The following is a 244803-nucleotide window of genomic DNA, read 5'->3' on the forward strand; positions in this document are numbered from 1 at the left end:
TTTGGTTTCCTCACAGATTCTCAGCCTTTTGAAGGAAGAGATTGGTTTCATCCATGTTTGTATCCTTAGTACCTAGGATAGGTATACACTAGGTGCTCAACAAATGTCCGTGGGTGAATGAACTAGACTTCACCCCAGAGAATATTAATTCTATTCTTGTTTGCGGATTTGGGCTCTAAGCACTGCCACACACCTCAGGGACAGCTCGCTGAGTGTCTAAAGATGTGGTCTGCTTCCTATGTTCTCACTGGCCTCAGGCTCTTTCCTGTTACAACTTGTATGAGCTGAGTTTAGGCTTTGTCACGAGTAAGAGCAATTCAAAATAAAAGTGACTTGAAAGATATGGAAGTTTTGACTCTGAAGCAGAGGCCATTGCTGGGCTGTTCTGTCCACGCTGTATGGCCCCAGGGTCCTTATCCCTCTGTAACCTTGGGATGTGGCATCAATGGCAGAATCCAAGATGGTGGCCCGTGCACACCTTTATCTGCTCCTTCCTCCAGTAAAGACAATTCTTTGTGTGCTACATGTGTGAGATGAGAAGTTAGCCCTCTTGAGGTCCTGAGGGAAGGAGGCAGAGGGAAAGTCTTCAAGATGTTGATGAGGAGAAGCGGGATGTGAAATCCAAGTAATGGCTGGCCTGTGTTGTGGGGACAGAATTTGAGTCTACAGTGAGTCCAGTGATATTAACTTCAAAGTGAAAAATGAAAATATAAAGAATTTCTACTACCTTCTTTCCACATCTTGGTGAACCTGTGCCCTGTGCCCTGCTCATTCACCCCTCTTTGTGGGGACACTGCCCTGGGCGACCTGTATCAGTCGCCTACTGCTGCCGGAAAAGTTACCACAACCTTGGTGCCCTAAAGCCACATGAATTTATTATCTTCTAGTTTTAACGGTCAGAAACAATAAATTCAGGATGTGGGCAGGGCTGCATCCGTTTTGGAGTCTCTAGGGGAGAGATCGTTTCCCTCCAATTCCCAGGATGCTACCTGTGCTCCTTGGCTTGCAACCCCTTTTCCTCCATCTTGAAAGCTGCCAGTGTAGCATCTTCCAATATCTCTTTCTCTCTCCCCCTCTACCTCCTCTCTCCCTCCCTTCCTTTCTTCCCCACAAGTCCTTCTCTGATGATGACCTTCCTGCCGCCCTCTTATGAAGACCGCTGGGATTACACTGGGCTGGCTGGACCATCCATGTTAATCTCCCCATCTCAAGACCCTTAACTCGATCACAACAGCAACGTCTCTGTTGTCCCATAAGGTGACATTCATAGGTCCTGGGGATTAGGTCTTAGACATCTCTGGGGGACATTTTTCTGTCTACCACACTACCCATTCATTCAACCAATGATTATTGTGCATCTGCTACGTGCTGGATACTATGTTAGCTGGAGTCAGTCATGGTTTCTGCTCTTCTGGGGGTAGTTCTTCATCTTTTAAAGATAAGCACCAGCTGATAAGGCCCAGAGCAGGTGGATACATGCAAGCATATAGCCACCTCCCCAGGAGTTCAGCTTCATGACTGGAATGGGCCTCAGTGCCAAAAACAGGGAGGGACTTTTTAGTCTTCAATGACTCTCCCCTACCTCCCGGTCCCACATTCTCTCCCCAGAGGGTCATCCCCTCTGTCACTCTGGCCAGACAGGGAGGGTTTCTCTTGAGACTCTTTCTGTGGGCACTGACTATGTGGCTCTGGGAATTGGTCTGTTCTGATTCTCACCTTTCACTGATCCCCAGTGAGGTGGTCCTGTGTACCGTTCCTACATCTCTGTGTCCCCTGTCCTCTGGGTCCTGATGGGACACTTCACTGTTGCTGCTTCTTTGATTTTCAGTCTTCTGCAGCAAGCAGGAGCCAACGCGAGGAAGGGCAGGGTATTTTCCTATTCCTTGATGTTTCCTCAGAGCCTACCTAGGGCCTAGCCCATGCTAGGTACCTACTATTTAGAAGCTAAATCCTCAAGTCTACACAAGAAAGACAACACTCCACAGATAAGATCTCTTTTTGTGCTTTAGTTGGCTTTTAGGTTTCCGGCACTTTTTGCACCCACCTATCACTTTCTCTCCATATTGAGACACATTGTCCAAATTTCTGCTAAACCAAAGCTGGGGATTATAGTGCACGAACTTGGCAGTCAACCCAAGGAGAAGCCCAGTGATGAAAGAATATTCAATGGGAAAGGAAACTCAGAATTCAGATTTTAGCTAAGGCTGTCCTTGTCAAGAATGGTCAGAAAAGCCTGAGGGACTGGGGTTGAAGGGTTTTCAAGGGTGTTGCTATGACCAGAGACATTTTTCTCTGGCCCACACCTACTGTGAGAAAAATTCAAACACACACATGCTAATCACATGCACTTCCATGAGGCAAGCACAGGGAATCACCCAAACCACACAGGTACGCATTACCACGGCAGGCTAGATGTTGTTCAAACCCAAACAGCCCAAGCACAGAAAGGCTGCAAGAGTCCTCAAGCACATCTACTCCTAGCAACTCCTTCCACAAGTGATGATCAGATTTCCTTAACCACAGTCAAGACAAGCCATCACCCCATATTTGCTTGAGCGCTCTTTGTAATGGCAAACTCACCTTCTGTGATGGTTAATTTGCTGTGTCAGCTTGACTGGGTCACAGGGTGCTCAGATACTTGGTTAAGCATTATTTTGGGCATGTCTGTGAGGGTACTTCCAGACAAGATCGGCGTTTGAGTTGGTGGACTGAGGAAAGCAGATCGCTCTCCCTGATATGGGTGGACCTCCGCCAATCTGTCAAGGGCTAGAATAGAAAACAAAGAGGCCGAGGAAGGGAGAATCTGCCCTCAGCTTTACTGGTTGAGCTATGACATGGGTCTTCTGCCCTGTCTTTCCACCAAGACTAGACTCAGCTTCTGAGTCGTTCTTTTTTTTTTTAAAGATTTTATTTATTTATTTGACAGACAGAGATGACAAGTAGGCAGAGAGGCAGGCAGAGAGAGAGGAGGAAGCAGATTCCCCGCTGAGCAGAGAGCCTGATGTGGGGCTCGATCCCAAGACCCTGAGATCATGACCCGAGCTGAAGGCAGAGGCTTTAACCCACTGAGCCACCCAGGCGCCCCCTGAGTCGTTCTTAATATTGTTTATTTTTCAGTTAAACAGAACTCCCTTTGCAGTCCCTGCCCCAGCCACTGGAAAGTTACTTCTTCCACATCCTGATCCTCTTTATGCCTTCTGAGACACATCTAATGCTCTGAGGTGAAGACAGTTTCAGGCATGGAAGTCTTTAGCCCTGTAAAACACAGCCTGCGAGGGGCAGAACCTGGAGGATGGTGGGTTGGTATCAGCTTCTTGAGCCTGAGGTCCACAAGGCTGAGCCACAGGTTGGTAATGGGTATTTATTAGAAGGTACAAAGAGTCTTTCCACTGAATTCCAAAAATGTTCATCTAGGACCAAAGCCCAGGGTCCCTTGAGGTCTCAGGACCCAGGCTGAGGGCAGCTAGAGTCTTCTTACAGCAGAGCTGGAACCAGCACCTCAGTCTGTGGTTTCCTGTTCTTGTGTCTCCTTGTCAGACTAGATTGTTTTCCTGTGAGAAAGTTGTCAAGTGCTATTTCCCTAATTTCATTTTGAAACCATGGGCTAAGTCATGAAGGAGACAGGCCATCGAGCCAAACAGAAGGGTGGATCTACTGAAACATAAGCTGACAATCCTTCCACCTTCCAGAAGAGTTTGGAGATTCAGCTACGAATAAAACCCAAATGGTTGTGACGTTAGATTAGCAAAGGTTTATTCTTAAATACTTAATACTAGTAACCATGTAGGGAAATCTTTGATCTCCTGGAATGGCAAGATCATCCATTTAGACAACCCCGTTTTTGGCATAATTGTCCCGAGTGGAGGTGGGGTCTGGCTCAGGCCTTCTGGTCACCTTGGTTCAGGTGTACCCGGGTCAGTGTTGTCCGGTGGGTGTGTCTTGTTCCTTTTGGCAAATGCCTGGCTGATTTCCGCATGGGTTCTGTTTTTTGTCTCAGGCAGGACAAAATAGAAATAGACAGCTCCTGCGAGGCAGATTGCAGCGAAGACCAGGAAACAGTAGGTGTCTAGACTTTTCTGTGGAAAAGAGAGACAAAGAACATCAAGTAGACAACCCCCAAACTGGCTGTGAAACCATCTCTGCACTGGTTTTCATAGCTCCCCATTCTTCTATCAGTATTCATGGATGACACACTGTGCGTGTATTGTGCGCTCTAACGGCCAGTGGTGCTGGGCTTAGCATCTGTAGATGTTCTCCCGTGAGCCATGACTACGTCAGCTTCCAACCCTGACACCCACAAGGAGATGGCAGTCTTTTGTTTTCTTTTTTGAAAACTAGGCCTATTAAAAAAAAAGTGTCATCATGAAAGCAAAATGTCATACTTGCTCAACGTTATTTTAAGATCATATTTACATATGTTAAATGGGGGTGTCTGGGGCTGGACCCTGCCGGCTGAAGCCTGAAAGTCATCTGTGACACCTCCTGTCCCCTCAGCTCTCATGTGGGACCCACGCACTAAGTCCCAGCAGGCTTCCTTCCTCAGACAGCTCCCCCGTATTGCCTCCCCTCGCGCGCCCACTCCGGAAGTCCAGCCCAGCGGTCGGCTAGGGCCATACGGGCCCACCAGGCTCTGACCTTGTGGGAAGGCAACCACAGACGATGATCTATAAATGGATGTGCATGGCTACATACCAGTAGAATTTTATTTACAGAAAGATAGATCAGGCGGTGGGTAGGTGTTTGTCGAACCCTGCCTCACGAAGCAATCATTGCCTCTCACCTTCTTCAGCCGTATCCCCCATCCATGTGGCCTCTTCCCCGTCTGCTCTCTGTAAGGCAGCCCGAGGAGTCTTGCAAAAACATATCTAGATCATGCCAGCCCCCAGCTTAGAACTTCTCACTCGCTTCCCATGGCTCTTGGGATGAAAGCTTACTTCCTCAGCTTGTCCTGGGGAGTTGGGTGAGGACTCCTCTCCTCTGTGCTTCCTCCACTTGGGCCTAATCACTCCCACCTCCCACCATGTTTCTGCTGACTTGCTGGTCCCTTTTCCTGTGATTTTCCACCTGCTTAGCTCCTGTCTCTCTCCTCCAGGAGCTGGCCCTGCCCCAGGTCAGGTGCCTGAATCATCATCTCTCCTGGTTCCACCCTCCTTCCCTTCATGTCAATGATAACGGCAGAGTTATGTGTGTGGCTGCTTGATGAAAGACTGGCTGCCCCATGAGGCAGCAGGGTGATATCTGGTTTTGCTCATCCCTATGGCCCAGGGCCCATGTCAGCGTGTGGACAATAGCAGGTGCTCAGTGCATATTGATGGAGTGAACAAATTAATCCCTCTGTCAATCAGATTTTGAATCTGACGAGTCAATCTGTCTTAAAAGTTTCCCTGTTGCTATGGACTGACTTATGAGCCTCCCAAATTCACATGTTGAACCCCTAACCCCCAGTGCGACTGTATTTGGAGATAAGGCTTTTGGGGGATAATTAAGGTAAAATGAGGTGATAAGGGTGGGGTCCAAATCCCATAGGATGGGTGGCCTTTTAAGAAAAGGGAGAGAAAGATTGCTCTTTCCTTCCCTGTGCACACCAAGGAGAAGCCGCAGGAAGCCATGGTGAGAAGGTGGCCGCCTGCCGGCCAGGAAGAGAGCCCTCATCAGAAACTGAGCCAGAGAGAGAGGTTCTTAGGCATCTTCCTAGAAAAGCAGATCTTAGGCTGAAATTGCCCTTGGGCCCTAATCTCCTTACAGGTTCAGTCTGTTGCAAAAAGAAAGCTCTTTAAATATCTGTCTGCTCTTTGCAGTTCTCTTTTCTGCGGCAGTTCCTCTGCAGAACAGAACTTGCAGGACACCTCGGTCCCCTCAGATAACCCATTTCTCTAGCCCGCCTGGCAGGTGCTGCAGGTCATCAGGAAGCCGGAAGCCGGAAGCCTGAAATAAGCTCCAGGGCTCATTTACCCCTGACTTGCTCCTGCAAGGACCAGACCAGACCAGTCTGAGCTGCAGCGGACCTCCTGCCTCCCACAGACTTTCCCCTCATTATAATGCTAAAAATCATGCCTGGGGAGGAAATTTAACATGCAAATAAGGCATAGGGGTTCAGGCAACCGCATCCCCACATCCAGCGTCCTGTTTCCTAACTCCTAAGTGCTAGGACGGTATTCCCTTCTCCACCTCAGCCCCTCAAATTCTTCCCCTGACCATTGTTCAGGGAGCAGCCCCGTATGCCTTTTACTAAGGCTGTCTTCCTCAGGCCTGGGAGTGAGCTAGCAATAAACACTTCCTGCACCATCCTTGGCCTCATGTCTACTTCTACACACAAGAGTTAAAAAATCCCAAGTTCTGTAACAAAACCAAATCTGCTGGCATCTTGACCTTGCACTTCTGGGCTCCAAGATTGTGAGAAATTGATTTCTGTTATCTAAGTCCCCTGTCTGTGGTACTTTGGGACGGCAGCCTGGCAGACTAGACTACCCCTAGCCCCGACTTCCTATCATTTATGACTATGAATAATTACAACATTTATGTCTCCGCTTTGAAATAAAGGACATTGAAGGGGCACCTGGGTGGCTCCGTCATTAAGTGTCTGCCTTTGGCTCAGGTCATGATCCCAGGGTCTTGGGATGGAGCTCTGCATCAGGATCCCTGCTCGGCAGGGGCCTGCTTCTCCCTCTCCCACCCCCCACCCCCCACCCCCCGCCCCCTCTGCTTGTGCTCCCTCTCTCACTGTGTCTCTGTCAAATAAATTAAAAAAAAATCTTACATTGAATTGAAACTTGTGCAAATTCAAATACTTTACTTGCTACTGGGAATGGCTAGGTCAAGAAGAAAGGATATTTTAAATGGTTAGACTTTGCAACAGATATATAAACAGGACCCTTCGTTCCTGCTATGGATGTGAGTCAGTCTCTGCCTGCAGCTGGAACACTACTGATGTGAATAATGGTATCGGTACCAAGCCTTGTCTGCTGAGGCTTCTGGGCCAGACATTGAACTAAGTCCTGTGCTCTCAGGGGATTAAGCAGCTTGCCTGAGGCCTCCCATTGGTTAGCATTGCAGCCCATAGCCTGCAAGTTCAAACTCTGTTCTTACCAATTTTGCGAACAGGTTTTGGAGCTGCGGGACACCAAGTATCTCCAGTTTTCTAGGCCATAGGTGGCCAAGGCACGTGGTAAGCTTTCTGGGCCTCTCATGTCTGAAAATGCCCTTCCCCTCTCTCGCATGTGAAAGGTACGGACTTCTAATTTCAAAATAGTTTCCTCTCCAGACTTTGAAGACAGGATCTCTTACCCTACAGGTAGAGTCTCCCTCAGGAGCAGAGGGATGTCATCTGATGATCACTTCTTTTCAGGTTATCTGAGTTTTCCCAGCGGAAGTTTTAGGATATTCTTTTTTAACTCAGTGTTCTTCAATTGCACATCCCTGTGTTTAGAAAGGGATCCTTTATACCAAATCCGCTTAGCATGAGGCGGACTGTTCATGCTGAGGACTGGTGTTTCAACAGGTCTGGGAATTTTCCTTCTGTCATTTCTCTGGCCATTCCCTGGTGAGGACCCCCAGCCAGCATCCTGTCCACTGTGTCCGAGGACCCATTCCACTGTCTCAGCAGCCCTGTCCTGGATGCACTCTGGGCCAGCCTGTCTTCTGCTGTTTGTTCCATATGCTAAGAGATGTCCTCTTACAACTATAACCTTGGGACCCCGTCTTGTTTTATAGCAGGTTACACCTTTTAGAGTATTATCTAGGATTCTCGGTGGGTGGGTCAGGCACCTGGTGTGTTCAGCCACATTTCAATAGTCACCTGTGAGCTGAGTCTTGAAGGATGAGAGGTGTAGAGGTTGCAGCCGTTTGGGGACTTGAGTAGATGGGAGGAAGGCATGCAGGTGAGGGCGGGTGACATTTCACTTGCTTCTCTGAGACCCTGATAAAAAGCTACGCAACCCCTTCTCTATCAAAAGGGGGGAAAAAAACTCTCATCCACTTGACATTTTCAATGCCATTTCTGGAGTGGGGTCATGTCATGGTCTTATTGAAACTCATCCATGGACCATCTGGCGTCCATAGGCCCTGGGCCGTGAGTTCCATGATGGCGGGGTCCATGCCACCTGCTCTCCATTTTACCCCCAGCTCAAGACAGTGCCCGCATCACTGAAAGCTCGGTCTTAATAAGAATACATTGAATGAGGGGGTAAATGAATGAAATGAAAGCCCTGCCATGGAGAAGATCGAGGGCACAAGAGGTGGTTCCAGTTAGAAGTTCACGACTTGCCAAAAATAGAATCCTTCTGCTTGGTTTTTCCCCCTGACCCACAGAACGCTGGCTCACTGGGGATTGTCCCCAAGCTCTGGGCTGTGTCAGTGCAAGGGCTGCCACTCAAGAACTGATGGGAAGTCGAGTGTCTCACACTTGTCCCTCCAGCTCCGCAGAGACCTTACAAAGGCAAGGCTGTTCCACTGTGGGAGCAGAGTCGACCTGGAATGCTAGGATGTCTCTGGGGGAAGCCGGGGGAAACAGGGGTCTTGGGGATGTCTTCTGTCTCTGCCGTGTGTACACGTAGGATCTTGTTGGAGTTGCCTGGGTACCTGTGAGGTAGACACAGCCCCGTGGCTGCATGATGGGATTTCAGCCCTGCATGCCCTGCGGAAGCCTCCAGTGGGCTGCCCTCCTCCCCGGCAGGCCTGTTCTTTTCTACCGGTTCTCAGACAAGCACTGCTGTCTTCCCTGAATCACCTCTGGCTGCTTCCTCCCTCTCTGCCTGTCTTTGCTTCTGCATCCTGATGCCTTTATCCTGAAATGGCTTTTACCTTTCTTCTTCTTCTTCTTTTTTAACAAATATACACATTTTTATCCAGATTGATTTATATACAGTAACTTGCACAGATCTTAAGTGTAGCATTCAACGAGTCCCCTGTGTAACTAAGTCCTCTGTCAAGACTTAAAACATTGCCACCACTCTAGAAAGTTTCCTGTGCCATTTCTAGTCAGTGCCTCCTTTCTCCCATCTGCCACCCTGCCACCCCCAACACACACACTGTCAACCATCGTTCCCCTGTCTGTCACCTTCTCCTCCTTTCTTCCTGTCTCCTGTCTCGAATCTAGTGGCCACCAGGCATCCTGAGAGTTCTTTTAAAGTCACAAAATGGATGTCTTAAAACCATGCAGTGGATTCCCAGAGTCCTTTGGCAAAACCCCAAATCCCTCTCATGCCCTCAGTGCTGGGGTGGGCCTCCCTTACACTCACTGCAATCCCCTACGCCCCTCAGCTGCCTGCTCAGGGCTGGCTCAGGGCCTCTGCCAGCATCTTCCTGTTCCCTGCTGCCCCCACTGCCACTGACTCCCTCAACCTCAACCTGAAAGGTCCCTGTACTGGTCATCCCAGTGATGCCCCACTTTGCCTGCCTCCTTCCAAGAAACACAAAACAAACCAGTTCCTCTGAGGGGCATGTCTGTTCTCTCTGAAATGTTAGGGCAAGATTGTGCCTCGGTGCTGGTGCTAGTGGAGACGGAGCTAGTGAAAGATGCTCCCTTCCTCCCTCTAGACCCAGGATGGCAGCTAGATCCTCTGGAGAAGGGAGGGGCATTTTTATGTGGTTTCAGGTCCCGTGATCCTGGGTCTGCACTGACTTCCTCCTCACGTTGCATAGGCATGTGGGATAGGACCCAATAAATTTCGAGTTGAAAAGAATCATTTTCTCACTTCTGGATTTTACTGAACTCAAACGCAATGTTATAACTCCAGTATAATCAAGCAGGCATATGTTTGCCATTTTGTCTGAACCAGAAAATACTGGTGCTCATGGCAGAGGTGAAGTTGTCTGCAGGCTGGTACAACCATTGCTGCCACCAGAGCAAAGGCCCAAGGAAGAGGCAGCCTGAGGCTAAGGACAGAGAAACAGTGATATTGATTCCCCCCAGGGGTCAAGGTGACCTGCCCCATCCATGCATATCTAGAACCTTCTGTAGGAAGGGGCAGGGTGTGGGAGAGAAGGGTAAGGAGGAAGGAGAAGGCAAGCTTTGAGAGGCAACTTGTCCTGGATGGCTCAGTGAGTTAGGGGTGGTGAAAGCTTCCAGGACTCACCATGAATTGATCTTCCTGTCCTGTCTCCTCTTCCCAAGTGTCCCTAGACCACACAGCAGGAAGCAGCCTTTACAGTACTAGTAATGACCATGAGAGTAGTTGATCCTGAGTGTCCATGGGCAGACACTGCTCAAGACTTGACTTCTACCTCTAATTTTTTCAGGAGCACCACTGCAAAATTGGGGCCATTCTCTTGTTACATAGACATGAAAATTACAGCTCAGAGAGCAATCGCAGTTGGATAAATTTGACCAGCATGCACTTCACCTCCCTGCTGAGAGGCATGATCAGGATTCAAGGTCAGACTGTGTGACCTCAAAGTCTGTGCATTTTCGCCTGTGTCTCATTTATGTCTAAGGTAGTGCCTGGCACATACGGGGACTAAGGACAACAAACAGCCACAGCAGCAGCCACCAGACACCAAGCTATTCTGTACAGGAAATGGTTTCTGGGTTACTGGTACTGCCCCAGGTGGGGAGTCCCCAGACAGCAGAACCCTCCTGCGACTCTCGAGTTCTCCTTGTGTAGGGGGTGGTCTGGACAGCCGGTGAGCCCCGCCCGGGCAAGCAGGCTTATGGGTTGCTCGTGTCCTCAGCAGGCTCTGTTCTCCATGGCTGAGAGAAGAGTGAAGGATTTTCCATTTTCTAGATGGGGAAACTGAGGCTCAGAGTGGGCAAGGACCTAGCCCAGGGCCCCCTGCTGATGCGTATGACACAGTCAAGTTCTGGGCCATGTCACCTGTCTGCAGCCATGCTGGCTCTGATATTTGTTTTCTGTGGGAATAGACTGGGCCCCTTACAGGTCCTTGCTTGGGGACACTTGCCACTGACACATTTCGGAAACAAACGAAAAGATCAAGATGCTTGAAAAACTTCACTTGGTGGCTGTTGTGAGCCAAATTGTATCCACCACGAGGATTCACATGTTGGAGTCCTAAACCCCAGCACCTCTGAATGTGGCTTATGTGGAAGGAGGGTCTTTAAAGAGGGGATTAAAGTAAAATGAAGTCCTGTGATGGGCTCTGACCCAATCTGACATGTGTCCTTAAAAGAAGGGGAGATTGGGACACAGACACACAAAGGATGACTGTGTGAAGACAGGGGGAAGGATGGTGGTCTTTACGACACCTAGAAGAGAGGTCTTAAAAGAAATCAACTTTGCCAAGACCTTTATCTCCAACTTCTGGCTTCTAGAACTGTGGGAAAACACATTTCTGTTGGTTAAGCCCCAGTCTGGTGTATGTGGTTGTGACGGCGTGAGCAGACTAAGGCAGGCTCTTGGCCATGGCTGAGAGGGCTACTGGAAGGGCTGTGAATGGAGCAGGTCAGCTGTGGATGTGAATGGAGCAGGTCAGCTGTGGAGGCCGCAGCGGCAGGAGCTGCTCCCATGGGACAGTCCAGGTTGGAAGGGGGGGGTATGGGAACAAGAAGGTGCACACCCTGCCTTTCTCTAAGTGCAGTTGTCACAGCCAACAGCAGCTCCTAGAGCCGGGCCTCTGCCCTGGACAGCCCACAGCCAGAAAGGAAAAAAACCCTTGCCGCCTTCCCTGTCCTGGGCCAGGAGACCGACATTTCACCAAATCTCACTGTGGCCCCCTGGCCAGTGTCGGCCTTGGTGTGACCAGCAAGGCTCCTCGGCTTGAGTCAGTGCTCAAAACTTCCACGCTTCCTGAATGATCCCCAACCCGGAGATGCTGGAGACGCCCCAGCTGGCAAGAGCTCTGGTTCCAGAGGGAAAAGTGCCTTGAAAACACCCACAGGTGTCCAGGAATGCTCATGATTTTGTGCCGGGTGAGGAAAGCAAAAGCACAAAACAAAACAAAAAAAACCTGGTTCCGATTTTTATAAATACGAAACAGTACATGTATTTAGAAGAAAAGAAGGACAGTGTCATTAAGCCACTAACGTGCTTGGCTTCACCCCTTTAGAGTCTGTACGGTGAGGCTGATCATTTATAATTGGCATGCCCTCATGACTTGATAGGGAAAAAGGAAGGAGGAGGAGGAGGGAGAGAAGAGGGCGAGGGGGAGGAGAAGGAATAAACAGAAGGAAAAGGAGAAAAAGGAGAGGAAGGAGAAGAGGAGGAGGATTGTCAGGAGGGCAATTGTCAGTGCCCTACAGAGAGCTGGCCCTTGTGTTCTGCCCCCTTAGAGGGACCCACTAGGCCATCCTCAAACACCAGCTGAGTGATTGAACCTGACAACAGCTGTCAGGACTCCTGAGAAAATGGATGAAAAACATCAGGTCTGGGGCTTGGCACAAAAATCAGAAAGATGCCCCGTGAACTGATACCATCAGGATAATGTCATTAATTTGACGCCTTATGGTAGTGGTCCAAGGGGGGCAGTGGGTCCTCAGCCTCCCCCAGCCCTCCCCTGCCTGGGGCAGGTGGGAGCAGCTCCAAGGCCAGTCCTGAATTCTAGTGTGCCGTGTGTCAGCTTACTTACCTAACGCTCTCCTTCCCTCTCCCCCCACCACCCATCCCTTTGCACTCTACCCCCAGCCACCAGGGGCAAGGGCTGAGTTCACAGGCTCCGTACCTCCTGATCTCCTGTCACTGCTGGATGGAGCAAAGCTTCTGTCTTGTCTGTGTTTCTCCGTTTTGCCCCTTCTTATCTTCAGTGCTGCTCTTAGTCCTCCTGCCCTGCAATGCCCCCCTTCCACCTCTGGCAGACTCCTGTGTAAGTGTCTGATGAATGTCTTCAAATCAATCTGTCCTATCTCCTCCCTTCAACCTCTAGCTATCCATCAATCTGTTTGTCTATCTGTCTATCCACCAATCTACCCATCCATCCACCCTTGGCTCCCCTTACCACTTGCCCATGTGCCTTGTGTGGCTGCAGGCATTACCAGGCAAGGTCAAGGCCAAGGTCAGGCAGTCTCTTCTGATGTGGAAGTCACACACCTCTCCAGCTCTCGCCCCAAAATGCCAAAGGCAGTCAGTGACCACATCTGAGCCCAATACCTCTCAGGGAATGGATCGGAGACCTGCCTTCCAGATCTTCCCCAACCACTTGTCTTTCCTTGCAGCTCCCCTGCACTTCGCCCAGCCTTGCCCCAAGCCCCCAGACCTAAGCCTGTAAGGAGGGGGGCCACAGCTCTCCTGTGATTCCTGTGCCCTTGTTGTGTCTGGGAGGAGACAGCTGGTCTGGATGTCCTAGGACAGGCGTGTAGATTTGTGTCCTGTGTGCATGGGGGCCCTCGGCTTTGTGAGCAGGTGGCGTCCCTCTCAGCCCTGAGCCCTTCACCTGGGTCCTGGCCTTATTCCCCTGCTCCAGGCCAGGCTCCGAGCAGCCCTCGGGCTGACTTTCTCTGTGCAATCTGGCATGAGATCATCCCCATGGCGTGAACGGATGCATTTTTATTCATAATGACAGTGTTGGCATTCTCAGGGGCTCCTTCAGGGCTCCTGCAGGAGGGACCTGCTAAACCACTGAGAGTTCTGGTCTTGCTTTGTCCCCAGACACTCCAACACATCACAACAGGGTGTCCTGGGAGGAGCTGTGGCCCTGGAAGCCTCTGGGCTCCTGGACATTCCGCTGGAAGTGAGCCAGTTGAAATGAACATGATTCCCTGAAATTGTAGTCAAGGCTGTGAGAAACTGGGTTATCATGGAAAGGAGTTTGATACACACAAAAGCCCTTGGGGTCAAGGAAGGGCACAGGGGGTGACATCCATGGGTGTGACCATGTTCTTCCTTTCACTGTCTGAGACCTTGGGCAAGTGTCCTGCTGAGCCTGGCTTTCCTCCTCAAAGAGTTCTGGGTGATGGCCATTATTATGGAAGGGCTTAAGATTTCTGGCTCTTTCCCTCTGGACAGAAAGCTACCTGAATTTTCCCTGTGGTAGGGAGTGGTGGTGTCACTCAGGGGACTCTCATGGTGGTAGTCTATGTTGGTGCCAGGTGACGGCCTTAATGGACAGTGTGAGACTTGCCACACTCCTTCCACCTGCCGGGACTGAGTCGGGAAGCTCTGGGGCCTTCTAGAATCTCTAGTCCTCCCACAATGAACACCGAGCATGAGTAAGACATCGTCCTGGGTGAGTTAAAGCCACTGAGACCTGGGGCTATTTCTTTCTGCAGCAAATCCAACCTGTCTTGACTGGCAACTGGGCATAATAAGACCTTTCATGTGATGGCGTGACTGCATGCTGAACGGCCTGTCATGGTCGCTGTCCTCTCCCATGCCATTTCCCTGCCAAGTATTCCGGCTGAGCAGGTGGGGCTGGCACAGCTCCCCAGAACTTGGAATAAGCCCAGCTCAGCCCCCAACAGAGTCCGGGGGAGCATGTCAAGGGAGAGGCAGCACGACGTTTCTGTTGGGGAGAAGCCGCGGATGGGCTGTGATTTCCCAAGCGAACAATGTGAAAGAAAGGTCAGACAGGTCCAATCTGCTGGAGACTTCCTTGAGATGCAGGCCTGTGTTGGTGTGTGTGTGAGCACACGTGTGCCTATGTGTGAACACACGCAAGTGCCTTGTTCATGTGTATGCCTAAACATAAATTAACTCCTCAAACCCAGTTCCAATGGGCGTGTTGGACAGAATCACCTGCTGCATAACCAAGGGCTCCTTCCTCCCCTTGTCTTACAGGCAAGGATGAGACAATTGCCCTCTCTGTCACTCTTCATGGGGGTGACATTGGGGACTGGCTGCTGCTGTTTGAGCTCCAGGCTGCTGGTTTGAACCAGGGAGACATGAAGGCCTGACCTCCCAGTGTGGACTGGGGTTCAGTGAGCCCGGCATACAGCAAGCACTCAGCAAATGTCAGTGTTAAGGTGGCACGTCGGAGCTGTCTCTTCCCAAACTGTGGCAGGAGAGTCAGGTGGAGTGTTTTGTGTGGGGGAACAGCGAGGTCTTTTATGTACCGCCCGACCCCTGCCCCAAATTTCTCAGGAGACTGTGGTCTATTTCCCAGACATAGAAACAGCTTAGTGGTGAGCCAGGTGGAGGGGTCTAGAATTTCTCCACTTAAATGGTAAGAGTGGTAGGCAGATCTGTGTTGACAGAGAAGTGGTTTGAAGTTAATTTCCCCCATAGCAATGGATATGTTATTGACCCCTGACGACTCTGCTGGCTTTGAATGAATTAGGAAGAAGCCATTTGGGGTTAGGAGTCCACTGAAAAGGTTACTTGTTATGTTCTGGCCATGCTGGCTGAAGATGCCCAAGGTTGGGAGGAAATGGACGTGGGGCCCAAGGAGTCCCCTGTGGCATGTACATTCAGAAGCAGGATGCTTGTAGCTAAGATGCGGTCAAAGATGCTGTAAAAGTCATGTGATGAGTCTGAGAGTAATGAAAGGCAGGCAGAGAATGTCTAACAGTAAGAGGTCATGGGGCAGAAAGACTAGGTTACCGCAGGACCTTGGGCTGATGGCATCTGCTCCCTGAGCCTCAGCCTCCCTGCAGTAAAATGGAACGGGCAGGAGCCCCAGGCTTATGTGCTGAAGACCTGGCACAGAGTAGCTGCTCTATGATGCAGGAGTAGCCAGGTGGGCCTGTGGGTGGGGCTACTGACCTTGGACTCAGATAAGCTGGCAGCAGAATCTCTGGGGCATGCTGGGATTGAAGCTAGTCAATTAATAGGCAGACTATTAATTGAGGGGGAGAGGGCTGAAATAGGCCCCGAGAAGGGGACTGCTCTATTCCTGGGCTGCTTCCCTTTTCAGGACCATAGAGCACAATTCTCATTCCCACGCTATCCCCACTGCCTGAAACAGTGCCCAGCACAGAGTAGGAACTCGGTAAGTATGTGCTGAATAAATGAATGAGTGAATGAATAGACTCTTGACCTACACACAGAGAACTTGTACCCATTTCCTGAGTTCACATTTTCCTGTCTACTGTGGTCACCCTTGGAACAGAGACCCCATCAGCTTGGTTACGATGACAGTGAGGACTTAAAATGCACAACAGGGTGCACTGTAACTATCACATGGATTTGTCTAACACCATGACAAGCATATTGCAAAGGTGAGGGTTTGAGATTCTAATCTAGGTTTCCTCGCAGACCCTTGGTGATAGGAAGCCCACTCCCTCTGAGGCAGCCCTTAGTGTCTGGGGGCAGCACCTGGAAGGTGCGGGAGGGAGAAAGAGGGTTCAGGGTTGGAGCCGAGGCATATCTCTGCTTTCCTTAGGACAACAGTATGAGTTTCCAGTTGAGGGACTCAGCCTCTGCTCTGTGACTCACCCTTCAGGCAGAGGGCTGCCGAATCAGACGGCATCCCATGGGCAGCAGACCCCTTGTCAGTCGTACCTGGATGAAGGGGAAGAGGAGGCCAACAGCGAAGTTGGAGAGCCAGTTGACAGTGCCTGCAATGATGAAGGCGGCCGGCCGCTGGGATTGTTGGAAGAACTCGCCAGTCAAGATGAACGGGATGCCCCCTGCAATGGCAGAGCCAGGGCACAGAATGAACCACATGGAAAGACGCATGACACCAGCATCTCGTCCAATGGTAGGGTCGCACCCTCTCTGTGAGCCGGCCCCACCTGGGTGACCGACAGCTTCAGGACTGGGTGCCGGAGTCAGCCCATCACTCCTCACATATAGAAACCATTTTCCTGACCTGGCCCATCCAAACAAGAGGGGATACAGCCTCTCGGCTCTTGGAATGCCCTTTGAATCCAGCTGTAATCCACTACAAAATGTAAAAATCTGATTTACAAGGTAACTGACATTTACGGATACAGCGTGTCAGGCAGGTATGGGTTACTGTACCTGGGTAAGAAAACTGAAGCCCAGAGAGGTTGCTGGACTTCCCCAGTGTTACTCAGCTCCTGAGGAGCAGAGCCGGAACTCAGGCTTGGGGCTCCAACCTCCAAATCACTGCTTTGTTTCCCCGCTAATCCTTGCTAGATAGGATGGGAGCCCCCGCCCAGCTGGCTATTGGTTTGTCCTCCTTATCTCCCCATGACTGGATGTGTGGTGGGTCCCACTTGTCACCCCAGCAGCGGAGTGTTATTCAGTGGAAATGTCATTGGCATTAAGGGAGGACAATTCTTTATTTTGATGACCGTCCTGTGCAATTGCAGGATGTCTGTCACCCCTCACCTCAGGGATGCCAGCGCTCTAACGGTCACTGTGGCAACCCAGACTGCTTGCACACACTTCTAACCGCAGGGTACCACACCTAGCTTAGACTCTTCAAGGTCTGCACCCTCCTCTTCTGGAACTCAGTGAGACCTGGGATTGGGCCCTGTGCCCAGACCCTTGACCTGGGTCTCAGCATGACCACTGGGGGCCTATTTTCACCTCCCCACTCCCCAATGGAATCCCCATTCTGCCAATCAGATCTATATGCTGGCATTCCACAGCAAGGGTGGTGGGCTTTTATCAAACTCCAGGGAGACACTGAACATTTTGACCATGATTATTGACTGTGTTGGGGCTGGTCCCACACTGGTGGACAACAGGGACAATTCCTGCTCTCATGGAATTCCCTCATCTGGTAGAGGAGAAAGGATGATGTGTTTATCAAAAAAGAAATGAATGAATGAATGAATGAATAAGTAATTACAACATGTGATAAGCATGGAGGGAATGCAGTCAGCAATGGGGGGGAGCCTATGTTTGTAATGGCTAAGGAAGGCTATCTGGGGGGTGCAGGGGATGGCTGAGATGTGACCTGAAGGAGGAGATACAGCTTGCTAAGATTTGGGGAAAACTGTGGGGAAAGGGATGGGAGGGCAGATACCCTGGAGAATGAAAGGCATTGGGTCAAGGTCTAGAGCAGAGGCCACTGTCTGTACAGCTGAGGGAGGGGTGGGAGGAAAAGTACGAAGCAGGAAAGACAAGCAGGGCTAATTAGGCAGCGTCTTGTAGATCAAGGAGAGCTCTACTAACGAAGAAAACCAACTGAAGAAAACCAATGTTGGGTTTCAAGTAGGGACTGATGTAATCCACTTGCATTTCGTAGACACTACAGCTGTTTGGAGAGGGGACTGGCTGGTAGAGGAGGGGCTGCAGGAGGCTGCTGGGTAGTGACGAAGGGAGGCCACGGTTATGCAGAGGGCTTGCATGGTGGCAGTGGGGATGGAAGGAAAGGGCAGAATTCAGAGACTCCACCCCATGGAGGCAAAACTTTCATTGTAAGCACTGCACACAACCATACCACTCATCGTCAAGTTCAACCATGCAACCTAAGGTCACAGAGGAAGGACAGCTCAAGCCTGTCTTTCCAGAACTTTCACTGTTGTCACACCTCTATTCTGCCAGCAAGCCTTGGACTCCAACACATCAAAATGACTGAGAATGGACCGTCCCCTCAAGCCCCCACTAGACCATGAGCCCTCCAGGGCCTGCAGCCTCCCCATTGGCCTGGCATCTTTGGCAGAAAGTGGATACTTGATGGATATTTTCTTACTTGAATTAGGCACTCAAAATTTGATTTTGAAAAGATTTGATATACTGTTAACTACAAAGAAAATAGACTTTCCATATCTTAAAGGTATCTATGAAACTGTGCAAGAACAATGGTTACACATTGCAATGTCTTAAGTACCAGCCTTTAGGTCTGTAAAGAGCATAGTTTTGCCTTGTTGAAAGTATGTGTATCACACACTCAGGTGCTCCTACAGCTAACAACCCTGTAAGCCTTGTAGCATATCCTTGGGGGTCAGTTCACACTTATGTGAAGTCTGAACAGTTTTGAAGGCTGGTGTTTCCTTTCTCTGACTTCCCTTAGGTGTTTTCTGGAAGCACCTGTGGATAACTCTGCTAACATTTCTGATGCTGGTGCATCAGCTTACAATGGAGCAGAGAATGTTGACACACATGCCTCTTTGCATGTCTCTTTGTTTCTTCAGGGCTGGGCCACGACTTGTTTGTTGGTGATGACCTTTACTCTAGCACAGCACCTAGAATACACATAGGAGGCATTCAGTAGAGGTCTGCAGGATCCAGGAGGAGTGATTAAGACAGATGTCTACATCAGGTCTCCTCTATTCTTCCTTCAGATCACCCTGGAGGGCAAATACAAGAAACCTGAAGAATCCTGCACAGTCTATTTCTTTGATTGGTTTCATTTCCGTGATCTTCCTTGAACCTCACAACTAAAGGAGGTGGCGAAGCACAGGGGACTAGGGCTTGGCCTCTGATTTTAGTAAGAACAGGTTTAAGTGCTGGGTCTACCATATCTCTCTCACCTGTGCAGTGATGACAGTAGGGACCTACCACAGGTTTGAGGATTTGTTTGTGAGGATTAAGTGAATTTCTGTGTGTAGGCACTCAGTGTAAGTCTGGCACAGGGAGACACTCAATAAGTCTTAGCTTCTATGACAATAATTTAAAACTCTCCTGCTGCATTATTTCCATTTTATAATGAGTTAGCTGAAGCTCAGAGAAGGGGAGTGACATGCCCAAGGTCTCTTAGCAAAGAGTGATGATGGTGGTGGTAATGATGATTATGGTGGTCATGATGGAGTTGATGATGGTGATGATGATGACAATGATGATGATGGTGATGTGTTGGTGATGATGATGATGGTGATGCTGCTGCTCCTGCTGATGGTGTTGATGGTGATCATGATGACAGTGATGATGATGTTAAAGGTGATGGTGATAACGGTGATTATGATGTTAGTGATGATGATGATGAAAGTGATAATGATAGAAATGAAGATGGTGATGATTATAGAAAGGACAATGGTGCTACTGCAGGTGCTGATGGTGGTGACAGTAACTACATGGCATACATTGTAAAGGGCACTTGACATACATTATTTCACTTAATCACCACTACTATGCACTAGTTATGATTACTATTTTCCCCATTTAATGTATAAAACTGAGGCCTAAGAAGTTAACTAATTTCCTCGAGTCATACCACCAGTGGGTCTCAAACTCAAGGGTGGGTGATGCCAGTATGAGTCTTAATGACTCCACTGTGATGCAAGCAAGACTAAGATGTTTACAATTTTTAAAATATGGGAAGGAAATTTAGAAGTCTTCATGGTTTTATCTGAATGCTCCTCCAAATCCTGAAATTCATCTGTTTCTCTTCTGTCTTCAGGTAAGCCAGGTTTCCTAAGAGCCTCTCACTGTTTCTTTAATCCATGGTAAAGTGGGAAAGAATGAGGTTTGATATGGAAACAGAATGGGTTTCTGGTAGGCTCTTTCTGTGTTGTTTTCCAAAGTGAAAGTAGTGTTAACTATATTTTTCTGATGGTCATGAGTAATATTTTTTAATATTTTTAACAACTAAGAAAGCATGCAACATAGAAAAGCATGAAAAGAAACAAAAGTTGTCCCTAAACCTTCCATCCCGAGATGATCTCCTCTTGTATTTTGGCGCTTGGCACTGATACTGAGTGTGCTATTAAGAAGCCTGGAGCTACTCTAATATTTATCCTTTAGAGGATTGGCTTTTTCCACCTAAAGCCCCGAAGAAATCTTTCCTTATGCTTGAAGTTATTAACTTAACAATTCAGTAACTATGATGTGCCCGGTGTTGGTTTCCTGTAACAGTCTTTCTTAGAACACAGTGTGTCCCTCTCAAGTACAGATCTACTCTTCATTTATTTCCCACCTTAGACTTGAAATCCTCTCCTGTTCTGCCTGTTGGACTTTTTACTCCAGAGAAGTTATTATCCTTATGTTGGATGATTTTTGTCCCTCTTCCATATCTTTTGTTTCCTGAATGACTTTATCCTCTTGGTTTTGCACAGATTTTTCATGCTCTGGGCAATCTCTTCCTTCTTTCTCTTCTCCATCCTTTGTCCCTTCTTCCTTCTTCTTGTCCTGTGTTGTACATTCCCTGTGCCACTGCTCTCTGTCTTTCTATACATAGAGTGAGTTGCCCCGTCCAGATTTCCACCTGCTCTGATATGGTGATTCATCCTTGACACCTTGTCTTCTCTTCTTCCAGGTTATCTTTCAAATCATGGTTTGAGGCATGAGTACCGTTTTTCAGTACTTTCCTTGAATGGAAGTCAATGCTGGGGGTTGGGAGTAGAGAAAATGTGGTGGGGGCAGCCCTTTCTGGAGCATCTGGGCTCTGTTCCCACCTCTGACATTTTAGGTGACGTGCACTGGAACCCATTCAAGGAGGTCAGAAGTACACTCAGCTACTGTGGGCTTCAGCTACTCTCCTCAAATTAGGATAAAGTCTTGGAAAGTGAGAAGCCTTTGGGGGCTGCTGTTGGGGGAGGTATCTTTTCCTCTGATTGCTGACTCACTTCTTCACTCTATTTTCCCCACAAATCAGAGATGTTACTAAGCGTTCTTAGGGGATTTTGAATCCCATTCCCTGGTCAGTGTTTTTTCTGAAGGGTGGAGACAGAATGTACCATGCTGCTGGTCAATTTTTTTTTTCCTGAGTAAAGATTTGTTTGGTTGTTCCTTAAAAAAAAACTTTTTAGGGCGCCAGGGTGGCTCAGTGGGTTAAAGCCTCTGCCTTAGGCTCTGGTCATGATCCCGGGGTGCTGGGATCGAGCCCCACGTCGGGCTGTCTGCTCAGCAGGGAGCCTGCTTCCTCCTCTTTCTCTCTGCCTGCCTCTCAGCCTACTTGTGATCTCTATCTGTCGGATAAGTGAATAAATCTTTAAAAAAAAAAAACTTTTAAAAAGATTTTATTTATTTGAGAGAGAGAGCGCGCAAGAGAGAAAGCAAGAGAGAGAGCACGAGCAGGGGGAGGGGCATAGGGAGAGGAAGAAGCGGACTCCGCACTGAGCAGAGAACCTGATGGATGTGGAACTTGATCCCAGGACACTGAGATCAGGACCTGAGCCAAAGGCACACACTTAACTGACTGAGCCACCTGGGTGTCCCTAACTTTTTTTAAAAGCTCATTTTGTTAGGTATTTATGGGAGGAAGATTCTATAATAAGGCTATACATGACATATTTACCTAAAGTACCCTGATGACATGTTTTCTAAAGGTTAGGGATTGGTATTTCTTGTGGCGGATGTGCAGTTGTGGCTCATCTTAAAATAACGTGCTTCAAAAAGTGGTTGGAAAAAAATCCCTTCTTGTAAAGGATTTTGACAAATCTTTCCAAATTCTTTTCCAAATTCTCTGGTTGGGGCCCTTTATTTGTGGATCTTGCTGTTTACAAAAAGATTTTGCAAGCCATATCTCACTGGATCTTCATGACCAAACTCTGAGTTATGAATTATGACTACAGATTAGGAAACTGAGACTCTAGAATATGAAGGGCTTAAGTTACTGGAATCACTTGGAAGTGGAAGACATAAAGTCTACTTTCAAGCAACAGGCTTGAGCAATGGAAACCCGATCAAGGGGCAAGGGCCCACGGTGACCCCTGGGCTGAGTGCAAACAGGTGCACTAAGCCACTGACCTTGAAACAGCCACAGGCCCTAGCTGACTAACAGGATACTTACAACTGGGCACAGGTACCAAAAAGGAAAATTCCACACATTCCCATAGCTCCTCATTGGCCCCAATGCTATGGCTTCCACCACCTCGTGTGGCAGTCAGTTTCTCCTCTGCTGTCTTGTCCACTGCTCCCTGTGGTGTTTTCAATAATCTCTCTCTTCTGCTCTACCATGAGTGAATCCTTTCACTACCTGTACCTTTGGTCTCCACCAGGTCAGGCTGCCCCACAAAAGTCAGGACACAGAGGTGGATCTTCAGACTCGAAATCCTGCATTCTCTTAATTAAAAAAAATTTTTTAAAAAAGATTTGCTTCTTTTATTTATTTGAGAGGAAGAGAGAGAAAGAGAGAGACCAAGCACAAACGGGGTGGGGTGGGGGCAGAGAACATGCAACTCCCAGCTGAGAACTGAGCTTGACTCGGGGCTTGATCCCAGGACCCTGAAATCACGACTAGAGCTGAAGTCAGACACTTAACGGACTGAGCCACCTATGTGCCCCTTTATTTATTAGAGAGAGAGAGAGAGAGAGTGGGAGAGAGAGAGAAAGAAAGCAGAGGGGAGGGACAGAAGAAGAGAGAAACATACACAGACTCTCTGCTGAGCGTGGAGCCCAACATGGATCTTGATCCTCCAACCAGGACCAAAGCTAAAATCAAGAGTCGGACACTCAACCAACTGAGCCAGGATTTTGGGCACCCCAAAGTCCTGACTTCTTTCTACTGCACCTCCCAGCTCAAAAGAATAAAAAGATGACTGTGCCTTCATGCTACTGCTTCCACTCTGTAACCAGCGAGGACTCACACTGTTGGCTAGTAGCGTGGTGTAGCTTAGACTTCGCAAGTCAGCCCCAAGTGATTACATCTCTTGGCCAATAGACCTTGCTATCTTATTCAGTTCTTCCTTGTTATTTTATTTGGCTAGCTTATTTTGGCTTCCCCCAGAAGCAGATTCCGACATGTAGTTTGTGTGTGAGTCGATCCTAGGAAATGCTGGTAAGCATGTGGGCAACTGAAGGACGAGCAGAGAGTGTGGGTAAGCAGCAAATTACCTCCATGGGCTGCCAGAACTGAATCCAAACTCAGTTGGGGACCCTCAGGAAACTGTGGAAAACCCATCTCAGAATGAAGACGGCCATAGTCTCTACCTGTCTGGCGTTTTGAGGACCAAAAGGAACCTGTTTAGTAATGTGCGTCCAGCAGCAGCTGTCATTTCTGCTTCTGACAGTTTCCCTGCACGTGGCTGTCAGCCTTCCCTTCCCCCCTGCCTACCCCCCGTCTCTGTTTTCTAGCTCTTGCCAGGTATCTACTAAAATATCAAATCGTAATTCATTTTCATATAAAAGAAATAAAGGGCAACTGTCCAAACTTCTCTATAATTCATATTATTATATTCTTTTAATGGAGCCATTACCATCAACTTTAAAAGTCCTTTAATAAGGGCTTTTAAATCCCCTTAATAATCTCCACAGGTGTGCCCATATGCTACTTAATCCTTTAAACATATCTCCCCCCAAGCACCAGTTTAAAAAATACCTTTAAATTTTTTTCAATTTAATATAATAATTTTGAAAATTCTTCATGGATATTCTGCTGTGTTTACCTCACTAGACTTCGTCTTTTTTTGGCTGTTCATCTGTCCATTTTCACTCACATTTACGTTCCAAGCCCTGTGCTGGGCATTTTCAGAATCTACTAGTCTACACGACTAGTTCACATAACTACCATAGGAGACAGGAATTCTAATACCCATTTGACAGGTGAGAGAATTGAGGCCACAGAGAAGCAGAAAGAGGTGCTGAAGGCCACACAAGCTGTCACCAAGAGCTTCTAATCCAGATCAACAACCCTCTCCCCTGCCCAGTCTCCAGAAGACACCAGAGGAAGGGCAAATGCACTCTTTCAGGCAGGTTTGTTTTATGAGGACAACCAGGAATAGATCAGCACTTAGAAGACACAGCTGGGGAGCAGCGCTGGAAGGGGGGGGTGCTATTTGCTTGGGAAGCTCATCACCTTGGAGGACACCTGTTCAGCCAAATGGAGAAAGGGCAGGTCTGACCTCTCAGAGGGAGTGCCCACCTCTTTGGGTGCAGGCTTCCCAGGCAGGGAAGGATGGGAGATGTGGGGATGCTCCCCCAGGACAACCTTGCAGAGGTTCGTCCCGTTCTGAATTTCAGTGGGCACTTCTGGCTCCGTGGCCAATAAGGTGGGAGGCTTTGGGCTTTCTGCAAGCCTTGGATTCCCCTCTTACAATCTGGGCACTTGATGAGCTACTTAGCCTCTCAGTAAAGCCGGCGGTAGCACCCACTTGGCACATGGCACACACACTGAGGTGGCCGTGCTGGTGGCCGGGAACACTGGCTTTGGAGTCCGAGAAACTCTTCACTTACAACCTGTGTGACCACAGACAAGTCATATGGATGGCTCTCCATTTTCTCATGTGTAAAATGAAGATAGCTCCTACCTCTTAGCATTGTTTTGGCGATCAAACCAGAGTTCTTAAACACTGTGTTGAACATGTTGTAAAGGCTCAGTGCTATCAACTGTTATGGCTGTTCTTCTTCCCGTCATGCAATCACGTAGATGCTTGCTGAGTACTGACTACGTGCCAGAGTTTTGAAAAGTTTGCCCTCTGTGGGGTTTTAAATTATTGTAGAAAAGGAGTGATAAACTCCACAGGGAGACGGTCACAGACACTGCTGATCTTGGACAAAGAAGAATTACAAGTCATCAGGAGTCAGTGGTCTGAACTGAGGGAGCAAAACCAGTTTGCTCCTTTTGCATTCATAGATGCTGCAAAACCGGATTTCAACTGTCCAACCTCAGCCCTACCTTCCACAGGGGCAGACGGAGGCCAGAGAGAAATGAGACTCCCTGTTTCAGCCTTCCCAATGATCCTGTCTGCTGTGAGCACTGTTCTTCCTGGGAATGCCTCACTCCCCTCATGCTCAGATGGTGCCTGTTGCTGGAAATGCGCCCGGGGTCGGAGGGACTTCAGGGCACACAGCACAGGGACAACTTACTCAGCATGGGCTTGGCCCTCAATACATGACATATAAGCTATGACACCTTTCTTCCCTTCCTGCTAGTCTAACTGCAGCCCAGCCCATGTAACCAGACAAGGTTCTGACCCAAGCCTGTGGTCTCTCCCACAGGGAGTGTGTCTGCTAAAGAAACGAAAGGGAGGCTTCTCCAGGAGTAGGGAAAGAGAGTGGAATGTGTCTCATTAGATAGAAGGAAGAGGTCCCTTTACCCCCACCTATGCCTTCCATGGACGCTAGCCTTCCTTGTCTTTTTATTTCTTTACTTATTTTGCTTGTTTATCATGCTCTTTGGGGGTAGGTATTGTGTTCTTTTGCTCACTGTCACTTTCCCCACAGCAAATTGTGTCCCTTAATAGATGTTTGTTGGATGGATGAATGAATGAAGAAATAGGAAATAATGATCCTTAACTGGTCTTTTAAGGGAGAGCAAAAATTCATTACATAGTCAAGGAACCGGCTGGGGGAGGGGAAGAACATGGGAGTGGGTTTGGAGGGTGTCTCTCTCGGAACGACAGAGGCATATCCACACAGGACTATACAGAGCTGGGGGGTCCCCGGACGTCTGCTGAGGGGTCAGAGGTTTGTAGGCACGAGGTTTTAGCAGGAGAGAGGCCGATCAGACTGCATACTGGAGAATGGTCCCTGGTACAGAGTGGAGCTGGGGTTGCAGAGGGAGAGTGGAGGTGGACAGGGACACTGGTTGGGAGACTGTAGCTAAGAACGTGAGAAAAGGCTGGGAAAATGTTTGTGATAAAGCACTTAGTGCCTCTCAGTCTTATTAATGGCTGCCTTCTGTGATTCTGCCTTGCATTTGCATGGGATCAATCATGCGACACCATTAAATTCCTTCCCAAATTCCACTCCACTGAAACATGAAACGAGTCCCCTCTTGAATTCCAGTTATCACAGAGACTTTATTCTAATAGAGTTTCTCTAACCAGATATTTAAGTCAAATTCTTAAGTTTGAACATCTGGAGTTTCTAGAAGAGAGGATGTTCCTGAAGAGTCTTAGAGGCAAATGGGCCACATGAAACTGACTCTAATTCTAATTAAATTAATTAATTAAATTAACTAATTCTAATTAAAAATGGGAAGCTGCCACATTGTAATGAGTGATGATAGCTAATTAGCAGGTCAGAGAAGACAACTGAAATCTATCAAGAAAAACCCACAGTGAAGTGTTCTGTTGGCTGGGCTAACCACACTCTGATGATCTGTTACTAAGTGTGATCAGGAGCTTCTACTCCAGTGCCACGGAGGGCAGAGGGCTTGGTGGTAAGTTCTCCGTGAGCATGCTTTAAGCTTGAACCCTTCTCCTTGTTTGCGTGGGCTAGGGGGTGTTGAGACAGACAAGCGTGCGTGAGTGGCTAAGGCAGAGTCTTTGTTATGGGTCCTGCACTTGTAAGGCAGCCTGGAATAAGGGCCAGGACCTTGGGGACACGTGTAACTGGAGGCAAGACCACTCTCAGCCTGGGTCTTAGTTTTCCCAGCTGCGGAATGGACTGGTTTGTTTATTCATTCAGTGAACACAAATTCCTGAGTTCCTGCGGGGGTCTGGTGCTGTGCAGGGAGCTAGTGCTGTTCTGGGCCCTGGGTCTACAGCTCTGAAGGAGCTGCGGTCCTGGGGCTACATGGGATCTCAGATCCTGTGGGTGCATGGTGTTCTCTGGTTCAATACTTAGAATGCCAAGCAGATGTGGGTGATGGTCCCTTTTTCCCCATCGGCTTTCTACATCTCAGTGCTTGCCCCAGCATCTCCAGAGAGGTGTTGGTCTGCCTTTCCACCTGAGTTGCAGGGCTGGAGAGTTGACACCTCTCCCTTCCCAGGCCAGAAGGACTTGTAAATATGTCTTTGGGATCAGAGTGACTCTCATACTTCCTACAGTTGTTCAGAGTTCCCTGGCTGGATTCTGTTCTGCTTGCATGTGGAAGTGGCTTGATCTGTAAAGCCCCTTCCTTGATCTGCCTTTCCTTCCCCAACTTACATGTCTACTCCCCTCCAGGTGCCTCCTGGGATCAACCCCCAAGTACGCTGCTTTCCTTGAATCCTTGTGTGAGGGTCTCTTTCTAGAGAAATCCATTCTAGTTTTTCAAAGTCCTGCTCTGCCAGAGACTGAGGCCCACACCAGCCTGCCCTTTTCTGAACTCTACCGACTTTTCATTGAGACTCCTGGGCCTCTGGGATGACCAACTTGTCCCGGCTTTGAAAGAAGAACATCTGGTCTCAGGAACCCCTAGGGCCGACTGGCCACCCCAGTGGTATCTCAACTTGATTATTTCTTGATTGCTGGAAGGGTTGGTGGTGTAGAAGTGAGTAAGAGAAGATGTCAAGCTGTACCCTACTTCCAAGAGATTGAGTTGATGTCCCTAGGGAATGATTGGGCAGGAGGAGAAGAGATGGGGAAGCACTGGGCTTCAAATGTGGGGGGACTTTGGGGCTTGCAGTGTGCAGGAGGTGACCTTTGTGGGCAGCTCAATACATTAGCAGTGCTGAGATCAACAGAGAAGGATAAAGGAAGTTTCCAACAATTTCTGCATGCTGTGAAATGTCTTCATGACTGTGGTAGAATGTACACTGCTACTTCTTTTTGGCTAGCAGACTGATGTCTCCATGAATGTGACTATGGGTGGGCCAATAGTGGCATGAGGTGGCTGATTGGGCATTTTCAGGCTTATCATGAGTTTTCCTTTGCATTCTCCTTGTTCATCCTTCCAGAAGCCCCCTGAGGATGTACTGTCAGGCCCACTTTATTGATGGGTGGGAAGAACCCTTGATTTGCTTTTTAAACCCAGACATCTTCAGAGTCAATGGGTGCCATTGACAATGGCACTCTGGATATCATGTAGAATCTGAGCAAACTACTGGTAAGAAAATCGAGGCCCAAGGTAAAAACTCTTGGCTAAGGTCCCACAGCTGGTAAGGCAGTGGCAGAGATGGGATCTGGACCCACATCTACTGCTCCCCATGAAATCCTCTCAGTCCAGGAGAACATCTTAAAAAAACTAATTCCCCCCCCAGCACCCCTTCTTCCACCATGCTGAACCCTGCCAGTGTGGCTATCTATGTAGTCATCATGATTAATGCTCATGTGCCTAAAACTCTTTCCAGGCAAGTAATGTTATTCCCAATTTACAGACCAAGAAACCAAGGCACAGAAAGGTGAGGTAACTTGCCCAAGGTCCTTCACCTAATACAGCAGAGATGGGGTGAGAGGCCTGGTCTTCTTGCCATGTCGGCTTTGAGGCTGAGTAAGGGAGTGCGGAGAAGGAAGCCCACATGCAGATGATTGAAACGGGACCAGGAGAATGCGGGAATACGTGACATGTGGTCAAGTTTAATACTCTGTGCACGTGCAAGCTCATCAGGCAATGCTCCTTTTCCTGCCTTTTCTTGGGAGTTACTCTGAATAGTGGGGTGAGCTTAGTTTTCTTTTCCAGGTATCTTCCTCAAGTCTTCGCTGCCCTCAGCTCCTGTTGCTATGGCAGACATTAAGCCTGAGCTAAAAGCTCCCCCCCGGAACCAGCACACCCAGCCGCACTTGCCCCTGTTTGGCTGTAGACATGCAGGTCTCTGCACGGCTTGGCTCAGCCTGGCTCTGGAGGGAGGGTGGGGAGCAGAAACCTTCCTGCAAACTGGCCCACAGCTGTCTGGCCAGCCCACTCCCACAGCCTGGGTTCCTCTTGCCCCATGAAGTTCCAGACTTTCTGGGAAAGGGCCAGGGTGGCTCAGACAGCAGCAGAGGAGGGGGGAACCTGCTGCTCTTGACAAGCTGGCTTGTACACGGTGGTCTTCTCTGTGCGGAGCCCCTGCCCTTATTCCCCTTCTCCCCCTGTATGCCTGAAAAACTCCACCTTACCTTTTGGATTCACTGCACATCACTAGCTGTCCCTTGCCTGCCAGGCTGACAGCCCCGGTACACTGAGGGATGCTGCCTGTCATCCCCAGGGATCTCAGAGCACTGAACTGACAGGCCCAGGAAAGAGGGCTTCAGGAGGCAGTGTTCTGTGAATGGGTTATGATGAGTGAACCAGCGCATGAACAAATATCTAGAAATGGGCAAATGACTGAGCCATCAGACAAATGAGTCGGTGAGAAACAGGGAAAGAGGAACTGGAAACCTCTGTTTCCTAGGCAGGACTGACTTGGAATCTGGCTTCGGACCTCTCGTTCATTTTGCCTCGTGAGGAATCATGTTGTCCCTTCTTGGGCCTTGCCCTTCCAGCGAGGGTTGGACTCCCAGTCAACCTGGCTTTCTTCCATGGAATCCTACCAACAAGCTTCCTTGTACACCTCAAGTGACAGAGAACTCATTCCTTTGAGAAAGAAAGAGCTCAAGTCTGAATCTGATCTCCTCTGAAGCCCTAGCTTTCGGGACCTCCTCTGAGGCTGGCAGGTGCACTGTGGGAAGCTTAAAGCATACCCTCAGCTTCCCAGACCTAAATGTGAGACTTGAAACCAAAAAATTCCTAGAGAACATAGGCAGTAATTTCTCTAACATCTGCTGTAGAAACATTTTTCTAGATATGTTTCCTACAGCAAGGGGAAAAAAAAAAGCAAAATGAAGCTATTGGGACTACACCAAAAAAAAAAAAAAAAAACACTGCTTCTACACAGTGAAGATAACCATCAACAAAACAAAAAGACAATCTACAGAAGGAGAGAAGATATTTTCAAATGATATATCTGATAAGGGGTTAATATCCAAAATATATAAAGAACATATACAACTCAACATCAGAAAAACAAGCAATCTAATTTAAAAATGGACAGAGCACCTGACTATACATTTTTCCAAAGACTTATAGATGGCCAACAGACACATGAAAAGATGATCAACATCACTCATCACCAGGAAAATGCAAATCAAAACCAAGAATACTACCTTGCACCTGTCAGAATGGCCAGTATGAAAAAGACAAGAAATAAAAGGTATTGGCAAGGATGTGGATAGAAAGGAACCCCTGTGCACTGTTGGTAAATTGCAAATTTTGGAACCACTGTGGAAAACAGGGTGGAGGGTCCTCAAAAAGTTAAAAGTAGAACTACCATATGATACAACAATTGCTCTACTGGGCATTTACCCAAAGAAAACAAAAACACTAGTCCAAGGGATGGTGTACCGCTAATGCTTATCACATTATTTAAAATAGCCAAGATATGGAAGCAGCTCAAATGTCCATCGACAAATGAATGTATACAGAAGAGCAGGTGTATATATAGACAATGGAATACTACTCAGCTATAAAAAGAAGGAAATCTTGCCATTGGCAATGACATAGATGGACCTGGAGAGTATAATGCTAAACAAAATAAGTCAGAGAAAGACAAATACCATATGATTTCACTCATATGTGGAACTTATGAACCAAAACAGATAAAGAAAATAATAAAAAGAGACATGTCTAACAAACAAACAGACTCTAAAACACAGAGAACAAACTGGTGGTTGCCAGAAGGTGGGTGGGTAGGGGGTGGGGATGATGGGTACACTTATCTTCATGAGTACTGAGTAATGCACAGAATTATTAGATCATAATGGTGTACACCCAAAACTAATAGGACACTGTGGTTAATTATATTTGAATGAAAAAAGAAAAGAGAAGAGAAAATCCCAACTCTTCAGTGGAGCTGTGAACTCCTTTGTTCTTGGGCCTCTGCTATCTCTCTACCTTCATCTCCTTTCCTTGCTATCAACACTCCAGCTTTCTTTGACCCTTCCAAGTAAGTTCCTGCCTTAGGACCTTTGCACATTCTTGTCCTGATCCTCAGAGGTATGCTCCCTTCTTAGCATCTTGCCTTCAGTGCTGTCTTCTCACAGAGGACCTTCCTATTCACCCTCACTAAAGCTGCTGTTCCTTCCCTGACTCCGGTCCCTTATTCTGCTTACTCCTTCTTAGCATTTGTCGCTCAACACTGTACCATGCCCAGGATGACCTCCATCACAAAGGATTATCCAACTCCAGTGCCCGTAGTGCTGAGGTTGAGGAACCCTGTTCTAGAATTTTCTACAGGAAATCAAGTCATGGCATCATTAATTTACCATGTATTTATCACCTTGGAGAGCTTGTGAAAACCAAATTTCTATCAGACCATTTATCAGTTCTTTCTAGGACTCTGAATTTATAATTTGTGTTGTTACGGAATCCATTTAAATATGCCTCAATAAAGGGAGGGAGGCAAGAAAGGAAATTAAAATTCACCAAACCCCTTTTGTGTGCCAAGCACTGGCCCTTTCACTAAACAAGATTGGGGCTGCTAGTCTCATTTTTCAGGCAAGGAAATGTAGCTTAGAGAAGCTAGTGACTTTCTGAGGGTGTCACAGGTAGTTGGAAGGGGTGGCCTGATCAGACCCCAGGCCCATGCCTCTCTCTTAGTGCCATGTGGCAGGAATGAGTTTCTCACTCTTTCCAGTACACAAAAGAAGGAAATGAGTGAGAGCTGGTTCCGTGTTTGGTAGTGTTTGAAGATCTGCCACCAGTGGACTGATGAGACAGCCCAAGACTCCTGTAGGAACTCAGGTTTGCAGGAATCTGGCCTCAGGGCCCATGATGTGCCATCTTAGCAAACAGAGTATTTCAAACCATATGGCTCCCGAATGAAGGAACATAATGCAGAGAACTGAAGCAGGGATGGGTGCCTCTCCTGGGACCCCCCCTGCCTCTGGCCAGCCATTTCAGGAGTGTGGGAGGGACTGTGGCCCAGGGGAAGGGGTCCAAGCCTTCCTCTGACACTAACTATGCTATGTGGGGCTAATTACTTCCTCTCAGACTCTTGGTTTTCTTATCTGTAAAATGGGTACATTGATCTAACAGGGTGATATGATAGATGTGAAAGTGACTGTTGTTTCTGTTGGATTACTATTACTATGATTACCACCACCACGACTACCACTACTGGTACTATTACTCTGGAACGACCTGTTGCAGAGCAGGATTCTGAGGACCCTGTCCTCCAATCTATTACCCACAGCAGTCAAAGTGAACATTGGAAATAGAAATCAGATCCCATCAACCTCTGATCAGGCCACTCTCTGATCAGATCCCACTCTCTGACTTTTCATCCCATCCCTTCCACTCTGTTCATGCCAGTCCCACCACAAACACGTCCTAGCTCTTTCCAGAATGGCCTGAACATGGCAGCCCTCACCTCACAGGTTTGTTGAGTGCCTGACATGTGGCCAGTCTGAACTGCAATGTGCTGTTAAGTATAAAGTATACACGAATTCCAAAGACTGAGATTATAAAAGGAAAAAAAAGAAATTTAGAATACCTTATTAACACATTTTATATAATGATTCCAAGCTGAAATGATGAAGTTTTGGATATGTGGGCTGAATACAATACATTATCAAAAGTAATTTTATCAGTTCTTTTTTTACTTTTTGAGTGTGGCTACTAGAAAAATCTAAGTAACACTTTCGTGTCTTGAATGGTATTTCTATTAGGCAACACTGTTCTGGAACTTGTCAGGCAGGTTTTTGCCTTTGTTACTGCTTCTACGTGGAAGATTTTCCCTTTAGTTGTCTGTATGAGGCCACATCCTCACTTGCTTCCTGCACATTGACCCACTTCATCCTCAGGACATCTGTGATCCATTTTACATGTGGAGAAACTGACAAAAGAGAGGGTGAGAAGGCCAAGCCCACAGTGGTGGTTGTGTGGGGATATGAACCAATGGAAGGGGCTCTGAGCCAAGGTCCTTTCCCACTTCATGTAGTCTCTCTGGGGAACATCACCTTTTTTTGCTCCTTAACGGTCAACTTTTGGATGCCTAAGAACCCCCGCAAATGCTGGCCATCTTGCCTCTAATATGGTAAGCTGAGTGGAAACCCTTCAAGTACTTTTATCAGCATGAATCTTGCCTCCTTAAGATTGAATGATGTACAGTGTATGAACACAGTGGGCCACTTTTCATTTTGCAGCTTGTTTTTGACACATGATAGAAGTGAATCATGATCACGTAATTATATCCCACTTGGAAAAATGCAAATTTAAATAAGGTTAATACCATTCCCTCAGCCCCCACAAGAGTTCAGTCATTAACACTGTTAGAGAAGAAATTAAAGTGGATGTGGTGTTTCTCTCAGGTCTGTTCCCCTGACAACCCCAGCCTGCAGACTCCCAAGGCCACATGCATTTCTGGTGGGAACAGAAATGCCTCATTTTCTGTCTCAACTAATTTGAGTTTCTTGTTAAATGAGGCAATGGGGATAATGTACTTAACCCTGTGCCTGGCCCATAATGAGTGTCAGTAAATGGTATTGGTGATGATAATGCGGTGACCATGGTGCTCATGATGATGGTGATGGTGATGATGACATGGTGGGGTGATGATGGTGATGATGGTGGTGATGGCGGTGATGATGGTGATGGTGGTGATGGCAGTGATGGTGATGATGGTGATGGTGTGATGGTGATGATGATGATGGTGGTGCTGGTGACAATGGTGTGATGGTGATGATGGTGATGGTGATGACGGTGGTGATGGTGATGATGGTGTGATGATGGTGATGGTGATGTGATGGTGATAGTGATAATGGTGATGGGGTGGTGGTGGTGATGGTGGTGATGGTGATGATGATGGTGGTGATGAAGGTGAGGGGTAGTGGTGATGATGATAATTGTTAAATTGCAATACTTTGCTGAGATTTGTTGGATTCCTTATTGAGCACTAACAGAGGTGTTTGAGCCCATGTCAAAACCAGTGCCTGTGTGGGAGTGAGAGGGATAGAGAGTTTAGCATGACCTACAGACCAAGTAGGTCACTGGTGCCTTCATACATTGAAATAAGTGGATACAGGAGAAGAAGCAGATTTAGGGAGGAAATGATGATTTCTTACTGGGCGTGGTCAGTTTTTAGGAACCTATACCATGTCTATGTGGGGCTGAACTGTAGGGAAGTAGACACCTGGGTCTGAAACTTGGGAGGGAAGTGCAGGTGGAGAGAAGGAATGGGGGCACCAGAGAAGAGTGGACATGGACACTCTCTGTGGAAAGATCAGCCTGGGACAGCATCTGCAGTGAGAAATGCATGGGTCAAGGGCCGAAGCAGGGAGTGCCAATATCCATGGACAGGAAGAAGACAAGAATGTGAGAGGACAAAGGAGGGGCAGCCAGGGGGGAAAGATGGAGAAACCAGACCTGCCACTTCATGAGGAAAAAGAGAGCTTTAAGGTAAGGATCATCATGCATCTCACTGAGCAGAACAAAAAGACAATAAAGAGGCTCACATCTGCTCAGATCAGGTTTTGGTGCTGAACTATTGAATAATAATTGTTTTTTATGAGTCTTTTGAATTTTGGAATTGCAAATAAGGAGATGTGGACACGACAGGCATACAGTCGCACTATTCTGATCAGACTTCAGGGAAGGAGGGCTTTTGGTAGACGTCTCCAGCCATGTTAGGGTGAACCTCAGTCAGACCCACTGACCCCAGCACACACCCTTCCTGGGGTGGCCCATTTCCAGTGATTGTAGGCAGTGGGGCAGAAGGGCCTGGGCTATGGCACGGCCCTATCTGATCAGCCATTTCCACTGTAGACTCCCTACAGTGTTGGCTGAGCTGTCCTTGGGCCCGCATCACAGCCCAACCTCTCTCTCCACCCACCCCCTTCCTCCCTTCAGTGGGCGAGGACCCCTGATAAACATCCCTCATCTGAACTACATCTTGGCATCAGATTCTGGACAAGCTACCCTGTGACAGGTCCTGTACTTTAATGTGGCAGCTCACCTGTGCAGGAATGGCTAATGGTCATGTCTACATTACCATGTCTAAGACTGACCCCAATCTGGTCCCTTTGGCCCCCTTAGTTAACAGTAGCACCATGCTTAGAGTCTTTTCACTCTGGTCTTGCTCCAGTCTTGCTCCACATCCCACATCCAACCTGCCAAAGCGTTCAGTCCATTAAAACTTACAAATACTACCATGTTTGGAATCCACCATTTCTCATCACTTCCTCCACTGCCAGCCTGGTCCAAGGGGTCACCACCATTTGCCTGCACGATTGTAAGAACCTTCTGACTGGTTTCTCAGCTTTTACCCTTGGCTTCCTACAGGTTGTTTTAACACAGCAGTCAAGAACATCCTTTTAAGGATTTTTTTTTTTTTTTAAAGAACATCCTTTTAAAATAGAGCTTAGAAGCTGTTACTCCTCTGCCCCAAATCCCCAGAGGGTTGCCATCTCTCTCAAAGGAAAAGCCGGAAGTCCTTAAAATGGTCTGCAGAGCAACACATGACCTGGCGCTTCCTGTCTCCCATCACTAGCAGTTCAATTCCATCTCTAGCCGTTCTTCCTTTACTCACTCCCTGACTTCACTGGTCTCCTTGTTGTTCTTGCAACAGTTCAGCCATGTTCCTGCCTCAGGGCCTTTGCACTGACTTGTCCCTCTGCTTGGGGTTCTCTTCCATGCTATCTGCATGCCTCGTTCCCTCCAGTCCTTCTCATCTTTACTCAACTGTCGCCTTGCCACCAAGGCCTTCTCTAACAACCCCAGTTCAAATTCAATACCTTCCCAGAGGTGGCTCCCATCCACCTTCCCTGCTCTGATTTTCACCACAGTGCTTATCCCATCCAGGATGCTTTACTAATGACTTTTCATATTGTCTTATGTCTCCCTCCACTATAGCAAATGCTCTGCGGTGACAGGTGTTTTTGTCTCTTTTGTTTTTATTGTCTTCCCAGCACCTACAGGAATGCCTGCCACATGGTTCCATCAGTAACTATTTGAATGAATAGGTGGATTCAAGCCTTAGAAGGGCCCAACAAGGTAGGTACTATGGTTATCTTTAATTTTCAGGTGAAGCCTAGAGAGATTAAGCTGTTTGCCTGAAGCCACTCATTAGTAAGAGGTAGAATTGGTGTCTGAATTGCAGAGGCTTCTTGTTCCAGGCTTTTTACTTTGAATCAGGTTATGGGCTGAATTGTGTCATCCCCTCTTGACACTCCCTAAAAAATTCATGTTGAAGTCCTAACCTCGAGGACCTCAGAATGTGACTGTATTCAGAGATGGGGCCTATAAAGAGGGGATTAAGGAAAAATGAGGTCAGATGGGTGGGCCCTTAGCCATGATGACTGCTGTCCTCATAAGAGAAACAGGGACAACCATACGAAGACACAGGGAGAAGATGCCGTCTACAAGGCAAGGGGAGAGGCCTCAGAAGAAACCAACCCTGTCTGCACTTCGCTCTGGGGCTTTGAGCCTCTAGATCCGTGAGACGGTACATCCCTGCCCTTTAAACCTCTTGGTCTGTGCTTCCTGGTTTGGCAGCTGACAGACTCATCCAATTCAAGCTGAGTACACTGGAGTGGGGGCGGGGGGAAGGTCTGATCTGGTCCTGCCTACCTCCTGGTCCCCTTTGCTAACACCCAGCTCCCCCATAATGCCACTAGCTGCCTGGACCACTTGCCTACTTCCCATATATGCTGCTGTCTCATGTGTTTTACCCTTAGGAAAGGCTATAGGACCTGAATGTCCCAACCCCTCCACCCCTCACCGGCTTTCTCACAAAGGTGTCCACATCTGAAGCCCCGGAATCTGCATGACAAAACAGACGTAGCAGGTGTGATCAAATTAAGCACATTGGGATAGGGAGGTTATTCTGGAACATCCTATCTAAGCAGGGTGGATCTGGTATAACCACAGGGTCCTTATACAAAGGAGGCAGGAGGTCAGCACCAAGAGAAGATGCCATGCGCTGCTCTGAGGACCGAGGATGGAGCAGAAGATCTGGGGTGTGGGTGGTCTCTCAGTGGAAATAAGGCCAGCAAGCAAATCCCCTTGAGACAGAGGGAACTGTCCTTGTCCATGCAAGTGGTTTCAGACTTGGGACATCTGGAGAAGCCGAAAAGGAAACTCATGTGGCTCTCAGCCTCTGAGTTACTGGTCCTTTGTAGCAGGAGCCACAGGAAGCAAGCACAGCTCTGCCTCACCCTGACTTGTCCGGAAGAACGGTGTTCTATTCATTCCTTAAGATTCAGTGAGTGATCTCCCCTGGGTTATCAGTGTGGGTCCACAGTGCCACAAGTGGAGGAAGCCGGCAGCCACCAGAAGCCAGGAGACAGGACTGGAGCAGACTGTCTCCCAGGGCTTCTGGAGAAGCCAGCTCTGCTCCCTCCTGGATGCCCAACTTCGCTCTCCAGCATTGCAGGAGAATGCATTTCCGTCCCTTCCAGGCTCCTGTTCCTGGTCCTGCATGACAGCAGCCACAGGAAACTAAGACCCTCACACTGAGAGCCAGGCTCTCAGAGCCACGGTTGTCAGCCTCTTCGGCCAGGTTCCCAGGGACTGCTCAGGTACAGCTAGCAGGAAGACAGAAGAGCCTAGAAGCGAGGGCTTGTCACTCATTTCAGGGCCTGCGGGACCAGATTTTTCCATGTTTCTGTTGAAAATCCAGGCTTATGTGCTGACACTTTGGAGGCCCCAAATTCATTCTCAGAGCAGCATTTCCTTGGGATTGCTTTGGAGGGAAGGATCCTTTCCAGAGAGGACATAGCAGCAAATCATAGAGCATGGCCACATCTTCTCACTCAGGTTTCTGGAGATAAGCTCGCTAATTAACTCTGCCTTAGACTGGGGGAAAGAGGTAAGTAGGAAAACCAAGTGCTGGCAAAAGTGAAGGAGGGAGAACAGCAGGGAAGATGAGACTGCAGACCTGGGGAGATGTGGGTTCAAATCCTGACGGGCCGCCCGTGCACCAGGTCAAGGTCAGGCAGGCTCCCCGAAATGGAGGCGCCCTCGTCGGGGACAGGATGTCTCCTTTGTAGGGTGCTGTGAGGACCAGGGTGAATGAGGCAAAGTACCTAGTGCTGAGCAGAATGTATCCATTTAAAAAGTTCTGCTTGGTCTTTTTGAATAAGCAGAACCTGCCCGTGAACAAGGCAAGTAGCTGCCACCCATCCATTTGCCATGAAGTGTCAGACAAGGCAAGCCCCTCGTTTCCATGGCCACTGGCCCTGCACCTACAGTTGCCAGGGTAAGGAAGTAGTTTCCTGCCAACTCTGTGCCCTGCTAGCTTCTAAGGCTGTTGAACAGATCACTGCAAACCTGATGACTTGAAATAACAGAAAGGCCTTTCCTGCCAGTTCTGGAGGCCAAAGCAGAAGTCAGGGTGCAGACAGGGCTCATTTTCTTGGAGGCCCCAAGGGAGGAACTGTCCCGAGGCTCTCTTAGTTTCTGGTGTTGCTGGCAGGCCTTGGTGCTCTGTGATTGTCCCTGTGTCACTCAACTCTCTGCCTCTGTCTTCACATCACCTTCTCCTCTGTGTGTCTCCACATGCCCTCTCCTCATCTTATAAGGACACCAGTCATTGGATTTTTTGGGCCAACCCTCAATCCTGGGTGATTTCCTCTTGAGATCCTTAACTAATGACAGCTACAAAGATTAACTTCTAAACGAGGTCACATTCTGAGGTTCTGAGCAGATGCGAATCAGCGGGTGCGCACTATTCACCCCGCTACAGTAGCATGGTTCCTGCATGGCCAGCGGATGGAGGGGTGGACATCGGCAGTTAGTGTCCATATGCTGAAACCATCTACATGATCACATCTTTGACATTTCCCTGTAATCTGCCTTTACCATGATAACTTGTCTTGTTATCAAACATTCCTCCAATTACCCCACTCTGAGTGCGCCATGTCCTCCCGGTAGGACCCTGACGTCTGTTACTTAAGGCAAGTTCCCTCCAGGACAGATCCTGTGTGTGTGTATGTGTGTGTGTGTGTTTCCCTACTGTGTCTCCATGCCTGGAAGGACGCCTGCTCCAAGTACATCCTCACTATTTGTGAAACAGGTGAATGAATTATCTATCATCTATCTATCTATGTTTCTCTCTAAGATGAGAGTCCATAATTGTCTTTCCAGATTAAATCAACGTGATAGATAAGGGAGCCCTTTTCCTAGCCACTAGGCACCCGGTATGTCCCCATCAGGGGGTCTCTGGACTTCTGGAGTGTTCCAAGCAGTGACCACACCCCACGTTGCAGGGTAGACAGTGGTGTGTCTGTCCTCCCCACCAGTATGGAAACCTCCATGGAAGGTAGTTGGTGTCAGGGTTGGTGCCAGGCACAGAGCCACCACGTTGTCATTTTTTTCACACTGTAACTGAAGCGCTTTGGTGGCATCTCCTTTCCCTCAAAGATAAAGCTCTTTTATGACAGTGCCTCATTTATTAGCTGTCGTGGCCGCTGCCTCAGGGTTATGCACACAGATAAAATATGTAGCAGGAAACCGTCTGCCCTGTTTCTCTCTTTCCCTTCACCTCATTTCAACTCCCTGTCAAGCCTCCTTGAATTGGTTTGCTCATCACAGAAGCTGCCTCGGGCAAACTCCTGATGTCTTTCCTTGGAGGATGATCCTTTTTACTTAATGTTGGCGGGGGTGGGGGAGGTGGGGGGGGGGAGCAGCCTCAAACAGGGAGTCCCTCAGCGCCTTATCTATCAGCATTTTTGAGCTGCACCTTCCCAGGATGGCTCCTCCTTGGATCTACCCCTTCCGGTCCAGTTAAGATGATGTCCCGTCCCAAGAGGCAACCTCCCTTAGGTAATTTCCCTGGGGCTTAAGCTGTGCACTGTCAATGTGAATTCAAGAGAAGTTTCTAAAAGCCTGGCAATCTCATAGCGGGTGAGGCTTGGCAGCTGGGGGACCATAGCGGGGTTTGGGGAGCAGAGGGTAAGGGGCCCCCGCTGATTTGGGATTAGGGAGGGCAGGGGGACCTCCCTTTAGGGAGGCTCCCAGAAACTGAGGGAGAGCTTAGAATCTAAACCGCCAGAGACTCAGCAGGTTCTGTGATCAGAAGAAAACGTGTTCGCCCACAGTGGGAGAAAAATCAACACCATCGTAGGAGGAGCGAGGACTTGGGACAAAACCCCAGGCAAAGCTTAGTGGTTTGGGTCAGGAAAGCACCTCGGGTTTGTGGATAAGTCCAATTTCGCTTACTTGTGATGCAGACAGAAGATGTCCATTGAGTTACAACATGAACACTCATTGTTCTTCCCAGTAAAACAGCTGTTACAGAAGATGACCCAGAAAGCACCAATATCACACTATGAAGTGGAGAGCTTCCCCTCTGTGACGTGCTCTTGTCCCAGGGTCACACTGGGCTCCTTGTCAGGGAAGCAGTGCCCAGGCTCACTGCCCTCGCCCTTGTCCTGGTGGTTTGCTGTAGACTGCATTACTCGTCAGGCCCTGGCCGGTGCCTCTACCTCTGCTTTGTTCCCTCCCCTTCTATCTGCCTCCCCAATCCCCTCTTCCCACTGTACATCTGCCCCATGATGTTTATGCTTGAAACCCCTGACAGATCTCTCTGGAGCTCAGGATAAAATCATAAATCCTCAGTGCAACGCCCCGGGCTCTCTGGGTTGGCATCCAGTGCATCTCCACTTGTCCTCTGTACTTGGAGTCTTGCTCCAGGCTCTGGGCAGGGGTTCCGGGCTCCACCCAGAACCCAGAGTCTAGTTTGGCCTGTTGGGTGAGGCCTGACATTCAATGTTCACTGTGGTCCTCTAAACCGGTGACTGTAACATACTCAGCCAGGTTGAAAACCAGTGCTCTAGCCCAGCATTCTGAAATCTGACTGCACCCTGGAACCACATGGGTGTGTTAGAAAACACAGAACCTGGGTTCCTTTGACATGAACTTCTTTATCACTCTGGTGTTTTTGCTGGCTGCTCCCATCATGTGGAAGTCCCTCCTTCCCTACCTGCAGGCTACCTTCCAAATGTCAGAATGGAGGGCCTCTAGCTGGGGTTGGCAGACTGTCTACAGAAAGTCAATTAGGAAATACATGAGCATTTGTAGGCAACCACATGTACTCTCTGCCATATCCTTCTCTTTTCCTCTTTAAAATGTAAATGTTCAACTTTTTCTTTTCTTTAAAGATTTATTTATTTATTTGAGAGAGTGAGTGAGTGGTGGGGGGAGAGGGGCACAGGGAGGGAGAGAGAGAATCTCAAGCCGACTCCCCATTCAGCATGGACCCCCACTTGGGGCTCAAGCTCATGACTCTTGAGATTACGACATGAGCTAAAACCAAGAGTCGGAAGCTTAACCGACTGAGCCACCTGGGTGCTCCATACTTTCTCTTTTAAAATTTATAAGAAAACTAATTCTTTGCTCAGGGGTCATATGAAACAAGCTCTCGACCAGATTTGGCCCACATGCTGAAGTTTGCTGGACTACAGACCCTGTCACTTTTGTGAGGTAGTGAGCTCCCCATTGACTGAAGCACTCTGGTGACAGAGGGATTTCTGGCAGGAATGCACATTGTCTATGGCTTTGCTTGCCGCCCCCCCCCCCATTGCAGAGGTGTGTAGCTGTGACGGAGACTGTGCGGCCTGTAAAAATATTCATATCTGGACCTTCACAGAAAAAGTCTGCCAATCCGTGCATTAAGTAAATGAGGATATACGGGAAACAGATGAGCCAGGGAGGGTGGGGCGAAGCAAGTAAAGCAGGATGACGTGACAGCGAGTACGTGTGGCTGTGTGTGCGTGTGTGTGTGTGTGCACGTGTGCACGTGAGCGTGCAGGGCCTGTACTTGCACGCGCATACACGTGCGGGTGCTGATTTCAGTTTAAGAGGTCCAGAGAGGACCTCCAGGGCCTGATGTCTCAAGTGGGATGTCTACATCAGCCTGTAAGCCCTGCGGGAGCAGAGGTTGCCCTTCTGGTTCGCTCCCCAGCGTGCAGAGGCCTAGCCTGGGGCCTCTGGCTGACTGCCTGCAGGGGTTCCCACGTAAACACTGCCCACAGAAGGGGTGATGGGGCACCATAGGTCTGAACTCGTTTACATGTGCCCTTGTTGGTCCTCAGGTTGGTGCACTGCCCCACTGGGAGGGTGCCTCCGTCTTCCTCACCCTCCAATTACCATCACCCCATAGTGTGTGTGTCTGTGTGCACACGTGTGTGTGTGTAATGCCTGCCCCTCACTTCGCAGTGCATTCTGCCATCTCACTGTAACAGCTCGCCATCCTGAATCAGGACGGATGTGGTTCATCCATCACAGATGTGGCAGGATGTGGGACATGATGGCCCATGAAGAGTAGCAGCACAAAGGGAGAAAGAGAAATTCAGTTCTACGTGTTCTGATAGAAGCGTAGTGTTGTTTTCATCCACACAAAAACAGAAATAACCACAGCAACACCTGCCAGACAGATGTGTGTGAGTGTCAGACCTGCCCTGACACCCTTCTCAGTCCCAGCTGAGGGGGACCCCTGTCTCATGGGACACAGACACAGAGCCAGGGAAACTGAGGCCCCAGTAGAGGAGAGGACTTTCCCACTAGGGAAATGGCAAAGCTGGGGCTGGAAGCGAGTCCTGGGGAAAGTGAGGCTCAGAACACTCCAGACTCCTCATACAGCCACCGTAGAAGGTGGTGATCAGGGCCCTGGGAGTCAGATGGTGATCCCACCACAACTCCCTCCGTGCACACCACTCCCATCCCCACTGCCTTCTCTAGAGCTGTCACAAGCCTCAAATGAGTTAATAATGCACACCAAGTACTTGGCCACAGTGAGCACATATCCGGTGATCAGTATATCTCAGACATTACTATTATCATCATTATTATCATAAACACCTTCCACGCTTAATGGTCACTTCTCTGTGTGCACAGACTGCTAACTTGAGTATCCTCCATTCATCCCAAGCTAGAGCATCTGGCTCAGAGCCCCTGCAACTGTTAACTGTAGCTGTGAGGTTGCTCTGTGTTATCAGCTGCCCAACTCTGGGTAAGTCTGTTACCTAATATCCGTGGGATGGAAATGAAGGCCACCACTGCATTTCAGCAGGGAAGGGACTTTCTTTCCCCCTCCATTCCCGGCCAGGCCTTGCCCCTCCTGGGCCCCAAGCTCCCATGGGTATGATGAGAACACCCCAGCTCAGCAGTGCCGGAGAGGAAGGAGGCGTGCCTTACCTGGCCCACTGCAGAAGGAGGCGATGATGGCCAAGATGCAGATGATACTCAGGTACGGGATCCCGGGAGCGTGGTCCTGAGAGAGAGCAGGAGTGTGGGCAGGGGAGGAGGCCGCGGGGCAGAGAGGACCTGGGTTCTCACCTCCGCACCTCCTCGATCCATTTGCATGACCTGGGGCAGGTCACTTCACACACCTGAGCCCTGGTTTCAGTGTCCATAAAATGGGGATAAGGACAACCCCCACGCCCTTCTATCTGCCCGTTTTACAGATGGGAGGTGAAAGAAGATGATGCCTCCCTCGAGTTTAGCAGTGTCTGCAGCATACAGCAGGTGGTAAATAAACAAGTAACTTACACTGAGCTTTGCCTGAAGCAGGCAATATGAGAAGTTTTACAGGCATTAATCACATTTAAACATTTTTCTTAGTTAATCCCTTTTATTGTGTAAAACACCGCCTTTCTACCCCTGCTGTCCTGGTAGGTAGGAGATAACCGGTGTCACTGAGTATGCTTGGGGGTGTCAATTGTCTGGCAGGGTTGGGGTAGCTCAGTGCTGGGCATGAAAGATGTCCTAGCAGACTGGACGTCTGATCATCAGAACATGGTGTCACTAGTGATGAGACAAGGTAAGCATGTTCGGAGGTGCTAGGGCACCTGAGCCCAAACCAGAGAGATTCTGGGAGGTTAAGCTGGGATCATAAAAGGGCAAAAGGAAAAAAGTTCCAGGAGAGAGTTCTACCTGAGCAACGGCACAGAGACACAGGAGAGAACAGCACAGGGGTGAGCAGCAAATGTTCAGAGTGGAGGGTGATGGGTTGAGAAGGGGGACAGCAGCCCTTCCATGGTGAAGTCCATTGGCTCTTGCTGAAGGAGGACCTAGGATTGAGGGAGGATTGTAGGCTCTTGTACACTGTATGGCTCACTGTTGCACTAAGTTATCCATCATCCAGGCATCCATCCATCCATTCATCCATCGTCCATTCATCCATTTACCCATTGATCCATCCAACATACACCCATCCATCCATCATCTATTCATACATTCATTCTTCCATCCATCATCCATCACCTATCCATCCATCCACCCAATGACCCATTATCCATCCATCCAACATCTATTCATACATTCACTCATCCATCCATGATCCACCATCTATCCATCCATCCATCCATCTATTCATTTATTTGGCAAACTGTTCTTAGTTCCTCCTGGGTACCATGCACTGGACTGGGAGGTAGGAATACAGAAATGATACAGGCATGGCCCCTGTTCCCACAACTGTATAAGAAAAGAGAGAGGAGTCAATAGGGAAAGGCAATCCTGTATGAGAAGTGATACTGCAGGGTTGCCCCTGGGGTTCCTGGGAACACAGAGGGTGCCTCACTGAGTCATGGGGTAGGGGAAGGCTTCCTGGAGGAAGAGGTATCTAAGAGATACCCAGAGCTTCTTGAGTTTGGAAAGCAGAGAATCCAGTTGATCAGAGGAGGGCCCCAGGGAGAGGAAAGGACAGGCTCTTTGGAGGCTGCCAGAGAATGGGGCTGGGGAGCAGAGAAGGGGGGACAGAGGCAGACAAGGTCTGCCAAGCAGGAAAGAGCTCTGAAACCTTGAGAAGTGAGGCCTAGGGGGGGCCCACTTGCTCTAGACAGCTCTTCCAAAGCTCTGTCACAGCTGCAGAAAGACAACATTCAGAATATCACCCAACTGGTGAAGGACCCAGCTCGATCAGTCCGAGGGGCCTGCAAGGGCACCGTGTGCAGGACAACCCTGGTCGGACATTTGGGAGGGAGGGGTCACTGCCAGCACATCACCACACACACCCCCCCTGGAAGACGTTTCTGCCTCCTGCCTGGTAAGAGCACCCAGCAGCACCTCCTTTCTGAAGGATGAGTTGCTGTTCATCAGGTGCCACCACGCTAATATTGCTTTCTTTTTTAAAAGATTTTATTTATTTATTTGACAGAAATCACAAGTAGGCAGAGAGGCAGGCATAGAGAGAGGGGGAGGCAGGGTCCTTGCTGAGCAGAGAGCCCGATGCCGGGCTCTATCCCAGGACCCTGGGATCATGACCTGAGCCAAAGGCAGAGGCTTTAACCCACTGAGCCACCCAGGAACCCCTAATAATGCCTTTTTTAAGAGGTTTGTGGGACATGGAGGCAAATGATTGACACGTGTGACTTTTCACTCAGGGATTCGTTTTTGGAAAATGCCAAAATTCATTGACCACCACGACCTTGCCTCGTGTTTCCCATGGTGCTGAGCCAGACTCCAGGCACCAAGAAGGTACTCTGTCCTTGCAAGCTGTACTGACCGTGCAGGGTGGTGGGAGGGGCATGGAAGGAAACCCCAAGATTGTGGAATCTCATCCCAGCTCTGCCATTTACTAGCTGGGGAACCTTGAGCAGCTTCATGCCTCAGTTGCCTATCTCCATTAAGGGGAAAAATACCACTTTCACCAGTGGCGTTTCCCCAAATCTACATTCCCCTAGCACTTGTCATGTTCAGGTGCCCTTCCAAGTACTGTAGGCACATTTTCTCATTTAATTCTCCTAAGACCCCTGGGAACAGGGACAACTGTCTCATTTTAGGGATGGGGGCCTGAGGAGCAGAGACCCTGCTGGGACCTAGCCCCAGAGCACCCAAGCAGGAAGCCAGCTCCATGCTGACCTCCCTCAGGGTATGACAGGCATATCCTCTCACCTGCAATGTCAGCGTGATGGTGAGGATCCCAAAGAAGAGGGCCATCAGCCCAAAGCCACCCATGAGAAGGGGTCTCCGTCCCAGGCGCTCGATGACCAAGCCCTAGGTCAGGATGAGAGAGATGGTTATTACTTCATTTCTAGCAGCAGGAGAAGGGGAACTTGGTGCTGGGAACCAGCAGTGGAGTCATGGTAAAGGACATATTTGACCTTCAAATAGCCCAGTCACTTTCTCCATGGGCATAGCCAAAGAACAAAAGGTTTTTATGAGAAAGGGAGGGAGAAGAAGTCACCATCCTTGAGTACTTGCCACATGTTCAGATACTTACCTCTCCTTGTTATGAAAGGGTGAGCTTATCTGTAAAAGGAACCCAATGGACATGATTGCTGTAGCCCTTCGCCTGTTCCTTGGAGCCTGCCTGCCACAAAAAGCAAGGTCACTCTACTCCTAATACCTCTGTGCTGTCGACTCTCTAGGGGCACACTCCCAAGGCAGGGGCCCAGGGCTGGGAGTGGGCAGACAAGGTTCAGGCGTTTTCCGCTCTGCCTGTGCCTGGGTGGGTCAGTTTCACTCTGGGGATGTGACAGCAGGAAGCTCCTGTGACTCAGCTCCTGAAGCCATGTCCCCTGGCCCAGCTTCCCAAAGCTGTAAGACTGTCACTAACCTCTACCTGGCTGGCCTCTGGGTCTACCTCTCAATGAGGCCAAGGTGGGGCTCTTCATTGACCTCCTTCAAATGCCAATGACCCTGAAAAATAGCAATCTGGCTAAGTTTCTGAGACAGGCAGACTTGGGTTTATATCCTGGGTTAACCACTTTCCAGATGGGTGAGCTTGGGCAAATGACTTCCCCTCCCAGAGCCTCAGGGCTTTTATCTGTGAAAGGCAGTCCAAAATAGCCTCCCACAAGGCTGTCTGGAAGGGGTGGGTGGTTCAATAAGAGACTGCATTCAAAACACTTAATGAGTTTTCTGATTATGCCAAAGAACTTTCCTCTTCTTTCCTCCCCCATCCCAGTGCACAGAAAGAAAACCTCGAGAATCAGAGAGGTGAAGTATCTCACTGACCATCACACAGCCGGAAGAGAGAGACAGAGACAGAGATGGGTGGGGGAGGGGAGAAAACTTGAACGCAGAGCATCTGAATAAAAAAGCACAGCTTTTCTCCACTGGGCGATCAGGCAAGGCTTCCTGAAGGAGGCAACAGTAGCAGGAGCTTGTCAGATGGAGGGACCAGTGGAAACAAAGGCCCTGGTCAAATAAGCCATCTGGTCTGGATAAGGAAAGGGAGCGACACTGCGGAGGGCCAGGAAGCTGGAGCAGGTGCTCCTCCAGTCTGCCAGCTTCACATGATGGTTCAAAAGCCGAAGCATTAAACCGAACAGCCACAATCCTGCCTCAAAGCCTGAAGGAGTCTTGCTGCAGGAAACCTAGGGCCCTCATCCTTTCCCTCTTCCCTCATCCCTGCTCTGAGGAGGGCAGGGTTACCCCCTCTGGTTGAGCTCTCCTGGAGCTGGCATGGGCCGTTGCTCCACATGGCAAAGTGCACACCGAGAGATGAGCGGGCACAGCTCTAGGCCAGCGGAGTATCCACATGTCGGCCACGGGGTGCTGCCTGGGTACCTTGGTGGAAACACCAAGGGAACTGGGGGGCTCTGGTGTGGAAAGTCAGAGCGGAAACCACGCTTGGCTGATGGCCAGATGACCATCTGCAAGTGCCCCAGGAAGCCTTTCCCTCTGCAGCCTAGGAGGGCAGGGCAGACTCAAACAGCTAAACTTTGGCCTCCCTTGACCCCTGACCTGACAGAGCAGAGCACAGGTGGCATCCAGAGACGCATGGACCTGAAATGGGCAGACCTGGGTTTGAGTCCTGGCTCTGCGCCCAGGACAGGTGATTCTGCTTCTGTGAACCTCAGTTCCTCACCTGGCAAATGGAAACAGACTGTCTTGGCAGAGCAGCTATGAGATCAGAGGCCAAGAACTCACAGTACTGGAAGCAGACTTGTGAGCAACAGAGCTTCCAACAAATGGCAGAAGAGGGAGGTATCATTCATTCGTTCATTCATTTGAAAGAGAGAGCACAATTGGGAAGAGGGGCAGAGGGCCAGAATCCTCTAGCAGCCCCCCAGCTGAGTATGGAGCCCAGCATGGGGCTCAATCCCAGGACCCTGAGATCATGACCTGAGCTGAAATCAAGAGTTGGATGCTTAACTGACTGAGCAACCCAGCTACCCCAGAATATGGGGTCAAGGGTTGGCCTGGGTCTATCCCAGTTCCTGCCCCTAAATGGCTGTGTGGCTTTGAGTCATTCAGGTGCCCTTCCATGTCTTCCTTGCTCTCTTCCAACTACGCTGGGTTGGGGTGGATGACACCCATCTGCCCAGTGCCTGTATGGGCCAGAGACTGTACTAAATATTTATCATGCATCCGTTTACTTAATCCCCACGGCAACTTTATTAAGGAGGACCAATTAGTTGTCTGATTTGATAGGTAAAGAAAATGAGTCACAGAGGTTTTGGGAATTTGTCTAAGGTCATGTGGCTGGTAGGAGGTGGAGTTGGGATCATCTACAAAGTCTTTTCTGGTTCCTGAGACATTAAAATTTTCTGAACTGGAAAGAGAGAAAGCCACCACTTTATAATAGTCCCCTGTCCCACCCAGACTCATGGCACCTTATTCCTGACCATGTCCTCCCCTGAAGGATGGGAGCCTCATCTTGGTTTCTCAGAATCTAGAAGAGCACATATTGAGTGTTGAGCCAACATGTTGGTTGATATTGAGCCAATGAATGCTGACTGACTGGAGGGTTATCTTTGTGAGGTAGGTGTGAGAGTTCACACACTGCAAAGCAGGATGATGAAGATGGTATGGTCACTCAGTGGGAAGCCAGGCCCACTGAGACCCATGAAGGCAGCAAAGATCAGCAATTACTGAGAAAGTTCTAAAGAGAAAGATGGGCCAATATCTAAGTTATCTCTCCCCCTCAAACCCTCATGACTTGGGTCCCATCAAAGGGAAGGCCCAGATAGGGACTTTGGAGCAACAGCAACATGCACAGGGGCAACAGGTCCCTGGGTGGGGGTGTTGGAGTGGGGGATGGGGAAGGTCAGGGACACCCAGGATTAGAGGTTCTGGGGTTTGCCAAAAGTCACACAAAGCTACTAAGAGATAAGGAAGCAGAACACATGCTCTCACACACTGCAGGGATGGCTGAAGACGTATACACACTCTTGGATTCAGTCATTTGCCTTTGGATATTTATCCTAGGAAAACAGATATTTGGTGGAAGATTTATGGACAAAGATCTTCAAATGTAGGGTAATTTATACTAGTGAGGAAACAGAAACCATCCAGAAGTCCACCAATGATTGAATTTTTCAATAAATACTGGAATATCCAGATGACAATAACCTAGGAATTCACATATTTTAAAAGAATTTTATTATGAGTTCTGGGGAGTATATGTGCTATGATGAGTGTTGTAAAATGTGTAAGCCTGATGATTCACAGTCCTGTACCCCTGGGGAAAATCATGCATTATATGTTAATAAAAATAATTAAAAAAAAAAGAATTTTAAAGAACAGAAAAATCCTCAGGTTATGATTTTAAGGGAAAAGAGCAGGACCTAAAACTCTATCTCCCATATCCTCATGGACACAGTTTGGTAAATTATGATTCTGTTGAACTAACCTACCCTGGAAAAATGTATGCAAAAATAGCTTATAATGGCTTACTCTGTTTGGGGAAATATGTGACTATTCTTTTAGTTGTTATTTTTTGATCTTTTCCAAATTTTCCCCAATAAGCTTTGTTTTAATTAAAAAGAAAGTCTAAAGCATAGACTTAGGTAAAGCATTTGAGATGCAATTCCCTGAGTCAAAAATCATTAATCTTCTCCTGTCCCTGGGGGTTTCCAACACCCACACATGGAAAACTTCACTGTGTGAAATGTCTTTGCTACAGTCTCAGGATGGCACCATTCCCCACAGTGGAACTGGCACTCAAGACAAAGGTGGCTCACAGCTGGAATGTGTGGCAGCTTTGTCTCCTTGGGTTCCAGTGCCCGGTGACAGAGCACCAAAATGATGAGAGAAATTACCATGATGAGCATCATAGCCACTGTAAGACGCCAAGCACTTAAGTTGCCACCCTGAGATGAACACGTGCTGCATTGTTACATCAAGATTAACGTGTACTTGTTGCTGACTTTGGTGTTTTGAGTGTTTTTTCTTTTTTTCTTTTGGTTTGTTTTAGTTTCTTCAAAGGCACCACAACAATTCCAGTGTCAGCAAGTGTGTCCCAGATATAAACTTATTGACACCTACTGTCTTACACCATGAGGCCAACATCCAAGAGTTTTGGGGCTGGCATGGGGATCTGGCTATTTAGTTTCCCTAAAGTCTCCTGATGAATCAGTAGCTCAAGCCAAGACAGAGCTGGAAACACTGTCCCTGATTTGGGAACAGTCTCTGAAGATGTGTAGGAAGACATCAAAGAAAGAGCTGTGAGAAAGAAAGAGATGAAAACAACTCTGTCCATCCTAGTGGGAAATCCAATCAGTCCTCAGGGCTCCTTTCTTCATCTCTGCCTCTTTTAAATCGTTTTAAAGGGCAGCCTGTCCAAAGGGATTAGGGTAAACATGGTCTTTCCACTCAGCATTAAAATCATTAGTGAAAACATTAACTCAAGATGAACAGTGACCTCTGAAGGTTATGTGAGGTCAGCTGGAGATGGAGTATCAGACTCTAAGAAATCCTTTCTGGGGTCTCCTGGGCCACAGGGTTATTCAGCCAGTTGGCAGTCATGTACCCAGCACCTATTGCCCACCCCACAGTGCTAGGATTGCTGAAGGAATAATAGAGAGAAGGTCTTTTGTTGTTGTTAGTATTTAAAAATAAATTTTACTGACTTAGATTAAATTCTTGGGTAGATTCAATAAAATGTACTGATTTTAACTGTACAATTTGGTATGTTTGAACAAACTTATACACCCATAAATGCATAACCACATCAAGATACAGAACATTTCTATCACACCAAAGTTCCCTATGCCCCTCTCCCTAGCTGCAGGCAACCACTGATGTGCTTTCCATTACTCTAGATTAGATTAGGCTCGATTAGGTTAGAATTCTATATTGGTGATTGCTATACTTTTTTTTTTTAATAAAATTTATTTATCTATTTGAAAGAGAGGGAGAGAGCGAGAGAGAGAGCGAGAGCAAGTGAGCAAGTACATATATGGGCAGAGGGAGAGGGAGAGAGAATCCTAAGCAGACTCCATGCTGAGTGTGGAGCACCACTCACATGGAGCACCACTCACTCAGGACTCAATCCCACAACCCTGAGATCATGACCTGGGATCAGGACCTGAGTCAAAATGAAGAGTCAGACATCTCACCAACTGCACCACCCAGGGACCGTGGTGATTGCTACACTTTTGAGATTCATCCCTGTTGTATACACCATTCTTTGTTAGTGCTGAGTAGTATTCCACTGAATGGATATACCACATTGTGTTTCTCCATTCACTAGTTGATGGACGTCTGGCCTGTTTCAGTTTGAGCTCTTATGACTAAAGCTGTTGTAAACATTGGGGTCCAAGTCTCTTTGTGTAGTTATATGTTTTGCTTTCTCTTGAGTAAATACTGATGAGAAGAATGTGTGGATTGTACGGATAAAATTTTCTATAAGAAACTGCCAAACTGTTTTCCAAAGGGTTGTACCATTTCAGATTCCCACCAGCCATGTATAAAAGTTCCAGTGGCTCCACATTTTCATCAACACTGGGTATTATTAGCTATTTTGGTTTTAATCATCCTTAAGGTGAACAGTTGTATCTCACTGAGGGTTTTAGTTTTCTTTCTTTATTTATTTTTAAATTTTTTTATTTTTTTTTTAAAGAATGAGCAGGAGGAAGAGCAGAGGGAGAGGGAGAAGCAGACTTTCCGCTGAGCAGGGAGCCAGACATGGGGCTCAATTCCAGGGCCCTGAGATCATGACCTGAGCCAAAGTCAGAGGCTTAATAGACTGAGCCACCCAGGTGCCCTGAGGGTTTTAGTTTTAATTTCCTTGCTGCCTTATGGTGTCGAGACAGCATCACCTGTTTAATGATGCTTCTGATATCTTCTTTTGTACCGTGTCTGCCCAAGTCTTTTGTTCATTTTTCTAAGTGGGCTCCTGGTCCTGTTTCTGTTGTATTCTAAGAGTCCTTAATATCTCCAGGATTCAAGCTTGTGTTAAGCTGGGTACTTTGTGGATTATCCAGTCTGGCCTGCCTTTCCATTTCCTTCACAAGCTCTTCTATGTAGCCACAGTTTTTAATTTTGATGAAATCCAATTAATCAATTTTTTAAAAAGGGTCCATTCTTTTTCTGTCCCATCTAAGAAATCTCTGCATACCCCAGGGTTGCAAAGACTTCCTCCTATGTTCCCTTCTAGAAGTTTTATAATTTTATCTTCTATGGTTCAGTCCATGGTCCATTTTGAGTTAATTTGTATGTGGCATGAGGTAAGGGTTCTTTTGTTTTTTTTTCCATGTGAGTATGAAGTTTTTATGGTACTTATGGTAAGACTAAGTTTCCCCATTGAATTTCTTTGGCATCTTTTGTATTTCTGGATTCGATTCTGTTCTGTTGGTCTGCACAGCAGTCCTTATGCCAACACAATGCTATCTTGATTACTATTCAGTGAACATTCTATAGCACTTACTATGTACCAGGTATGGTTCTAGAAGCTGTACATATAATAACACTTTAACCTCATAACACCTCTATGAGTATGTAGCAGCTCAGAGAGTTTAACAGCCTGCCCAAGGTCACACAGTGGCAGGGCCAGATGCTCTTAACTCCCGCCCTATACTGCCGTTCCTCACTGGCACATAAAGACATTGCAAAAAGATAAATGCAGTCTCCCATGGCCTTCCTTCTTCATATGAGGCTCTGGCATAGGGACAGTGAGATGGAGGAGACAGGAGTCCTTGCCCTTGGTGAATCTAATGGTTTGAATTGTCCTCCCCCCCAAAAAGATATGTTGAAGTCCTGACCACTGCTACCTTAGAATGTGACTTTATTTAGCAATAGGGTCTTTACAGAGGTACTCAAATTTAGTGAGGACATTAGGATGGGCCCTAATCCCATGGGACTGGTGCCCTTATAAAAAGAAGAAATTTGGATACAGACAGGCACACAGGGGGAATGCCATGTGAGGATGAAGGCAGGGGTCAGGGTGGTGGTCTCCAAGCTGAGGAACACCACAGATCACCAGCCAAGCACCAGATGCTCCAGGAGAGATCTGGAACAGATTCTCTCTCACAGCCTCAGGAGGAATCTGCCCTCTGATGCCTGGATCTCAGACTTTTGGCCTCCAGAATGGTGAGACAATAAATATCTGTTGTCTGCACCCCTCTGTCTGGGGTACTTTGGTTTGCAGCTTTGGCAAACCAACATGGGGAGGTCATGTCCAATGCAGAGCAGAGCTTGGCATGTTGTTTAATGATGAAACACATGAAGAAAGATGGAAAGGATGAAGGGAAGGAAAATTGGATCTAAAATGTCATTTATTTCAGGAGTGACTCAAAGCTGACTTAATGTGCATTTATAGTATTTATAGACATTACTTTGTATGAATTTTATAGGCCAATCTCTGTCTCTATTGTAATTCTTTGCATACATCTCAGTATAAAGTGTGTGAAATAACTACTCTGTGCTTGGCAGAATTCCTGATATCTGGGGGACTGCAGAGCCCTCTAACAGTTTATTCCTCAACAAGATCCTAAGGGATGCCCTGTTCTTCCTGCCCCATTCCAGGGGGTCCTTTCCCTTTCTGTTCTTCCCATAAAGTCAGCCTCTACATGGCTTGATGTGCTCCTTCTGAGAACAGGGCTGGCTGTTGGGCTCCAGAAGGAGGAAAGGCTGTTGGTGGGGGCTTGGAAGCCCTCAGAACATGCCACCTGGCCGCTCCCAGGCAAGGGGTGAGGATCCCAGAACAGGCAGAGCACTCTGTCCTGGTTTCAGATGCACCTTTCCTGGGTCTTATTCAAACAGCTGTGTACTGGGTGCTTGTGATGGGTTGGCACTTAGCCTAGAGGCACAACATAAAGACCAGGGACTGAAGGGGTATAGGGTGACAACTACCACAGCCATTTCTTGAAACCTACTGTGCCTCTCCCACATACACACACACAACACTGGGGAACAATGTCTCCTAAACTGGGGCCTGAACCCAAGTATCCCAAATGGCTGTCCTCGATTATAACGATTTGGGGGTGGTGGGGTCTCTGAGGAGCCCTTGCCACACCAGCCATTCTTGAGTCTTCAGGCAGAAGTCTTCCATGCACAGTGCCTGGAGAGACAAATCTGACTTGTCTATGCCTTCCTGGATGAGACTAATTGAAAAGCAAAGGAGGAGTGCCTGGAACACCAGGCCTCCTTTGAAGTTTCTTGGCAGAAAGTGGCCAGATTCTTATGCTGCTCAAGGTTCATGTAGGGAGTCAATGATGGAGTTTTGAAGGAAGACAGGCACCTGTGGTGGTCACGTACTTCATGGACTCCTTGCCTCCTTGCCCTTATCACACACTGCCCTGTATATTACTGTCCTAACCATGAAGGTTACACTTTCCTCCTGGCTTTGTGCTTACGCCTGATGTATTGATACCATCCCAATAACAGTGGAGACAAAGCTTGGCTTAAGGCCTTTCACCGCTAGAGCACCTCGTTCCCAGGCCTCTCCTTTCTCTTACTCAGGTGTCTGGAGTCAACTTTTCATTTGCTGTCTCAGGGTTTGTGGGCCACACCCAACAGAAAGGAACGGGAATGGTTTCTTCACTGCGGACTCGGCGCTCTCGGCAGAGAAGAGAAAGCAAAGGCAGGCTGCGTGAGAAGGAATGTCAAGTTTCAGTATCGCTAGTACTTCTGTTTTAAGTCTGCAAGTGTTAATTTTTGCTTTCACAAATCTCTGTCTGGAAAAAAAAAATCTCTGAAAAACAGAGACCTTGGAAAGCTGTGGGTATATGCAAGTTAATGGAGTTTTAAGGTCTGTTCGGAAGATAGGGTCCCAGAAATAATTTTGTACTTGGAACAGGCTGATTAAATTGAAAGCTAAAAATAATCCATTGAAACAAACTTTGTTCAGAAATTTCTATTTAACAGATGAATGTGTGAGGGGCGCCTGGGTTGCTCAGTTGGTAGGGCATGAGACACCTGATTTCAGGGTCGTGAGCTCAAGCCCATGTTAGGCACAATGCCTACTTAAAAAAAAAAAAAAAAAAAAAAAAAGATAAATGTGTGAGATCTGTGATATCTGTTTGGGTCAAAGTCGTAAGAACTGAAAAAACTACTTTTTAAATGATAATCTTTCCAGGGTGGCCCACAATTCTTAAGTATATTAAATTTAAATGGTCATGAGATATTTTAACTGAAGTGCATAATCAGATATGTATAGGGACCAAATGGAATAAAAGGAAAGCCTGGCACTAGACTAGGCTTTTCCAAGTTCTCAAGTCTTGGGAAAAGATTTTCCTTCGGTCAAAGCTCTAACTTCTACGGCTTCTAAGGGAAATACAATACCCCTCCCTTCTCGAAAAAGGAAAAGGTAGTTGGTTCTTAAAAGGTTTATGATCATTGGGGTGCCTGGGTGGTTCAGTCGGTTAAGCATCTGCCTTCGGCTCAGGTCATGATCTCAGGGTCCTGAGATGGAGCTCCACATCAGGCTCCCTGCTCAGCAGGGAGTCTGCTTCTTCCTCTCCTGTCCCTCCCCCTGCTTTCTCTCTCTCTCAAATGAATAAATAAAATCTTTTAAAAAAAGATGTTTATGATCATAAATTTAAACACATCTCCAAAGGCAAAGGAAACAAAACCAAAATTGAACTTTTGGGACTTCATCAAGATCAAAAGCTTCTGCACAGCAAAGGAAACAGTCAACAAAACAAAGAGGCAACCCATGGAATGGGAGAAGATGTTTGCAAATGACAGTACAGACAAAGGGCTGATATCCAGTCTATAATGGGCTCAAACTCAACTCCCAAAAACAGATAATCATGTCAAAAAAAGGGCAGAAGACATGAACAGACACTTCTCCCATGAAGACATATAAATGACTAGCAGACACATGAAAAAATGTTCATCATCATTAGCAATCAGGGAAATTCAAATTAAAACCACGTTGAGATACCACCTTACACCAGTTAGAATTGCAAAGATCAACAAGGCAGAAAACAACAAGTGTTGGAAAGGATATGGAGAAAGGGGAACCCTCTTAAACCATTGGTGGGAATGCAAGTTGCAAAGTGCGGCCACTTTGGAAAACAGTGTGGAGATTCCTCAAAAAGTTAGAAAAAGAGCTACCCTATGACTTGGCAATTATACTAATGGGTATTTACCTCGAAGATACAGATGTAGTGAGAAGAAGGGGCATGTGCAACCCAATGTTCATAGCAACAATGGCCACAATTGCCAAACTGTAGAAAGAGCCGAGATGCCCTTTAACAGACGAATGGATAAAGAAGATATGGTCCATATATACAATAGAATATTATTCAGCCATCAGATAGGATGAATACCCAGCTTTTGCATCAACATGGATGGTACTGGAGGAGATTATGCTGAGTGAAATAAGTCAAGCAGAGAAAGTCAATTATCGTATGGTTTCACTTATTTGTGGAACATAAGGAATAACATGGAGGACATTAGGAGAAGGAAAGGGAAAGTGAATTGGGGGAAATCAGAGGGGGGACATGAACCATGAGAGACTGTTGACTCTGAGAAACAAACTGAGGGTTCTGGAGGCGAGGGGAGTAGGGGGATGGGTGAACCTGGTGGTGGGTATTAAGGAGGGCACGTATTGCATGGAGCACTGGGTGTGGTGTATAAAGAATGAATCTTGGAATGCTGCATCAGAAACTAATGATGTATTTTATGGTCACTAACATAACACAAAATAAATTAAAAAATAAAAAATAAACTGTTCTCAATTTGGGGCAAGTGGGAAAAAGGCTCTTAAAGAAAAGGAGTTGAGGAAGAACCACAGAGTGGCCAGCTGACTGAGAAATCAGTGCTCCACCATCAGGAGCAAGGAGCCGAGACAGCCTGGGGGCCAGGTGAGTTTGGGGGCGCAGCTGGTACTTGGAGCTAACATGAAGGAACAAAGTCTCCACCAGAACCCCCAAGAGCTGTGTCTTCCCTTCCCTTAGATGGGCAGAGCTGGTGGGACCAGCCCAGATGCCAGGAAGCCAAAGCCAAAGGAAGCCTAACAGAGAGATGGGTAGGGAATCAGAAGACATTTGGTGAGAAATACAGCATTGGGAGCATGTTCTGGGAGCCAGAGGGTGGGCTGCAGGGAATGAACTTGCTCGCAGCTATGTCCTTGGCCAAACTCAGAAACAGAACCACTGGATAAAAAGATATCATCACTTGGGAGTGGGTCGGAGCAGGGACTGCAGGGAAACGGGCTTCCAGGGCAGAACTGCCTATCTGCTTGGGGTGGTCCTCTCTGCTCCTCCAGTGAGGAAGAGCCCTCAGAACCAGGGGAGCCCCCGTGTCCACATGCATGCTGGCGGCTACTTGCCCCCATCCCCTGGGAGTTTGGGGGCAGAAGGAGAAATCTGGTTCCTCTTTTGCTTCACGTGGCCCTTCCCCTCTGCCAAGTGCCTGTAAGTTGCATTAGATAAACAGGGCTGACTCTAACATTTTAGTGGAGATGGGGCTTGTTTCCTCCCGTCATTCTGTGGCTCACAGAAGTGCCGCAGAACTGTGATTTATCAAGAGGAAATGTTGTCTGTAAAGGAGAATGAGCTGAACTTAGTCGTTTGGAAGCCAGGTTTAGAGCACCCTTGTTCTGATATTTCCCTGGGAAAGTGAGCCTCTTTACAAGTCGCCCTGCTCTGCCCTCTCCACCTCTGCTCACATCTGTCTTTGCAGAGGCCAGAGGGATCCTTCTAAAATGCACTGTGGTGCTCTGCTTTCTGCACCCCGGGGGCGTCCCTCCAGCACTTGACCTCCCTCAATCTTACAGACCTGCTCCTGCTTGGGTGCCTCTCCGGGTCACTGCTCTGCCCTGCTCTGTGTCTTGGAGGAGGGCCACATCCACAGATCAACGGCCCCCTTGCCTTCTGCATCCCCTGGTGTCAGCAGCCTGGGCACTGGTAAGAAATGAGGAGGGAAAGAAGAGAACGAGACCAGGGTGTTGGTTCCTGGCTCCCTCTCTCCAGGCACATTTTGGCTGGTTGTGTCTCTCTCCACTGAAGGTCACTGCTCCTGATTGGTGCCCTGCCCACCCTACAGACCTACGCACCCCTGAGTTAATCTGTCCTCCAACCTGGATATCTGGGTGACAGATCCCTTATCCCTTGAGCCTAATCACAATCTAATACAGCAACGGCCCCCATCTTCCCCTTCAACTGGCACCAGCGTTCCTCACTACATCCTTCCCTACCTAGACCACCACAGTTTGACCTACTCATGTTGCCATTCATTATCTGTCCTTGGCTAGGAGCTCACCTTCTCCATGGTGAGGGTCTTCGTCTCTTCCATCCATGCATGCACCCCACACAGCTAGATTTACACTTGGCACAGAGCAGGGACCCAACCAGCATTTGCTGAGCGTTGAAGGAATAAACAGTCTGGCCCCAGTGTAAGGCATTTTCAGCATTTTCCATAGCATATGTTTGGTTCTCTTCTGGAATATTCATAACCAGTAAAGGCTGTATTTGTTTGTTAGGGCTGCCATAAAAAGGACCACAAATAGCTTAAATAACAGACATTTCTTCTCTCATAGTTCTGCAGGCTGGGAGTCCAGGATCAAGGTGCCAGCAGAGCCGTGCTCCTGCTGAAGGTGCAGAGAAGGATCTGTTCTAGGCTTTTCTCCTGAGTTCTGGTAGTTCCTTGGCTTTTTCAGCAGGCCTTCAAAATTTACATGGCGTTCTCTCTGTATGCATGTTTGTGTCCAAATTTCTGCCCCCACTTTATTTTTTTTTAATGTGTAAAAAAGATTTTATTTATTTGAGAGAGAGTGAGAACAGGCAAGGGGAGTGGGAGAGGGAGAAGCAGACTCCCCAATGTGGGGCTTGATCCCAGGACCCTGGGATCATGACCTGAGCCAAAGGCAGACACTTAACTGACTGAACCACCCAGGTGCCCCCAAATTCTGCTTCCTTTAATAAGGATGACAATCATATTGGATTAGAGGTCCCCCCTATTTCAGATTGATCTTATCTTAGCAATAACTATGTTCTGAGGTACTGGGAGTTAGAACTTCAACATATAAATGTTGTTTATTATATAAGGATTAACAACTCAACCCATAATAATAATTAACATTTACCGAATACGTGCTTTATGCCAAGTGCTGTGAATTACTGTATAATTCTCATGATGAGACCTGTTGAGGTATAGACTTGTATTACTCCCACTTTCCCTTAGGGAACACAGAGGCTCAGGGCGGTTCAGTAACCAGCCCGAGGTCACCCAGCTAGTAAGCTGAGGGCCATGAGACCACAGAGCCCAACACCCCACCATCCTGCTCTGTTGCCTGGACCCACTTTCTCATCCAGCAACACCAGACCCAGGGGCAAAGACCAGCATGCTCTTCTGTACATATGTTACACTTCAACAAAACATTGCTTAGACAAGAAAAAGGAAAAGTTAAATGGAAAGCAAGTCTGGCACAAGGTCATGCGAACAAAAGCAGGGTGACTATGGCGTAAGAACAGAACACACCAAGCACAGAAAAGCCAAGGGGAGATTTTCCCAAAGGTACATATGCTTCTTCTTCGGTTCTTCCTGCTTTTCTGAATTTTACACATATACCCTAATGAGCTCATGATGATTCCCTACAACAAAAAATACTTTACTGACCCCCTCCCCGCAAACCCTATTGTTTCCCACGATTTCCATTCCAGACTGACTGTGCGTTTCTGTGGATTAACGTAAGCATGCATAGCCACAACGGGGGTGGGGGGGGGCAATAACTCAAAATGAGAATTTTTTGAAACTCCCAGATTGTGAAACAGTGAGATATTTTTCTCTAACAAAAAGACCGTGAATGAAAGGAGACGAACTTCAGTCCTCAACACTTGATCGACACCCATCTTTAGAAGCATCTTGTTAGAATGACCCATTATGAGCAAGGAGCAAAACAAAGCATTCTGTCACAAGCGACGAGTCAGAAATGCCACTGGAAGCCTCCGCCTGTCTGCACGGCCTCAGTCCTGCCAGAAGAAGTCAGCGTGAGAGTGGAAATAAATGAGCAACTCCGTGCAGGTCAGAGAACCTCCCTCTGATTCTACCCTCCATTCTGTCCTTTGGAAAGGAGCCCTGTCGTAGACAGTGCTCCTAAAACGGGAAGCACAGACCACACATCTATAAGGTAGAAGAGAACCAGACATCTACAAGGGGAAACGGAAGCTCAGAGAGGTTGAGAGCATTATCTAGCATCACACAGCCAAGAAATTTCAGAGCCAGGATTCAAATCTAATCTAGTCTGATGGCCCCAAGCTGTGCAATTTCTGCAAAATTCTGAAGTCTCCCAACTCCCTCCCTGTGGTATGTTTACTGTGAATCTTAGAGACTGAGAAAGAAGGATGAGCTCTGTGTCTTCCTTTGGACACTTTTGCTTATTATTAAAGCCAACCCCTGTTATACCAGTCGGCTGGAATGTCCTCTCTCCTTTCTTCTGACTGCAAACTCCTACATCTTTAGGGAAGAAAGGTGACAGCTAATGTGGAAATGTTTTTAAAGTCATGGCAATGGACCTTAGGCTCACAGGGACACTGATTTGGGACCCCAGGGTGAGAGTTGAGAGAAGGGAACTCTTCATTAAAAGACAATAGGTAGGAGAGCAAAATATAGATAATATTCTCTAGATGGGTGAACACCCTAAAATTCAGACACTTTTGGAGTGACAAAGGACATGCTCCTTTAAAGACAAGCACATTTGTTGCCTGGGAGGCCCCATGACGCTGTTCGCCCACTATGGTGTTCTCAGGAATAGCTCTCAGTTCACTTACAGAGAAGATGGCGGCCAAAGTCTCGATTCCACCAGTGCTCAAGGTAATGTATGGGATCTTTTCTGGTGGGATCCCAGCTTTTCCAAAGATGCTATTGGTGTAGAACCAAATCTATAATGCCGGAAACAAAACAAAACAAACAAACAAACAAACAAAAACAAAGGAGTGTCAGTAAAAGGCATCTATTTCCCCAATTGAATTCAGGTGCAAGGTGGTCTCTGCGATTTGCTGTTACACCCAGCATGGGGCTGAGTGGTGTGGCCAGCTATTCGTTTTCTTCCTTCTCCTACCTTTGCCCTTCTTCATTACTAACAGAGCTACAGCACTGGGAGCAACATGTGCTGATCTAATTGTGGCAATGAGATATGAACAGAAATCTTAAAAGGAGCTTTCCACTAAGGAGGTTTGATCCCATTTTTTGTCCTTCCTCCTTTGTGCTGTCAGGATGGTGAACGTAATGGCTAGAGCTTCAGCAACTCTAATGGATAATGAGGCAACCTCAGGACAGCATGGCTGCCCCCATGGTAACTTTGTGAGAAACAAAAAAGGTTTCTGATCCACAAGACATTTTATGGTCATCCATTAGAAAACTGTCACAATAAATCTATAATGTGGACAATGTGAATGATGCCCTGAGGGTTGCATAACACACAACCTGCACAACTACACATAGAGCCCCTGCTTTGGGATGGAAGGAACCTGTCCAGATGCTAGAGCAAGAAGTTAGGAGCCTGTGTCCTTGCTCACTGGAGTGATAGTATAATTTATTAACCAGAACTGGGCACCTTTGAGATGGTTAATAATTAGTTCAGGACAATAGGCATAAATCTGGATTGCCCTCCCTTCCCAATTTCCCTCACGGGAAGTTAGGTCAGTGTGGAGGTTTCTGCCGCTTGAGTCCAAACCTAACCCTCATGACACTCACGGGGCATCGGGTGATCACTGACTGGAGGTTGGAGACCTGGCTCCGTCTTGAACAGGCTCTGTGACCTCAAGCAATTCACTCTGTCCTGCTGGGTTTCCTTCCCCTCCTTGGTCAAAGAGTACAGCCATGCCCCTCCCGTGGGGTGTCAGGAATTGGGTAAGAATTGACACTGTTCTCTATTTACTTAAATAGTAAATTTCGGGTCCTTAGGCTGGACATGAGCCATTTGTGTCCTCCTACCCCAGCCATTTCCTTAAAGAGCACTTTGCTAAATGATAGAAAACCAAGCTGTCCTCTACATAACATCTGACAAGGAAACCCGCCACCTACGAAGGCTTGGAAGCATTTATACCCTCATCGTTATTTAGCAGAAACATCAGAGCTTGTTGCTTATAACTTGTCAGGCCCAACGCTGGCTGGCCATGCTCTTTGCACTGCTCTCACTTCATTTTTGGAAGCAGCTCTCATTTGTACAGATTCGTCTTGTTACCGGCATTTGTTTAGCAAAACATTTTCCATGCCTTGTGGGGAGAAGATATAATTTAGGACCTACAAATATCTGCAGATGGCTTATCTCTTAGCGAGAGGAGTAATTCTTCCTAAAGTTATAGGCACACTCAGAGGCCAGTAAAAACAACTACACGAATTTCTGTGAGCTTGCTGGCATTGATACCTCTCTCAGCAAAATGCATTTTAATGCTCTTAAAACAAAGACCCTCTTGCTGGTGTCTGCCCCACATTTGTCTGAGCTGATAAATTAGAATTTTAGAGTCTTCCTTTGCTTCCACATTCACAGAATACAGAAGTGGTTCCTGATAAATTCATTAATTCTTAAAGCTCTTAGGGCTGTGACAGAAGCTAAAATTGTTCCAGAAAGCCCCAGTCTTCACCGGATTTGTTTGTATAATCTCCTCTCCTTTGGGAGGTAACTGATCTTCAGAGCTGGATCAGAGTGGTTTAAAGGACTTTCTTAATCTTTACCCAGATTCACTGATTTTTAACAGCCACGGCTCTCCCAGGCTACTGTGCTGCTTCAGTCTGAACCCCAGAACTGTCAGCCTCTGACCCCATGGAGTATGTGTTCTCCTGCAGGCGCTGTGTCCTGGCCTCCCCCGTGGCCTCCTCCTGCAACTTTCCCTGTAGCGACACTGCCTTGGGCCTCCCTGAGGGGCTTCAGTGTCAGCAAAGAGGGTCATGGTGCATAAATTACACGCTTTTGGGGGGGGATGCTCATAAAAGCGGCTCTAGAGTCATTTCTTAGTAAATGCATTTATCCATCAATAGGCAGAAATCAGCCCTTCAGACCATCTCCCCCTTTCCAGGGCTTGCGAGAAAGTCCTGCTGGGCTGCTCCTTGGAGGGGGTGGGGGGAAGGCCTGCCCATCACACACACACACTGCTTGTCTCGTTCTGCAGGCTCCAGAAGCCATTTGTCTCGTGCTGAATGATCTTATAGAGCAGGAGGGGGACGGCCTCTACTCCTGCTAAGGTTTATGTGATCAGGCAGTTTGAGGGGGCAGTACACCACGGAAGCACAAGGAAAGGTGGGGTGTGTTCCTCAGCAAACCCTCTCGAGGGTTGCTTGCTGACAGTCCCCTCCTGCGGTGGGCGGGGGGCGGGGAGGTACTGGGGTGCTGGTGGACTGGAAGGATCAGCAATTTGGAGGCCCAAACACATGCTTCCAAACCCAATGAGCCTCTGGTGATCTGTGGGTCTGTAGGCAAGGGACTACATGTCTTTGAAGAAGGTAAAAAAAAAAAATTGTCTTTCAGAGTGGTTGTAAACATTTTTCAAGTGACAAAGTAAAGCATCTTTAAAAGATTTTATTTATTTTAGAGAGAAAACTCAGGTGCGAGTGCAAGTGCGAGTTGGGGGAGGGACGGGGGGAAGAGGGACAAGCAGACTCTGCACTGAGCATGGAGCCTGACGTGGGGCCTGATCTTAAGACCTTGGAACCATGACATGAGCCGAAATTAAGAGTCGGGCGCTTAACCGACTGGGCCGTTCAGGCACCCCAAGTGTCCTTTATAGAATTGGTAGATAACAAATGGTGGGTATCATTCTAGAAGATTTCCATCTCTCTATTGAGACACCATTGCTCTTTGGTAAAGGAAAATGTCAGTTCTGTGCATGCCCTGGGGAGGAAGGCCCTCTGGAGCTGCTTCTCAGCCTACTTCTTGACTGTCTGTCCCCAATGCCCCGAAGCCTCCCTCTTAACTCCTGACAATGTGTTAGAGACCAAGCATAACAGGTGTCATCATTTCCAACTCTCTCAACAGCTTGTGAAGGTGACGTTGCCTTAGGATCAGAGAGACCACACGCAGCCGGTAAGGCCAGAGCAAGGTGCAAACCCAGGCTTGTGTGCTTCCCGCCCCACAGTTCTTTCCGCTGCTCGGGCTATGCTGGGGTTGTCCGTGCAGCTGGCTGACAAGATTCCTCTTCCATCCACCATTCCTCCTCCTCCCCCCGACTCCCATATATGCCCACGACCCTGACTGCAGTTGGTCCCCCTACTGAGACATGTGTTTTCACCCATTTCTCTGGCCAAACTTCAGAAGCAAGAAACCCCCTGGTTTGTCCTTGCCCAGAACAGCCTGATTCTTACAGAATATGAATGTAAAATATGGCCTTAGCACGTGCTCGCACACACAGAATTGCTCCGCCAGAGGTGTCCACGTCCTAATCCCATAAGCCTGTGAATGGATTACATGACCCAGCAAGAGGAGCTCTGAAGACGTGGTTAAGTTCAGGGGTCTTGACATGGGGAAATCATCCCAAATTATCTAGGGGAGCTAGAGATGTAATCACGAGAGAGGTCAGAGAGAGAAGGTGCAAAGATGGAAGTGGAGGTCAGAGGAAGAGAGTTGTAAACACAGAGATGGTCTCCACAAACCGACGGTGACACACAGGATCTATTCTGAAGTAGAGAAGACAGAGGAGATCTTGTCACTTATAAACACTAGGTCCCAGGGCTTCACCTACAGTATGGCTGGGACCCCCATTCCCTTCATCTCTTGTCTCTTTCAGCCCAAGGGACAGGAACCGCATAAGGAGTAAGGGATAAGGCTGGCAGGGGCTCTTGGAAGGAGGCACTAACAGGCTTCTTTGCGCCCCCTACTGGAATGACTGTGAACTGCCTCCTGCAGGCCACTGGTGTCCCCTCTGCTCTCTCTATGCAGGGTGGACCTGCCCAGTGACGCTGGGCTGGGGCTGCTTCCTCTTGTTGGGCCTGGGTAGGCACCTTAAATCTGGTAATGCAGAATTCACAGCAGCTTCTGGGGTTACACGCTCCAATCCAGCTCCGCCTGGAGTAGAGGGCACACTCGGATCCCAACCCATCTGATTCCTGTGCCAATCTCTCTAATCTGCTCTGAATTTCAAAGGGGGAAAAGAGGGGCTTGTATATCATACCCTGCAAACCTATCACCCACATGCCCTAACTTTATCCTCACACGATCCAATGATAGGTGTCTTGCCCCCATTTAACCGATGAGGAAAGTAAATCTCAGCCAGTGAGGGCTACAGAGCAGCTGAGAATGGCAGGACTGGGATGTCCATTCAGGTTCTCTCAACCCCTCTGGCCTCCACTGCCTTGAGGTGAGAGGCATCTGACTCCCCTCCTGAGGTGGAATGTGCTGGGGGTTCTGCCGGGGCCAGCAGATCTGAGAGCTGCAGGGAAGAGAACATCCCAGAAAGAGTAACGATAGTCCCTGTTGCAAAGAGAGGAGGACTCCCTGCTGCAAGAAAGACTCTCTGCTCTCCTGGCAATGCCTGAGAGCCTGGGCCCCAGACTCCCTAAGCTAGTGTCGCCCCCGATCCCATCAGGCCCCCTTCGCCCTGACCACAGAGGGGCAGGAATGAGTGACCGCCTCCCCTGCCTCTCCTGGGGCCCACTTCACATCCTGATTGTGTACATGAGCACCCACTGGATGGCCCTTTGGGGGTGCCTTTCAGCGCTCAGCTGGGAGTGCCCCCCCCCCGGCCTCTCACTCTTCATGGAAATCCAGAAGGTACACAGTAAGGACTTGAAGAGTGTCCAGAACATATCATCTTTTTTTTTTTTTTTAAAGATTTTACTTGCTCCAGGCTCGATCCCTTACACTCAGATTATGACCTGAGCTGAAACCAAGAGTTGGACACTTAATGGCTGAGCCATCCAGGTGCTCCAGGATATGCTAGCTCTTAAAAGCTTTCCTAAGAGTGTTGGGTTACCTAGTCTCACTCCTCCTTTTACAGGTGAAAACATAACCTCTCTCCAGCCCAGCCCTCAGCCAACTGATACCACCTCTGAGTCTCCTGTCCATTCATAGCTCAGTGACCGAGGGCAGAGGGGTTAAACAGCCCACCCAGGGTTCCAGGGCTGGGAGGTCAGGGGTGTGGGCAAAAACCCAGGCACCGTGGTCTCAGGGCAGGGCTCTTTTGACAAGATAATAGCTAAGGGTGTCAAGCACCACCTGTGTGGCCAGCCTGGTGTGGAGGACATTACAACCTTTCATCCATCTCCTTGCCATCGAATGAAAAAGGCACCACTTTACAGCTGGGGAAACTGAGGCACAGAGCAGTCATGGCAAATTGGCTCTTGGCCCACAAGCTCAATGCTTGCGGTTGAACACAGCTGAGTCCAGGACATGTGCTCTTGATCACAGTGTGAGGGTGGCCCCACAGAGGGACTCCAGGTAGCATGCTTTCCATCTGGGTATATGGCAAGTTCTTTTAGGGAGATGGTCTCAGTTACTAAGGCAACAGAACATTCAATTCTTGTAATTTGAATTAGGATGTTATTTGGGAAGAGACTTCAAAACAAAAGCTATTTACAATGCTTCTGAATTTGTGATTAGAAGTTTTGTGCAAACTGGGGTTTGAATTTCAGGGTTCCTGATGATGGTTGGGCAAGGGAGATGGACCTTCACGGGGCTCCCAGCCAGCTCCGGGGAAAGTGTCCTATCTCAGGCTTTCTGTCTCCCTCTTTCCACTCTCCCAGCCTTGCCTCCCTGCCATTTGGTTGTTTGTGGAGGGCGCAGGATGTCTGCAGCTCTGTTAGTCACAGCAATTACTGTAAGCATCACAACACGTGGGGGAAACATGCACACCTGTCCTCTCCCTCACAGATCAGGTGTAGCAGCAAACAGAGGTATTACACAACAGTTATACAGGTGACAGACCAGAGGGACACACAGTTAACCAGGAACACTGGGATCCTTGGGCAGCCACTGAGTGGACAAGCCCAGGCAGCAGTAAACTGCCTCTGAGGATCCAGAAAGGGCATCACTGGGCTTATCCGCAGGCTGCACTCTTGTCTTCTGTCCATTTCTACAAGCTCCTGTGTCTTGTTTCCCAACCAAGATGCAGAGTGGAAGGAGCAAAGTTTGGAAATGTGTGGCATCAAGAGAATAATGCAGTGCTAGAAACAGTCTTGCTGGGAAGGGCAGTAAGCTCAGCGGTTAGCATCTGTGAGCCATTCCATGTCATTTCGTATAATCCCCATGGCAGCTCCAAGTCCTGAGTACTGTCATCCCCATTTTCCATGATAGGAAATGGGCCCAGAGGAGCTCTGGGAAGGACTCTGGAGGAAGGAAGGGCAACCCAAGGACCCAAGGTGTAGGTAAGAGTACCACCATAACCCTTGGTATTTCAGAAGATCCAGGAAGTCTGAGGACAGCCCAAGGACTTGGTAGAAGCAGCCCCCTCCCTGCCCCTTGTTCTTCTCACCTCCCCTTTTTCCTTCCCCAAATGCTCTGGTGTCTCCTGTGCGCCATGAGTGGCTCTGGGTGCTGGAAACACAGGGACCATGAGAGGCAGCCTCCGAGGATGGTCATGGTGAGAGAAGTGGTAGTGGGGGTGTATGAGCTGTTGTGACCTCCTCGGGGAAGGACTCTGTAACCAGGAGGCTCCTCGCCCGTGAGAGACAGAGCATTCACACAGAAGTCTGGTTTTCATGCAAAGGACAAACCGCTCAGGAGGAAGGCAGTTGCAGAAAATAAGGAATTTTAAGTGACAGGTCTAATTTTAGAGGAGGGAATTTGAAAGCCATTGTGAGAAGGAGGGAAAAAACAATCCCACACTGAAAAAGAATTTAGAAACAACTAAAATGTTAAATCCAACTTCCTCTTGATTTCTAAGGTATGCGGAAACTATTTATTGACTTCTTAGCAAAAAATGCACTGGGCAATACGTAATGTTTGCTTAATATGGTGATTCTCACCTGAGGGCACTTTAACCCCCAGGGGACACTGGGCAACGTTTGGAGACATTTTTGGTTGTCACAACTGGTGGGGTAGACTACTGTCACCTGGCGGGCAGAGGCCAGGACTGCTGAGACATTCTGTAGTAAAAAGGACAGTCCCCCGGGACAAGGGATTTTTCAACCCCGAGTGTGCACAGTGCTGAGGCTGAAAATGGCTGGGTTAGTGCAGACACCTGGGCTTAGAGACAGGCTGGCCGAGCCTGGGCAGGTGCTCCAAGGCAGGGTACGGGGGCCGGGAAGTGTGAATTTGACAGCACAGGCACCCCTCCCCCTGTGACCCACGGCAAGCGCTTGGTCCTCTGGAAAACTCATTTCTTCTTGTAGAAAATGAGGATGGCACCATTTACCCTGCAGGACATTTGGGGCTAGAATAAAGTGATAAATAGGGAGATGCCGAGCAGTATTTGCAACATTTTAAACTATAGACCATGTCCCCTCAAATAATTTCTGGGACAATTAAGGGAAGAAAGCAAGTTTTAAAGGGCATTTGAAGTTTTTCACCTGGTAGACAGCATTCCTTCTTGGCTCACACATTATCTGGACTGAGAAGCCAGTGGTGCAGGGGACAACTGGACTGAGGCCCAGGACAGCCGGACTCTGATGCTGAGGTGGCTGCTAACCAGTGTTTGTCTTTTTAAATGTAAAACAGTGAGCATAGGACTTACTTACTGGCTGCCTAGGGATGACTTGGGGACACAGCCCAGTGACACATATGAAGATGCTCAAAGGTGGCCTTGGGGATGCTCCCTGCTCAGGGCTCAAGGGGCTAGACCTTGTGGCCAAATCGCTGGGGCTCAAATCCCCTTTCTACCACTTGTAGCTGTGTGATCTAGGGAAAATCTCTCAACATCTCTGTGCCTAACTGTGTCTAAGTCACAGGACAGCCATGGGGAAAACTTCTGGCTCATGTTAAGGGCTGAGTGACTGTGAGCTTTATTATTATTCTTACAGGTGAGCAGACAGAGGCTGGGTAAGGGGAGTAACTGGCCTAGGCTTCCCCCTGCAGGCTTGTGGTCACAGTGAGACAGAAATCCCAGCCTCTGAATATGGGTCCAGAACTTTTTGCTCCATTCAAGTTAAGCATGCCAAGTGGGAAGTATTACTTCTGACTTAAAGATTAAAAATAATCCTAAACAGGGCACCTGGGTGGCTCAGTTAGTTAAACGACTGCCTTCGGCTCAGGTCATGATCCTGGAGTCCTAGGATCAAGTCCTGCATCGGGCTCCCAGCTCTGCAGGGAGTCTGCTCTTCCTGCCGAATCTCTCCTTCTCTTGTGCATTCTCTTTCATTCTCTCTCTCTCAAATAAAAAAATAAAATCTTAAAAAATTTTTTAAAATAAAAATAATCCTAAATAAGCAATAAATAGAAGGAGACTACCTCAACATAATAAAGGCCATATATGACAAGCCCAGAGCTAACATCATACTTAGCTAACATATCATATCATAATATCATCATACTCAGCAAACTGAGAGCTTTTCCTCTAAGATCAGAAATAAGACAAGGATGCCTACTCTCACCACTTCTATTCAACCCAGGACTGTAGATCTTAGCCAGTGTAATTAGACAAGGAAAAAAAAAAGTCAAACAAAGCAGAAAGAAGTAAAATCATCACTGTTTGCAAATGGCATGATCTTAAATGTAGAAAACTCTGAAGATAGCACACACACACACACACATACATGCACACAACACACACACACATACAAATTGTTGGAACTAATAAATTCGGTAAAGTTGCAGGAAACAGAAACAACATACAAAAATTGGCTGTGTTTTTATATACTAACAATGAACCATCTGAAAGGGAAATTAAGAAAATAATTGTATTTACAATAGCATCAAAAAATACTTGGGAATAAAGTTAACTAAGGAAATGAAAGACTTTTGCACTGAAAACTACAAAACACTAAGGAAAGAAATTAAATACACAAATAAATGGAAAAAATATTCCATTCATGGATCAGGAGCTTTAATGTTATTAAAATGGTCACAATACCCAAAATGATCTACAGATTCAATGCCATCCCTATTAAAATCCCAATGGCATATTTTCCAGAAATAGGGAAAAAATCCTAAAATTCATATGAAACCATATCTTTAAAAAGAACAAAACTGAAGGCATCACACTTCCTCTTTTCAAAATATATTAAAAAGCAACAGTAGTTAAAGCAGTGTGATACTGGTATAAAGATAGACATATAAACTAAGGAAACAGAACAGAGATACCAGAAATAGACCCAAATGTGGCCAACTGATTGCCAAAGGGTGCCAAGAATATTCAATGGGGAAAGGATAGTCTGGCTAATTGTGTTGAAAATTTTGGATTTTCATCTACAAAAGAATGGAATTGGATGTTAATCTTCACTCAAAATAGATTAAAGATTATAAACATAAGAACTGTAAAAATCCTAGAAGAAAATATAGGGGAAAAACTTTGTAACATTGGTCTTGGCAGTGATTTTTTTTTTTTGATATGACACCAAAAGCAAAAATTAACAACTGTGAGTACATCAGACTAAAAAGTTTCTGCACAGCAAAAAATAATTATCAACAGAGTGGAAAGGCAATCTACAGCATGGGAGAAAATATTGGCAAACCATGTATCCAATAAGGGATTAATAGCCAAAATATATAGGGTACTCCTACAACTCAACAGAAAAGCAAAACACAATAAAACAACCCTCCCCAAAGCCTCCAAAAAACTCCATTAAAAAATGGGCAAAGGACCTGAACAGATGTTTTTCCAGAAAAGACCTACAAATGGCCAACAGACACATGAAAAGACACTTGACATCACTCATCATCAGAGAAACATAAATCGAAACCATAGCAAGACATCACCTTACACATGTTAGGATATCTCTTACAAAAAAAAAAAAGTGTTGGTGAGGATGTGGAAGAATTAGAACACTGCACACTGTCAGTGGGGATGTAAACTGGTGCAGCCACTCTGGAAAATGACACCGAGGTTTCTTAAACAATTAGAACTGCAGTATGAGTCAGCATCTCACTTCTGGGTTTTTAACCGGATTGAAATCAGAATCTTGAAGAGGGATCTGCATGCCAGCATTCAATGCAACACTATTCATGGAAGCCCAGGTGTAGAACTATTCTAAATGTTTGTTGATGGATGGATGGATGAAGAAGATGTGGCCTGTGTGTGTGCTATGGACTGTTACCCAGCCTTGGAAAGGAAGGCTAGCCTGCAGCCCATGACCCCAAGGATGAACCTGGTGGACACTACGCTTGGACCAACACCGGGTGCTTGCACTTTAGCGATGTATCTAAAGCAGCCAAACTCACAAACTCGAGCCGAGTGGCGGTTGCTAGGGGCTGAGGGAGGAAGGAATGGGGAGCTGCTAATCAGCGGTGCGAAGTTTCAGTGAAGCAAGACGCATGGCTCTGCAGAGGGGCTTTGCGACCCCGTGCCTACATTTCGCGGTCCAGCATGGCACAGCTGAATGTTTTTTTTTTTTTTTTTAAAGATTTTTATTTATTTATCTGACAGAGATCACAAGCAGGCAGAGAAGCAGGCAGAGAGAGAGGAGGAAGCAGGCTCCCCGCCAAGCAGAGAGCCCGATGTGGGGCTGGATCCCAGGACCCTGAGACCATGACCTGAGCCGAAGGCAGAGGCTCAACCCACTGAGCCACCCAAGCGCCCCCAGCTGAACGTTTGTTAAGGAGGGAGAGCTCATGTTAAATGCACTCATGACAATAACAAAACAGATGAAAGGCAGTTACTATGAGGACGAGGACGGTGGGACACATGGGAGCTGAGCCCTCCCCACTGCCAGCCTTTGGAGCGCATGAGATGGTTTCTCCCCATCCTATGGTGATGCAGCAGGGTTGAGATGCACCCTGTGGGATTTATAGAGGAAGTTATGTCCCAGGAGAAGAGAGAATTCTGTTTAGAAATGTCATGGTTCTTGCTCCAAATGCCTCATTAAATACAGATTCCATATGTGGCTTTACTACTCTAAATGTTAGCTCTAAGAAACGGATCCCTCTCTCCCTTCTCAGAACAGGGTGGGTGGCTTTGAGCCTGGAGGTGCAAAGAGGAGGAAACAGCAAGATCTGTCCAAGACCATGCTGTTGGCCCAGGCCCTTCCTCCTTCTGCTGACTTTAACCAGACCAAGGAAAAAGGTACAAACAAGTAGGTTTCCAGATGATTTCATTTCATCCCAGTGTTTCCAAAAATAGAATCAAGAGTAGTTGAGGGGGCCTGGGTGGCTCAGTGGGTTAAAGCCTCTGCCTTTGGCTCAGGTCATGATCTCAGGGTCCTGGGATCGAGCCCCACATCGGGCTCTCTGCTCAGCGGGGAGCCTGCTTCCTCCTCTCTCTCTCTGCCTGCCTCTCTGCCTACTTGTAATTTCTGTCTGTCAAATAAATAATAAAATCTTAAAAAAAAAAAAAAGAGTAGTTGAAATGTGGCAAAACACTATGGTTGGAACTTTCCATGCTGTCACTTTTCCTTCTCCGGACAGGGACACCTCCCCTTTCATGTCACCTCCCCTTACGTGCCCCAAACACCCTCCTGGCTGACTTTCAGGGGATGCCAGGGTCGTGAACACAGAGGGGTTGTTTTCTCTGAGGCTCTTTGGAAGGTCCCCTTTTTCCTCCTTCTGGGCCCAGCCCCACTTCTCCTGAGCTGTGTATGTACCTCTACACTGCCCTGCCAACTGGCTTGCACACCTTCATAAATGGGGATCTCACTACTCCTTGAGGCAGACCCACCATTTTTCCAAAGCAATGGTGATAACGATCCCGAGTCTGTCTCCCTGGGATTCCTGAGTTCTACCTTCAGGAGCTCCCCAGGAAAGAAGGGGCAGCAGAAGCTATCAGAGGGTCTGGCGAACCCCCACTGTCCAATATCCTTGCCCACATCAGCTCAGGCCCTGAAAAAGTTTTCCTTTCAAGCCTAAGGTCTTCTTAGGCCAAAGTTTCATGTTCAAATCAGTCCCACCAAGAGTACTTTTATTTAAGTCATCTTTCACTTACCCATTTTATTAAGAAATCTGAGTTTTAGGGATCAGAAATAATTTACTAAGGGGTGACTGTGTAGCTGCTACATTGAATACTCTGCATGGCTTATTTCTGTATTACGTCAGCCCATGTTACAGATCAGGAAACTGAGGCTGGATCAGATTGTGTGACTGCCTGATGGCACAAAGCTGGTAGAGGTGGCAGAGCTGGGACCAGATCCTGGTATTGAGGTCCAAGCCCTGCCCCACCCCCACCCCCACCTCCCTCTAGTTCCTCCCTTTGTGCAGGGACGCTCACCGCGTTGAGACCGCAGAGCTGGTAGCAGGCCATGGTGACGACCACTGTGATGACCTGCCAGCGCACGGAGGGACTCCGGAGCAGCTCCAGCACAGACACCAGCTGGATGTTCCTCTGCACGCGGCTCTCTATCAGGACCTCCTCCATCTCTCGGGAGACATCTTCTTTGCCCAGGAAAGTCTGGAAGGCTGCAAAGAGGGACAATCACAGACTTTTAGCAGGGATTAGGATGCTTGCTGAGTCAGACACTGGGCTATCCGGGGACTGTCCCACCACCCAGACACACACTTTGTTAGGGATAGAGCTGGCAGGGGGCTTTGAATCTGTGAAATTCCAAGACTTCGTTTGAAAATAGGGAAACAGAGCCCCAGAGATGTGCAGTGACTTGCCCAAGGTCACTGGTTCGCTAGGAGAAGAGCCAGGAGACAACAGGAGTCTCCTGACTGCCCCCAGAACAAAGAGGAGCATGCCCAGGGTTCAAGTCCCATTCTGACCACAGTGCATTTGTCCATCATTTATAAGCATTCTGGCCTCACATGGCTTTGGTAGTAGTTGGATCATGTATGTACATTGACCCTAGCCCAGAGCTTTGCAGATGGGAGGTGTTCTTTTGATAAATATTTACTGGGTGCCTCCTGTCTGTCTGGCCCCATGTCCTCATCCTTGTTAGAGGTATTCAGATGGTCAGACCAAGTGCCTTCCACTTGGCCAGGATGCTGGGAGTAGATCTTATCATTGGAAGAACTACTGAACTAAATGAGGCCGTTTCCATATGACTCTGAGAAACACAGGAACCGTGGGTGGATGTATTCTCAGAGAGCTATTTTTCCCAGGATTCAAACTCACCCTCATGACTTATGCCTTTTCCAGGCTGAAAACAGCAAATTTCCAGCCTCAGTGAACCTACCATTTGTTACCAAGCCCTTAATTGTGCAAACCTTCATGTATACAGATGCAAAGGTGGGCGGACTGATTAGACCCCTGAGATCATAATAATCAGGTATTAGGAGACACTTTGAGAGCACAGATTTAAATATTCAGTGCTCTAGTATTTATCTTCCTACAGAGAAAGGTGGCTTTGGTGACGGCTCCTGTGGACAGTCCATCCCAGACACAGTGGGCATCATCCTTGAAAACACGCTCTGCACTGCAGGGCATGTGAAATTGCTCTTCTTAAGCAGCAGGAAAAAGAAAAAAAAGGCTGTTAAACTTGCTCCAGATTCTACAAAAAGCAGGCCTGTGAAGCTTCTGGGGTGTTATTTCCAGTAGTACACTGAAAACGGCTTTAGAATCTTTCTTTCTTTCTTTTTTTTTTTTAAGCGATGATTTAATACTTTTCTTAGGATTTTATTAAGGATAAATGGGAGAAGTAGCTGAATGAGTAACATTTCCACATCAGCACTACACCATAGTATGGCTAATGTTTTCCCAAATTTCAAAAACGCAGCATTCATTTTATAAAGCCATCCTAAAGTTTGAGGGCAGGAAGATATTTCTCTCTCTTTCCTGAGATACATGCTTTCCATGTAAAATATAGAGAAATTTGGAGACTTTTTTTTCCTCTCTCACCTTGGCTGCCAGGAAGCTCTCAACTAAATTTGACGTTCAGCATTTAACAGTTTCCTGGAACAAAAATCTCTCTTATTTCTTAAAAGCTGTGATCTCCTTCTTTTAAAGCATCAATTTAATTTCCTGCTGTATATGTGTTCATAAAAATTGTTTCCTTCTATGTGTTCCACATCCCTTACTTTTTAAAAAAGATATATTTATTTTAGAGAGACAGTGAGTGAGTGGGGGTGGGGAGAACAGAGGGAGAGAGAATCTCAAGCAGACTCCCCTCTAAGCACAGAGCCCGATGCAGGGCTCCATCCCAGGGTCCCGAGATCATGACCTGAGCTGAAATCAAGAGTTGGACATTTAACTGGCTGAGCCACCCACTGGGGTGGGCACACAATGGGCACACCCAGTGTGCACCCCCACCCCCAACATCCCTTTTTACAAGTTTCCTGTGACTGGGTGAGAAAGAGTATCTGGTGAGGGAGAGTCTCATGGCAGACACAGAGATGCACCACTCACTAATGGAGGAAGGGATACACACACACACACACACACACACACACACACACACGTATATGTATACTTATTATATGATGGAATATTATTCAGCTATAACATGAAGGAAATCCTGGGGCACCTGGGTGGCTGAGTGGGATAAGCCTTTGCCTTTGGCTTGGGTCATGATCTCAGGGTCCTGGAATCGAGCCCTGCATAGGGCTCTCTGCTAAGCAGGGAGCCTGCTTCCCCACCGCTGCCTGTCTCTCTGCCTACTTGTGATCTCTGTCTGTCAGATAAATAAAATCTTTAAAAAAAAAAAAAAGGAGGAAATTCTGTCACTGGCAACACCATGGATGGTCCCTGAAGGCATTATGCTAAGTGAGGTAAATCAACAAAGACAGATACTGGAATATGGACAGATACTGAATATGGAATCTAAAACAACAAAAACAAAAACAAAACAACAAAACCCCCAAAACCAAACTTAAAGATACAGAGATACAGGGAAGAGACTGGGGTTTCCAGAGGTGGGAGGTGAGAGGTGAGCAAACAGGCGAAGGCAGTCCTAAGTACAAACTTCCAGTTATAAAATAAACAAGTCCTGGGGACAGAACAGTGACTAGAGTTAACATTGCTGTTTGTATATTTGAAAGTTGCTAAAAGAATAGATCTTAAGATCTATTATATATAGATCACAAGAAAAAATTTGTGATCTTATAGATCACAAGAAAAAATTTGTAACTGTGTGATGTGCCTGTGCTGGACTGATTGGGGTGACCATTTTATGCTCTATACAAACACTGAATCACGATGTTGAGCACGTGACACCAAATACCATAGGTCAATTACATCTCACTATGCGATTTAAAAAATGTCACCAGACACTGCCCAATGTCTCCTGGGGCAAAGCCATCCCCAGTTTAGAACCACTGTTTCAAATAGGCTTCTGGCTCCTCCCAGAAGGACCTCATCCCTGAGCAGGTACCATCCCCGCCTCCCTGCCAGGCCCTCTCCCCTCTCCCAGTGCGGGGCTGCTCTGGGGGACCTGCTCCCTGTGGGCATCCCTAATTGCGGGATAAGCCCCCTGCACCTCCCACCATGACTGTCTCACTACACCCCTAATAATGGCCCTGTGGGATTTAGGAAGGATAGGCCCTTCCTATCCCCTCTGCATCCTCTCAGGCACAGGACTCAAAACCGTCCTCTTGGAAACAGTAAATAGCTGAGCTAAGTTATGAGAGGCACCAATAAGAGGGGGGCGTTTCTGGCTGTCAGAAGACAGAGGGCCCTCTGAGCTGTGAGCCAAAACACAGAAAGTTGCCTCACATGCCTTGGCACTCAGAAGATACAAAAGACAGTGATACTTTTACTTCTTTTCTCTCTCTAGAATGTTCTTTTGACCTTTCTGCACTTGGCCTTGTTCTTTGAGCCTCAGCTCAGGCACCACCTCCTCCAAGAAGCCTTCCCTGATTTTCCCCTGGTGGGAAGTGAGGCAGGAACAGGCTAAGGAAGGTGTAGCAATGAAAGCAGGAGATGAGGGACCCCCCTCACAGGTCTCATGTTGTTACTGAGCCCCATGATGCCACCTTCCTGATCTCAAGAGTTGCATTCTCCTCTCAGTCCCTAGGTCTTGTCTGAGTTCAGGCCTCAGCATCTCCCCAGTGGGATTCTCATGCCAGTCTTCATCTTCCGAGATGACCATCCTCCTGCAGTCGAGCCTTCACTGTCCTGCTCCCCGCAGCAGGACCCAGTCCATATGTTATCTGTCCCACAGAGTCCTTGTCCACACCCCCCTTCACCACGACACTGCCCCCTCCCCATCTGTCCTGAGAAGGGCTGCCACCCACTCCCAAAGTGTGCCTCTGTGCCTCACACATGTGGTTCCTTCTGGCACTTTGTGGCCTGTCTAGAACCTTCTTTCCCTAGGACCTGCTCAGCAGTCAGGTCTTCTAGAAGCTCTCCCAGCCCCAGTCATAGGTGAGTACCTTCTCCTTGGGGCACTTTCCCTCCTGGCTGTGACAATGCAGCCACACACCTGCCATGCACAACCCCCCCACCCCCCGTCCCGTGATGCCCCCAGGTAGGAGCTACTCCAGGGAGGCTGTGGTACAGTGGGAAGCAGGGGGAAACAGAGTGGCCCAGCTTCATGCCCAGCCTGTCCCTCCCACGTGACCTGTGTGCTTCTCTCTAAGTGGCTTCCACAAAATGGAAATCATAAGATTTCCCTCCAGGAGGAAAAAAGACAATGTATGTGCCTTGCACGTAAATGGTGTCTAATAATTATTATTATGATTATTTTATTTCTTCCATTTAGAACACTGTATATTCAACTGATCTGCTCTCTTATTTTTTTTAAGCTGTATTTATTTATTTTCAGTAGAGAGAGAGGGCTCTCAGAGGCAGAGGGAGAATCTCAAGCAGAGACCCCCACCAGAGCACAGAGCCCGAGGTAGGTCTTGATCCCGTGACCCTGAGATCATGAGGGGTCGGCTACTCCTCCGACTGAGCCACCTAGGAGCCCCTCAGCTGATGTGCTTTGCAGGACGAGTGGAAATCAAGACTGGGGTGAGAGAGGAGCAGGTTAGTGGCACAGAAGTGGGGCTGTGATGGAGAGGACAGGAACAGAGGAGCATGACGGTGAGCACTGGCACAGTGAACTCAGCGAGGGAACCAGTGTCTGAGTGCAGCGTGGCTGACAGAGGACAGGCTCCGGCAGCCCTCGGCCACCCCGCACAGCAGAACAGCAGTGACAAATGGATCTACATGCGGGCTCTCAGGGTACCCAGAAGGTATTCGCTGCCTGCGGGGGCCTGGCACAGGCTCCATCCTGGGCGGGGACCCCTCCTAGGCTTCACGCAGGGATCCACTGAGACCAGGAGGACCTCTCTGTGATTCGGCCTGACCATGGCACCTGGGTGGCCACAGACTCCTGTGGGGGCAGGAGTGGGCTGCTTCCCGTTTGTGGCTTCCTGTGGTAGATCCTAATGCCATTCTCTCTCCCAGAGGCCACACTCCTGCGGTCAAGTGCAGACATGGCCTTGCATCCTCCATGGCCTCAGCTTCAAGGCCACCTGAGGCCAGGCCCAACTGTGGTTTGGGATGCTGGGTACGGGGGATGAGGGTGGTTTGGCTTTACCAGGCCCAGCCTACTGGTAGGCAGGTGAGTTTCAGGCTCCCCAGGCTGATCCTCCGGAGCACACAGCCCCAGGGGAGAAGCACTGGCTTTTTAAAGAGACAGTCTCAGGGCTGGTTGATAGAGACAGGGCCCCATCCAGGGCCAATTCTCAGCATGTACTGGCTCCAGGCAGTGTGCCAAGTGCAGGAGCTGGAGGAACAAAAGCAAAGACCTTGCACAGGCAGTGTTCTCATCAAAGTCACTCACTTTTCCTAACATGCATTTTGTGGAATGCCAATTCCCAGAGAAGCTCCATGGAACAAAATTCCTCGGTCAAAGAAGTTTAGTATCATTGTACACTCTATCTCTTGGTTTAAATTTTGCAGTAGTTTAATAAATGTTCTGATAAATCCTGCACAAAGACACCTATTTAATTTTGTTTTGCTCCACATTTCCTACATATATTTGCTGGAGCACCTACTCATAACCTGCAAGAGTATATCAGAAAATTGTACTCTAATTTTATGTGACATGTGTCACAGAGGGGGCGGATCTCGGATGTCCCTGCGGCCTGGAGGAAGAATCCCAGTGGAGGACATGGATCAGAGAGTACAGACAAATATCACATCGTGAAAAGCAGAAAGAGCCCAAATGTCCTCCCAAATAAGTCCATATTCTAGTCCCCAGAACCTGTTCGCATATTAGCTTATATGGCCACAGGGATTTGGTGGATATGACTGAGTAAGGATCCTGTGATGGGGAGGTTATCCTGGGTTATTTGGGTGGGCCCAGTGTTATCATGAGGACCCCTATAAGAGGGAGGCAGGAGGCCAGACTCAGAGAGGATGTGTTAGAAACAGAAAATGGAGGGGACGCACTTCAAAGATGGAGGAGGATTCATGAGCCAAGGAGAGGGGGTGCCCCTGGAAGCTGGAGAAGGCAAGGAACGATCCTTTCCCAGAGCTTCCAGAGGGAATGCAGCCCTGCAACACCTGGGTTTTAGCCCAGTGAGACCTCTTCTGGAGTTCTGACCTCCTTAGAACTATAAGATAATAAACTGGTATTTTTTTTTTTTTAAAGGAATTGCTGGAAAGTCTTGCTTCAGATGAGGCTTGATCTAGCAGCTCAGACTAAATCACTACGTACCAGATTTCTTTCACCTGTTCCTGTATTGTTTTAAGATGCTTGATTTGTGGTAATTTGTTAGAAGAGCCCAAGATACTAACACAGAGCCATTTTAATTAGACAGTGGTGGCTCCCCCACCTGACTCCGTTTCAGTGTGACATGGGAAAAGCATCTGATCTCTCAAGCCTTAGAGTGCTCCTCTGCCAGGTGGGGCTGACCTCGGTCCACCCATTTCTAGGGTCATTATGACAGCTCTTCAGGGCAAAGATGCAGAGCAGCAGCCCAGAGCCTTGCTCACTGCGGATGCCATACCCCGAAAGTCCTCTTGCAGGGACAAGTGATGCAAAACCTAATAAAGAGCCAATCTGGGGTCTGTCTGCCTGGGTTGTCTGAGGTCTGGGAGGAAGGGCTGGAAGGGACAGGGTCACAGACACTAGCTGAGCAGCCCCAAGACTAGTGTGTAATCTCACAGCTCTAGAGTCAAGCTTCTGGGGCTAGAGCCCTTGCTGTGCCATGTCCTGGCTGGGTGACTGTGGCTGAGTGGCTTAGCCTCTCTGTGCCCCGGTAATCCCTGGCCTGTAGGCTGTGGCTTGCGGACCAGGCAAGGGGCATATACTTGGAGAGGTGCCCAGCCTTAGAAAGTGCTGAGTGTCTCCTGGCAGCTAACTCTCCCTGAGTGTTCACAGCTTCCTGGAGCTCAACTGCGAGGGATCCTGGGGTTGTCCCCCCTACGCAGTGGGGAAGGGTATGGATGCTGGGTCAGGGTAGAGTCTGGCAGAGCTGAGCCGTGGCTCACATGCCACGTGTCAGCTATACCCAGGTGGACAACACAGGCCTCAACCTCCACTGGGCGTGCTCCTGGCTGGAACCTGGATGGCCTCAGGGATTCAGAAGTGCGCTGGCGTACCAGTTAGGGAAATGAGTACAGTCCCAGAGACCTCCTTTCCTTCACGTTCACCAAGGGCTGAGCCCTAACATTCTGCCAGCCTAGTTTCACACAGACAGTAGGAAATAAAGAAATGAAGGAGAACAGGTGTTCTTGATGGTCTGACTGGCAATCCTGAGGTTTCCAGATCAGCAAAGTGGTGTCTGAGGTTGTGCCTGTGCCTGGCCAACTCAGAAAAAGAGCTGGAAGCTGACTGCAGCCCACCTTGGGCCCTCAAATACCCATGAGCGCCATGTCCTGAGCAAAATGTGAAGAGGTGTGCGGCAGAGGGGAAAGGTGGAGGTGGGCTGTGGGGACAGACTGATGGGACTCTGTCCAGCATCTGCTGCCCACCAGCCTGGCGCCTGGGCCCGTCTCGAGTGCCTTGTGCACCTCTGCTTCCTCAGGTTCTGTGGGGTTGGGGTGACCGTGTGACACAGTAACACCCACCTGGTTTGCATGCACCTGTGACCAGGTGTGTACTGGTGGGATGGGTGGTTAAGGGTCTCAACCCTGGGGTCACATTGCCTGGGACTCGAATCCTTGCTTCTCTCCTTGTCAACTAGTCTGATGCCAAATGAGTTTCTTGATGTTTCCGTGCCTCAGTTTCCTTATCTGTAAGATGGATGGAGCAGCATCTGAGCCGTCTGCAGTGTTAAATGTCAGCACACACAAGGTCCTCAGAACACTATGGCTTTTAACGGGCACCGAGGACTGGAGGTCTGTTAACTATTCCAGGAGACACTTGCTACACTCCCCCATTCCTTCCTTCTCTTTTGCCTTCCTTTTTAGCCTGACAAAGGGTACAAAATACTATAACCTTCCATTGTGGGTTGAATTGTATCCCTATAAAGAGATGTCAGAGTCCTAACCTGGTAACTGAATGTGACCTTATCTGGAAACAGGGTCTTCGCAGATGTACTTAATATGTCAGTTAAGATGACGTCACACTGGAGTAGGGTGGGCCCTTATTTAGAAGAAGAGAAGAGATACAGAGACAGATACACAGGGAAGATGGCCCCATGAGGACAGAGGCAGAGCCCAGACAGATGCAGGGTAAGCCACGGGAGGCCAAGGTCGGCGGGCACACACCGGAAGCTGGATGAGGAAGCTGGTCCTGCTGACAGGTTGACTTTGGACTCTTGGTCTCCAGAACTGGGAGAGAAGCCCTCCTGTTTTAAATCCCCCATCTGTGGTGGTCTGTTAGGTAGCCACTGCACTGGATGGCTTTATTAGCATTTCTTGCATGCTAGAGCAGAGTGCACAGCAGCCTGGAGACTTCCCTTGTGTGACCAGGAGGGCCTGACAAGGCAGGAAAGGGATCCCAGGCGGAGCATGGGGCCACAGGCCTTTGCAGTCATGTGCCCAGCAAAGCACAGATCTTCTCTTTTGCTCAGAGTGGGGCTCAGGGCTTCTAAAACTTTGGAGGTTTCACCGAAGCATTTATTTTCAGCAGTGATTGGGATTGAAGTTGGAGTTTATGACTGACAGTAGTGGGATCCGCAGCCTTGGATGTGGTAGAAGACGTGGAAGTCCTGTCTGTACTGTTACAACATGTCGTCATAGACTAACTGACCCTGGAACCTTCCCACAAGCCACGTGAGGGTTTGGGGGGCTCTGCCATGAGGAGGGCTGACAGGGGACTCCTCGACTTTGCTTGCGGCTTAGAGCCATACATTTCAGCTTACATATCCCATTGGCTGGTCTTGGACTTGGGAGTGGTAAAGTTTGGTTTTAACTGAATTAACCCTGATGAACATACAGGCGGCTTATAAAGAATCATCCAGAGAAGGCACGGATTAAGATAAGACCGAGATACAGACACAAAGATAGGAGCCAGCAGCCACCTCTGCTTTGGTGGCGATCCCACTGTCAGCTTTGGTGCCTGCTGATAGCACGCAGCCTGGCCAAGGTTCGAAGACTTAAGACGTAAATAATCTACCCCTTTGAGGTAAAGGTGACATTCTAAGGAGAGTGAGAAAGCAGCTTTTCAAAGGAGATCACTCTGTGGAAAGCAATGTGCGGAAAGGGAGCCATCACCATGTGGCCGGGGACCCAAAGTGCGGCGTGCCAGTTAGCGAGTCAAACTCCCACATCTGCACAAAATCCCTGCACATAGTTTCAAAAGCGTTCCTGTTTGAAAATGTTCTAAATGACGAGCTTGACCGGGTTTTGCTAAATCATGTCCATCAAAACAAACAAAAAGGCAACATCGTCTCCTGATTTTGCAGGAAAAATGGAGTGACACTGGGAGGGTGGAAATCTACCGGCTACAGCTCCCCCTCCCCCAGACGTTGCATTCCTAGCAGATGGGACTGCAAGACGAACTCCAAATTCCAAATGTGTTAAGTTCAGCCAGACTCGCTGCCACCTTCCTTTTGGATCGGCAGTATTTTCTGAGGTTCTTTTTGAGCTCTCATCACCATTCAGGCCAAGACTGCAATGACAGCGGCTAAGGCTTCCTGAGAGCTACTCTAGGGCAACCATCCTTCCACATGCTTCATAGGCCTTTTCTTTTTTAATTTTCATAAAACCATGCCCTGAAGGAGACACCACCATTGTCCCCACTTTGCAGGTGAGAAGAGAGATGAAACTTGTCCGTGATCAGGAGAACTAGGATTCCTGAGAGCAGAGCCTGAGACAGGATCGGGTGTAGGAAGTTGATACACGAGATGGTGGCAGAAAGCAGGTGTGAGGGGATAGGGAGAGTGAGACGGGGAAGGGGAAGCCACACAAGGAATGTCACTGAGGAGCCTACTATGGACATAGGGGTCAGTTCTGCTGGACTTCTGAGTAGAATATATGTCTTCTAGAACGGTCCCACAGGGGAGGCTGGGCATCTGTCCACCAACTCTTGCCTCTGGGGGCCGTTAAGTCCAATGCATGCACGTTGTCCTGCAGATGGGTTGGGCCGCACAGGGGCCGCAGAGAGGGCCTGAGTAGGCAGGGAGACACTTGGTGTCCTGGAAGAGGAAACGTCTGCCTATGCCTGCACTCACATGGGATTGTCCATATCAGCTAGCCTGAAATCAAAGTGAACAGAAGGGTGGTGTGATGGGGACACCAGAGGAAACACTTCTCTCACTGCTGGTAGATGGAGCAGCTGTGAGTAGACCCCCTGGAAGACCTCCAAAAGCCTTGCCTCTGATGTGCAGCTACGATCCCTGGGAATTTAGAACCAGGGCTTTCAGATCTTCCCTCCTTCCCCTCCTCCCTCTCCCTCTCTTACTGCTTCCTTCCTTCCTTCTTTCCCTGCCTTTCTTCCTAAGTCTTCATTCCATATCCTGAATTCCTGAAGAGCCCAGACGCATCCTCAGGTTTCATCTCACCCATCCTTTTGCCTATCACTTGCATCAGAGTGAGACACAGGCCTGAACTGTGTAAACTGGTGTAAATCGGCACCCATGTCATTACACTTTGGAAGCATAGAGAAGATTGGCTTCAACTAACGCCTGCATTCTTTTCTCCCCCAGAGCTCATAAGTAACATTCCCTTCTTCCAATCTCTAGAGGAAGGCTTGTGGAGCTGGGGCCCTACTCACAAAGGGGCAGGAAACCATGCAGGGAGGGGACAAAGCACATTAGTGCAGTGTTGGGGGTGTCCTGAGGCTGGTAAATGGTTGTCACTGCTGCTCTTATCATCTCTGTAGTCTAATCAGATCAAGGCAGGATGTATGCTGGTATAAGGCTCCTGACACCTCATGCCAGAGGCTGAGTCTTATTCAGGGCCTGGCAAGCAGCAGGTGCTCAAACCATGTTGGATGAGTGTAACTGCTCTCTTCTCGTATTTGCTTAGTCTGAAGAAGGGGATCCTCTTGGAGGACAAGCCTGGATGTGGGTAGGGTTGGACTTGTTGGCCCTGAGGTCAGAATGAGGACCAATGGCAGTGGCAAGGCTTGTTTTTGCACATAATGAAATAAGCAGTTGCATTCATACTGTTAGGATCTCTATAGCTATACCTTATTTTTTTCCATTAGTGATTGAATAATTTATTATTACAAAGTTAAAAAATTATTCTATTATGGCAAAGACACTGAACATGAACATCAGAACATCAGAAGTCAGCTCACCATGAGGAAGAACTGTCTGACTGATGTGGTCAAGGGCAGATCAGGCAGTTTCACAAGCAGTGAGCTCCCCATCACTAGGGGTGTGCAAGGAAAGGCATGATGACTACCTGTCAGAGATACTGTCAGAGGGACTCAAGCATTGAACAGGAAGAAGGATAAGTTCTCTCAAGCAAGTGGAGAACCCAAGAAGTGTGCAGTTTCTATGGAAGCCTTCGAGAGAATGAGACAAGGACCTCTAGGGGGTGGGGAGCAGACAGGACAGACACTTTGAATTTTAACTAGTTGTCCATGGAGAGAGAGGAAATGGGCTCAGAAACTCATAGTCAGTGAGTCTATTTCAAAAAGACATTTACTTATGAAAAATAACTCTCCCAGAGGGGTCCATTCTCTTGGATCTCCAAGTCACTTACATTGTTCATCTGATCTATTTGTGTCCTCTCCCTATTGGGGCTCCCACCTTCGCCCTCACACTTGAAAGTAAAGGCTTCCTAGAGTTCACACCTCATTCATATTCTTGGCCATGTTCTAATCATTAATTCCAAAGAACTGAAAAAGGAATGAGAACTTGCATTTCCCAAGTGGAGAGAAAAGCTGCTGGATGCTGTGGTCAATTTCTGGGCTGGGAGAGGAAGCTGTTAGGTAACCGGATTTTTGTACCAGTTAAAGATTCATCTTCATTCAGGGGAGTCAAGAGACCAAGCAGGGGAGTGGAGGCTGACATTTATGTGCAATACTATGTGCCAGCTGTTTGGGCTAGCAAACAAGATAACCTTGTGTTGTTCTGTTCTCTGAGCCTCAGAGGAATTGGGAAATGTACCAGAGTTCCCAGGTAGAAAGTGAGGGAGTCAGTGTTCCAACTTGGTCTTTCTTTGCACGTACCTCAACAAATGATGAAAAGAAACCACAGAGATGAAAAACTAACAGAACCAAATTCAGTTCATTTCAATTAACCTACAGCTTTTTAGAGCTGTGTGCCAGGGGATGTGAAGTTGTCCTGTGTTAGGGGAAGAAAAAGGCACAGTTTCTGCTTAGAAGTCCTTTAGTGGGAGACAAAAACGCATCTCACTGCAACCCTAGCTGAATGGTGCTGCATGTGGGAACCTCACGAAATCCCCGCAAGTTCAGTGCTCCTATTTGCCTTTGAACAGATGGGGAAACCGAGGCTCAGAGAGATGAAGCAATGTGTCCAGGTCACATGGCAGAGCTGCCGTTCCCACTCCCGTGGTGCTGCACGCCTGGGTTGGTGCAAGCATGACTCTGGCTGATCCTGACAGGCGGCGGTCAGAGGGCAGATCTTGTATCATGCATCCCTTGTCTGAGAGGTCAGGTAGGGCCATTAGGCGAAGAGAGAATCCTCTTTCCCCAGAGAGCTCTTTCAATGTCTCCTGACATTCTGTCTTTGCAAGGCTTGTTTTTGCACATAATGAAATAAGCAGTTGCATTACTGTTAGGATCTCTATAGCTATACCTTGTTTTTTTCCATTAGTGAGTGAATAATTTATTATTACAAAGTTAAAAAATTATTCTATTATGGTAAAGACACTGAACATGAGATCTGCCACTGAACATGTTTTTTAGTGCACAAAACAGTCTTTAAGTGCACAACAGACACAATGTTGTACAGCAGATGTCTCAAATACACACATCTGGCATCAACTTTATATCCACTGATATCAACTCCCCACTCCCCCTCTACCACAGCACCTGGCAACCACTATGCCACTGTTGGTTCTAGGAACTTGACTAATTTGGCTATTTTAAGGGAGTGAGGTCAGACAGCACTCTCCCTCCTGTGACTGGCTTATCTCATGCAACATAATGTCCACCAAGTTCATCCATGTTGTCACACACTACAGGATTCCCTTCTTTTTTAAAAGTCAAATAATATTTTATTGCACGTGTATACCATATCTTCTTTATCCATTCATTTATCAATGGACATTTAGGTTTTTTTTACACACCTCAGCTACTGTGAATGGTGCTACATCAAATATTTAAGAGTGCTAATATCTCTTTGAGATCTTGATTTCAATGCTTTTGGAAAAATGCCTGGATGTGGGACTCCTGGGTCAAATGGTATTTCTATTTTTCATTTTCTGGAGAAGACTCCCTACTGTTTTCTATAGTGACTGCATCATTTTGCATTCCCGCCAACAGTGTGCAAGGGTTCCAATTCCTCCTTTTCCTTGCCAATATTTGCCTTTTGAGTTTGTGTGTGTATGTGTATATATGTATTATTTATTTATCTATCTATTTATTTATTTATTTTTTTAAAAATTTCTTTTCAGTGTTCCAGAATTCATTGTTTATGCACCACACCCAGTGCTCCATGTATAGCATAATACCCACCACCAGGGTCACCAAGCCTCCTACCCCCCCGCTCCAGCTGTCCTGTTGCTGTGAAGTGATATCTCACTGTGGTTCTGATTTGAATTTACCTGATCATTAGGGATGTTGAAATTTTTTCCATATGTCCATTGGTAAAGCATATGTCTTCATTGGAGAAATAACTATCCAAGCTCTTTGCCCATTTTTAAATAAGGTTATTAGATTTTTGGTTATTGAATTGCAAAAGTTTCTTATTTTTTGGATATTATTAGCCCCTTATCAAACATACAGTTTACTAATATTTTCTACCATTCTGTAGATTACCTTTGCTCTCTATTGATTATTTCCTTTGCTGTGCAGATGCCTTTTAATTTGATATAGTTGCCCTTATCCATTTTTGCTTTTGTTACCTGTGCTTTTTGGCATCATATTTAAGAAATTCCTGCCAAAACTGATATTAGAAAGCTTTCTCCTTTTGTTTTCTTCAAGGACTTTTATGGTTTCAGGTCTTGCATTTAAGTCTGTAATTTATTTTAAATTGGTTTTTATGTATGGTATAACCTATGGGTCTAACTTCATTCTTTTGCATATAGATACCCAGTTTTCTAGTTATCCTGTATTCAGAAGACACTACAGCCCACAGTCAACATCATGCTCAGTGGTGAGAAACTAAAAGTCTTTTCTCTGAGGTCGGGAACAAGGCAAGGTTACCCAATCTCGTGGCTTCTACTCAGAAGCCCTAGCCAGAACAATTAGGTGAGAAAAGGAAAGAAAGACATCCAAATTGGAAAGGAAGAAGTAAAGTCATCCTTGTTTGCAGACAACATGATCTTATATACATAAAACCTTGAAGACTTCACCCAAAATACCGCTAGAACTGAACAAATGGATTCAGTCCAGTTGCAGGATACAAAATCAACATGCAAAAATCAGTTGCATTTCTATACATGAATAACAAACCTCCCTAAGAGGAAATTAGAAAAATAATCTCCTTTACAATATCATCAGAAAGAAGAAAATACTTAGGAATAAGGTTACCTAAGGAGGAGAAAGACTTTTACACTGAAAACACTGATGAAAGAAATGAAAGGAGACACAAAGAAATGGAAAGATGCCCTGTGTCCATGGTTGGAAGAGTTAATGTTGACAAAATGGCCATATTACCTAAGGCCATCGAAAGATTCAATGCTATCTTATTAAAATATCAATGGCACGTTTTATAGAAATAGAAAAAAAATAACATTACAATTCATTTGGAGCCACAAAAGACCATGAATGGCCAAAACAAACTTGAGAAAGAACAAAGCAGAGACATCAGGCTTCCTGATTTCAAAATATACTGCAGAGCTACTGTAATTCAAACAGGATGGTGCTGGCATAAAAAAGACAGACATATAGACCAAGAGAACAGAAGAGAGAGCCCAGAAATAAACCCACGGCTATACAGTGAGAATTAATCCATATGTGTCAATAAGGTGATAAGCCAGGGATTATCCCTGAAGAACGACAGCCAACAGTGGTAGCTTTCCAAGGTAGAAATAGTGGAAGTACTTACTACAAGAAAAAAACAAGCAAGCAAATGACCACAACAAAAACAGGCATCCTCCCTTGGCCAGGGTCTGCCCCAGCCAGCCATATGTATTCATGGGTTTATGATCAACCTTGAGCTGTGGATGGATTCCTGCCCTGTTTCTTTATTCCCTTATGTCAACTCATCTTTCCACCCCAGGAACTCTTCCTGGGTGTCCCCCAGGAAGGAGCTCTGTGCTCCTTCCTTCATAGCTCCTGGCATGGGGTCAACTCACACTCATCTGTGAGGTGGCCTGGTTCCTGTCAGACTCCCTCACTGACTGCTTACTTCAGAAATCAGGGGCCCTGTCTGGTTTTGCTCCATATTTTACCCCCTGGGCTTAGTATTTGCCAGGTATATGACAAAAAATCCATTAATAAGTAGGCATGGAATGAACAGTGACTCCAGGAGGTTACTCATAACTTAGATTAAATGTCAGATTCTGCCCACTGGGCTCAGTCCCCAGTCACCCTGTGGCCTGCAGACCACACTGCCTGGCCTTCCATGCCTGCTGATCCCTGGCCTTCCATGCCTGCAGATCCATCCATGAGAATGAGGATGCAGGTAGGAGGGAGAAAGAGCCTCTTTGGCCTCTGGTCCACCAAATCACCAGCACCCTGAGTGGTGGTGACCCCTGTTCAGCCTCGGAGATGGAGGTTCTGGGGTCCACCCTCTCTGTGGCCATGATGTGCTGGCCGCAGAGTTGGTGAGGGGTCTGCCTGACCCTTTCTCCCCACTGCCCCACGCCTCTGTGTCTAACCCCCAGGATCCAGTACTTCTCTGAAGTATTTCTCATCACTTCCCGAGGGGAGCGCTGACCAGGGCACTAGCTCTGTGGCCTTGACATAATGTGCCTGAACCCCTCAGCATCTTTGTCTCCGTGTCTATAAAAGGAGGAGCAGAAACATGGGAGGCTTGGTGATGATTAAGGTGAGGGATGCCGCACACTTAGCCTCTGTTGGTCTCCTAGTGTTGCTGTAACAAATTAGCACAAACTCCATGACTTCGGACAGTGTGAACTTATCACCTCATGGTTCTGGAAGTCAGAATCTGCAATGGGTCTTGGAGGCCCACAGTCAGGGTGTTGTCAGGGCTGTGCTCCTTCTGGAGGCTCTAGGAGAGGCTATCTTTGCCTTTTCCAGGCTCCACAGTCTGCCTGCATTCCTTGGCTTGTGGTCCTGTCTGTCCTCCATCTGCAAAGCCAGCAAGTTCAGGCCAAACCCTTCTCGTGCTGCTGCCTGTCTGGTTCTCTCATCTGCCTTCCTTTTCCATGACAATCCTTGTGATCACATGGGCCCCTCTTGGGCTCATCTCCCCATCTCAGAAGTCAGTTGATGAGCAACCTTAATTCCATGTGTGATCTCAGGGCCGTCGTCGTGTAACCTACGATAGCCATAGGTCCTGGGAATTTGGATGTGGCCATCCTTCAGGAGGGGGATTCTGTTCTGCCTCCCACACTAGAGAATAATGGCAACTCAAATGGTCAGAACCATTTTGAACCCAGTTAGTGCTCATTGTTCTGTGCCATCTCACTGCCCCTTAGATGGAAAGCAGGACACTCCAGAAATGACACTTGTGACCACGTGCTGTGTGAGCTTGTTTGTCGGTGGTAACAGACCCTGAGCACTTGCTTTCAGGAGCCCTGGGACTGACATCACTTCTGTCACAATGTGCCAGGTCCTGACCTCAGAACCCAGAGCCGGACTAGCCTGAAGAAAGCATCTTGGCCAGTCCTGATTCTACAGGTGGAAACACCACAGCCCGGAGAGGCAATGTGACAGGCCCGGGGCTCCTGACCCTGGCCAGAGGGTAACATTGCATTCTGTGGTCTCTCTCAGTAGCTGCTATCTGGAAGGGCTCAAGGAGACTGATGCCTGGGAACTAAATAGTAGAGATGCTCCAAGGACACACATGCAGTTCTGCTGCTGACCGGTTTCCGCCAGCTCTATCCCACCCATGGGCCGCTCTATCAAAGCTGATGAGTCTCAGAGCCCTAAGTTGGGGGCTTAAGAGTCTCCTTGCAGGGAGCTCCCTGGTTCATGGAATGTTAATATCAGCATCCTTGTAATTTCATTAAATGCCCAGTCCATGAAGAACAAGTTATGAGATATCTGGAGGGCTGTTCTGGGCTGTGTTCTGTTGCCTGGGTACACCCATGGATCCCTCTCTACTCATGAGAGTGGCAGGCTCTGAACTGGTGAGTCCTGAGAGTGGGTGACTATGCTGCCTCCTCCTAGAAAGTGGGGCCTTTCAGCCAGAACCCCATCTCCATCCTTATCATATGGGACCTGGGAGAGGTCAGAAGGGATGCAACTACAAGAATCCCCCTCCTGGGAGTCCGGGGGCCTGGCTTTTGAGCTCTAGCCCCATAAATGGCCAGGCTGGGGATGACGGCAAGTTTCCAAATGTCTCTGGGTTGAGTTGCTCATCTGTAGAAAGGAGAGGCCTACTTGCCCATGCCTTGCCAAGGAATTCTGGGAAATTCAGTATTTTTAATGACCTTTCCAATTCAACAGATTGGAGCACACTTTTGAGGGCTTGATTTCTTTTCAAGGCCTTGATTATCTATTCAATGTGTAGCCAAAGGAAGCCTGTACTGGATGCGGGGGAACATGGCACTTAAGAAGACACAGTCCCAGGGCTCCTGGGTGGCTCAGTTGTTCAGCTCAGGTCACGATCCCAGGCTCCTGGGATCGAGCCCCACACTGGGCTCCCTGCTCAGCAGGAGGCTGCTTCTCCCTCTCCCACTCCCTCTGCTTGTGTTCCCTCTCTGCCTCTTTATCAAATAAATAAATAAAACCTTAAAAGAAAAAAAAAAGAAAAAGGAGATGCAGTCCCTGCCCTTGAGAGTTTCACTGTGTGGGGAGAGAGGGAGAGTGACAGAAACAGGCAGTGACACACAGCGTGGCCAGTGCTGGGGAGATGATTAGGGGAGGGAGGGATGGCGTGGGACCATGATGGTTAATGTCAAGTGCAAGAGTGTCTGGCCAAGGCACCCAGACACAGCTGACCCCTGATCTGTGTGGATTGACTTACAGAAGGATTTTTAAATAAATACAGTACTATTTGTATTTTCTCTTCCTTATAATTTTCTTCATAACATTTTCTTTTCTCTAGCTTATTTCATGGTAAGAACACAGTATATAATACATGTTACATATAATATACATGTTAATTGTTCATATTATCAGTAATGGCAGAGCTGGGCAACCGCTGGCTATAAGTAGTTAAGTTTTTGAGGAGTCAAAATTCATATATAGATTTTCAACTGTGCAGGTGGTTGGAAGTGCTAACCCCCACATTTTTTAGGGTCAACTCTATTTGGTCAAACTCTGGTCTAGATATCATGGTGAAGAGAGCTTTTAGATGAGAGTCATACGTTTACATTGGTAGACTCTGAGTACAGCAGATTATTCTCCATAATGGAAGTGGGCCTCATTCAATCAGTTGAAGGCCTAAAGAGAAAAAGACTGAGCTCCCTAGAAAGAGAGGTAATTCTGCCAGCAGATGGCCTCAGACTTAACCTGCAACACCGGACTCTTCTCTGGCTCTCCAGCCTGGGAGCCTGCCCTGCAGATTTTCACCTTAACACTTTCCACAATTACAAGAGCCAATTCCTTGGAATAAATCTCTCTGCATATATATTTATATATTTTTAATATGTACACAGATAACACACCCCTTTGGCTCTGTTTCTCTGGGGGGAATCCCTAACATGGGGCCACCTCCCTGCACTGGGAACCTCAGGGAAGGCGTTGCCCTGTCTCACTTCTCAGTGGAGTGCACGGTTCTAGAGGCATGTGGCTTCCATCAGTGTGGTGGCCAGCAGAACGTGCCCATAGACCCCTGGCTATGGGGACAGATCTGACCAAGGGCCATAGCCGCTGTGCTCTGCAAATCATCACCCTGGGTGTTCAAGCCATGCCCTTTAGAGACTGTTTGCAGACAATGGTAGAACATAGCAGGGAAACTAAGGCATTCTTGTTCTAGGAACAGAGGACTCCTCTGGGCCTGATGCTGCCAGCCTCATCCCTCCCTTGCCCACTGGGGGTCTGACAAGCCTCACGGTCTGTAAGCTCCCTTCACGTTTACACAGACAACTCTGAAAAAAATCCCTGCTGCTTCATTCTCCTGGAACCCACTTCTCAGAGAACCCAGGGTGACACAGTCAGTGACGCACACACCTAAGTCTGAGCTCCATGGAGAAGCACTGAGACTTGCATGGGAATGAGCTAGACCAAAAGGAAGACAGACATTTCCACCTGGGCAGCATCTCTGGATCCTCCCCGTGGCCCTCTGAGGTAGGGCCAGTATTACAGAATGGTGTGCAAGGATCTTTGCAATGCCCCAGAGATCTGTGGGACCCTGAGGCTATGGCTGGGTCCAGGGTGCTCATGGCCTCTACGGGAGGTTGTTTCCTTCACCCTCTCAACCAGGACCTACTTGAGTTACCATGAATGTTTGCTGATGGGCTGATTTCAGCCACACAATTATAAATCCTTGCTTCCAATGTTGCTGCATGTTTTTGCCCATCACAGAGCATTCTCAGATCCAAGGTCTTGTCTCAGCATCCTTCTGGGCCCTGGCGATAAGCACTGTGCTCCTTCCATTTCACAGGGTGGGAAAACTGAGTCCATGTCCAAGGCAATGGGCAACTCTCCTGGGCTCACAGGTGCCGTGCAGGGAAGCAGGGCCACCCCCAGCCCAGCTGCCTCTCCATCCACTCTGGGCCCACAGTGTGGCGCTGAGACACACGGGTGCCTTCCGAACAGCCAGGGAGCATCACAACAGCGGCACAAAGAGAAGAGGAACATGGAAACTTAAGGGCTGACACCTGAGTGTCTCTCAAGGATGGAAGTGACTTGGCTGAGAAAAGTATTTTGACAACACTTGGAGGAGAAGGTGTTTGCTGAAATCTGCCTGCTATCTGATTCCAGCTTCAGAAGGGAAAGTGTGTTAGCAGGACATGAAGACGAGCCCCAGAGCCATCTGGAAGGCAGACGGGACAATGGGCAGTGGTGAGAGAGGAAAGAAGAGGGTCTGAGCGGTAGGGACCCTGTGCCTGGAGTCCTTTCCCCAAATCTTCAATATGCCTTTAAATGCTCCAGTGATGCGGGGCGTGTGCCCGCTGCTACGTTGTTTGAGGAAACCAAAGCAGGGGCTGAAGTTCACGTTGGGGTGTTTATGATGCGAGACAGAGCAGCACACAAGGAAGCTAGTGCCCTCGACAGTCTGGAGCCCAGAAATGCTCAGGATTTCCAAGACATCCTGAAGAGGGCCTGGACCTTCCCCATGCTGGAAAACTGGGGCTCCAGGCAATTCCTTCAGCTCTGGGGGAGCAGAGAGCCCCAGTAGACTCAGGGCTGCACAAAATCGGCCCCAACCACAGACACAATACAGAAAGCAACCCTTGCTTGGCTGGAACCCTTGACAATTCTCTCAATTTAAAGGGAGTCTAGAAGGGAGCTGTCTAGAAGGGAGCTATGAATAATTTCAAGATGCGCCTTCGTGCCCTGGGAGCTAATGGTAGTTTCTGAGCTATGGTTTTTTGCCCCCTTTGACCCTTGGGTATTTTGTAGGAAGGCACTTGGCTGTCTGCTTGGCAACCAGCCCACGAGCAGGCTTTCCAGCCAGGGCAAAGGGAACTCCAAGAGACAATTACTCTAGAGAGACCAGGGGTGTGGGGGCGTGGCACTCAGAGGTCACGCATCCCATAAACATGTAAACAGAGCACCATTGGAAGAAGGCTTGGTCTTCTAAGAGCAGAGGCAGGAATAGGACCTCAGAGGGACTCCGTTTCCTCCTTCTGCCAAGTCTCTCTGCCAGCTTCAGGAGGCAGAGCCATCTTTCTAGTTGGCAGGGGTGAGCACAGGGCACTAGAGCCGCCCCTCCCCCCTCTCCTGTCATCTCCAGGGGAACACGTGTGCCAAGAGTCCCCAGGCAAGAGTGGGCCTGGAAGAGGCTGGCCACCCCGGGGCATCCTTCCCAGGCACACGACTTCGTTCTTGGTGGATGCCGGTGGTGTGTCAGAGGCTGCAGACGTCCTCCCTTATCAAGAGCCTGTCCAGCACAAAACACAGCTTCCTCACAAAAGAGCGATCTCCACCTATGCCTGCCTTCTTCCTGGGCTGTCCTCCTTGTGTCTATTATTTCCATGCTTTTGTGATCACATGGATTTATTTTATGTTCTGTGTCCTAAGGATGCCTTCATAATGCTACATAATTATTCAACAAGTGAACCAAGTGGGCGGATGGAATTTTCAGTTCTGAATACAGATACACAATTCCTTAACCACTCCTTGTTGTAAAAGCTGCCTATGTGGAGTTGAAGCCTGGCTCAAATATAGGAAATCGTAATATTGCAGAGGAAATTTTCTGGGTTTTAATAAATTACAACAACCAAGGGGTCAACTATGCTAATATACTTGTCTGTATTGTATGTATATGCTGTGTGTTACAATTACAAAGACACACACACACACACAAGGCAGCACAAACATGGAGTTTGAAGCCCATTGCTGTCTCCAGCTGTGGGGCCCCAGTGAACTATTCGACCTCTGAATGCGGGTCCCTCCCCTGGGCTTTGGGTATCCTGAAGACTCCAGGAAAGCAGAGAATCTGGGAGGTCAGAGGCACTCCACAAGTTTTGGCAATAGGATGGTGCATTGGAAAAAAAAAAAATCTTTAAAAGCTTCGTGCACAAAGACCTTTTGCCCAATTATTAATAGAAAAATAGAAACAACTGGAACACCTGGCAATTTTGAGAGTTCAAGTAAAAAAAAATGTTGGAACCATATTTAAAAGTAAGACAGAGTCATAGTTCAGCCTTCACTGATGTCCCTGCCTTAACAGAGTTTGCTGTGTGGCTGCAATAAATCAGCACAAATGAGGGGCTTGAAACAGCACCAAGTTGTTCCATGAGTGGTCAGACATCTACAACGGGTCTCACAGGGCTACCGAGGTGTCACGGGACTGCGATCTTTTTGGAGGCTCCCAGGAAGACTCCACATGCTGGCCATTTCCAGCCTCGAGAGGTGCCCTGTCCTGCACCCGTAGGACACCCTCAGTCTCCCTCTGACTCTGACACCTGCTTCCATGGCCACAGGTCTTTCTCGGACCCTGTCCCTCCTCCCTGTTTCACTCACAAGGAGCTTTGTGATGACACAGGGTTCATCCAGACCATCCAAGGCAACTCTCCCCACCTCAAGATCCTTGAGTTAGTTACATCAGTGAAGCCCCTTGGGCCATGTAAGGTGCCATGCGCAGGTTCTGAGGATTAGGATGTGGACATACTCGGGGGCACAGCCCCTTCATCCAGCCGGGGTCACTGAGGCCCTCTATAGATAAGAGGCACCATGATACTCCCTAAGGCATGAGGCATCATTAGAAATGTAGTGAGCTGCAGATGGCTGACTTTACCAGAAGGTGGTAGCCAGGCCTCACAGGATGGGAGTGGGACAGCCACGGAAGGTTTAGGAGCAACAAATGAAGGCATGTCAGAGCTTGGCTGAGCAGGTTCTGTAGCTCATTTCCAGAGCTCAGTCAGCCTCCTCTTTAAGCATCATCGGCTGTCAGAACAGGGCCCTCTGGAAGGAGCCACAAGTTACCAGCCTTCCGAGCACCCAGAATGCCTCGGTCTGGTTGTCTGCCGGGTCCCATCCAACAGTGCTTCTCACGCTTCTTGGTTACGCTGAGGCAGAGCCCGCCACAGGTCCACTGCTGTTGTCATTCCTTCTCCCCTTTCCCCTCAGAGCAGCTCTGACTCTCCGAGAATAGGCACATTAATGAACATTTCCCAAGCTCCTCGAAAGCTAAGAGAGGCCACAGGAGCACGTCCTGACCAAACAGACCAAGTATGCGAGCCTTCAAGACTTCTCGAGTAGCCGGGCAAGTCATCCCTCCCTCTCACCCTCCTCTTCCTGGCTGGAATGCAGCTGTGACAGCAGCCACTTTGGACCATGAGGCCACCTTCTAAGGATGGCAGGTAGAGAGATTAAAAGGAATGAAGTCCCTGACACCACGGAGAATCGTTAGCAGTCACAGCCAGCCTACCTTCAACATTTTCTTGAGTAAGAGAGAAATAAACTTCTATTTTGCCTAGCACTTATTGCTCGCTCCTGATATGACTTTCCTCGTGGAGGGCATTTCATTAGCATGTCATTCACTCCGTCTCTTACTCACTCTTCTCCAAGAGGTGAGAAGGCACTGGGCTAATTGGTAAGTTGGGGAGAGCAATGGCCTGGCTCCTGTCTCATCTGGGGGTCTGTCTGGCTGGAGGAGCACGTATTCTCTCTTCTTCTGTGTTCTCAGTGTCTCAGGGCAGGCTTGTCCTGGAGCCCGTCAGTTCATGAATACCATCTTAGGAGGCTCTCCTAGACAGCAGACCTAAAGCCAAGTGACCAAAGAGTCTTTGTCACTGAACGTGACATTTTATCCCATCTCTTCCATTCCTGCATCCATCTTTCCACTGTTGTCAAATGTGGGCCAGAAAGCAGGATGTTAATTTCTGGTGACCTCGAATACCACTCACAGAGACAGGACTTAAGAGTTTCCCTTCTGCTTAGGCTGCAGCGTCTGTCTCTTACAACCCAAACGGTCCTGCTCAGTGCCACTTTCCTGACCCCTGTGTCTGGAGCATTGCCCTAGCACACTGCCTAGGCTAATGTTTCATTTCTACCTATTAAATATCCTCTCCTTCTCATAATGGAAGTAAGGACACCTTACCCCTTTTCCCTATTTTTAAGCACTGGGGGCTTCTCCTCAACTGACAAGAGGGCCACCAATAAATGAGACCCAGCTACAACTATGATCCGGAGGTGAGGCAGGGTAGGAAAGACTGCAAGAGGGCTGTGGAGTGCATGGGTTGCATCGATGACCCTGATTCATGACCTCCCTACGTGTGTGTCCTTTGCTCTATAACTGTGCACCCCCTCCCACTCTGTGCACTTGACCACATGAGTTACCCTGGCCAACAGGATCTTAGCTGACTTGAAGCTTGAAAAACCACTTGTGTTTCCCACTTCCTCTCTGGGACCTGTGTGCTCGCTGTGAGAATATGCCTGCACTAGCCTGCTGGAAGATCGGCACGTGGCACAGAGTCAAGGCCAGCCTAGATCAGCCAGTGGACCCCGAGGCATGCTGGAGAACTTCTGCTAAGACAAGATGCATTGCGAGGGCAAGGCCTATCAAGATGAACAGAAGTTCACCCACAGATTTGGGGATGATAAATACTATCATCCTAAGCCAATGAGTTTCAAGGTAGTTAGATAATTATTATGGCAGTAACTGACTGTTGCAGGGCCCCTGTCCCCCAAATTACCCACAGACCAGACAAGGCATACCTCTCATCACCAAACAAGGTGCTCAGTTATAGAGTGTGTTTTGTCTATGCTCAGAGGTTCCAGAGCAAGACCATCAGTGTCCAAATCCCAGGGCCACCACCTGCTAGCTTTGTGTCCTCGGTCAAGTTAACCAGCCCTCAGTTCTTGTTTGTCTGTTTTACAATGGGAATAATAATGTGATCTGCTTTCCACAGATGAGAGGCTTGAATGGTCTAATACATGTGAAGTGCTTAGAATGACAAAATTCTCAGGTGAGATGAGCTATTAATGAGTTTTCCCATCCCTCTTACCCTTGCCCTCGCCCCTTGGAGGGCTGGAATGCTGGTCTGATGCTCCCACCTCGCTCCCCATCTCTCCCCATCACCAGGCAGAGTGCCCCGCACAGTAAATATCCAGCGTTTGCTGAACATCTGGTGTGAAACTCTACTTTTATTGGCACAGATGCAAATTTCACAATTCTCTTTCAATCTAAGGCCAACTACATCTTTGTTCTTTGCGTAAAGCACACGTGTAATATTTATCATTTTTTATAACTGGACTTCTCCTTCACTCCCTACTGTGCTGTGACATAAAAGCTTTTTCACTGTCAGGCATTTACGTGTGCTTACTGATGCATTTCCTGAGAGGTTTTGCCAATGAAGCAGCAGGGATGGAACTGGAGGAATAACCACCTTCCACTGACCCATAACCTGTCTAGTTTGGGGGCTCAGATCCCCTCGGCTCTTTCTCAGCCATGTTGGTTTTGTTCCAGAGCTTCCCCCTTCTGACAATCAACCTCCTACTCTGCAGTCTGACTTCTGGATGGTTTGCCTCTTCATGGACACTAAGAGAATCTCCTAGAACACAACCCACCGATGTCCCTTTGTGCGGGAGTTGGGATGGGAGGAAACTCTCCTCTGGTTCCAGCCCTTCTCTAGAAGCTTGCGGCTCTCAGATGGGGCAGGGCTGTTAACCAGCGTCCCCTGGAGGGGGATAGGGCTCAAGTGCCAACCCCACTGCCATGCTCTTGAGAATTTCGTGACTCTGGGCAGTCTCCTGAAGAACCCCTGTAGCTCCCAGCATATTTTTAAAGACTTCCAGAAACCAAAAACTGAGAACCACGGCCTCAGTCAGCTTACATCAGCCCTGGACACCTCAGTTCTTTTGCATAAACAGTAAAGGTAATGAAAATGTTCTCTGATTCCATGTTTTTACAGGAATATTGTAAATGAGAAAATGGATCCCAACCATACACTGCTAGGCAAATAGAGGCAATTAATAATACCCCATTTGTTACTTCAGAAAGTACTTAGGTTGTTTGGATTTTAAAAAGCATTGCACAAATTGTATTAAAGACTATATAATTCTTGCTGTGAAGTGTGTAAACCTGGCGATTCATAGACCTGTACCCCTGGGAATAAAAATATATGTTTATAAAAAATAAAAAAATTTTAAAAAAAGACTATATAATTCTCAATTTTTTTTCTCAGAGTGGACATTAGTGAAATTGAGATCAGAGGATAGGATAGGGATAAGAAAATGGACAGAGTTCTCAGAATAATGACAGCAACTGTTACTACAAACCTCATATGTGTCATCTAATCATTATATATAACAAGCCCAGAGGGAGGTTTCTATCATTTCCTCCTACAGATGAGGGTCCCAAGGCTCAGGAAGGTTAGAATAAGATCAGGCAGCAGAGTGGGGCATGTGAAGGCCACACAGGTTTACCCAGCCCCTCCTGCCTCCCGTGCAACGGGGCTGCTGTCTGCTGTCTCCCTCTATAAGAAGGACGCCTTGTTCATTCCATGTTGTCTATCTCTGGGCAAAACGGGTTGCCTTTTTGGGGCCCTGTAGGAATGCCTCTGATTCTGAATGCTTGGCATCTGACCCAGCATCTTGCCATTCAGGGGATTTAAGGAAAGCGACCTAAGACCAGCCCCCACCCCCATTGTGGGTGTTGTGTTTCTCTCCCATAAAACGGGTGTGCTTTGTTTCCTTTGCAGGGATGCTGACACCCAGCCCCGGGCCGGCAGGACATGGCTGCTCTTTCCACACTTGCACATTTCTTCTCCTGTGAGTGTTAGGACAGCAGAACTAGGCAGTGAAGAAGTGAGAATATAAGGAGAGAACCAAATAGACCTAAACCGCTAAGATAATAAGTTCGTGTTGTCTTGTGCTTGGAACCACCTGAGCGGCGGCAATGGTGAGACATCACCTAGAAGTAAGCAGACCTGGGTCTTATCCTGCTCTGCCCTGGCTTTTCCAAGCTCCCTGTGTGATCTGTGTCCCCACTGCAGACTGCTGGGAAGATAAAGCAACACAGAGTGTCCAGGGGCACCCAGCACAGCACCTGCCGAGAGGAATGGCACCAGGTCCCAGCATGTCCTGAAGTGCTGACTCTGTGAAGAGGCTGGAACAGTGTGGGAAATGCCATGGGCCCCTACCTTTCTTGGCTCCCGCCTGGTCATGCTTCTCAAAGAGCAGGTAGTGTGGGCTCTCAGGGAGAAAGGGCAGGCTCACCAGCTGGACCAAAGCCGGGACAACAATCACTCCAAACAGGTATGGCCAGGTGCTTTCCTGAAGGGAGAAACAGGAGGCCAGTGAATGGATGTGGCCTCCAGTCATCCTGCTGGGGCTGGGCCCCTGGAAAAAACAGTGTTGGCCCTCTGCAGAAGTCCCTCCCACACCGCTGTGATCCCTACCAACAGGCTGAGCAAGGGAACGGACACAGGGTTAGCCTCACATGTATGGCGTTCTCTGTGCACAAGGTAGGTCAGTTCTCATAACCACCTGTGAGGTGGCGACCTGGGAGGCTCAGGTGGGTCAAGGCCATGCAAGGATATCAGGGCTGGCTGATGCCATGACCCCTGGGGCATCATGGTGAGCCTCCCTAGTTGTGCAGCCTTGGAAACTGCGCTCGTGGCCCCTGGAAACCTGTGTCTCTTCACCCATGGGACGGGGACAGCTGCAGCTACTCCACAGGCTGTCCCAAGAGTGCAATCAGAGAGAGCTTGGGCTGTGGGGCCTGGCACACAGTAGGTGCATGGAAAAAAAGACTATTTTGTTGGTGCCAGCCCCCAGATGCCTCCAAGGCCCATGAGATGCAGCCCATTTTGGTCCTGTCGGAGAACATACAAGGACAGTGGCTGGAGCTTCCCTGATTCTTGCAGGCAGGTGTGGTGGGGCTGGGGTACAGCTGGCCCCTGAGGCAGGGAATTCTTCCGTGTCTGGGGCCGAGCAGGCAGGGCCCTACAGTCTGCACCGGAGGGGCATTTGGGCCACCACAAGCAGCACCCATCCCCTCAAGGCAGTTCGCGCGCAGCAGGTGCTCTTCCTATGCTGGTCAGAGTGGCATTCTTCTTGAGCTGCTTTATTTATTTATTTATTTTTAAACCTAGGTTTACAGAGGGAGCTCTCACGGGGTCTCCGCAAGAAGAGAAGGCCAACGGGAGGCAGTTCTGATGGGGAAAAGGCAAAACACTCAGTGCCAAATTCTTGGCATGTTCTATTTCCTCAAAAAGGAAAAGGAGGACCGCAAGGAGGCACCTTCAGAACTAAAGACTTCACACAATGAGCTACAGGGCTGCTGTACCAGGAGGAGGCTTGGGTAGCTTCAGGTCGGGTTCTGAGCACCCTCGGGGACACAACGTCCCTCTAGGGTTCTCCCAGGTCTGGCTCCTTCAGGAGGCCCTTGAGGCCAGAGACCCCCGTAAGTTCCCAGTTGTCTGATCTTGGAGAGTCGAAAGGGGAGGGACCCCTGAAGCATGGAGCAGACCAACTGGCTCACAGAAGGGCAAAGACTAGGTCCTGATTTTCAAGGGACCTTTGGTCCTACTTCCTTTTCTTTGTAGAACAATGATTTATATTCACCAAACTCCAAACACCAATGCCAGCTTGAGGTTTGGTGAGACACCAGGGGGAGGTGGAAGGCAGACTAGCAGTTGCTGAGGGCCAGAGGGAGTGGGGAGGGGACAGTGATTGCCCCCGGGGATGGGCTTCTTTTTGGGGGGATGATGACAATATCTGGGATTAGTAAAGAGCCATGATCGTGCAACTTTGTGAATACACTAAAAACCACTTTAAGTGGTAAATTTTATGGGAGGTGAGTTATAGCTCCGTGTAAGTGGGACATTCACTATGCCAACTCGGTGTGTGTGTCTTGTTGCTGATTTTGTTTTTTCCTTAGAGTTTACTTGCTGTGCTGGTAAGAGCAGAACAGAAAGCTGGGGCGGGGGTGGAAAGACAAGGGAATTAACCCAATTAAGCTCCTACTATGTGCCAGGCGTGGTGGGAGCTTGTCACACAGCTGTCTCATTTCACCTCCCGGCAGCTAGAGCTGTTGCTGCACGTTCCAGATGTGGAGACATAAAAGCCCAGGCTAGGGCCTGCTAGCCAGCCAGCAGCTGTGCAGAGGGGAATCACGCCAAGCTTCTCCCATAGCATCTTCACAGAGTGGCGCTTTCAGGAGTGAGATCCTGGAAGCTGCCAAAGGGGGAAAGGAGGAGAGGAGCTAGAAGGACAGTGTGAGTAGGAATAGCCTGACCACTGAAACCTGATCCTCCCAGGCTCACCTAGAGCCCACCACTGTGGCAGGAGCACAGGACAAGGGGGGACAGAGACATGGGAGATGGGGTGGAGGCTGGTCAGGGGGGCAGGTTGGCTGCCATTCCATGACACTTGGACGTGGCTCCAAGGACCACCAGGAGCTGGGGAAAGGCTCTGCACACCTTCCTTGAATCTACAGTCCAGCAGATCTGGTCTGTCAGGGAGCACAGTGTGTGGATTTCTACTATTACCGACAAGCCAAGTCTGTGGTACAGCTTGTGATCTGTGATGTCGTAAATCTTTCCTAAGGACATCACTCTGGTGGCTGTGGTCTGGACTCTGCCTCTGGAGAAAAGCAGATACACTGATCTCAGGGTGGGCCACTCCTAGCTTAGGATGCTAGTGGTCTGGACCGGGGAAAGAGAATGGCAGGAATGTCCAGAGTAGACCCTCGAGGACACTTGACTCAGGAGAAGCCAAGCTTAGCCAACAGTGGAGTTCATGCACTTGGATGCTATAAAATCCCAAATCCCACAGCTGTCCGGATTTGAATCCTGCCTCTGTTGCCCATTCTCTGTGGCCTTGGGCACCCTAAGTGCTTATGCTCAGTCTTCCTCTCTGTAAAATAGGGATAACAGGAATGCCTGTTCATAGGTCGTCAGGAGTGTTCTATGAGTTAATGGATCTATCAAGGGTTCAGCAGGACCCTGCACACTGTAAGCATTCAACGAGACAGAGTGTGGTAAGAAGCCCGTTACCTAGACTATCTCCTTGAATTTCCACACTTCCGTCTGAGGTACAGACCATTATCACACTCACATTTCAAAAGTACTCACTGCCCCCACAGAGGGGTTAGCCGGTTCACTGAGGCCCATTTTGGTCACGGAGCCGTGACTGAACATCAGGTCTTGAGAACCTGAGTTCTGATCCATGAAGCCTGACCCCAGGTGCCTCAGCTACAGGGGAGGGGTCACAATGGCACCAGACGTGGGATCTGACTTTCTCCCATTGCCTCAGGCCGAAGAACCTTCAGTGGCTCTCAACAATGCTCCTGGGCACTTGGTCCCAGCACAGAGCCCAGGACTCAACATTCTGTACCACAGTTCGGATTGCTTGCCTCCTGAGGGCAGAGACCGTGCCTGGCACAGCATATCTGCGGGAGGAACAAACAAGTGTGGGAAGGGGCTTTTGTACACACTGATCACCTTCACACAGAGTCCTTGGCAAAGTGCCGAGGATAGCCTCTCACTCTCTTTTTCAGCAGAAGGCATGTTTTAAAGAACATGTATTACTCGCCTAACACAGGACCACGAGGTGCTATGGAAAGTCAATCTCAGATGAGTCTCCGTGATGCCGGTTAGAGCTTCCTATGTTCGGTAAAGTATGAGGTCAGGGTTCTTAACCCTGCTTATTTTACTCAGGAGGAAATAAAATTGCATCATCTTGTTGGCCAGAATGATTTCCAACTCCCTTTCGGGTAAGATGAGTGGGTTGCACGATAATGCAATTATCTTGTTTCTGAATCTGCAAGGTTTCCTTTTTAAAATCGTCTTCTGGGTCACACTGCCCCCAAGCTGTCAATGACTTCAGGCCTTTCCATAGATACTATCCTCCAGGACTGTGATGAGACAGCTCAAAATCTTAAGTAGAGTTGGAACCACTGATCTTACCCTAAGTCAGGAAGTTAGGAAAGACCTGGCCACAGACCCTCTACCCGCAGACAAGCAGGACAGGGGAGGCGAGGCTGGTCAGCACTCAGACCACCAACGGGACAGGCTCCTGGGCGAGCAACTTGGTGCTGCTGGAGGCGAGAAGGGCAAGAATGAAGCCTACCTCACAGAGCCAACGGGGGCACAAAATGAAGTATTTTTCTATTTTATCACATTCAGGATCAGATTATAGTAATAGCTGAATGTTTGCCGAGTACTTCGCGGGCCAAGTTCTGTGCTCAGTGCCCCACAAACGCAACACATGTTACACACACACACCATTCGTGATGCCCTCAAAAAGTACAACCCTGGTTTTTGTCTCCTACGTTCCTTTAATGTTTAGTTGGTAGGGATGCTCCTCTCTGCCCCATCACAGGGGCTTAATCTTGGGACATAGTCTCAGGCTCAGTTTCAAAACAATAATCAAAATAAACCTGACTGAATGGCAAATTTTCTGTTCCCCAGTCCAACCAAGCCTGCTTTGAGCTTGGAGCTGCGGCAAAAAGAATCCAGTGGGGTAGGGGGTGGGGGGATGGATGCTTTTCATTTCTCTCCTACTCCTCTCTCCCCTCTGCAACTTCAGGCCCGTGTCCAACCCCTCCATCCCACCCCTTCTCCCCCTGGAGTTCCTCTGACTTGGGAGTTTGCAGCTCTTTTATTTTATTTTTTTAAAAGATTTTATTAATTTATTTGAGAGAGAGAGAGCAGGGGTGGGGAAAGGGAGAGTGAGCAGCAGACTCCCCACTGGGCAGTGGGCCTGGATCCCAGGACCTGGGGATCATGATCTGAGCTGAAGGCAGATGCTTAACTAACAGAGCCACCCAGGCACCCCTGAAACTCTTCTAAAGACTCATGTCCTCTGCAGCCCCGAGAAATCCAGGGGCAAGGCTACTGTGTGCTGTTGTTTAAGTCCCACGGGGTACTGCTACTGAAATCTAGCCCACTGCGATCTCCAAGCTGAGAGCCCACGGGGCAGGTTTATTAATTATGCTTTTCATTTTCTGTATTTTATGATGCTTTGGCATCCCAGTCCTTACTGATCCTGCAGAGACTGCCCCTCCCAGGGGTGGCTGAGTCTGGTCATTGGAAATAACCTGCTAAGAGCATGCTTTCCATAAGCAAATCAGCTAGAGCCCACACCTGCAGTGACCTCCTTTATCCAACTGTCACACATAAACCAATATTTCTCCTGCCCTAAGTTCCCCAAAGGTCAGGTCCCAGACAGCTAGATGGCCCCTACAGCCCAGAGCGAGCCTGAAATCATTCAAACTATGCAGCCCCAAACTTGTTCAAGATCGTCTCCCCTGCCTTGCCCATACCTGGTGCCAAAACCAAAATAAAGGCTCTAGAACTTGCTCTCCCCTCCCTCCTTCCACTTCCTGAGGGACCCTGTGCTTGCTCCTGGGGCCCCTGTGTGGAGTGGCTTTGGGCCTGCATTTGGGAACTGTGAACAATGAACTCTTCTTTCAAAAGCAATGTCTCTTTAGTGCAGACCATACACCTGCTACTCTCCCCACACACACCTCAAAGCCCAAGGCCCAGTCCCTCACGCTCACCACCCCCTTCTGCATGGAAAGTTGCCGTGAGCACCTGACTAACCCAGTCTCACAAGCGTGGCCTATATGATTAATCCAGTTCCCTTCTGTTCTTTCTGTGTGTATATTTAATACTAGAGATAAAATATTTTATTAAAAATGTCTAATATACCAAATTTTACAATAGAAAAGGCTGGGGACTTCATTCTCATTTTTGTCATTTGTTTAATAAATTTGGGGAAACAAAACAAAACAAAACAAAGCAGTGTCTCCATGTCTGTCCCCTCAGCATACCTGATTAAAGGCAATCCCAGGCACATTTCAGAGGGGCTGGGCCATCCCTCACCCCACCCCCCACACACAGGCAGGGCACCAGGAAGATTCTTGCTGTGGGCTCCCACTTCTCTCTAAGCCCCAGGCCAGCTCTGTTGGCTCTCCTCCAGATTCCTCAAGCACCTGGCGATGTACCCAGCTCTCTTTCTGTTCATCTCCAGTGCTCCCACAGGGCCATGCCTCATCAATTTAGCTGCACATTGGAATCGCCTGGGGAGATTTAAGAACTACTGATGCCCACTGTCTCCCCTACTTAGAAATCTTGGGTTCTCTGGCCTGGAAGCATGGCCTGGGTGCCAGGCTGTTCATGCTCCCCAGGGGGCTCCAGGGGCACTGAGAGCCCGGGACATCCCCTCCCCTTGCAGGGGATGATGGTGCAGAGTGCAGAGCCAAGGAGCTCATCCCCCACTGCCAGGAGTACTGTTAGCTGTGAGAGGGACCAAGCTGGATCTCCCCAGGATGGACCCTTGGAAGACGCTTTGTCCACCAAGCCTGCCCACCCCTCCCCAGGAGCAGGCTGGGGACTCCAGGGGCTGGCTGGCTCCAGGGGCTGGCTGACGTGGGGACACAAAGGCCTCCTCTGTCTGAAAGTGGGACAATTAGAGGGGCCCTCTGAGGTCCAGAGCTGGGCCAAGGTCTCTGCATGACTGAGGGCAGCTCACCTCCCTCCTCTGCTGAGGGTCACCTCCCTTACTCCCTGGCAGGTATGAGCTGAGCACACTTCCCAGTCAGCTTCCTGCTCACCGACCTCCATCTCAGGGTCTCTTTGCTGGGGAACCCGACCTAGGACACACCTGTGGACCCAAGCCTCCCAATGTCCATGTACAGCTCTCTACTTTGCCTGGGGCTCCTCGAATGCCAGGTGCTCGGTGGCAGTTCCACGGACAACTCTTGGTTCCACATCCAAGCACAGGGTCTCTGACCTCACAAGCTACCCAGTCCTGACACTTGATCACCACCTGTCCAGAAACCCAGTTTGGAAACTTAATGTCTACATGCCTGCCATCTGACTGGCTGCCAGCCCTGCCGTGGCCCCACTAGCTGTTTCTCAGTCTTTCTCTCATGCATTCCCTCCCCTTCTCTTTTGCTAGCATTGGCCTTAGGGGACCTCCTTCCCACAGATCACCTGGATTCATGCAGCAGCATCTCGAGTGTCCCCAAATCCTCCACATTCTATTCCATCCTTCATAGCCTGAGCGATCCTTTTGGAAGGTGCCTGTGGTGTTCCAAGTTACTTCTCTAAGACATTTCAGGGGCTTCCCGTTGCCCTGGAGGTGGAGTCTAAATCTCTCAGCCAGCGGTATAAAGCCCTGTCTTATCAGAACCCTGCTAAGATGCCTGCCCTGATGCGGGCTGGACAGGGGTGCAGGCGCCTCCACTCTGGTCCTGCCCATCGGATCTAAGAGCCTCCCTGACTCTACCTGCTGATGCCATGTCTTTGCACAGCCTGCTTCCTCTCTGGGGAATGCCTGGCCCCTACCCACAGCACCTACCTATCCTTCCATGTTTAACGTTCCCACCCATAGAGGACATCTCCACCAGGTACAGACTTCCAATAAAGCTCTCATTGCTTCGTGTAGCGATGGATTTCCTTCTGGGTATGTCTCTCTGACTAGAGTGAGCTCCTCAGGGCCATCGCCCTGCCGTGTTCTTTCATGTGTCAGCCCAGCCCCTGGTGCGTGGCAGGTGTCCAATTAAAGCTTGCTGACTGAGTGCAGGCTGGGTGAGATGAAGGGCACAGGCCAGCAGTGCTACTGCTGGATACAGAACTGTGAAATAACACACACCCCTGCTTTTAAAGTACTTTAGTATTTTCAATGCTCCAACTTCCCAATTGGTATCCTATTAAAGGGCCAAATGCCATAAAAAAATATTCCCTTCTGAGGTACTATTATAATTTCCAGTTTATAGAAGAGAAAACCAAGGCCCATAGGGCACCTGGGTGGCTCAGAAGGTTAAGCATCTGTCTGCCTTCAGGTCGGTTTTGGTCTCGGGGTCCTGGGATCGAAACCTGCATCAGGCTCCATGCTCTGGAGTCCGACTCTGCCTCTGCTTCTCCTGGTGCTCGTGCTCTCTCTGGCTCTCAAATAAATAAAATCTTTAAAAAAAATCATGTCTAAAGATAAGTATATAGAGAAATAAGTAAAAGAGAAAACTGAGGCCCAGAAAGGTCAGGAAACTGATGCAAAGTCAGGTGGGAAACTGGGGCGGGGTGCATCTGAATGAAAGCCTGGTTCTTCTGATTCCTACATGGGTCTCCTTCCAGGACATTATTCCTGACATCACACCATCACCTTCCCTCACAGTAGCTGTTGAATGAATAGAGAAGTTATATGCAGATAATATTGGGCTCAACCCAGTCCTGCTTCTCCAGAGAGAATCCTATACAGAACTCATCAGCTATCACTCCAGCTCAGCTCCGATGGTTCTGGCTATTACCAAAACGTCAGGGATTCCATCAAGGCAAGGAGCTAGGGCAGCCATTCCATAAGGAAAAACAGTGTGGAAATGTGTTCACCTGCAGAAGGAATGCTGGGGGAAATGTGTGAATGCCCCTCTCTTGTTGAGCTAGGTCTTCCAAGGGCATCAGCCTCAATCACAAAAGTGCATGGAGTCCCTTGACCTTGCCATCCCTATAACCACCTTTCAGAGAGGGACCCTGCTGGCCTCAGCTTTACAGAGCCCTGGAGAGGGGAATCTGTGCCCAGCTGTGTCTACACAGCCTTGCCGATGGGTCCATCTATCACTATCTCCACTCTAGGTCGTGCAGAAATCAATACCATCTGACCCTACAGAGCCAATCCAGGCTACTATCGTTCAAATCACTGTAGCAAACGTATTGTTCTAGAATCACTATTCTTGTATGTATTCAGGTTCTGATTCTATTTCAACAGAACAATAATAGGGATCTCAAGAACATGGGCTTTCAGAGTACTCCTGCCCTTTCCTGTGTGAGAAATAATACTGACATTACCTTCCAAGGGCATAACACTCACCTCTCAGAAAGCTGCTGTGAGTTTTAGGTGTGAGAGAAGCACCCGAGTAGTGACCGATAATTGCTTTTTAAGACAGGCCAGATCCCCACCCCCCTTCCTACAACATTTTCCTGCTTGTCAAAGGGTTTTGTTGTCCTATGCCTTGCTTAGTTTTTCAAGCAGTCATATGGGATGGTAAGGTTAGAAGCTACTATTCCCGTTGTACTGATAAGAATACTGAGGTGGAGAGAACAGTGGATCCTGCAGCAAGATCTTCCATAAAACCAAGATTGTCCCTTCTCCATGTAAGAGAGAGAAATTCACGCAGTTTTAAAAGGTTGTGGTCCTGCGGAGTACCTTTCTGAGCCAACCTACAGCAAGGGACTGGCACCCACTGCATTCATATTTGCTGGGTGGTTCATACACAGTAACTCAGTTTTATCCTCTCAATACCCCTACCTTCATCCGTATCTTACAGTTGAGGAAACTGAGGCACAGAGAAGTTAACTCATGCACACAGTCACGCATGTTCTAAATGGCCAAGTGGGGACTAACCCCAGGCGGTATGGTACCCAGCACGACACTCTCAACCCCCACGCTAGCCTCATGGACAGAAGGGACTCCTCAGCTGCACTTTGCTGAGGCAGACCTGACTTCCCTGACTTTACATTTACAGAGATCGCCTTTCTCTTTCCTGCGGAATTAGGTAGATAGCCCCATTTTCTTCTAAATAAAGCTCTCTGCACTTGAAGCCCATTATTAATCCCTTTGTCAGCCTTCTGTGTTCTAGCTGAGTCATCCTGGTTTCTGGGTCTCATTGTTCAGACTCTTCACACCATGCCTTTGTCTGCCACCTCCTCCACCTTCCCCACCGTGGGCCATCTACCATCAATCAGATAGTGTCCTCCGAGTGGAACTCAAGAAAGGGAGACAAATATGGTTTGTTCTGAGGCTTTAAAAGCATAAGGACATCCATGTGAATTGCATTTTCCTGTTGCTGACCTCAATTTAGGGCCTCTGTATGGTGTGAGGCATGATTTAAAAAAAAATTTTTTTTAACATTTTATTTATTTATTTGATAGAGATCACAAGTAGAGAGGCAGGCAGAGAGAGAGAGGAAGGGAAGCTGGCTCCCCACTGAGCAGAGAGCCTGACGTGGGGCTTGATCCCAGGACCCTGAGATTATGACCTGAGCCGAAGGCAGAAGCTTTGACCCACTGAGCCACCCAGGCGCCCCGTGAGGCATGAAAGGTCAAGGAGCAGCCCAGGTTACCAAGGGTTCTGTGACCTTGGATGCCAGTCTTTCCCTTCTGTAGCTCTGTTCAGCTTTGGAGTTAGCTCCAAGTTCAAATTCTGGTTCTTCTCCTTACAAGTTATGGGGCTTTGAACAAATGACTTACTCTTTCTAGAATCACAGTTCTCTCAGCTAGAAAATGCGGACAGTGATGAACACTTATTTTTCAGGTTGTTCTGGGGGTGATAGAGATGATATCTTAAACATGGGCCTGGTACACAGGTGGGAGCCAAGAGATAGTTCTTTTTCCCCTTTGCTGTGGTCTTGAGCCAGTGCAGGTGGCCCCTCCTAATCAAAGAGTGGGCTGAGGTTAGACCCGCTGCCCTGAGCCTGACATGGAGTCTGGGTTGAGTATACGAAACTCACATTTCAGATCCACACAGGAAGTCTAGGAGTTGAGGACCAGCATACCAGCTCCCAGGGGCCCCCACTGAATTTCACCAGCCACTGCCCCTTCTCCTTGTTTGCTTTCTTCCCCCAGGGCCTCTGTCCAGCTAGCTGGTACTCCTACTCTGGACACAGACAGCCCTGGTGGCCCTCTGCTGAGCGCACTGAGGAGCATGGCACCCCTCTATCTAGGGCACTGTCTCCTCATCTGTGGGATGTAGGCTGCATCGAGTTACCCCCACACACACACCTGAGTGCCCTTGGCTCTCAGCTCATGTAGGGTGTGAGCCCGGACTTCCAGAGTGCTGCTAGGATCTCCTTTCCTCAGCTCACTCACGTTGGCTTCATTCAGCCTGGGCGCATGTCCTGAAGGACGGGGCCAGGCGGAGGGCAGTAACAGCAGGAACAGAGGCGCAGGTGGCAAGGCCAATCTTCCCAGCCCCTTGGGTGCCTGTTGCACTCGGATGAGCAGAGGCTCCACTCTGTATTACTGTTTTTTATGAAAAAGGGTCTTTTCAGAGCCTCACTCTTTCTTCTTATATTTCAAATACCTTAAATGTTAGGAGACCAAACCCAAAGAAAGCACAGAGATTTCAAGCCAAGGGCTATTTTCTGGCACTGCTTCTTGTCATCAGCCCCTCAGCACAGGGGCATCCCCACTCACAGGCTGTGCGTCCCCACAAGCAGGCAGGTGGGTGGAGGGGCCTGAGAGAAAAGACTGGTTGGACCAGCGAAGGTGGCCAGTCAGCACCAGCATAGCCTGTGTCTGGGAGTCTCAGGAGAAGCCACACCCTGTCGAGGAAAGAAACTACCAGAATAATAAGGCTCATACTGTTCAGGCCCGCACTCAAGGCGGTCCACGTGGCCAGCACTGCAGCCTCAGCTCCTTCCCTGGCCCCTTCCCATCCCCAGGGGTTCCAGGCTCTCTCAGAGAGCTCCTGGTCTCTGACACCTCTGAGCCTTTGCGGGTGCAGTTCCCTTTGTCTGGAAGACCTTTGACTTCTTCTGACCTGCTTGGCAAATTCTTGCTTCATCCTTGCAAACCTCCCTGTGAGGCCTGCCTGGACACTTGCAGGCAGAATTAAAGGATCCCTTGATGGTGCTCCACTGGCACGGGCCTCTGTTACACCCCTTTTAATGTGGCAATGGGCTCATGTTGTCCCTGTGCCTATTTCTCTTGCTGGAGCCCAAGGTGGCCGAGAAGCTGATTATATCAGAGATCACTGGCCGGCAGCACATTGACAGCACGTGAGAGCACCTGCAGGGCTGGGGTCCAGGGCCTCAGTGTGGGGGCTGGAGGTCTCAGGCTGAGGGGTCTGGCTGCCCTGAGCAGCCACTGAATTCCCTATTCAAGTGGTGGGTCATTGATTGAGGACACCTGAATTCCTGTCCCAGCTCTGCTGCTCATTGGCAGAGAAACCCTGGGTAAGTTACTGAAATTCTCTGTGCCTCAATTTCCTCATCTGCAAAATGGGTATGATGCCGATCAACTCACTCAGCAGGATTGTTGTAATGACATAGGTCAATATGTGCAAAGCACCTAGAATGTGTCTGTCGTGGAGTTGGTGCTACGCCCGATTTTGGTATAACTGACTGACTGACTGTCATTACTGCCCCTGGGCTGTCCTGTGTCTTTGAGCAAGTCATTCCCATGGTTCCCTCATCAGCCCAATCAGAAGATTGGCTAGGCCAGCTCTGTTGTTCCTTCTAGACATACCAGCTTCTAAATGAATACTTTGAGGAATGCCATGGCCTGATTTTTGATGCAATAGATCGCCTGCTGTTTTTGTATTTGTGTTTTGCTGATATCTAGAGTTGATTCTGTCTCTCTCCTCTCAGTATCTCCTTCCTCTCCAGCATTTCCCCCGATCATGCTGCTGAGGCAGGTGTGGGGTCTCCCTTATTTGTTTCCCTTCTCTCAGAACTGCTGGCTTGCACTGACTGCTGTCCAATTTTAAAAACCAGTTTCATATATTTTGTCTGTTTCTTGGTGGTTTAAAGTTGGAGGGTTAATCATGGATGGAAACAAAACTTTTTGTGGGTTTTTGGGAAGAAAAAGTTGGATTTTTAAAAAAGATTTTATTTATTTGAGAGAGAAAGAGAGCACAGGCACAAGCGGGGAGAGTGGCAGAGGGAGAGGGAGAAGCAGGCTCTCCACCGAGCAGAGGCTGGTGTGAGGCTCGAGCCCATGACCCCAGGATCTTGACCTGAGCTGAAGGTAGACACTTTACTGACTGAGTTACCCAGGTGCCCCAGAAGCAAAAGATTTGAAGCCATTTTTCTCACCATATCTGGCCCCTATCTATTTCTTTGACCTCTGTCTCATACCACCCTCCCCATTCACTCCAGTCCCCAGCCATGTTTTCTCTTCCTAATCCCTGCCTTTGCCATCCTTTGGCCTGGACCTCTTCCCCATTTTTCTAAGCCTGCTCCTTCCAACCAGTCACCTTCAATGCCACCTCTCAAAGAAGCCTTGCCTGACCATCTATTCCTTTTTATTTTTTAAATTTATTTCTTTTCAGCGTAACAGAATTCATTGTTTATGCACCACACCCAGTGCTCCATATAATACGCGCCCTCCTTAATACCCACCAACAGGCTCCCCCAACCTTCCACCCCCCTCCTGTTCAAAACCCTCAGATTGTTTTTCAGTGTCCATAGTCTCTCATGGTTCATCTCCCCCTCCAATTTCCCTCAACTCCCTTCTCTCCATCTTCCCATGTCCTCCATGTTATTTGTTATGCTCCACAAATAAGTGAAACCATATGATAATTGACTCTCTCTGCTTGACTTAGTTCATTCAGCATAATCTCTTCCAGTCCCATCCATGTTGCTAAAAAGTTGGGTATTCATCCTTTCTGATGGAGGCATAATACTCCATAGTGTATATGGACCAAAATCTTCCTTATTCATTTGCCCACTGAAGGGCATCTTGGTTCTTTCCACAGTTTGGCGACCGTGGCCATTGCTGCTATAAACATTGGGGTACAGATTCTTTTCACAACATCTGTATTTTGGGGGTAAATACCCAATAGTGCAATTGCAGGGTCATAGGGAAGTTCTATTTTTAATTTCTTGAGGAATCTCCACACTGTTCTCCAAAGTGGCTGCACCAATTTGCATTCCCACCAACAGTGTAAGAGGGTTCCCCTTTCTCCACATCCTCTCCAACACACGTTGTTTCCTGTCTTGCTAATTTCTGACCATCTATTCCTGAGCTCGACTATTCCCACAGGTGTTCACTGTCTGGTCACTTTTTAAGATTTTATTTATTTATTTATTTTATTAGAGAAAGAGCACAAGTGGGGTAGGAGCAGAGGGAGAAAATCTCAAGCAGACTCAAAGCTGAGCGTGGAGCCTGATGTGAGGCTCAATCTCACAGCCCAGAGACTATGACCTGAGCTGAAACCAAGAGTTGGATGCTCAACTGACTGAGCCACCCAGGTGCTCCTCTATCTCGTCACTTTCTGAGTAGGACAGGGAGTAGCATCTTGGATGTGCCCCGGACTGCCAGTGAGTGGGTGATGTTGGAACCTATGTCCATGTAATGTCTATTTCTTTTTTAATGTTTCCTGTTGTGGTGGTAGCTGTGTTTTATCTGGTGGGGGGGTGGGGTGGGGAGGACAGACTTGGGGTGACTCTATTTCCAACAGGAGCACAGGGAGTTCTCTTTTGGTGAACTGTGCTTGGGCTACTGGATAACGCTCAGTCAAAACTTAGTCCTGGGGCACCTGGGTGGCTCAGTCCCTTGAGTCTGCCTTCAGCTCAGGTTGTGGTCCCAAGGTCCTGGGATCAAACTCCACATCAGTCTCCTTGCTCAGCAGGGAGCCTGCTTCTCCCTCTCCCTCTGCCCCTCACTCATGCTCTCTCTCTCTCTCACTCTCTCAAATAAATAAAGTCTTAAAACAAACAAACAAAACAGCTCCCAGAGGGTGTGCTGATCAGGAGTTAAACAGGAATCATCGACAAGTCAGACTAGCAGGATGAGAAAGCCCAGGCAGAATGTATGTTTCTGCTCTGGAGAAATATTCATTTCTGATGGAAAGAAGGTTAACATTTTCCTAACTCCCAAATTTGTTCTTTTGTGATCCAGACTCTGAACCACTCAAGGCTTTCCAAGGAAAGAATAGGCAGGAACTGAAAGTCTAGGCATTGTTTGAGAGGAAAGAATAAGAGAAAACAGAGTGATCTGAGTCTTCAGAACTGAGAAAGAACACACGAGTATAGTTTCTGTGATGAGCTGAAAACTGTCCTTCTTTTGCTTAAAGCTCTGTGGAAGTAGCAGAACTTCATGTAGGAGATGGTTATATGGACATCTAAGGAGACTGGCCCCCAAGAGTCACAGCTGCAGACAACATCAAGGGTCCTTCAGCCTGGCTGGCCAGAGAGAAGATATCTATCACTGGCAGAGACACCTGCTACCACAAGGACATCTGGACTGGGCAGGAGGCTGGGCAAGCGTAATCCGCTCAGCCAATTCCCTCCCAGACAGAAGGAGCCATGGAAGAAACACTAGGAGAAACAGCAGAGCACGTGTAGGCCTTAGGGTCCAAATATGACCCGGGGAAGGAAGCAAGTGCCCAAGGAAGCCTTTCACAGGAGACTCTGTTTGGCCCCAGGGAGTGTGAACTTGGGTTGGACTGAGTGGGCCATGGGAAAATAAAGACACTTGGCTTCTTGCTTGTGTACCTGGGACGCAGTGTTCTAACCACTGGGAACAAGTGCTGGTCTTGCAATGCTCACTGGGAGAGGGTAGTAGGTAAAAGAAACAAGCTTGGATGGCAAAGCTTGCACAACTCCCGGTGTCACACACTGAGGCCATGAATTCCAACTACTTTCCTATTGCAGCTTTTACCAGAACAGCTCTCAGAATTAAACTGCCATCCACTGTTTCTGGCTTCATTCCTTCCCCCACTTTTACATAATTTCAAAAGGCAAGGCCACTCTCATGTCTGGTTGTGGTGAATCAGTTTCCTCATCTCTGTTGTCACTTTCTGGAATTTTGGGGAGACATTTGTTTTGTTCTTGGAATCATTTTGGAATAGGTAATTTTTTAAAATTTAATTTTATTTTTTCAGTGTTCCAAGATTCATTGTTTATGCACCACATCCAGTGCTCCATGCAATACATGCCCTCCTTAAAGAAATACTCACTATTAGTCTCAAAACACGCATCTTAGGAAGAGAAAAATATTGTTACAGTACAGCTCCACACTGGTCTTATTTGGTTCTTGAGACTTAAACTTTGCCATGCTCCACACACAGAGACTTGTGGGGTCAATATCAAAATGTAATTATGGGCTCATTAAAGTTTGGCTTTAAAAAAAAGTGGTATTTAGGTATTCAGGTTTTTTGAGAACTTTCTTTTATCTAAAAGACATGCACTTGTTTTTAAAGACTAAGCTAAAGATGCCAGTACCCAGATTTTGTAAATGCTTTCCTTTGCTCCCAATGAAAAGAGAAGGTATGTAAACTTTTAAATAGGAATCTAGGCCTCAGGGAGATTCAAATTAAAACCACATTGAGATATCACCTTACATCAGTTAGAATAGCCAAAATTAACAAAACAGGAAACAACATGTGTTGGAGAGGATGTGGAGAAGGGGAACCCTCTTACACTGTTGGTGGGAATGCAAGTTGGTGCAGCCTCTTTGGAGAACAGTGTGGGGATTCCTCAAGAAATTAAAAATAGAACTTCCCTATGACTCTGCAATTGCACTCCTGGGTATTTACCCCCAAAATACAGATGTTGTGAAAAGAAGGGCCATCTGTACCCCAATGTTTATAGCAGCAATGGCCACGGTCGCCAAACTATGGAAAGAACCAAGATGCCCTTCAACAGACGAATGGATAAGGAAGATGTGGTCCATATACACTATGGAGTATTATGCCTCCATCAGAAAGGATGAATACCCAACTTTTGTAGCAACATGGACGGGACTGGAAGAGATTATGCTGAGTGAACTAAGTCAAGCAGAGAGAGTCAATTATCATATGGTCTCACTTATTTGTGGAGCATAACAAATAGCATGGAGGACAGGGGATGTTAGAGAGGAGAATGGAATTGGGAAAAATTGGAAGGGGAGGTGAACCATGAGAGACTATGGACTCCGAAAAACAATCTGAGGGGTTTGAAGTGGCGGGAGGGTGGGAGGTTGGGGTACCGGGTGGTGGGTATTATGGAGGGCACGGATTGCATGGAGCACTAGGTGTGGTGAAAAATAATGAATACTGTTTTTCTGAAAATAAATAAATTAATTTATTAAAAAAAGAGAATTTTGATTAGAATTAATAAAAACTATTTTAATAAACTATGAGAATTAACAATTGATACATCCTAGCATTTAATTAACTGGAAATTCTGTGCTTGCTTCAGCAGCACATATACTAATTAACTATGGAAATTCAATGGGAAGTTTTATTTGATTGAAATCAATTTAAAAGATGTATATATATATATAGTATATTTCATATGTATTGGATATATATTAAAACTTAAAATGTAAAAATAAAAAAAAATTAAAAATGGGGAAAATAAATAAATAAATAAATAGGAATCTAAAAAAAAAAAAAACAAAAAGCAAAAAACAAAACCCAAAACAAAAAACCTTGAAAAATAAACTTGTCAGAGGGGACAGGGAATTTACAATGGATTTATTTAACATTTGGGTGAATGGCTGCAGAACTTGAGTAGCTATGGAAATAGCAGGGGTGAGCCCATGATGAAGGTGGAGAGGGAGAGGGCTCTGGCTTCAAGCTCCAGGGTAGAGCTGATGAAGTTCTCTGTGCTGGAAAAGCCAAGAACCTAATCCAAAGCCAGACCACCTGGGGTTGGGTCCTGAGATTCACCTACTGTGTAACCAGTCTCAACCTCTCTCTTCCTCAGTTTGCTTATCTGTAAAATTAAGCACACAGCAGAGTGTCTTCCATGAAGTGAGAGCTTGGTAAGTGTTTGACCAATAACAAAAATGACAAAGTTAGAGCTCTTTTGAAAGAGATTTCTGCATTCCAGGAGTCAGATCGTTCTGCTATGGTCAATTAATTTCTTCTTTCTTTCTTTCTTTCTTTCTTTTTCCTTCTTTCTTCCTTTCTTTATTTCCTTTAGGACTTTATTTTAGAGAGAAAGCACACAGGTGCAAGAGAGAGTACATGGGGGAAGTGGCAAAGGGAGATGGAGAGAAAGAACCTCAAGCAGACTCCCAGCTTACGGAGCCCGATACAGGGCTCCAGCCCACCATGCTGAAATCATAACCTAGGTCAGAACCAAGAGTTGGACACTCAACCAACCAAGCCCCCCGCAGTTGCCCCTGCTTGGTCAATATCGACTCAAAGACTGTATGAGCCAAATATCCTGTAACTCCTGTATTGTAAGTGCTTTGCAAAAGCCCTAAAATCATATGCATTTATGGTTTTGATGTTCTTTGACCATGTCTCTATGAGTCATGAGTTAGAGTACTTAAATTCTTCAATCCTGAAATTTTAAGTTTTCAGGTCACATATCTGTTACTCTGGTCCACGGACTTGGCAATGGGGCAGAATTTAGCTCTGAATAGTTCTGTCTTGCAGATGGTCCTGAAACTATTTTTGCCCTGGCCATGGGTAAGAGGTGGAGAACAAAAGCCCAGAGAGGGAAGGTGCTTCGCCCACGGTATGACAGCTGAGCAATGACTAGAGACAACATGGCATCAACCTGCCTGTCCCAAAGCCTCACCTTATCCTGTCATTTACAGAGCTGGAGTAGCCCAGGTGGGCCCAGGTGAGCCCAGGTGAGCCCAGGTGTAGGCATTTGGTGCCAAGCCCCACTGGCTTTGACTTCTTGCTCTATGGACATGACATTTAACCTCTACAATCCTCAGTGTCTTTATCAGTAGAATAAGGACAACAAAACCTACATTACAGACCTTCATGACAGTGAAATAGGTAGCATGTAAAGTGCTCAGGTGGTGTCCAGTTCTGAGTAGCACAGTGTTTACCATTGTTACCATTTCACACTAGCTGGAGCGCCAGGCCATGGATGTGGGGTTCTAGCATAGTTGTCCCTTCGGAAAACTTGTTTAAAACTACACCTGATTAGACCTAGATTGGGAGGGGTATGGGGCACCCTCTCTCTCCACTGCCCAGGGCTGCATGAAGAGGGACTTTGCCTACTCCTGGCTTTCTGCTCTACCCCATACTCACCCCCACACCAGTTACTGGGTTATTGGGTGGGCACCATTGGTCCACACTAGCTGGCGGGGTGGAGCTAACTTCATAAAGGCTTGCATACACAGGGGGTGAGGCCTCTTTCTGCTTCTTCCCCTGGATAAGGATTTAGCTGCAACCCGAGGTGAGTGGGTGTCAGCACTGCAGACCCCTAAGCTCCCTTGGGGAGCAAAACAGGCTGACTTGTTGCTCATGTAGCCAGGCCTTGTGTTGAACCCCACCCAACATGTTGACAGGTCTGACCTCCACTTTTCGACAGTTCCAAATGTGGATGAGCAGGTATAAACCTTTTTGAGTCCATCAGACATTCCATAAGGATTCTGACTCGTGAGGTCTTAGGTAGGGCTCAGGTCCCTCCTTTTTAAATAAGTATCATAGGCCGCTCTGAAGCATACCCCTTCCTCCTACAAACCACTACTCTGCAAGTAGTGAAAGCTTCTTACTAGAGGCATTCAAGAGGAGGCTGGGTGCCATTTGAGTCTCCATCCTTCATAATAATATGCATACTGCAGGCTTTCCTTTGTGTTTTCTGTCTAGCATTTTATAATTTGAACATTCTACAATCCATTTACTAGAAGTTTCCTGGGTGCCTTTTCTATATTGGGTATTAAAGGATTGAGGAAAAAAAAGGCCTTGAAATTATCTGATAAATAAGACAGACTGCCCATTACCTTCTCTGATTCCTGAAAGTGACAGTCCAGGAATACAATGGTATTAACTGTGAGAACAAAAAAACAAAAGTGGGGGTTGGAGGAGTCAAGATGGCGGAGAAGTAGCAAGCTGAGACTGCTTCAGCTAGCCGGAGATCAGCTAGATAGCTTATCTAAAGATTGCAAACACCTGAAAATCCATCGGCAGATCGAAGAGAAGAAGAACAGCAATTCTGGAAACAGAAAAACAACCACTTTCTGAAAGGTAGGACCGGCGGAGAAGTGAATCCAAAGCGACGGGAAGATAGACCCCGGGGGGAGGGGCCGGCTCCCGGCAAGCGGCGGAGCAGCCGCGCACAAAATCAGGACTTTTAAAAGTCTGTTCCGCTGAGGGACATCGCTCCAGAGGCTAAACCGGGGCGAAGCCCACGCGGGGTCAGCGTGGCCTCAGGTCCCGAAGGGTCACAGAAGGATCGGGGGTGTCTGAGTGTCGCAGAGCTTGCGGGTATTGGAACGGGAAAGCCGGCTACAGAGACAGAGCCGACAGTAAGCTCGCAGCTCCGTGTTACCTTGAACCGGTCGCAGGCTCGGTGAGCTCGGAGCGCGGCCGGAGGTCAGGCAGACGGGAGTAACTGGGCGCTGTTCTCTGAGGGCGCACTGAGGAGTGGGGCCCTGGGCTCTCGGCTCCTCCGGCCGGAGACCAGGAGGCTGCCATTTGTATTCCCGTCCTCCGGAACTCTACGGAAAGCGCTCAGGGAACAAAAGCTCCTGAAAGCAAACCCGAGCAACCCCGGGTAAGGGCGGTGTAATTCCGCCTGGGGCAAAGACACTTGAGAATCACTACAACAGGCCCCTCCCCCAGAAGATCAACAAGAAATCCAGCCGAGACCAAGTTCACCTACCAAGGAGTGCGGTTTCAATACCAAGGAGAGCAGCAGAATTCCAGAGGAGGAGAAAGCCAAGCACGGAACTCATGGCTTTTTTCCTGTGATTTTTTTTAGTCTTGCAGTTAATTTAATTTTTTCTTTTTCATTTTTTTTTTTTCGCGCCTTCGGGTAAAATTTTTTTTTTTAACTGTTACCTTTTTCTTTTTTAACGATTTTTTACTAGTTTATCTAATATATATATATATATTTTTTTTTTTACATTTTTCTTAGGTGTTTTCTTTTTTTAAAAATTCTTTTCTTTTCTTTTTTTTTCTTTTTTCTTTCTTCCTTTTTGAACCTCTTTTTATCCCCTTTCTCCCCACTCACAATTTTGGATCTCTTCTAATTTGGTTAAAGCATATTTTCCTGGGGTTGTTGCCACCCTTTTAGTATTTTACTTGCCCCTTCATTTACTCTTATCTGGACAAAATGACAAGACGTAAAAATTCAACACAAAAAAAAGAACAAGAGGCAGTACCGAAGGCTAGGGACCTAATCAATACAGACATCGGTAATATGTCAGATCTAGAGTTCAGAATGACAATTCTCAAGGTTCTAGCCAGGCTCGAAAAAGGCATGGAAGATATTAGAGAAACCCTCTCGAGAGATATAAAAGCCCTTTCTGGAGAAATAAAAGAACTAAAATCTAACCAAGGTGAAATCAAAAAAGCTATTAATGAGGTGCAATAAAAAATGGAGGCTCTAACTGCTAGGATAAATGAGGCAGAAGAAAGAATTAGTGATATAGAAGACCAAATGACAGAGAATAAAGAAGCTGAGCAAAAGAGGGACAAACAGCTACTGGACCACGAGGGGAGAATTCGAGAGATAAGTGACACCATAAGACGAAACAACATTAGAATAATTGGGATTCCAGAAGAAGAAGAAAGTGAGAGGGGAGCAGAAGGTATACTGGAGAGAATTATTGGGGAGAATTTCCCCAATATGGCAAAGGGAACGAGCATCAAAATTCAGGAGGTTCAGAGAATGCCCCTCAAAATCAATAAGAATAGGCCCACACCCCGTCACCTAATAGTAAAATTTACAAGTCTCAATGACAAAGAGAAAATCCTGAAAGCAGCCCGGGAAAAGAAGTCTGTAACATACAATGGTAAAAATATTAGATTGGCAGCTGACTTATCCACAGAGACCTGGCAGGCCAGAACGAGCTGGCATGATATTTTCAGAGCACTAAATGAGAAAAACATGCAGCCAAGAATACTATATCCAGCTAGGCTATCATTGAAAATAGAAGGAGAGATTAAAAGCTTCCAGGACAAACAACAACTGAAAGAATTTGCAAATACCAAACCAGCTCTACAGGAAATATTGAAAGGGGTCCTCTAAGCAAAGAGAGAGCCTACAAGTGGTAGATCAGAAAGGAACAGAGACCATATACAGTAACAGTCACCTTACAGGCAATACAATGGCACTAAATTCATATCTCTCAATAGTTACCCTGAATGTGAATGGGCTAAATGCCCCTGTCAAAAGACACAGGGTATCAGAATGTATAAAAAAACAAAACCCATCTATATGTTGCCTCCAAGAAACACATTTTAAGCCCGAAGACACCTCCAGATTTAAAGTGAGGGGGTGGAAAAGAATTTACCATGCTAATGGACATCAGAAGAAAGCAGGAGTGGCAATCCTTATATCAGATCAATTAGATTTTAAGCCAAAGACTATAATAAGAGATGAGGAAGGACACTATATCATACTCAAAGGGTCTGTCCAACAAGAAGATTTAACAATTTTAAATATCTATGCCCCCAATGTGGGAGCAGCCAACTATATAAACCAATTAATAACAAAATCAAAGAAACACATCAACAATAATACAATAATAGTAGGGGACTTTAACACTCCCCTCACTGAAATGGACAGGTCATCCAAGCAAAAGATCAGCAAGGAAATAAAGGCCTTAAATGACACACTGGACCAGATGGACATCACAGATATATTCAGAATATTTCATCCCAAAGCAACAGAATACACATTCTTCTCTAGTGCACATGGAACATTCTCCAGAATAGATCACATCCTCGGTCCTAAATCAGGACTCAACCGGTATCAAAAGATTGGGATCATTCCCTGCATATTTTCAGACCATAATGCTCTAAAGCTAGAACTCAACCACAAAAGGAAGTTTGGAAAGAACCCAAATACATGGAGACTAAACAGTATCCTTCTAAAGAATGAATGGGTCAACCGGGAAATTAAAGAAGAATTGAAAAAAATCATGGAAACAAATGATAACGAAAATACAATGGTTCAAAATCTGTGGGACACAACAAAGACAGTCCTGAGAGGAAAATATATAGCGGTACAAGCCTTTCTCAAGAAACAAGAAAGGTCTCAGGTACACAACCTAACCCTACACCTAAAGGAGCTGGAGAAAGAACAAGAAAGAAACCCTAAGCCCAGCAGGAGAAGAGAAATCATAAAGATCAGAGCAGAAATCAATGAAATAGAAACCAAAAAAACAATAGAACAAATCAACGAAACTAGGAGCTGGTTCTTTGAAAGAATTAATAAAATTGATAAACCCCTGGCCCGACTTATCAAAAAGAAAAGAGAAAGGACCCAAATAAATAAAATCATGAATGAAAGAGGAGAGATCACAACTAACACCAAAGAAATACAAACTATTATAAGAACATACTATGAGCAACTCTACGGCAATAAATTTGACAATCTGGAAGAAATGGATGCATTCCTAGAAACATATAAACTACCACAACTGAACCATGAAGAAATAGAAAGCCTGAACAGACCCATAACCAGTAAGGAGATTGAAACAGTCATTAAAAATCTCCAAACAAACAAAAGCCCAGGGCCAGACGGCTTCCCGGGGGAATTCTACCAAACATTTAAAGAAGAACTAATTCCTATTCTCCTGAAACTGTTCCAAAAAATAGAAATGGAAGGAAAACTTCCAAACTCATTTTATGAGGCCAGCATCACCTTGATCCCAAAACCAGACAAGGATCCCACCAAAAAAGAGAGCTATAGACCGATATCCTTGATGAACACAGATGCGAAAATACTCAACAAAATACTAGCCAATAGGATTCAACAGTACATTAAAAAGATTATTCACCACGACCAAGTGGGATTTATTCCAGGGCTGCAAGGTTGGTTCAACATCCGCAAATCAGTCAATGTGATACAACACATCAATAAAAGAAAGAACAAGAACCATATGATACTCTCAATAGATGCTGAAAAAGCATTTGACAAAGTACAACATCCCTTCCTGATCAAAACTCTTCAAAGTGTAGGGATAGAGGGCACATACCTCAATATCATCAAAGCCATCTATGAAAAACCCACCGCAAATATCATTCTCAATGGAGAAAAACTGAAAGCTTTTCTGCTAAGGTCAGGAACACGGCAGGGATGTCCATTATCACCACTGCTATTCAACATCATACTAGAGGTCCTAGCCTCAGCAATCAGACAACAAAAGGAAATTAAAGGCATCCAAATCGGCAAAGAAGAAGTCAAATTATCACTCTTCGCAGATGATATGATACTATATGTGGAAAACCCAAAAGACTCCACTCCAAAACTGCTAGAACTTATACAGGAATTCAGTAAAGTGTCAGGATATAAAATCAATGCACAGAAATCAGTTGCATTTCTCTACACCAACAGCAAGACAGAAGAAAGAGATATTAAGGAGTCAATCCCATTTACAATTGCATCCAAAACCATAAGATACCTAGGAATAAACCTAACCAAAGAGACACAGAATCTATACTCAGAAAACTATAAAGTACTCATGCAAGAAATTGAGGAAGACACAAAGAAATGGAAAAATGTTCCATGCTCCTGGATTGGAAGAATAAATATTGTGAAAATGTCTATGCTACCTAAAGCAATCTACACATTTAATGCAATTCCTATCAAAGTACCATCCATCTTTTTCAAAGAAATGGAACAAATAATTCTAAAATTTATATGGAACCAGAAAAGACCTCGAATAGCCAAAGGGATATTGAAAAAGAAAGCCAACGTTGGTGGCATCACAATTCCGGACTTCAAGCTCTATTACAAAGCTGTTATCATCAAGACAGCATGGTACTGGCACAAAAACAGACACATAGATCAATGGAACAGAATAGAGAGCCCAGAAATAGACCCTCAAATCTATGGTCAACTAATCTTCGACAAAGCAGGAAAGAATGTCCAATGGAAAAAAGACAGCCTTTTCAATAAATGGTGCTGGGAAAATTGGACAGCCACATGCAGAAAAATGAAATTGGACCATTTCCTTACACCACACACAAAAATAGACTCAAAATGGATGAAGGACCTCAATGTACGAAAGGAATCCATCAAAATCCTTGAGGAGAACACGGGCAGCAACCTCTTCGACCTCTGCCGCAGCAACATCTTCCTAGGAACAACGCAAAAGGCAAGGGAAGCAAGGGAAAAAAATGAACTACTGGGATTTCATCAAGATCAAAAGCTTTTGCACAGCAAAGGAAACAGTTAACAAAACCAAAAGACAACTGACAGAATGGGAGAAGATATTTGCAAACGACATATCAGATAAAGGACTAGTGTCCAGAATCTATAAAGAGCTTAGCAAACTCAACACCCAAAGAACAAATAATCCAATCAAGAAATGGGCAGAAGACATGAACAGACATTTCTGCAAAGAAGACATCCAGATGGCGAACAGACACATGAAAAAGTGCTCCATATCACTCGGCATCAGGGAAATACAAATCAAAACCACAATGAGATATCACCTCACACCAGTCAGAATGGCTAAAATCAACAAGTCAGGAAATGACAGATGCTGGCGAGGATGCGGAGAAAGGGGAACCCTCCTACACTGTTGGTGGGAATGCAAGCTGGTGCAGCCACTCTGGAAAACAGCATGGAGGTTCCTCAAAATGTTGAAAATAGAACTGCCCTATGACCCAGCAATTGCACTATTGGGTATTTACCCTAAAGATACAAATGTAGTGATCCAAAGGGACACATGCACCCGAATGTTTATAGCAGCAATGTCCACAATAGCCAAACTATGGAAAGAACCTAGATGTCCATCAACAGATGAATGGATCAAGAAGATGTGGTATATATACACAATGGAATACTATGCAGCCATCAAAAGAAATGAAATCTTGCCATTTGCAACAACATGGATGGAACTAGAGCGTATCATGCTTAGCGAAATAAGTCAAGCAGAGAAAGACAACTATCATATGATCTCCCTGATATGAGAAAGTGGTGATGCAACATGGGGGCTTAAGTGGGTAGGAGAAGAATAAATGAAACAAGATGGGATTGGGAGGGAGACAAACCATAAGTGACTCTTAATCTCACAAAACAAACTGAGGGTTGCCGGGGGGAGGGGGTTTGGGAGAAGGGGGTGGGATTATGGACATTGGGGAGGGTATGTGATTTGGTGAGTGCTGTGAAGTGTGTAAACCTGGTGATTCACAGACCTGTACCCCTGGGGATAAAAATATATGTTTATAAAAAATAAAAAAAAAAAACACACAAAAAAAAACAAAAGTGGCGACAGTGAGCAAGGCGGGATAGCAAAGTGGGGAAAGGGGCAATCTGAGCCCTTGTGGGGAACCAAGAGGAAGCGAGACCCCAATGCTCGGAACAAGGGACTGCTGAAGGCAGGTGTGGTTGTGTGAAAGAGCACGGACCTTCATCCTCTGCCCATGCCTGCAGCCAGTCAGCTCTCTTCCCTATGGTGGACTGGCTCATTCTCACAATTAGTGGGACCGTGGTACCTTCAGGCATGGGCATACCAGGCCCAGCAACAAAACATGAAGCTGAAAACTAGAAAATAAGTCTCAGAGCTCCTAATCACCTGCATCTGACCCTGCTCCTGCAAGCCTTGGACCTCCTGTTCTGTTTAGAGAAACCAGCCTCCAAAGGGAAAAGCCATCTCCCGCTGATGTACTAGGGCCTGCTGACAACAATGCTGCTCACACTTTCCTTTCCCTGAGGGGAGCCCCATCCCTAACCCAGAGCTTCTGCTCAGCCTATTTTAACTCTGGATGGGAGCACCAGGCATTTGAGGAGGTCTCTGACCTGCACTAGAAGCGAGACCAAAAGAAACCAACGAAAAGAAAGAAATTGGGAGTGGAAGCAGAAAACATAGTAGCTGGACAAAATAAATTATGTAGGGGACAAAAGCCCCATCAGTAATACCTACTGTGATATAGATGCAGATACTGTGTTTAGGAAACAAGAAATGGATGCCACGTAAAAGTGACATGCAAAAAATCCCTTTAGAAATTAAAAATATGATAACAAACAATAAAAGCACAATAAATAAGTTTGAAGACAAATATGAGAAAAACTCCCATGTGAGAGAGAGATGGAGGAAAGGAAAAGAAAGATTAACAACAGAATTAGAAGGTCAGTCTGCGATCTGACTTACAGGGATTTTGAGAAAGAGAAAAATAGAAATATGGAGAGGAAAATCTACCAAAGAAGTGATAAATGAAATTTCTCAGAATGAAAGGACATGAGTCTATATATACTGAAAGAGGTTCCTGAGAACTCTGCATAATGGAGGAAAAAGATCCCACACTAAAGGCCATAAATTGTAAAATTATAAAACAAGAGATAAAAAGGAATTCTAGAAGCTTCCAGAAGTAAACAATAGTTTACTTACAAGTGAGCAAAAATAAAGTCATCAGATTTCTCACCAGCATTGCCAGATACTTGAGGATAGGGGAGCCATGCCTTTAAAATTATAACCGCCCAAGAGTTCTTTATCTAACCTACCATCTACTGGATGTATATGTAGAATAATTTTTAGACATGGAAAGTTTCAAAAGATTTTCCTTCCCTCATGTTTTCTTAGGTAAGTACTTGAGTAAATGATTCAGAAAAGCAAGAAAATAAATGAGGAAGACATGGGACCCAAAAAACAGTGGATCTTATCTTCTAGAGAGACATAGGAAACCCAGGACAGGTCTGCAGCAGGACCAGAGATAAGCAGTTTAGATTAAAACAACATGCCAGAAGACTGAGGTACAAAAATCAAATTCATAGAGCATTTGCAATATATTTTAGCACTTTGCAAACTTATTGCCAAATACTTAATATTACAGCATTTGAAAAAATATCAACTGTAGGTACAAAGAAAACTAAGAAAGTGAGGAATAACAACAAAGGTATTACTAACTCTAGGAGAAACAAAAAGTTGCATGAAAAAGGAAAGCAACTGGGGTACATTATCACAATATAAATATTAACCAGTCATTAATAAAATATTGTGCTGTAACTATATTGATAAGGTAGAGAAAGGGAAGAGAGAGGCAGTAGTGTAAGAATGCCTAGACCTCAATTATTACACTAGGCCATCAATGAAAATGTCTAAAACTAATGAATCTAGAAGTAGTGTTACAACCAATTATTTATATATAAAGATTATAAATAGATACGCTTTATTATAAGAAACTAGTTCAAATTATCTTAAAATGTTGGAGAATTACCAAATAACAGCTAAAAGAACTGTAAAAGACTCAAGCGGGTGAAGTAATGGACCACTGTTAATTCCTTACAAGTGTTTTAGTAGTATAGGATTCCTTTTCAAACCATTTCCATGCATTTTTCTAACATAATAAAAATTTTGTTTTAAATCTGGTATGAAGTTGGGATATTAATATTTTTATTGGGGATACTTTTCTGGTGTTTTGTGCACCCTCTTGAGATTCTGGTGGTGAATCCCTAGTCTCTAGTCTCAGTTTCCTTCGCTGTGCTTCAGCCACACAACGTGAACTGGACTGGGCCTGAGCAACCTGAATGTTCTGATCTCAGGGAGGTGCTGAATCATAGCCAGGTATGCCATAGCTGGTTGGGTAGGGGTGTGTGTGCATAGGATGTGTTGTGCATATGTGTGTGCATAGGGGTAAGGGTGTGTATTCACAGGATGAGATGGGGTGATTTCTTTCAAATTACTGTTATTTCCAACACCAAGCTCTCTTGGACAGGAACCCAGGCTAACAGGGTGATACTCTCCTCTCAGTGCTCAAAGCATAGGAAGGAATTGTGATCAGCAAGGGCTATTTGAGAGGCTCAGAGGTCAAGTTACATGTGAGAGGAATCTTATGGTTCCAACATTAGGACTTGAAGTCTGCCAGAAGCAGCATCTGCCTCATCTAATTATGGAAGTACGGTGTCTGGGTTGCGTTTCCCCAGGGCCCTAAGCCTACCAAGTCTCTCAGCCTCTACGAAACTGCACCGACTGGCACTGAAGACACAGAGCACGCCCGTCAGCCTGGAAAGCAAGCTCTACCTTCACCAGCCCCTGAGTGCCCTCCATCAAATTAAGCTAATAAAAGAGGCCACTTAACCTCCCCGATGAAATGCTTCTTCAGTCAGTCAACAAGATCGGTGACGTCCATCCACACCAGGCAGTGCAGGGAGAGAAAAGGCGAATCCGAAGCAGAGAGGCTTGGCCCCCGAAGGGATTGCAGTCAATGTGAAGTCGGAGGGAAGCAGTAAGAAAGGGCATGTCCCGATGTTGCCCTATCAGACCGAAGGCCCAGAAAACGCTTTTGTGGGAATTCAGCAGAGCGAGGGAAAAGCTTTTGTTGGGAGCATCAGGCCAAGTTCAACTCATGTTTAGCTTGTTTCTATTTTCAGAAAGGTTGTTAAATTATATTCCTTTTCAGAGTTTGTAACTGCTGGAGCTGGGCCTGTCTTAAAGGCTAAATGATGTGGATTGAAAGATGTAAGAGAAAATCAATGGTACTAGGCAGAGGGGATGGCAGGAGGATTACAGGATGGTGGAAGAGCAGAAGACATTCAGGAAAGTGTGGACAGCTGAATGGTGCTAGAGGTTAGCTGCATTAGGCTTGGACCCTGGAATGGAATGTGGGGGTCTTGGAGGCCACACTGAGGAATTTGGGCTTCATTTGGTGGACACAGGATCCACTGTTCAGCCAGACAGCAACTATTACAGAATATAGTGATAAGTGCTTTACACACAGCATGTCTTTCAAAGATTACATTAACCCCACTGAGTATGCATTATTGTGCCCATTTTACAGATATAGAAACTGAGACTCAGAGAGCAGCAGGAACTTGTCCAAGTTCCACAGCTAGAAAACAGCAGGGGTAGGAAATCTACAACTTGACGAATTCCAAGTCGGAGCATTCCACCATGCTCTGTGCCCTTCTGCGGAGGGGCTGGTGAGACTCCAGCAAAGCACAGCCAGAGGAAGGTGGTTGGGCAGGTGGGACTGAAATGACAAGAGCAAGGAGGGCTGGGGAGAATATGCACATGGCGCCAGCTGACCTGTCCCCCTCACCTCTGTTGGCCTCCCTGGCAGTCTTACTGAGCCACTGTCAGGTTTTTAACGTGCCTAGCGCTCTCTCAGTCTTCTTGGTTTGGGTTTTTTGTATAGGCTGCTTGCTTGACCTGGGACAGTGTACCCCTGGATCCTCCCCACTGGCTACCCAGTCATACCCTAAAGGTCAGGAAGGACACCACCTTCTCCAAAAGGTTTCCCTGGCCCTCCTCTACCGCACTGGGGCTGCTCCCCTGGTCTTCCCACCCTTGGAATTCCTACACAGGCCCCCACTGTCTGCTGTCCCTTCCATGTGCCCCTTGCAGGTGGGACTTCACAGCCCTCATCTTTAGGAGAGGGCCTGGTACATGATGGACACTCAGTAAATACCGGGTGATTTGACCAAAATGAGCTGATCAGAATTATACGGCTATAGGAGGTTACAGATTTGAGTTGTCTGCAGCAGCCCAGAGGAGGAGAGAGGAGGGCCTGAATTTGGGGGCATTGGTGAGGGAAAGGGGAGAAAGGGAGAAAGAGGTTGAATAAGAGGGAGATTTAGAGGAAGATGGCAGGAGCAGCAGGGAGAGGGGAAAAGCCAGGTCAGGAAAGTGTTCCAGCAGAGGCATCTCTGGAGAAGAGCTATGACATGCTTCCCAGGAATCTGCCTCAGCCACTCCCTGGCTTCCTACCCCACTCAGCCCCAGAGGCCTGCCTCCCTGCACCAGCCATCCTGTCTAAAGCAGCCTCTATCACCACCCTCCCCTGGCTTCCCATTTTATTCTGCTTTATGTCATATAAAATGCAAGGTTCATGAGGGCAGAGATCCTGGTTTGTTTTGTCCACTGCTGGATAGAGCATGGAACAGTGTCAGACATACAGTAGGCACTCAGCAAATGTCTCTCCAATGAATGAGTACACTAAGAGTTTGTCCAAATGATCCAAATGGAGACTCTGGGCTCCTATTGGTTGTAAACATTAGAGGCTGCCCAGTGACAAGCCAGATCTGGATCCAGGGTTCCTGAACACCCCAAACTTTGTACACCGCATCTTGGGCAGCAGCTCCCCAAAGGGAGGGAGCCCTGAGCTAAGAGTCTTGATTATGGAAGGGTGATATGAGCCAGGGCTCCTGGGCTGGCGTCCTGAGTGCTGGCCAGAACTCCTACTAGTGTGTGGCCTTGGGCAAGTTCTCCAAACTCTATTGGGACCAGTTTTGTTCTTCTGCAAAATGGGTATAAATCATAGCAATCTCAGCTGATAGACTTGTTGTGTGTTGAGCAGATCACACTACACAATGCTGGTGGAGAATACACAGTTCCTGACCTGGGAAACCCTTCTGAGAAACAGGGGAGAAGTTTTCACCCATTTATTCAGTGGCACCTGCTATGTGCCCCCTGGTTGGCAGGCACGTTCTCTGCTCACAGGAAGACTGCTGACTCACATACCCCTGTCTTCACAGACAGAAGATGAAGGACTGAACACAACACTGAGGGGTCTCACCCACTACAACAAATTAGCAATGCCTGCCCCTACCCAGGTTCGGATCATGTCCAAGACTACCGGCCAGGGGCGCCTGGGTGGCTCAGTGGTTTGGGCTGCTGCCTTCGGTTCAGGTCATGATCTCAGGGTCCTGGGATCAAGCCCTACATCGGGCTCTCTGCTCCGCAGGAAGCCTGCTTCCCTCTCTCTCTCTCTCTCTCTCTCTGCCTGCCTCTCTGCCTACTTGTGATCTCTGTCTGTCAAATAAATAAATAAAATCTTTAAAAAAAAAAAAAAAGACTACCAGCCAGATGGCTCTGGGCAAGGTTCCTGCTCTGAGTCTCCATGTTCCAGCCTGTCAAGCAGGGACAGCCGAGGTACTTACCAGGTCCAGGGTTATGGAAAGAGCCCATGTTTCACACAAGGTGCCCTTTGCATATTCTGGTGCCCGGTCTACCCTCTCCTCTCCCCTCTGCTTGGTGAGGGATTTTCTACCCCCTGCAGGTTGCTCAGCCTCCCTGGGCCTCAGTCCTCTTGCCTACACAGAGCCTCTACCCCAGGGAGAATTTGGGAGAGCATGAGGGCACGTGGTAGCACCCAGATCAGGGCTCAGGAACTGTTAGGTGGCCTCTATATGGTGTTGTGGACAAAGCTGGGCCTGTCGGCCTGGGGCTGGGGTCACCGTCCTCCTTGGCAGCTGTGCAGCTCAGAGTCAGGCACTGCATGTCTCTGAGACCGGGGCCTGCGGACCCCACTGCCCTCCATGAGGACACTCTGCTGCACAAAGAGCCCTAGAGGCCACAGATAATGTGGCCCCCTCGCACATGTGTGCAGGAATGAGTGGATCACAGAGCTTCCAATCCATCTTCTCGTCTTCCCAACATCCACTTGGAATGGAATGATGGCATAATGGCCAAACACCTGGAGGCAGGGAGGGTGCACCTTTGTTGTTCAGAAACATTTGTTGATAGGAACATGTTCCAACCAGACCAAACAGGTAGGAAGAGCTGCCCATGGACTGGGGGCATCTTGATATAAGAGCTTCTACTGAGCTGGGATCTGCCCAAGAAAGGCCAAGGCCAAAATGGCAACAGTAGGGATTCTACCACCCTGTGTTCAAACCCACCTGTGCTGCCTGCTACCTGGGTGACCCTGAAGCACATTTGTTAATCTCTCTGTGGCTCAGGGTTCTCACCTGTGAGATGGAGATGATAGAGATGGTGCCTAATTCATGCATGGACTCCAAGAGTTAATATATGGACCGAGCTTAGAACAGAGGAGCCCATAGCACATGTCAAGTCTTGGAGCTCTGGGCCCAGGCCTGATGATGCTGACCGTGCTCTCAGCCTGACATTTCTTGAATCCCTCTGCCTTCAAGGCTTCACCCCAAGGCAATCCCAGCCTGGTTGTCAGCAGCATGGGAGTCATAGGGCTGGAGTCTCGTGGCCAAGCCATCTTTAGAACCACTCATCTTTCCTGATGTGGGCTCAGGAATGCTCTGCTTTCCAACACCCACTCCAGGCCACCCACTCAAGTGGGCAGCTCAACTATTCATTTTCCCCATAGCTGTCCTGAAGACAGGACAGCAAAGTTCAGGCAAGCTTCAAAGACTTTTTTTGAGATTCCAGATGACATGGCTTCAAGAACTATTAAATTTATCTCTGTATCCCTCCAACCTTCCTTGATATAGACTAAGATACCATACCAGCTGAGCTGACGGAGGGGCTCAAGTGTTCCCAAGCTAGGGACATGCATCCCGACACCACATAATCCGTCACACCAGAAGGAAACAGGAGCCCCAGGGCAACTTCACTGCAAGTGAGGAGCTCAGGGTCAAGAGAGATCATTCGCCCAAAGTCACAGCACTGTCAGTACTCAGTGGCCCGAGTCTTGCCCACAGACTTCACAGCCAGTGAGCGAGGGGGTCTGTTTGCATTTTTGGAAGTGAAGAAGCATTAGAAGATTCATGAATTGGGGGCCCCTGGGGAGCTCAGTCAGTTTAACATTGAACTCTTGGTTTTGGCTTAGGTCATGTTCTCAGGATGCATTGCAGGCTCCTGAGATTGAGCCCTACATCGGACTCCATGCTTAGCGGGGAGTCTGCTTGAGATTCTCTCTCTCCCTGTGCCCCTCCTCTCCCTGGGTGGGGGGGAATCTTTAAGAAAAAAAAGAAAACTTGTGAATTGGGGTATTCTTTGTCATTCTGGGGTCAAGGAAGGTTTTGCAGTCCTTCCATATTTAGGGAGCATCTCAGTGTCACCAATGGCTTGGTCAGACCCAGCAAGATTCAAAGATGAGATCTCTGACCTCAGTTCCGGGGAAAGCCCAGCAGGGGAATGACCACTTGACTCCACAAAGGGACAAAGAGATTCTGCATCTGAGAAGGGATTATTTGGGGAAGACTGACATGAGAACAATCAACTCTGAAGGCTCACTGGAAGGACGTAACTTATGTCAAGTGTCCACACATGCTGTGCACACAGGGAAACGAAACAGAGCTGACACTGAAAGACTGACCCCCACATGCCAGGCGTTGTCCTGAGAACATAAATTCTCACAACAACTCTGTGAGCTGTGCACATTTATCCTCTTTTTACCAACAAAGATACCAAAGCACAGAGAGGGTAAGTAACCTGCCCAAAGTCACAAAGCTGGTGAGGGGTAGAGCTGAGATCCTAACCTGGGTGTTGGTCTCGGGGGCTTTGCTTTGAATCACTTGACCAGGCAGCAGAAGCACCCAGATGGCTCATTAAAGCACAGAGAGCTGAGCTGCTGCACCCCAGAATTTCAGATTTGGAAGGAACTGGTCTGGTCAAGAACCACACTTTGAGGAGCTCGGAAAGGGAGCACTTTGACCACAGCTGAGGTCTGTCACCAAATAAACCCTAATCATCACAGTTTTCAGACATTAGCTCTACCGCTTTCCACACAGAACATAATTCCTTTTCATATTGTTAAAGAGGCAGACTCTGAGTGACAGCTAACTCCAGAAGCTAACTGGACTGGACCTGTCCCCAATTGGAAAGGCTGAATTATGTAAAAGAAAAGGTTCGGGTCTCTGAATGTCATTTGAAGGAGCATGGCCATCAACCTGTGAGGAGCTCAGTGACGGAAGGATGCAGAGGTAACAGTCTCCAATTTTCTTGTTTCCTGTTTCCCTTAAAGGAAATTCATCATGTGGTGGCTCACAACCCAGCTGAATGTTTTCTCCAGCTATAGAAAGCAGCTGGGTTGCCCAAAATGAGATTCTTCATTTCAAAGAGGAAAGGTGTGATTTTGAAGTCACTGAAGAAAAAAGATGATTCTTATCAGGAGAGAATATTGGGCTATTTGGGGCTTGAAATCATTTTAACGTAGATGAATATGTTTCCTGTATATTCTTATAAAATCAAGCTCTCTTTTCTTCCAGGGCTGGTAGGTCCAGAGAGTTCTGGATCAAAATCTCACAGAAAATAAGTGCTCCCACACACTCAGGGCTTGGGTTTACTTGGGAAGAGGACCACCCTGCCTGGCTCCCTGTTCCAGGACTCTAAGCTTTGGGGACATTCTCCTGAGTTCCCCTAAAACAAGTCTGGACTTTGGTTCTACTGCAAGGAGGTCACAGGCTTCAAAGCTAGGAAACTTAGGCTCCACAGCCTTCCTGCTGCAGTCAGCTGGGTAATAATTATTAAACCTACCTGAGGCTGAGATTTTAATCTGTAAAACAGAAAGTAATAATACTTCATCCCGAATACTGCTACATGAATTAAATGAGATATTGGCTGACATCAATTTAGCACCAGTTGCAGGCACTGTTCCAAGTGTTTGACATGCATATCCTTCTCCGAGCCTTACAAAAGCCTCATGAAACAGGTGCCACTGTAATCCCATTGAAGATGGGAGGACACAGGCCCAGAGAGGTTTTGTAACCTACTCAAAATCCCACCATGCAGGAGTGGCAGTGCTGGGATGCAGACCTATGCAATCTGGCACTGGAACCCAAACACCCACTGCAATGCCCTACACCACAAGTGCTACACCTCACTGCACCTCTCCATCCCACTCCACACTGCGCCACACTGTACTATGCTGCAGCTGAAGCTATTCTGTGATGTTCCGTTTGGAGTTCACTCTTCTGTTACAGAATCACATTTTCTTATCTCTTTTTAATCTCATGGTGGAATTATTTGGTATGAGACCCTTTGTTATTTTGCAGATCAACAATAATGATTGGGATGAAATATGACCATTTGGTAATGCCAGGTCTATAGGATATAGTGGCATAAGAAAGAGCTACTGTCCTTAAGCAAACATAGAATGTTTACCCAGGTGGATCACAAACGGGCCACAGAGTGGGAGACACAATGGATTACTTTCTCTTTATACAACAAAGCAAAACTGGCAATGAGTGACCAATAACAAAGCCACATCTATTTAAGGACTGAGAACATTGTTTGAAATAATTAATTGTTCTGAATACGGAATCAAAATGACAAATTATTTAGAAAACAATCACGCTGAGAAAGTGGCATATGACAATTGCAAGAATGTTGGCAATCTCAGTTCAAAGAAAAAAATGTATGAATAGTAACAAAGCAGAAGTTAATGACTCTGGGAAGCACTAAATTAATAACAGAGTTTAGTCTATCAAATAACAAAATTAGAGGCAACCACTTGGAAATCTTGTTTTTAAAAAGAGAAAGCAAAACAAACAAACAAAAAAGAAATAGAGAGAGAGAGAGAGTGCACGCAAAATCCAGCAGGTAAAACTAAAATGAATGAGAAGACATATAGACATGAAGGATGTTAAAACTTATATAGTTGAATGTATGGCAGCACACATATTTGAAAGCATCAATGAAATATATAACTTAAATGAAAAGGTATAAATTGACAAAGAGAAAAAGATTAGATTATTAAAGAAGAAACTGATAACGTTTCTTCAAAGAATCTCTTCCTGAAAAACTAGGTTGAGACTGTTTTACTAGTGAATTCTTTTGATGCTTTAATTATCAACTAATGTTACAGAAACTACTCTACAAAGAGTAAAAGATGAAAAGAGATAAAAGTATGGGTTAAACACAAAAAAATTCTAGACAAATTTCATCTATGGATCTAAGTATATAAACATTAAACAAGATACAAATGAATCAAATTTAACAACATATAAAAATATTCCATAAAGCCCAAGGAAGATATATCCCAGGAAGGTAAGGATGGCTTAACATAAGATATTCTAATATTATAACACATCTAATAATTGATTGTCAGGTAACAGAAAAGCATCAATAGCTTAATAAAAATCAGAAGATATTTTCTGCATTGCAGATAGTCTATTAAAAACCAAGATCACCCAGACAGCATAGTACTAGCACAAAAATAGACACAGAGACCAATGAAACAGAATAGAGAGCCCAGATAGGAACCTTCAACTCTATGGTCAAATAATCTTCGTCAAAGCAGGACAAAATATCCAATGGAAAAAAAGACAGTTTCTTCAATAAATGGTGCTGGGGAAATTGGACAGCTATGTGTAGAAGAAAAAAACTTGACCATTCTCTTACACCATACACAAAGATAAACTATAAATGGATGAAAGACGTCAATGTGAGACAGGAATCCATCAAAATCCTAGAGGAGAACATAGCAGTAACCTTTTCAACATTGGCTGCAGCAAATTCTTTTAAGACACATCTCCAAAGGCAAAGGATACAAAATCAAAAATGATCTTTTGGGACTTCATCAAGATCAAAAGCTTCTGTACAGCAAAGGAAACAGTCAACAAAACTAAGAGGCAACCCACAGAATGGGAGAAGATACTTGCAAATGACACTACAGATAAAGGGCTGATATCCAAGATCTCTAAAGAAATTCTCAAACTCAATACCTAAAAAGCAAATAATTCAGTCTAAAAATGGGAAGGAGGCATGAACAGAGACTTCTCCAAAGAAGACATACAAATGGCTACCAGACACATGACAAAATGTTCATCATCATTAGCCATCAGGGACATTCAAATCAAAACCACACTTAGAATGGCACAAATTGACAAGTCAAGAAACACCAAGTGTTGGAGAGGATATGGAGAAAGGGGAACACTCTTACACTGTTGGTGGGAATGCAAGGTGGACAGCCACTTTGGAAAATACTGTGGAGGTTCCTCAAAAAGTTAAAAATAGAGCTACCCTAAGACCCAACAATTGCACTACTGAGTATTTAGTCCAAAGATGCAGATATAGTGAAAAGAAGGGGTACATGCATCCCAATGTTCATAGCAGTAATGTCTACAATGGCCAAAGTTCAGGAGAAACTGGGACGCCCTTCAACAGACAAACAGATAAAGAAGATGTGGTCCATATATACAATGGAATGTTATTCAGCCATCAGAAAGAACGAATACCTACCATTTGCATTGACCTGGATGGAACTGGAGGGGATTATGTTAAGTGAAATAAGTCAAGCAGAGAATGACAATTATGATATGGTTTCACTCATGTGTAGAACATAAGCAATAGCACAGAGGACCATAGGGGAAGGGAGGGAAATCCAAAGGGGGAGAAATCAGAGAGGGAGAGGAAACATAAGAGACTAGGGCCCCGGGGAAAAAATCTGAGGGTTTCAGGGGGGAGGTGGGTGCGGGGAGTGGGTAATAGGGTGATGGGTATTGAGGACGGCATGTGCTGTGATGAGCACTGGGTGTTATACTTAACTAATAAATCACTGAACACTACATCAAAAACTAACTATGTACTATACAGTGGAGAACTTAACATAATAAAAAAAAGCCTTAAATAAATTTGTATTCTTTGACCTATTGTTTCCATTTCTGGGGCACTAAACCACATGAATAATTAGAGAGTTGAGTAATGATTTATGGAGAGGATTGTTCATCTCAAGTTCTCAAATTGCAGTGTTTCACTAATAAACACTGGAAACAATCCAAACATCCAGAAAATAAAGGAACAATGAAACAGACCATGGTAACTCAAAAAATATTGTACGATTATTAAAATTATCATGCCAAATAATTTCAATGCCTTGTTCACAACATAATGTTACAATATAATCAGCATATAGAAAATTATACATGGAATGAAGTAAATGTGTGTGTGTGTGTCTAAGATTACACGATTAAAAATAATAGCAAGAAAAATTAAAAGTTGTTAGAATCTTTATCCAGAAATGGTAAAATATAGAAGTTTAATGCTCTTATTTTCCACATTCTTCCATATTGTACACAATGGGTATCATAATCAGAAGAATCAAGTAAGTCAACAGGAAAGAGTTAAAATATTCATTGTGGGGGGAATGGGTGGCACAGGTGATGAGAGTTAAGAAACACACTGTGGTGAGAACTGGAAGTGTTGAATCACCATTTTGTACACCTGAAACTAATGCTACACTGTACATTAACTGGAACTTAGATGCAAACTTTAAAGAAAAAGATTTATGAAAGAGGTATTTGTTTTGATATCATTCACAGTGAAAATTCAAAAGGTTAAGACATTCAGTAACGACAACATCGCAGGGCACCTTTCTGATAGATTTACAATGTTACTGCTGAATGTTTACTGACACTACCAGTGTGCTTACGAAGAGTCTTCAGTGAGATACAGAAATGACTTTGATATGGTGGAGATTTTCTAAAAGCCAAACACAAAGTTGGGTACAGTATTAATCTCTATTGGATAACAGATATATAGAAACACAGAAAGAAACAGACCAAAAGGCTCAAAGTAACTGCCTCCCCTATGACGTCAGAATTTCAAGTGGTTTTACTTCCTTCTCTATGTTTTTCAAATGTTCTGAGCTGAGCACAACATATTCCTACAAAAGAACAAAATGGATGTAAGTTGTCTGTGAAGTGTATGCCCCAAGACCAGTGATGGACTTGGAGCCCCCCCACCAATCTGTCCTGGCCCGCTAGCGCACCCGGAATGGATGCCCCCCACCCCCAGGCATATGAACCACGTACTGATGGCCCCACACGGCCCCTGTCTTCTCACACCTCTGCCTACAAATTTCATCCAAGTTCCTTTCTTCTTTCTCAATGCAGGAGAAACAGCTAATTAATATGTTTTTAAAATATCCTTTGGAAGCATAAAATGTCACATAAATGTTCAACTCCCACATGTTCTATGATGTGTGTTTGATTAAATTTGCAGCGTAAGTGTTAATTCCTGCATTTACTTCCCTGTCTTGCCTTCCAGGGGTCTGTTCTAGAAGTCTTCCCACTACTTCCTCCAGCCTCTGCATTTCAAAGCAATTGCTTGCATGGAAACACAGTTGGGCTCTCTTTAGGTTTTTTATTTTTTTATTTTTTTTCTCACAAGCTCAGTTGTCTCTGTCTTTGAAGGTAAATGAGAAATATGATGAAAACAGAGAAAATGAGATTCTTACACTCAGGTGAAATAACTGTAGGTCTCATGTAACCAAAATACCATCAGTGCCCGCAGAGATCAATGAAAAGTTTCCATTTGACATTCCTCCCTGTGATGGACACCCCATATCCATCTTCCTGGAGCATGGCTTTGAAAATAAGGCAGCTACTGAGTTACATATCCTCTAGCCAGGTCCAAGACTCTGGAAAAATCCAACTGATGGGAAGAAGCCTCTGGGGAGCCATGGCTTACCTTCTTGGCTGGCTTGGGGCCAGTGGCGGGCCTGGGTACTGTGCCGTTGGTCAGCACCAGGCTTGTAAGCTTTGTTACTGCAGGTGAACCCCTGCCTGGGAATCTAGGCACTGGGAATCCAGGTTCCTGGGTCTTCAAATCAGTTCTGCCTTCAAGTTGCTCTGTGACTTGGGCAGTTCATCTCAGTGACCTTGTCATCTCGTTCCCTGCAAAGCTGCTTCTCCTCTAGCACTCCCTATCACAGCATCTAATGTGCAGGACACCAGGACTTACCCTGATTCCTCCTCCCCTGGACACTGTGCCCCACCACTCACCAAGCGAACCCATCTGCTTATCCCTGTGCCCACTGCCACTACTCTAATCCAAGCTCCCATCTCTATACTGGACCAGTGCAGTATCTCCACACGGTGCCCAAGTCTTTTTTTTTTTTTTTTTTTTTTTAAAGTAGGGTGTGGAGCCCAATGCATGCTTGAACTCAGGACCAGGAGATGATGATCTGAGCCGAGATCAAGGGTGGACACTTAACTGACTGAGCCACGCAGGCCTCTTTTTCTCAAGTGTATGGCTTATCCCATTGTGCCTTACTTCCACCTGTGCAGGACTGCTCAGGACTCTTGAATATAGCTAAGCCTCCACTGGTGCTCTTGCTCCCCATCAGGGTTTGTGAGAAGTCAACCCCAGGCAGGATCCAGCCCACAAACAGAAGGCTCGCTCCTTCCTTCCTTCTTTCCTTCCTTCCTTCCTTGTCAAATGGTTTCCAATATTTAAAAATCAAGAAATACAACATAAATAGTGGGATTCTAACTTCTCCTGGAAATCAGAAAATCTATCAGCTGCAGCCCAGCATCTGGTGTGGAAACAGCAGCAGCTGGTCTCACTGGACGGGGCTTGGCCCCCAAGCCACCACAGGACCACTAAGCCCCTCATCTTGCCCACCCTTCATTGTACCTCATGGCATGTGGGGGTCCTTGCTCTCGGAATGTGGCCCCTCTTACCTTCCCAGTGCCTCCCTCCTCTCTCCCTCGCAATGCCCCATCCCCCTGGGGCTTCGGCTCTGGACAAATGACAGGGCCTTCACTTATACCTTCCCCTCCACGTGGAACAGTCTCTTGCCTCTGCCACTCTCTCCCTCCATCAGCCTGACCTGGGTAAGTCCTACTAATCCTCAAGACATGAGTTTCAATGTCACTTCTAGAGGAAAACCAGCCATTCTGGGCACCCTGCTCTAGGACAGTACCCTACCTTCCTTCTCCCCATCATGCTGGTGATCTCTGGTTACTTGCCTTTCCTGTGAATTCCCCAAGGGCAAGGACTAGTCTGATCTCCTCTGTGCACAGCCACCAAAAACCAGCCCAACACATGGCACAGAGAACCTTTCCAATATTTGCTGAATGAGGGAGTTAACTTGCCACCCCTGGATTTCATGTACATACACATCAGTAAGACAGGATTTACCAGGGGGAAAAGACACAGAAGCAAACAGAAATGACAACATGGGACAGGTACCTGCTGCGTAAGGTGTCTGTTCCAGGGACATGCGGAACAGTGTCATTGTTTGCCAGAGATGTTCCCCAGAGGAAGTCATGCTGGAGTGGAGCCTGGGGACTTGGAAGCATGCCAGCTACCGAGGAGGACTCTGGCTCATGGAGGTAGTGAGCTGCCCAGGGTTACAGGGTCTATGCAGACCACGAACATCATAAATGTCAGAATATACCCAGTTCATGTACATGCCCAAAGCTGCGGCTCCAGCACCCAACTCAGTATTCAAGAATGTGTTGAATGAGTAAAGGAGTGAGCGAATGAAGAGACAAGACAGAGGTTTAAGAAAGACCGAAGGACAGGTTACGGGTGGAATGTTTGCGCCCCCCCACCCCAATTCACATGTTGAAACCTAGCCCCAAGGTGATGATTTTAGTATGTGGAGCCTCCGAGAGGTGATTAGGTCATGAGGGTGGAGCCCCCACCAGCAGGATGAATGCTTTTATCCAAAAAGACCTGAAAAAGAGAATCTCTCTCCCCATTTGAGGACAGAATGAGAAGGCAGCGGCCCACAAGGCAGGAAGTGGGCCCTCTCCAGATCTGGTCCCCTGATCTCAGACTTCCCGCCTCCAGAACTATGAGGGGTACAAACTATCTTGTTTGTAAGCTGCCCAGCCTATGGTATTTGCTACAACCACCTGAGCTCCCAGTGACAGGAAGGACCCAAAGCTGATGTGAGGCATGTGATGAGGAGCTGGAACTTATCTTGAAAGAGAACAGTTTAGCCTCTATGGGGGCAGATGTTTGTTTACTTTTTTACTCCGAGGACCACAGTCCTATTTGTTGACTTTAAAATATACTTTTACATTTAAGGGGTAGAGTCTGCCATTGTTACATCATTTTTATCACACATTTGACACATGCGGAAAGGCAGGCGGAGGGCATGGAGCTTTCCTTCCTTCTCCCAAATGTCACTCTCCCACTACTGTCCATGTTCACCAACCTGGAAGCTCTCTGAACCCCATCCTTTGTGGGGGGTTGTGGAGGCTGCATTACAAAGGCAGGGTTGTTGAGATCACTGGCCATTGGCGACTGATACACTGTCAAACGTCACACACAAAACGTTGACTTTTAGAATTTTAAAATAAGAGTCTCTTTAATGTGGGATCTCACTTGGGTAAGGAGACTGTTTCCACTATGCTCGCATTAATTATAGAAATCATCACGCATGTGACAACCACAAATGTAAGGTGTGAGTTGTTTTGTTTTAGCAAAAGAGAAAAACAAAACAGCCACCATAATAACCCAAAAGGGCTGATAATGAAAGATGAGAAGATGTTTCCTCAGTGACCGGGATCAGGTCAAGTAAAAAAAGGCCTACACAACACACTTCAAAAATGGTTAAAATGCTAAATCTTATGCATATTTTAACATAATAAGAAGTGTCAGCAAACACTCGAAAATATTTTTAAGTGATAAATGCCATCCAGCTCCCATTATCTTGCCAGGCTTGACTCTTCAGCTTGCAAAACCTTCCCTGAATGAGTCAGGAGCTAGTGTCAGGGTCGCTGAGGCTCAGGCAGAAAGGGGCCCTATATCTACCTTAGTGTCTTAGCTCTTAGTGTCTTATTGCGAATTATAAAAAGAAACATATATTTTGGTCTTCCTCATTCCTGACACAGAGCTTCTAAAACCCTTGGAATTTCCTAAGAGATATGTGTAATATAGGTGTCTTGATATTCATAAAAACCCCTTTAAGCCACACCTGAGTTTATGTTAATGAAGTGACTTTTGGAAAGCATCTAAGGATGGGGGCTGGATGCCACGGAGCCAATCAACTGAGTGACCTGAAACCTCCACGGAGGGCAAAGGGCTGGAGACTGAGTTCCCTTAATGATGGCCAGTGATCTCAACAATGCTGCCCTTGATTTTTGGTTTTTTAACTTAATTTAATTTAATTTTTTCAGTACCAGTGATCCATCTTCTCCCTCCCTCCAATCTTCCAGTGTAGGTGGGAAGGCCATGCCCTTCTTCCCTCATCCTGGTGGGACACACAGGAAGCAAGTCTGTGGACTCCATCTCCTCCTTCTCTCCCCAGGACCCCTGCCTCAGTCCCTCTCTCCAGTCTCTGCCGGGTCCTCCCCTCCCTTCCGGCCCTTCCCCGCCGAGTCCACATGTCCATACCATCTCTACCTCCAGAGCCACCTTCTTTTTTTTTTTAATTTATTTTTTATTTATTTTCAGCATAACAGTATTCATTATTTTTGCACCACACCCAGTGCTCCATGCAATCCGTGCCCTCTATAATACCCACCACCTGGTACCCCCAACCTCCCACCCTCCGCCCCTTCAAAACCCTCAGATTGTTTTTCAGAGTCCATAGTCTCTCATGGTTCACCTCCCCTTCCAATTTCCCCCAACTCCCTTCTCTCTATCTCCCCATGTCCTCCATGCTATTTGTTATGCTCCACAAATAAGTGAAACCATATGATAATTGACTCTCTCTGCCAGAGCCACCTTCTAACTTGGAGCTGGTCATGTCACTTCCCTGCTCAAGTGCCACTGGGCTCCCCAGTCCCCCAGGATGAAGTCTACTGAGGCTTAATGAACAGGCACCTCGCCTCTCATGCTCCCCACACAGGCTTTCCCCTAGAACTTCAAGGTACTTGAATCCTGGCAGGGCTAGTCCTCATTGCAGGCTTTTTCTCCCATTACTCCCTTCTGCAATGTCTTCTCTCCAAACCCCATCATCACCTGCCCAACTCCTGCGCAACTACACAGCTCTGTCTAGAGGCCACCTCTTCTGGGAGGCCTTCCTTGATCCCACTCTCCCCACCCCAACCTGGGTGAGGCTTTCCTCCTTGCCAAGGCCACACAGCAAGTCAGCTGTTGAACTGGGATTCAAAGTCAGACCCTCCCACTTCCCAAAACAGAAGACTGTGCAACCACATACGTATGCAGGAAAGAAAGAGCGAGGTAGAGCAAGGCAAAACATCTTGGAAAGATGTCCCAGCTATAGTAAATGAAAACAGCATGCTGCTGAACAATGTGCATGGCATGGTTCCATTTAAAAAATGTATATATGTTTATATAGGTTTGTATAAGCAAAGAAGAAAGTCTCAATAAATACAAATTGAGCTGCTGACAACAGCTATTAGATGAGCGGATCTGAACATTGTGTAAGGTTTGAATTTGTTATGTGTTTTTTATGTTCTAAAAACAAAACAAAACAAAATGAAAAAACAAATGCAAATCAAAGGAACTCAGCAGCTGTCTCCCAATAATAAGTGAAAGGCCTAAACACTCAGGAATTCTAAGCCTTTGGACGCAGGGCTTGGTCCTGGAAGGGACACGGGGAACTGAGAGGACAGCATGAAATAAGAAGGGTCAAGGTGGGCTGGCAAGCCACACTTACCTTTCCCAGCAGCTCAGGCAGGCCCAGCACTTGCCCGGCGAACACGCCGATGCAGATGAAGATGGCAGTCACCTGCCCCAGAGAGCCACGGATCTCCTTGGGTGAGATCTCGTTCAGGTACATGGGGAGCGCACTGAGGGCAATGCCTGTGAAGGAAGCATGGCAGCCATGAGAGAACAGTCTTCTCCAAGGGAGGAGTACCATGGTCAGTGTGAGGGTCATCATCCTCAAGGGAGACTGGTCAGAGCCCTTCCCTCTTCCACTTGCCCTCTCAAGAACAGCAGCGTAGCCACAAGGCCACTCAGCATTCTGCACGGACTGCCCATGCTTTCACATGCCCTGTATTATTTCATCCTTAAAGTACACATGGGAGGTAGATTTCATGGAAGGGGAAATAGATGATGATGGTGGTGGTGATGGTGGTGATGATGATGATGGTGATGGGGGTGATGGTGGCAAAGGGAGTAAGGTGATGGTAGTGGTGATGGGATGGGGGTGATGGCTGTGGAGAAGGATGTGGTGGTGATGGTGGTAATAGAAGTGATAGTGGTGGTAGTAGTGATGGTGATGGAGGTGAAGGTGGTGGAGGGGATGCTGGAGGTGATGGTGGGGGTGATGGCCGTGGAGAAGGATGTGGTGGTGACGATGGTAATGGAGGTGGTGGATGTGAAGGTGATGGTGGAGGGGGTGTCAGTGATGGTAAAGGTGGTGTTAACAGCCAACATACCCAGAGCTTACCAAGTAGCAGGGATCCTTCTTATCTCTTTACATATATTATATGTTTTATAGTAACCCATTGAAGCAAATGTATTATTATTATCCTTATTCTAAACATAAGGAAGCTGCAGTACAGATGGAATAACTTTCCCAAATCACCAAGTGACGTCCAGAGATGCCCAAAGAGATTATTTTGCCCTGAAGATCAGGTCTCTGATTCTTGAACTCGAGCTCTTCCCACTAGCTAGCTGTGCCTCTATGTAAATCAGGGCACTCAGGTCGAGCAGATACTGTATTACCCAGTTTACAGCATTTTATAAGTGCTTGTCAGTTTCAAGAAAGTTTTCCACCTGCAGCTGGGTGGAAAAGGCCTTCACAGGCCTGCCAGTGTATACAGATGCACTTGTCCCAGGCTAACTCACAGCATGTTGGGAACACAGAGCCTCATTTCATAGGCCTTCCTCTTCTTTGAGGTGCACGGCCTGATGGTGCACAAGGAGTGGTCAGGGGCACACTCCTTCACACAGGGCTAGCTTAGCTGCCCCAGTCCTCCTAGAGTCCGATTTGAGCAGCAGCTCTCAGCTTGTGAAAAGCAGAAGGGACCTCGGAAAATATTCTCTAGGGAAATCAGAGATGCTGACGGAAATACTTTAGGGACAACTGGAAATGTACATTTTCCTACAGAGGTGCAAAAAAATTTGAGTCCAGTCCAAAACATTTTACTAAACAGAATAGTCTTAATTTTTGAAAATGAAAATATGACCCACATCTTTAAATTGTACAATGTGGTCCGGGGAATGATCACCAAATGCATACAGCTGTGCAACCCCCAGCTAGGTCAAGAATCAACCTACACTACCAGCATCCCAGAAGCCTCCCACCCTGTGCTTCCTCAGAAGCCTCATCCTCCCCCTTCTCCCCAGAGGCCCCCGCCAGCCTGACTGCTATCACCAATGCTCCGTGTGTGGAACCACAGCTGATGCATTTCTTTTGTCTCTCATCTCTTTGTGTTTTTCATGGGTGTGAAATGCATCCATGTTGTAGCATGCGTGTAACTGCAATTTATTTGTTTTTATTGCTTTGTAATAGTTCCAGGTATGAGTATATCCCACTTCATCCACCTTCCTATTGATGGATGCTCTGGCATTTTCCAGTTTAGGATCAACACTAATAGGGCCCCATAAACATTCTTAAGCAAGTCTTTTGGTGCACATGTATGCACATTTATATATATAAATTGCAACCATAAGATACATTTGTTCGGTTTTAATAGAGCCAATTTCCTGAAATTATCATGCCAATTTACATCTTTATGAGATGTAAATTTATACTTTGCTCCACATTTTTGGCCAATATTCGGCATTATTGGTCTTTTTAATTTTTAGCAATCATGGCTTTAATCTGCATTAAATTACTTATTTAATAAATTACTTTATTACTAATTGCTAATTAGTAATTACTAATGAGATATTTTATTTTAATTCCAGTATGATTAACATTCAGTGTGACATCAGTTTCAGGTGGACAATATAGTGAATTGACACCCCATACAACACCCAGCGCTCATCACAAGTGCCCTCCTTCATCCGCAGCCCCTATTCCCCACACCCCCCCCACCTCCCCTCTGATAACCATCAGTTGTTCTCTAGAGAGAGTTAAGAGTCTGTTTCTTGGTTTGTCTCTCTCTTTTTTTCCTTTTTTTATTTCTCAAATTCCACATATGAGTGAAATCATATGGTATTTGTCCTTCTCTGACTGACTTATTTTGCTTAGCATTATACTCTCTAGCTCCATCCATGTCATTGCAAAGGGCAAGATTTTATTCTTTTTGATGGCTGAGTACTATTCCTCTGTGTGTGTGTGTATGTCTGTGCGCGCGCGCGCGTGTGTATTCCACATCTTCTTTATCCATTTATCTATTGAGGGGCACTTGGGCTGCTTCTATAATTTGGCTATTGTAAATAATGTGGCTATGAGCAGGAGCACATGTATTCCTTTAAATTAGTGTTTTTGTATTGTGGAAGTAAACACTCAGTCTTGTCACTTCTGGATCATAAGGGAGTTCTATTTTTAACTTTTTGAGGAATACTAATACGATTTTATGTACCTGTTGGCCATTTTTGTGAAGATGCCCATTCCATCACTTAGCCATTTTTGTAAGAGTTTTTCTGTGTTTTTATTATTGATTTGTAAGAGTTCTTAATGTATTCTGTATATGAACCCTTTGTCGATTTCATTCACTGCAAATATTTTCCTGCTCTCTGTGTTTGTCCTTCATGAATGGTGATTTTTTTGCATGAGGTCTTTAATTTTAATGTATTTCAATTTATCAATTCTTTTACTTTAAACTAGTGCTTTTCTGCCTGTTTAAGAAATCTTCTCCTATCCTAAGATGGTGGAAAGTCTATATAGCACGTTATCTTTTAGAAAATTTCCTGTTTTACCGCTCATCTTTAGAGCTGCAATTCACGTGGGACTGATTGCGTGTATGAGGTAAAGTGGTATTCAAGTTTTATTTTTAATGGAATGAAAATGTCAGTGTCAACACAGATGCAGCATTCAGCCTCTTGGATGGTGCAGTCTGTGCTTTATCCCTAAGACAATTCCCCAAGGAAGAGCGGCAGCAGAAAAATACACACACCAACTCTTGACCCATAAACCTCTGCTTTACATAAACAACTAAGCTGTAGAAATAGTAACTAAAGCTATCACTGTAGAAATTCCATGGCTGTACACATAAGCAAAAAGGGTTCTTTTATGGTTGCAAGATGAGTACTCTCCTTCCTTGTTACCCCAAGAATTGATATTTCTGGAAAGATGCAACACATAAAAGCATTCTGTTTTAAGCAAATGTCACATATAATTTTCCAAGCCCCAAAACATAGGTGCATATACACACCTGTTCCATTCTTGGAGTCAGCAGCCCCCCTCAGGCTACCACTGGGGCCTGTTCTTATAGAGCACAATTATGACCGAGGACCAGCTGCAGTACACAACTGCTGGGAACCCCAGCTGATATTATTTGCTGAAAAGACACCCCCTCCCTTCAGCTCTCCAGCTACCACTTTGCCGTAGGTTAGTGCCCATATATGTATGGGTCAACTTCAGAAGTCTCATTTCTCTTTCATTGATCTATTTTTCTGTCTTTGCCCCAATCTGTACCATCTGAACCACTGTAACTCTCTAAGTGTTGATATCTAGAAGATTAAGTGTTCCAATTTTTCTTCTGGAAGATGATCTGATGAATTCTCAGGACTACGCATTTTCATATGCATTTTAGAAGCAGCCTGCAATTTCCATTTTACAAAACCTGCTTGGATTTGTTTGGGTTTGTGCTGTATCTATGGATCAATACAGAGGGAAAACCTTCATAATGTGGAGTCTTCCAATTCATGAACACAGACCACCCCCTATTTATTTGTCTAATTTCTCTCCACAATATTTTATAGATTTTTTGTAGATAATAAGGAGATGAGCATTGCGTATTTCCCATTGGACTTATTCTTGGGTAATGGGTTTCTATAACATTTCAGATGGTATAACTTATAAATTTAATTTTATACACACAAGTAAAATTACTTTTAGTTTGTTGATCTTACAAAGAAAGGCGACATTGCGTTTAGTATTACAAGCATACAAGTATGATGACCTTTTATCCAGAGACCCTGGCAGCCAAATCCACTCACACATTCTGAGGTTTATTTACAGATTCTTTTAGATGTTTTATACATTCGTGATACCTGTGACAGATGACAGTTTTAGTTCATCTTTACCAATCTTTATATCTTACATTAAAAAAGTTTTTGTTTGCCTCATTGCATTAGCTAGGACCTCTTGTACTATGATGATTTGGAGTGGTGACAGCATATATCTTGTCTTGCTCTTGAGCTCAGAGAAAAATCTATTAACAGTGTACTCAATATGACTACTGCTATAGGTTTTGGTAGATAGCCTTTATTAGTTTAAGAAAATTAGTTGGTTTAGAAAAAAATTGACTAGATGTGTCTTTCCTTTTCTTTTTTACCATAAATAGATACTGAACATCATCAAATGACTTTTCTGCATGTATCAAATAATATTATTTTTGTCTAAAATGTATTCTGTAAACATGAACTATCTTGATTGATTCTAAAATGTTAATCCAATCTTCCATTGCTGGAAAAACTCAGCTCAGTCTCAACATATCTTTTTATGTTTTATTGTTGAAATATTGTTATGTTTATTGTTAAAATTGCTAATTCTTTGTTTAGGATTTTTATATCTATGTTCCTTAACCTGTAATTTTTTTCCTGCAAAGTTCTTATTGGGCTAGCTATCAAAGATACGCTCATCTCATAAAATGAGTTGGGAAGTATTCCCCCGGAAATGTTTATAAGGAGTTGGCATTGTTCTCTTTTAAAGGAAACTTGAATCTCTTTTGATGGAAAGTTTTCAAGTATATGTTCAACTTATTTAATAGTCTAGGACTATTCAGATACTCTATTTTTTCTCTCATTGCTATTGGTTAAGTTTTTTTCTTTCTAGGCATTTGTACCTTTCATTTACATTTTCAAATATATCACATCATGATATATTCTCTCTCTATGCTTCAGGATCTATCCACTTAGTTCTTAATTTAGTTATTAATTCCTTCTCTCTTTGTAAACAGTCTCACAAGGTGTTTATCAATGTTATTAATCTCTTCTAGAACTTACTTTGACTTTGCTGATGCTTTCCAATGAAACTCCCTTTTCTAATTTCTTAAGATGAAATCTTAGATTATTTTTAGCCTTTCCTGTTTTAAATATTTGCATTTGAGGTTATAAATTTTACATGAAATATGGCTTTAAAATGTCTTATGTAGTATTTTCACTATCATTTAATTCAAGCAACTTGAAAAATTCCATTGTGATTTCTTTTTGCCCCTTCAGTTACTTGGAAACACACATTCATTACTTAGTGTGTGCTACTTACATCTAAATTTCCAAACTTATGAGGATTTTATCCCTATATTTTTGTAATTAGCTTCTAACTCAATTCTGTTATGGTCAGGGAACACAGTCCAACTTTAATCTTTTGAAATGTGTTAAGACTTGCTTTATGACTCATCAAATGGTGAATTTTTATAAATGGCCCATGAATGCTGAAAAGGAGTGTGTGTTATACGGTCCTAAGACCTAGTGTTCCATATATGTTAATTAGCTCATATGTGTCCATTATGTCGCTCAAACCTTCTACTGCTGTTTTTGTCCACTTGTTTTATCAGATACTGAGACCATATTTCTCATTTTCGTTTGGCTAATTTTCAGTTTGTACTCATTTTCAGTTTATACATTGTGATGCTCTATATGAAGTGCATATCAGCTTTAGAATTGTAATCCTGATGCACTGAGAGCTTCTCTCATTTCTGGTTATCCTTCTTGCCTTAAGATCTACTTAGTCTGTTAGCAGTGTTGCTGTACTGGATTTACAGGCGTGGGTTTTGCCCATCATCTTATTCTCAGTCTTCCTATATCTTTATATCTAAGGTACAAACAGCATATACACAGGTATTTGTTTTATCCAATGTAACCATTCTTCCTTTTAATTGGAGCACTGGCATACTTGTGTTTAAATACAACATCCCACCATTGGCTGTTCTTTGTGGCACTCTTCTATATCCTGTGTTTTCTTTTTTAATTCCTTATTTAAATTCAATTTAGTTGGAGTATTTTCTCTCCTCTTCTGCTTTCTTCAGGATTACTTTTTTTTTTTAAGATTTTTTATTTATTTACTTGAGAGAGAGACAGTGAGAGAGAGCATGAACGAGGAGAAGGTCAGAGAGAGAAGCAGACTCCCCATGGAGCTGGGAGCGCGATGCAGGACTCAATCCCGGGACTCCAGGATCATGACCTGAGCTGAAGGCAGTCGTCCAACCAACTGAACCACCCAGGCGTCCCGGATTACTTTTTTTTTAAGTCATTTGATTGTTCTATGTTATTTTCTCTTCTTTTAATAATTGCTCCAAAGATCATTTCATGAATCTGTATCTTAGTTAAATCTGATATGAATTAGTACTTTTAGTATTTCCTGGGTAATGCTAATAATTTAATACACACCAACTTTAGTTACTATCTTCTTGATTTGTATGCTATTTTAATTGTGTATTTTAATTTTTTCTGTCTTTTTTCTTTTTACACACACACATACATACAGAGACACACACACAAACTCAGAGACATGCACATACACAGAAACACACAGAGACACACACAGACTCAAACAGATACATACACATATATGCACAACTGCAGAAACACACATACACACAGACTTAGGCACACACAGAGACACACAGATACATACTCATACACTCACAGACTCAAACACACAAACACACACTCCCAGACACATACACACATATCCAGACACATACACATAGACTCAGACACATAGACACATATACAGATACACAGACTCAAACACACACAGACACAGACACATATATGCACACATGCAGAAACACACCAACACACAGACACACTGACATACACATAGACAGAGACATGCACACACACAAAGAAACACACACAGACACATACACAGACATATACACATATACAGACATGCACACATGCAGAAACACACATATACAGACCCAGACACACACAGAATCAGACACATATACACATACACAGAGACACACACAGACTCAAACACAGAGACATATATGCATAGATGCAGAAACACACAGGCACACAGACATACACAAACACAGAGACATGCACACACATAGAAACACACAGACACACATGCACCCCTGTACAGTATCTGAACATTGTCAGGTAGCTTTGAGGAAATAGAAGCTCAGAGGGGTAAAGAAGTCTGTCTGAGGTTACCTGGCTGGTAAGCAGCTGGGCTGAGACCAGAATCCACCCTTCTGAACACCTCACATGCTCTTTGTCATGTTATGATTAGACTCAAATAATAATAATAAGTGAATAATAGTATTAGTGTTTTTACTAGTTTCCCACTGCCGCTGTAACAAATTGCCACAAACTTAGTGATGTAAAACACTACAAATTTCTTATCACACAATTCTAGAGGTCATGAGTCTAAAACGGGACTTGGACTACATATGATCCTTCTGGAGGTTCTAGGGGAAAGTCTGTTCCCACCCCTTTCCCAGCTTCCAGAGGTGTCCACACCCAGTGGTTTGTGGCCTTCGCCTACCCCCAGCCTACCCCTGCATCACTGCAGCCTCTGCTCTCACCTGCTGGTCTCCTTGCTCTGGCTCTGACTCCTCTTTCACTTATCAGGACCCCTGTGATCTTATGGGACCCACCTGAATAATCCAGGTAAAGACTATCTCACGGTCCTTAACTTAATCCCGTCTACAAAGTCCAGTTGCCCCATCAGCTCACATTTGCTGGTTCCAGGGATGAGGATGTGGATGTCTTTGGGGCAGTAAGCAGAATATTGATAAATAACAATTTGCTTATAAGAGTGGCCCATAGCCTTGCTGGGAGCCTGGGCTGGGACATGACTGGGTAGGGCCTTGGGGCATGGTACACATAAGCTGACCCCACCAGACAGGAGGGCCAGTGTTTCTGCCCTATACTCTTATTTCACAGTCTCCTCTTCTGTGATGTTTAATGAGTAAACAATACAGCTGTGCGTGACATGTGAGCTCCGGAAGCTTCCAGAGAACATTCAAGATAGTAGCTCTAAGATGGGTACAAAAAGGAGCCAAACCAGAATTTTAGAGCTGGTAGCAACCTCAGGTCCCAGAGTCCAGTCCTCCTTACTTTCTAGATGACATTACTAGCCCAGAGAAGTGAAATGATCGTCCCACAGTCACCTGGTAAGTCACTGGTAGAACAGAACTTAAAACCACATCCTTGACCCTGATTTCATGTTCTTTCCATGTCATATACTTCTCTAAATGCTGCTGCTCAAATGTGTCCACCAGAGACCAGCTAATGTGCTTGCTGAGTTTGTCTATGAGAGAGTTCCTAGTGCAGACATGGACTTGTACCCCTGGGAGTGTGGGTGGTCCTGGGGCAGCTTGGTGGGAACCTGTCCAGTGCAGTCTTCCACAAACACAAAACACCTCTGTACCCTTCTAATTTGACCTTAACATCTGCATGGATTTTGCCTCTAACACCAAGTTGCACCAAGTCTGTTTCAATGTGAAAATGTGTGTTTTTTTTTTTTTTTTTTTTTTTGGAGAAAGGACACTTGGGGAAGGTGTCCAGGGCTTCTACTGTGACTCCAAATACTGCCCACAATCCTGGCTTGAGCAGCACAGCCTTCTGAAAATCCTCCAGGCTTGGAGCGCCTGGGTGGCTCAGTGGGTTAAAGCCTCTGCCTTCAGCTCAGGTCAAGATCCCAGGGTCCTGGGATTGAGCCCCATGTTGGGCTCTCTGCTCCGCAGAGAGCCTGCTTCCTCCCCCACTATCTCTCTCTGCCTGCCTCTCTGCCTACTTGTGATCTTTCTCTCTCTCTCTCTGTCAAATAAATAAAATCTTAAAAAAAAAAAAAATCTTCCAGGCTTATCACTTGGCTTTAAATTATTTATTATGAGTAGGACAGACAATTCTATCTTCTGGCCAGAAATTTTCCCTTATTTCTAACCAAATGCCTTCCTTTAAATGCCTGCAAGTCCCCAGCTCTGCTTTGAGAGGGTCTGACGAGAATAAATGACAGGAAGCCTCCATGTCTTGGCCCACCTCTAGTAGGTTGTATTCCAGAAGTCAGAGGGGTCTGGTATTTTCCCCATTCCTTGTTCTTACTTTTTTTTTTCTGTTTCTTTTTGGAAATATCATCAGAAAAGGGGTCTAACAGATATCTGACTTGAATATGGGGCTTTGTAAAAATGGCCTCCCTCAAGTTCAGCTTATTTTTAATTAAGGAAACTCAGAGAGAAACTAGTTCTGTGAAGTAAGTGTCACCTTCCCCAGAAGAACTGGAGAGGCAAGACCACTGGAAAGAGGCTAATAGATAAAATGTAAATGTGCTGGAAAGGCAGACCCTCCATGGCCTCTGTTGGGAAAGGCCATGCATGCCACATCTCACCTAGCCTTCGTCCTGAGTGGGCAGGACCTTTGAAACTGGATATTGTAGTCTACACCTGGGATGTATACCTTATTAGCTGAGAATAAAAGGAATAGCATCAAGAATGGCAATGATCCCGTCACCATTCCTGGCGGCGAGGAAGGCACCATAGGCCTGGAATGCAGTAAGTGCTTCTCACACATACCTGCTATCAGTTAATTTTTGCATCCCACTGAGCGGTGGGGGGTGGGGGGGGAGGGGCTTTCGATTAAGCCCCTTTGCCAGCCCGGGAAAGAGGCTAGGACTGCGAGGCAGAATGCTGCTGTGTGACCCAACTGGTTCACAGAACCCCTTGAGTCTGCATCCCTAGGGCATAGGTCCCTCCAACACTGATGGTGCCCCTGGCCAGGGGGCTTGATTTGGTTAATGGGACACTGACAAGCGCCACGAGCAGTGACTTGACAGGTGCTTGTACATGGGGTCCTGCCCCCAGTACCACTCTCTGGCACTCTGGGGATCCCATGGGAAGACTGGGCCGCCCTACGGCAGGCTGAGAGACCACGTGGAGCCAGGATGAGCTGGCCCTGCAGGGATCCCCTGACACCAACCCAGCTGCCAAGAGCCGAATAGATGAGCGAGCCCATGTGAAGTCAGCCAGCTGCTGGCTGGGCTGCAGCCCACTGCGGTATGGGAGCGAGCCCAGCGGAGAGCTGCGGCGGTGGCCCACATTAGAACTGCCCCACCAGCCTGCGGAACCCCAAGTTCAGCAGAAGGGTTATTGCTTGAAGCCATTATGCTATGTTTGCTAATGGCTTCAGATAGCAAAACATAACTGATACAAAATAATGAAATCAAGCTAGATTTTGGGGGAACTAGTTAGTGTAAACACACAGACCTCAGCCTTAACCACTTCAGTCACATGTCTCTGAGCCTTGGTGTCCTTGATGAAAAATGACAAATTGACAGTCCTTCAGCATTAGCAGGAGATCAGAGCAGAAGAAACCATAAACAGGACTGGTTAACTGCAAAGCACCACATAAACTCCAGGCATTATTCTTACCAAATAACATTTTCTATAGCCAACTCCTTTCTACTTGAATACCAAGACGGAGAAGTAATTTCACCCCGAGTCTGGTTATTACTAATCCTGAACATTTCCCACCAGCAGCAGAAAGGAACAGGAAGTCTTCTCCCCTGACCGTCCTCAGGTCCTCTCTCTCCTGCTTACCTCTCCCTGATATATATTTGTTGTTGGGCTCACTCCCAAAAGCCTGGTGCCTGCAGCGTGCAAGAATCAGCAAGGAAGGGAATTAGCCTTTAACAAGCTCACAGGTTCCAACAGCATTTGGCAGATTACATATACATATGTAATACACACACACACACACACACACACACACACACGGCATTTTGTGAACGTTATGACAGTCCTTCAAAGTAGTAGGTATTGTCATTTCCATTTTACAAATGGGGAAACTGAGGCTCAGAGCCATTTAAGCAACTTGCCAGAGTCAGTAATTGGCAAACAATAGAACTTCAATGCAAAGGCAGGGATTTCTAATCCAAAAGCTTGCAATCTTTCCACAAATATTACTGACTTGAAATATTTAAAAAGAAAGCAGGGCTGGTTGGTTGGTTGGCTGGGTATAATGACATATTTTGAGGCTCCTGCTCTCTCACACCCTAGAGCCAGTAGCTGGCTGCACCTCGCTGCCTCCTGGCCATCATCTTGTCCCCCAATAGCTCTCTCCCCTGGAAAACTGCCTCCCTGATTCCACTCCTACCCTCCTTTACACTCTTCTCTACACAAAAGCAGGAGGAATCTTACTGAAACACAAAACCAGCTCATGTCACATTCCTCTCAACCCTCCTCTGGCTTCCCATCACCCTTGGCACAAATCCTGCAAGGCCCAACGTGATGTGACCGGCCCCTCTTCAATGTCATCTGCAACCTCTCTCCCCAGCTCACCAAGTTCCAGCCGTGCTGTCTCCTCACTCTCCCTTCGATGTGTCAAGCATGAGTCTATCTAAGGGCCAGTGCACTCTTCTCTTGGTCAAGAACCCAATTCCCCTGATAGTCTCTTGGTTCTCCCACTTGGTTCATTTTGATATCTGCTCATATGTTTCCTACACTAAGTGGTCCTCCCTGGCTGGCCTATCTAAAATAGCCCCCACTATCCTCCTGTCCTACTTCAATTTTGTCCTAGGGCTTGCCTATTTACCTTACGTATCCAATTATGTATCCACCCACCCACTAGAATGTAAGCTGCAGTGGTAGGGAGTAGGGGACTTCATTCACCACTGTGTCCCCATTATGGAGAAGAACGCCAGACACAGCAGGTGCTCCATAATGAATGCTCAGTGAATACATGAAAGAATGAATAAGTCAGAGGTGCAGAGAGGAAACACGACCCTCATTAAAAACTCCCTGGAAACCACAGACAACCTTGGAGTATGAATTGTACAGTGAAGTTGACAAAGCAAAAGGCATGGCATTCTACTGAAGACCATCCAGGTCTCTGCAGTTGACTTGGGTCTCTCCCAGTTAGTTTTTCTCAGTTAGCAGGCCAGAGCTTCATGTGTGGTTCATCTCATGGGACTTCCCTCCTTTATGCAGACTTCTTGCATCCTTGGTCCCTGGCAACTCAGTCATGTGACAGCTCCAAACACCACTCATACTTCCAAACACCCCCGAGGATCACGTCCTGTCCTGCCTTGGTGAAGGCTTACCTCCATCCACGCCCATGATGAAGCGTCCCACAATGAGCATCTCGAAGGCTCCTGCCTGGAGGGAACAGGCCATCAGCAGTGCAGCAGAAATTGCAAACCCATTGTTGACCAGCAGAGTATACTTCCTGGAAAACAAAGGGTGGTTTGATGAAGAGGCCCACCATGAGGACGTCAACCTACCCATCTGAGAAGCAGGGGTCAGGCCTTCAAAATGGAACAGCAGAGCAAGACTCAGGCACAGTAGAAAGAGCATTAGCCTAAGGGTTAGAAATGGGCCAGAGCCCTAGAAGCCCCCACTTGCCACCTTTGGCTCTGTGACTCTGAGCAAAGTACTTCCTCCCTCTTGGTTCACCACCGGGACTGATTAGGTCACCTTCAAAAGCACTGTCGTGATCCATGAATTACCTGATGCACTACTATATGTATCAATTCTAAGACCTTCACTTAACATTTCTGATATCAAGATGTGTCTTAGAATCCAAGAGTCAGAGCTCAGGCAGGGAAATGGAAACCACCCTAGTGCTTTTAACAGAGAGAATTTAACATAGGGAGTTGGTTAGGCAGGCACTGGGAGACTGAGATGTCAAAGGGGGAATCTCTGAAGAGAGGTGCTATCCATTTGGTGCTGACACTTTAGGGGCTTGGAAGAGGGATCCCTAACTCCTGGCTTATCTTCAAGGATGAGCGCTGGCCCACTGGGGCTGCTACTCTGAGGGGCACCATATTCTGGGGAGTAGACATAATCTGGGAACTAGACTCAACTGCCAAGTTCACTGCTGGGACTAGTAGGAAATTCAACCAAACCAAAAGGACCAAGCCACTTGTCCCTCTTCCTCTAGTCCCGCTCTTGTCAAAGGGCAGATGAGGCATGCCAATCCTAGCCCCTGCATCATAGAGCAGAGCATCAAGGGTAAGTTTGGAGTGGAGAGACAATAGCTTAACAACCTCCCTCCCTCCTTTCCTTCCCTCTTCCCTTCTCTTCCCTTGCTTTCCTTCTCTTTCTCCCTTCCTCTCTCCCTCCCTCCCTCCTCTGCAGTTCATGTAACAATGCTTCTTACATGTGATGACATCTTCAATTTGATGAAGATGTCACAGCACTAACTGTGAGATTGAACTAATCCCCTTGAATACAGTCAGTCAAACCCCTATGGCAATATTATTAGCTGTTCTGTCCCAGGACTACTCTCACTATTCTGTGAACATATCCCTAAGACCTCCTGGTTGAGAAGCATGACTTGTTTGGAGGCCTAGAGACCCAGGTCCCTGCACCAACTGGAGTTTTTATGAGCTAGGTGACTTTGTACTTGATTGCTCTGTGTTTTCCTTTCCTCACTTATAAAATGATGATAATAGCACATCCTTACTGAACACTGGCTTTATGACAAACCCTATTCTAAGTACTTTATATGAATAGCTCAACTGATGCTCAAAATGATCCTGTGAGGTAGGCACTTTATCATCCCTATTTTATAGATAAATTAACCAGGATATAGACAAATTGGAAACTTATTTTAGGCCATACAACTAGTGAATCAAGAAGCTGCAGGAAAACACCATAGCTTCTCACAGGACACTTTTCCCCTAATGATTCAATGAGTTAACAAATACTAAATTATTTTGTAAATTGCAAGAAAATAGGGACTTGAAAGGGGCTTTGTTATTACTTTTGGGAGTTAGAACCCTTAAATTCCAGGCCAGGGCTCTTTACACAATTTTTACTTATCTCAAACATTTCATTAAACTTTTCTACTTCCTACATCTTCTTAGAGAATCCAAAAGCTAATGACTTTTGTGGCTCAGTGATGATGGTACAAAGACTGCTCATGGCAAAGCTTTCTATGTTGATGAACAACTTCTAACAGTGAACAACTGAAACAATCCAGGTGTCGTTCAGCAATGGACTATTTAAATAAATTATGACACATATCTATAATGGCACATTGTACACACATTAAAGCACAAAGGGCTTTGTATATTCTATGTGGTAAGATCAAGAAGCTGACAGCCTTCCCTTTGAGATCAGGAACACAACAAGGATGCTCACTCTCATCACTCTTGTTCAACATAGTATTAGAAGTACTAGCAACAGCAATCAGACAACAAAGAGAAACAAAAGGTATTCAAATTGGCAATGAAGAAGTCAAACTCTCTCTCTTCACAGATGACATGATACTTTATATGGAAAACCCAAAAGACTCCAACCCCAAACTTCCAGAACTCATACAGCAATTCAGTAATGTGGCAGGATACAAAGTAAATGTACAGAAATCAGTGGCTTTCTTATACACTAACATTGAAAACACAGAAAGGGAAATTAGAGAATCGATTCCATTTACTATAGCACCATAAGAACTATGGTTAGGAATAAACCTAACCAAAGAGGTAAAGGATCTGTACTTGAGGAACTACAGAACACTCATGAAGAAACTGAAGAAGACACAAAAAGATGGAAGATAATTCTTTCCAGTCAGAAAAATAAACATTGTTAAAATGTCTATACTGCTAGAGCAATCTATACTTTCAATGCCATTCTGATCAAAATTCCACCAGCATTTTTTCAAAGAGCTGGAGCAAACAATCCTAAAATTTGTATGGAATCAAAAGAGACCCGAATTGCTAAGGAAATGTTAAAAAAGAAAAACAAAACTGGGGGCATCATGTTGCCGGATTTCAAGCTTTACTAAAAAGCTCTGATCACCAAGTCAGCATGGTACTGGCATAAAAACAGACACATAGACCAGTGGAACAGAGTAGAGAGCCCAGTTATAGACCCTCAACTCTATGGTCAAATAATCTTCAACAAAGCAGGAAAAAATATCCAGTGGAAAAAAGTCTCTTCAATAAATGGTGCTGGGAAAATTGGACATCTATGTGTAGAAGAATGAAACTTGACCATTCTCTTAAACCGTACACAAAGATAAACTCGAAATGGATAAAAGATCTCAACGTGAGGCAGGAATCCATCAGAATCCTAGAGGAGAACATAGGTAGTAACCTCTTCGATATCAGCTGCAGCAACTTCTTTCAAGATATGTCACCAAAGGCAAAGGAAACAAAAGCAAAAATGAACTTTTGGGACTTCATCAAGATCAAAAGCTTCTGCATAGCAAAGGAAACACTCAACAAAGCAAAGAGGCAACCCACGGAATGGGAGAAGATATTCTCAAATGACAGTACAGACAAAAGGCTGATATCCAAGATCTATAAAGAACTCCTCAAATTCAACACACACAAAGCAGATAATCATGTCAGAAAATGGGCAGAAGACACAAACAGACACTTCTCCAATGAAGACATACAAATGGCTAACAGACAACATGAAAAAATGTTCATCATCACTCTCCATCAGGGAGATTCAAATAAAAACCATATTGAGATACCACCTTACACCAGTAAGAATGGCCAAAATTAGCAAGATGGTAAATAATGTATGTTGGAGAGGATGTGGAGAAAGAGGAACCCTCTTACACTGTTGGTGGGAATACAAGTTTGTGCAGCCACTTTGGAAAACAGTGTGGAGATTCCTTAAGAAATTAAAAATAGAGCTTCCCTATGACCCTGCCATTGCACTACTGGGTATTTACCCCAAAGATACAGACGGAGTGAAAAGAAGGACCATCTCTACCCCACTGTTCATAGCAGCAATGGCCACAGTCACCAAACTGTGGAAAGAACCAAGATGCCCTTCAACAGGGGAATGGATAAGGAAGATGTGGTCCATATACACTATGGAGTATTATGCCTCCATCAGAAAGGATGAATACCCAACTTTTGTAGCAACATGGACGGGACTGGAAGAGATCATGCTGAGTGAAATAAGTCAAGCAGAGAGAGTCAATTATCTTATGATTTCACTTATTTGTGGAGCATAACAAATAGCATGGAGGACATGGAGAGATGGAGAGGAGAAGGGAGTTGAGGGAAATTGGAAGGGGAGGTGAACCATGAGAGACTATGGACTCTGAAAAACAATCTGAGGGTTTTGATGGGGTGGGGGCTGGGAGGTTGGGTGAGCTTGGTGGCAGGTATTATGGAGGGCACGTATTGCATGGAACATTGGGTGTGGTACATAAACAATGAATTCTGGTACACTGAAAAGAAATTTTTAAAAAAGATTGTTAACTGCAAAGAGCAAGGAACAGAACTTTTTGTAGAATATGCAACAATATGTGTGAAAAAGAAGTGTGTGGGTGCACATGTATGTGTGCATGAAAAGACCAATACAAACCTTTGAAAAGATACACAAAAAAGTGGCATCACAGGTAGCCTCCAGGAAGGGGATCTGATTGGAGAGAAATGCAATGGAAACTTCCTACTTGACACTCATTTGGTCCTTTTGAAAGTTATGCCATATGAATGTATTAATTATTCAAGATATAAATACAATCTCCCTGTCAAAAAATCAATTTAAATGGATGTTATAATGAGGGGAAATTATGATTTGGCCAAGACTTAAAATAGATATTCCCCTCTAAGTTGACCTCCGTGCAGAAGGTCACAGACTCAGGCTTCAAAACGATGAATCCAAAAGCACTAATTTCTGTTATTAGTGAGACCTCAAAGCACAATGAGAGCAGGTTAGTGCCCCGGGTCTGTGCAGTACTCATGGCCCTTCCCTTCAGTCTTCGGAGGAACTGACATATCAGCCTTAAGAAGAGAGCTGGGCGGTGGTGGGAAGACCTGCAGTCTCACAGCAGCGAGGGCTTTCATGAACGTTTCCACTTGGCAAGTATTTAGTGAGTGCTAGACCTGGGGTCTACCACCGGGAGTAAGTCAGTCCCTGTCCTTGCCCTCACAGGGTTTTTAAATCTAATTAGGGACACAGAAAAATGATCTGTCACACAGAAGTCAATTAGAAGTAAAAGATACTGGGGCGCCTGGGTGGCTCAGTGGGTTAAAGCCTCTGCCTTCGGCTCAGGTCATGATCCCAGGGTCCTGGGATTGAGCCCCGCATCGGGCTCTCTGCTCAGCAGGGAGCCTGCTTCCTCCTCTCTCTCTCTGCCTGCCTCTCTGCCTACTTGTGATCTCTGTCTGTCAAATAAACAAATAAAATCTTAAAAAAAAAAAAAAAAAAGAAGTAAAAGATACTGATGCTGAGAGTGTATAAGTGGGACCTGTGCCTGTCGTTGGCCTGTCTATCCAGGGAATCCTTCCTCTGCTCTGCTGTCTCCAACGGAACTACATTTCCCAGACTCTCTGCTTCCTGCTCTCTGATAGGCCTGGCCAAAGAGGGACCTGATGTTAATCTCCCCTGGCAAAAAGAGGAGGCTGGATATCTCCCTCCGTATCTTCCTGTTCCCATAGCAGCAGGTGCATCTGCTCTGCAGCCCCAGCCTTTTTTCTGGGATGCCAGCACCCTGCTCCCCACCCCTGAGTGGGCCTGACTCATAGGCCCCAACAGTGCTGCCTCAGCCTTTTAGCCTTCCATCCCAGGCATGGCAGCAGCTTGTCTGTGAAAAAGTGATTTCCCACAAAAAGCCAAAGGGCTCTCCCTGCAGCTCCATCACAGGCCCCAGTTCTACTCCTTGAGACCTCACAACACAAAGCCCTGCAGATGCAGAGCCCAGTGTAAATCAAGTTTGTGAAGAGGTTGTTGAGAAAGGGGAGAGATGGGAGGAATGCTGAGGCCAGACTCAAGAGGATTCTTGGATGGTGAGCAAAACAGCATGTTCTGTAACCTAAAGACTGAGAAATGAAGTCAGAAATTTGATCAGAAGTCAGACATCAACTCCCATGACCCTGTTCCAGTTAAGATGGACCTCTGCTGCTAGGATGAGGGTCATGACATTTGTAGCAATAATGTTGGCATTAGTTGGTGGTTCTCAAGGCTGGCTTCTCATCACATCCACCAACAGCACATAAGAAGAGAGACTCTTCACAGACCTGTACCCCTGGGGATAAAAATATATGTTTATAAAAAATAAAAAATTAAAAAAAAAAAAAGAAGAAGAGAGACTCTTTGGTCCATCCCTAGAGAATCTCAATTCTTTTTTTTTTTTTTTTTTTTTTTATTTGACAGAGAGAAATCACAAGTAGATAGAGAGGCAGGCAGAGAGAGAGAGAGAGGGAAGCAGGCTCCCTGCTGAGAGCCCGATGCGGGACTCGATCCCAGGACTCTGAGATCATGACCTGAGCCGAAAGCAGCGGCCCAACCCACTGAGCCACCCAGGCGCCCGAGAATCTCAATTCTTGATGCAGACTCAACAAGAGACCATCTGAAGAGTCTAGAAAGAGCATGGCTTTTACATAAATGGTCTCATTTCATTCATTTCATCTCTTATACCTGTAGCCAGCAGTACCCATGACCTGGGCAATTCACCGAGGAGGAGGTGGAGGCGTTACAAGGTGGCAGCCACCTGCGTGTGGCTAAAGCTGTCCCAGAAAGGTAGGATGCATCCGTCTCCTGCACACTGGCTGTCCACTACTGGAGAGAAACCACCCTCCACCCCACCATTCCCATACGAACATAGCTACTATGTCTTGGCCCTCATCCTTCTGCAGCCACTGCCCCTTGTGTCAGCTTCCTTTTAGAGTGAAACTCCTTAAAGGGTACTGTCTGCTCCCCTCCCCTTCTTTTCTCGTCCCACTGATTGGATCCTTGCTACCACTCTGTGGAGAATGCCTTTGTGAAGATGACCAGGAACACACTCTGACAAACACAGCTGCTGTGTACCCCCAGGACAGCCTCTCAACAGCATCTGATAGGGTTGACTGTGTACTCTTCCTGAAACACAGTCTTCTCAGGATGTCTGGGATCCCACTCTCTCCTGTTTTCTCCCTACCAGCCTCCCCTTCTCATCTCAAGGCTGGTCTGTCCTCTGCCTCCACTCCCTCCCTGGGTGACTTCACCTAGTCCTGTTGCCTTAATTGATGGCAATTCCCAACTGTATCTCTGGCCTAGAGTCATCTCAACCCAGACTGACATATCCAGCTGCCTCCTAGGCATTTCCACTTGCATGTCCAACAGGCATCTCAAGCCACGCATATTTAAAATGGAACTCCTGAATTCCCAATGCTAATCCTCCAACAAATACATCCAAACTCCTCTTTCCTCAGTCTTCCCCATCTGAGTAAATAAAGACTCCACCTTCCTAGTGGCTTACATCAAAAATCTGGGAATAATACTTCCTCTATTATTTTCCTTCTGACCTCCATGCACTCCATCACCTCTGAGCCTTGGTTTCCACACCTATAAAATGGATGTAACAGTGTCTATATTGTAAGGCTTCTGCAAGAATCAGATGATTTATGAAAAGTGTTGAGGATGGCACCTAGAACTTATTTGGTGCCTTGATAAACTAAAAAAGAAATAAAATCCATGGTGACAGGTAATATTCACTGGGTACTTGCTATGTGCCAAGGCACTATTTTAAGTGCTTTATACTCACTGGACACCCATGAGTTAGGTAATCTTGCTACCCCATTTCCACGTGAAGGAAACAGATCTAGAACTTGAGTACTTGGTCAAGCGGACATACTATTAAATGGGAGATTTACCATCCCAGTAACCCTGACACAGAGCTATCCACAGTGGCAGCTGCTATATTACTCATATCGATTTATTCTTTCAATGATCATTCATTCATTCCACTTACATTCATTCACTCAACACACATTTGAATGCGGACTGTGTGAAGAACGCCATTCTAAGGTCTGGCATATAGCTGTGAACATGCCCAAGAGCATGTTCTTTTTGATAAACAAGTAAAAAATAAAACATATGTAGCATGTCAGGTGGTGACAAGTGTTGTAGAGAAAACTAATGCAGGGAGGGGGAGGAAGTTTACACAGGGAGACATCTGGGAAGGTGACATTAAGCACAAACATTAAGCACAGAAGGAATGCAGATGAGCCATACAGATATCAGGGAGCAGCAATCTTAGTAGGGAGGTATAAAGATATGGGCTATTTTCAGGTATGCCAGTGAGGCCAGGGGGCTGGAGGCAGAGGAGGGCAGGAGAACAAGTAGTGGAATGAAGGCAGAGAGATGGGCAGGGGAGCTCATGAGGGTCTTGTATGAGCCACCATGATAACCTGGGTTCTCACCTGGAAAGAGATGGGCAGACCCTGGAAGATTCTAAGGAGAGGGATGGGATGGCTCCCTGACTGACATCTTTAATTAACAAGATCATACAGTCTTCTATGTTGTCCATGGGCTATAGAAGTCAGAGTGGAAACAGGGAGACCAGCTGGGAAGATCTGATGATGGATCACTCAAGTACTGATGGTGATTGGACCAGGATGGCAGCAGTGGGACATGGTCAGATCCAGGTATGTTCTGAAGACAACTGATGGGGTTTACAGATGGACTGGACAGAGGCAGAGAGAAAGAGGAGCCAAGGATGCCACAAAGTGCTTCGGACCTAGCTCATACACTGGACATGATGGTGTATTTTGTGCTATGCAGAGAATGTTAGAATCCCATTCAGGTCTGACTTGAAATATTTGCAAACAGGGCCACACACCCTCTAAGCAAGCTCATCATATTAATATATTCTTTCCCAAAATAACCCCCAACCTGATAGTGTCCCAGTGAAGATGGAAACCTTACCTGCAAAATAATTTACAAAGTTGACTCACTGGGGTTCAGACATGGGGATTTTAATGATTTTCCCCCCGTTTTTCCCAGGGGATGAACATGGCAACAGAAACAAGGGAGACAGGGCCATGCCTTTTCTGAGCACAGAACCCCAACTTGGACACTTGACCCATCATTCTGAGCTTTCCTATAGTGCAGAATTTTCCTGTGCAGCCCAGAAGATTATCAGCTCCCAGAAGAAGGGGCCAAATACGAGGAAAAGTGATAAGGTGTTGAGGAGGGTGGAGAGTAAGTCACCTGAGAAAGGGCCAAAGGGACTCAGCACACTGAGCCTGGACAAGAGAAGGCTCAGAGGAAATGTGAGAGCTTCCACTATGTCATGCTTTAGCTCAATGCACAGGACCAAGTGGTGGAAGACACAGGGAATATTTAGGTTGGATTTAGAAAGTACTTCTGGAAAGGCCTAGTGGAATGGGGAGCCTTTGGATATATGGCTGCCACCACCCACCCTTCCAAAAATTCTTTAGCCTGGCTTAGCCTATAAACCAAGATTGTACCTTATTTCCACCAATCCTCACCTTCCTCATGTCCACCCATTCTTGCTTACCCAGCCGGAATTCCATGATCCATCATTTTAAACATCCATATATCCTCAGCTCCTTGACCCACTGACCCAATTGCCTTCATTATACATGCTTGGCAAACTCCAACTCTGGTTAGATCCTGACCTACCTCACCCATGCACCACAGAGCTCAGCTTGGCTGGAGAAAAACTCACAACTGTGTTGACTGGTGTCACTTGAAATCCAGGAGCACTGATCTCAAGTGGGCTTTTAGGACACCTGGCAGCCATTCTGTGGTTCCCTGGATTATTCTGTCTCCTGTTCTCCTACAGGACTATTTCACACATCTTCTCTCTCTCCACATCCCTTCTCAGCTGATGACCCTGCTTTTTACGCCACCGAAAAAGCAGAAACAATCCAGAGAGGATGTCATGTGTTCCCTCCACATGCATCAACTCCCTGCTTCTGTGCACACACACTGTCTCCCCTCGTGTTCCTATGGATGTACCTTCCCTGTTCTCATCTAAGGCTGACCCCTCCAGTTACTGACCAGTTCCCCTGTCCCTCTCAGCTGCACAAAAGTAGCTTCAGCAAGTTTCATCTCTTGCTCCTGACTACCGATTTCCCCCTGTGCTGGAACAACTCATTTACACCCTGCTGTAGCTCCCATCTTAGAAGGAAACTATACTCATCTAGACTCATTGTCTCAAGTTATTCTTCTCTCTTAAACCCACTCCAGTGTTGGTCTTCCCCATCATGCCTTTGGAACACCCTTTCACATTGCCAAATCCATCAACCTCAGCTCAGGCTGGGTTTTCGTTTCTCAGCAGCTCTGAACACAGGGGATCAACACTTCCTTCCTTCACATGTTTTCCAGCCCTCATGCAGCAGTGGGTCTGTTCCTTCCTCACTGGCTGATCCTTATCATCTTCCCAACCCTCTCAGTGTTGGAGGGCTCCTGGTCTCAGCCCCTGAGCCCATTCCTTTGGCCTCCATACACTTCCTAGGTGATCTCATTTCCCGGCTTTCAGTGTCACCTATGTACTGATGACACCCAGACATACATCCAAGCTCTGCACTCCTCTCTGAGGGCGAGATCCATATATCTAACCACTTGCTGCATGTCTTCACAAGGGTGTCTAACAGGCAATTCACGGTGAATATACCTAAAACTGAGTTCCTAATATTGTTCTTCCTTTGCCCTCAAAAACCCCTATTCCTCACATGGGCTTCCCTATCTCAAAACAAAACAAACAAACGAAAAACCCAAACCAAAACAACACACCACAATCCTTGCAGATGCTCAGGCCAAAAACATTAGCATTATTTTTTACTTCTCTGTTTTCACTCCCCACATATCATACGTCAGTAAGGTCTGTTTTCTCTACTTCCAAAATATGTCCCAAATGCATAAAATTCTTTCTGCCTTTCACTGTGTCTTGTTACACACCTGGTGACGCCTGGATGATGGCACAATGCTCCTAACTGGTCTCCCCAGATGCACTGATAACAGCAAGCCTTTCAAACTGCGAGGCAGACCCACTCTTAAAACACTCCAGTAACTTCCCGTCTTACTCAGAGTAAAAGCCAAAGTCCCAACTCTGCCCCACAAGGCCCTCTGGATCCAATCTCAGTGACCTCCCCAGCTTCAGTTTCTACTCATTGACTTGGCCCCAGCCACACTGACATCCTGTTTTACCTCCAAGGAAGCTGAGCCTGTTCACCTCCCCCCCCCCCCCAGGATATTTACGCTTACTGCTCCCTCTGCCAGGAGACCTGTCACCCCAGGGACTTTATTCCCTTTGTTCACCCCTGAGTGCTTGGCACATAGCAAGTGCTCAATAAATACTTTCTGGGAAAATAAGTGCATGAGTGAATGAAAGTATGCAAGCAGGAGAAAAGCGGCCACCTTGGGAAGTAATAGTAGAAAACCCCTCAAGCATCAAGCATTCCTTCATGAGTTCTTCCATCTATCCAACAAATGTTTATTGCTTGCCCAGCATGTACCAGCTTCTGCACCATGTGGGCTCATATATACACACGTTTCCTGCATCAAGGAGCTCCCCTTGCAGGGAAACGACATAAATGTAATTGTAATTAAGTGGTAACAGCATAAAATGCTAAGTGATGTGACAGAGGAAAAGAGAAAGTCCTATGTGAGCCCAGAGGAGGCCAGTGTTTGGTTCTAACAGATGTGTGGCGGGCAGTGTGGGGCAGGAGTGACTATTTGTTGAGTTTTAACTGTCATTTCCAGCTCGTGCATCAGTAGTGCCAAGTGGGTCCTGTCCACAATCAGACAAACAGATGCTGCGGAAACAACTTGTAGCAAAGTTGCTGCACGTTTGGGGTTGGCTGACTCCCTGTTTTAGACGTTGGACTGCTGCCTTCCTGAAGTCCATATCCACCAGGCCAGTCTTTTTCCACATCATCTGCCTTGAACCCCAGGATGGCTTTCTTCTCCCAGAGTCCTTGCCACCCTCACAGTGCATGGCAAGCCTCTGAGGCTGGCAGAATGGAGGTGGAGTATCAGGAGTCCCAGTGGGGACCTGTCCCTCAGCTCTCCCCATCATCCCCTGCTTTGTGTCTGTGGCTGCTCAAGACTCCCAGCTGGCCCTTCTCCAGAAGACTGCGTACCCCAGATGACGTCCCCTCCTCCAGAGCAGCCTGCAGCCCCTGACTGGAGAGTGCTGGGAGGAGAATGTGGCCCCAGGTGGGAGAGCTCCAGGGTATGATTCATGTTCCAGACCCCTGCAGGCCGGCCAAGGCCAGACTGGATCAGAGAGCACAGACTGTCTTCGCTCTCTTCCCCCTTTTCTCTCTTCTGCTTCTATCACCTTCAAGGGAACTCCTGAAGAGCTCTCCCTCCACAAAACATATCATCCCCTCGCAGGCTCTGCTCCTGGAACTAGCTTTCCTAAGACAATCCCAGCCTGAAAGAGGAGATGGTCAGCAACCTGTGTGTCCGTTCTATTATGGATTGAACTGTGTGCCAATTCCTCTTAAAGCCCTAACCCCTACCTGATGACTGTATCTGGAAATTGGGCATTCAAGGAAGTAATTATGGTCCTAAAGATGGGGTCCTAATCCGATGGGACCAGGGTCCTTATAAGAAGAACAGACACCAGGGGTGCTCTCACATAGGAAAAGAGGCCATGTGAGGACACCATGAGAAAGTGTCCTCACAGGGAGGACACCTCAGGAACAGCCAATCCCACTGCTGTCTTCATCTTGGATTTGCAGCCTCCCCAACTGCGAGAGAAGAAATTTCTGTTGTTTAAGCCTTGTATGTGCTTGCCATGTACCCTGCGGGTTCCTCCAGCAAGCATCTAAAGAGCTAATGTTCTTTCTCATTCCCATAAAGTAAAGACGCACTTTAAAATCTCGAAGTAGGGGCACCTGGGTGGCTCAGTGGGTTAAGCCTCTGCCTTCAGCTCAGGTCATGATCCCAGGGTCCTGGGATCGAGCCCTACATCAGGCTCTCTGCTCAGCGGGGAGCCTGCTTCCTCCTCTCTCTCTCTCTCTCTCTCTCTGCCTGCCCCTCTGCCTACTTGTGATCTCAATCTGTCAAATAAATAAATAAAATCTTTAAAAAAATAAAATAAAATCTTGAAGTAGAACAAGAAGAGAAAAATAACACTTTTGAGAACCTGCTATTTGCCTGGCATGATGTATGGGAGACTGGTTGTTACTGCTTGTTCAATCTCATCACCCTTCTTCTGGTGGGAGTCCCCTGGATTTCCTCTAAGAAACATTCCCGTCCTCACTTTATGTCACAACCCCACCCCACTGTGGCTCCAGGAATGGGCACATGGTACAGTAATTTTAAATTAAGTTCTGAATGCTACTTACCAGGATTTCTCTACCTGGGAACTATTAACATTTGGGGCCAGAAAATTCTCTGGGGGGGGGGGCGGGGAGCTGTTCTGGGCATTGCAGGATGCTCAGCTCAGCCTCCTTGGCCTCTGCTAGGTGCTGGTAGCACCCCCTAGCTGTGACAACCAGAAACATCTCTCAATATTGTCAAATGTCCCTGGCAGGGGCAAAACTGGCCCTGGTTGAGAAGCTCCAAGGGTATGCAACCTCACACAAGTAGATGAGATGCAGGCCTGGGACTTTACTAAAATTCCTGGCAGGAGAAGCCTGTGTTGGGGATGCTGAGCAGGAGCAGTGTCACCCTGGGCTGCCGGGGCCATCTTGCCCTCACCGGGGAGAGAGCACCTGGAGAGAGCACCTATACCTGAAGCCAACGCAGAGCAAGGCAGAGCTGAGACAGAGAAAACAGACAGGTGGATTCAGCTGAGCTATATTCCAGTTGCGTGAGCCAATTAGTTCCATCTGGGCCCGAGCCAGACTGGTTGGGGTTCCTGTCACAGGTGTGAGTGACATGACGCATTTTGTAAATAGTATCTCCTGCCACCCTCCCAAGCCATCCCTGTAGGGGGGGCTTGCTTACCTGGACTTCACAGATTTAAAACTGAAAGGGGCACAAGCTGCCTATTCTTGCATCTCTACTCCCCATCCCCCCTCCGCAGGGCTTTCAGGTGCTGCCATGACGTGCAGAGTGGATTGTTGACAGCTAGGCGGCAGGCTCGCACTCTGCCGTTTGTCGCTGAGACCCAAGTACCGGTCACAGTGTCTGACTCCCAGTCAGTGTTCAAAAATATTTGCTGGGTGGACGAATGTGGTTATGCAGCTTGCTCAAGAAGATGCCTGAGCTGGTGATGGGTATTATGGAGGGTACGTATTGCATGGAGCCCTGGGTGTGGTGCATAAACAATGAATTCTGACACATTGAGAAGAAATTTAAAAAATAAAAAAATTTTTAAAAAAGAAAATTAAAAATAGGGATTCCCAATTGCATTACTGGGTATTTACCCCAAAGATACAGATGTAGCGAAAAGAAGAGCCATCTGTACGCCAATGTTCATAGCAGCAAAGGCCACAGTCACCAAACTGTGGAAAGAACCAAGATGCCCTTCAACAGGGGAATGGATAAGGAAGATGTGGTCCATATACACTATGGAGTATTATGCCTCCATTAGAAAGGATGAGTACCCAACTTTTGTATCATCATGGACGGGACTGGAAGAGATTATGCTGAGCGAAATAAGTCAAGCAGTGAGAGTCAATTATCATATGGTTTCACTTATTTGTGGAGCACAAGGAATAACACGGAGGACATGAGGAGATGGAGAAGAGAAGTGAGTTGGAGGAAATCAGAGGGGGAGATGAGCCATGAGAGACTTTGGACACTGAAAAACAATCTGAGGATTTTGGAGGGGTGGGGAGTGGGAGGTTGGGTGAGCCTGGTGGTAGGTATTATGGAGGGCATGTATTGCACGGAACACTGGGTGTAGTACATAAACAATGAATTCTGGTACACTGAAAAGAAATGTAAAAATTAATTAATTTTAGAAAAAGATGCCCAAGGACCCAATTTCAAAGCCCAAGTGAATTTCCCTCTGTTTTTTGCACATTTCCTCTGCTCTGCTCTAAAGGGAAAAACTAGATCCATTAGCATCAAGGAGGCCAACTTCAGTGCGACTGGAAGAACATATTCACAGCCAGCTCTGTCAAACGATGGGTTCATGGGCTGTAGGAGGACCGTGCGAGGATGGGGACAAGGATGACAATGACACTAGGCAACATAAAGTGGGCACTGACACACCATGTCAACCACTGGGATGAGTGCTTTATACCCACCATCTCATTTCATCTTCATGACAACCCTCGGACAGGCCATTGCTGTATCTTCCTTTTGCTATTAACTAAGCCAAGCTTGGAGAACTTGAATGACTCATACATGGCACCAACCTCTAGCCAGCATCCATGTGCCAACATGGTCACCAACCTAACTCATGAGGGAAAGAGGGCTCTGTCACTAGAGCCAGGTGGCCGGAGATAGGTAACCCCCAAAAAGTGGAGGGATTCAACCAGAATTCTCCAAGCCAAAGACTCCAGGAGACAAGGAACTTGTACCCCCAAGAGAGATAAATTCAGCATGTCCTAGCAAGGAATAGCTCCCTACGGGACCTGCCAGGGACCAGACCCACCTGACTCCAAGGACCCCCAACTGCACCTAAATTTTCTCCCACCAGTCTCAAGTTTGAGCCCCTACTGTGGGACCCCATCCCAACCTTGCACATTAAGCCCAGCCTCTTCTTTCTCCCCAACATCCCCTGCCCAGGGAGACAATGAGGCATCAAGAAGTAGTTTCAATAGACACCACATGATAGGAAAGTCACAGGCTCTGGTCAAACAGACCGGATCTGAATCTCAGGTCAACCTTGTTCTCTGTCACCTCAGGCAAGTTGCTAGGCCTCTAAGGGCCTCAGATTCATCACCTGTAGAATAGGGACAACAATACAGAGTTGCAGAAGTGAGGAAGTATGGAATGTCAAGCACTGCTATGCAGCAAGGAGTGAATAAATGGCAGCAGACTTCTTTGGGTTTTGCTCCTTTTCCTCCCAACAGAGTTCCTACTCAAGCTGAGACTTCATCTCAGTTCAACCTTTATTCCTGTGATGATGAAAAAAAGGAACTGGCAGCTGGCCAGGGCATAAGGACCAACACCTTTTGATAGAATCTCTCTCCAGCCTAGAACTCCTCCTTCACTTAGAAAAGCACTTTCTTTGAAACCTACTCTCTATTTTCCATTCCTTCCATTTTTGTTTTTGCACCATGCTGCTGGAAGTGGCAAAGCCGCTTTCATTGCCTTCATTTTACATGGGGGAAGGTGCTGGATGAGAGGTGAGGGGGCAAAGTCCCACATCACACACCTGGCAAGCTGGGGCATCAGGACTTGCTGGGCTACAGCATCCTGACCCCAACTACAGTGTGGCTGTCCCTGTACCATCCACTTGGGTTCAGAGACTCCTTAGGGGGCAGCCTGGGGGTGTAATTGCCATGGCCAGATACTAGGCAGGTGTATGTGACAGGCCATAACTCCAGGGGCCAGGGGTGACTCTATCCAACTAGAATAGGTCAGAGGACTGGGGCTTAGTAACAGTACCTCATGGATCCTGGTTGTGGAGGCTGATCAGAGGGCCAGCTAGTCACCTCCCTGTGGTCAAACGGTCACAGATTTTATAGTACCACTGCCAGCAGAGCCCTACTCAGGATTTGCTTGGCACAGTGGAAGGGGTACCAGGCTGTATAGCTGGGTCCAACCTGAGCTCAGGCACCGTGTAAGCTCTCAACTCCAAGCCGCATCCAAGACCTCAGGCAGTGGAACAAATAAAAGACAGTGTGTGTGTGTGTGTGTGTGTGTGTGTGTGCCTGGAACACTGGGGGACATCAGCAAATGGCAGCCCTCATTCCACTATGCAATAGCTGTATTTCTCTGGAGGGCAGAGTTCCCACAAGTTACCACCTGGAAGTGGCCTTAGGGTCAAGGTAGATGTCAGCACCTCCCCTGCCTCACTGGGGGATGGCATGAGCATGATATGCATGTTTTCAGGATGGCTTCCTGCCCCAGCCTCACGAGAGCCTGCTCTGAAACACCATCAGCTCTAACTTGCTCCTTGCTGGGCATGTGAGGCCGAGGGTAAAGGAAGGGGTAGCGACTTTTTAAATAGTGCTTCTGTAGCCCTGAGGAGTGGAAAGATTTTCTGGGGTCTGCTGAATCGCCTTTCCAGTTCAGGTCACTGCAATATGGAGAGCTGGGGAGCACCTGCTATGTGAGGGTATCTGGAGAGTGAGGAGGAGGACAGCAAGCCATTTGGTAAGTAAGAGTACCTTCTACTTAGTGGATTCCTGTTAACGGGCTCTTCTCCCTCTACTCACTTTCTCTGGTCCCTGTAACATTTTCTGCAGGCACTTTATAGAGGAGGAAATTGAGTTTCAAATACATTAAAGGACTTGGCCAAAGGCACACGACTGGAGAGTGGAAGGCTCATGAGTCAAGTTCAGGCACAAATGCTGCAGAGACTCTACTTTTCCCTTAACACCTCAAAATCCCCCAGGAAGTTCCAAGTGAAGATGGAGAGAAAGTGTCTGGGGAAATGTACTGATAATCAGTTCGATCTCAGAGAAGTCTTCAGGACAGAAAGAAGTGAGAAATGAAACTGAGGAGGTAAACTGGACCTGACTAGAGAGGACCCAGGTGGGAAATTTCAACATGAAATGTTTGACACTCGCTGCAGCTGTACTTGCAATACAAAAGGTCTGAAAAAACTCAATGTCCATGCATGGGAGATTGGTGTAGTAAGTTATCATTCAGTCATATAACAAAACACTGTCCTATAAGGACTTACCTGGAACAATCGCTAAGACACTCTGCTGACCCTTCTGCATCTGCCCCTGCAGCCAGATCCATCTCCTCCCTCCCTGTCCCGCTCTGAGTGCTGGGAGCTGGTCCTCCCCGAGCAGGCTCCTGGTGTTTCTGGTTATTACTAGGGTTTGACCAATGATGGGCACTGGTGGTAGGTTGGATGGTGGGGGAAGAGACAAGGCAGGATATTTCTCCCCTACTCCCTCCCTGTTCAGACAATGCGGCCTGACATAGCCCAGTTCACACAGCCCTCACAACCTCAGCTCCTGCTTGTCGGCCTTGTCCATGGTCTTCACTCCTCCCTGACCTCGGGAGCCCTATCTCCTCCCCTTGCTTTTCTGGCATCATTAAAATCTCTCCAGCTGAACTGTTTAAATGGAATTCTGTTGCCTTCTGGGACCTTCACTATGATACAGACATATTATAAATACCACAGAGAGGATCCCCAAGCAAAGACAGCCCCCACTAACCTCCCAAGAACTTTTCCGATCAGCTTCACCATTAAAGTCCCCACGAGGCCACCAATGGCGAATATGGACACCGTCACAGACCAGAGTAGAGTCAGAGTATCTGGGTCTATAGGATGCCCATGCCTTCTTTCCCACGATTCATTGTAGAAGGACTTGATGTACTGAAAACAAAGAATAAACCATGTTATTCCATCCTGATGCTTGAAACCAACCAGTAGGTAAAGAAAAACAGCTTTTATAGAGCATTTTCTGCAGACTAGGCATTTGGCTAAGTTCTGTTTGAGCTTTATTCCATTGAATCCTTCTAACAAATTTTGTGGATGGGCCCTATTTTGCCTCATTTTGCAGATAGGGAAACTGAAGCTCAGAGAGACAAAATGACTTGCTCTCTAAGTGGCAAACCTGGAAGTCAAACTCAAATCTGACCCCAAACCCAGGGTAACCACTTATACCCAAGCTTCTCCAACTCTGGCACACAGCAGAACCAACGGAAAATGTGTTAAAAATGCACATATCCGATATAACAGAAAGTCTTTCCCACCTTGAGGTAGGCAAAGGCACACCATAAAACAAAAACAAAATATTCTTTTGGGTTTCAGCAACATTAAAGTGTTTATTTTTCAAAAGATACCTTGAAAAAATGAAAAGACAAGCCACAGACTGAGAAAATGCATTCACAACACATATACTATAAAGGACTTATATCCACAATACATAAAGAATTCAATACGACAAACAACCCAATTAAATGAGCAAAGGACTTGAACAGACTCCAAAGAAAATCCAAATGACCATTAAGTTAATGTCATGATGCTCAATGTCATTAGTCAACAGGCAAATGCAAATTAAAACCATAACAAGATACCACGTGGCATTGTCCAGCTCCCCACTGTTGTCAGTCCTGATTTGATGGGTTTGTGATGGTGACTGGGTGATTCTGATGTGCAACGAAGACTGAGGTCATGGCATTAAGCTCCTCAAGGGAGCTCCATCCCCAAGATGCTCAGTTATCTACTGATATGGGACATGGGCCCACAAACCTTTCCAGAGCTATATATGACACTCAAGAATAAGCATAGGTTCCAGAGACACATATCTGAGCTTGAATCCCAGCACAACAATTTCCTAATGATTTAAACCAGCCTGGACCTCTGCTTCCTCATCTGCAAAATGGGAATCTCATCTGCAAAATGGGAATGATGTCTCAGGGCTGTTATGAGGGTCACAGTAGAGTTTGGAGCAGTGGCCAGTGCCTGGGTGAAGCTCACACAATCTCCAGGAGGGTAAAAACTAACAGGTATGGTAAGACCAAGTAGTGATCAGCAGTGTACGCTCCTGCGCTGTTTAATTTCTATAACTGTCTTGGAAAACAGTTCGGCATCAGCTAGTAAAGTTGAAGATGCCCTAAACCTACAGCCCAGCAAATTTATTTCTAGAAAATTCCTCTTAAAAAATTCCTCTTTTTCACCTGTCCTAGGACATATCTACTCAAAATTCCATGTAGCATTGCTTACAACACCCCTAAATGGGAAACAACCCAGACGCTCACCCACAGTAGAACAGATAAATTGTGGAATAGTCATCAAATGAAAAACACTAGCACCACAAACATGAATGAGTTACAGCAATGTGCAAATACACATATAATAAAATCTCACACAAAATAGCATTGAACAAAATAAGCCAGAAACAAAAGAATACATATAGTATGATACCATATGTAAATTCAAAAATATGCAAATATAGATGTTTGTGGGGAATTACAAATAGATTGTAAAACCACAAAGGAAAACAAAGAATTATTGCAAATGTCAGGGCAGTGGTTACTTCTGGGGGGGGGGGTTGGTGGAAGAAATGATCTGGGTGAGACATCTGGCAGAATCCTCTGTTCTTAATCTTCTTATATTTAGCAGGGTGCTAGATTTATAATCGTTCTTTGATGGGTTGAACTGTGTCTTCCCTCAAAATTAATAGGTTGAGTCCTAACCCACAGTGCCTCAAACTGTGAGGTATTTTGAGAGAGTCCTTACAGAGGTCATCAAGTTAAAACGAGGTCATTAGGGTGGACCTGGTCCAAAATGACTAGCATCCTTACAAAAGGGGGAGACGTGGACACAGCGGCCCGGGCAGAGGGAAGACCATGTGAAGAAGCACAGGCTGGAGACAGCCACCCGCAAGCCAAGGAGGGGGCCTAGAACAGAGCGGTCCCTCACAGGCCCCGGAAGGAACCGACCCCACCAGCTCCCTGATCTCACACCTCTGTCTCCAGGGCCGGGAGACAACAAACACCTGTTGTTTCCTAGTTTGGGCAGCCCCAGCAGGCTGACACACGGTGTCACCACTGGGCCCACCCACGCCGGTCCGGGCACCCCACCCCTCGTGGGGCCACCACAGCTGCTGCAGGCTCAGCTAGCTCACCCAGGAACCGCGTGCTGTCAGAGGCTGCACATCAACGCTGACCCTTAGTGTCCGTGTCCTCTGTGGCCCATGTCACCCTTTGCCCGCATCAGGAGCCCCCTTCCCATTTGGGGGAGCTTCCTGCCCCACTGTCCTGTCAGGACTCCTCAGCTAGCTCCCCTAGCAGCTAGCAAGCAGCCGCGTGACTCAGGATCAGCCAATCAGAGGCCTGGATTCTCCGAGAGGCAGGACTCTGCGAGAGGCGGGACTCTGCGGGAGGCGGGGCTCTGCGGGAGGCGGGGCTCTGCGGGAGGCAGGGCTCTGCGGGAGGCGGGGCTCTGTTGGAGGCGGGGCTCTGTAGGAGGCGGGGCTCTGTGGGAGGCGGGGCTGGGACTCCTTCCAGGGCGGCACTGGTTCTGGGAACCGCTGCAATGGGGGAGCCCCGGTGTCCTGTACCAGCTGAGCACTAGCTGGCAGTGGCAGCTCCTGGGCGTGAGGTGGGGCGTCACCCAGACTGCAGCGCTTCTGGGCTTGGCTCACCAGCCCTGCCAACAACCTGCGAGCTGCTCTCTATTTTGTCAACAACTCTTTCAGCTTCAATCAGACAAAATTGCTGTTGTTGTTTCCAACTGCTGAAACTCTACTAAAACATAGAGATTATCCTATTTCAGCCCCACGGCAACCCGGGTGGCAGAATGCCTCATTGACAGATGAATGAGCCGAGAGTTGTCAACTTGCCCACGATCATGGTCACCTGTTAAACAGGTGGAGGAGGGGAGGGTTGTGTGAGGTCGGCCTCACATCTGAGCACTGAAGGACAGCTCCGCTATCAGGACTCCGAGCTTCACAGTCAAGGTGGCAATACTAAGCAGCCAAGTACAATGTTGCACTTATTGATTTAAAAGAATCAATTAAGTCTTCATTATGGGCTAGACACTCTGCTGGGCCCTGAAGTACTAGGGCGACCACCAAGGGGCAGGGAACATAGTGGGAGGAAGAGTGTGAAGAACTGCTAAGCAGGGAGCTGAAGGGGGCTCAGGAAGGCAGAGATTCAGGACACATAGGGGGACAGCGAGCATTCACATGGTGAAGACCCTCGGAGAAGCTGGTATAAGGAATCAGTCCCCAGGACTCAACAGGCACCTCTCCTGCTGCCCAATAAACAGGAACCTTTCCTCTGCCCTACCTGCCAACACATAGAGGGCCATTCTTGGATGTGACCTTGGTCTCTACTGTAATCTCACACTGATCCAAGCAATTACAACCCCCTTGCAAGGAGCCTTGCTAACACCCACTCTAGAGAGCCTCTTAACACTACCCCTGCAGCAGCGACCAGTTTACTAGAATTGATTTGCAGAAACTGGAGGGATGCTGTTGGGGAGGAAATTTTCTCTTCCTTTCCAGGCATTCAGGAGCCTGCTGAGAAAGGGGATAGCTTTCATATCACACACTCCTAGGTGTTGTTTTGGGTATCCCTCTAGAGATTTCGTATTTCAGTTTGGGGGAGTTGGAGGATGGACGGAAGTCTCTGCAGAGAGCTGAAGACAGCTGGAAGACTTGCAGCAAAGCCCATGCCCGCTGCAGAGACACATTTCTCAATCATCCTGAAAGCTGGCTGAGAAGTGTGGCTTTAATGACTAAATGTTTGTCTTCTCCAGGGATGAATAGAGCAAAGTCCTAGAGGAGAGGCAGCCTGAAGGCTTACGTGATAGTAGAAGCCAGGTGATGAGGGTTGTTCTGCTATTCATGACACAGACACTCATCAAGTTGAGATCTGAGGACCTGATACATGAGAACACTGACTTGTACTGCATAGTACAGAACAGGTGCTTTAATAAGTGTTTGTGTTTTAAATTGAGCTGGTGTGTATCAGTCACCTTGTAGTGATAAAAATAGGTAACCCACACGTATTTACAATATGTCTTATACTATCCTGAGAACTGGAAGCAGAAGAACTCATTCTATCTCCTCCACAAGCCTATGAGACAGGTCCTGCTTTTTGACTTCTCTTCCGTCAGATGATGAACCTTAAGAGATGCATACATTAGGGGCTTTTCCCAAGGCCATGCCATCGGCATGTGGGAAGGTCAGGACTCAGATGCTGGTAGTTGGACTCCAGAGCCCATCTCTTAATCACTACTCTATTCCAGCTCGGTATAGAAAAGACAAAGGTGATCATATCAGTACCTCTGTTGCACAATGGAAGACTGGATTAGGGGAGTAGAGGGAACAAAGAATGAGCACTGGTTGACTGCGAAGTACATTATCAGACACCTACATAGTTCATCTTGTTTAACACTTGCAGCCATTAAGTTTCATTAAGAGCAGAAAACTCTGAGACAAACCACAAGAGACTCTTAATCTCAGGGCCCTGAAATCCACTTGATCCACTCTGTTTCCTCACTGCTGGGTGATCTTGAGTAAATGACTTAACCTCTCTGTGCCTCAGATCCTTGTTTTATTAAATTGTTTCCCTCCTTGAAGAGTTCCTGTGAGGATTTAACATGAGAATGAATACAAAGCACAGATCTGGGTTCTCACAAAGCACACAATACAAATCAGAAGTTGAGTGGCTACTGGCAGTGTGGAGACCCTTATTTCTGATCTGTAAAATAAAGGGCCTGGATTTGTTTAGTTCTCCAGCCTAGGAATTCCATGAATAATTTACCACCAACTCCCCAGCCAACAACTCAGAGGCTATGCTTCTAGCAATGAATTGAGAGCACACAATTCCCAGCCAGGAAGACCAGCTTAGAACACCTCCAAATAATGGCAGGAAATTGCCAGACAATGGGAGGCAAATTACCTTGTAGCCTGCTTTACAATATTAATGTTCCTTACTGATTCATGCGGAGCCTGTCATGAATTCATCTAAAAATATTCTCAGGAGAGCTATACGAATACACATAAATAGCACACTTGGCATGGCATCATCGAGCAGGCCAATGGCTATAACTCTTTTGGGGATCCGGAAGGACAGCCCACGCTGCAGAACACACCGGAACACGATATGGAAGTCCTTACCAAAGTACCCACCGCCAAACCAGGTTCCTTGAAATAAGTACCCCATGAGGACAATCCATAAACCCAGCAGTGCTGCCTGATGTCACCTTCCTAGCAGAGGTAAGACCTCCTGTGCAGGAAAAGTGGACATATCTGGCCTGAGATGGCTCTCCTCTGAAAGGCCCACATACAGGGTTGACCATAGGCTGGTGTCGGGCGCTTGGATTGCTAGAGGGTTCCCACTGTGCAGAATCCAGTTTGTGCTACAGTATACCTGCTTTGTTTCTGGGAATCAGAAGCTGTGGACCGGCCAAGTAGATGGTGCCCTGGGGACCTGCCCCTAGGGGACTGCCTGTCCCCAGGGGACATCCTCCCACATGCGTTGTCATACTCATTGCTGGAGGATGAATGAAGCGACTTCACTGGGTGAGGATTCTAGGGGCTGGCTTCTGGCTTCCTCCATACTTTGTCCCGGAAGCCTCTTCCTTTTGCTGATTTGGCTTTGAATCCTTTCCCTGGAGTAAATCCCAGCCCTGGGCAGAGAGGAGTGAGTCCTGACGTGCTGAGTCCTCCTAATGAATTACCAAACCTGGGAGGTGGTCCTGGGGACCTGACACAGCCCCCAGCCCTAAGGACAATTTTCAGGTCCCACTGAGACTCGGCTTGAAGTTTAGTCTGCAAGTTTGTGGTGGGGTTTTCCTCCCCACTGTGTGAGTCTCCTGGAGAACTTCAGCGAACTGACTGGGTGAGAAAGAGTCTTCTGTATTGAAGACACCTGAGTATATTCTATAGCCAGGCAAGTAGACTTCCAGAGCATTCTGGGTTCTCGGGATGCTTTGAGTTTAATTATATAGGACATGGAGAAAGAAATTTTCATTTTCTCTCTGGCCCCAGGCAGGAGCATGACAGTGTGCGCACTTCCAAATATCTTCCTAATTCAAGGAAAATTAATCCTGGGCCTCTCTCTTGCTAGAACATTCTTTTGAGCTGCTGCAAAGCTGTGTTTGCAGAGGGACAGTGCATTCACATGGACACATCTGTCATTTATTCTGAAATAACACTTCCCACTCTTTTCTTTAGGTCCTCCAGTTGGCTGGGGTAAAAATGATAAGAGTTTTCATTACTGTTCAAATTGCTTATGGCTTCTAAAAATCAGTCTTGAGGCATCGGCGGCTTTCATAGGCATCTGATCCTATCCAAGTTCAGGGTGATGGTTTTGAGAACTGGTTCTGGAGTAATTTATTTACAGAAAAGGAAGAAAAGCCCCAGCCTGCAGATGGGGATCACAAGAAGGATTAAGTGAAGGCACGTAGCCCCTAGCATGATGTCCAGCACACAGTAGGCACTCAGTAAATCTCAGTGCCTCTCTCTGATGGGTCAGAAACAGAATGTTTCTAGTCGTACTCATTGGGTTTGTTCATACCAGCAGTCTCAACTCTGACAGGCCCCTCCAAGTCTTTCTGACCACATGCCTTGCTGGGCTAACCTATCCTCCGTGCCCTCCGTCTGGCTGTAGCAAGCACTGCCCCCTGCCTCGACACAGAGCTTCTGCAAGCCCTGATGGGGCCATGGTCCCTTCTCTATTAGGTTCAACAAAGGCACTTCCCCCAGAGAATCTTTAGGAAGCCAGAAAACTCTGAATCAAAGCTGCAGGCTTCTGAGCGTCACTCAGCTGGGGACCTGAGAGGCTGGAGTGGGCCCTGGGTGGCAGCCACCATCTAGAACACACAGACACCAATACCCCCAGGCCTGGAAAGTTCCCTCCTCCCATCGCCTGCTGCTCTGCCAGCCCTGATTCAATCCAAACCAAAGCAAACCAAACCATGACTCACAACTCCCAATTTAAACAATGTAGCAGCATCTTACACTAGAGGAAAATTAAGAACCATCAGAGAGACCTACATTCGGAAGATGGGACAGCCAAGGACGCTATGGTATAGACTACCCGAGATCCTGGCGATGGGGGATTTTCAAAAACATGGATAAATGCTCATAATATAGATATCAAGCCCCCCCCCCAAAAGATTTTAAAATAGCAGATTTGGATGCTCTTTGGAAAACAGAATAGATTTAGAAAAAGGCTTAAAAATAACCTCTAGGTGGGGCTGACGTTGTGACTCCCTTTTTCAGGTATAAGCTACTATACTACCCGTGAGTGGAGCGACCTTGGGCCAGCTCATCAGCCTCCCCCCTTCAGGCTTCTTCACTTGTGCAACGGGATTATTATCTCAGTGTCTGCGATGTGGGCTGCCGTATAAATGAGAAATACAGAAAGTGATTCATAGCAGTAGTTTTATTATTAAATGATTGAATTTGTGCCATTTGCTTTTGCTAATAGAAGTTGTTTGGCTTACAAAACTACTGAGACAAGGTGGGGGTGGGGGAGAGGAGAGAGAGAAGAAAGAAAGGAAAACAAAAGAGAAAGACCTTGAGATATAAAAATCAAAGGCAGTCTTGTTCCACACTTAAATTAACCAGAGATAAACTGCTTCATCAAAATAATTGCCAGTTGTTCTTGTAATGACAAATGCACGGGTCCTCCTGTAACCTCAGCTGTCTCCCAAGCCCCAGCGCACCTCTCTATTTGCCTGTCCAGCACCAGTGTCTTTGACGGGATCCACACTCATCGCGCTCTGCCAGGTTCCCAGAGAGCAGACCTGGGCCCCACGGAGGAGGGGCTGCCGCTCTGTGTCTGCCTGCCCTGTGTCTCTGTTTCCCTCATGATGCTGGGGCTCCCAGAGCAGTTACTCTGACAGCAGTATGGGGTGGGATTAATTGAAAGGACCAGAACTCGCTTCTGGGTTCTCTGCCTGCTGGTTCGCTGGAATCGTTCCTTTGACTGGCATCTCACATTTGCAGCTAATTGGGGCAGCTCTGCTCTTGCAGAGAGATGATTTATTTTTATCCCCACTTGTTTACCTGCCTTTAGGGGAGACAAAAGGATGAAATACACCATTTCAGCTGGTAACTCATAGGGAGTCAAATAAAGTGTTCTGCTGAAACCTTTGGCTTAAATACAGTGGCCCCCTCAATCCACCCGGTGTGCATTCCAAGATGTCCAGCAGATGCCTGAGATCGCAGAGAGAACTGAACCCTAGATCTACTATGTTTTTTTTTCTAGCTATATACCCATACTTAGGACGAAGTTTAATTTCTAAATTAGGCACGGTAAGAGATTAACAGTAACAATAACGAAGCTGAACAATTTTAATGATACACGGTAATGAAAGTTATGTGAATGCAGCCTCTCTCTCTCTCACTCATGATGCCTTCTGTACTGTACTCGAATTTCTTTTCTTCGTGATGACGCGCGGTGTAATAAAATGCCTGGGTAGGGAGATGAGGTGTGGTGAGCGACAGAGGCACCAGGACATAGCATCAGACCCCTCCTGACCTTGGAGGATACGTCAGAGGGGAGATCATCTGCTTGCAGGACACAGCTGATGGAGGGCAACTGACATCATGGAAAGTGGACCCACAGATAAGTGGAGGGGGGGACTGCTGTACTGACACCGGGGTTGGGGGGGCGGGGTGTCAAACTGTCTCCAGTCCCAACAGAAGACCAAACATCACCAACTCAGAAATCAATGGAATGGTGAGTAGTTCATTATAAAAGCCTAACCATTCACTTTCTTTTGTTGGATTCTGGTTTTGTTTCAATTAAGTCGTAATTGACAAGGCATGGGCATGGGGTAGTAAGTTAGAGCCCAACGTTCTCCATTTCATTCTTCCTTTCTCACTCCTTCCTGCTGTCATTCACAGATTCATTTAACAAACGTCTTTGAGTATTTTCATGTTGAGAACATACATGTGTACAACATACATCACATGTATACAGTTGGATAATTAAGAATTTGGCTGGCCTTTGTCCCTGCACTTGGAAAATAGCCTCTAAACCCTTGGGATTTCCTGAGTGATAGGAGTGTCTTTGTTATTCATGGTGGGCTGATTAGCTTTCACCTGGAAATTTACGCAGATGAGGCAACTCAGGTAAGGGGCTGAACCCACTGGAAAGACCAAGCAGGTGATTAGAGGCTTGGGGCTTCACACCAGGTGATATTAGCCCTACCTCCAAGAAGAGAAGGTGACCTGGGCATTGACTCCATCAATCATGCCTATGGAAGGAAACCCCAGTAATAACTCTAGACACAAAGTATTGGGTGACCACCCCTGGGGTACAGTACTCTGAGTACTGTTATACATCCCCCTACCGGGAGGCTCATGCATCCTACCTCTGCAGAGAGAAGACCAGAATTTTATTGTTTCAAACCCCCAGACTTCACCCTATGTATCTCTTCTTTTGGCTGGTTCTGATTTATCTCCTTTGGGCTATAATAAAACTAGTTGTTATAGCTTTCCTGAGTGCTGTGCGCTGCTTGAGCAGCTTATCAAAACTGAGAGAGTAGTAGGAACTCCCCAGTTTGCAAGAAGGATGACCAGTCCTGGGATCCTCGAGCTCGCAGCTGGTGTCTGACATGAAGCCAGTCTTTAGAGAACTGTGCTCTTAACTTCAAACTTGGCCTACCTCTGGGTAGTCAGCATCTGAAGTCATCACAAACCTTTGTTCCAGGAGCTCCCCTGGGCATGACCAAGATTCTGTGGAATGACACTTGGACCTGTAGAATCCTGTCTGCTGTTTCAGGCACTTGCCTGAACTACAGGCCAGGAATGGGCAAACTAGTGTCAGGTGTTCACTCTCCATCCTTGGAATCAGCCCTTTAGTGTCCCTCCTGCCCACCTTCCTGTCTGTTCTCCCAGCCTCAGCAGTCCCTATTTGCTTTCTCATTTCCATTGTAACCCATGGTTCCTATCCAACACACTCATTTAGCTCAACATTGGTCCTTCTTGGAGACTCTTTTTTTTTTTTTTTTTTTTTTTTTTTAAGATTTGGTTTATTTATTTGTCAGAGAGAGAGCAAGAGAGCACAAGCAGGGGGAGCAGCAGGCAGAGGGAGAAGCAGGCTCCTCACTGAGCAGAGAGCCAGATGCAGGACTCAATCCTAGGGCCCTGGGATCATGACCTGAGCCAAAGGTAGCCGCTTAACTGACTGAGCCACCCAGGTATCTCTTGACAACTATTCTTAATGTCCACCCCAGTGATCTTTCTGCTTAAGGCTGGCCCCTCTCCCAGACCCCTTGCATGTGACTGTGGTTTCATCCTGCTGTCCCACCCCTCTTCCCCAGATGCTCTTCTGGTTTGGCTGCAGCTGAGTCCCATCACCTTTGGCTCTACCCTCATCTTTGTGGGACCTCTTAAGACTAGAGCGTGGGCTCTGTATTGTCCACTCAGGCTCAAACCTTGCATTTCTTCAGAAGACTGCTTCCAGAATCTTCCTGTAGGCTCTCAGGACAGTATCCACGAGCAAGAGGAATTTTCACTCATGCTCTGAGTTGACACCACACCTCACCCAAGACACAGTTCTGCCTTCCCAAGTATGGGCACCTACCTTAGCTCCCAGCAACAACCCCATGAACCCAGAAACCCCCATCTTGCCTCTAAACACCCTCATCCAGCCTTCAACGGCTTCTCAGGTGGGAACCCAAAAATCAGGCACCCTTAGGCACCAAGGGTAAACCTCCCACCACAACTCTGGCAGCCCCAGACTACTGTAGCAGTACTAATGAAGCAGACCTCAGGCAAGCAGTATTCTTCTACTAAGGTCAAGGCTTAAAATGGTACAGACCTGAGGCCATTCGCCAGATTACATATTGGCATCTTGAGCTTGCATGCATGACTGCTTGAAAATTTCAGGCATCATGTTACATTTGATTGGTATGTAAATTAGCCCTGGATTATGCACAGCCTTTTACAAAGGCATGAAATGGTTTAGTTAGGTAGGTAGGTGGGTGGCGGATGATAGATAGTTAGAAAGATAAGTAAGTAGATTGATGGAAGACAGGTAAGATAGATAGGAGACAGGTAAGTAGATAGAGAAAAAGAGAAGCGGCTGGCTGGCTGGCTGGAGGAATGAATGGCTAGACTGACAGGTATAACTATGCCTATTAGCCATTAGTCATTGTAAAGAGAAAAGACAAAGGCTTAGACAAGTAGCAATAAATAGACACAGGAAAAAACATCAAGAAATGTAACATCTATGGGAAAACTCATGGGTTAATTGCTCATAAACCCAGCCAGCTCTCTGAGGGTCTAATGAGCCCAGCATCTACGGGAGTCTCGCTCTTTTCGTAGAATCTCGAGTACAGAGTTTAGCAAACAATGGCCCAGTTGGCTAAATCTGGCCCACTGCCTGCTTTGGTAAATAAAGTTTTCCTGGAACACAGCCTTGCCCATTCATTTATTATCTCATGCTACTTTCTCACTTCTAAGACAGAACGGAGTGGTTGGGATGAAGACCTTGTAGCCTACTAAGCCAGAAGTCTGCACAAGCCCCAGCAGATCAGCTGGTGGAGCAGAAAAAAGAGAAATTTCAGAAGTAGACAGACCTGAGTTCATGTCTCCGTCTGTGTGAATGGGGCTAGGCAGCCCTAGAATTTTTATGTAGGACAGTTGGCAATTCTGTTGAGGATGAGGAGTTCTAGGGGACTTGTCTTGGAACTGCATTTACACATAAAGAACTTTCAAAAAATCTTAAATGTGTACATTTACTCATGACTCAGCAAATATTCATTATAAAGGCTGACTGTATGACAGACCCTTTCAGGGTGAAGACTGTGTCTGCATGGAGCTTAAATTCTAAAATAAAGGGAAGGACAGAAAAGAAGCAAATAAATATATAATATCAGATGTCTCTGAGAAGGGGACATTTGATCAGAGGTCAGAAGCATCAAAGGACAGAGCATAGGCATGTGTGGGGAAGAGCAGTCCCCAGCAAAGGGAACAGCAAATGCCAAGGGGCTAAGGTACCAAGGTGCATGTGTGTTTGAGGGAGGCAGTGGGGGGCAGGTGAGTGTGAATGAGCAGGTGCAATGAGGGAATGTGCCAGCGGTGAGGACCAAGTGCTCACTAGGCAGCAGACCCCTGGGCGTGCAGACTGCCCCAGTCTGGGAGGGCTTCTAGGTGGGCTGGCTGGCTCTGGAAGGTTTTAAGCTCAAGCAACAATATGATCTGCTTCTGTCAAGGATCCCTCTGGCCTTTGGGTTCAGGATAAATTGTAGGAGCCACTGCGGAAACAGGAAAACCAACCAAAAGACCCCACGGTGGGCCAGGCTAGACTGCCTTGAAGGGTAGCTGTTGGAGTCTTTAGTCATGGCGGTGGACACAACACCCCCAGCTCAAAAACTCTGAAGGTTTTGTGGCTGCAGACAGGAAAGACTTCTGTCTAGCTCATGTAATGCCTAGCGTCTGCCAAACAGTTCTCTGCCATCTTGTACCTGTGCCATCTGAGGGAAGAAAGAACTGAGGAACCTTCTGGAATGTCTTCAAGGGCTTGGCGTCAAGTGGCTTATATTCACTTCTGCTCACGTCCCATTGTTCAAAACTGGCCAAGGGACCCCTCATGGATGTGTACGGCTTGTGGATGTTCCTTTCCAAATGGGGCATGGACACGATGTACATTTGAGAATGGTTGCTTTGAAGGGAAACCAATGGAAACTTAGGGAGTGGGGGTTAAAGGGCCCCCCAATCTACCCCAGGAACTTGGATACATTAACTTCCCTGGGACTCAGGTTCCTCATCTATGAAAGGGGGTGAGTCATGGCATCCTCACAGGACTGTAATGAGAATGAAGTCTGATGCCCTATAGACTGACCCTAACACAGACAGGCATGGTCAGTGCTCACAGTGGAATCATTTCCATAATCAGCATCCCAGATGGTTTCCAAATACCTGGGGAGAGAGAAGCACCGAACATTTGGGCAGCTGTGGCTGGCCAGTGGCCAGAGCCAATGTCTGCTACTGTGTACATTATTCAAGTTGTGAAATTCTGCCCTACCTGGTGGTACACAGCCAGGGGGAGCTATGTGCTCCCCCTGACCACCACCTGCACCCCAATTATCCTACCACTGAGGAGGCAAAGCTGGCTGCCTTGGGGCCCTGTGTCATTACTAAACCAGCATCCCTCCATGTGGGTCCGTGTCCTCACTGTGACTTATTTTCATCAGCACCTCCTGCGGCAGCCTCTGTCTGCCATCTCTGCGGGAAGACATCTTCCCACCCCCAATATCTGCATCTCATGCAAACGGGGATCACTTTCTCCCTCCACAATGCCAGAGCCCTGATGCAGATTGTCCCCCACACAAGAAATACATCTAGGCCCTTCCCATGTGCATTAAGTCACACTCTGGGATCTCTGTACTCTTCCTGGGTTCTTGGACACTGGAGCTGCCCACTCACCCCTCCCCATGCCCATTGCAAAGGGCAGAGAGTGTCAAGCCATCCCTGGACACGGGCTGAGCTCCTCTACCAGGCTTCTTTTGTTCCAACAGTCACTGACTAGGGGTTTGTCACTACCCCACACCCCTGCCAAAGTACCTGCATGCAGGGGCTGGGGTCTCTTGCATACAGTGGTTCCCACCCTGAGAGGGCCTCCCAGGCTGAGCCTTGTTCTTAGTCCTGCTCTGGCGCCCAAAGGCTGGTCATTGCTAGCTTATGCTCCTATTCTAGTCCCTGCAATCCTCCTTGGGCTGGCCCTAGCCGCCTTCCCAGCTTCCTCCCCATCCACCCCTGAGATCCAGCCATCTAGCACTCCAGCTCATCCCCATTCCCAGAAAACTCTATACTATCCCTCAAGCCAACGCTTGGCTTCCTGCCCTCCCCAGATAGAAGAATGTCCTTCTCTGACCCTGGGTTCATGTCTCTGTGCAGCATATCTTGTCACTGCTTCTGGTCTTGAGGACAAGGACATGTGTCCTTTTGTCTTGCCACCCCTCAAGATTTTAACGACATCTTACATGCAAGGTAAACACCCAGCACAGGTACAGGGGATTTACTGCCTACCTATCCTCTCTGTGTTTGAGTAGCAACATGACAGACACATGAAATGTTAGGTAGGACCCATGGCACACCTTCAGACAGAGCACAAGAAGGGATTCCTGACCTTAAGACCCAGTGGGAATGGGGAGGGGGGCTTAGGGGCTGGCCTAGCCAATATGAAAGGATTCCTTCACTTCTCTTTTGGTTCATGCTGGCCAGGTTTAGAGCTCCCTCTGAGGACAGCCCCTGGGAAGTAGGGGTCAAGGGCAGGAATCAGGCCCTTCTAGGTCCCTAGTGTTGCCACAATCCCAATACCATCAAAATCAGTCCCCAAAACTCCAGAGTTGCCATAAATAAAGTCCATACAGCCGATCAGGTGGCTGGTGTCACAGGTAAACAGCCCATTGGGTTCATCATGGGTCCTCTTGGCCTTTCCCAGAATTATCCTTTGCCTTAGTTTATCATCCCGAGGATCCCCCATTGCTGGACTTCTGGGGACTGGTAATAGTGGACAGTGAAGGGGTCAAAATGCCATGGGCCTCGGAGTCAGATAGATTTGAGCACGAATCCCAGCTCTGCTACCTCCTAGTTGTGTGACCTTGAGCAAGTTGCTTAAACTCTAAGTCTCTGTTTCCTCATCCATGATGTGGTATGAAATGTCAATTACTAACTTCTGTGGACTGAATGGTAATCTCCCTGAGTTCATATGCTCAAGCTCTGCCCCACAGACACAGAATGTGTCTGGAGCTTGAGCTTTGGGGAGGTGATTAAGGTTGCATGAAGTCCCAAGGATGGGGCCTTCATGGCCAGGTTAGTGCCCTTATTAGAAGAGACATCAGTGAACTTGCTTGCTTACTGTCTCTACCACATGGGGACATGGTGAGAAGGTGGCGATCTGTGAGCCAGAAGGAAGACTTTCATCAGGAATAGACCATGTCAGCACCCTTACCTAAGAGCTCCAACTTCCATAACCATGAGAAATAGATGTCAGTTGTTTGAGCTTCCCAGCCTATGATATTTTGTTATAGCCACCTGAGCAGACTAACACATTAGCATATCTATGAGATATATATGTACCCAGCACGCAGCATTTTATTACAGGAATGACAGGCTGGTGATCAACTCTGTGTCCTCCCTCAATGTTGGAGAGTGGAGTTTACGAAGCAGTTAGAGGTGACCTTTCCCAGCCCCTTGTATCAAGGCAGGCTGGGCACTGCATTGCATTTAGGGCTCTCTTGGTCCCTCTAAAATATGTATAATGAGCCATGGTCCCCACAGCCTGAGACCACCAGGCTGAAAATGCCTCACACTGTCACAATGACTCAACAGTTTGCTGGGCACACTAGCCACAAAAGTACAGCCACAACATTCCAAACAAGACTTCTCATGGTGTGAATCTGGCTGGTACAGAAAAGGACCTGATTAAAAATGTGTCCAAAGAATAAGAAACCTAAAGTTTTTACCTAAAACTGGACAGTGGCTCAAGAGGATGATCCCTGAAGGCAGACTGGCCAGGGTCATATTCTGGCACCCACTTATCGTCTGCCCATGGGAAAGCCAAGCCAGTTAACAGTATGCATCAGTTTTCTCATCTATAAAATGGGGACAATGATGAAACACATTTCATAGGTCATCATGAGGATGCCCAGTACGAGTGCATGGAAAGTGTTTGAAGGAAGGGCTAGCACCTAAAATGTGATCCTTCCATGTGTGTTGTTACTGATGTTGTCATAAAATTTATTACTAATATTATGAAATTGAAAAGCCACCCTGACTATGTGTAGATCCTCAGAAATCACCTCCTCTCCTGGATTAAAAGGACGGCTTATCAAACCCTCTCCATTCAGTTCATCATCTCTCCCATTAAATACCTCCAGGCTCTGGACCCTTCTGTTCTTCCCACTGACAATAAAGCTGTTTTTTTCTAAAAGACAAGTCGTATTGCTCCTACCTCATGAATCTGCCATGGCTCCCCATACCCACAGACTAAATCTCAATTTGTAGCTTTAGATTTGAGGCCCTCTGCTTTTGGCTCCACCTGCTTTTCCACCTCTTATTCCATCCCATCCCCATATTTCCCCTGGGTATCAGCACATCACACCTCTACTAACTATCCCCAACAGGTCAGCATGGCCTGGCCTTTAGATATGCTACAGCTCTCCACTTCTCCCTGTGATGCCCATGGAAATCCTACCCACCTCTCATGACTCAGCTCAAATGCCATGTTGCCTTCCCTGATTCCCAACATTAAACACCTGGTAGGCCCTCAGTAAATATTTGTTAAATGAGACTTCTGGTTTCTAGTCCAGCATGTAAAAATCTTAGAAGTTGCTACTCTGTCTTAACAAGTAAAAAGCTGAATGAATTGAAAATCGGCAACTCTTAGATCAATCAGAGAAATGAGGTCATAGGGCAAACCACTTTCCTGACAATTGAAGAGACAGACTGGCAGATGCAGAGAACCACAACCTACCAGGGCAAAAACCCACAGTAGAAACCTCTGCAGGAGGCAGCACTAGGATAGGAAAACCTGAACTGTGATTGACAAATTGCTGGAGGCTCAGTATGGATGTGGCTCAGAGTTACAAACTCTAGGGGTGCCCTGTCACAACCCCTGTGACAAAATTTTGTGAGCTTTATGACCAAGAGATATACCAGATCTTCCCATGAATATCTAAGAAAAAACCCCTCATGTTTCCAGCAGGGGAGAGGAAAAAGAACCATTTTGAAATACCTCAAAGCATCCCGTTCTTTGCAAGGCCTGCCCCCAAGAGAAGTAATTTTACCTAAGCTTAATCTACCTGCTAGAGTTTTATCAGAGCCTAACCTACCTTGGTGAAGGGAAATACCCAATGCCGCTTCCTCCAACCATCCTCATAGGGCAAAAAAAATACCCATCTCCAGCCCTCTCCAGCCATCCTGTCCAAGCTAAGGAGGGAGTGAGCAGAACCTGAGAGGCCCTGGTGAAGTTTATGGTCCAGGGTCACCAGAGGACCAAAAGACTGAGACCTTATCATAAGACTGTGACCTGCTTCTTCTCCCTTCATGCCTTATATTTCTAAAGGTCTGTTTACTGAAGTTCCTTTTGCTCAATGCATCATTTCATCTTTCAAAAAAATTACAAGACATAGTAAAAGATAAAAATCAGTTTGAAGAGAGTAAACAAGGATCAGAGTCCAGAGTCAGATATAGCAGGAATATTGGACTTATCAGACCAGAAAATTTTTTTAATTGGTTAATCTGCTCAGGGCTTAATTGGAAAAAAAGCATGCAAGAACAGATGAACAATGTAAGCACAGAGATGGCTATCTATGAAAGAATCAAAAAGAAATGGTAGAGATCAAAAACACTGTATCAGAAGGGGCACTTGGGTGACTCGGCTGGTTAAGCATTTGACTCTGGTTTTGGCACAGGTCACCATTTCAAGGTCATGAGATCAAGCCCTGCATCAGGCTCCATGCTCAGTGTGGAGTCTACATGTCCATCTCCCTCTGTTCCTCACCTTGCTCATTCTCTCTCTCTTTCTCTCATAATTAAATAAAATCTTTTTTAAAACAAACAGACAAAAACACTATAACAGAAATGAAGAATGGATTGAAAAAAAATAGCGAAAAAAGACTGAAGGAAAAAAAGATAGAATAGAATATGCAAGAACTGTGGGGAAACTACAAAAGATGCAATATATACACAGAATAGGAATACCCAGAAGGAGAAGGGAGAGAGGTTGGAAAGGAGGAAATATTTGAGGCAATAATGACTGAGAATTTCCTCAAATTAATATCAGACACTAAACCACAGATCCAGGAAGCTTAGAAAACACCAAACAGTATAAAACAAACAAACAAACAAAACAAAACAGAACAAAAGTTGCACCCAGCATATCATATTCAAACTTTAGAAAATCAAAGATTTAAAAAAACTCTTGAAAGAATCCAGATGAAAAATTACCTACAGCAGACAAAAGATAGAATCCACACCCCAACTTCTCCTCAGAAACCATGCAAGAAGAGAGTAAAATAAAATACTCAAAATGCTGAGAGAAAAAAATAACCAACCAACCTAGAATTCCATACCTTGCAAAATTATCCTTTAAAAGTGAATAAGAAGTAGAGACTTTTTTCAGACAAATATTGAGGAAATTTGTTGCCAGTAGATCTGCCTTGCAAAAAAACATCAAGAAGTTTTTCAGAGAGAAGTAACCTGAGATTGTTCAGAAATTCAGATTTCCATAAAGAGAGGAGCATAGGAGAATGAATAAATAAAGGTAAAATGAAAACTTTTTTTCTTATTTTGTTAAGATTCATTTATTTACTTGAGGCAGGCAGGGGCACAGGGAGAAGCAGGGAGAATCTCAAGCTGACTCCTTGTAGAGCACAGAGCCTGATACAAGGCTTGATCTCAAGATCCAGAGATCATAACCTAAGCTAAAACCAAGAGTCAGGTGCTTAACCAACTGAACTACAAGGCCCCCTTTTTTCTTATCCTTAATCTAATGAATAACAGTTTGTTCAAGATAATACAACAGCAATGTATTTGATTATCTATATAATATGCTTATGTGCAAGTGAAATGAATAACACAATTAGAAATAGTTTGTTATTTGTTATTATAAAGTACTAACATTATCAGTGAAGTAAGATAGTATTATTTGTAAGTAGCCTTGGACTAGTTGAAAATGTATATTGTAGACTCTCAGGCAACCGCTAAAGAAAGTTTAAAAAAAAAAGAGGTAAATTGATATGCTAGGAAAAGAGAAAACAGAGCCATGTAAAATGCTCAGTTAAAACCACAAAAGGTAGAAGAAGTATGGAAGACAAAAACAGGAACAAAGAAAAAGAGCAACAAATAAAAAACAGTAACAGATATATAGATATTAATCCAACAATATCAATAATCACCTTAAGTGCCAGTGGACTAAATATGGCAATTAAAAGACAGATTGTCAGAGTAGATCAAAAAACAAGGCTGAGCTGTATGTTGTCTACAAGAAACACACTTAATATATAAAGACATATACAAATTAAAAGTGCAGGGAAGGAGAAAGATATACTGTGCTGACATGAATCAAAGGAAAGCAGTAATAACTATATTAATTTCAAACAGGAAGTATGTTGGCAAGGAGAGTTAATGGGGAAAAAAAAAGTTTATCAGGTATTGATAAAGGGACAAATACTCCAAGAAAATATAACAAGGCTTAACGTATATAAGCCTAACAACAGAGCATGAAAATACATAAAGCAAAAGCTAACAAAACTGTAAGGAAAAATAGATGAATAGTATTATAGTTGGAAACTGAAACACTCTTCTGTCAGAAATGGACAGATCCAACAGGCAGAAAATCAGTGAGGAGACAACTAAACTCAACCATCAACCAATGGGATACAATGGTCATCTATAGTCTACTTCCTCCAACAACAGCAGAATATACATTCTTCTCAGGCTCACATGGACATTCAGCAAGATAGACCACATTCTGTGCCATAAAACAAGCTATCAAATTTAAAAGAATATAAATCATACACTGTGTGTGGTCTCAGACCATAATGGAATAAACTAAAAATCAGTAACAGAATATAGCTGCAAAATCCCAAAATACTTATAAGATTAAACAACACCCCTCTTAATAATACATGGATCAAAGAAGAAATCTCAAGAGAAATTTTACAATAACTTGATTTAAAAGAAAATGAAAATATAACTCATCAAAATTTGTGGGATGCAGCAAAAGTACTGTTTGGAAGGAAATGTATAGCATTGAATAAATATATTAGAAAAGATGAAAAACTTAAAATCAGTAAGTTTCCATCTTGGAAGACTAGAAAAAGAAGAGCAAATTAAATTCAAAGTAAGCATCATTCTGGAAGTCCTAGCTAATGCAATGAGACAATAAGAGGAAACAAAAAATACACATATTGAGAAAGACAAAATAAAACTGTCTTTGTACACAGATGACACAGTCATCTACATAGAAAATTTGACAGAACTGACCAAAAAAATTCCTGGAACTAAGCAGTGATTGATTGTAACACAGTTGCAAGATAACAGGATTAATATATAAAAGTCAATTTCTTTCCTATATACCAGAAATGAAAAAATGGAATTTTAAATCAAAAACGCTAAAAATAGTATTAGCACTAAAGAAAATGAAACCCTTAGGTAGAAAGCTAATGAGTTGTGTGGATATCAACAAACTAATTCTAAAGTTTATATAGAGAAGAAAAGACCCAGAAGAGCCAACTCAACATTGAAGAACAAAGGTGGAGGACTGACGCCATCCTACTTTGACTTTTGATAAAGCTACAGTATTCAAGACAGCATGGTATTGCTGAAAGAACAGACAAATAAGTCAGTAGAACAGAACAGAAAGTCCAGAAATAGATCCATGTTAATATAGTGAACTGATCTTTGCAAAAGAACAAAGGCAATACCATAGAGCAAAGGTGGTCTTTTCAACAAACATTGCTGGAACAATAGACACACACACACGCACACACACACACACACACACACACACACAGAATCCAAAGACAGACTTTATACCCTTCATAAAAATTAACTCAAAATAGGACACAGACATAAATGTAAAACACAAAACCATAAAACTCCTAAAACAACCTAGAAGAAAATCTAGATGACATTGGGTGTGGTGGTGACTTTTTAGAGACAACCCTAAAGGTACAATCCATGAAAGAAATCGTTGATGAGCTGGACTTCAATGAAATTAAAAACTTCTGCTCTAGGAAAGATAATGTTAAGAGTCTGAGAAGACAAGCCACAGCCTGGGAGAAAATACTTGCCAAAGATGCATCTGATAAAGAACTGTTGTCCAAAATACGTGATGAACTCTTAAAACTCAACCATAACAACACAAGCAATCTGATTAAAGAATGGGCAAAAATCTGAACAGAAATCTCACCAAAGAAGATATACAGATGGTAAATAAACATATGATGACAAAGGGTATTTAACATCATATGTCATTAGGGAATTACAATTAAAACAATGAGACACCAGGACATGCCTATTAGATTGTCTCAAATCCAAAGCACTAAGGACAGCAAATGGGGAGTAATGGGAACCTTCATCCATTGCTTCTGGGAATGCAAAACAGTGTGGTCACTTAGGGATATGATTTGTCAGTTTCTTAGAAAGCTAAACATATTCTTCCATACGATTCAGCAGTCATGCTCCTTGGTATTGACCCAAGTGAATAGAAAACTTCTGTCTACACAAAAACCTATGCATGGATGTTTACAGCAACTTGATTTATTGATGTCAAAACTTAGATGCCATCAAGAAGTCCTTCCAAAGGTGAGTGGCTCAAGACACGGGTCCATCCGTACAGTGGAGTATTATTCAGTGTTAAAAAACAAATGAGCTTTCAAGCCATGTACAGACATGGAGGAAGGAAACCTAAGTGCATAATCCTGAGTGAAAGAAGCCAGTCTGAAAAGGCCACAGACTGTATGACTCCAACTGTGTGACATTCTGGAAAAGCAAAGCTATGAAGGCAGTGGTTACCAGGGGGTTAATAGGGAGAGAAAAAGGAATAGGGAGAACAGAGGATTTCTAGGGCAGAGAGACTGTTTTTGTAAGACACCACAACGGTGAGTACCTGTCATTCCACATTGTGTCAAAACTCCTGGAATACACAACACCAGGAGTGAACCTTAAATGTAACCCCTGGACTTTGGGGGATGAAGATGAATTGAGGCAGGTTCACTGAGGACAGCGAATGCACCTCTCTGGGGAAGATTAGTGGTAGAGGGGGGAGCCATACGCTGTGGGGACAAGGGATATGGGCAGATTCTCTGTACTTTCCACTCAATTTTACCATGAACTGCCTTAAAACTGCTCTAGAAAATAAAGTTTATTAATTAAAAACAAGTTTTAAATGGATGAATAACAGAGTTGTTCCTTCCTCCTGTTCCCACAGTTGGGGCGTGAACTTGTGTTTTTCCACCTACATCACTTCAAGGTTCAAGTTTCACAGGGCTTCTTGCTCCACAAACCATGAGGGCAAAGGTTTTCCACCCTCTGCTGGAGTTTCTGCTGAACTGTCAAGATAAAGCAAGAATGTCAACTTCTAATATTCTTCTTTTTTTTTTTTCTAAAGATTTTATTTATTTATCAGAGAGAGAGAGGGGGAGAGAGCGAGCACAGGCAGACAGAATGGCAGGCAGAGGCAGAGGGAGAAGCAGGCTCCCTGCCGATCAAGGAGCCCGATGTAGGACTCGATCCCAGGACGCTGGGATCATGACCTGAGCCAAAGGCAGCTGCTTAACTAACTGAGCCACCCAGGCGTCCCATTTTTTTTTTTTTTTTTTTTTTTTTAAGATTTTATTTATTTATTTGTCAGAGAGAGAGAGAGAGAGAGAGAGTGAGGGCACAAGCAGGCAGAGGCAGAGAGAGAAGCAGGCTCCCTGCTGAGCAAGGAGCCTAATGAGGGACTTGATCCCAGGACCCTGGGATCATGACCTGAGCCAAAGGCAGTGGCTTAACTGACTGAGCCACCAGGCATCCCTCCAATCTTCTTTTAAATACAAGTATGGGCAACTCAGATCCCCATGTCAGAATGACATCACCATGACAAAGTCAAAGCTGCTACAAAAGTTCAGGGAGGCCATCTAGGCCTCTGGCTTTCAAACTGGTGTTAGCATCAGAATCCAGTTTTCAAATGAACTTGCCTAGAAACCCCAAAATGTACAAGAGTTAACAGAGTTAAAAAAAAAAATCAGAACCATCCAGACTCATGGTTCTAACACATTTCATTTCCTAAAACATTTGTTATTTGTTCCAGCTCATCAACTGAGAAATACAATAGACGTCCTTCCGATATTATTGTCCAGATAGTTGGTGACAACCTAAACAGGACGTGTTCAGTAGCGTGATTTGGAAACCTCCCCCTTCCTTTCCATATGCAGACACATGGGCAAAGATGTAATTATTTTTGACTATGTTATAAAACTTTTCAAATGCACACGAAAGTAAGGAAAGAAAATAATGAACATCCACATCTAGATTTCATGGTTGTTAATTATTTTTCTATATTACTGTTACATATATAGGCACTGATTTTTTTTTTTTTTGGTCTGATTTGGACAAACCAGCTACAAAAGACGTTGTGGGACTGTTGAAGGACTTCTGAATTTTAAAAAGGCATCTCTACGAAGTCCAGGGCTCCTGGGAACACTTTGAGACCCATGGTCCAGCCTCCCTTGCATTTTGCACAGGGGATGCTGGGGACTGAACAAGGAAAAGCCCACAAAGCCTCCAGGAACATCCATAGCCTGGCTTTGGTCTGACACTTTAGTTCCTGCCTTAGGCTCCCCCAAAGAGCATCCTGCACTCCAACTGCATCACACTTGCTTTCCTGCAAATATTTCACATATCTCAAGCCTCTGTGCCTTTGCTCTACCTTTAAGACAAAGCTGAGGCATCACCTCCTCCAGGAAGCCTTCTATCACCCTTCATCCACTCTACCTTCAAGGGTGGAAGTGGATGAAGCAGAAGCCAGCACCCCTCAGACTGGGTAGCATCCAGACCTAATAGTCTAAGTAGGCAGAACCAAACCAAACCTGCAAACCAGCAGGGAGGTGTTAGGAGGGCCTGGGGAACTGTGCCTGTAAAAGGATATTCTAAAAGGGAAGTATTCCTAAGAGAGCCCCTCAAAATGGGGTGGGGAGGATACTGAGGAAGCAGGGCCCATGGGCTCCTGTTTCAACTCTGAGAACACCATGAACTTTTGACTTTTGTCCGTTATGACTTGCCAATTGCACATTGGCTGCCTCTTAGAAGACCTCCTCTACTGCGGAATGAGCTAGAGATAATTTAACACCCGTTAACTACAGAGCCAGTCCTGTATCCAGTGGTCAGTTAAGTTCTGTCCACAATTCCTTTGAAACAAGTTGCCCAGCCCTGTGGGTTTTGCCTCTATAAACCTGCACTTCCCATTGCAATTCCAAGCACAATCACAAACTTGGTGCTCTCTGTGCCTCCCACACTGCAAACCTTAAGGCCCCAAATAAACACATTTGGTTGCTTTACAGCTTCTTCTTCTTGACTGACATACCTAATGTCTTGATTCCAGATGAAAACAAAAGCCAACAATGGATCTTAACCATTAGACACCCAAGTGACCTCTAGCTGTGATTAAAGGCCATAAACACAAAAAGAACATCAGGAAAACATCTATGCATAAGGTCTCTCCATGACTCCTTGGATTCCGTGCCTACGAATAAGACCCTCCGGATCAGCCCCTGAGACCTCTGAAGACCCCTCTCCTTGCCCTGCACTCTCCCAGGACACTCTAGCAAGGAACTGAACCCCTTATGTTGTGACATTGTCTGTTTCTGGGTCTCTTATCTCCCCCTCGAGGCAGGAGCTGGTCTCACTCTCTCTATCCTTCTCCTAGATCCTCTGGCAAAGGTCTGGCACAGAAAACAGGCCTGCAAAGGTTTGCCAGGCACTAGCACTGGAAGATTTCCACGCGGCTGCAGCGCCCTCTGTTGGGCCAATCCCACAATCATGGGGCACTCACCCGAGTGGGGGCGTTCACCACTGAGAGGTTGTACCCGTAGAGGAAGGATGAGCCAAAGGCACCCACGAGAGAGGCCACAATGAGCGAGCAGGACCAGTCCTGGGAAAGGAGAAGACAGAATGTCAGATCTGGCAGTTGGGCACAGAGCTAGGCCCCACAAGATGTACTTCGGCTGTTCCCTTGTCTGGAGAGGAGGCCCCAGAGAATTCCTGGGGCCGGGGGAGCCTGCAGGCAGCTGAGTTGCTGATGGAGCTCCGCCTGTGCTGGCAGGTGTTCTGGGGGAGTTCTGTCAGCCCCCTGAGCTCAGTTTGCTTTTGACTGCTGCAACAGTGACTTGCAGACCTAACGTCCTTTGCAGGTGCTCTGTATGCAGCCACATACTATTATTTCTGCTGAATTTGGCCACTTTCTGAAACACATAGGAGCAAAAAAGCAAAGCCAGATTCAGCCGTCAGTAGTAGCCACTGATGCTTACAAGAGGTATGGGCCAGGCATTGTTTTGGTTATTTTCTCTTGAAACCCTTTGATCAGTGCTGTTTGATCCTGATGTTGTAGGTGAGCAAGCAGGCACAGAGGTGTCTGTGGTGCTATCTGGTATGGGGGCTGGAGCCCAAGCCACCTCCCGCTGCAGCAAGGGGCCTCTCCCCCACTGCCTCTCTGTCTGGGCACAGTGTCTAGGGGTCTGAGGCTTCTCACAGCTGTGCAGGGACACACATGTTCTCATGCACACACACACATACACACACACACACACACACACACACACACACCCCTGCACGTGCTGGTCCAGACTCAGCTGTCCATCTGCAGGCCACTGTGAGTGCCCCTGGCCAAGGACCTGCAGAGACAGACATGGCTCAGCCTGGAGGACGAGGCCCCTGCCTTCAGGTGATCCTGTCGCTTGGCCTCACCCACGGATGGTCACACTCAGGTCAGGGCCCTGGAGTGGAAACATCTGGGCCCCTTGGTCAAAGCTGACCAAGGAGCTGGAGGTGGGAGGGTTTGCCATTGGAAGCTGGCCAGAGGAACATGGGCCAGTCTCTAGATGGAGGGGACCCACATGCTCTTGGAAGCTACTTTCTCTGCATTCCGGGAACGCATGTGCACTTCTCAAGCCAGTCCCTTTTAAAGCTCCAGGAATATCTGAATATCTCCAGGGTTCATATCTGAATATTGTGGCAAACAAAAGAGACAAGGTCCACAGTTCCGGGAACTATGCCCATCAAATACCTTTTGGAAGGGAAAGCAGGACCCCAATAGCCAATTCTCTGCTCTGCCCATCCCAGTAGTCTCCTCTAGCACAGGATGCAATGCTGGACATTCTGACCACTCAACTGTGGGAACCAGAGTCAGTTTCTTGACTTTTCTGGGTCTCAGTTTGCCCAGCTGGAAAATGGATCTAAGAACAGCACTGGTAGGTGGTTGAGGATTCGCTGTGTTGCTGGATAAGGATGTTTAGAACACACAGGGAGGGTTCCAAAAAGCTGCTTACACTTTCTGTTTTCCCTCTCGTCCAGCCACACAGAATGGCTGTTGCTCAGGTCAGGTGCCAAGGTCTCTCTTGGCCAGGCCCGTGTGGCTACATACATCCAGAATTCTCCTTTCTTAAGACTTTTGTATCCAAGACCCATGAACAGTGTCCTCTTCCCCAAAAGTTCATTGGACATGTTGACATTTCTCTATGATTCAACTCTGTCCTATCCTGTGCTCTGCCACTTAGCTCTGTAACCTTGGACCAGTTATATAGCTGCTCTGTGACTCAGGGTTCGTATCTGAACATGGGATGATAACAGACCTCACCTCATGGGCTGTTATGCTGAGTTAACACTGTGCCCACGAGCATTAGCAGCAGAGGCTAGACAGTGGGCAAGGGTCTTACTTTCTGAGGGTGGAGGTCTTGCTTCCAGGATCCAAGCCTGTTGCAGAGAAGGTCTTCAGGAAACGCTAGTAATTGGATGGAGGTGAGAAAGGGGGTTCATAAGCCACCGGGAAGGACATTGCCAGGTGTGGGGCCAGAATCTTTTCCTGCAGTAAGGGGAGGCCTGAACTGCATGGAACAGAAAAGATGGATGGAACAGAATTGCATTTTGGACAAAACAACCATCCTCCATAGTCCCTTATCCTCCGGGTCTTGGCTCAGATGTCACTCCTTCTGACTCCCTGGGCTGTCCTGGGTGCCTTCTGTCCCTGGGTCCCCTTGCTTCCAGCCCTGATCACTGGCCCCTTGTCTGCACCCATTGGAAGATAGAGAAGGGCAGGTGGGAGTCTCTCCCTTGGCCCCTGCCCTCGCTTAGCCAGCCGGTACCCACCCCCTCTCATCACCCGCCCCAGGGACAGAGGGTACCAAGTGCAGGGGCGGGAAAGGAAACGTGGATGCCACCCAGCACCCGTGAGGCAGTTCTCTGCTGTGGCCTCATTTCATGAGCACAGTCACGTTGCCAGAGGAAATCACAGCTCCAGAGTGGGAGCTCCACAGCCAAGGTCATGGGGACCAGGATGCCGCACCCATGGCAGGCTTCTACAACCCACGGCCCAAGCCTTCCAGGCAGTGGAGGGAGGAAACACAGCCGCCCACACTGGGCCTCTGAGCCCCGTGGCACAGTCCAGAAACTAGTTTCTACGTTTACCTTTCTTGTCCTCCTGCCTGGTGTCCCTCTCCGGGTGCGGCCATGCTCAGCAGCCCCTGTGTGAGCCCAGGCCCGGGAGTCCATGCTCCTTTGGCCACGGGCCGTGCCAGGGCATCTCTGAGCAGGAGGCAGAGTCCACAAGGGGGCGGGGACCCAGCAGGAAATGCGACAGTCTGTCTTGTCTGAACAGGAAACGGGCACCGTGGGCTTTCCCCCGTTCCCAGTCATAGCAGCAATCCAAGAGTCCTGGAAGGGAAACTTGCCTTCTCAGGGATCACCACCGAGGGCATGGATTTTTCTTTTGGCACCTTTAATTTTCCCTCCCAATCACGTGCAGCGAGAGAGCACTGGGCATGAAGCCAGTGTACCTCCCCAGAAGTACAGAAAAGAACATCGCTGGTGGCAGTGGAAGCCTGGTGAGGTCTCAACCCTGTCCCTCTAACTGTGTCCTTAGCCAAGTCACTCTGCTTCTCTGAGCTACAGTGTTTACGAGTGTAAAACAGAAGACTGATCCTGCTTGAACAGTCTGTCTGGTAGTAATTCTGAGGCTCAGATAGAAAATGCATCGTGCTGGATGTGGGCATGACTGCCCTGCTGTTCTCCAAAAGATGGGGAGGCTCTGGGTCTGGAAGAAAAGGGATCTGCCCCTTGGTCATTACTCTGTCCTGTTCACTCAGCGTTGGCTCAGGGAAGACCTCTTTCTCCCCCAACCTGCACTGGTTCAGGGAAAGCATGAAAGAGGCAAGACCCCTCCATGCATACTCGACATCACAAGAATTAATTTATCACGTTCCCAATTTGCCCCAGATGTCAGAGAAGGACCTTTTATCATGACAGGTTTGGGACAGCCTGCCTTGGCCATTTGCTCCCACAGGCAGAAGGCAGAAACTGAGGCCAGCTGCAAAGGCATGTTTGGGGAACGAAGAACCCCTGGAGGGCCAGGGAGGCATCAAGTCCACCAAAAGACAAAAAGCAAGCAAACTAGGTTCCGCAGATCAGCTGGATCACTGAAGACTCTCTGGAAGAGGTGATTCCTGAGTAAGCCAGGGGGAATATACAGGCAGAGGAAGGGTGGGGGTTGGGAGAACATGAGCCAAAACCCACAGGCATAGATGCCCTGGGGTACGGGGTGGGGGGGGGAGCAGAGTAATTGAGCATGACTGGGTCCTGAGGTGTCAGAGGGGCGGGGAAGGGGCGGGCCAGCTGCCTCCCCGTTTCTTGGGGGACGCCCACTGTGCTGTCCTGATGGGGGCTTCATGTTCATTCTCGTTTCCTCCTCCGCTCCTTAGCTCGGGCTCTTCTGCGTGTTCTCCCTGCCTTCCTCATCGCTAACAGGGGGTCTCGCCTGATCTCGCTAAAACTCCAACTGAATCAGGTGATGGCCCCCAACCCTCGACATTTGAAATTGTTCTATGCTTTCCCATTGCGGTTGAAAACTCAGTAGGCCCCAGGCCCCAGGAGGTCAACACAAATACACAACTACAGTTGGGTGTGAAGGGGGGGTCCTCTGGTGTCTGGGAGGCTTCCAGAGTCAGCAAGCATCAAAGGCCCTGCCCGCCAAGCACAGCCTGTCTGCAGACCAGCAGTGGGATCCCAGTGTGGCCTCAAGCACCCTGTCAGAGAGATCCCAGTACACCTCTCCTGCCTCAGCCTCCCTGATTCAAGACCTGCTGACTCTCAGCTCCATCCCAGGCCAGCAGCCAGAGGAGATCCAGATCCCAGGGCTGGAAGGAGACCAGTCGTCCGAGCCTGCACCAGGCACTGTCCTCAATCCTAAGACTGGACCTGCACAGACTTCACTTTCCCTTTTGGTCCCGCAGCCTGGAGGTGGTGCTTGGCCTGAAGAGGTCCTCTTATTGGTGGAGTTGGCCATCCATAACTTCTCTCCTCAGCCTGTCCCCGAAACCAACCCAGAGGCGAGCAGCCAGGTCCAAAGTCACACACCTGAGAGCAGAGCAGCTCAAGTTCCAGGCCAGCCTCCCACTCCTCAGAGAGCGGCCTTCACCTTAACTGCACGGCCTTCCTTGAGGCAGGTGAGCGATCTCCAATTCCCGGGGCTTTCCAGGGTGACAAAACGAATAGCCCTACTTTCTAGGAAACCTTGGTGAAGGTGACAGGAGCTGTCCCTTCCTGTTGCCACAACTTAGCGGCCTAAAACCCAGACACAAATGACGCATTGTCTGGGTTTGAGCCTCTGTTCAACCACTTAGGATTGGTGAGCCCGGGCACAGGTCCCTCAGCCTCCCTGTGGGACAGTGTCCCCGTCTGTAACATGGGCATAACAGTGTCGACCTCATAGACTTGTGGAAGATTCCGTGAGTTTATACTCGAAAAGCCTGCCTGACTGTGGAAGCTAAAACAGCAGCTGGCTTACAGCAAGGCTATGATGAATACTCATTAGTACTGAAACCACTTTGTCCCCAGATAACATGCTCTATCCGGACCCCAACGCTCTCACTCTTTTCTCACTGTTTTCTAACCAAGTACCATCCTACCTGCTCTGCGTAGAAAGGTCTGGATCCCTATAGGAAATTAGTTGTCTTCCACGGTAAATGGGGAGGTCTGGGCCAAGTTGATGTCACCGGACAATTTCTAAGACCTGTTCCAGTGCTCGAGATGGGTCTCTTGGGGGCAAACATGATGCAGTGCACCTCCCTAGACCCCACGGCCGTTAACCAGGATTTCCCATAACCCGAGCACCCCTGTCCTGCCCTTCACAGAACGTGTGTTCCAAATGTGTTCACACCCATGATGTCACCAGTCCTCCGGCAGCCATCGGAGGAGGGGCTAGGCGGATGCACAGGAGGAGGTGACGTTTGGGAGACCTGGTGCCATTCCCAGATTTGCTCAGCCCACAGCATCACGTTGGTAAAATTAACCCTATCAAGGATGTGACCATTAGACAGACGCTTTCAGGTATGCTGGGGCTGGGGCCCGATCAACCTCGTCTGACGCTGATTCCTGCAAGCACACACTCATGCACCATTATTTATCGAGTACCCAATCCTGCCAGCTTCTCCTGGCCCTTGCTCAGGCTTGCCCTCTGACTACCCATAACTTTGCTCATCTGTCAGCGCTCTGCTCTCTTAGCAGCTCCCCTCGAAACTCCGCTGGGCCTCTCTCTGTCCCTCCGTATTCCATGTGCTGCTCACAGCTACACTGGCCGTGTCCATTCTTGCTTACAAGCGTCAGTCCTCATGTGTGCCTTTCCCTCTGGCCCGGAGCTCACCAAGGGCAGACGCTGTCTGTGTCTCTTGTGAGGTGAACTGTGTCCCCCTGCCCGAATTCATCAGGTGAACTGTTCACCCCCAGCCCCTCAGAAGGTGAATGTATTGGGGGGCAGGGTCTTTAAAGAGGAGAGTGAGGTAAAATGAAGTAACTAGGATAGACCCTAATCCGAGATTACAGGTGTATAAGAAGAGCTTGGGACACAAACACATATAGAAGAAAGTCCCTGTAAGGACGTGGGGAGAACATGGCCGTCAATACGCAAGGACAGGGGCCTCGAAGGAATCAACCCTGCCAACATCCTTGACCTCAGACTCCAGCCTCCAGGGCCGTGAGAAAGTGTATCGCTCTTGTTTAAGCCCCCAGCCTGTGGTGAAGTCCTGGAGGCCTGAGTGGGCTAATCCAGTGTCCTGAGCCTCTTTGGATTCCCAGTTTTCTTCCCACCTCACTCAGGGAAGGGGCCAAGTAGATATTTTCTGGAACTGAACTCAGACTGTCTGTCCTCTGCATGATGTCCTGAAGCTAGAAAGTCTGCTTGCACAAGATGAAAATTCTCTGCCAGGAAAGGCCAGGAAAGGGAAAGAAAGAGGAGTTTTTTCATGGACTGTCGTTTGAACAGAATGACTGAGATGATTGTACCACTTCCTACATGGCACCAAATGCCTAGACAGGAAAGCCTTGACCCCACCTCACATGAGTGCATACTTGGAGGGAATGGCCGTTTATCTAACGTGACTCTGCCATGTCCCTGGAGGACCTGTGGGGGTAGCTGGGCCCTCCCTAGGCCTCTGTTTCACACCTGGAGGTGGGGACAGTCACTCTCCACCTGTCAGTGCCACACTTCCCTGGCAGTTTGATAAATACACCTGTGTGGCTCTTTGTCTGGCTAAATAAGGTTTATTAAAAATCTGGACGTATTTTCTTCTGAGTCCTGGTTGCTTCTGCCACTATCACAGGAGACGAGGCACAAAGGGACCAGGGTTCAAGACCGCTCCCCCTCAAACCAGGTACACAGCCTTGAACAAGCTGCTTCATCCCTGCCTGAGCCACAGTTCCTCGCCTGCAGAATGAAGGTGGTGATGGGTTCACTGTGGTGTGGCCAAGAGAAGCAAAGAAGAGAGCTGGGTAAAGGCCCCATGTAGCACAGATGCTGTCTGGCTTTGGTTTTGGAGTCTGGTTTGAAAGAAGGTGCAAAGATCCTTGAGGAGGGAGAGCCTCTCTGCAGCAGGAGGACTGGGCCTTGTGGTGTGGGGGGGAAGGGTTTCAGTATATCCTCAAGGACTGAGACATCATCACTCTCACACAGCAGTGTCCCCTGGTTTGTGAAATGACCTCTGGAGTGGAAACCACCTCGCCATGTCCCAAAAGACACCAGCAGACTGTACAGTCACCATCAACCAAAATACAATACGATCAGTGGCCCGTTCCTAGTAGTACACGCTTTCCTGTTCACATGGCAACTTCCCACACACCTCGGCTCCTGTCCCCGACTCTGTCCTCTCCACCTGACCTCGCCTCCACCTACATCTCCCTGGGAGCAGCGAGGGGGCCAGGAGGGACAGCCCCAGCATCACCAGAACAGGGAGAGAAAAGGAAACCAGGACTGACCAATTTCTTTCTCACCAAATCACTGTCTTTGGAATCTGCTGAGTCCTTTTCACTGCACTTCATGGTGTATTTTTCAGATTTGGGGGGATTTCCTTGTTCCTAAGAAGAGAAAAAAGGGAAGAAGTCATTAGATACTTGCTTTCACCAATGGGTAATTAGGGGAGATGGCCCCCAAGTGTGGGGGGAGGGTTGCCTGCTGAGGACATAGGATGTTAGTGCCAAGCTCCCCTGGAGACCAAGGCATCTTGGTGCGCTTCTCATGGCTCAGTGTCTCCATCTGCAGGATGAACGACATCTGTGTTTCCCCCACTCGCTGTGTTGCTTATTAAATACTGGCCCCTCCCCAGAACATTCTCAACCAGATGGTCATTCTTATGGTGGGGAAGATCTTAGAAACACCAAAATTCTGTCCCCAAGACATGAAAATAAAAGTGGCGTTCATTAAAACCAAGTGCCAACCTTCCCTGTCAAATTGGAAACAGTCACCAAAATCGTAACCGAAATCATAGGCAAGACAGAAGTAGAAAAATGTGCAGCTTTTCTGGAGTTTGGAAATAAGTTTCTAGAGCCATAAAAAATATAGAGGCCCTTTGGCCCAACTACTCCCTTTATAAAAAGTTATCCAAAAGCAGTAATAAAGAACAAGCACAGATTTCAGCCTGTGATTGTTAACAAATGGGTCTCACTATAGAAAAACACACCTAACAGGAACGTTTAAAGAAGTTATGGTACATCCACATACGGAAACTCATGTTGCATTTTAAAACGATGTTAAAAAAGTAACGTCATGGGTAAATCTTACTTGACAAAGGAAGATCTATAAAAGTAGATTCGCCTTAAAAGTAGATGTACATAGTAACAAATCCATGCTATTACGTGATATAAGGACTTAAACTATGACCGTGTGTTTTTTTTATACAAAATTAAGATTTTTTTAAGTGTTGAGACATTAAGTTATTTATTCCATGATTATTCGTTAAGCTCCTAAAACCTACGTAAGAGCATGACAGACTTCACCCTGCTCTCATGGTGCTTCCATTCTAGAAAAGTCCATTTGGGAAGAGCATACAGAAGGCTCCCAGAGCCTGGGGAAGGTGGGGGGACAGGCCTGGCCCAGCCCAAGGTGGAGTAGAAGCAGGAGCCTGGGCGGCCCAAATGAGCAAAGGACGCATCACATATTTATGTGCAGTGAAAATAGATGCCGTGGAAGTAGCAAAACAGAACAGAAGTTCCTACTTGGTCATGATATTTTAGCCCATTTTATTCTGGTTTGTTTTCCTAAGTTTTTCCAATTTTTGATACACACGCAAACACGCATGCACACAAACCCACTTCTATAACTAGAAAAGTAAGTTTTAAAAAATTACTTTAAATTTAAAAAATTTTAGTTAAGTCTTTAAGGTGTCAGGTAGACATAAAACAAACAAACAAACAAACAAACAAACAAAAACAATTCTGGGAGAATATTTAGTTCTGATAGGACGACGGGTTCAAACTCCTGCTCTCTAGCTGTGTGACCTGGGGCAAGTTGCTTAACCTCTCTGTATCTCTGTTTCTTTATATGTCAAGTGAAGAAAAACAACAGGACATATGTCACAGGGCTTCTGTGAAGATCAAATGAGTCCGTGTATATGAAGCACATGGTAAATGCTAAATGGTCACCACCATCACCGGACACCCAGCAAATGGTCTCTGTGGAGCATAGACCGGTCATTCATTTGTCAGGGTCCTCGTGGAATGCCATTCTAAGATGGTGTCTTAGAACTGGTTACAAGAAAAAAGGAGTGGGAACCATCTGGTGTATGAGTAGGGAACCCTAAACTGCTTCAAAATAATTCTCGAAGGCTGAACTCGAATAAAGAATAAATAGAACACAGTATAACTAGACATCTTGGGCATGAGGTTCTAAAACCACTAGCCCCCTGTCTTCTCAATCTGCAGTAAAAATAGGGAAAGTGCTGCTATTGTAACCTCACCCTCTGCCAGGGTCCACGGCTGTGGCCGTGCCACTTACAAGTTGCGCCTTTGATAACCATCACCGGACCCAGGGGGCCCATCTGCCCCAGCCCAGCAGCCACAGGGTTAATGCCCACCCTAAGGGTACACCAGGGCTCTGCTCCTAGCCATCTGATGGCCTCGCACCCTCGGCTGTACCTAGGATTAAATATTTAGAAAACCACCTCTGCTACTGATAAGGAAAGTTTCTTGGGCACCACTGTGTCAACGGCGATGCCCAGCCATGCTGGAAATCAAACAAGCCTTGGAGAAATATCCTTACCCACCCAGCCTGTTGCAGAGGGTGGATCTGAGCCCAGACAGCTTCAAGTCACAGCATGGCTGTGTTGGGTGGAAGGACGGACAGAGGCAAAGAAAAGGTGCTGCTGACATCAGTCCAACAGCACAGGTGAGTCTATCCTCCCAAAGCCGGCTCCTGCAGGCTGGAGGCCACCTCCCAGGAAAGGCCTTCGGATTCTGCCTCCTGCACGGTTCAGCCCCTGGCTGACAGCCTGTCACCAGGAAATGCCACGTAATTCCTACTCCCCCACCACCACGTTTTTGATTGAGTAATACTTGGCTCTGACTTTATTCTTAATTTTCAGGGTGAGGTCTTTGCTGACTTTGGCATTGAGCTAAAGCTAACCCTAAAACATATTGAAAGGGAATGCAGAAAACAGAACCCCTCTGTGAGACAGAGAGAGAGGAGAGGGAGGGGCCAAGAGGGGAGCAGGTAGAATCATAATCAATTACATTTTTAGGTTAACATTGATTAAACACCATGCTGAGCACTTCATGTGTATTTTCTCACTTATCTTCACCAAATTTTGAATTTCAGATCCTTCACTTTTCAATTCCCTTATTCCAGCAGCTCGACGAGTCTCAGAGACTCTTGAAATCCTCCTCAAAATTGATCCGTGTCTGTGAGCATAACTCACCTGGTTCCTGGAGCTTCCCTCGCCTGTTACAGTCTAAAGAACAATGAGCATATGCTTCCTAGATAACTCAGCTCCACATATAATCCTATATAAGCCTGCGAAATTGTGAAAGAAAGCTGAGTTAATGATTAACCGGCATCCAGCTGTTACTGTACACACTCCGTGAAGCCTATCTCCACCTGTGAGAGATAAATGATTAACAGCAGACTACTGAGGGCTAACCCAGCTTATTAAATATGTGCCAGGTGAGGGTCAACAAGTTCTGGACCAGAGTCAAAGGCACAGGTAATCCCTCAAAACCACTGCTGATTATTAGGCTGAACTTCCTGGGTGTCAGAGGGCTTCTTGCTACTCTGAGGGTGTGGCCAGCGTGGGACCGGCCTGCCAGGCAGTGGGGAGGGTTAAGTGACATGACACAGAACAGCTGTAAAGCAGGACCCAGGTGGGTGCACAGCGATCTGGTCCTAAGCCCAAAGGATCAGGATGAAGGGTTTACTCGCATTACTCTGCCGATGTAGGAAGACAATCAGCCCAATGAGAAATACATGGGAGACATCGACTCTGAAATGTTGTACCTGTGGGCACTGCTGTTGTTGTTATTCTAGGAATGCCACAATGTCCTCCTGACCTGTCCCTCTAACACGAAAGAGATGCCCACGTGCAAATCCTACTCTGCCTTTAGGACCCTGAGATAAATGGAAGGCTGGAGTGGTGCAGAGATTCGAGGGACAGAGAGGCGAGGAATCCAAGAGCACAGCTGGGCAGTGTGGGGCAAGATCCAAGGTCAATCAAGGGCACCCACAGCTGCCTCCTGACCAGTTCACAGAGTGAGCCGATAGCGTGGGAAGTGAAGATGGGCTCCTGGGAGTCCCACCTACCTTGGCAAGGGGACTCAGTGCCTGGTTTAGGCCTGTGCTTAGGTCCTGGGAGACAGCACCATCTGGGGAGCCTGGAAAAACCCATCTAATTCCCTTGGTGCCAATTCAGAGCACCCAGGCAACCTGCTCATCCCTAATCCCAGTCTCCCAGCCTTGAGGTTGACAGAAGGGTGGCCTGGGGAGCGGAAGAAATCACCTGATCCCTGCAAAGCATCTACCACAGGTGTTTTTAGCAACCAACCTCTGACGTCTGACACAACTTGCACACCAAGATGATACTTCTGTGCCCAGGGTGATTTCAGCTGTGCATAAGGAAGTACAGACACACCTGGGCAGTGTGATTGTTCCCCCAAGTGTTTCAAAGCTTCCACAGTCATCCAGCCCAGCCCTTTCTTTTCCCAGTTAGTCACCCAACCTCTCTTTCTTAGCTACAGCAGATCATTTGCAATGCCAGGAGTATTCAGCCATTGGTTTACCAGCATCTGGATAGATAGTGTAACATGATGACTAAGAGCCTGGGATTTCATGTCAGACCTTGAATCCCAGCCCTGCCACTCCCCAGCCACGTCACATGGGACAAGTCACCTACCTGCAAAGTGGGGATAAGGGAGTGTTCATCTCAGGGTCGTGTTGTACAGATCAAACAGGACGCTGCCCTTGGAATTGCCCGCTGTGTAGAAAGCATGCGGTATTGCTATTGTTTGGGGCGTCTCTTTGTCTCTTTGTTGATCAATATTTTTATTCTTGTTTATTTATTCTTTTTCAAGTGTTTGTGGAGCACCTACTATGTGGCTAACACATTCCCAGATACTGAGAAGGCTCCAAAGAAGAGTAAATCTATCACTTCCATTGGATAATTCACAACTGAGTCAGAAGGATGAGCCAGTGGAAGGGACCTGCACTTAGTAAGCACCGACTGTGTGCTAGGCACTAGTTATACACAGCCTCATTTAATCCTAAGAGCAGCCATTAAGGATTTGTTAGCTCCATTCTGTGGCCAAGCATACTGGGGTTCCCAAGGTCACCCATCTTGCCTAAAGCACCATGACTTGTGGATGAGAATTGATGCTTAAAGAAAAACCACCCATTCCACCCCCTGCCCACCCTCTGTTCACTGCTGCTCTGGGAGGGGGAGGATGCCTCTCACCAGAAAGGACATGCACATCAGAGTGAGCCTCAGGACCATGGTGTCATGGTGTCTCTCTCTCTCTCTCTTCTGGCAGTACAGCATCCAAAAAGACTTCTCATTTTGGAGGGTCTGTCTTGTGGGTCTTGTGGGCACATCCCTCTCACCTTCTCAGGGGTCTTTTTCCAGCAATTATCCCATTTCCCTTCTGCATTATCAACTTCTCCTTCTCTACTGGATCATTCGAGGCTATATACAAAGGTACCTTAACATTACCAACTAAAAACCAAAAACTAAACTAAGTAGTATCGAAGGGGGGGCACCTGGGTGGCTCAGTCAGTTGAGCATCTGACTCTTGGTTTCTGCTCAGGTCCTGAGGCCCACATTAGGCTCCGTGCCCAGCAGGAAGTCTGCTTCCTCCTTCTCTCTCTCCCTCTGCTCCTCCACCTTCACTGTCTCAAATAAATAAGTAAATCTAGAGGCCTTGGCGAGGAGTGAAGAAACTAGAGCTCTCCTACACTGCCAATGGAGATGTCCACTGCTTCAGCGGTGGTGGGAAACAGTTTGATGGTTTCTCAAAGAGCACACATAGAATTACCTTGGGACTCAGCAATACTGTTCCTGGGTGTACACCCAAGGGACTTGAAAACAAGGGTTCAAATAGAACTTGTACTTGTTTCGTTCTCGGGTCTCAGCACCAAAAAAAAAAAAAAAAAAAGAACTTGTACTTGTATGCTCCCAGCAGCAGCACTATTTACAGTACTTCAAATGTAGAAAGAGTCCCGATGTCCATGAGTTAATAAATGGATACACAGCTATAGTCAGATATCCATGAGTTAATAAATGGATACACAGTTGCTGTCTATCCACACCTGGATTACTCATTCAGAAAGGAATGAAGTCAGGATACATGTTTACAATCTGGCAGAACCTCGAAAACCTTAGGTGGAGGTGAAAACCCTAGACACCAACAGTCACCTGTCTCGTGATTCCATTTGGATGGAATGTGCGGAAAAGGCAGACCCACAGAGGCTGGAAGCAGACTAGTGGTGGTCACAGGCTGGGGGAGGGGGCCAATGGGAAGCCAGTACTTAATGGGTTGGTTTGGGGGAGATGAGAATGTTTTGGCACTATACAGAAAAAGCAGACTCCTTTCTTCTTTGGGATTCCCTCCTGCTGCCTGTTCGAATCATGACAGCTCTCACCATCACGGCTCCCAGTTATACCCCAGGCAGATGGCCCATCTTTCCCCAGATTCTGCTGCACAGCCTCCAGACAGTTGCCTGACTCTCCCCTCCCCTGCCTTCTGCAGCTGCTCTCCATCCAGGGGCGGGAGTGACATCCTCTACAAACACCCAGTCTCAGGACCCACTCTGCTTACAGTCCCTGGTGACTTTCCTAGAACAGGTCCTGGCACGCCCTTCCCTGTGCCCAGAGTCTGATCCTCCTCGTCATTCATCCAAGTAATGCAAGAAGAGCGAAGGGTTGGCCCCTCCGGGCCTGGGTTCCAGCTGCGGGACTTAAGAAGGTCTTGAAGGTCCCTGGTGACAAGGCCCATGTCTGCCTTTCCAACTTTTCACTCCACTCTCTCCTTTGGACTGCACACACTCCTCACCAAAGCCTTCTCCCTTCCTTCCAAACAACACCCAGGTTCTGCCATTTTGGGGCCTTCGGACCTGCTGCTCCTTCTGCCCAGAGATCCATCCCCAAACTACTATAGGGCTGCTTTACTCTTGTCCTGCAGATCTTAGCTCACACATCTCCTTAGAAAGGCCTTCTCTCACCTCCCTGACTAAACCAAACCCACACTACATCAGTCAGCCTGTCTGCCTGTCTGTCTGTCTCTCCCTGCTTCCCTGGTGACTCCTCCTTGTCCCTGTCCATTCCCTCTTCCTCTCTCTCCTGCCTTCCCTCTTTCTTTCTCTTTCATTACCTTTTATTTTCTTTAACATACTTAATACCTGACATTCTCTTTTTTTGTCTATTTGTTTTGGGGCTCCTGTCTTTTCTCCCCAGCAGAATGCAACCCCATGGGGGGGTGCAGGGAGGGACCTTTTCTCCCATCACTGCTGTCATCCCAGTGCCCAGAACAGAGTCCAGCACACAGTAGGTCCTTCATGCATGTTTGATGATGAACCGATTGGAGAAGCCGCCATGCTCACTGAGCTCTCTTGCCTGCAGAAAGCTCCAGTGAGAGTGCTCGCCTTAGACTGACTGCTAGGGGGTCCCACCAGCACTGGGCTCTGAGTCTGACCCAGAGCTGCCGGCGCCTCGGAGGAAGGGAAGCATTCTCTTGTAAGAGTCTGGTGGCAACGGCACTCAGTGTCCAGCAGTGGGGGTCAGGGACCTCCTAACCAACGGGTGTTCTTGCTGCCTGCTTCCCACGTTCTCTGCATATTTCCAGAGTCTGGATGCACAGCCTCTCTGTGCATGCCTACAGCACATTTGCTTGGTATCATCTTGGGCTGCCTGGAGCCCTTGGGGAACTCTTAACTCTGACCTAAGGAGATGCGTGGGCAGACCTCTGCTTAGTTTGATCACCATTTTGGAGTAAGTTCGAAATACCAACTTATTTAAAAAACATAAACAAAAACAAAAACAGAATGAGAGTGGACTGTCTGGAGATTCAGTCCTTCCTCCTGGCTCATAAGTTTGGTTTAGGAGGAAAGAGCAAGGCTCTGACACCCACCATGACTGCCCCCAGCCAGCCGTGTGACCTTAAACAATGCGTTTAACCGCCTTGAGCTCAGCTTCCTTGCCAGGATCATAAACACGACAACAGGTCCCTATGAGGGGATTAATAATGTATGGACCTAATACTCAACACCTGGCAGAGACTTGTCCATTGTACCCATTTTTAACACTTGTAAGCCAACCATTTATGAAATTCAGAAGATCCAAGTAAATATTTATACTTAGCTGTTCATTCAGAGTTCCTCCCAGCTTCTTGTTTAGTTAACCAGAGTTGACAAACAAGAATGGAGCAGGTCCCGGGGAAATTGTGATCTCCAGGGAGACTCAGTGTGTGGCCCTTAGATGTCCAAGGACGGGCTGTGGGCCAGATGCCAGTTGGCTCGGACCTTCCTGAGATGCGGAAGCGCTCATCCGAGCGGCTGCTGGATTCTCTCCTGCCTCTCTGGCCGCCTTCCACAAATTCTTCCTTGGGGCCTCCCCCTCACCCTGCTCAGTCCGCACTGCCTTCCTGGGTGGCTCTGATCCCACCTGCCTGCTGACGACATCCCAGCCCAGGTGTCCCACGTTCCAGGCCAGCCCACATGACAGGGGTGCTTGGTGCCTAATAAGAACTTCAGAATGAAGGTGACCCAATGAAGCCGATGAAGTGGCCAGGTCAGTTCCTAACCAAGCAAGCCCTTGGAGGGAGTCATGTGTCCAAGGCCAGGGCGGGCCCCTTGGGCTGCACTCAACCAGGACACTTGAATGAATAACCAGCACCTCAAACTCACCCAGGTCTGCAGCCTGCCACCCTCCCCACTCCTCCCGCCCAAACCAGCTCCTCCACAGTCTTCCTGTCCCGGTGAGTGACATCTCCGTCCCACCTGCTGCCCGTGCCCCGCCCCACGGACCCAGAATCCAACCGCCTCCCATCAGTTCCTGCTCTTCAGCCCTAGTCCCAGCTGTCTTGGCAGCTCTGGGAGGAGCCAGTACCACCACATCCTGCCTGTTCTCCCCGCTCCTGCTCCTGCCCCCCACTTCCCCACAGAGCAGCTCAAAGCTCTTTATAGAGTAAGTTGGAGCTCATCCCTCACTCGCTCAGAAAATGTCCCTCCCAATAGCTCTGACCCTCTCAGTTTAGGGTTATATTCTCAGGACTTAGCAAGGGCCTGAGACACATACCTGACCCTTTCCCCCCCGCCTTGTGCCTGCACCTCCCCACTCTGGTCAGCTGGCTCCCTTGGTGTCGTCCAGTGGTTCTAGTACACCCTTATCTCAGAGTCTCTTGTGCCTGCTGTTCCTCAGCCCAGAACACCCTCCCCCAGATCTGCAAAGGACTCACAGCTTACTTCCCTCTGGCCTCCACCCAGATAGGACCCATTGGAGCTGGTCCCCCTACCCCTGATTTGAAATGCAAGCTCGTAATTAATCCTCTCCCCCATGGCCTCCATCTATCCTACCCAGATTCTCCTTTGTCATGGCACCAACCACTCTCTGCTGAGTATTTACCTGTTTGCTGATTTCTGTCCTCCAGCTAGAATGTGTAGCCCCGACAGCTGGGATTGGGTCTCGCGCTGGTCACCCTCCCTGCCGCCCTTGCTCCCGCTCCCACCTTCCCCATCCTGCTCCTGCCCTGGGAAGCCGGCCTTGAGGGATGGTCTTGGCTGACTCCTGTGCAACTAGCTGTCGGCCCGAGAGAAGTGTGGGCAAGAGATCAGAGGAAGTGGGCGCTTCTTCCCTGCTACCCCCACCCCCATGGCCAATTCAGCAGCTCTGGCAGTAGCTGTCCCTGAGTGGAGTCCCCAAGTGCAGGTCCTTGCAGGTGGCCGTCCTCCCCCACCTCACTTCTCAATGCCACTTCCTTCCCTTGTCCTCAGGGCCAACAGTAATGGCTCGGAGCCAGGCCATTCTTCATCTGTTCTTCCACCCCTACCCGCAACTCTGTAAAGTGCCTTGAATTGTCTGGGGTGGGTTCGGTTTCCTCCTGAAACCCTAGCCCAGCCGTCCAGTCATGTTTACTGCTGTGCCTGGCACCTACAATACAGTCTGAAACACGGAGCTTGATAAATATTTGTAATTAATTAATTAGCTGATTAATTAATTAGCAGAAGGATGAATGGGAGGAAATCAATATGCTACTTAAAGGAATGAATAGATCAATGAATAGAGCCATTTTGCTTCTTGAAGGAAAGAATGAATTAAACCAATGAGCTAACTTTTAAGGAAGCATAAAAAGAAAAAAAAAAAAATGAACAGAATCTGTGGGTTCCTTCGAATTGTGTGCTTAGCAGAGTTCTGAGTCTGTCTCCTGACTCTTACCTTGAAGGTTAATACAGGCCATTTCTCCCAGGCAGACTGATAAAGTTTCTGAGATCCCCTTGACCTTGGAGCACCTTCCTGGCCTGGCCACACACCCTCTGAGTTGTGCCAGGAGCGTTTGGGCTCACCCTCTGACCAGAGGCAAAGACTCCTTCCTGCTCTGGGGACACCCCCAGGACCCACGTCCCTGCACCCAGGAGAGGGAAAGCCCTGTGGCTTCTGCAGCAAGAGAGGAGCACCGGCCTATGAGGTTCCGCTCAGCCAGACTGCCCCGTTCACCCAGCTTCCAGCCAGCAAGCCATCCTTTCCTGGCCTGTGACAATGCTCAGGGTGGAGAAGCAACAGTGGACCTAGAAGGGACACTCACAATCACCTTAGCCTTCCAAAGTGGACAGTCGCTCTCCTGGGTCTGCTGAGGCATGGGCCGGAATGTGAGGACAGAGAGAAAAAGCCCAGAGCAACACATCCAAGTGCCGGGGAGCCGAGAAGGCGCAGGGAGTGGGGAGTGGACAGTCACCTGCGGCTGCTGTCCCTTTCCTACTCTCTGTGTCCTGAGAAGTGGCTCCCAGGGACCTCTGAGCAAGCAAAGGCACTTCCTCCGTGAGGCTGGGGTGAGGAGGGCAATTTCTCTCACCAAGTGAAGGGAAGCCAAGTTTTCCCTCCAGGGAAGGGAAAGTGACAGAGCCAGGGAGGGGTACCAGCAAGACTGACACCCCAGCTGATGGCACGGCTTTGCCCAGGCTGGCGGCACTTGATCTCTCTTTTCAATATGCACAGCAGAATGACCTCCTGGGGCTATCAACATCCCAGAGGTGGTGCTGGGGGTGCATTCTACCCTGAGAAGCAGCCGCCAGCGAGGCAATAAATAGATGCTTCCTGGCTGCGTTGTGCCAAGCAAACTTTGTTCTGGAAAAGAAATCCACCTTCTCCTCCATTCATTTATTCATTTACTTCTTCATTCATTCATTCAACCCAGGCTTGCTGAGATCATCCTGAGAGCCAGGCCTATTGTTAGTTGCTGGAGGCACAGAAATGGATCAGAGAAAGTCCCTCTTGAAAGGCACTCACTCCCAGGAGGGAGGCAGACACACAGCAGCCCGGGGACGTGCTACTTCACTGTTCGGCAGCCGAGTCCTGGTCCCAGGCACTGTGGATGGAGCCATGAAATCACACAGACAGAGCTCCCTGTCCTCGTGGAGCTTGCATTCTCAGGAAAGGTGATGGAAGGTAGACCTCACACTTGTGATTAAATGATAGTTGATTAGATTAGAGAGGAGCCATCAGAAAACCATAAAGAAGGAGGTATAGAGGGCTATGGGGTGGGACATTGCAAATGTTTAAAAGATGGTTCTGGAGGCCCTCACCCAGAAGGTAACATGTGAGCAAAGACGTGAAGGAAGGGAGAGCTTGAGCCAGGTGGGCAAGTTAAATGGTTACAACGTGTGTGTTACAAAGGCCACATACCCCAGAGGCTTACTCCGCCGCCTCCCAGAGGGACAGCTCTCTGGGTAGGAAGGAAAGGAGTTTCCAACAGAAGAGCAGCTCAGGGAGAAGGGCCAATAGGGGGAGGAGCAACCAGAGTGCAGTGAGTGGGTGAGGAGAGTGACAGATCTTTCCAGAGAGGGAAGTGGCCAAAAGATGGGCTGGGCTAGTTGCCTGGACAGGATCCTATAGGCACAGGGTGTGATGAAGAGATTTGGGTGCTGACACTGGCATCCTAATTTCAAACCGCAGCTCCACACCTGCTCTGTGACCTTGAGCAAGTCTGTTGACCTCTGGAAGCCTCAGGGTTTTTTTGTTTGTTTGTTTAACCCTATCTGTGAAATGGGAAGAATCACAGAACTCAGTCCACGGAATCAAGTGACTTGGAATTACATCTGTATTTTGTGTTCCTGCAAAAGAGCCTGGAGGGTGGACTGGAGCCTGGGACTGGGACGATAGAGCCAGGAACTGGTGGCAGGGAGGCACATCAGAGAGCTTGAGAACAAGAGTCTGCAAGGTCCTGAGTCACACATCCCAGAGCGGGATACCTGCAGGAAAGATCATTTACCCCTCTGTTCCGTGCATGATTCCGAGGCACTCTGGCTGAGATATAGACGTACTTCTGCCCCTCTTGGGCTTGCAAGGTGAGGGGATACAGATTAAAACACACACCATCCACAGTAGGCTTGCAATAGAGCACGTGGGGTCAACAGGCAAAGCTTGACCCTTGAGAAGCCTGGAATACCAGGGAGGGCAGTAACAGCAAGATGCCAAGCATGGCTCCCACCTGGAGAGTTTCTCAAGAACGTAGATTTCTAGCCCTGGCCCAGACCCACTGACTCCGAAAATCCAGAGGAAAGGTCTAACAAACGATGGTTTTTAATAGGTGTCCCAAGTAATTCTAATTATCAACAAAACTGGCAAATGCCCAACACAACTCCCTTTTTCTTACAGCTACAAAATGTGAGGTCCGGAGACCAAGCCATGGAGGCTCCGCCAGGGTGGCCACAGGAGGCAAGGCTGGAAGGCAGAGCCCTCTGTTCCCTGACTGCACTCCTCTCCTCAGGCTACATAACAAAGTACCCCAAACCAGGGAGCTTCAGACCATAGAAATTTCTAGAGGCTACAAGTCCTAGAGGCTACAAGTCTAAGATCAAGGTGCTGTCTTGAAGGCTCTAGGGGAGGTGCTGCTCTGTGCCTTTCTCTTAGCTTCCAGGGTCACTGGCCACCCTTGGCCTTCCTTGGTATGTGGTTGCAACTCCAGTCTCCGTCTGCATCCCTCAGCCTTCTTCCTGTGCGTCCTCTCCTTATAAAAACACCTGTCATATTGGATCAGGGCCCACCCTACTCCAGTATGACTCTATCTTAACCAATTCCATCGGCAATGACTCTATGTCCAAATAAGTTCACATTCTGGGATGCTGGGGGTTAGGACTTCAACACATTTTTGGGGGGGGAGACACGGTTCAGCTCACATACTCCCCCAAGCTTTGGCGGCTCCCCGCATGGACGTGGTTCTGACCCACCTGATCGGGGAAGAGTTGAGGGCACTGATGCTAAAATGAAATGGACAAAACAGGACTAATAGATTAAGAAACAACAAATGGGTGATGACTAAGAACCACCAAGTGGCGAGCAAGATGGAGTTGTGGGGGACATTGTCATTAGAGACTATTGGATTCAATGCCCCTCTAGGTGTCTGGACTCCTGGCTCATGTGGGCACTTTCCCCACTTAGGCTTATCTTTCCAGGGCTGTGGCCAGGCAGCCCAGAAAGGATCCCCTCAGGCAAAGGTAGCGTTAGTGAAGTGGGCATATGTCTTTGGGACCTTCTGAGCTCAGAGATGCTACTCCCCAGTGTTGCAGGTAGTTCGTGGGGAACTGGTGATGATAATGCAAACTAATAATAACTGGGGAAAAATGGAATTTTTTGAGAGCGTTGCAATTTATAGAATGCCTTTGCATTTATCATCAGAGATAGTCCTCCCCAGAATTTTGTGGCGAACTCATGAGTTATATTAACGACGAGAAGACCAAAGGGCAGAGAGGTAACTGGAGGTCACACAGGGAGTTCTAAATGAGTCACAACTGAACTGGGTTTCTTGGTTCTCAGCCCGGGCCTCTCCCCACGTCTCCCATGACAAGACTTCAACACTCCCCACGGCTTTTCCCTTCTACGGTTTCCAAAGTCATCCTGACCAGTCAGTCCACCCACCCACCCATCCATCAGTAAGTATACAAGTAAGTAAATGGCTATATTCAATAAAAGTATTATTTACTCCAGCTACTGGTTCATTTGCATTGTCTTATCTCTTTTCAGTGGCAATGGCAACCCAGGACGTGATGGTGGCAAGTACCACCCCCGAGGTGGGCAGGCTGGAATAAAGAGCTGGCACCATCACCCTTGGGTGGGGTTCTGCCAGACAAGACCCTGAGAAGGGATGCTCAAAGGAACAGAGGTCACCTCCGCTCCCATGACCGGCTTCAACCGCTTCCCAGCATGGCTTCTTTCCAGCTAAGAGAGCCCACCACTTCCTGGAGAGCTCTCAAGCCAGGGTATCTGGAACTGAGTTCAACTGAGAGGCTCATTTTACAGGTGTCGGGGAGAGCCCCAGGTGAGAGGTTGGTGCAGAAGCAAAGATGGGAATCAGTAGGCATTGCATTGGTCCTGTGACAAGTAACCACTTGTTAGTATCAGGAGCCTACCCTGTGCCAGAGCCTGAGATACACTCTCGAGGGCCATCCCCCTGATCTTCCTGCAGGAACCCATTTTCAAAATGCAGACACTGAGACTCAGAGGCTAAGTGGCTTGCCTGCTGCCTGTAGTGTAGACACTTGCCGGGGTTGGGGGGAATGGTCACTCAGCATATGCAGTTTTTCTTCCTCTTTAATTTCTCTGCAGTCTCCCAGCTCCTACTGTGGCCAGACTGCAGGCACAGAAGGCAAAAGTTTTATGGAATTCTTCAGATGCCCATCAATGCCTTCTGGGCAGCAAATATTGGAGATTCTAGAAGGGAAGTTATTCACTGTCCCGCTACCCGTCTGAACACGAAGCTCACCTGTGAAGTTACCAACCAGGAAACAGTCCTGCCACACAGACTCTTATAGTCTGTTCCTGGTTGGGGCATTCTTCCTACTTGTCTATCTCCTTCCTGTCCTAGGGAACTGGGTTGGACATGCCCCCTCTCCTTCCCCCAGGGAGTCCCCAGGGCCCCCAGAATTACAGCCTCTCTGCCCCATGCTGCTCTGGAGTGAATGTTGGCTCAACACCTTTTAAGTGTCAAAGTGGGGATTGGCCGACTTTGGCCGGTCAGCGTCCCCCTCCCTCTCCTGTTGGGCAGACCGCAGAGTGCTTCCTTCCCTCCTGGGCATGGCCTTGACCTTCACAAAATGCATGGATCCTGAACAGCCTTCAGAGAACCAGGGCCGGCAGGCTGATGAGAGCAAAGATCTATCTTCCAGGTCTACCCCTTATGATTCCAATTTAATGAATCTGGCATGGGACTAGGCGTCTGAAATTTAACGAGCACCGACCCACCCCATCTGCAGCTGATCCTGACATGTGGGCCTCAAACAGACCAGGGGCTTCTCTGTGTTTTTCCAGCTTCAGCCTCAGCTTGCCACCTTGATGATCCATTACTTTGAGTTATTTCTATTTTTTTACCCAGCTTTGCCCTAAACCAGCAGTTCTCAGTCTGGCTGTTCACACAAAAGGGGCTTGCAGAATGTTGTATGGAATCTCAAAGCCAGGGTCGACCCCTCTGTGGGCTGTGGCATTTGAAAAGCTCCCTGGGCGATTGTAAGGTGTGGCCATGGTCAAGGACCACTGCCTTAAGCAATGATATGCATACAATCTAATGGACCTTAAAGTATAGGCATAAACGTGTCAATAAACGCATGCTCACGCACAACCAACCCAAAAGCACCATGAGTTCCACGCTTTGAGAAACCCTAGTCTAAGACAGAAAGGAGCTTCTGGTATCTGGGGTCCACGTTCAAAAAAATAACTCCTCTCACTGAGACTCCGAGATGTACTACACTTCCCCGGGTCACGGCCTGTAAATGACCTCGTGATCCCACAGCATGGTCCCCTACTGCAGGACACCGTTATCATCCCTAGTTTACAGATTTGGAAACTGAGGCTTAGAGGATCAAATGCTGGCTCCTCTGTTCCTGGAAGTTCGTTCAGAGAGTCTGACGCCCGCTTCCGGGTCCCGAACAAGACACTTTCTCCACCGTTCCAGGGGCCAAGAGGCGAGCAGCCCTGCCTTTTTGCAGGGGCCAGACTGAGGGCCGACGGGACTCTAGACGTGTACTGGTTTGTGCCAGCAGCCAAGGAAGAGGCTTGCCAAAGGATGGGCGTTGTGGGTCAAGGGCGTGTGGTTGAACACCACCCTCCACAAACAGGCCAGTTTCACCATGCTCACCCCCGCAGCCGTTTCAGGCCTCCCTCTGGTTTCTTCTAAGATTAGAAAAAAGGAATAAAATCTCATCTCTTTGAGAAGTCAAGACTTCGCCTGCATTATAAAGATCAGATTTATCATTATTCACTCGTTTGTGTAGCTAATTGGCTGGCTTACGACCGTTAGGTCCTGGCAAATCCTAATTGCACAAAAGCACTTTGGAAACAGGCTGCTTTGCTTGCTGATCCTAAGTAATTAGTTTCTGATTTCCTGACTTGCTAAAGACCAGTGAGACACGCTATATATTTTCCAAAGCAAGGAAGGAAACCTCTCTGCTCCCAGGTGGTCCACAACGGCTCTGTGTTTCGAAGCTCACACTCTGGGGGTTCCAAAGCATCTCCTTATGGGCAAAAGAAGATGCTGACAAGAATCCCCCAAACGTAGTTTGTTTCCAAAGGAAGCAGTGCATGCTTCTGGTTATGCAATCCTAGAATATCAGCCCTCGCAATGAAGAGAATCAGGGGAGTCATGACACAGAACTTCATTTTGGAGATGAAGAAACAAATGAGTCAGAGTGACGTGGCTAGTTAGCAGAACTGGAGGGGGAAGATGCCACACAGCCTGAGGCTGACTTGATTCTGGATTCCCAGTGCCACGGACACTGAGATGAATAAGGTTTTGCTCCTGTCCCCTAGGAATGCACCATGGGGGGTGGGGGGACGATCACAGACATAGAATGTTCCGACACACTTTAAAAGAGGCAAAACGGGGTTCTGAGAGGAGGCATGCAGCTGGACTGTTTGGGGTTCACCCACTCATCCATTCCTTTATTCATCCATTCCTTCATTCAATGGTGTGTGCCGAACACCTGCTCCATGTCAGGCCCACTCTGCTCTAGGAATTATGGCCCCAGAATTGAACAAGACAGAAAGAGCCCAATTTCCTGGCCCTCACACATAATGGGGTATCAAACATGACACAACTGCACAGTCATGTAGATGTTTAGGTGCAGTTATGGAAAATTCTAGAAAATGGTGTAAGGTGGTATGAGAGGCAACACCAGAAAATTCTGACCTCAGCTTAGGAGTAACCATTAGTCAGACATGTGTGGAGGTGGGATGGGGGTGGTGTACCAGTCCAGGGGGAAGGGGCAGCAGGCGGGAAGGCCCGGGCGGGAAGGAACTTGTGTGTGAGGGTTTGAGGGACCACGGGGCTGGGCCTGGCCTGCCTTGTAGATGAGGTTAAGGATGCGGGGTTGAATCCTAAGAGGGATGGGAAGGATTGAAGGTCTCTAAACTTGGGCAGGGGGTTGAGCGGGATGACAAGGTCGGCGACTTAGGCAGCCATGTGGCTGGGGTGTTAGCCCTGGGAGGACACAGTCTTGTCCGCATGAGAGACGATGGAGGTTTAGAAGAGGGTGAGGCCGGCAAGAGTGACTCGCTCACACGGCGGTTCGAGGATCGCAGGAGACGGCGCATGCCGCTGGCACACGGCGAACAGGGGGGCTGGCTTGGCTGCCATCACCATGAGGCCCGTGTCTTCTGACTGGGCTGACGAGGCGCCAGGATGGTCCTTCAGACTCTCCGGGAAGGGTCCTGTAGGAATGAGAGCAGCGCAGAGACTGGCTGCGGACACACTGGGCAGGGCTCCAACACACTGGGCAGGGCTCCAATTCTGAGGGCTTAGCCCTGTGACCCTGGACAGGCCACGGAAGCACTCTGAGCTACGATTCCCTTTTTTTGGAAAGGGAAATTCTAACCTCTCCGAGCAGGACAAGCGTGGCCATGAAGGAAGACTCAGAATGAGGCATGGTAGAGCATTTGAGGAAACCTTACCCCCCACCCCTCTGACACACACACACCATTTTTGGTAACATATTCTCTCCATCCTCTTCGAGTGCCCATGAGTCTCTGAATGTCTGACTCAAGTTCCTCCTTTCGTTCTGTGCTCCATGAACATTGAGATGCTGCTCGTCGTTCTTGGCTTGTCAGAACTGCCTTGAGTGTCTTGTGTTACATGATGTTACTGGAAAGCCCTAAGGTAGTTTGTCTGGCAACAGATGAGACGCGTAAGTCAGGTGTGTGGCTGTGAGACCCCACTCTGTCCCCCCGTCCTGGTGTGCCACTCCCACACGGCTTTGCCGGAGACTCGTGTCCACCTAGCCGTGGACTGCCTCCCTGGGTCTCGGACTGAGGCTGAGTGGATCCGGAACTCGGTTCTCCATCCTCTCCCTCATCTCTGGGTCACAATCATCTCTCTAAACTCAATCTAAGTCTTGCTCCCCCCGCCCCCCGCCAAGGAACCCTCAACATCAACCCCAAAATCTTCTGGTTATAGTGTTTCCTGTTTTAAAAAATGGAGAAACTAAGGTTCAAACCTTTGGTATACAAAAGGCCTAAATTCTTCAGCAGAACATGTGAGTCTTCCTTCCCTTGGCCTCGCGGTTCCTGCCTAGGCTGCAGGAACCAAGAAGTAGCAAAGGCAGGGTTTGGAACTGCCCCCACCCCACCATGGCCTACATCATGAATAAATCCTACCACTCTCACCACTGGCCCAGTTACAAGCTTTCATGGGACCCAGGCAGCCAAGTTGCTAACTGCGGTGCCACCTGTTAGCCCTCCCTCAATTCTGCAATGTGTGTGCATCTGTCCCATTCCTCTGCCCTCTCTGCTGGTCACACAGAGGAATGACTCCTTCATCCAGTCCCAGGTGTCTGCACTTGAGGTTGCCAGCACAGAGTCCCTCCTGAGCCCAAGGACTCAGGGATGAAGTTGAAACGGCAGTCTTCTCCTTTAGTGATTGGCATTTTTAATCACAATGGAGGTGGTGATGAGAGCAGAAAAGGGGAAAATATGAAAATAGGATAGATTTCTTCTGGAGCAAGTTTCTGGACCGGCCAGTCCCACAGCCCAGCTCGGCAGGGGCCGGGTACCTCCAAAAGGTTAGCGTTCCTAAAATAGGTTCACTGAGAAGCTCGGAATGGCCATAACCTTTCTCCATCTCTAAGGGACCAAGTCTTTGTTGGTTTTCAATGAAAAGGATTGGACTGTGAGCTCTGGCTAACATTCACCAGTAGAGTCATCCCAGTAGACCCTCTGAGGCATCCAGAACGTGTTGTTCTAAGGATCCATGTGTCCCTCCCAGCTGACCATGGTCAGGGCAAGGGGTGTTTATTATTACCCAATATAAAGCAGAACAGTTATGAGCACAGAGGTGAGAGATAGCTGCTTCCCGGCTGCTCACACCTTTGGCCCTATGGGAAATTCCCTTGGACCAGCTTGGTTTGCTCAGGCTGCCATAACAATGACACTGTAAATGCATGGCACAAACCATAGGAATTTGTTTTCTCACAGCTCGGGAGGCTGGAAGTCTGAGATCAAGGTTCCAGCAGGGTTGGGTTCTGGGGACAGATCTCCTCCTGGCTCGCAGATGGCTGCCTCCCTCAGGGTGTCGTCCACTGGCGGACAGGGAGAAAGGGCAACTTCTCTGATGTCTCTTCTTGAAGGACACTCATCCTATCAGAGCAGAGTCCACCCTTATGGCCTCTGGAACCTTAATCACAGCCATAAAGGCCATATCTCCAGGTAGAGTCACAGTGGGGGTCAGGACTTCAACAGAGGAACTGGGGGGTTGGGAAGGGCGCACAGATCCAGTCCACAACACCGGCTGACCAAGCAAGAGAGTAATCGGAGCTGATCGTGCCTACATCAGCTTGGCAAGGGTGTAAGCCCAAATGAACCGCTGTTGACCTGCAGCCACTCAGAGGTGGCCTGAGAGATGACGGCTGGGGAACAGCTCCCCATGGCCAGAGCTTCAGGCGGTGCATCTGGTCATCCACTGCACGGCCTGAGGTTGGGATGCACAGTGTGACGCATGAGGCTCTCTGGAACCTGGCCCTCACATGTAACTCTCCAGCCTCGCATCTCCTGGCTTTCCATCCATGCTGCATGCACCATTTCCTCCTTCCCTGGATAGTTTGAGTCCTTCCCCAGACTGTGCCTGGCCCAGATCCCTCCTCCACATGCTGCTCATGCTTCAGGACTTAGTTCAAATGTCCTTTCTTGGAGCGAACTCCCCTCCCCTGAATCAGTGGGTGTTCCTCTGCTTGCCTGGTTTTCTATTTAACGTAACTCTTGGTTTTGTGATGCATGCTACAGTTCATTATAAACTCTATTCCTGACCAGATCACATGCACCTTGAAGGCCCGGGCATCTGTAGGCTGACCGCTTGAAATTTGTCTTTCTGATTCAGAACACTTTCCCAAGTTCAAACTTTTTCCCCCATCCTGGGTCCCCTGTTGCCCTATTATCCCAGTAAGCAGCTCTCCTAGCATCCTTCGGCAGCTAGAAGCCTTGGAAGCTTCCTGGTTCCTTCTGCTTCCTTTTTGATCATGCATCCTTCTCATTGTGCATCCATAATGCTCACTGGCTCTAGATCCAAACTACCTCTCAGCATTCCCTCATCTGTCACCTGGCTGCCAGCTGCTCTCAGCACCTCTCCTGCAGGGTCAATGCCAGCTTCCCATTGCACTGCAAGGATGCTCTGCACGGTCCCCATGCCCTGCCTTTCTTCCTCATCCAGCTGCTGGTTTGCATCCTTCCTGGGGCTTGTCACCCTTAAGATCATTCTGTCGCCTGGCATTTGCTGTGTCCCCCAAACAGGGACTGTATGTCTGTCCCTGTCACCGCTGTACCCCCCCAACACTCAGCCCAGTGTCTGCCTCATAGAAAGTGCCCCACAAAATCTCAGTGACCTAGTGCTAAAGGCGCAATGAAAGGCTGGCTGAGCTATCATGGGAACGTGCTCTAGAGCGGCACACGGATGAGGACAGGACCAGCCCACAACACGAGAACCAAGCACCAATACTCATGTTTCCAAGCACCAGTCCATGAAGTCAGACATAGTGCTAATATGTGCAGTGCCAGGGGCAGAGGAAGGAGAGGCAATCTGTGCAGTGAGGAGCCTGCACGGAGGTGACCTTCCTTCGAGGGTCTGTTCCAGCGTGCCGTCTGGAAATCATTGGCAGGTGCATGGCTGTCCTGGAGCAGTACTGAGAGCAGAGCCAAGGTGCTCAGCCAGGACATTTTAGACTGATTCCTTCTGTGCAGATTGTCTACTAGGAGGCCAAGGAGGACATGGGGAGCGCACCCCATCAGCCCATCCAGCGAGCATCTGACAACTTCCCCCGACCCAGTGTTTCCCTCCCCTGATGCTTCATGATCACTCCTTCTCCTCTCCCTGTTTTGTCCTATTTAAATGCTCACATACAAAAACGGAGGCCTGGCTACTTCCTGGGGAAAGGTTGCAAGGGCTTCAGAGAAGCAGGGTTTCATGACACTGGTCTTTCCGTCTGTAGGAAGCAAGCGTCTGCTGAAAAACACTCTGTTCCTCTGCTGGGTTTTGGTGGTGGCACAAGATGGGAACACAGGGAGACAAAGAAAATCTTAGAGTCTTTCCCTCTTTTGTCTGGTGCTGTTTTCTCCTCATTCTGATTTTTAACATTTCATTAAAAAACCCATCTTGATCTTCTAAGAGTCAAGTTTAAAAAAAAAAAAAATAATATGTTTTTATTATAAGAGCCAACGGCGGGGCCCCTGGGTGGCTCAGTCAGTGAAGCCTCTGCCTTCAGCTCAGGTCACGATCCCAGGGGTCCTGGGATCCAGCCCAGCGGGAAGCCTGCTTCTCCCTCCCCTCCCACCCCCAGCTTGTGCTCTCTCCCTCACACTGTCTCTCAAAATAAATAAATAAAATCTAAAGAGAGAGAGAGAGAGAACTAACTGCATAGACTGAAAGCCGGGGGTGAGAGGGGGGGTTGCCGAGGGACATCACCAGTTTTCCTTCCTATTTTTGTAAAGAAGAAATCAGGAAACTCAAGCCGACAAAGGGGGCCCATTGTCTGAAGTCACGAGGGCAGACTTGTTCCAAGGCCTGCGGAGCTCAGCCCCCACGCTTCTGGCCCTCAACGGACAGCGAAGGCGTGGCTTTTCCAGTGACAGCCACATGCCACCGGCCTACACGCCTCAGCTCACGTCCCCGAGTCCCTGAGCGCCGGGCAAGGGCGCCGGCAACAGCCCACGTCTGAGCAAGGAAAGCCTGAGGAAGGTGTCACGGTCACAAACAGGCTGAGATGAGGAGAGACTCGAAGTCAGATCTGCTGGGTGCCAAAGCCTGAGGGCTGGCCCTTCCCCAGGTCTTTCCCTTCCCCATTCAAGCATCTGGAGCCAACAGGGGCTGGATTTTCCCAGCCCACATCGGGGGCGGGGTCATCTGAACCCACCCTGTCTCCTTGCCAGGGCAGCGTCTCCACCCCGCCTCCTTCACTTCCCTCTTAAACGCACTCACCACCCTTCCTCCCACGCCTGCTTCTCAGGATCCTCTGGCCACCCTCACAGGGTCCACGTGCCACACACAGCATCCCACACTCCTTCTGGGGCACCGATCCCTCTAGGGAACACATGTGCAATCCCCCAACAAGGACACATGGCTGACAATCCTTTGTTAATGGTCTTGCAGACATTACATCTTATAACAACCGAGGGAGGAACACCTTCTCTCTCCACGCCCCTTGCCAAGAAAACCAAGGCTCAGGGTGGTTCTGTGATCTGTCCAAAGCAAAGTTATCCCGGAGCAGAGCAGAAGCTAATGCAGGCTAGCGGTTCTGTCTCACAGCACAGCCTCCCAGGCTAAGTCCTGCTTCCTGCAAGTGCGGAGCCCAGACTCAGACAGCCTGGGCTCTTGGTCCAGCTGTGTGACCTTGGGCAAGTTATCTAACCTCTCGGGTTTCTGCTCCTTTGCCTATAAAGCGAGATGATAAACACCCCATCTGCTTCATGGGGTTACTGTGAGGATTAACTGACACGGACAGAAAATCCTTAGAATGGTGCCTGGCAACTGGGTTCAGCATATGCTTGTTGTTAGTTTTTTTTTTAGGAATTTTTATGATACAAAATGTCATCGGGGGCCCAGATAAAAATCTCAACTGAAGTCAGAATTCTAGAAGGTCAGAATAACTCCTGTACCGTCACTCCTTCCAGACTTCTTTTTTCTGTAATCCTATCTGTTCTCCTGCTTTTATCTGGAACAAAGGAAGGAATACAAGATGGCAGGAGCTGTGAGAGTGACAGGAAAGAAGGGTTTTCACTAATTCTGACTCTTCTTTCCTGTCATGAGAGGGTGGTTAGGGAGACAGATACATAGGAACCAGTACCTGAGTCTCAACCTTGCCATTTACAAGCAGTACGACCTTAGGCCAGTTACTCTGCTTCCCTGAGCTTCAGTTTGTTCATCTGTAAAATGGGAGAAATGGTACCAGCTTCACTGGACGAATGGGAAATCGTCACCCTGGGACGGAGACCCAGATGGCCTTCAGCTCAAGGCCAGTACAGCAGTAAATGTGCTCCTAGCTGTCCCCTTGTGGGGACAGATTACTGGGCTCTAGATAGTAATGAGTTTATTTAACTTGAGAAAGTTTGCCCCAGCCACATCCCCACCAACACTGAGCATCGCCTGCTGAGTCATCATGGTCCCAAACCGTAGAGCTGCGGGTCCCTCGCACACGGGGACCTGCCCTCACCAGTGAATCACCCAGTTTCCCAGTGCGACTAGTCAAACAGTTGCCCTGGTTTCATCTTCAAGCCTCTGGGAATTTCCTTAAAGGATTGGTCAGGCTTCCTGTCTCTGTGTCTATGATTTGCCTGTTAATATCTTTGCCTATTCCCCCGTCCCCACTGCTGCTTTCTTGGGAATTTCCAGAAGTCCCTTGCGTATCGTGGGGATACAGTTGATCCTCCAAGAATGCAGGTTTGATCTGTGCGGGTCCCCATTGACAATACTGCAAACATAGCTTCTCTTCCTTAGGAATTTCTTAGTAACATTACTCCAGCTTACTCTATTGAAAGAGCACAGTATCTAATTCATATAACATACAAAGCATGGACCAACTGACTACTCACGTTATCTGTAGGCTTCCAGTCAACAGTGGGCTATTCATAGTTAACTTTGGGGGGAGTCAAGGTTATGCGTGGATATTCAACTGGGCAGAAGATTCGGTGCCCTGATGGGCCCATGGTTCAAGGGTCGACTATAGTCACACATCAGTTTCAGTGATGACAAATACTTTGCTCCCATCTGTCATCCACGAATAGGTCCCTGGTGTCCTCGCATGAGACAGACATCCTGTTTTGATCTGATCTCGTTCATCAGATCACAGAGGCTTCAGCTTGTTAGGATGCCTCTCCAAGAAGGGACCCCTGCAATGGAACAGAACATTCTAGATGGGATCTGAGCCATGTTGTGAGACTCGGTGGGACTGGATCTGAAATCGAAATGCGGAATGCCTTGCCATTGGTCCACGTTTTGCACCAACTTGCTGGTTCCCGCCTGGAATTTCAGACTGTTGAGGCTGTTTACTTTTGACGCTGAAACTGCAGAGCATTGCACCATCACAAAACCTTCATGACCTTACACACTGCATTCCAGGCAACATCCCTGGTAGGTCGTGATGAAGGAGAAGCACTTTCCAATCTGCATCCTGTAGACACAGTACAATGTGTGATGACTGTTCCCCATACTTGCCGTGTGCTCTTGGCCCCTCCGTTTCTGAGGCTCCTCTCTATCCAGGGGGGCAACCACCCCGGCACCTGTGTCGTCAGGCTCCCGTGAGTGGCAAGTGTGTTATTACCTGGAAAGGTATGCCTGGGGCACAGGAAAGGCACGAGCTGAATGTCTGCCATGATCATTAGCATTACGGTAGCGCTATTTCTCCTGTTTAAGGAGTAGTGAAAGGAGTTGCAAAGACTTGACAGTCACTTGTCCCAATTGCACTCCCCGTGACAGCAGAGTCGAGGCTGCGAGCTCCTCAGACCAACACGGCTGATGCCCCTTCCATCCCAAGAGGTGTAGGCGAGCTGCAGTCTGCCTGTCTACCTGGCCTTCCCTGGGCTTTGTGTTGTCATCTAAGGGCATAGAGGCTCTCTGCTCCCCGTGACAGGCACTCACCCATTGGGAGGGAGTGTCGTGTACCCCTGACCCAAAGGACCTCTTCTCTGAGCTCACTAGCCCTTTCCCTTAAAGAGCCCTCAGGCCAAAGGGAAGCCACTGGTTTTCCACGTGCACGCCCGTCCTTCCTCGGTCTCAGTCAACATGCACAAGGGCTTAAGCCAAGAAGCTAACCCTCCTTGTTCCCTCACTGCTCCTCTCGCCCGACTGTGGGCTCCAGTGGTATGACCAACCCCACTGCTGCCTCTTCTGCTGTGGGCTCCAGTGGTATGACCAACCCCACTGCTGCCTCTTCTGCTCACTCCATGCTGGGTCAGCCATCCCCACTTTCTCCTGCACACTTGCAGTGACTCCGTCCTGCTCTCCCTGCCTCCCCCTGTCTCCCTTGCAATCCACTGGCTCTCAGCAATAAGACTGAGCATGGTATCTATTATTATTTTAAAGATTTATTTATGCATATGAGAGAGAGAGTTCTTATGCATGAGGGAGAGGGAGAGAGAAGCTCAAGCAGACTCTGGGTTGAACATGGAGCCAGTCTCAGGGCTTGAGCCCAGGACCCTGAGATCATGACTTACACAGAAATCAAAAGCAGATGCTTCACCGAATGAGTCACCCAAGTGCCCATACTTATCACTATTTTAAAAATAGGTTTATTGAGCCCTTTATGTTATTTCCGCTGATACCTTTCTGCTTTAGTAAGATGCCTGGATACAGGGTTTTGAGACTACCTGTGTGTTTTTAAGCAGGCTCTATGCCCAGTGTGGTGCTTGAACTCATGACCTGGAGATCGAGAGTCACACCATCTACTGGCTGAGCCAGCCAGGAGCCCCAAGACTGAGCATTTTGAATGTCAGCTGTGGTTTCCCATTTTCCTTAGATTTCAACCCAAGCCAATTGGCCAACAAAGACCCAGTGATCTGACGCCTGCACTTGTCAACAGCCTCATCTCCCTCCTCTCTTCCCCTTGTCACCTTACTCCAGCAACACAGCTGGCTTCTCTCGATCCCCTAAACATGCCTCAGGGCCATGGTGTTTGCTTCTCCCTCTGCCTGGAGCTCAGCCTCAGAATGGCTTTCCTCCTCCATAGTCCGTGCTGTACTCAGACATTACCTCTTCAGAGGCTTCCGGACACCGTGAGGCTGAAAACTGTCACACTGTGCACCATAGCTTTCCGTTCCTGGACCACACTAGGCGTTCTCTATCATTTATTAAAACTTGGGACGTATGACTCCTTCTCTGTATCTGTCTCCTCTCTAGGAGGCACACCCGCTATGAGAGAAGAGACCACCTCTGATTTGCCCTAGGCATGTTTTGCACAGCCCAGGACCACGATTCTCTCCCCACCCCTGATTCCTCTCGTGAATCCCGGGAATTTGTGGCTGTGTTAGGCTGCATGGCCCTGGGGGAATTAAGGTCACAGACAGAATTAGAGTTGCTAATAAACTGGTCCTAATATAGGAAGATTATCTAGGATTATCCAGGCGAGCCCAGTATAATCCCAAAGGTCCTTTAAAGTGGAAGAGGGAAGCAGAAGAGAAAGAGTCAGAGAGACTCCATGGGACGTGGGAAGGAATTCCCCCCTCTCCGACCCCTCCCCCGCCCCATCCCTCCACCTAGAAGATGGAGGAGGGGCCCTGAGCCGCAAGGGAATGAATGCTCCCCTTGAGAGTCCCCAGAAAGGACCGTGACCCTGCTAACATCTTGATTTTAGCCTGAAGGCACCCATGTCAGACTTCTGACTTCCAGAACTGTAAGAGAGTAAATGCGTTGTGGTTTAAGCCGCTGAGTTGGTGGGGATTCGTTATAGCGGCAACGAGAAATGCAGCACTCCGATTTGCTGGTTGCATCATGAGGAAGTGAGTCCATAGGGTCTCAGTCCCTCTACCAACCGGTTTCCGTCATTCCCCGGGCTCTCCTAGGGTGTGGTGTCCCGGGAGACCCAGCTCCTCCCGGAGCCTGACGGGAGGGACGGCCCGCCTCTCCTTCTAGCTCCTCCCTTCTAGCTCCTCCTCTGATCAGCGAAGGCTGCGAGTCTCGGAGTCTCCAGTTGGGTTAAAGGCAGCGCCCAACTCTTGTCGCGTACAGAGCTCCCCATGAGTTGGAAGGCTTCCCTGGGTATTCACATGCCCCTCCAACCTGTTTGTCGGACCGGCTTCTGTGCCCTTGGTCACATGTGTGCCACTTGCCATCCATGTCAATGCAGCACTGCGTTTCTGGTTTCCTGTGTTTTGTTCCTCCTCCTGGAAACATCCCCTGGGGTGTGAGCTTTCTCAGCCCTGTCCCTCTGTCATCCCACTGGCTTCACGCGACTATCTTAGGTGTTTTCCTATCCCTGTTTTACAGACGAAGGAGCTGCAGTGTTGCTTGCTTATCACTAATTCACCTTTTGTACTTCTTCGGGAACGTTCTACTAAACCTTGCTGAGCGTGGGCTGTCTGCTTGTGTTGGACCATCCCCCACGGCTCTCAACCCCCCGATGCAGCCCCCGTTGCTGCTGAGAAGTGAGCATGTGTAGCTGTGTGCAGAGACAGAAAGAGAGGAGAGGGAGAAGGCCAGAACTCTGGCTGCCTAGCTCTGCCCACTGGGCCCCCCAATACTTAAAACAACAGCACAAACCACAGCCACAAAACACAAGACAGCCACTCACCGCCTCTGGTCTCGTGCTCAGCCCTTGCCGTCTCTGGGAGAGCTTCTGAGCTCATGGATGCTTAGGAGCCTAATTCGAGCCACGTCGCGCCTGTGAGGTTCCTACTGGCTGGACTCCCAGTCCTCCCTCCACATAGGGCTGGTCTCTCAAGAGCGTCCCTGAAGCTTCTTGGCCTTTTCCGTGATATTTGCCCCGCCTGTTTGTCCAGTCTGCCTGTTAGATTCCAGGGGCCTCTTTCGAGCTCCTTCCTGATGTGACTGCAACCCCCCTCCTTTCACCGGGTGAGAAGTTAATTTCCTTAACGACTCTTTCCCCATAACCAGGGTTTCGCAACCTGGCACTCTTGCCTCTTAATAATAATTCTGTGTGTTTCAAGATGTTTTGTGGCATCCCTGACCCCTCTGCCTACTTGATGCTAGTGGCACCCTTGAACCCTCAGTCCTCAGTCCCCACCCCCCACACCCATGACAACAACAAAAATATCTCTGCACATTGCCGAATGTCTCCTAAGGAGCGAAATCACCCCAGAGATAATTCTGCCTTCGTGCCTCTGTTTCATCTGGACTGAGTGATCTGTATTATTCTCCCCTAGACTGAAAATCCATGCCTCTGTATCACCCATTCTCTAGTTGTGGTTTCCAAAGAAAAACAAAAGTAGGGTGCTTTAGTTATGATTGTGTTGAACAAGAGGTCAGCTTACATTATGGTAGTGATTAGTCAGCGTTCTCCAGAAAAACAGAACCAATAGGATGTGTGTGTGTGTGTGTGTGTGTGTGTATGATAGGTAGATATATATCTATCATATATATGATACATATATATATATATATATATGAATTTGTGGAGACACAAGTCCAAAATCTGTAGGGAAAAACAGCAGGCTGCTGTTTTGAGTTGTAGGGCAATTGCAAAGGCTGTCTGTTGCAGAGCTCCTTCTTCCTCAGAGGAAGTCAGTCTTTTTCCTCTGAAAGTTTTCAACTGATTAGATGAGGCCCATCAGCACTATGGAGGGCAATCTGCTTTACTCAAAGGCTACTGACTTAAATGTTTATCTTATCCAAAAAACAACTTGACGGAAATATCCAAGACAATGTTTGATCACAAATCTGGCACTGTGGCCCAGCTAAGGTGGTGCATAAAACAATCATCACAGGTGGCAAGGATGAACTAATTTATGCTAAAGAAAGGGAGAATGCCTTAAGCTCATCTTGAATTCATCTGGAAAATGGGGCCAGACTTCCAGATGTCCACGATCACTGTCTGAAATGTCAATGTTGTACAGGTCACACGGGGGCCGTCAGTGGTCCTCAAAACCTGGCCATTATAATCACCTAGGGAGCCTTGAAAGGATAGCAATGTCAGAGTCACCCTTGAAGATCCAGACCCATTTAGTCTGCAGTGGGGCTCAGGCATGAAGGCATTGCCAGCAGTCCTCAAATGTTCCTAATATTTGGCCAAGGTTGAGAGCCCCTGGGCAGAATGAATGTCTGATGTTCTCCTCGGGATATAACAGAGGTAAGCATAAGCTTTCAGCAAGGTGGCCTGGGCATGAGTCCCGCTTCCCTCCAAGTGAGGTATGTGGTGTTGGAACAACTATTATACCTCCCTGAGGCTGTTGGTCAATTAAGAAGATGCTTGGAAAGCCCCTACCACTCAGCATGGTATTAATAACCTGGGTGTCTCTTCTCTATCATTTTTAAGTTCCTCTTAAAATATAGTAACAACTATGTTTAATCTAACATGTGCAGAGTTTTGAGACAGACACTGTTAAAAGTAAGTATTATCATATCCTCACAATTACCCAATAATGAAGAGTCTGTGATGGACCCAGGCTACAAGAGAGGAAACTGAGACACAGAGGGGTTAAGTTGCCCAAGAATGTTGCTGACAGTGTTGGATTTATCTGACTCTGAAGGTTAATGTTTTTTAAGAACTTGGCTTCCGGGAGACATAAATCAGAATTATAACCACTGAAAAAGAGGAGGCAAGACATGCCAGAGTTCCCAGATGTCCCCATCATGTGCCTAGAGAGCCTACGAAAACAGTAATTAAAATTAGTATGGGAGCAGAGTCGTTAGTTACTTAACAAAGACTTTCGTTAAAAAAAAAAAAAAAAAAACACAGTCATTTAACAAAAATCTTGGTTCATATCCAAAATTAAGTCATGTTCCTGGTGAGTAGGAACAGGAAGCAGAAATCATACTTAAAAACAAAGATCTTATTCATAATAGCAACAAAAAATATGAAATACTAGGGATAAATTTAGCAAGAGAGCTGAGGTAGGTTAATGAACAAAACCAACAAACTTTATTGAGGGATATTAGAGAAGATTCAATCTTTGGGGAGATGGTCTGTGCACATGGTGCCATTGAAAAAATGTTGATTCTTTTCAAATTATTTCTAGGTTTAAACAATTTTCTTTTTCAAGTAAAAATTAGGCACCGAAATAATTCTGAAACAATTCAAAAGTTTCCAAGTGCCATGCAGAGCACCTTCTGTGTTCGGAGCAACTTCTAGTATCTCTAAAGAAAAGAGTCAGCTCTCCTGAGACCTTGAGTCACTTCTAGACTTCATTTCAGATTTGGTCACTTATGGCCATGAGACTCTTTTTGCTTGGGTACTGCTGGACACACTCAGATCCAACCTAATTTATCGAAAGAAAAATGCTTTACAGTTGGAAAAATCTAAAATTGTGAAACATAGTGCAGGTTTAGAAATATTACACACACACACACACACACACAGAGAGAGAGAGAGAGAGAGAGAGTTTAACAAAAAATTACATGAATACTCATGTAACCAGCTAGGGTGGACAGATTCTTGAGATGACCCCATGATCTGTTTTTTGTTTAGATTTTATTTATTTATTTGATAGAGAAAGATACAGAGAGAGAGGGAACACAAGCAGGGGGTGTGGGAGAGGGAGAAGCAGGCTCCTCGCCAAGTGGGGAACCCGATGCAGGGCTCGATCCCAGGATCCCGAGATCAAGACCTGAGTCGAAGACTCAGGTTAATGACTTAATGAAGACTCAGCTTAATGACTGAGGCACCCAGGTGCCCATGATCTGTCTTTCATGTACTTGTGTGATCCCTTCCCTTGAGTGTGGGTAGACCCCATGACCTGCTTCTGGGCATAGAGAATATGACAAAAGTGAGGGAGTATATGTGACAGCATGTATGTGATTATGTTACATAGATGGTAACATCCTTCACATGCTGTGTTGGCTACACGGGTGAGAACTGGGACGGCCTTCAGTCCACAGCCAGCGAGAGACCCTGAGGCCCTCAGCGCAGCACCTTGTGGGAAACTGAGTGTTGCCAATAATTGTGTGAGCTGGGGAGTAGAGCCTTCTCCAGTAGGTCCTCCGATGAGACCACAGCCCCAACCAACACCTTACTTATAGCCCAGGAGAGAACACAGTTAAGCTCTGCCCAGACTCCAGACTTAAAGAAACCATTTGATCATTCCTCTGCTTTTCTTTGTAGATTTACCATTTATGTAGGTATCACTAAATAGGATATGTTTGGGGAGCCCACACCCAACTCTGTAATAATAATAATGAAGACATGGCCAACGAGGTAATTTTTAACTTGACAAAGGAACTTTGAAACTGATCATGAAAAATGTGTAGAAAGATAGACAGTAACGACAAAATATCTTGAAAAAGAAAAATAATAAAATAGATCCTCTTATTTTAAGATATTGTAAAGGCAAATGTAATCCTGCTGCAAGAATGGATTGCGGTATAGGAAATACACCAGCATATGTACCTGCACAAACATGTTCTTTCACATGTGTTTATACCAGTCCGACCACCCTTCAGATCCGGGTGAAGAACAGTTCCAACATTCCAAATGCCCTTTCCCAATCCACAGCCCCTCCTCTCTCCCCAAGGTAGCCATCATTCTGTCAACACGGGTTAGCTTAGTCTGTTCTCAAATTCCATATAAGAGGAGTTTTGATGCAGGTGGTCTTGGACCACATGTTAAGAAACCCTACTTAGCTAAAAGTCCTATTATTCCCTTGAATGTGTTCTTGGGGTATGAGCTTGCTTCCAGTGAGATACCAGCTAAGTGATTTGGGGAGGTGGGGGGAAGGATGAGAAATTAAACTTACACCATCTCTTAGCACCTCTTCGGAACAAATCCTTGCAATGCACTACTTTTGCAATACAAAATGCATGACTCTCAGAAAGCTGCTGAGAACTGGGAAGCTTTGATGGGGGTGGGAAGGTGAGAATCCAGGTCACTGTGCCCTGTCAACCAAGCCCTCTCTCACCCCAACTATGAGCTAGAGTAATGTCCAATTATTGGCTGGAAAAGAGGGATCTGCTTGGGACCTTGGGTTGTCTGTATGGGGAGCGATGGTCCCTTCCACTCACCTGAAGCTAACGGCAAAGCCATTTCCCCCATGCTCTTAAGGCCGGAGGATGCTTGCAGGAAGCAAGAGAGATGGCATTCTTCCGGCAATGCCCAGCAGGTCTGACAGCAGAGGCCATTATAGGAAAACCATTCCTTTCAGCTGATTCTAGCCATTTTGCCACAGACACAGCCAATTTCACTGAGGTCAGAAGGCCAGAAAACTGGGCTTCGTGCTGGCAGCCTGGCAGAGGTGAGGGAGGGAGCCCCTGACTGTCCTAGTGGCCTCCAGGAGCCAATTATCTTTCCAGACTCCAGGAATCTCAGCGGGCTGGCTCAGCCTTGGCCCAGCCACGATCTCCAGCTGCTCTCTGCTGTTCTCAGCTGAGTACTACAGCCAGGGGCCGCAGGAACCAGACACAACAGTGAGGGCCCAGAATGGGAGAAAAGCTTCCACTTGGGGGCAGGCAGGGGAAGGGAGAGGTGGGTGTTAAAGGAACCAGGCTCTGCTCAGGGAAGGTGGGCTGTAATTCCCACCTGCTCCCCACCACCTGATTGGGCCCCATGTCCCTCCCTGGGGCTCCACAGCTCCTTTGGTAGAGTGTCCTCTTGTTCACTCTCTCCCCCACTTCTCTAGAAACCCAGTGAAACAAGATGAACAGTGTCTGTCTTCCCCAGGATGTGTTGCCTGGTACCTAATAGATGATCGATGAATATTTTGTGGAATACATGAGTAGGTTAATAATTGAGTGGACTTGGAATGAACGAATGAAGAAGTCAAATATCTCTTCAGAGAATCAAGCTACTAGGATCATGGAGTTATAAAGCTCTTCTTCCTAAAAAAAAAAAATTCCCTCTTTCAAAATAAAAATGCGTGCTCTTGTCCAAACTGGCAATGACTGGGGGTATCTGAAGTCATCACAATTGAAGCAGGGGATTGTATTAACAAACTAGTGTGTAGAGGTCAGGGACACTAGCACACCTCCTGAGGTGGACAGGAGGGTCCAGCACAACACAGACATATCCTGTGCCAAATGTGCATAGTGTCGGGGCCAAGAGAGCCAGAGGTGGGCAGGCAGTCTGCTGGGAGGCCAGTGGTGACGTTGCTTTGCTGCAAAGTGGCATCAGCAAAAGCTGCTTGGGACAAACTTGCTCTGGTTGAAAGCAAGACTGAAAAACTGACCCAGATAAGAATCACTCAGATACGATTTCACAAGTTATATATCAGCAGAAGCCAAAGAATTGGTCCATCTGTGTGTGTCCAGAAGGAAATGGGTGGTGTCTCTGTAGGACACGTGTGCCAGCTAAACCCAGAAATGTGTTCGCCTCTTGTAGCTAAAACAGCTTTCCTCCCAGACCAGGGATTGTGGTGTGTGGCCTTTTAGTTTGGCCAGACCTGGAGTGTTGGTTTCATTTTGATGAATGGTATTTTGTAACCCTGAGATATTATCAGTGTTTTTCCCATACCCAGGGAGCTGGATGCTAGAGTGGAAAGGAAGGAAGGGAAGAAGGGAAGAGAAGGAGGAGGAAAAGCGGGAGGGAGAGAGGGAGGAAGGAGCGGGGAAGACGGGAGAGGAGAAAGGAAGAGTGAATTAAAGAAGGCGTAACTGTCAGAAATACGAGTTATTTGGAGAACATTGCTTCACCTGCTTTCCTATAGCATGAAGGACATCAGGGGAAGCAAAACGTCAGAAGACAAGGCCCCTTGGCGATTCTCCTGGAACAGCCAGATGTGTGACTTTTCCCACTCCCTATCACTTAAAAAAAAAAAAAAAACCAAAAAAACGTGTCTCCGACTTATCCTTCAGATGCAGGCGAGTCTAATTTATGACCACATCATAGGAAAGCAGCTGATGATTTTAATTCAGTTGCCAGTAGGGTGGTGTCGGTCTCCACCTGTGAACAGCTTATGCTGCCCTCCACGTGGCCACACCGATGGTTCTAGCCAAAATTTCTCACAGTCTTTTCTGGAGGATACATAACACAATCTTCTGTGAAGGCTGTACTTGTTCAAGCTAACTTCTCTATGATGCAAGAATACATGTCCCAGAGTAAGTTCATCACCATGGTTCCCTGTAAGTCATCCCAAATCTGGCTTCCCTACCTCTTGCCACTTTAGACCTGGAGGCTCAGCATGGACACACTTAGCTTGTCCCTGATCCCTCAGGAGGTGAGAAGCAGATCCAGGACCAATGGCTGTTCTAATCAGAGTCTGATACCGCCGGTGGGTCCTGGAAATGCACAACTATTCATATTTCTGCTGGCTTCAAGTTGAATGTGTCCAACGGCAGCCTCCTTGGGTTGGCTAAGCCTCCAGGCAAGTCCTGAGGCCTCCTCCGTTGCTCACTGTGGCCCCCACCCTCTGTTCCATCCTCAGGCAGCAGCCGTGGGACCTGCCCTCTGAGGCCAGCCTGGCAGCCAACTCCGTCCCTCTGTGTCCTCAGTTCCTAGAAGTCAACTGGTCTCCAGTTCTATTCCCCACACCTGAAAAAGGCACAAAGAGTGCTGCCTCACTCACCAGGCTGTGAAGATTTCCTGCTCTGTTACAGGAACGGATTGAGCGGCTCCCCTCTCCCCCTGCAACATGATGGCCATTTACCTGCGAGGCACTAGTCTGGTGGGCAAAACGGTTATCATCTTTCTTTCTTTCTTTTTGTTTTTTTAATTAGGGCTTGGAAGGTACCAGATCAGATTCACAATTACAAAATGCCACAGAATCCAAAATAAAAGACCCAGAGTAGCATCACTGGAGCTAGGCTCGCTCAGGCAAGAAGTTTTTACATCTGCACCCCTTCCTGACAAGGGATTTCTAAAGTCTCGGGACCTGCTGGGGTCAATTGTTTTCAAGGTTCTTTTTTCCTTTAAAAAGTAGTCAGTTAGTGGCTAAGAATTAATTGTATTAACAATATTAATTTATATCCATATTTATTAATAATTAACAGAAGTATTGATTTTAGTTATTAAGATGATCAATTGAGAAATGAAGAATCAATGGTAAATTAATAAGTTACGAGCCCCCTAGCAAGGACACTTCTGTGGCGACAAGGCTTTTACCTCATCAGGTAGGAGTGGGAGGGACACTGGGCCCCAAATTTCCACCGCAACAAGTGGAGATCACAGACACACATACTGGTTTCCCTCACTGTTCCAAACTCGACGTTATGCCCCTTCACTTGTATGAAAGACCTACATTAGTACCCATTTTAATGAACTGAAAGAAATCCAAAGAGGATTTTCACTTTTATGAAAATGTAAAAGCCAAAGTAGCGGTCATTGGGGTTTACCCTGAGAGGAGCCTGAACAGAGGCAGCGCACACCTGGCCGGTGAGTGGCGGCCCCAGCGCCTTCCATGGGAACTACACTCAGTATTTCCACGTGGGGCCACCGACTCTGAACTGCGTGTGAGCATCCGGGCTTCACCTCCCCCTGTCGTGAGCATCCGTTAGCAAGGTGTGTCCTAAGTATCAGGAAAACCTAAGAGAGGTTTTATTTGGGGGTCTGGGAGTGCCACTAAATTTCCCTGAGGAATTAATGGTAACTGCTTCTTTGCTCAGGAAAAGTTCTACAGGTGCACTGTACTTTCGGATAGTGGGGAAAGCTGTAGGTCAGTGCCGTTTCCTCATCCTTTACCGAGATTTTCTGTGCCCTGCACCCCTCACGATCCTGGCTTACAGTAAACCCATGATTCAACTTCTCTTCCCAGTTTGTTTCTTAGTAGCTGCTGACTACTCATTTTAGACAGGATCATGATAGCCAGCGGTAAGTCAGAAAACAGCATTGTCACAGAAATCTAGGACTTAATGCAAGAATAGGGGGAAAAAAAGATTTTTGTATTAAAGAATGAAGTTTATACTTGTTTATCTCCATAGAATGGACAGACGAATGAATTCAAGCAAGGACATTGGATGATATTAAATATTCCCGGATATTTTTTAGGAATGTCACAACCTGATTCCTGTTTGACTTTCGGAAAGCCTCCTCCCTAGCTTCAAGAGACCTCCTATTCCAGAAAGCCTGCCCCGATTTCCTTCCTGAGATGCTCCTCTTGGGGCACAGGTCACAATTTGTCATACAATATCATCTGATGGAAACTTATTTTGTGTCCTGCATACACAGTGATAACTACCGTATGTTACTTCATTTTAGCCAACGTCCTTCTACATTTATGTCACATTTACTGCGTTTACAGTGTCCCAAATCCAGACTTCAGCTTTACCTGGAGTATCTCATTGGTATAACCCTCATCTCCCAGACGTGGAAACTAATGCATGTTGTTGTGGACACTGACAACCCCGATACGCAGGCCGTTCTTTTTTATTTCTGTCTTAAGTCAGCTTGGAATGGGCTCGGCTGCAGTAACAAATTATCTCAGGGGATGGATGGAATACGGGCTTACTTGCTGTTCACGCCGCACTCTGCAGGTCTGGTGACCCTCCTCCACCTGTGGCCAAGCCTTTATGGAATGTGACCTCCCAAGTCAGGGGTGGGGAGAGAGATGGACACACACCCTCAGGTGCCTGTCTGGAAGTGCCCATTACTCTCCCTTAGAGTCCCCTGGGTGCAGTATGAAGGTCTCCCTCCGCTGGTAGGGATTGTGGGCCAAACTCCAGTTCTGCTTTGAAAAGTCTCTACCGAGGAGTGGAGTTGAGGAAGGTGGGCCCTGGCTGGCTGGTGGGTACCCTCCCACCTCCCAGCCCTTCTCAACCTGAAGGCCTGTGGTCTTTTTCCATAAACGTGGTTGGTTTATATGCAATATTCTATCACTGAGTTTCTATCAGATTTTGAAAACTGTCCCACATATGCACAAATTTCCATTTGAAAAATCCTGTGTGCTCAAGGAAAATGAGGCTGAGCATCAAAACATTATACATTCTGGGCTCCTGGGTGGCTCAGTGGGTTAAGCCTCTGCCTTTGGCTCAGGTCATGATCTCAGGATCCTGGGATAGAGCCCCGCATCAGGCTCTCTGCTCAGCAGGGAGCCTGCTTCCCCCTTTCTCTGCCTGCTACTCTGCCTACTTGTAATCTCTTTGTCAAATAAATAAAATCTTTAAAACAAACAAACAAACAAACCCCAAACATTACACATTCTTTGGCCTAGCATGTGTAGAAAAGCATGCCATTACTGTGGGTTTTTTCCTGCTTCGATACTCTTACAAATTAGTTAAATGTATCAATCTTTTGTCCCTTATAGTTTTTATCATTCTGAGAATGACGTCTGAGGGGACACAAAGTCCCTGAAGTTTTCTTCCAGTATTATTTAAACTCCATTGTTTGAAACTAATTTAAAATCTTGGGAGCTACTTTTAATTTAGTTTGGTGTAAGGACAAGTAAGCAATCTTATTTTTCAGATTAGTACCCATATCGATCTAGTAATTTGTCTGGAATCCGAATACAGAAGCATGAAGCCCATTTCCAGACTCTGTTCTGAGGCAGCCCCAGCTTTAGATGTATTACAGAGTAACATCTAATTCTCTTTTCCTTTCTTAGGTCCCTTTTCATATATGAACTGTGGAAGCAATATGATGAAATCAGAAGGGAGAAAGTATTTTTTATTGGAGTTGCAAATGTA

General features: G+C 47.2%; 1 protein-coding gene and 1 long non-coding RNA gene across 8 annotated transcripts; one reads left to right on the top strand and one right to left on the bottom strand.

Annotated features, from left to right (window-relative positions):
* Positions 1 to 3728: 3728 nt before the first annotated feature.
* Positions 3729 to 235140, bottom strand: SLC2A9 (solute carrier family 2 member 9). 7 transcript variants are annotated; one of them, XM_013044752.2, is made up of 14 exons: positions 234875 to 235140; positions 231183 to 231479; positions 207418 to 207516; positions 199955 to 200053; positions 175144 to 175304; positions 157300 to 157424; positions 144838 to 144983; positions 100458 to 100590; positions 73503 to 73690; positions 61050 to 61160; positions 46054 to 46155; positions 43357 to 43432; positions 16326 to 16453; positions 3729 to 4076 (listed from the first exon to the last, which is right to left on the bottom strand). In XM_013044752.2, exons 3-14 carry the CDS (start codon positions 207478 to 207480, stop codon positions 3891 to 3893), a joined length of 1518 nt encoding a protein of 505 aa, XP_012900206.1. In that variant the 5' UTR covers positions 207481 to 207516; positions 231183 to 231479; positions 234875 to 235140; the 3' UTR covers positions 3729 to 3890. The 7 variants fall into 7 exon arrangements, with proteins under 7 accessions (XP_012900206.1, XP_044931546.1, XP_044931535.1 ...); XM_045075611.1 differs by having other exon boundaries at positions 207433 to 207516; positions 231183 to 231760; XM_045075600.1 differs by having other exon boundaries at positions 231183 to 231760.
* Positions 202882 to 207775, top strand: LOC106003581. Its single transcript, XR_006605413.1, has 4 exons — positions 202882 to 202997; positions 203456 to 203619; positions 204402 to 204614; positions 205302 to 207775. It is a non-coding gene; the product is annotated as an uncharacterized LOC106003581 (long non-coding RNA).
* Positions 235141 to 244803: the final 9663 nt, after the last annotated feature.

The sequence above is a fragment of the Mustela putorius genome, unplaced genomic scaffold (assembly GCF_011764305.1).
Source record: "Mustela putorius furo isolate JIRA1106 unplaced genomic scaffold, ASM1176430v1.1 tig00000083_pilon_pilon_pilon, whole genome shotgun sequence".
Classification (NCBI taxonomy): Eukaryota; Metazoa; Chordata; class Mammalia; order Carnivora; family Mustelidae; genus Mustela; species Mustela putorius.

Bases quoted from the DNA above. Each gene is read 5' to 3' on its own strand.
- SLC2A9 (XM_013044748.2), bottom strand. From the start codon at position 202,809: ATGACTGGGAACGGGGGAAAGCCCACGGTGCCCGTTTCCTGTTCAGAC. The intron at 157,425-175,143 runs GTTAGTGGGGGC...TTTGTTTTCCAG, and splicing joins ATCGGAAAAGTTCTTGGGAG to GAAGTATACTCTGCTGGTCA. The intron at 61,161-73,502 runs GTGAGCGTCCCT...CCGGCATTATAG, and splicing joins AGCTCTGCGGTCTCAACGCG to ATTTGGTTCTACACCAATAG.